The sequence below is a fragment of the Microcaecilia unicolor genome, chromosome 13 (genome assembly GCF_901765095.1).
Source record: "Microcaecilia unicolor chromosome 13, aMicUni1.1, whole genome shotgun sequence".
Lineage (NCBI taxonomy): Eukaryota > Metazoa > Chordata > Amphibia > Gymnophiona > Siphonopidae > Microcaecilia > Microcaecilia unicolor.
This window is the reverse complement of record NC_044043.1, coordinates 5,380,292-5,668,649: the sequence shown is the minus strand read 5'-3', so window position 1 is coordinate 5,668,649 and position 288,358 is coordinate 5,380,292. Positions and strand designations below refer to the sequence as shown.

Sequence of the window (288,358 nt, the reverse complement as noted above, 5' to 3'; positions counted from 1 at the left end):
TAAAGAGTTTGAACAAGAATTTTTTTAATCTCTAATGGCTCTTTGATATTAAATAAGATCTATAAATCCACATTAGAGCGAAATAAATTACTCAGTGTTAAAGCAGGTCAAGAACTGTTTGATTATCATTCTAAACATTATTCTGAAAAAAATAAAGTAGTCATTTACTTGCCTGTTATTTAAAAAGAAAAAGAACCAAAGTGCAGATACCAGTCTCGAATTGTACATTCTTCTCCAAAGAGATTTCCCAAGCTTTTCATAGCTTTTACACTGGGCTCTACCAATCTGAAGTTCTTAATCCTGAAATTCCTATACAACAATTTTTGTCTCCTTTGCAAGGTCCTCATGTCACAGTCTCACATTATGACTAACTACATAAATCGATTAATGATACTGAAGTTTTACAAGCCATACAGGACATTTCTTCTAGTAAAACTCCAGGTCCCGATGAAATACCGATTGAATTTTATAAACTCTTTAAGAAGATCCTGATCCCATTCTTGGTTCCTCTTTTCAATTTGTGTCTCCAGATAATGTTTCTCAAAATCAATTCTCAGATGCTATTATTACAGTAATCCCCAAGCCGGATACAAATACATTATTGGTCCAAAACTATCGTCCATTTCCCTTCTCAAATGGACTACAAAATATTTGCAAAGATTCTTGCTTCTCGAATATTGTGATCAATTCTGATCTTGGGTATAAAAAGAGAGGGAACAAAGTACAAACTAAAGTCCAAACAAAAAACAGCACCACGGGCCTTTAAAATGGAACAAAGTTCTTTAATGAATGAGCCTTGACCCGACACGGGCCGTGTTTCGGTGACTAGCACCTGCGTCAGGGGTCACAGTGATGACGTGGAAAACTTGGGGAATACTCGAATATTTTCATCTACAATATATTATTCCTTACCCCACGTCTCATGTAGTAAAAGCTACAAAGCACCAAGGCACTTTCACTTTCTGTATTCGAGTTATTCCCCAAGTTTTCCACGTCATCACTGTGACCCCTGACGCAGGTGCTAGTCACCGAAACACGGCCCGTGTCGGGTCAAGGCTCATTCATTAAAGAACTTTGTTCCATTTTAAAGGCCCGTGGTGCTGTTTTTTGTTGATCAATTCTGATCGCCACTTCTCAAAAAAGATATAATGGAATTGGAAAAGGTACAGCGAAGGGCGAAAATGATAGCGGGGATGGGGACTTCCCTATGAAGAAAGACTAAGGAGGCTAGGGCTATACAGCTTGGAGAAGAGACGGCTGAGGGGAGACATGATAGAGGTCTATGAAATAATGAGTGGAGTTGAATGGGTAGATTTGAAGTGTCTGTTTATGCTTTCCAAAAATACTAGGAATAGGGGCATGCGATGAAGCTACAAAGTAGTAAATTTAAAACGAAATGGAGAAAATGTTTCTTCACACAACGTGTAATTAAACTCTGGAATTCGTTGCCAGAGAATGTGGTAAAGGCGATTATCTTAGCAGAGTTTAAAAATGGTTTGGATGGATTCCTAAAGGAAAAGTCCATAGACCATTATTAAATTGGACTTGGGGAAAATCCACTATTTCTGGGATAAGCAGTATAAAATGTTTTGTACTTTTGGGATCTTGCCAGGTATTTTGACCTGGATTGGCCATTGTTGGAAACAGGATGCTGGCTTGATGGACCTTTGGTCTGTCCCAGTATGGCAATACTTATGTACTTATGTATTAATTCACCCTAATCAGTTGGCTTATGCCGGATCATCTGATTATTGATAATTCACATATATTTTTCTTCTTTCTCATATTGTTCATTCACAGCATAGTCCTATGATCGCTTTGTCCTTAGATGGGAAAAGGCTTTTGACAGAGTGGAATGGACATATTTATTCTCTGTTTGAAAATGGTATGGTTTTCCAGAATCCTTTATACAAAAAATTAGAGAGTTATATGAAAACCACTCTGCAAAAATTCTCACTAATAATTTACTTTCTAATTATTATCTGCTTTTAACTCCTAACCCCCACTAGTCCGTTCAGAACCCTCACCATATCATCCTCACTTCAACTGTCTCTTATCCCTTACCTGTCCTGTCTGTCCTAATTAGATTGTAAGTCTGTCGAGCAGGGACTGTATCTCAATGTTCAAGTGTAGAGCGCTGCGTAGTCCAGTAGCGCTATAGAAATGATTAGTAGAAGTAGTAGTATTTATACTTGAAAGAGGAACAAGACAGGGTTGTCCCTTTCACCATATTTATTTAATCTAGTTTTGGAACCCTTACTGTTGGCCAGGCAACATCCGCAGATCTCAGGTATTCCATTTGTGGACAATAAATTTAAGTCACAGCGTATGCTAACGATGTCCTTTTGTATTTATCTAATCCGGAAGTTTCCATCCCATCTCTCTTTCAACATTGATTCCTTTTCAGTTTGGGGGGAATATAAGATTATTCAACAGAAAACAGAATGCTCCCTCTTAATTATCTTGCTAATTCAGATTGGGCTAAAGCATTAAATCTATTGTGGGCTAATTCGAAATCAGATACTTGGGTATAAATTTGTTTACCTTATTATCTGATACTATTACCGATGATAGTGATTTGATAATTCAATTTGTAAAGTCACTACTTCATACTTGGCATCCCCTTCACCTTTCTTGGTGGGAAAATTGGAAACAGTTAAGATGATGATCACCCCCAAGGTTAATTTTATCTTAAGCATGATTCCAGTCTTATTCCCATCTACCTTTTATTTGACCCTGGATAAATTACTACCTAATTTTCTTTGGAAAAATAAGCAACCTAGAATAGCACTTAAAAACCTCAAAAGTCTCAAAATGTATGGTGGTGTGTTCTTTCCTGATTTCGTTAGTTACCACAAGGCTTTGTCTTACAACAAGCACGTTATTGGTTTCATACTAATGACTATAGACCATTATTGTTAGATATTGAGAATATTAGTGTCACCGCAATCTCTTATATCTGCCTCAGTTGTACCTGTTCAATGTTTGAATCCTCTACTTCATGTACAATCCAATGTTTAAAAGAGCTGGACTGTACTCTGCAACATCTAATGCATACAACTGTCCATCTCTCTCTCTGGTATAATCCTTCTAAGATTAACAAACCTGTTTCTGGAAAGAATGGATTGATAAAGGTATACAGATGTTACGTGATATTCTTCTGGATGATCAACCTTTGGCATCCTTTGTCTTCTTGCAACAAAGATATGAATTGAAGTCAGCAAATGCATTCAAATGGCTGCAACTTCAACATTGTTTCTCTAGGGTTGATTTTCTTCAAAAATACTCTTTAGAGGAACCATCTATATACTCTCTTGCTAGGTCATGATTAATAATGGTCATACGGCCTCGGCCCTCTACAAGCTTATTTTATCTACAGTGTTGCCAACTAACTCATCTCTTCGTTCTGTGTGGAAGCAGATGTTGGTCATGTCTTATCTGCAAAAGTTTGGAACTCCTTTTAGTTACATGCAATGAGACATTAGCCTCAGCTTCATGTATTTATTTATTTATTCTAAATACAGAAACTTCCACCCAATACAAAATTACAAAGTTACAATAGTATACGGGGAAAAGCCTCAAAGAGCTCCCAGATCCAATATCGATCTGTCGGAGCTAAAATAGACCAACTGGTCTTCTCTTCATCATAGGCAAAAACCCCTATTTAGGCAGCCCTAGGTAAATTTCTTCTGGGACCGCAGTAAATTTTCTAAATTTTTTGTTTTTCAAAAATAAGAATTTTTTAAAGAAAAAACATGCTATATTGCAATGCACTTAGCTTTTTATTGCTTGATATTCAGTGCTACTACTGCTTCATGCTGCGCTGTTCCCTGTTGAGTTACCCCGAGCCGACGTTGGCCAGCGTTTCGCTGCTTCTTCAAGGTCTCGGGTAATTACTATGGGATACAAACACAAGAATTAATATAATGCAGCTTAAACTGTTTGAAAAAATTCTTACTATAAAGCCATCAGCACAGTACTTGGAACTCGTTGCACGGCGTTTCAAATGCAGCATGTCTGACCTCAGGAGACATTGCTCGGCTGGTATAAGTAAAATATCTGACGTCAGACGCTGACTAATAATTGTCCAATCAGGGATTCAGAGAAATACTCCTATTGGATATTCTAAAAGAAATAGCACCAATCCAATCGTGAATTTAGACCTCGCAGTTCTAAAGAGTGTAGTTTAAAAATCCAACGTTGTTCAGCCTGTAATAATTGTCTTTGATGATCGCCTCCTCGCGTAGATTTTAAAATTTCTTGTAGGACAAGGCATTTCAAATCTTTAAAATCATGCATTAGATCAATACAATGTTTGACCAAAGGTAGACCTATTTTATGTGAACTTATGGCGCTGTTATGTTCAATTATGCGCACATGTAAGGGCCTGGAAGTTTGTCCTACATATAACTTCTTGCATGGGCGAGTAGACAATATATTACTGAACTCGATCTACATGTAGTGTTTATCTTGAGTTCATATATCTTCTGATCCACAGGGTTAACGAAGGTGGAAGTCTCCAACATAATGGAGCATACTGAACAACTGTTGCATTTAATATGACCAGTCCAAATAGGCAAAGGAACTCTATTCAATGGTACAGCTGGACTAAGGAGCTCTTTTAAATTTTTATTTCTACTGTATGCTAGTCGGATCTGGGCATCTACAAATTGTGGATGAGTTTGAATGAGCTTCCAATGTTTCCTCAAAATAGCTGAAATTCGAGGCGAAATAGAATTAAACTGTGTAACATAAGTGAAAGTTAGTTGATCAAATTTTTCTCTCACCTCTAAGGTGTTCGCATTTAAAAGGTGTTCTCTATGATTGTAACGTGCTCTTCTGTATGCATACTTAATCACCGATTTAGGGTAACCTCGAACTTTTATTTATTTATTTGCTGCATTTGTATCCCACATTTTCCCACCTATTTGCAGGCTCAATGTGGCTTACAATTTTCCTTCATGGCATTTGCCACTCCAGAGTAGAAAGGTACAATTGACATTAAATAGAAGAACAGGATGACATAATCAATTGAGTAAATGACATAATGGATCATCATTACAGGGTAAAAGAGACAATTGACATTTCCTAAAGAGTATCGATGACCTGGTAGATTAAGAGTTAGATTAATAGCATGTTATTTCAGGGTATAGCTGCAATTTGTATGATACAGAGAATATAGAAGATCTACAAGAACTAAACAATAAACATAAGGAAAAAGCATTTGGATATCAAGTGAGGTGTTGGTTGTATTGCAGTTCCTAATATGGGTCATTGCGGTAGACCGGTGAGTCTGAGGTCGGTGCCGGGGAAAATGGTAGAGGCTATTATTAAAAACAAAATTACAGAGCACATCCGAGGACATGGATTACTGAGACCAAGTCAGCACAGCTTTTGTGTGGGGAAATCTTGCCTGACCAATTTACTTCAATTCTTTGAAGGAGTGAACAAACATGTGGACAAAGGATGGGTTGATATTGTGTATCTGGATTTTCAAAAGGCGTTTGACAAGGTACCTCATGAAAGGCTACAGAGGAAATTGGAGGGTCATGGGATAGGAGGAAATGTCCTATTGTGGATTAAAAACTGGTTGAAGGATAGGAAACAGAGAGTGGGGTTAAATGGGCAGTATTCACAATGGAGAAGGGTAGTTAGTGGGGTTCCTCAGGGGTCGTGCTAGGACCGCTGCTTTTTAATATATTAAAAATGATTTAGAGATGGGAGTAACTAGCGAGGTAATTAAATTTGCTGATGACACAAAGTTATTCAAAGTCGTTAAATCGCGACAGGATTGTGAAAAATTACAAGAGGACCTTACGAGACTGGAGACTGGGTGGCTAAATGGCAGATGACGTTTAATGTGAGCAAGTGCAAGGTGATGCATGTGGGAAAAAAGAACCCGATTTATAGCTACGTCATGCAAGGTTCCACGTTAGGAGTTACGGACCAAGAAAGGGATCTGGGTGTCGTCGTCGATAACACGCTGAAACCTTCTGCTCAGTGTGCTGCTGCGGCTAGGAAAGCGAATAGAATGTTGGGTATTATTAGGAAAGGTATGGAAAACAGGTGTGAGGATGTTATAATGCCTTTGTATCGCTCCATGGTGCGACCGCACCTTGAGTATTGTGTTCAATTCTGGTCGCCGCATCTCAAGAAAGATATAGTAGAATTGGAAAAGGTGCAGCGAAGGGCGACTAAAATGATAGCGGGGATGGACGACTTCCCTATGAAGAAAGATTAAGGAGGCTAGGGCTATTCAGCTTGGAGAAGAGACGGCTGAGGGGAGACATGATAGAGGTATATAAATAATGAGTGGAGTGGAACAGGTGGATGTAAGCGTCTGTTCACTTTCCAAAAATACTAGGACTAGGGGGCATGCGATGAAACTACAGTGTAGTAAATTTAAAACAAATCGGAGAAACTTTTTCTTCACCCAACGTGTAATTAAACTCTGGAATTCATTGCCGGAAAATGTGGTGAAGGCGGTTAGCTTAGCAGAGTTTAAAAAGGGGTTGGACGGTTTCCTAAAGGACAAGTCATAAACCACTACTAAACGGACTTGGAAAAATCCAAAATCCCAGGAATAACATGTATAGAATGTTTGTGCGTTTGGGAAGCTTGCCAGGTGCCCTTGGCCTGGATTGGCCGCTGTCGTGGACAAGATGCTGGGCTCGATGGACCCTTGGTCTTTTCCCAGTATGGCATTACTTATGTACTTATGTACTTATGCCTTGTTGAACAGATAGGTCTTCAGTGATTTGCAAAATCACTCTATTTTTATATCAGAGAACTACTTGGACTCCAAATAAACTAAGCAAAGCGGGTTTATCTAAAAGCAGCAAGTGTTGGCATTGCAATACCTCTCCAGAACGTTGTTGCATATGCTATTTGAATGTAATTTTGTCCGCTTTTTTTGGACACAGGTATGGACTTTTTCATTTGAACAATGACATATCCTCATCTATTGTGGTTTTTGAATCACATTCTCCTCGTATAAGGTTGTCTGCTGATCATGCTAGATTTTTTGATGCTCTTCTCACTATAGCACAGTCTACTATTTTGGCTAACTGGAAATCAGCTAACCTGTTGAATGTGCATTTTTGGTGGAATTCGGTACTACAGTATCAAAACTTGGAACTTGCTTTAGCAGAGAAACACAGTTTACTTCCTCTTAAGAAGAAGTTATATTCTCTAGTTGGTGTTTATTTACAAAGTATGACCTCTTGATTGTAGACCATTAACTAATTATGGAGTATTTAACCTTTTTTGTTTAATGTTGTGTTTATGTTACCTGGTTGCTTTACCATGCTGGATTCGTGCAGTAGTTTTGACTAGTGGTTTGGTTTTTTCCTCTTTTGAGGAATTTGCTCTCTGTTAATTCTCCCTTTTGTAATCTTCTCCTATTGAAAATTTTCAATAAAATATCTGGATTAAAAAAAATTAAAAAAAAAACTGAGTGCAGATGTCCCCATGGAAAACTTAATTATACCTCTTAAAGGGTAGTAAATCTTCATTGAATAAGCAGCTTGTGAGATTCAATTTGCACATTAATGAGCTGCTTTGCATTGCACCAGATTGTTTGTGTTATAGCATTACCTCAGTAAAAAAAAATGTGTCCAGAGCATTATTGTGGTAACACAGTTCTGTAAATAGGTCCTAAATCTATTATTCTAGGCATAGTAATGCCTGCCATTGAAGTAATCATATTTTTCCTATCAAAGGGCATTGTAGCGGGACAGAAGACGAAGCTTACGCCTTCTCTATTTGAAGTTCATAGTGGTTTATACTAGAAAGATGGATAAACAACAAAGAACCCAGGAATAAGATAGCATTTGATAAATCACCTTTCTGTGGTATAACCCAAGGAGTGGATCAGAGAGAGTCTGTCTGAAATCTCTGCTGGTCTAACTAGTAATATGTTTTTGGGTCTCTAGCAGGGAATGTCCTACAGTTGATAAATCTGATTTTGAAGGTCTACTGATTTTTACTGAATGAAGTCACAGAATTCCATTGTCCAGGTCTCAGATTCCAGGATTACTCCGGACGATTGCTTAGGTCTGCTGTTTGGAACTGAGTCAAGATTCCACTGTCAAATTGCAATTTTACTTTTCAATTTGTTGTCTCCAGATAATGTTTCTCAGAATCAATTCTCCGATGCTATTATTACAGTAATCCCCAAGCCGGATAAGAATACATTATTGGTCCAAAATTATCGTCCCATTTCCCTTCTCAATGTGGACTGGGGCAAGCCTGTTGGGACGTATTTCCTGTTTCCGCGAGGGCAGGACACTGTCTGTGAGGGAAGGGAAAGGCTGGAGGCGAGCCCGCTTGCTGTTCTGTTTTCTTTACTGTCGCTTCTGAAAATAAAAGGTTTAAATGTGAGGGGGGGGAGGCAGGAAGGAACGGAGAGGAGGGCTGTCGGGGAGCTGAGAGCGGGAAGGAGGGCCGAGAGTGCGTTGTGCCGGTCCTGTGTTTGGGGGGAACGCCCCCCCAAACTACGACCATGGTCCTACGCACATCAATTTTGAACTACCGCTCGGCTATCATGAGGCCCGGGTGGTAATTTAATTTTTTATGTGTGTCCACTAGGTGCGCCAGAAAATTTCCAGTGCGTGGCGCTAACCGGACAGTAATCGGCGTTGTTTGTGCATAGACCATTACCGCCCGGTTAACGCATGCCACTTTACCGCTAGGTCAATGGGTGGTGGTAAGGTCTCAGGCCCAAAATGGACTTGTGCCAATTTTTATTTTGCTGCATGTCCATTTTCGGCCCCCCAAAAAAGGCCTTTTTTGCAGGTGCGCTGAAAAATGGAGCTGTGCACATCCATCGCACATGTCTACAGCAGCGCAGGCCATTTTTCGGTGCACCTTAGTAAAAGGACCCCTTGGCCGGGCTAGCTATGCAAGTCCCATCACTGAATATTGGCCGGGCCACACATTATGTTTTTTTGGCCCAGGCTTTCAATTAAACTCTGCAGAGAACCCCCTCCATCTGATCTCCCTCCCACCCACTCAATCGAAATAGAACCCCCCCTCCTTCCAATCCCTTCCCCCTGTTTTCCCCTCCCCCAGCAGAGTTCGAACCCCTCCCCCCATCTCCCATCCTGATAGGCCCCTTAGGCCTACCTGGGATCCCTGGTGGTCCAGTAGGGGCAGTGCTCCTGCCCCTTGCAGCTATCATAGGAAAATGGCTGTTGTGACCTCTGGTAGCAGCCTCTAAGTACTACACAATTTTTAAAACTACTGACCACCACAGGCCGATATCAGCTGGTATATGTTTAGAAAAGCTTTTAAAATATGACCGTTTAGTGAAGGTTAACGTTTTTTGAAGAGACTAAGCCTGCTGAATTTTATTATGCGAGTCAAAATTCAGCGTGAGGTAACCATGTAGGAGGGGTTCTTACCCACTTAATTCACGCTGACCAGGATTTGCCCACATATTCAGCAATATTTTACCAGCGAGTGCCACTGAATATCTTTTCAGACTTCCTTGACACTATCCTTTCTGACATTCCTAGGTAAGCCTCACAACAACTATAATAAGAGAAAAAATGTTTTTGAAAACGTTAGAAGAATTGAATACGGAGACCATCCCAATCAAAATAATAATCTAAAGAGTTTAAGATACGATGGAAAAGTATAACTTTTATGTCCAGAGACATGAGCGTGGCTTCGGTTTGATCGAATTAAGTTCTCTTGAGGAAGCAACAAATGCGAAAGACACGTTGTGTTGAGGACAACAGGATGAAATACCGATCAGCCAATTACGAGAAAAAGAAAAAAAAAAACATTTAAATCATTTCACAGAGTTCACGATCACAGTTTTCACTATATGGAGCTTTGGCAGTTGATTGAATAGACCCCAGCCCAAAGCTAAGTATTTATTTGAACAATTACCCAGCATGTATAAACTTAGATAAGATTGGATAAGTGAGCAAGTTAAAAGCAATATTAGGAGTGAGGGAGGACTGGAGTGCAATGATGTTGGGTTCAGCATGTAACTTTCTAGTAGTCCAGCCAAAGCAACGTGCGTTTTACTGAGCACTCACATAGCAATATTTATAGATAAACTAGTAAAAAAGGCCTGTTTCTTAACGCAATGAAACGGGCGCTAGCAATGTAATGAGTTCCTGCCATTAATGTTTCCACGGTTGTATTCTGAATATAATTTTTTGTTTACATGTGTAAGATTTCTTTATATACAATATTTTTTGTGTAAACTGTGTTACAATGTGGTAAAAGTTTTCCTTGTTCAGGCCCTTCAATCAGTTTAACAATCACATCAGAAGAGCTCCTTACTCGTGAGAACGCAACATACAGTTGCCCATGTGAGAGACTGAGAGTGACAGTGTGTTTTACAGACAGTGTAAGAGAGAGATACACAGAATGATTGAGTGTGTGTGTGTGATGTGTCTGTGTATGTGTGATGCGATGTGATGTGATGGTGTGTGTGTGAGTGACAAAGTGATTAAATGTTTGTCTTCCCTTCCGTTCTGTGCACTTGCCTCCACTGAGAGATACACAGAGTGATTGAGTGTGTGTGTGTGTGTGTGTGTGTGATGTGTGTGAGTGACAAAGTGATTAAATGTTTGTCTTCCCTTCCGTTCTGTGCAGTTGCCTCCACTGATGTTTGTACCTCCCTGTATATGATTGTTTGTTAGAGATTCAATCCACTCCACTTCCTTCCTCCAAGTTCCGTTCTGTCTGATTGGTTCTTCGTTCCTGTGATGTCGTGTTTGCTTGGCAACTATGCAGCGTTCCGTTGCCTCGACGTGAGGGCGGGGACAGTGAGAGCCAATGAAATGCTGAATGACAGACTTATGAACCCTACACTGCCACAGTGCCATGGAGTCAGCTTCAGAATGTTGGAGGTGCTTTTTATTATATAGGAAGTGTTTTTTTTATTACTATATATTTTTTCATGCACAGTATACAAAAAAAGAAAAAAATGACTAATAGCGGTTTCTATAATATAATATTTAAGCATAAATTTTGAAACCAGAATATTTAGTTACCCCAGGTCGGTTAAAGTTATCAAACTATCCAGTTAGTGCCAGGACAGAGCCAGGAGTTACCCACTTTGAGGCGATTCTGAGTCCACTAACCAGGTAACGACCTGGAAAAGCATAGGGGCATCCTTTTATATCCTAACTTTATCCAGAAAGTTATCTAGCTACTGGTCTGAATATCAGCGGTATCCAGAGAGGTTCTGGCGGCTGCCAATTATCTGCATATTCAGTGCCAGCATTTGGGTATAAAATGACCATGCTTGCCACAGGGGCGTAGCCAGACACCCAATTTTGGGTGGGCCTGGGCCCAAGATGGGTGGGCAGAAGAACCCCGCCCCGTCCCACAGGTGATTTGGTCTCTCCTTCTCTCGCCTGCATGCCATATGGAGGCATATTTTCAAAGCACTTTGGGAGGCTAAGTTCCATAGGTTTCTATGGAACTTTGGGAGGCTAAGTGCTTTGAAAATATGCCTCATAGTCTCTCAAACATCCCCCCTCTCCCGTATACCTTTTAAATAGCAGATTTTCACCAGCAGCAACTAATACACACTGCTCATGTTGGCACCACACCCTTCCCTCTGATGCAACTTCCTGTTTCCGCCTAGGCAGAAATGCATCAGAGGGAGGGCTGTGGCGCCAGTGCGAGCAGTATGTATGTCACTGCTCACTGCTACTTACAAGGTATGCCAGCAACTGAAACAAAATGCTGACCTCCACAGGCTGAATATCACCCGGTTTGTTTTTAATCTGTGTTCCTAAATTACATTTATGGTTTGATTATTGTAAGGTTTTGTAAAATTTTGTAATCACGTTTACTGATATTTGTTTATAGTGTTTTATTTGAGGTTTTTTTCATTTAAATGTATGTTTTACTCATTTCAATGTAAACTGTTCAACACTTTACTGATGAGCAGTTTATTAAATTAATTAATCAAATAAAATCAACCTAGACGGAGTAACTAAAACAAAATAGAGTATAGGTGCTTAAGCTTCCACTGTTGGATTCTCAACTGAATCTATGCCTTTTCAGACTGATGAAAGCCACATTGAGCCTGCCCGTGGGTGGGGAAAATGTGGGATATAAATGCTATAAATAAAATAAATAAAAAAAATCTATAGTTGCCCAGCAGGGATGATCCAGTCTGGTTTATCCCATTGCTAAAACTAGTGAAACACTTATATTTGGAAAAACAAAATACGAAAGTGCTAAGCCCCTAAGAGAAAACTTACACTGGCTTTCTCTTAAAGAACGTATAACTTTCAAAATATGCACTCTGGTGCATAAAATAATTCACGGTGATGCTCCGACCTACATGTTAGATCTTATTGACCTACCAACCAGGAATGCTAAAAGATCGGCACGCACATTCCTAAATCTTCACATCCCCAGCTGTAAAGGTCTAAAATATAGGTTAATACATGCATCCAGCTTTTCATACTTAAGTTCACAAATGTGGAAAGCTCTATCATTGGACCTGAAAATAATTCGTAACCTAATTAACTTCCGTAAGGCACCGAAAACACATCTCTTTAATAAGACATACCATAATGACTTATAATTGGAACTGTAAGCCACATTGAGCCTGCAAATAGGTGGGAAAATGTGGGATACAAATGCAACAAATAAAATAACAATAATACCTAGTAATAATACTTATTTGGCAACACATTTTTGAAAACAGAAAAGTTTTTAACTTGCCCCTAAAACTCACACAGGGCCCCTTTTACCAAGCTGTGGCAAAAGGGGGCCTGTGCTGGCATCGATGCATGTTTTACCGCAGTGGGTAAAAGGTAGGTCTTTCTTTTCTTCAGGAAATAGCTGTGTGGCAAGTGAAGCACTTGCCACGTGGTCATTTCGGGGGGCAAGCCCTTGCCGCCACCGATTGAGGTGGCGGTAAGGGCTCCCGCGCTAACCCGGTGGTAATCAGCAGCACGTGGCACTGCCCGATTACCACCTGGTACACACCAGCACTTCAAAAATAAAAATATTTTTATAGCACTGAATATGACACACGCTGGGGGTGGGAAATACTGCCAGGCTGTTGTGGTAGCCTGGCAGTACTTCTTTTTTAGCGAGCGGTAAGCCCGCATTGGTCTTTCCACCACTTTGTAAAAGGAACCTACAGTTTGCTCCCAGTCTTAACTCTAATGGAAGAGAGTTCTATACCTGGACTGACTGATAAAAGAACATTAAAGAATGCATTCTTTTCAGCCTTACACGGGTAAGTGATGGGAACCTAATAACTAGGCAGCTTTGTTGATGCAAATTCTTTTTTCTGAATAAAATCGAAATAAGAGGTATCATACTGTACAGTTTGGAGCTAAACCATTGATTACTCGAAACACAAAAATACACAATTTAATAATATATGGGTGACAAATTGCTGTTTGATCCTTCTTTTTGGCAGGTTAGGTTGAATGTTTTTTGATCTTCTATATTTTATATAGAAGGGGCTGGTGAGGGGGTTTACAGAACATGCCCCTCACCCTTAAGAAAGATCCCTCAGATACCCTGAGCCACCTTAAGGATTGCTAGTCCCGCCCCGGAGGAGGTGAGCCGGGAGGGGTGGAGTCAGAACCAGGAAGTATAAAAGGCAGGGCCAGACTGAGGTTAGGGAGGCCCAGGGAAGGAAGGATTGAGGCCCCAGCTTACATCACGACAACTTACAGTTAATGATTGTGACTCGGCTGAGGTAAGCCACTTTTGTTTCCTGTTTGAGACTTGTAAGCCTTGTAAGCTGCCTAGTCTGGCTGGATCCAGACCCTAGAACTCGGAGAAGAACTGAGAAGGACTTACAGGATGTATTTGGGGTGTGGCAGCCCAACCAACCACCAGAGATGGGTTTGTTACTTTTTTTTAAGTATTTAAGTAAAAAGTTAAAGTAATGGCTTCAAAAGTAGTGGAGTAGAAGTAGAAAGTCTTTAAAAAAAAAAGGAAAAACGTACAACTCTTAAAACGACTTATTTTTACTACAAAGTAAAAAGTATTCTTGAATCTCAACCTACATGGAATAAAACAGTAATGTACCTCTGCCTACTACTTCCACTTCAGACTTCTTCACCCAGCAAACAAACCAAGGCTATGAAAGAGGTCTCTAGAAGCAGGTAGTTGAGGATGTGGAAAGTTAAGCACTGTCTTGACGCCCAATACCGTTTTTTTTTTGTTTTTCAAAAAAGGTATACCACTATCTAACCAAGGACCCAATGGTCTGATATGTTTGGGCACATTCCCTGAGAAAACTGTCTGGTTAACCACCAAGGAATTGATCCTCAACCCAAATAGCTGGCTTCTAGAAGGTACTGCAGCTCTATTATACTGAATAGTTCCTTTTCTGTTTCCCCAAAAGGGAAGACCGTTTCAACTGAAAATGTGAACACAGAGAAGCTTAAACAAGCAGGTCTAAATCTGCTTGATTCATTAAAGCAAAAAAAGTACCCAAAGCATACTTCAAGTCAAATCCAGGATCAGTTACAGGAAAACTTTGAGGCTTTGATTCTTTACATCTTTAACTAGCCTTTAAAAAATAAATGAATAAAGACTGTGAATAACAATTTCCTTGAAAGAAAACCTAGTGTCTTTTGTAAATACATTATTTAGTCAAAATTTGCTGACAAATAATGTATTTACAAAAGACACCCACCAAAATGGAGAGAACTATGCTACCAGTTTATAAAGCATGTCTGTGATGTACACGTCCCTGGTAAATGTTTGAGATGCCTGTGCTGCGTTCAGCTATGAAGTCTGACCTTGTATATGATGCAGCCAGCACAGACACACACTGGATACACTCTAGTTGATCTTTGCTGCCAGCATTGGGCCCCACCACAACCGCACATACCTGGGCTGGCAGGGCCTTCCTCCAGCAATGTTTGCCGCCACATTGCCTGCCCTGCTCCCGCCCCCCAGCACATTAAAACCAAGCATGGGGGGGAGGAAAGCAGGGTAGGCATGATAGCAGCGAACATCACTGCAGGAAGGCCCTGCTAGCCCAGGTATGTGGGGTTGCAGCGGGGCCCAATGCTGGCAGCAAAATGGTGGTGTTTCCCACCGAAGTGGACCCAGCACCATGACAAGCCACCAGAACTGCTAGCCTCACCATGTCTCCACAGGGAGGCTCCTGCCTGGCTGCACATCGGGCCTCAGAAACAGCAGCCCTGATCGACTTCGGCAGCCACAGTATCAAAAGAAGCCTGGCCATGCCTACCTACAGGGCCAAGGCTACACAGCACCCCAATAGCCCGGTTCCTTGACCAGCGGTCCACCTTCAGCAACTTCAAGTGGCAGGATGACTTGCATCATATGCGACAGCAGCTTCTGGCGGGATGACATCAGATGCTGGCTTGCATCTGATTGGGCCCGAATTTCCGGTCCCAGCTCAGCTGTTTTTGGGACCAGAAGTTTGGGCCCTGCAAGCTGCAAGCTGTATCTGAGAGGAAGAAGCAGAGTAAGGGGAAAAAATATATATATATATTTTTTTAATACTTTCTTAACTTTACTTCGTTACTAAATACACAAGTACAGCTTATTTGAAAGTACTGCAACAAAGTACAACTACTTCATTACTACCCATCTCTGCCAACCACAGACTGTGTTCTGGGCCTGCCAGCCAGAGGCCTGCTTAAGACTGTGCTTCTTGAACCAGGGGTGTAGCCACGGGTGGGCCTGGTTCCCTCCAGGCCCGCCCAGCCCCGGGTGTCAGCAGGTGGGGAGGGGGGTGCTCTGCTGGTGCTGCAGTCCCCACCTGCCTACCAGCTCCACGATCGACGAGCAGACGACCCTCGTCTTCCATCCGGCAGAGTCTTAAAAAAAAAAAAAGCCCGGAGAAACGCCTCGCGTCTGCTGTGCACTGCTGTAAAGCAAGCAGCAAATCGTCTCGTCGGTCCTTCCTTCACTGTGTCCCGCCCTCTGATGTAACTTCCTATTTCCGCAAGGGCGGGCACAGTGAAGGAAGGACCGACTTTACAGCAGTGCACAGCAGACGAGGCGTTTCTCCGGGTTTTTTTTTTTTTTTTTTTAAGACTCAATGCCGGAGGATGGAGGGTCGTCTCCTCGTCGATCGTGGAGCTGGTAGGCAGGTGGGGACTGGGTCGTGCAGGGGGGCTCAGATGGGTTGTCGGGGTGGGGTGGGGTTCAAATTTATAGTATTTAACTTTTAAAGTTCAGGGGGGGGGGGTGGTAGAGAAGGGAAGAAGAAATGCATGCCCACCCAACCTACCCACTGGCCCACCCAAAAATTACATTCTGGCTACGCCACTGTCTTGAACTACAGAAGCAGTTTACCTTGTGTCCCTGGCCCTGTGAAATAACAGGCCTCAGGATTCAATTAAATACCTGTTTTTTATATCCCTTTGTCCGGTTGTGTTATTTCACAGGCCCACCCTCAACCCTCACTTGGGGTATCTCAGGGCTGTTTTATGGAATACACTGCCTGAAGTTTACTTGTTTACTCAAGCTTTTGCCAATAAGTAAAGATAGCTACTCTAGGTGCGAACTTATTACTCATAGTTGATGCTTTTGAATTTTATGTTATGTTTTTGTGATGTGTTAGTTTGTATATGTATGTTATTTTTACTATTGGTAAGAATCTTATTGTGTATATTATTTGGAAACCGCCTAGAATCGTAAGATAGTACGGCTATACATTTTTTAGTAAATAAAAGTGGGGAGGCTCTATCATATTTACCCATTTTACAAACCAAGCACACTGTAGTATTCTGTAAAGTCTGCAATCTTTTCAATAACCTTCTAGAACATCCTACATGTATAATATTACAGCAGTCCAACTGAAAGAGGATTAAAAAATAGACTAAAACTTTGCTTTGGGGAGTGTGCACGTTTTTTTCTACTCGATCAATTCATTTTATTTTAAAGAAGAGTTTCTTAATCAACAAACTAATTTGAATATTCATTGGTTAGTTCTGAATCTAAAGCAATTTCCTATGTTTTCAGTGATGATTCAAAATAAAATAAATCTTGTTCTCTCCTGAAATGTATTTTTTATTTTTTTTAATTGAGTTTTAGGGGACAGATAAAAACCTTTCTGTTTTCAAAATGTGTTGCCAAATTGCAGCTAGGTGGTTAACAATAAAGGTTCAGAGGAGCAAGAGAGAAGAGGTAATTAGGTAGAGTGGTCTGAGAATCCACAAGGGAAAGCTTGATTAAAGAGCCAAGATTTGATAAGTTTTTTTAAAAGTAGGGTACGAAGATTCAGATTTGATGTGAGGAGGCTGGGTGCGCCAAAGTTTTGGACCTGCATATGCAAAGGAAGTGGCTCAAGTGCTATCAAGGCATATGTCAGAATTGGGGGGGGGGAGCTCATAAGCAGGGCTACCGAGAGGGGTGGCAGGAGGGGCAAGATTCCCCACGGGGGAATCCCTAGGCCCAGTGCTGGGGTCTGTCTCTCTCCTGCTCCTGTATGTCGGGACCCGGGTGATTATGTTAACATGATAACCCGGTCCCCGGCACACAGGAGCAACGAGAGTGACAGACCGAGCGAGGGAGAAGAAGAGATGCAAGAAGGTAAGGAGCAGGGGGGAGCAGGGAAGGGGTGGTGTTGGCCCAACTGGCATGGTGGGGACCCTGATAGTAAGGATCGGCAGCCCTGATCGTAAGGATCAGGGAGGGGAATGTGGGATAAACAGTTTGGAGATGTAATCATGGGCTAAGTGCAGAACACCTTTATACACCAACAGAAGAAGTTTGTAAGTGACCCAGTAAGAGAGAGGTAATCAGTATTCTTGTTTTAAAAGAGGAGTGACATGATCAAATTTAGTGCATTATAAGTGTTTGACGGCTATAGACTGTACAAGCTGTAGGCGCTAATGGTAGGCCAGAAAATAGTGCATTGCAGTAATCCAGATGGGTAATGACTAGAGAGAGAAGAAGGGTGCGGATCCTAGAGATGGAAAGGTAGCGTTTAAAAGAGGTATTGAAGATCACAACCATATAAATTTGTTTTTTTTTTTTCTCTATTTGGTTTTGATTAGATGAATATGGAGCCATTTGGCATTTCTGGACATAAAAAGCACTTTATCGGCCTTATTTTCGAAAGTGATGGGCGCCCATATTTCGACCCAAATCGGTATAATTGAAAGCCGATTTTGGGCGTCTTCAACTGCAATCCGTCGCGGGAACGAACAAAGTTGACGGGGGTGGGGGGGGGTGTCAGAGGCATGGTGAAGGCGGGACTGTGGCATGTTTATCGGCCGAGAAGAGATGGGCACCTTCGGCCGATAATCGAAAAAAAAGGGCGACAGAAGCAAGAATTTGGGTCGCTTTTGCTGGCCCCTTTTTTTCACAACCCAAGTCCCAAAAAAGTGCCCCAACTGGCCAGATGACCACCGGAGGGAATCGGGGATGACCTCCCCTGACTCCCCCAGTGGTCACCAACCCCCTCCCACCACAAAAAAGAACTTTTAAAAACTTTTTTTGACAGCCTGTATGCGAGCCTCAAATGTCATACCCAGCTCCCTGACAGCAGTATGCAGGTCCCTGGAGCAGTTGTTAGTGGGTGCAGTGGATGTCAGGCAGGCGGACCCAGGCCCATCCCCCCCTACCTGTTCCACTTGTGCTGGTTAACGTTGAGCCCTCCAAAACCCACTGTACCCACGTGTAGGTGCCCCCCTGCACCCCTTAGGGCTATGGTAATGGTGTAGACTTGTGGGAAGTGGGTTTTGGGGGGCTCAGCACACAAGGGAAGGGTGCTATGCACCTAGGGTGCCCAGTTGGTGTCCTGGCATGTGAGGGGGACCAGTGCACTACGAATCCTGGCCCCTCCCATGACCCAATACCTTGGATTTGTTCGTTTTGAGCTGGGTGCCTTCAGTTTCCATTATCGCTGAAAACCGATAGCGCCCAGCTCAAAAATGCCCAAATCCTAGGCATTTGCCCCCCACAGCCGTATTATCGAAAAAAGATGGGCGCCCATCTTTTTTCAAAATACGGTTTGTCCCACCCCTTCGCATGGCCGCCCACTGAGATGGGCACCCACTTTCGATTATGCCCCTCTATGTATGCCCTTGAGTATACATAATTAAATTCTTATCTGTGTTTACTATGCTTCTATTCTTCTTGTGCTAAATTTTATTTATTAGGATTTATATTATTTATTGTGCTGTTCAAATCACATGATAGGAGGGCTATACTCAGGTGTGTTGGTTTGTTAAGCCGTGGCTCAGGTAGACCCAGGGTTTTCCTTCCAATGACATGGACAACCAGCAAGGGTCTCTCCTTGATGACATCTTCATACACTAGTAGCTGTATAAAGATTACAAAGAGCTCCTGTCATTACAATGACAGCATAGAACACGGTGTCCCAGACAATTGCCCTATGAGGGGCATAATTGAACGAAAACGTCTATCTCCATGGGCGTTTATCTCCGAGAACGGGTCCATGAAGGGGCGGACCGAACCGTATTTTCAAAAAAAATAGACGTCCATGTTTTATTTGACAATTTGTGAGCTGGGCGTTTTTGTTTTTCAGTGATAATGGAAAATGAAAGCGCCCAGCTCAAAAACGAATAAATCCAAGGCATTTGTTCGTGGGAGGGGCCAGGATTCGTAGTGCACTGGTCCCCCTCACATGCCAGGACACCAACTGGGCACCCTAGGGGGCACTTTTACAAAAACAAAAAAAAGGTAAAACTCCCAGGTGAATAGCACCCTTCTGTTGGGTGTTGAGCCCCCCAAATCCCCCTCAAAACCCACTGCCCACACGTCTACACCATTACTATAGCCCTAAGGGGTGAAGGGGGGCACCTACATGTGGGTACAGTGGGTTTGGGGGGTTGGACGACTAAGCATTAAGCAGCACAATTGTAACAGGTAGGGGGGGATGGGCCTGGGTCCACCTGCCTGAAGTCCACTGCACCCCCTAACAACTGCTCCAGGGACCTGCATACTGCTGCCAGGGAGGTGGGTATGACATTTGAGGGTGAAAATAAAAGTTGTGAAACATCATTTTTTGTGGTGGGAGGGGGTTAGTGACCACTGGGGGAGTCAGGGGAGGTCATCCCGATTCCATCTGGTGGTAATCTGGTCATTTAGGGCACTTTTTGGGGCCTTATTCGTGAAAAAACAGGGTCCAGGAAAAGTGCCCTAAATTCTAGCTACAAACGCATACTTTTTTTCCATTATCGGCGAAAGGCGCCCATCTCTCCTCGGCCGATAACCACGCCCCAGTTCCACCTTCGCCACGCCTCCGACACGCCCCCATCAACTTTGTACACTTCCGCGATGGAGTGCAGTTGAAAACGTCCAAAATCGGCTTTCCATTATACCGATTTATTCGTTTTTGTGAGATAAACGTCTATCTCCCGATTTGGGTCGAAATCTAGGCGTTTTTCTCTTTCAATTATAAGGTGGCATGTCACCCATTCCTTCCAACTGCTCTTGCTTTACTGAAGAAAGAAGATTCTTAGCTGTGGAATGGCAAGGAAATAATCATCCTTCATGTGTATAAGTGGTCAAAAATTTGGGGGCCCTTTTACTAAGCTGTGCTAAAAAGTGGCCTGTGCTGTCTTTCTTCTATGTTTGTGCAGCGCTGCGTATGCCTTGTAGCGCTATAGAAATGCTAAATAGTAGTAGTAGTAGTAGAGATAAGACAGCTATTGATTTGGAGAGCAGACGTACTCATGTTCTTGAGTTTGGTCTTTCCTCTGTTCTTGTTTGATTTGCTTGGAGCCATAAGAACCCAGGCTGAAGATGAGGATCACAGGTTCTTCTGGGTTGGGGATTCATGGGGGGGGGGGGGGGGGGGGGGGGGGTAGGTTGGCAATGAAAAATGTTTGAGGCGTTCTAGTCTGTATTTGATGCATATTACTAACGGCTATACTTGCCTTTCGTCGGATGTTTGGATTGTCTATGCTATATGTTGTTCTGTTTTTGACTCGCCAATAAAAACTGTTTTGCATATCAACATTTTTACGCATTCATATATGTGAATTTTCAAAAAATAGTGTTAATTATTTTGTAAGTCGCTTTAATTGCAGGCCTCATGTTCATCTGAAATTTAATACACAGCAGTCTATTGTGCTATGAAGCTCCAGAACGCTCAGAGCCAGGAAGAAAAGGTTGAAAATAGCAATGTACAACACACGAGTGAGGGAAAGAATATTTATTTAAAAAGTAAAATCCTGCTGAATGTTTAATGAGCATTTTTAAAATGCAATGTCATTACAAATGAATACGCTGGGAATAGTTCCCAAGGGCGTCTGCTCAACAAAGTCTGAATCACATGCCAGGCTCCAGGACTACCAGGAGTCTGCAAAGAGAAAGTATATTTATCATAGCCTGCTCAGCGCTCAAGGGCCAAAGTGTACCCCAGAGAACCCTACCATTAACACAGCCAGTCACAGTTCAGCAAGCTGAGTAATTAGCCTTAAGCTCTAATGGCTGTTAGAAGTGTTCATTGTGGGGTTTAGTACCCAAATTCTGGACCTCAAAGATCAGTTTCCCTCTGCCCTTCTCATTCCTTTTCTGGCTCTGTTTATGTCTCTTCACATCTATCTCTCTCACCTGTATCTTTCTTCCTATGAATTGTACTTTGGTTCACTGCCACTCTGCGGTTTTGCTGTTCAGTGCAGAGGAAATATATTAACACCGATGACCTTGCTGTGCATGAATTTGCAGTCCATTAACCTGTGTGATCCCTGACTTAACTCAGCTTTTAACCTGCCGTTTCACTTACAGGGTGAATTTCATATGCTAATGGAGTTCAATAAGACTATTTAGAGTGGGGTCATACACACTGAAGCAGATGAAAAAGAGCATGTCCCATCCTTAGGCCCATTCTCATGAGCCATTCTTATCTTGCCTCAAAAGAGCACTAGATATGACCCAGGTCTAGCTAGTGCTTGTCTCCAATGTCTTTCAGATGCCCATGTGTCACTGTATATTTTTTTACCTTGAAAACTTTGTATTGTATGCCTCAGTTTGTAATTTATGAGTTATGAGGTAAAGGGCGTATTGATGCACTGGTGTATTGTATTAGTGCCTTCATTGATGTTATTTTTGTGTGTGTTGGTTTGAAGGGTGGTTAATCAGATTGACTGAACATCAAACTCTTCACATTGTGTATCACGGTCCTTCTGTCCCAAGAAATTCAGAACAACAAATTCCTGCATGAAGACTAGACCAAAACTGACTTACCTGGTTCTTGAGAATGGAGTCATCTTAACCTATTAAGACAGTATCTGAAGCATCCATAATACCAGTAATACTGGAAAACCCATATAGGCAAATATATTTCATACATCCTCAAAGATAATCCTAGGCAGTGTTAAGATTGCCTATCATGAGGGCCTCAGTAATCCTCCATAAAGGGATAATTATGGTAATGGACACAAAATAGCAAGAGCTACTGAAACCATCAACAAGTTTTCTGGATCTTCTCACAATTCCAGATCTGTACCTGTGAAATAATGTCCTTACTCAGGGTGAACAGATAGCTTTGGGCTGTCAAGGACAGGCTGAGTCAGTGCTAGTTTTCCCTTTTGTGGACTACCCTGGAAGAAATTGGAACTTGATATCCAATGATTTAAAGTGGAGGAAAACAGGAATGCTCTCAGTCTGATCTGACGTTGGTAATCCTGCTTCTGCAGAAATATGAGACAACAGAAGTAAGGTGCCAGTTACATATGTAAGAAACTGATTTACATGTGTGGAATGGTATTTCAGAGGAAAAAAAGACTTGTAGCTAAAAACAGAACAGAGGGTAGATTCTAAATATATTCTAGATGGGAGAGAGACAGTACATAGATTAATTTGAGAAGGTGAAAAAAGTGGTGTAATATTTGGGTGCATTGGGGCATGCTATGTATGCAGGGGGAAAAACTAGATAGACATTTCCACACATCGTGTCCATCCTCACAGCATTCTCCCCACCACCCTTTAAAGTATTATAAAGACATTGCAAAAAATTCCAAAACCTATGCAGTAAAGAAAACCCCAATCAGATTGAACCAACCAGTAAATCCAGTAAATCTACCATTACAGTTGCTCAATAGGATGTTTCAAGGTTCAAGTTTGGGTTTAATTGATTATCTGCCTAGAGCAAAGCCATCAAAGTGGATTCCATTTAATACAATCATTAGAAAGAAAGAAAGGAACTCAATCAATTCTTCTATATCATAGGTGTTGCTATAGGGTGACAAGTGCCACCCCAAAGGAATGGCTTGACCCTTTGCCACTCTAATATCAGACAAGCAATTTTTTTCCTGTTTTCACTGTGACCGTGTTCATACTTCTTCCTCCAACAGAACAGGCTCAGTTCAAACACTGCACTGAACCACGCAGGAGGAGGAAACATGCATGTCCTGTCAGCAGATAAAAATCTTTGCTGTGTCCTCCATCGAGCTGCAATGCTGCATACACACACAAAGGAGGGAATAAGTGCTTGAGGAGGAGGGTTGGAGATGGAGTGAGTGCTTGGGAGTTAGGGTTTGTATCTAGAGTGAGTGGTTGATGATGGAGAGTTTGAGGAGGGGGTTGGTGCTTGAAGAGGGGGGTTCAGTGATTTGCTGAGTGTTTGTGGAGAGAGGGTTTGAGGATAAGGTGAGTGCTCAAGCGGTGAGAGGGATGAAGGACTTTGAGATTGGATAGGATAACAGGGATTAGGATTAGGTAGAAGAGTGAATGGGTACACGGGTAGTGGGTAGGGAGGAGTGTTGTGAATAAGATTCAGCAGGCACTCGGGTGTTTAGTAGTTAGGTGAAGGGTATGACTAAGAGTGTGTTAAATGGGCTGGATGGTGTGAGACTGGATGGAGAAGGATGGGGAGGAAGAATCTGGAGCAGTTGATAGGCAGTGTGAAAGGTGGGGGATTGAGAAAAAGTGGAAATGGGGTAGCTGGGGAGAAGGTGAAAGAGACTAGGAAACTGACTGAAGAGTAAGAGATAAAAGAAAGGGCCTGTAGGCCAAGATGGAGCTGAGAATAGTAAGAGAATAAAAGGCAGAATAAGGTAGATGAGGGTGAAGGACTGGTAAGGCTGGGAAGTAGGTAAGAGTGGGAGATAGAAAGATGGCAGGTAAGAGAAAGTTGAAAAGATGGAGACTGAGAACTGGAGGATGTAGGGGGGGTAGGAGGATGGGTGAAATCTGAGTGGATGAAAAGGCAAAGGAAAGAAATGAGGAAAAAAGATGAAAGGGAAAATCTACATCAGCGACAGAGGTAAAGAAGGTAAAGAAGAAAGGAGAGAGAAGAAATGAAAAAGGTATTGTAGAAAAGGACTTAGAGAATAAATAAAAAGAAAGTGAAAAATAGAGATTGGCACCAACTCAACTAGAAAAAAAGATTGTCAGAAACAAAAGTAGAGAAACACTTAGGAGGCTCATAATCAAAAGAAAAAAAGTCCAAAAAATGGTCTAAGAGGCAGAAGGACGTGTTTCTCACACAAAAATATTTGAATTATGTGGAAGGGCATAATCAAAAGGGACATCCAAGTTTTCCTGAGGATGTCCTCGCAGGACGTCCCGGCGAAGGGGCGGGGAAACCTGTATTATCAGAACAAGATGGGTGTCCATCTTTCGTTTCGATGATACGGTCAGGGACGCCCAAATCGCAAACTTTAGGTCGACCTTAGAGATGGTCGTCCTTAGAGATGGTTGTCCCCGATTTTCGGTGATAATGGAAACCGAGGACGCCCATCTCAGAAATGACCAAATCCAAGCCCTTTGGTCGTGGGAGGAGCCAGCATTCGTAGTGCACTGGTCCCCCTGACATGCCAGGACACCAACCGGGCACCCTAGGGGGCACTGCAGTGGACTTCAGAAATTGCTCCCAGGTGGGAGGGGGTTGGTGACTACTGGGGGAGTAAGGGGAGGTCATCCTCGATTCCCTCCGGTGGTCATCTGGTCAGTTCGGGCACGTTTTTGAGGCTTGGTCGTAACAAAAAATGGACCAAGTTTAGACAACCAAGTGCTCGTCAGGGACGCCCTTCTTTTTTCCATAATTGGTCGAGGATGGCCATGTGTTAGGCACGCCCCAGTCCCGCCTTCGCTACGCTTCTGACACACCCCTGTGAACTTTGGTCGTCCCCGCGACGAAAAGCTGTTGAGGATGCCCGAAATCAGCTTTCGATTATGCCGATAGGGGCAACCCTGGGAGAAGGACACCCATCTCCCAATTTGTGTCGAAAGATGGGCGCCCTTCTCTTTCGAAAATGAGCCTGATAATCAAACAGAAGGGGCGTTTTGGGGGCATGTTGTGGGCATGACATGGGCAGCATTACATGATCAACACTTTTTTTGCAATAATGGATAGAGAAATAACTTCCTGGGGCTGGAAAGAAAAATATTGTGATTTAGACCTGCTTTAAAAGCATCCAGGTCAAGTGGTTTGTTACCTTTGTTTGTTTGACCCTCAAATTTCCTGCCTTGCCTCCTCTGTGTCTCACCTCCTTCCCATACCTACTAGCCCATCAGCCACACCCATTCCTTGCTATCTATCTGGCCCCTTCCCCCACCAAACCCTCGCTGGCCCCAAGCAATGACAGGAGAGCCACAGGTTTTAGTAGTAATGTAGACCAGAAGAACAAATGTACAAAGTTTAAAATGCACATCTCACGTGTTGGTATCAGTGTGTTATGTCACCATTGCCGTATTTTTTCTGACCCGCAAATAATAGTGCAGAAGCTTTACAGAAAACATGGTTAGGTATAAAGCTTAGCAAAGGCATCACACTACCCATTTTCCAAGTTTGTACTCCTCCTGTGTATCAATTGTTATTTACTGACCATCTACCACTGCTATGGCCTCTTCCGTCTACGTCATGTATGTGGCATCCATACAGACCCTCATCATGGCAATATACACTCTGCCAAATGGAGTAGGAAGAGGAGTTCTCAATACTACACGACTCCCAGTCAGGATTTCGATCTAACCACAGTACTGAAACAGTACTAGTTACTCTCATGACAAAATTCAAACAAATGATTGCAACTGGCAAGAACATACTACTTCTACAATTTGACATGTCTAGCGCCTTCGACATGGTTGATCATGGAATACTACTACATATCCTCGAGTACTTTGGAATTGGAGGCAACGTTCTCAGTTGGTTCAAGGGGTTCCTAACAACAGGATCATACCAAGTGACATCTAATTCGACTACATCAGACACATGGACACCTGAATGTGGAGTTCCACAGGGATCCCCCCTCTCACCGACTCTATTCAACTTAATGATGATACCCTTAGCCAAACTACAATCAAACCAAAACCTCAACCCATACATATACTCAGATGACATAACGATCTACATCCCATTTAAACAAGATATATCGGAAATTTCCAAAGACATCAACCAAAGTCTACATATCATGCATAATTGGGTAGTGCCACACGCTGCCTGGTTACTACTGGGTTAAGGCGGAAGCCCTTAGCACCTCCTAAGTAGGAGGCGGTAAGTACTCCTATAGGAAATGGCCATGTGGCAAGTGTTTAACTTACCGCACAGCAGGGTCGTAGCCAGACAGCCACTTTTGGGTGGGACTGGGCCCAAGATGGGTGGGCAGAAGAACTCCGCCTTGTCCCACAAGTGATTTGGTCTCTCCCTCTCTCGCCTGCATGCCATATGGTCTCTTAAACCCCCTCCCCCCCACCTGCATACCTTTTAACATAGTAACCTAGTTGATGACGGCAGAGAACGACCCGCATGGTCCATCCAGTCTGCCCACAAGATAAACTCATATGTGCTACTTTATGTGTATACCTGACCTTGATTTGTATCTACCATATTCAGGGCACAGACCATAGAAGTCTGTGCAGCACTAGCCCCGCCTCCCAACCACTAGCCCTGCCTCCCACCACTGCCTCTGCCACCCAATCTCCACTAAGCTTCTGAGGATCCATTCCTTCTGAACAGGATTCCTTTATGTTTATCCCACGCATTTTTGAATTCTGTTACTGTTTTCATCACCACCTCCCGCAGGAGGGCATTCCAATTATCCACCACTCCGTGAAAAAATACTTCCTGACATTCTTCTTGAGTGTGCCCCCCTTCAATCTCATTTCATGTCCTCTAGTTCTACTGCCTTCCCATCTCCGGAAAAGGTTTGTTTGCGGATTAATACCTTTCAAATATCTGAACGTCTGTATCATATCACCCCTGTTTCTCCTTTCTTCCAGGGTATACATGTTCAGGTCAGCAAGTCTCTCCTCATACGTCTTGTAACGCAAATCCCATACCATTTTTGCAGCTTTTCTTTGCACCGCTTCAATTCTTTTTACATCCTTAGCAAGATACGGCCTCCAAAACTGAACACAATACTCCAGTTGGGGCCTCACCAATGACTTATACAGGGGCATCAACACCTCCTTTCTTCCGCTGGTCACACCTCTCTCTATATAGCCTAGCAACCTTCAAGCTACGGCCACCGCCTTGTCATACTGTTTCGTCGCCTTCAGATCCTCAGATACTATCACCCCAAGATCCCTCTCCCCGTCTGTGCATATCAGACTCTCACCGCCTAACACATACGTCTCCCGTGGATTTCTACTCCCTAAGTGCATCACTTTGCATTTCTTCACATTGAATTTTAATTGCCAAACCTTAGACCATTCTTCTAAATAGCAGATTTTCACCGGCAGTGAGCAGCAACTAATACACACTGCTCATGTTGGCCCCACAGCCTTCCCTCTGATGCAACTTCCTGTTTCCGCATAGGCGGAAATACATCACAGGGAAGGCCGTGGGGCCAGTGCAAACAGTATGCATCAGTTGCTGGTCGCTGCAAGTGAAAATCTGCTATTTACAAGGTATGCAGGAGGGACTGTTGTTGGGAGTTTTCGGATGGTGGGACTTGGGGATCCCTGCCAGCCACATCATAGGTGTGCTGCTACTGGGTGGGCCTGAGCCCAAAGTGAGTGGGCTTGGCCCACCCGGGCCCACCCTTGGCTACGCCACTGCCACACAGACATTTCCATTTTAAAAAATCCTTTTACCAAATGCAGTAAAAGAGGCTTTGGCGCATTGCAAACCTGTATGTCGATGCCACCGCTGGGATCCTTGTACTGCACTCATCTTTCTCATTTGCTGGTTTTCTTTCAAGAAAGTAATCTATTTCATTAGATTTTCTATGATTGGTAATCTTTTTTGGATTATATACTGTTGTAGCTGCTTCTGTTCTCATCTGTCAGACTCTGGTGCCATGTATATATTAAGAAGCAAGTGCAGTGCAATCTGCTTAAGTGCAAGGGTCTGGGGCCAAAGAAATACATGCAGTTAACCGGAGCTTACACTTAACCGTTGTGACCCAAAGAAGCTTGACATCTGATAAACATATGTACAGTACTGTTTATTATACGTACAGTATACAGTCTCCGTTAACTGACGTTAGGCTTACTTGAAGTAATCAGTCATAGTCCTCTGTACACTCTTGTGTCTGTGAGTTCCATAGACTACGTCTGCCAGACGGTAAAAACTGTCATAGCACTGACATCCAGTGGTCTCCAGATAGGCCCGCACTGTGTTGAGACTCTCCAGCGCTCTTGCAAAAGTGACAGGAGGTTGTTGAATTTTGTCAGCATGTGCCTCGCTGCTCGTTTCATCATGTGTTTCATCATCAGCTGTTGCCTGCGTGTAGGCACATATCTGGACATCAGTGCTGACGTCAGCAGTTTGTAGATCGTAATCAACAGCTACGTAGTGATGAAATTCCTCTTCAGTAACACCGGCTGGGATGTCAATAGCTTGTTCATCTGACGCATTTGCAACAGCTGCATCTGTTTCGTCCCTCTCCACATCCCTAACAAAGCTTGCCCGATTGTAGTAGTTCACAATAGTTGCCTGTGTAAAATGATTCCAGGCTTCTTTTTGCATATGTAGGGAATCCAACAGTGATAGATTATGAGCCAGTTCAACAGCACATTTATCCTTGCCAGTCTGGTCATCCATAACGTTCATCAGATGACGTAGCACAAGAGCCCGATAATGTTGTTTGAAATTGGCTATTATGTCCTGATCCATAGGTTGGATCAGAGAGGTAGTGTTTGGTGGCAGGAAGACCACCTTGACGTTAGACAGCCTGACATCATCACTGTGTGCAGCACAATCTGAGGTTTTTGTGCCCGCATTCTAGTGTCTAACTTCTTTAGCCACTGCTTCCAAATTTCCACAGTCATCCATGAATTTGCGTTAGCTTCGTATGACACAGGAAGTCGCTTAACATTCTTGAAGCAATGGGGCTGTTTGCTCTTTGCAATGACAAGTGGTTCCAACTTCTCAATCTCATCTATGTTGCAAGAAAGGAGGATCGTCAATCGGTCCTTTGACGTTTTACCTCCTGTAGTTTCGGCTTGTTTGAATGCAAGTGTTCCATCAGGAATCGCTCGCCAGTAGAGACCGTTTTCATCAGCATTGAAAAATGTCACGAGGTGCAAACTCATTCAAGATGGTAGGAAGAACTGAAACAACCCAATTTTCAGTACCAAAGTCATCAGTGTCTTGTTTTTCACCATGCTGTTTCTTGAATTTTATGTTATTCCCCTCCTTCCATCTTTCCAACCATCCAACAGTGGCTTTGAATTTCGTTAGTCCAAGACTTTCAGCTAGCTGATTAGCTTTCTCCATAAGCAGTGGACCACTGACAGGAACTGTCTGCTCCTGACTCGAGAAAACCACCGAAGAAGAGCATCTTCTACCTCCTCAGCTTTTCCCGCCCGTTTTTGTTTCCGTTGTGGATTTGTATTGTTTTGCCAGTCTTCCAGAAGCTGGTCTTTCTGCTTCAAGATACGTGAAATTTGACTGGCATTGACACCATATTCTTTAGCAATAGATGCTTGACTTTGTTTGTTTTCTAATTTTTTAAGAACTTCTATTCGTTCAGCCAGTGTTAAAGTCTTACAGTTGCGCGATGACGACTCTAGTGTACAATCTAACAACATTCTTTCGCTTATTCTGCCTGTGGCAGTTAAAAGGGCGGTAAATTTGAAATCTCGTTGGTTTCCTCGCGCCAATCGGCTTCCATATTGTTCATGAGTTCGAATATTTTTTAAATATTGGTCTGGTTGAGGTTCGTATATGTACTGTAGTGTTCTGCTTTGATTTTTGAGTATTTATTAAATAGTTTGGTTTCAACTCTATCACCTTGGTCTTATTCTTTTTATTGTATAGAGAGAATTGGAACCAGCCCAATGGAAGACCTTCTAAGCCTAGGTCCTGTAAATGAGAAAACAGAAGATAATGATCAAAAGGCTGTGCATTCATTTGAAATGACATAGAAATTGTTAAGAATATTTGCTATGGTGTTTGATGAAATGATAGGGTAAAAAACCCAAAATATCAAGTTATTTTTGTTGCACTAATAATGCACACAATTTTTTAATAACCGCATGTGATGGGGTTTATGAAAACACTGCCCTTCACCATTAAGAAAAGTCCCTCTCTAACTAGCCTGGGCCGACTTAAGAGCACTGATCCTGCCCCAGGGGAAAGTGGGCCGGGAGGGGCAGAGTCATTACCTGGGAGTGTAAATGGTAGGGCCAGGCTGAGGTTAAGTAGGCCCAGAGAAGGAAGAACTGAAGCTCAAGTCTATGCCTTCACTGAATATGTTTAGCTGCTGTAACCTGTCTGAGGTAAGTCAACTTTTGCTTCTTGTTAAGACTTGCAAGCCTTGCTGAGGTCTGGCTAGGGCCAGACCTGAGTGTCAGAAGACCATAGTACTTACAGGCTGTGATTGGGACAGGGCAGTCCCACCAGCCACAGACTGCTTGGTCTGCTAGCCAAAGGCCTACTCAAGACTATTACTAAACCAGAGAAACTGTTGCATCTGAGGCTCCTGGCCTCTGAGGTAACAAGTCCCAGGGCTCAGGTGAACAAAACATGTATTTTCACATTTATACACCTTGTCTGGCTGAGTTATTCCCAGGGCCATCCCATAACCCACGTCCGGGGTCTCACACCGCACTATTCTTCAATAGCATGCAATGTTAAAGAATAGTGAGTCCTGTTATAAGAATTGTCCTACTGGATCAGACCAAGGGTCCATCTAGCCCAGTATCCTGTTTCCAACAGTGGCCAGTCCAGGTTGCAAGTACCTGTTAGAGACCCAAAATGTAGCAACATCCTGGATAAGCAATAGCATTCCCCAGGTCTACCTTAATATTGATTTTTGGACTTTTCCTCTAGGAATTTGTCCAAATCTCTTTTAAACCCAGCTACATTAACTGCTTTAACTACTTGCTCTGGCAATCATTTCCAGAGATTAACTAAACATTGGGTGAAAAAATATGTTTTCCTATTTGTTTTAAATGTGCCACTATGTAACGTCATGAAGTAACCAATCGATTCATGTTTACTCGATTCACTCTATTAAGGATTTTATAGACCTCTATCCTATCTCCCCTCATCTGTCTGTTTTCCAAACTGAGGAGCCCTAACGTCTTTAGCATTTCCTCATATGAGAATCCTTCCATCCCCTTAATCATTTTGATCATCTTTTCTCTGTACCTTTTCCATTTCCTCTATATCTTTTCTGAGATACAGTGAACAGAATTGCACACAATACTCAAGTCTCACTTGTATTCTTTGTTTTATTCTCTATTTCTTTCCTAATAATTCCTAATATTCTGTTTACTTTTTATGGCCGCTGCTGCACACTGAGCAACAAATGACATCTAAATACTTTTCCATGATGGTGACTCCTAATTTGGAACCTAGCATCATGTAGCTATAATTTGGGTTATTCTTGCAAGGGTGCAACATTTTGCACTTGTCCACATTAAATGTCATCTGCCCAAGGTCCTCCTGTAATTTCTCACAGTCCGCGTACAATCTAAAAATCAGTGCTGGGTGCTAACTACTTAAAAAGTAGATTAAGTGTAACTATAGTTACTTTACTAAAAAAGGAGTTTAACTACCTGGTTAGCTACATTTTTCTTGTAGTAGTTTAACTAGATGAGACAACTACTGTAAAAGTAGTAAACTACTTCAATGGCATTTTAATTTGCATTAAAATCAATTGCACAACTTAGGAAGAAATGTGTTTAATGTTTAAAAACAGAGTTGATAAATTCTCAGCAAATCACTAATTAAGTAATGCTAAATATTGTATGATTACTCTGCTTTATGTTTAAAGTCTCAGGATCTTCAATACGTCACTTTAGTTTATACCACAGAAAACCAGCTTCTCAAAGTTATCGTCACTAAGAGAGCATTGTCGTGACACTATAATTTGCCCTGAGCAACAAAATAACCATTCTACTGCTGCACGGTTGGGAAGAGCGGCATTGAACTTGATAAAAGCTTTTGCAGCTTTTGGAAATGCAAGCGAGCTGTTTGTGGAAGTGTCTGAACATTCCAGTTAATGCTCAGCCTCTTCCTTTGTTCCAGTTTCAGTCGCTGGAATGTTGTTCTTTGCAGTAGATAGAAAATCAAAGACGCCTTCCTCTCCAGTAGTATTGTTCTCCTTGGAGGCTGACTGTGACTCCTGTGCAAATGAAAGTAGACTACCTCTAGAAAGGAGGTGTTGATGCCCCTGTATAAGTCGTTGGTGAGGCCCCACCTGGAGTATTGTGTTCAGTTCCGGAGGCCGTATCTTGCTAAAGATGTAAAAAGAATTGAAGCGGTGCAAAGAAAAGCTACAAGAATGGTATGGGATTTGCGTTACAAGACGTATGAGGAGAGACTTGTTGACCTGAACATGTATACCCTGGAGGAAAGGAGAAACAGGGGTGATATGATACAGACGTTCAAATATTTGAAAGGTATTAATCCGCAAACGAACCTTTTTCGGGCAGATGCGAAGGCGGTAGAACGAGAGGACATGAAATGAGATTGAAGGGGGGCAGACTCAAGAAAAATGTCAGGAAGTATTTTTTCACGGAGAGAGTGGTGGATACTTGGAATGCCCTCCCGCGGGAGATGGTGGAGATGAAAACGGTAGCGGAATTCAAGCATGCGTGGGATAAACATAAAGGAATCCTGTGCAGAAGGAATGGATCCTCAGAAGCTTAGCCGAGATTGGGAGGCGGAGCTGGTGTTTGGGTGGTAGGGCTAGTTCTGGGCAAGACTTCTACGGTCTGTGTCCTGAAAATGGCAGATACAAATCAAGGTAAGGTATACACAAGAAGTAGCACATATGAGTTTATCTTGTTGGGCAGACTAGATGGACCGTACAGGTCTTTTTCTGCCATCATCTACTATGTATGTTACTCTGTTCAGTCTCTGTTGCAGCCACAACATGAATGAGAACCTGTACCTTCTCATAACGTTTTTGCTCTGGTAGATATCTCAACTTGAACTTCGGAACAAGCATCGTTGCAATATGGTAGTCATCATCTTAAAATACCGGACCAAACCTTGAAGCAATTCCTTTTGTCAGAGCTGTGATAAGTGGCTGCTTTATCTCATCCAAGTTGACATAATCAACCAATCCCTGTAATTTTGACTGAATTCCCATTATTGTGGGGATTACATGTCCAATCTGGCAGCCATTTTCAGCTTGCAGACTATCAGTTGCAGTTGACAATGGTTCCATGACGCTTACGTAGTTCCTCAGGAATACCATCTCAGTATCAGCCATCAGTTCTAGTCCTAGTTTTTGAGTACATTCTCATGTCTTCTCCACTCCACTTGTAACCAGTCGACTAATGGCTAAGTAATCTGTAACTCTAACTTCAACAGTGGAAGAAACTCCACTCAAAAAGTTCACACAGCAATGATAAATGTTCACAGGTAATATGGTGGGAGGAAAAGACCTCAGAAATCATGGACTGAAATTTGGACTACAAATAACTATTTTTAGTGATGACTCAATCACTGGACTAAAAATCCTCCATTTCCACCAGCCATTTAACTTTAATCACACCGGTTAACTGAAAATCATCTAGTAACAATTATTCCATAAGAAAAAAATATATATACTGTAAGGAGGTTGGAGGGTCTAAGCAGGCCAGGAGGAGGTATGGGGCCAGACTACATTCCCCACAAGGCCCTGAGAGAAGGGATTGGGGTGGTAGGTCCCAAAACCCGGTGTGGCCCCCACGTGGAAGGGAGGGGGAAAAAGACTGGAAAGAGCAGCTGCTATGGCAGGCGAGGGCCAGAAGGGGGAGCAGGGATGACAAAGCTCAATACCCTTGGGTTAGAAATCAGTACAAGATTCCTTCCACCTGGAAGGGGGAGGAGGTCTCCAACCAACAGCCTAGCAGAGAGGCAGAGTTAATGGAGTGTTTGGAGGAAGGAGAGGGAGAGACCAACACACCAGGTTTGGAGGAACCAGTGGACATGGACTGTAATTGTACTTTGGGGCAGAGTTGCAGGGACTGAAGGCAGTGGGTGGTCACAGGAGTCAATTAGCTGTGTTGTGGGCGGTGTACTGCCATTCTGCAACCACCCAAGCAGAAAGACTTTTAAAACTGAAACCAGTGTTGCCAGGTGGGCGGTTTTACCGCCCAATTGGGCGGTTTTCCGCGACCCGCCGCGGGAAATTTTTGCCCGCGGCGGGTTGCGGTTTTTTGGGCTGCTTTTTGGGCTTCAGGGCGGTTTTTTGGGCGGCTTTTTGCCTTTTTTTCGGCCGCGGGGGGCGGGGTTAGTGACGTTTTTGGGCGGGGCCGATGACGTGGGAGGCGGGGCCAATGACGTAGGAGGCGGGGCCGATGACGTGGAGGCGGGGCCGATGACGTGGGAGGCGGGGCCGATGACGGGGAGGCGGGGCCGGTGACGGGGGAGGCGGGGCCGGTGACAGCGGGGGCGGGGTTGATGACGGCGGGGGCGGGGTGATGACGCGGGGGTGGGGGTGTCAGGGGCGGGGTTTGTGTTTGGGCGGGTTTTGGGCTGTTTTTTGGGCTGGATTGGGCGAGAAAAAAATTTTCCACCTGGCAACCCTGACTGAAACCCAGGCTGTTGAACTGGGGGAGAACTTGGGTTTAAAGGGAAGTTTTTTCTTGTTGCTTTAGTTTGGAAACTGAATGGGACTTTAACCCCTTGAACTGAGATTTGGTGGAGGAGGGGAAATAAACTGTTTGGAACTAAAAGCTGTGTTGTCTGGAAGGACTTTGTTTGTGGACTGCTAAAGGGAGCCTACCACCCCCTGAAGGTGCTACCGGGATTACAGTTATTACAATACATATATATATATGCCAAAAAGTGGCATAAATCTGTATTTTCGAAACCAATTTTTAGACGTTCTCCTATGAAGTCCATCCGAAGTGCATTCAAATCACAAAGGGATGTGTCAGGGGTGTGTTAAAGGCGGGATCTAGGTGTTCCTAACTTTTTTTTCTGCCATAATGGAACAAAACAAAAACATGCAGGGCTATAAATTGGACATTTTGGTCTAGACCTGTTTTATTAATGAATAAGCCACAAAAAGTGCTCTAAATGACCAGATGACCACTGGAAGGAATCATAGATGACCTCCCCTTACTCCTCTAGTGGTCTCTAACCCCCTCCCATCCCCCCAAAATGTGATTAAAAATATTACTTACCAGCCTCTATGGCACGTTTCGCCAACTAGCTATAGTAATGACATGAGCGTTTGAGAGGCTCTGTGTTTGAAACCCTCTACTTTTGTTGCATAATAAAGGTGTTTTTGTATTATTTTGGACTCATTGCTCATATACCCAAGGGAGGATGTTGCCCAGTTGGATCTGTGGGTTGAGGGGAGTGACCTTGTGGTGTAATTAAACTCTGGAATTCGTTGCCAGAGAATGTGGTAAAGGTGGTTAGCATAGCGGAGTTTTAAAAAGTTTTGGACGGCTTCCTAAAGGAAAAGTCCATAGACCATTATTAAATGGACTTGAGGAAAATCCACTATTTCTGGGATAAGCAGTATAAAATGTTTTGTACTTTTTTGGGGATCTTGCCAGGTATTTGTGACCTGGATTGGCCACTGTTGGAAACAGGATGCTGGGCTCGATGGACCTTTGGTCTTTCCCAGTATGGCAATACTTATGTACTTATGAACTTATATGACAATCAGGTTGACAATCAGAAAAGCCTGGTCCCAAAGCTAGTCCTTGTGATCTTGCTATACAAATGATACATTCCTCTTTTATCAGCTTCACTTGTTGAGCAAGATGAAACCGATACTGTCAGCTTATGATTTCAGGATTGTTGTACAGCGTTAAGTGCTCAGCAAGTTTGATTTCTGTAAAGCATTATACTCAGGAGTCTCAGTTGCCCATTGTGAGTTATATAGAATGCTGTGGTGTGATTGATTACTGGGATTTCTAAGTATATGCACGTGACACCTATATTAAAGCAATTGCATAGGTTGCTGGTGTCTAGAAGGATCCAATTTAAAGTATCGACCCTTATTCATCAGGCAGTTTATAAGACAGCACTTCGGTATTTTCTGCAGATTTTGAGAGTGTACCAACCAGCACGTGCACTGCGATCTGTGAACACAAAATGTTTGGATGTCGTGCATTTGAGAAAGACATGCTATGATGACACAAGGGCAGCTGCTATTTTCATTGCAGGTCTGCTCTTATGGAATCACTTGCCCAGATATTTACATTTATGGGGGAATTTAGTACTATTTAAGAAACTTTTGACGACCCGTCTGTTTTGTTTGGTGAGCCCTGTGGTCTGAAGTACAGTGTAGGCACAGTGATGTGAGACTGTCCAGCACACTGCTTTATTTGTTTTGATGTATGGTTTTGATATGTGGTTTTCTATTTATTTTATAGTAAAATGGTGTGGTAGCCATGTTAGTCCATTTTTAAAGTTAATCTATAGAAATAAAGCAAAACATAAAAAAGAATATTAAAAAAAAAATGTATTAAGCTAGTCCAATAAAAAAGGTATCATCTTTTTTTTCTTTGTTATGTTTTGTTTTATTTCTTTATACTTATTTTGTGTATATTTTTACTGTAATCTGCTTAGGGCCCTGTTTATAAAGGCATGCTAGTGTTTTTAGCATGCGCTAACCGTGTAGATGCCCATAATATTCCTATGGGCGTCTACACGGTTAGTACGGGCTACTTTTTAGCGTGTGCTAAAAACACTAGCGCACCTTTGTAAACAGGGCCCTTAGTTTTTAGGCATAATCTAAAATAAATAAGCCCCCAACCTGGAAGCATTCCCCCAATCAAGGGCCCTGACCTGGAAGCAAGCCTCAATAGAAGGCTTCCCTGGAAGGTCCTCCCTCCCCCCAGCCTACCTTGTAATTCCCTGTGTGTACTTGCATGCTTTCTATAAATACAAGTGTCCATTGCAACTCCGTTCCTGCTTTACCTAAACTACAAATTTGGGAACATTTACATGCTATTCACATATAAGTGCGTGCTCTCTTTTCAACACGTGTAATCTTGCAAAAAACGTTTTCCATATGTAACACAGGTTTACACATGGAAAAAGCTTTATAAAATCCTACTCCCCCCCCCCCCCCACACACACACTCCCTCCCCCATTCCTCCAGCATGGAGTAACTTTCAAAGTGCTTCACTGGTGTAAAATGCATGCCTGCCTTTTTATCCATGGTTTTTGCACCAGTTTCTACAAAGAAAGTATCTGCAGAGCTTCACTGAAAATTGCCACAGGCGTAAAGTATGCATGGATACTTGTGTAGTTTTAATTTGGCAGGGACTGAACCTCTTGCCCTCATGATCAAAAGCAAACTCTGGGGCTAGAGGCTGTTAACGCCATATTAGCGCCGGAGTTTGCTGCCGACCCATGATCAGAGCCCTCGAGCGCCTGAAACAACGCACTTGAGGGCTCTTAGTGCAATTAGCTTGCAAATGCATGCTAATCAGCGCTTAACGCATTCATCCCCAATGATCAGCGGCCAGCGCGCCAAAGATTGGGTTACTGACCGCGGCAAAATCAACGCTAGACTTTGCGGATCATTGGGGAAGAATGGTGAGCCCTGTCTAGCATGCAGTTGCATGCTGTCAGGCCCCCGTTCCCCCCCCAAAGCAAACGCAAACAGGGGACCTCCGGTCCCCCCAACGATCCGACCCCCTCCATGCCCAGGGAGGGCTGGAGATCCGGAGGGTCTCCAGCCCCCCCCCCGAACCCCCATAAATCGTGGTGTCCGCCTCCGCTGTCCCACCCTCCCTCCCACTCAGCGACGGGGGGGGGGCTGGAGGTTCGGTGGGTCTCCAGCCCCCCAAACCCCCAGAAATCGTTGTGGCCGCCACCCTGTTATCCATCGACTGAGGGGGGTGGGGCTGGAGGTCCGGTGGACCTCCAGCCCACCCCAACTCCTCCCCCCCCCCGGCGTTCTGAATCCCTGGTGGTCCGTGGTCACCCACCCTCCCTCCCGGCCGGCCCCCCTACCTTTTGTTGGAGGAGGGACGCAGCCTGCCTGCCTCCCTCCTCTTCCTGTCGATGCCGCTGCAAAATGGCGGCACCCAGCCCCGCCCATTGTATCCTGGGTTGCGCTGGGCGGGGCTACAGACCATGTAAGGGAATCGCTCCCAGCCAGAGCCCTTTCTCTAAATTACATGAGGAAAAATATCAGATACAGAATTGAATAGGCACCGAGAAGCCCTTCAATAGTTAAAAGAATTCAAACCTAAATGCTGTGACACTGCGGTGTAAGTAAGACAACTCAAGAGGGAGAGGAATGAAATTACTGACAACACTGCTGAGGCTTTTATGAAAGACCTGTAAATGGACCTGAACTCAGCAGCCTTAGGGACAATACAATAAACTCTTCTTTTTTTTTTTCTATTTCATTTGTGTGTGAGATCAAAATTGAAACAGCATAAAATACGTATAGCTGAAATGCAGTTAACATTCAAAGACAGAGGTTTCCCAGTTTCATATGCACATACATGCCCATACACATATACGCACATGCATGCACACACATACACACATAAATGCACATATATACACACATACATGCAAGACAGGCAAGAAAAGCTCACCGCCACTCCAAGTCTGACACGTACAATCATGCTTACACTGGGAAGGAAGTGTTTATATACATGTATGAAAGCATGCATAAATGGCATACGTGTTGCAGCACCCCTATATTGCCGGTATGGAGGTTGTATTTTTACAGTCCTGTATTTTTACGTTTGGCATTATTTAATGGAGTTTCATTTCAAATCTTGTTTAAACCTTGCACACATTGTTTTTGGGGGTTTTTTGATTCATAAGCAACATTTTGCACTGCTGCAATGTTACTTCTGCTACTTCGGTGGTAGTTTAGCTGCGTGGATATTTGTGTATTTCCATTTATTTAGTCTTATATCCCATATTATCCAAATCTAGTTTGGTTCTATGTGGCTTACATTAAACATGACCGGTTAGTGTAGTTTACATGTAAATAAGGGACTTCTGTTGGCAAGTTTACAATGCAACAAAGAGAAAGTAGGGTAACGAATGAATTAGATATATGCAATCGTCACATATACAGAGTATCTTGCTAAGGATGTAAAAAGAATTGAAGCGGTGCAAAGAAAAGCTACGAGAATGGTATGGGATTTGCGTTACAAGACGTATGAGGAGAGACTTGCTGAACTAAACATGTATACTCTGGAGGAAAGGAGAAACAGGGGTGATATGATACAGACGTTCAAATATTTGAAAGGTATTAATCCGCAAGCGAACCTTTTCCGGAGATGGGAGGGCGGTAGAATGAGAGGACATGATATGAGAGTGAAGGGGGGCAGACGCAAGAAAAATGTCAGGAAGTATTTTTTCACAGAGCGAGTAGTGGATGCTTGGAATGCCCTCCCATGGGAAGTGGTGGAAATGAAAACGGTAACGGAATTCAAACATGCGTGGGATAAGCATAAAGGAATCCTGTTCAGAAGGAATGGATCCTCAGGAGCTTAGTCGAGATCGGGAGGCGGGACTGGTGGTTGGGAGGCGGGGATAGTGCTGGGCAGACTTCTACGGTCTGTGCCAGAGCCGGTGGTGGGAGGCAGGGATAGTGCTGGGCAGACTTATACGGTCTGTGCCAGAGCTGGTGGTGGGAGGCGGGGCTGGTGGTTGGGAGGCAGGGATAGTGCTGGGCAGACTTATACGATCTGTGCCCTGAAGAGCACAGGTACAAATCAAAGTAGGGTATACACAAAAAGTAGCACATATGAGTTATCTTGTTGGGCAGACTGGATGGACTGTGCAGGTCTTTTTCTGCCATCATCTACTATGTTACTATGTTACTATGAGTGACAGGGAAACCTTTTACGGTAATGAGTCAGTTTGGCAAACCAGGAAAAGTCATGGTTGATGTTGTTGATGAGTGGCTAGGAGATGTGGTCGGGAAGTGTTCTCATTTTTCAGAGGCTTGCTCTGTGTCGGTAAGAATTTCATGAAAAGGTATGATTTTAGCATTTTTCGAAATATGAGGTAGTCAGTTTTCCTCCTGATCTATGTGGGTAGGGTGTTCCGGGATTGGGTTGAGAGTTAGGAGAACTTTGTGTCATGGAGAGATTTGTATATTACTCCTTTGCAGTTTGGGAAGTGGAGTAAAAGGTAGTTTTAGGCATCTGTTAGGGCATTTCTGAGTAGGAGGTTGGTTAGTGCGGTCATGTAGGTGGGGGATAATCCCTGGAGGATAGTGAATCTTACTCTGGTTTTTATGGGCAGCCAATGGAGTGTTTGCAGTAGGGGAGAGGCTCTCTCATGTCAGGGAGATCTGAAGATCAAGCTCACTTTTTGTTATATTATTAAACTGATGTAGCAATAGGCACCACTGAGGCCACCAGAGAATTAAAAAAAAAGATTATATGATATATTATTTAAAATATTGAAGCTAATAGTAAACGTTTATGGTGAAACAATACTTGACAAAGTGAATAGTGAGAGTGGGAACAGACACGTGATTTATAGAATAACATTGGCGCATAAAGGTGAAAATCTGTGAATTCAAACACAGTCCAGACCATAAAGGACACATACCTAACAAGGGGTAAAGCAAAACCTCCCCTAGTTAGTAATCGCACATCCAAGACTGCCTAAAAATAAAAATAATAAGATGAAAGAGCTGGAACTAAAAGCCAAAAGAATGACATTCTAAAAGAAAGGCAACTTACAAACAGCAGCTCCTGAGGGGGCTACTCTCATGATACGAGCCCTGCAAACCATACCACAAGGCCGACCCCATGCAGGGGGTGCAAAAGCCATAAGCCCTTGAGCTGGCCCTGTCACAGACACCCAAAGGCAGGGTCGCTGAGAGACTGACCTGGGCCTGGGGCAAGGCCGCCCCTGGGACCTCGCCGCCATCCCACCACCCCTGAGGCCGCCACCCGGCACCATAGTCCCCAGACTCACCCGCCCGCCCTAGGCTCCATCAACCGTCCGCCACCAGGCCCCCTGCATTCAAATCTGCAGCACCGCAGCCTCGCCTCCCTGTGAAAGCGGCAGATCGCCTCCCTTCGGGCCTTCCCTCCCTGTGTCCCGCCCTTGCGGAAACAGGAAGTTACATCAGATGAGGGCGGAACACAAGGAGGGAAAGCCCGAAGGGAGGCGATCTGCTGCTTTCACAGGGAGGTGAGGCCGCGGCGCTGCCGATTTGAATGCAGGGTTCCCAGTGGAGGACGGTCGACGGAGCCGAGGGCAGACAAGTAAGACTAGGGACTGCGGCACCGAGCCCAGGGAATTTTGTCCCCCCTGCCCCCCCCTCTCAACAGCCCTGCCCAAAGGTATATGCACAGATACAAACACTTAACGCATGTACACTTCCAACCTCAAGCTCCTATGGTCTCTGAAACAAGCATTTGTAATCTTGTGCTGTTTTCTGAGGGGGGGGGGGGGGGTGCAAATGCAGGTACACACAGCTAGGCCTAATATATTGTGTCAGATTGAAAGTGTTGTACCTGTTTGTGATTCACTGCACATCAGCAGACCATGAAATAGTAAGTGGTTTATACTAGATCAGCAGGAGCAGTGCAGGGGAGACTGAAGGATCTAATGTCACTTTTTTAGCTTCTGCTCTATGGGGGATGGGGAGGGGTGCAATCATGTGAGCAAGAGAAAGAAATAGAAAAAATTAGGGAGAGAGAGTGTGTTAGAGAGAAAGAGAGAGAGAGGCAAGGGAGGTGAGAGAATTTGCCTTTAACAACACTACAAAGAAAGCTCATTAACCCAAACTCCCAGAATGGGACAGAACCTCAACAGAAATCAGACCTTGCACATCCATTACCAAACCTCGCTTATCCCCAAGAACTGTGCTGAAGAAAAGTCGGATACAAGGATTTACTGCTTGCAAAATATATTTTAAAAAGTATGCAGTCTGTGTGGATGTTTAACTGACCTGGATGTTTAACTGGATGGAAAATGAGTGTTATGGTTTGAACCTGGCAGTATTCAAGCATTCTGGGGGTCTTTTACCGCTCGCTAATCTGGAACTACCGCCAGCCCAATGCAACTGCCGGAGCGTGTACTATTTCCTGCGCTCTGGAAGTTTTTTTTTCTGTAGCGTAGCGCTAACCCAGTGGTAATCGGGCATCGCTGCGCACTGCCTGGTTACTGCTGGGTTACCGTGGGAGCCCTTACCACCACCTCAATGGGTAGCAGTAAGTGCTCCCCACTGATTGGCCACTCGGTAAGGGTTATCTTACACCGTGGGTATTTTGGGGGGGGGGGCATTTTACCTGCTAAGGTAAAATGGGCCCTGGGGCACGGTAAAAATGGCCCTGCTGCTACCCCAAGGCCCTTTTTCCCGCATCTTAGGCATATGACTTGGTCAGACCAGCATCAGGGTGTCCTCTCCTCCCTTACATTTTCCTTTTTGTGCCTGCTTGTCTAGTGGTCTCGTCTCTCTTCAGGGCAGGAAAGAGCCCCCTATTTCCTGCCTGGGGTTTCCGCAGTCTGTTCGCTGCCGGCGCCGCTTCAAAATGGCAGCGAACGGGCTGCAGAGGCCCCCTGCAGACAGGCCACTAGACCACCAGGCAGTGCAGGCATGAAAAGGAAAAGGTACGGGGACAGGAGGGGAGGGGATGTGGATCGGAATCATGTATGTGAGTGGGTGGAGGGATGGAGCTGTAAAAAAAAGATTTGGAAGGGGACATACATTGGGGAGAGGGAGAGAATCTGGCTTTCTTGGGGGGTCGAGGTGACACTGCGCTGCAGGAGCGTGACGGGGGTGTGGCAGAGGTGTGACGGGTGTCCTCTTTTTTTTTTTTGTCACGGCAAATATGGTAACCCTAAGCATGTCTCAAGGAACTATTTCCTATTTCTCTGTTATATCTGTGCTTGGTTTGTGATTATGTGTGTCTGCGTTAGTGTTTTGTTTGCCTATAACTTTAATTGTGTTTTGTGCATGTGTATGTCTGATTCTGTGTCTGTAGTGTGTGTGTTAGAGTGGGTGAGTGTGGTCTGTGCACATTTGTGACCGAAAGAGTAAAGACTTTTTCAGTGTATCAATGTTTCTGTGTGAGAAAGTAGAAACAGGTTGTGAGGTTGAGATGAACTTGCAGGCAGATGATCAAAAGCCCCGCGCTGTTCTGAACTCTAAAATAGCGCTGGAACAGCGCAGGGTGCTATTAGACCTATGATCAGAGATAACGCATGCAAATTTAAGCAGCGCAATTATCTCTGATTATGGGGTAGAAGTGCGGGAGAATTGTGCCTGAGCATGCGCTCAGCACAATCCTCCCGCATTTGTTTGACAGATCTGGGCTGGAGACCAATGGGATCTTGCCAGGTATTTGTAACCTGGATTGGCCACTGTTGGAAACAGGATGCTGGACTTGATGGACCTTCGGTCTGTGCCAATATGGTAACACATAGTAACATAGAGGGGCATTTTCGAATGGGGATGACCATCTCTAAGGGCGCCCAACTCTAAGGACAGTACTGCAAAGGGGCGGGGCAACACGTATTATTTATTTATTTATTTATTTACGGTTCATTTCGACCCCACATTTTCCCACAAATGCAGACACAATGTGGCTTCCATGAATTACAAAAGTTAAAAGATACAACACATGAATTTAGCAGTAGAATAAGGATAAAACGTTAGCAGCAATTAGGATGGCTAAACAGCAGAATTACTAATGGAATACACTTGTTCAAAAAGGTACGTTTTCAGCAGCTTCTTGAAAAGGTGGTGGTCAGCTTGCGATTTTAGGTACAGGGGAAGAGCGTTCCAAGTCTTTGGGCTGGAGTAGTGGAAAGTAGAGGCAAAAAGAAGCTTGTATTTAACACCCCTGCAAGATGGGTAATGTAGTTGTAAAAAGGTGCGTGCTGTTGTGATTGCATTGCTAGGTGGGAGATCTATTAGAGGAATCATATATTCCGGAGCTAAGCCGTACATTATTTTATGTGTCAGAGTGCAGATCTTGAATGCGATTCGTTCTCTCACAGGTAGCCAGTGTAGATGGAAACGTAGGGGCTGCGCAGAAACCAAGCGCGGTTTGCCCAAGATGAGTCTCGCAGCAGTATTCTGGGCAGTCTGGAATTTCCTCAGTAGATGCTCCTGGCATCCTGCATAAATCCCACTGCAGTAGTCCAGGTGAGACAGAACTAGCCAGTGAACGAGAGTGCGGAAGAGCTCTCTGGTGAGACAAAACCTGCAGCCTCCACATTGCATAGAACATCCGCTTGGTGACCGCTCGCACGTGCGGATCCAGGTGCAGGTGAGGGTCCAGCTCAACACCCAGAAGTCTAAGGCTCTGTGAAATAGGGAGGGTCTGGTATTTAATGACAAGGGAGTTGGTGGCAGACGTGAGTCCAACAGTCTTTATTATATCAGAGATAACGACCCGACACAGGCCATGTTTCGACGCTAAAAAGCGTCTGCATCAGGGGTCAATAAATACACCAAGTAATGAATGCAAAACGAAGAGTCCTACTTGTATATGTGTTGTCAACTCACTGATCACGTAGCACCAAACAGAATATGCTGGATACAAACTATCAGAGCATTTGGTCCACCACTCTAACCACTAGGCTATTATTCCACTAGCAACATTCCATGTAGAAGTCGGCCCTTGCAGATCACCAATGTGGCCGCGCAGGCTTCTGCTTCTGTGAGTCTGACGTCCTGCACGTACGTGCAGGACGTCAGACTCACAGAAACAGAAGCCTGCGCAGCCATCTACATGGAATGTTGCTAGTGGAATAGCAACATTCCATATAGAATCTCCAATAGTAGCAACATTCCATGTAGAATCTCCAATAGTATCTATATCTATTTCCCACTCATGGCAGGCTCAATGTGGCTTACATGGGGCAATGGACGGTTAAGTGACTTGCCCAGAGTCACAAGGAGCTGCCTGTGCCTGAAGTGGGAATCGAACTCAGTTCCTTAATTCCCCAGGACCAAAGTCCACCACCCTAACCACTAGGCCACTCCTCCAGCCCCATAAAGGTCTTCACCAGGAATAACATGTATAGAATGTTTGGACGTTTGGGAAGCTCGCCAGGTGCCCTTGGCCTGGATTGGCCGCTGTCATGGACAGGATGCTGGGCTCGATGGACCCTTGGTCTTTTCCCAGTGTGGCATTACTTATGTACTTATATTCCGGTTTTGGTTTTTTATTCCTGATTTAAGGTTTTGATTTATGTTAGGTCACATATATGCAGTCATTGCCAGTTATTAGAAAGATTTAATTTGTTTTCATATCACACACATGTCTGATACAGAGTCTTTCGATATCCCATTGCATATGTTTATTAGTTTCCTATGTTGGTACCAACACATAAATCATTTTTGCACTGATTGTCATCTTATTGATATTAGTGCAGTCTAAGGGGGTTATATATTCGAAGTGATACATTCTTCTTAGGTTCTTTGCTTAGCTAGTGCATGATCATTATTCTACTGGAATATTGTCTGATATTATTTCAGGTTATGCTAATAAAATATGTAGGGTTTTCCCATATCATATTGATTATACCTACGCTCTATCACTGTTGTGGTACATATACACTTAGTCTAGAGAAGCTTCATTTATAATAATGATTAGCGTGCACTAAATGCTGTCGCCCATAGGAATGTATGGGCGACTCTAATGTTTAGTGTGTGCTAAAAATGCTAGCATGGCTTACTTATTTATTTATTACATTTGTACCCCGCGCTTTCCCACACACAACAGCTTCAATGCGGCTTACATAGTAAATAGAATTACAAAGTATTGTAAGGAGAATATTACAAACTGTAATAAACATAGTAATAGTAGGGTTTTAAGAATAGGTGAATTGAACATGGAAAGGTAAACAAGGCATGATAGGCAAAAGGAAAGAGATTGGGAGAGGTAAGGTGTAGGGAAGATGGAGACGAGAAGACTGGGGGTGAGTATAAGGAGTTTGGGAGACGTGGTATAAGGTATAATCATCTTCAGAGCAGGAGTTGTGAGGGTGGGCTTATACGGTTAGGTTGGGTCGTTAGGGTAAGCTTGCTTGAAGAGATGTGTCTTCAACATTTTTCTGAAGGGTAGATAGTCGTTAATTGTTCGGATGGATCTTGGTAGAGCGTTCCAAAGCTGGCTGCCCAAAAATGGCCCTTAGTCATTGTAAACAATGCCTTGAAATCCTCAGCAGGGATAAAAGGCCAGTTCTCTAAATGGAGCAAGGCAAATAGTGGAGTACTGCAAGGGCCTGTACTGGGTCCAGTGCCTTTGTTTTTTAGTGGGTGGAGAGGAGAGCGGGTGTCTATTTCTCCAGAGACATGTGTGTAATTTCTGGACGTGTAGGGGCATGCACGTACTGAAAATTTCCCTCTTAGAAATGACTAGCATTTCCTGTAGTAAGACGTTAATTTATGACCAGTTGAGATTAGACTGACTAGTCTATTGTCAGTGCACTGTTCACTGGTTATGTAAATTTATCAGGGACACATCTGGGATCCATGACATCAGCAGCGTCCATTTTGGTTTTCAAAACAGGCATCTCACTAGGCATCTCTGAAATGAGAACTGAAAATCAGGAATGAGCACAGACTGCATTCGAGCCAACAGGAAATGTGAATTTTGCCCAGTTTCAGACTGGCTAGTTAGCATATTCTCAGTCAGGATGGATCAATTAAATATTTTGTGTCATTTCCCTCTTCCTTTTCTTGCGTATTAGGATGCTCACAGGGTTAAATTTAATGCAGCACAGTTTTAAAATGCCTCCACCGCTGCCTGCACTGTTACTTGCGTGCCAAGATCTCCATCATCTCTAAGAGCAGAGATCACTTATCTGATTAGGCAGGCATTGGAGACGTAAAAGCTTCTGGAGAAATTAAAATGACCTGAAAGCATCATCAGAAAAAATGAAAATAAATTAAAGGATCTGGGATGATTTAAAGTCTGAAATGAAGAGAAAGAGCTGGGGATCCTGTTACACTCTCACGGTTATTTTATTAACATTTTCTCGGTCAGAGGAAAGAGGTTTTAGAGAAAAGAGGAGGAGAAGAAAAGTCAGCGGATGGGGGGAAGGGGGGGAAGAAGGGACTTTGGATTTTGCTCATGCCTTTTTCAGTTGTAGCTCAAGGTGAGCTACAGTCAGGTATACTAGGTATTTTCCTGCTCCTGGAGAGCTTACAGTCGAAGGCGCGCTGAAAAATGACCTGCGGTAGTGTAGATGCGTGTTTTGGACGTGCGCAGAATCATTTTTCAGCACACCTGTTAAAAAACGCCTTTAAAAAATTTTTTTTAACAAAAAATGGATGTGCAGCACGTCTATTTTGGGTCTGAGACCTTACCGCCAGCCATTGACCTAGTGGTAAAGTCTCATGCGGTAACCGGGCAGTAATGAGCTATGCGCGTCAAATGCCACTCGGCACACGCCTAATACACGTGTCCAAAGTTATTTTTCGGACGCACGTATCGGACACACGCCAAAAATTAAATTACCAGTAAGAGCTACGCAGTAGCTGGGCGATAACTCCATTTTGGCGCACATTGGGTGCACGTAGATGCTTACACGGCTTAGTAAAAGGGCCCCTGGGTTTGTGTCTAAGGCAAGGGAGAGTTAAGTGATTTGCCCAAAATCACAAGGAGCTGCAGAGGGATTTGAACAAGGATTCACTCATTCACAACCTGCTCTAACCATTAGGTTACTCCTCCATCCAGAACTCCAGCTGATGAATTAGAAAGAGGAAAGGGAATGGGACTTATACCACCTTTCTGTGGTTTTTCCAACTACATTCAAAGTGGTTTACATATTATATACATGTATTTATTTGTACCTGGGGCAATGGAGGGTTAAGTGACTTGCCCAGAGTCACAAGGAGCTGCAGTGGGAATTGAACTCAGTTTCCCAGAATCAAGGTCCAATGCACTAACCACTAGGCTACTCCTCCACTAGCAACATTCCATATAGAAGCCTGCCCTTGCAGATCAGCAATGCGGCCGCGCAGGCTTCTGTTTCTGTGAGTCTGACGTCAGACTCACAGAAACAGAAGCCTGTGCAGCCACGTTGCTGATCTACAAGGGCAGGCTTCTACATGGAATGTTGCTAGTGGAATAGCAACATTCCATGTAGAGTCTCAAATAGAGAAAGGGAAATGGGACTTGATATACTGCCTTTCTGAGGTTTTTGCAACTACATTCAATGCAGTTTACATATATTCAGGTACTTGTTTTGTACTAGGGGCAATGGAGGGTTAAGTGACTTGCCCATGGTTACAGGGAGTTGCAGGGGGACTCAAACCCAGTTTCCCAGGATCAGAGTCCGCTGCACTAACCACTAGGCTACTCCTCCACCTCAGAAGGAGCTAAGGACTCTTATACAATGTCAGGCTAGCCCTAAGGATATTAACCCTTTCACGTCTTTTCCTGTACTAACAGTTGGGTCAAAACATGAATAATTATGAGGATAATCAAGATCTAGAAGACATGGGTAACTTCTATTCTAGTCTATAAATTTACTCCTGCTAATTAGATTTTATTTATTTAGAGGTTTATTTTATTAGTGGATTCTTTGAGAGTATAAAATATAACAGGTCAATATTTAGAAAAGCGTCTAGGAAATATTAATGAGGCATCTAGATGTTTTAAATTATTCCTATGCAACACCCAATGATCCATCAACAGATTCACTTTCCAGGACTTCCACAGAACATTTATTTACAGAGGAGTAGCCTAGTGGTTAATGCAGTGGACTTTGATCCTGGGGAACTGAGTTCAATTCCCACTGCAGCTCCTTGTGACTCTGGGCAAGTCACTTGACCCTCCATTGCCCCTGGTACAAAATAAGTACCTGAATATATGTAAACTGCTTTGAATGTAGTTGCAAAATACCTCAGAAAGGCAGTATATCAAGTCCCATTTCCCTTTCCTCCCCATGTGCATACACTCTCTGCTCTAGTAAGTTCACTCTGGGGGAAAGGGATTTTCCTTCAAGGCCCAGGTGTAATCTTCTATAGCAATAAACTCAGAGACGGATATGGAGTCTCCAACTCACTTTACTAAGACAAATGGAAACCAAACATTGCTTTGAGTCAATCTTTCTATCCTGAGGATCTACAGCATTAGTTAAACACTGTAATGCTGTGCATCTTTTCTAGCAAAAAAGGTGCCGGTACTCAAATGCTAGGCCACCCTTCAGGGGTGGGGTGATCACTGAGGGATCCACCCCACAATAGCCAGGCCCCCTGCAACCAGTTCCAGAATCCATGACAAGGCAGAATTGGTGTGTAGAGCCTGAGCTCGTTCATTAAAACTTGGGGTCCTTGGGTCAATTTTAGCAGACAATGGAAAAGGGGCCAGTACTCAGTACCCCTGAGTACCCCCTCAAAAAAAGCCCTGAATGCTCCACAAAAGCCCTTCCTATATAATAATTCTCACCTCCAACGTTCTGTGCTTGGGACCGTGGCTCCCTGGAGGCGCAGCATGTTTCCCTACTCCTCCCCCTGCCTCGGAATCATCTGTCACCCCCCGCGCTACGGCCCCCTCGACCCCCCCCCCGCCGTTGTGGACTACCTGTGCTGACGGGGGACCCAAACCCCCGACAGCCGAAGTGCTGTTGTGCCCTTCGCGTTGCTTCCTCAATCATCTTCTCTGCAAGTTTCTCTGCGTGCGTCTGTCGGGGGTTTGGGTCCCCCATCAGCACAGGTAGTCCACAACGGCGGCGGGGGGGGGGCGGTTTTCGCCGGCACGGGGGGGGGGGGGCGAGGGGGCCGTAGCGCGGGGGGGAGAAATTGCCTGCCTAGGGCCCTTTTCCTTGCCTTCAGAAACGGGCCTTTTTTACTAGTTATCTATATTGTGGACTCATCGTAGTTGCCATAGGAAGTAAATGCCTGTTCTCAGTACCTGCGAGGTCTGAGGAGTGAAGGAGAGAGCTGAGTCAATGAGAATTCCTAGATATTTGAGGCAACAGTGGCAATTTGTCTGTGTAACAGAACCAGCTTGATCAAGGGAGAGGACAGTGGCCCCGTAATCCAGCTGGCCACTGTCTTTTCTGGGTTCAGTACGAGATGGTGTTCCTCAGATAACCTCTGCTATAGAATCTATGGATAAGATTCTGTGACTGTAATTTATATTCTTCCACAGAAGAGCAGATATGACAAAAAAAAAACATAAAAAATGAGAAAAAAGTAAACTGTATTTAAGAGGTTCTGGATGAAACCTTGAATAATGAAGTAAAGTATTTCTATCTGTCTTTTTTCTAAACACGGATGTCAAAAATGTACCTTTTTGCAAATGTATTTTCACATCCAGAAATGAAATTTCAACAGAATCATATTCCACAATAAATTGTATTTGATCATGGCAGGTATTCAACCATTGAATAATTTTCTCCAACTGTTGTTTAGAACCACTTCTTAACAAAAATATATCATCAATAAATCTTACCCAAAGGGCACCTTCTTTAAAGTATGAAGAGGAAAATATCCATTTTGCTTCAAATGATGCCATGAATAGATTTGCCACAGAAGAAGCCATGGTAATACGTATGGCTAACCCAGAGATTTGCCGATACAGTATACCCTCAAAAATAAAAAAATAAAAACATTTCATAATAAAGGCTGTGGGAACGTTTTGAGAACGTAAGAGCAGCCATACTGGGTCAGACCAATTGTCCATGTAGCCCAGTATCCTGTTTTCCAAACAGTAGCCAAGCCAGCTCACAAGTACCTGGCAGAAACCCAAATTGTGGCAACACTCCATACTGCAAATCCCAGGGCAAGCAGTTGCTTCCCATGTCTGTCTCAATAGGAGACTATGGACTTTTCCTCCAGGAATTTGTCCAAACCTTTTTTAAACCTAGATACACTAACCACTGTTACCACATCCTCTGGCAAAGAGTTCCAGAGCTTAACTATTCGTTGAGTGAAAAAATATTTCCATGTAACTTCCTCTCGTGTCCCCTAGTCTTTGTACTTTTGGAACGAGTAAAAAATGGATTTACTTCTACTTGCTCTACACCTCTCAGGATTTTGTAGACCTCAATCATATCTCCCCTCATCTGTCTCTTTTCCAACCTCTTTAGCTTTTCCTCATACGAGAGGAGTTCCATCCCCTTTATCATTTTGGTCGCTCTTCTTTGAACCTTTTCTAATTCCGCTATATCTTTTTTGAGATATGGCGACCAGAACTGAACGCAATAATCAAGGTGCAGACGCACCATGGAGCAATACAAAGGCATTATAGGATTTTCAGTCTTATTCACCATCCCTTTCCTAATAATTCTTAGCATCCTGTTTGCTTTTTTTGGTCACCACTGCACTCTGAGCAGAAGATTTCAGTGTCCAGGTCTCATCTCCATGAAAAACTTTAAAATATCTAAAGATTCATGGGCCCTATTTACTAAGCCACGCTGTAGGCATGCTAGCATTTTTAGCTCGTGCTAAAAATTAGCGCACACTAATGCTAGAGACACACGTAGAGGGGCATAATTGAACGGCGCCGGCCAAATAGCTGGCCGGCCATCTTCAGGGCCGGTGCCGCAAGTGGGCGGAGCCAACCGTATTTTTGAAAAAGATGGCCGGCCATCTTTTTCTTCGCTAATACGGTTGGGCCCGGCCAAATGTCAGAGTTTGCCGGATTTGAGATGACCGGGATCGGTTTTCGGCCATAATGGAAAATAATGCCTGCGATCTCAAACCCAGCGAAATCCAAGGCATTTGGTTGTGGGAGGAGCCAGCATTTGTAGTGCACTGGTCCCCCTCACATGCCAGGACACCAACTGGGCACCCTTGGGGGCACTTCTAAAAATTTTTAAAAAATAAATAAAAATAGCTCCCAGGTGCATAGCTCCCTTACCTTGGGTGCGGAGACCCCACCAAATCCCCCCAAAACCCACTCCCCACAACTCTACACCATTACCATAGCCCTTATGGGTGAAGGAGTACAGTGGGTTTTGGGGGGGTTTTGGAGGGCTCCCATTTACCACCACAAGTGTAACAGGTAGGGTGGGATGGGCCTGGGTCCACCTGTCTGAAGTGCACTGCACCCACTAAAAACTGCTCCAGGGACCTGCATACTGCTGACAGGGAGCTGGGTATGAAATTTGAGGCTGGAATAGAGGCTGGCAAAAAAGCTTTGGGATTTTTTTTTTGAGTGGGAAAGGGTTGGTAGCCACTGGGGGAGTAAGGGGAGGTGATCCCCGATTCCCTCCGGTGGTCATTTGGTCAGTTGGGGCTCCTTTTTGAAGCTTGGTCGTGAAAAAAAAGGGACCAAGTACAGCCGGCGAAATGCTCTACAAGCCTGGCTTTTTTTTCATTATTGGGCGAAGCCGGCCATCTCGTGAGCACGCCCCCGTCCCGCCTTCACTACCCTACCAACACGCCCCCTTGATGTTTCGCCGGCTCCGCGACGGAAAGCAGTTGAACCCGGCTAAAATCAGCTTTCGATTGTACTGAATTGGCCGGGTTCAGGAGATTGCCAGCCATCTCCCGATTTGTGTCGGAAGATGGCCGGCGATCACTTTCGAAAATGAGCTGGATTATATTCCTATGGGTGTCTCTAGCATTAGTGTGCACTAATTTTTAGACAAAGCTAAAAGGTTTGCACGCCTACAGCATGGCTTAGTAAACAGGGCCCTAAATTTTAGCGCACACTAAAAATGCTAGCGCGCCTTAGTAAACAGGACCCTTAATATCTAAAGTAACCAAAAAAATCCCTTGAAAAGTTCATTCATATTGTTCTAATCTTCTTTAAAAAATCTGTAGTATCTTTAATATATGAAGGTTTCTGATATACCAAAGGTTGTAAAAATTCTATCTACATAAATAGACATTGCTTCCAGAAGAAAACCTCTACTGGAAAGAATCGGGTGACCTGGGGGGGTTTCAGTGGACTTGTAGATTTCTGGTATAATGAAGAAAAAAACTGGTATTTTAGGTTGAAGAACATTTTAAAAAATCTATATTCCTGCTTAGTTACAAGTCTATTATCCAGCGCCTTTTTAGTCAATATCTGGATTATTTTCTGTACCTAAATGTTGGGTCATCATCCAAAACCTGACAGTCCACAGAATTGGATAATTGACTCATTGCCTCTTGCACCTCCTTTATCCTCTCTATGAATGACTATATCTGTGTTCAAATGTTATATATGCTTTATTTTTTTTGCTTAGTCAAATTATTTCTCTTCCCAGAGTGATGTTGTTCCGTATTGTCATAGGCAGGGGGCATCTGGCACAGCTTAGCTCTCTTTCTTTGAGTTTCTCCCCCTCCCAGACACACGTAACAAGGAACAGTTCTTAGAAATATGCCACAGAGCTTTATTATAGTTCTCAAACAAAACACAGCCTTCACTTTGGCAGATACATTCTCTCTGCAACAAACACAGCTTTATGGATGGATGGATGGAGGTGAGGAAAGAAAAAAGAAGATGCACATGGATGGAGATGAGGGAAATGGAAGAGAGAAGAAAAACTGCACATGGATGGAGAAAATAGCAAAAGCTGGATCCACATTATACTTCTTCCAGTCAATTCCACAGAGGAGGACACAGCTTTTACTTATGGATGTAGGGCAAGAAATGAAGAAGAAAGGAGGAAAGTAAAGAAATAAATGGAAAGGAAGCCCTGGAAACAGAGTTAAGAGAACAGATAGAGAGTAGCAGAATCAGAGACTGGGACAATATGGATAGAAAAAAAAAGTCACCAGATAACAAAGGTAGAAAAATTATTTTATTTTCATTTTAGTGTTTGGAATATGTCCACTTTGAGAATTTACATCTGCTATCTTATTTTGCAATGTGTAGCAATTTGTTTTCTAAGAATATTGCTGACAATTCCTGTCAGTGTGGCAAGTGGTGAGCGATCATTTTCAAGGTTAAAAATCATAAAAAATTGTTTGCAATCAAGTATTTCGCAAGAAAGGCTTGTAAGCCTTGCCATCTTGTGCCACACGGGGGGGGGGGGGGGGTGCCAACTGATAGTCTGCAGGGGGGCACCAGAGACCCTAGGCACGGCCCTGCCAATCCAGGTCACAAGTACTTGGCAGAAACCCAGTCTTCACTGTAATAATGTCACCCAGCATCAGGAATGTGATGAAAACATGTTGCCATGTTCGGATGGCACAAGAAGTCCATTGGGATGGTTTTTCTAAACATTTGTGCAAGAAAGCCCCATGTAAAAATGACTCCTGGGACTCTGTATGCTATACATCTATCTGCTTGACATATGTTCCCGATAGCATACCTTTGCACATGCCATATGGAATGCATCAGAAAAGTGCCAGAGGTATGACTTTGTCAATGCAAAAGTGTTGCAAATATTTAGGAGATGGTGGCTGTGTATCTATTCAGACGGGGATATGGAACACACAGTGTAAATGTCATGGGTCTCTGTGCATGCTGTTGGTGTGAATCCTCAGAAGCTTAGCAGAGGTTGGGTGGCAGCACCGATGGTGGGAGCCGGGGCTAGTGCTGGGCAGACTTCTACGGTCTGGGCCCTGAAAATGGCAGATACAAATCAAGGTCAGGTATACATATAAAGTAGCGCATATGAGTTAATCTTGTTGGGCAGACTGGATGGACTGTACAGGTCTTTCTCTGCCGTCATCTACTATGTTACTATGTTGCCACCAATCCCATGTGTTTACCCAGCCATATGGCACTAAAGGACCTTTTTCCTGTCTGCAGATGCAACAGCTCTGGGTCCACTAGAAGCTGGGGCTCAAGTTAATTGTCCTGCTAATGAAAATATATGATGCAGGACATATGTCATGTACTCTGCTCTGCATATAAAGACCATTGAATAGTGTCCAAAGGTTTCAGACCAGTGGCGTACCTACCTTTGTTGCCAAGCGAGGCAGAGCATACCCCCCCCCCCCCCCCGGGTGGAGCACACTCCTCCAAACAAGTGGGTGCACGGAGCAGGTTCGCGGCTGTCAGCTCTGCCGATCCCCTGCCCTCGCTGACATCAACTTCCTGTTCTGGGGCAGGGGAGCAGCAGAGCCGACAGTTGCACACCTGCTCCATGCACCCCCTTACTGTCTGCACCCAGTGTGGACTGCCCCCACCACCACACCCTTGGTACATTAGAGTTTCAGACTATAATATTGGTAACTTATCTGCCATATACAGCTCGACCTAGTGGTTAGGGTGGTGGACTCTGGTCCTGGGGAACTGAGTTCGATTCCCACTTCAGGGACAGGCAGCTCCTTGTGACTCTGGGCAAGTCACTTAACCTTCAATTGCCCCAGGTACAAATAAGTACCTGTATATGTAAGCCGCATTGAGCCTGCCATGAGTGGGAAAGCGCGGGGTACAAATGTAACTAAAATAAAATAAAAATATCAGGGGGCCCTGATTCCTGCACTTGCATCTAGTGTTAAGGCTGGTAGGTCCACCCTTCCCCCAACCCCACCCCACCCTCCACAGCACAGCTGCCATGACAGAGAGTGGCTCATAATGTACTACACAAACAGATGTGATCTTTACCTTTGGAACCAGCCACCTCTTGGTGGGGGCGCTCAAATAATGCAGGTTTCTTTTTACTGAGGTGGTAGATCTTTGACTACAGGTAGGGTTACCATATTTGCCATGAGAAAGAGGACACAAATTATCGTCACACCCCACCCTGACCCCTGTCACCTTGACCCCCCCCCCAACAAAGCCAGATTTCCTCTCTCTCCCCCCACCCATGTATATCCCCTCCCCAATCTTTTTTCCAGCCTCCCTACACCCACATGACTCCATTCACATCCCATTCCCTCCCCTCCTGTACCTTATTGTAGTGCCCTGGTGGTGTAGTGACCTCTTTGGAACAGGAAAGAGCCTCCTCTTTCTGCAGACCTGTCATGCTCCCTGCACCGCTCAAAATGGCTGCCGAGAGTTCAAGCAGTGACCTTGAAAGACTTCTGTGGAAGTCTCACAAGGTCGCCACTTGAACTCTCGGCAGCCATTTTGAAGCGGCACCAGGAGTAAGACTGGTCGACAGCCACGCCGGGCAGGAAAGGGGGGGGGGCTCTTTCCTGCCCCAAGTAGGCCACTAGACCACCAGGGCACGATAATAAGGTAAAGGAGGGGAGTGGAGGATAGGACACCCTGAGGCCCAACTGCCCATCCACCCGCCAGCCTGCCTGTTCATCCGCAAGCCCAGACAAATGGGCAGTCTAGCAAAACCTGACTGGATGCTCCACAGTGTTATCAAAAAGAGGACATGTCCAGGTAAAATCGGACATATGGTAACCCTAACTTCAGGGCCTCAAGGTTCTGGAGAGTACAGTCCTCCTGGCCTTCCCCCTATCTCCTCTATTTACCCTTCATCTTTGACTGATTGTGCTACTGCTAAGTGATACTGTCTATCCTATCAAAAATTGTAGTTCTTTTCTGAATTTTCTGTTTTTAGTCCGTAAACCGCCCAGATCTGCAAGTTAGCTTGTGCGGTACAGTAAGTGCAAATACTGTTTACAAAGACCAAAAACACCATTTAATATACCTTGCCTGCAGAGATTCTTTACTCATGTTGCTCTTCAATGCACCAGTTCTCAATACCTTCCTTCCATGTTTATCTCCTGTACGATGTTTACCATCACAGTACATCAATGTAGCAGCAACTACACACAGCAGTTATCCTTTCCATTTCATGATCACTAGGTTTTCAACACGGTTTAACTGTTATGTATCTTCAGAGTGGTCTTCTCTGGTTTGCAATGTGCCTTCGGCAATCACCAATGGATATGGCCCCTCCGCATCTGTGCTTTCCTGTGTGCATACGGCAATCTGTGCTGTAAATGGATTGATGTCTACAATGACACTGCCAGACATGCTGAGAATCCACATGGGTATTCAGGAAAAGTAGATCAGAGGGGGTCACAGACAACGGGTACCAGGCCAGCCATAATACTGTACGGGCCACAGTGGTGGGAGAATGGCCGTTAGCTGATAGCAGGTTGTTTCTAAACATTGTTTAGATACTGTCACATTACACTGATTTCCACTGATTGAAGAAATAAAGGTATTCAACCATAGCACCATTCTGTGTTTAAGAAGGAACAAAGGCCTCACAGAGCTCCTCGATTATAGCCATCTATCGGAGCTAAAACGGATCTATGTAGACCCTCTGTTCATCATTGGCCAAAAGCCTTCAAAAGAGTGTGGTGTTTTAATGTCCTTCACACAACTATATAGATATGAATTTTATAGATTTCTATCTCACTGTTGTGCTCCAACAAGCTACTTCACACGGTGATACAGTGAATATGTATGGTTCAAAAGAACACTTATCTTTCAAACTGCTCGCACTAAGAAACTCAACGATTCCAACTCGTTCCTTCACTCCCCTCGCCCCAAGCCAACGATGGCCAGCGTTTCGTCAGGGTCTTGGTGGCGGGACTGCTTTGGAACCGGGTTTTCGATTTGTATTAATCGTGCCTGTGCCTAGCACAGAACGCTGCTATGGTTGAATACCTTTATTTCTTCAATCAGTGGAAATCAGTGTAATGTGACAGTATCTAAAGATTGTATATTTCCACACAGAAACAGAAGCCTGCGCAGCCTTGTACATGGAATGTTGCTAGTGGAATAGCAACATTCCATGTAGAATCTCCAATAGTATCTATTTTATTTTTGTTACATTTGTACCCTGCGCTTTCCCACTCATGGCAGGCTCAATGCGGCTTACATGGCACAATGGAGGGTTAAGTGACTTGCCCAGAGTCACAAGGAGCTGCCTGTGCCAGGAATCGAACTCACTTCCTCAGTTCCCCAGGACCAAAGTCCACCACCCTAACCACTAGGCCACTCCTCCACTGTTGCTACTATTTGAGATTCTACATGGAATGTTGCTATTCCACTAGCAACATTCCATGTAGAAGTCGGCCCTTGCAGATCACCAATGTGGCCGCGCAGGCTTCTGCTTCTGTGAGTCTGACGTCCTGCACGTATGTGCAGGACGTCAGACTCACAGAAACAGAAGCCTGCGCAGCCTTCTACATGGAATGTTGCTAGTGGAATAGCAATGTTCCAAGTAGAATCTCTAATAGTAGCAACATTCCATGTAGAATCTCCAATACTAGCAACATTCCATGTAGAATCTCCAATAGTATCTATTTTATTTTTGTTACATTTGTACCCTGCGCTTTCCCACTCATGGCAGGCTCAATGCGGCTTACATGGGGCAATGGAGGGTTAAGTGACTTGCCCAGAGTCACAAGGAGCTCCTGAAGTGGGAATCGAAATCAGTTCCCCAGGACCAAAGTCCACCACCCTAACCACTAGGCCACTCCTCCACTGTTGGTGCTATTTGAGATTCTACATAGAATGTTGCTATTCCACTAGAAGTCGGCCCTTGCAGATCACCAATGTGGCCGCGCAGGCTTCTGCTTCTGTTTAGGGTCAAGCGTGCCCCCCTTGCTTCCCAAAGCATGAGTTGATGTAGCCTGTTCCTCCAATACCAATAAGAGGGAGGCACGTCCGCCACCCAGTGGTTAAGAATACATTTTTCCCCCACTATGCTAGCTTTACTCATTAACAAACCGTCTCCCCGAGTCCCCGCCCCCCCACTGTCCAGGAATACCCAGCAGCAGTTTCTCAAAGGTGAGATCCATCAAATACCCTAATGCCTAATATTTTTTTTTTAATCTCTTGCTATTGTGCATTGGCCAGTAATCACTATTTGACTGCCTCCACCAGTCACTGTACCTATGCCTTAGGAGCCAACTTTTCAAAATTATTGGGGGTGCTAAGCCCAATGGAAATAACCCCTCTCTGGACACATACAAGGAATTTTCGTAATATTGGGTGTGCTCAAGCACCCACAGAGTCAGCTTCTATATGCTGCCATTTAATAACACTTCAAAGCGTTATCTCCTAGTAGTATAAATCTGTAAAGAGGGATAAAGTAACCTTTGAATTTGAAAATAAATAAAACAGCTGAAGAAAACTATCTGGATTTTACAAAAGAAATAGAGGCAAAATCTCAAAGAAGTCTAAATGGAACCTTGTAACGGTAATAGTCACTCAGACTGACACAGCTGTACACAGTCCCCAGCAGTAACATAAATTCCCATCCTCCCTGCTCAACTCACTGCATGCAGCCTCTCTGAATGGATTTAATGTCCTTTTATATTACAGAGGCTGAGAACATTTTATGGGCATTGATCCCTTGCAGACTCGTTCCTGTCATTAGAGAGCAAAAGGTGTCTGCTATCCATAAGTGTACAGAACTACAACGGGGAAAATGGCTTTGACTTATGAGCTCTAATTCCTGTTTTGTGACCTTGAGTTAATCACTTCATCTACGTGAACTAAAGTTTTTCGTGCTAATAATACCCAGTTGTACCTGTGTAGTAACAAAGTAGAACTCGGATTCGGTAAGGAACATATTTAAAAGATTAATAGCAGCACGTCCCAATGATTGTTAATTGCACTAATGTTAAATCATCGACCCTTCTCTGCATGTTAACATACAACTAACTACTCTAGGTTGGCTTTGATAGCCTTCAGGGCTGCTTTGACTATTTCTTGTACTGAGACTCTGCAACGTGATCAGGCAATCTCAGTGGATACCAGTCAATGGAGCCAGTGGAGCCCAAACCTCTGGTCATTGGAAATACAATAACCATAGAAAAACCACTCAGCTGGGTGGTAGCAGATAAGTACAACTGACTAGAAGTGAAGTGTGGAAGGAAAAGGAAAAGCAATAAAACTTGGGGGGAGGGTGGAAATAGGAGTAGGAAGAATGTGAGGGTTACGCATGCCTCCTGCTGCGTCCGCTTTTAATACCTGCTCATTATTTACACATTCTCAGATGTCTCCACCTCCACATCCCACTTAAAAACCTCCCACACGATGAGATTTCAACCTTGACAAACCATGCAGAAGAACAGCTTGGAGAAAAGGCGGCTGAGGGGAGATATGATACAGGTCTATAAAATAATGAGTGGAGTCGAACGGGTAGATGTGTAGCGTCTGTTCACGCTTTCCAAAAATACTAGGACTAGGGGGGCATGCGATGAAGCTACAATGTAGTAAATTTAAAACGAATTGGAGAAAATATTTCTTCAATCAACGTGCAATTAAACTCTGGAATTCGTTGCCAGAGAATGTGGTAAAGGCGGTTAGCTTAGCGGAGTTTAAAAAAGGTTTGGACGGCTTCCTAAAGGAAAAGTCCATAGACCGTTATTAAATGGACTTGGGGAAAATCCACTATTTCTGGGATAAGCAGTATAAAATGTTTTGTACTTTTTGGGGATCTTGCCAGGTATTTTGTGACCTGGATTGGCCACTGTCGAAAACAGGATGCTGGGCTTGATGGACCTTTGGTCTTTCCCAGTATGGCAGTACTTATGTACCTATAGTCTGATACTCCAACAAACTACTCAGTCTCTTCAGAAAGCCCAGCTGGGTTATAGTTTTAGGATATTCAAGCCTGCGTGGGAGAACCCAACCTGTGTGCCACCAGGGTCACAGGAGCCACTCATATTTTATTTATGCTCCCCTGTTAAGAAAACCTTTTATAAGATGCTTTTGGAACGCATTGTAGATGTGAGATGGAGCCAAGATAAAACAGAGACCCTTCTCCATCTGATTAGTTCTTTGGGGTACAACTTCAAGCAGCTGCATAGCCAGAAGAAATGCAGTAGTGGGGGCATGACGGAAGAAGAAATGAAGATGGTGGCTGCATAAGCCAGAAAAAGCATGATGCATGGGCTGTATAACCAGGGTTTTTTTTTTGAGGGGGTACTTGGGGGTACTGAGTACCGGCACCTTTTCCACTGTCTGCTAAACTTCACCCATGGTTCTCGTACTTTAATGAAAGAGCTCAGGGTCTACTTAGCAGAGACAAACCTTCCAGCATCTAAAAGATCCGTGATGCCAAAGTCCCGATATTCACATTGCGCTACTTCCCCCCCCCCCCCCCCCCCCCCACCATGCATCATGTTTTCTGTTCTAGGCTGCTCCATCCCAGAAAATTACCCTCGCCAACCCGATTCAACTCCCCAGCACACACTAATTCACTCTCGAATTTAGACAAACCTTCCAGCTTCACTACCGCCCCCGATCATGCCTGTCAGCGTCTGAAAAGAACCGCAGTGCCACGTCACACGCAAACACTTATAGGAGTTCAGACACGTACACAAAAAGGCCCAATACAACACGCAAAAGGAAAAAGAAGCAATTTTAGTAACTAAAGGGTACAGAGGATGGGAGATGACCGGAGGGGAGGAGTCCCTAGGAGGGAATTGTCCCCCTCAGGTGAGAATTGGACAGGCAGGAATAGTCCTAGGAAGGAATTGGTGTTTGGGAAGTGTCCCGGTGCAAACTTGACAGATACTTATTATTATTATTTCTTACATTTGTATCCCACATTTTCCCACCTTTTTGCAGGCTCAATGTGGCTTACATATGACCCTTAACGGAGTTAGCCGATTCCGGTCTGAACAAATACATAGTATGAATGAATACAAAGTGATATTGTGGTAGATTGAGGTACATGTATGGTAGGTACAATTGGGGGGAACTTAGGGAGGGAAAAGGGGAAGAAGAAGAGTCAGGTAATGTCCGTTATGGTCTTTGGTTACCTTCCTCCTTATACTTTTATAGAAACCAGCTAGCTTGAATTTTTCTATCATAACACCCACCCTATCTCTCATAGTGAACGCAGTTTTAGTCCTTAAACCAAGTCGACGTGGATGGTTTATTTTGCTGGTCTTGCGACATCTTTGTAACCCTTCTCTGAACTGCATCTATCTGATCGAAAAAAACATGGCCTCCACCAGAACCGGTGCTCTCTGTTTCAGAGTTAGAAATCCGTAAAATCCGCCCCTTTCTTTCTGAGCACTCTACCAAAACCCTCATCCACACCCTTGTCACCTCTCGTTTAGACTACTGCAATCTGCTTCTTGCTGGCCTCCCACTTAGTCACCTCTCCCCTCTCCAGTCGGTTCAAAACTCTGCTGCCCGTCTCATCTTCCGCCAGGGTCGCTTTACTCATACTACCCCTCTCCTCAAGACCCTTCACTGGCTCCCTATCCGTTTTCGCATCCTGTTCAAACTTCTTCTACTAACCTATAAATGTATTCACTCTGCTGCTCCCCAGTATCTCTCCACACTCGTCCTTCCCTACACCCCTTCCCGTGCACTCCGCTCCATGGATAAATCCTTCTTATCTGTTCCCTTCTCCACTACTGCCAACTCCAGACTTCGCGCCTTCTGTCTCGCTGCACCCTACGCCTGGAATAAACTTCCTGAGCCCCTACGTCTTGCCCCATCCTTGGCCACCTTTAAATCTAGACTGAAAGCCCACCTCTTTAACATTGCTTTTGACTCGTAACCACTGCCTCCACCTACCCTCCTCTCTTCCTTCCCGTTCACATTAATTGATTTGATTTGCTTACTTTATTTTTTGTCTATTAGATTGTAAGCTCTTTGAGCAGGGACTGTCTTTCTTCTATGTTTGTGCAGCTCTGTGTACGCCTTGTAGTGCTATAGAAATGCTAAATAGTAGTAGTAGTAGCAACATTCCATGTAGAATCTCAGAATCTCAATAGTAGCAACATTCCATCTAGAATCTCCAATAGTAGTAGACTTTGCGCCTTCTGTCTCGCTGCACCCTACGCCTGGAATAAACTTCCTGAGCCCCTACGTCTTGCCCCATCCTTGGCCACCTTTAAATCTAGACTGAAAGCCCACCTCTTTAACATTGCTTTTGACTCGTAACCACTTGTAACCGCCTGCCTCCACCTACCCTCCTCTCTTCTCGTTCACATTAATTGATTTGCTTACTTTATTTATTTTTTGTCTATTAGATTGTAAGCTCTTTGAGCAGGGACTGTCTTTCTTCTATGTTTGTGCAGCGCTGCGTACGCCTTGTAGCGCTATAGAAATGCTAAATAGAGTAGTAGTAGTAGTAACAATACACAGAATGCCTGCTGATGCACATCTGTAACAGTACCTGCCCTCAGGCACCAGTTAATACAACTATGTCATTGTCTATAAAAAGTGTAATCGTTTCACATACTGCAAGCAGAGACAGATGTCCAAAGGGAAGCCCATTGCATGGCTAAGCTCTAATTTCATATTCTTCTACTTATCAGTCACGAATGGAGTCTTGAATTCCCGGGAGAGAAAGAGGAAATGACTTAGCTTATAACAAAGTAATTCGACCAACAGAGAGCGTGATGGGAGGCAATGATGTAGGGTAGAGGGTGACTGCCTTGAAATTAGTGATGTCACCTTCAGGAGAAGAAGCAGCTAGAACATCCACTGTCAAGTCCAATTCAGGTTTTAGCGGCACAGTCCTAGCGCTGTATTTAATGGACTTTTAATGGGTCTGCAATTGTACTGTGGTCGAAGACTAGGACATATTTTGTAGCCTGCGGTAGAATGCAGAGAGTGCCCCATGACATATTTTCCATTAGCACTTAAAACCTAGAGCAGTAATACCTGCAAAAAAAAAATTGTTTGGCCTGATTATTAATACCATCAAATGCTGTTTACCAGGGCCTCGTTTGGCAAGCTCATACCACAGCACTGAAAGCTAAATCAATAATATGTGTCCCAGCTTTCCCCCATCCTCTCTGCCTTTTGAAATGAGAAACAAAGGAAAAAGGCAGAACACTACAACCAGTGGGATTGTGGTGGGGCGTTAAAGACCTTTAAAACCCGGTGGGTAGCTAAATTATTTAAATCAGGTTGGCTCTAACTGAACTTCAGAGAGAAGGAGGTAACACCACTTGGATGCAGTCTGAAGACCGTGGTATACTTTTTAACAATCGAGTCAGGAAACTTTCTGGTAAACATAAGAGCACACAACAGGAGCCCTCATAAAATGAGAAAATGACTAAATATAAAGGTAGTGCTGTATAGACAGAAGCAGGGCTTTTTTTGAGGGAGTACTGAGTACCAGCATGTTTCTTTGTTTTTTTGTGTGGTTTTTTTTTTATTTGTACCCCGCGCTCTTTCCCACTCATGGCAGGTTCAATGCAGCTTAGGTACTTATTTGTACCTGGGGCAATGGAGGGTTAAGTGACTGGCCCAGAGTCACAAGGAGCTGCCTGTGCCTGAAGTGGGAATCGAACTCAGTTCCTCAGTTCCCCAGGAGCAAAGTCCACCACCCTAACCACTAGGCCACTCCTCCACTGTTGCTACTATTTGAGATTCTACATGGAATGTTGCTATTCCACTAGTGAAGTCGGCCCTTGCAGATCACCAATGTGGCCACGCAGGCTTCTGTGAGTCTGACGTCCTGCACGTACGTGCAGGACGTCAGACTCACAGAAACAGAAGCCTGTGCAGCCTTCTACATGGAATGTTGCTAGTGGAATAGCAACGTTCCATGTAGAATCTCCAATAGTAGCAACATTCCATGTAGAATCTCCAATAGTATCTATTTTATTTTTGTTACATTTGTACCCCGCGTTTTCCCACTCATGGCAGGCTCAATGCGGCAGGCCATGGAGGGTTAAGTGACTTGCCCAGAGTCACAAGGAGCTGCCTGTGCCGGGAATCAAACTCAGTTCCTCAGTTCCCCAGGACCAAAGCCCACCACCCTAACCACTAGGCCACTCCTCCACTGTTGCTACTATTTGAGATTCTATATGGAATGTTGCTATTCCACTAGCAACATTCCATGTAGAATCTCCAATAGTATCTATTTTATTTTTGTTACATTTGTACCCTGCGCTTTCCCACTCATGGCAGACTCAATGCGGCTTACATGGGGCAATGGAGGGTTAAGTGACTTGCCCAGAGTCACAAGGAGCTGCCTGTGCCTGAAGTGGGAATCAAACTCAGTTCCTCAGGACCAAAGTCCACCACCCTAACCACTAGGCCACTCCTCCACTGTTGCTACTATTTGAGATTCTATATGGAATGTTGCTATTCCACTAGCAACATTCCATGTAGAAGTCGGCCCTTGCAGATCAGCAATGTGGCCGCGCAGGCTTCTGCTTCTGTGAGTCTGACGTCCTGCAGGTACGTGCAGGACGTCAGACTCACAGAAACAGAAGCCTGTGCAGCCTTCTACATGGAATGTTGCTAGTGGAATAGCAACATTCCATCTAGAATTTCCAATAGTAGCAACATTCCATGTAGAATCTCCAATAGTATCTATTTTATTTTTGTTACATTTGTACCCTGCGCTTTCCCACTCATGGCAGACTCAATGCGGCTTACATGGGGCAATGGAGGGTTAAGTGACTTGCCCAGAGTCACAAGGAGCTGCCTGTGCCTGAAGTGGGAATCAAACTCAGTTCCTCAGTTCCCCAGGACCAAAGTCCACCACCCTAACCACTAGGCCACTCCTCCACTGTTGTCTGCTAAAATTGACTCATGGGTCCCCAAGTTTTAATGAAAGAGCTCAGGCTCTACACACCAATTCTGCCTTGTCATTGATTCTGTGACTGGTTGCAGGGGGCCTGGCTATTGTGGGGTGGGACCGTAAATGATCACCCCCACCCTTAAAGAATGGCCTAGCATTTGAGTACCGGCACCTTTTTCACTAGAAAAAATGCACTGGAGAGAAGAAGGTGCAGCACCTAAAAAACAAGATTCTCTTTAACGATAGAAATGTTGGGGAGCAAAAATGTGATGTGAGGGCTAAATAGACAGAAGAAAGGACAAATGGATAATAGGAAGAAGGCAGGAAAAGGGTAGAGAAGACAGGAGAAAGATATATAAGTTCAAGTTGAAGTTTTTATTTGCTATACTGCTAATGAAACATATCATCACAGCAGTTTACGTGAAAGTCAATAAATGGAGAGTCATAACTGGGAAAGGAACTACAATATATCACAGTCACAGAAGACATAGGGGAAGTGCTTATTTCTGGGATAAGCAGCATAAAATGTAATGAACTTTTTTTGGGATCTTGCCAGGTATTTGTGACCTGGATTGGCCACTGATGGAAACAGAATGCTGGGCTTGATGGACCTTCGGTCTGTCCCAGTGTGGCAATATTTTAGTACTTGTGTACTTCAGGAAGGAGAGCGCTGAGAAGGGTTATTCCAGTACTGGAATAGAGAAACAGAGGGCCTGATATTCAGACCATGGGAGGTAGCCGGGCTGAGTCCAGATTTCCAGTGACTGGCATTGAATATCTGGGTATGTTTTCTATTTCTGTTGATGGCTCTCTCATTCTCCCTGTCTCCTCAGCTCGAAACCTTGGGGTCATCTTTGACTCTTCTCTCTCCTTCTCTGCTCATATCCAGCAGATCGCCAAGACCTGTCGTTTCTTTCTTTACAACATCCGTAAAATCCACCCCTTTCTTTCCAAGCACTCTACCAAAACCCTCATCCACACCCTTGTCACCTCTCGTTTAGACTACTGCAATCTGCTTCTTGCTGGCCTCCCACTTAGTCACCTCTCCCCTCTCCAGTCAGTTCAAAACTCTGCTGCCCGTCTCATCTTCCGCCAGGGTCGCTTTACTCATACTACCCCTCTCCTCAAGACCCTTCACTGGCTCCCTATCCGTTTTCGCATCCTGTTCAAACTTCTTCTACTAACCTATAAATGTATTCACTCTGTTGCTCCCCAGTATCTCTCCACACTCATCCTTCCCTACACCCCTTCCCGTGCACTCCGCTCCATGGATAAATCCTTCTTATCTGTTCCCTTCTCCACTACTGCCAACTCCAGACTTTGCGCCTTCTGTCTCGCTGCACCCTACGCCTGGAATAAACTTCCTGAGCCCCTACGTCTTGCCCCATCCTTGGCCACCTTTAAATCTAGACTGAAAGCCCACCTCTTTAACATTGCTTTTGACTCGTAACCACTTGTAACCACTCGCCTCCACCTACCCTCCTCTCTTCTCGTTCACATTAATTGATTTGATTTGCTTACTTTATTTATTTTTTGTCTATTAGATTGTAAGCTCTTTGAGCAGGGACTGTCTTTCTTCTATGTTTGTGCAGCGCTGCGTATGCCTTGTAGCGCTATAAAAAATGCTAAATAGTAATAGTAGTAGTAGTAGTAGTAGTGTTTTGGCTGGGCCAAGCCAATATTCAGAACTGGCCAGCTAAGTTTAAACTGGCCAGAGATATACCTGTTAATTTGGAGGCCAAATGTGGCCACCAAATTTAGCTGGTGAAGCGCTGAATAGCGGTGGATAGCCGGTTATATCGCGCAACTTAACTGGTTATCTGCTAAATGCTAACCGACAACACTCAGCGGGAGATAACCAGCTATTTCCTGCTGAATGTTGCTGGATAGTTGGTTAATTGTGATTTAACCAGCCAGAAGCCATTCCTGGCTATTTAAATGGTTTTAAATATCGAGCAGATAAGAGTCTATGGGGCTCATTTTCAAAGCACATAGACTTACACAGTTCCGTAGGTTACTATGGAGCTCATTTTCCAAAGAGAAAAACGTACAAAAAGGTGGCATAAATCTGCATTTGGATGTTTTTCTCACAAAAACGAACTAGTTTTTAGATGGTTTTCAAAACAACCAGGGCTATAAGTTGGACGTTTTGGTTTAGCCCTGTTTTGTTAACGAATAAGTCAGAAAAAAGTGCCCTAAATGACCACATGACCACTGCAGGAATAAAGAAATGACACCCCCTTACTCCTTCAGTGGTCACTGATACCCTTCCACCCTGCAAAGATGTAAATGAAGCAGTACATACCAGCCTCTAAGACAACTTCAGATGTTATGGCCAGTCCTGTTAGAGCAGAAAGTAGGTTCCTGGAACAGCCTAGTGGTTGGTGCAGTGCAGTGTAGAGAAGGTGATCCCGGCCCATAATCCACTCTAACTATTACACTTGTGTTGGAAAGTGTCAGTCCCCCCCCCCCCCCTCAAAAAAAAAACCTACTGTACCCACATGTTCATAGGAACACAGTTATGGAATGCACTACCTACATTCATAAAAACAACTCAGAATCATCTAAATTTCAGGAATTTACTGAAGACCACCCTGTTCAAGAAGGCTTACGTTCCTGACTCAACCTAATTTTACCTCTTCTTCTTCTGTTGCAGCAAAATCCATAGACCCTTTTTATTTTTATTCACCCTTATTACATCTGCTCTTTTATATGATACCTTTACGTTCATATAGTGTTTAATTGTACTATTCTGAACTGTAGTTTTCCCTACGGTCTTGTGTAAGCCACATTGAGCCTGCTTCTGGTGGGAAAATGTGGGGTATAAACGTGTTAAATAAATAAATAAAATATAAGTGACACCTGTATCCATAAGGGCCATTGTAGTGGTGTATAGATGGGTAGGTTTTCCATGGGTTTTGAAGCCCTCACCATACAACATAAGGGGTTGATGGTGAGATGTGTACCTGGGACCTTTTATGTGAAGTCCATTACAGTGCCCTCTAGGGTGCCCCACTGCTCTGCTTGGATGCCTGTGTGGCCAGTCTACTAGGAAAGCTGGCTCCTCCTACGTCCCAATGGCTTGATTTTGTGCGTTTTTCACTTGGACTTTTTTTTTGGGGGGGGGGGGGGGAGGAAATGGTCCAAAAAGATAGATGTACTAAGCACAACAACATCTAGAAATTGGTCATTTTCAAAGAAGAAAGATATGTGGTTTTTTTTTTTTTTTTTAATGGTCATTTTCACTATTTTATTCTTGGACATTTTCAGCAAAATGTAGACATCATATCGAAAATGCCCCTCTATGTAACTTTGTAAGTCTAAGTGCTTTGAAAATACTTCTCCATGAGTCTGGAATATGCCCCTTTGGAGGTAAAGCCCGACAAATGACGAAGGCTCTAGAGATCAGCTAGGAAGCTCATATATTTGCCTAAATAAATGGGTTTTAAGGGCTACTCTGAACTCTGCATGGTTAAGGGGCGGCCCACCCAATTTGGGGTGAGGCCAGCCCAGCAGCAGTGTTCCTGCACAGCAATTCCAGTTGCAGGCTTGGCTCACAGCGATTCCCACACGCTGCCTGCCACTCAACAATCTCCTTGCAGCTACTAAGCGCTAACCCGGAAGCCTCTCCTCTGCCGCATCTTGACTGGGCAGAAACCGGAAGTTGTGGCAGAGGAGAGGCTTACGGGTTAGCGCTTAGTAGCTGCAAGGAGATTGTTGAGCGGCAGCCGGCAGGCAGTGTGTGGGAATCGCTGCGAGCCGAGCCTGCAACCGGAATCGCTGCAAGCTACAGGAACACTGCTGCTGGGCGGGCCTGCAAGGAGGGTGAAAGATGGAGTGAAAGTTGCTGCACGGGGGAAGGGATGATGGGGAAAAGATGTTGCATGGGGGAGGAAAGACGGGGCACAGCAGCTGCACAGGGGGGAGGGAAGATGGAAGGAAAGATGCTCCACAGGGGGGAGGGAAGATAGAAAGATGAGGCACGGTGAGTGGGGGAGATGCTGCACGGGGAAGAAGGGAGAGATGCAGCAAAGGGGTGGAGGGGTGAGGAAGGGTGAAGTCTTGGCTGCATATGACGTGGAGGGGAGGGAGACATGCTGCATAGAGAGGGGACAGGTGGTGAGAGGGGGAAAAATGTTGAACATAGGGGTGGAGAGGAGGGAGAAATGGTGGGCAAAGGGGTGGAGGGAAGGGAGAAATGTTAGACATGATGGTAGAGGGGAGGAAGGGAGAGATGCTGCATGGGAAGAGGAGAGAGATGTTGGACCAGAACACAAGGGAGAGGGAGAGAGAAATGTTGGACATGATGGTAGAGGGGAGGAAGGTAGAGATGCTGTATGGGAAGGGGAGAGAGATGTTGGACCCAGAACGCAAAGGAGAGGGAGAGAGAGATGGTGGACAATGGGAATGAAAGGGGGAGATAGACATGGGGGTGGATGAGAGGGAGGGAAAGGTACACAGTAGGTGGTGAGGGGGGAAATGCTGGGCCATGGGGGAGAGGACAGGAATGAAGAGAGAAGGGGCAAGAAAATATAAGGCTACCAGGGTGGGGTGGGGTGGGGAGGAGATCAGATGCTGGTTAGAAGGGTGGAGGGAAGAAGACGATGGGAATGGTGGAACCCTGTGGGAGAGGCCAAGAGGGGGAGGAGGGGGTGGCAAGGAAATGAATGAGAGATAGTGATTACAGAGAGTAGAAATATGGTAATGGGGAGTAGATTAAAGATAAAAGAGAAAGTAGAGATGGGGAGGAGTAAGATGGGGAATGGGAGAGCTAGTGGGTGAAAGAAGAAGATGAAAATTTGATAGGTAGTTGAAAAGTAAAAAGGAGACGAAGAAGGGTGAGAGAGAGGCAGAAAAAGAGCTAAAAAGGAATGATCAATATGTCAGAGGCAGGAATAGTGAGGGAACAGACAGGAGAGAGGAGAAAAGACAAATAGATTGCAGCCGCTTGAAGAAGAATTAGCAGACGACAGAGAGGAAAGCAGAAAAGAGAAATTGGAACCAGCAAGATGGAAAAATAAAATGTCCAGACAACAAAGGTAGAACCAAAGCATTTTATTTTGAATGTTTTAAATAGAATATGTTAGCTTTAAATAGAATATGTTAGCTTTTGGAAATGTGCATAGCAAATGTCTTTGTATTGTGTTCTGTAGAAAAGGAAATGCATCTCTGTTTTATGTCTCCAGTGTTGCAGTAATGCTATGTTTAACTTCTTGGGGTTCCCTTTCAATTTTTGTCTAAATATTTTTATTTCTAATTTGTGATCCCTTGTTCTGTATTTGTTGAGGGTCTGTTGGTGTGATAGTAATGGCAGGTGGGAAATTGGAGGGGAAGCAAAGAGGAGAGGGAATCGGGGAGGGGAGCCCTCCTTTAGTTTCTGACTTGGGCCCAAGCAGGTCTAATACCAGTCCTAACCCTTGCTGTATAGCTGGTGAGGATTCCCAGGCTTCCCCAGCTAAGGACCTCCTCCAAAGGCAGCCAGAACTCCCTTCTACCAAGCTCTGGCAACAGCATCCTTGAGCCATCAACAGCTAAGCATGTGTGGGGTGCTGGCATCAGTGGCTTAGGGTCATTGCTGCTGCCTGCCAAGCTTGGTAAAAGAGAGATCTGGCCACCTTCAGAGAAAGTCTTCAGCTGACTGAGCTTGAGGATCCTCATTAGCTAAAGTATTTATATTTTGAGGTGGAGGTAGGGCGGAGCAGAGAAAAGTTTGTGCCCACCCACTTTGGGCACAGGCCCATCCAAAACTGACTGTCTGGCTACGCCACTGCATGGGAATGCAATAACTGCAGCCCTATGGGAAGCATATTCCAAAGTACACGGCCAGTGACCAAGAACATTGTTTTACAAAAAGTAGCCAAGGTCACTGACTGTACAGTAGGAACAAAAAGTAGATGTTGATCCAAGGAGTGGAGTGTCAGGGTGGGGAATAGGGTAACAAGTATTGTACCAAGGTAGGGTGTTGATCAGCACAGAGTGTTTTTGGAACCAACCCACACTAAAGGACACACATTAAACATTATTACACACAAATTCGACCCAGACTCAAACCTCATACTAATGGATACAAAATGGACACCCGCACCATGGTCAGACCATTACAAAGCATACATCTCCCTTCAATGGCAAACGAAAGACACAATTAACAAACAAGAACAAAAAACCTACACCACGAAAGGAAAAATAGACCCGGTAACATTCTGGCAACAGATTTACCACAACGGATGGACAATAAAGGCAAATACAAACCAATTCCTCCTAGAATGGGACGATCGATGCAGATCAATATTAGATAACATTGCCCCAATTCAAACCAGAACCTCACACAGAAAGAATTCAATACCATGGTTCAATGATGAACTGAAAAAAATTAAAACACAAGTTAGAAGGTTAGAACACGCATTGAACAAAAAGAAAGACAACCCCACACTTAACGCCTGGAAACAACTTCAAAGAAAATATAAATATACCATAAGACAAACCAAAAGACTATATTACAAAACTAAAATTGGACCTAACTACAAGGACACACATAAACTCTTCCAGCTCGTGAACAAACTACTAGATATCACACCAATCACAACCAACAGCAAATACACACCAGGAGTACAATTGCGACTGAAAATACCTGTTAGTACCATTGACTACACCGTACTCCTTGACTGTCTAGATCCAGACCTGGGTGTATACCCTGCGGACAGAACCTGGACCAACTTCGAGATACTATCGGAAGACCTCATCTCCCATACACTCAAAAGATTCGCCAAATCTCATTGCAAACTAGAAAGTGGAGGAGTGGCCTAGTGGTTAGGGTGGTGGACTTTGGTCCTGAGGAACTGAGTTTGATTCCCACTTCAGGCACAGGCAGCTCCTTGTGACTCTGGGCAAGTCACTTAACCCTCCATTGCCCCATGCAAGCCGCATTGAGCCTGCCATGAGTGGGAAAGCGCGGGGTACAAATGTAACAAAAAAAATATGCCCAAACAGCCCTATGGCATTTGCCCCTCAACAATTTATAACAGACCTAACGAATCATGTGAACTATATGTTACAAAATGGACTCTTCCCAAAGGAGAAAGGAAACATCTTACTCATCCCCATACCCAAAGACGCAAAGAAACGTGCTAGTGAACTAACCAACTACAGACCAGTAGCATCCATTCCCTTAATAACCAAACTAACAGAAGGGATGGTGACCAAACAACTCACAAATTATTTAAACAAATTCTCAATACTACACGACTCCCAGTCAGGATTCCGGTCAAACCACAGTATGGAAACAGTACTAGTTACTCTCATGAATAAATTCAAACAAATGATTGCAAATGGTAAGAACATACTACTTCTACAATTTGATATGTCTAGCGCCTTCGACATGGTTGATCATGGAATATTACTACATATCCTCGAGTACTTCAGAATTGGAGGCAACATTCTCAACTGGTTCAAGGGGTTCCTAACCACACGATCATACCAAGTGACATCTAACTCGACTACATCAGCCACATGGATATTTGAATGCGGAGTTCCACAGGAATCCCCCCTCTCACCGACCTTATTCAATTTAATGATGATACCCTTAGCCAAACTACTATCAAACCAAAACCTCAACCCATACATATATGCAGACGATGTAACAATCTACATCCCTTTTAAACAAGATTTAAAGGAAATCTCCAACGACATTAACCAAAGCATAAATATCATGCATACATGGGCGGATGCATTCCAGCTGAAACTCAATGCAGAAAAAACCCAATGCCTAATACTCACCTTGCAACACAACACGAACAAATTCACCACCATTAACACACCAAAACTGAGTCTTCCAATTTCGAACTCCTTAAAAATTCTTGGAGTTACCATCGATCGACACCTAACACTCGAGAGCCACGTGAAAAACACAACCAAGAAGATATTCCACTCAATGTGTAAATTAAAAACAGTAAGACCTTTCTTCCCAAGAACCGTCTTCTGAAACCTGGTACAATCATTGGTACTCAGTCATCTGGAGGGGAATAATCGAACGTCGCCGGCGAAATAGGTCGCCGGCGATCTATTTTGGCGGTGGCGCAACAGCCAGCCAGAACTGTATTTTCAAAAAAGATGGTCGGCCACCTTTTTTTCGATAATACAGTGTGGGCCGGCGAAATGCCTTGGATTTCGCCGGGTTTGAGATCGCCACTCTTGTTTTTCCGTGATAATGGAAAAAACTGCCAGCGATCTCAAACCCGCCGAAATCCAAGGCATTTGGCCGTGGGAGGAGTCAGCATTTGTAGTGCAATGGTCCCCCTCACATGCCAGGACACCAACCGGGCACCCTAGGGGGCACTTCAAACATCTTTTATAAACAACCAAATTAGCTTCCAGGTGCATAGCACCCTTCCCTTGTGTGCTGAGTCCCCTAAATCCCCTCCAAAACCCACTGCTCACAAGTGTGCACCATTACCCTAGCCCTAATGGCTGAAGGGGGGCACCTACATGTGGGTACAGTGGGTTTTGGGGGGTTTGGGAGGGCTCAACATTACCCACCACAAGTGGAACAGGTAGGGGGGGATGGGCCTGGCTCTGCCTTTCTGCAGTCCACTGCAACCAACAACAACTGTTCCAGGAACCTGCATACTGCTGTCAGGGTGCTGGGTATGACATTTGAGGCTGGCATACAGGCTGGCAAAAAAGTTTTGTATTTTAATAATTTTAGTGTGGGAGGGGGTTGGCGACCACTGGGGGAGTAAGGGGAGGTCATCCCCCATTCTCTCCGGTGGTCATCTGGTCAGTTGGGGCACCTTTTTGAGGTTTGGTCGTGAAAATAAAAGGACCAAGTAAACCCGGCGAAATACTGCTTATCGCCGGGATTTATTTTTCCATTATCCGCGAAAGCCGGCCATCTGGTAGCCACGCCCAAGCCTGCCCATGTCCCGCCTTCGCTTCGCCGCCAACACGCCCCTTTAAACTTTCGCAGGCGTGGCAAAGGGAAAGCGGCGAAGCTATCACAAATGTAGCTTTCGATTATACGCTTTTCGCCGCTTTTGCGAAATCACCGGCCATATCCCGATTTGTGTCAGGGAAATAGCCGGCGATTACTTTCGATTATAAGCTGGCTGGACTACTGTAACGCACTCTACGCTGGCTGCAAAGAGCAAATAATCAAGAAACTTCAGACAGCTCAGAACACTGCAGCTAGACTCATATTCAGTAAAACAAAATATGAAAGTGCTAAACCCCTACGAGAAAAGCTACACTGGCTCCCACTTAAAGAACGCATCACATTCAAAATATGTACCCTAGTTCACAAAATCATTCACGGAGATGCCCCAGCCTACATGTCAGACCTGATAGACTTACCACCCAGGAATGCTAAAAAATCATCCCGCACATTCCTTAACCTCCACTTCCCAAACTGTAAAGGTCTAAAATACAAATTAACGCATGCGTCAACCTTCTCCTACTTGAGCACACAATTCTGGAACGCGCTGCTGCGCACATAGGAGCCAACTTTTCAAAATGATTGAGGGTGCTGAATTTTTTTTTTTTTTTTTTTACAGGCAGTGCGTGTCCCCCCCCCCCCCCCCCCCCAATACCTTAAAATTCTGTCTGCTGCAGTCTTCACCTGGGCAGTGGCAGCGCCACTCATTGGCTGCCTGCAACCTGCACCAGGACTTCTTCCCTGAATAGTTCCACCCCTCAGTCCCCCAGTACTGTGCAAATATAAAGAGATGCAAATTTCAAAAACTGACATATTTCAATCACTATACTAACAAATACAAATAAAACAAAAAATGGAAAATATTTCATTTTAGTGGACTAAATACATTTTTCAATTAGCTTTCAAAGGCCAAAACCTCTTTCCTCAGGTCAGGACAGTTAGAGGGGTGGAGGATACAGGGCCGTGCAGAAGTCTTCACACCCTTGTAAATATTTTACTGTTGTCTATAAAAACATATTTAATTCAAAATGCATTAATCAGCTTGTTTTAACTGATTTATGTGACATGGCCTGCACTTTTTTGTAAAGAATAATGCTATAAATAATTTCAAATTGATAAGAAAACAATAAAACTTCTTGTTCCCCCTGAGCCTTCACACCCTTTGACACAATACTTGGCGGTGGCCATTTTTGAAGCAAAAACAGATATGAAGCAGTTGGGAAAAGTATCTACCAGCTCTACACAGTTTGTGCCCATTCTTCTGAAATACAAAACAACTTACGCAGCCGGCTTCTCCTACATAAGCGCACAACTATGGAATGGGGTCCCAAAAGCTGTGAAAACAATCCACGACCACTTGAACTTCAGGAAATCACTAAAAACCAACCTCTTCAAAAAGGCCTACCCCAACGACCCCATAAACAGAGGTATAGTCAGCTCACGTGTATCATCCAGGAAACAAACCAGCAAGCTTCACCAACAAATCTGATGTTCTTTATTGCAAAGAGCAAGAATCACCCGACATGGTGCCACATTTCATCCTGCATCTGCTTCAAGGATGCAAGCACAACAAGATATGTGTGTTTTTAGGCTTCTCCTAAGCAAGTCAAATTACTCACACGGCGCCTTCTTTAAAAATTTGCAAAGGCTGGCAGTAGAAAAGGAACCGTGTGAGAAATTTGACTTGATTTTAGGCGAAGGCTAAAGATTACTACTACTACTATTTAGCATTTCTATAGCGCTACAAGGCGTACGCAGCGCTGCACAAACATAGAAGAAAGACAGTCCCTGCTCAAAGAGCTTACAATCTAATAGACAAAAAATAAATAAAGTAAGCAAATCAAATCAATTAATGTGTACAGGAAGGAGGAGAGGAGGGTAGGTGGAGGCGAGTGGTTACAAGTGGTTATGAGTCAAAAGCAATGTTAAAGAGGTGGGCTTTCAGTCTAGGATGGGGCAAGACGTAGGGGCTCAGGAAGTTTATTCCAGGCGTAGGGTGCAGCGAGACAGAAGGCGCAAAGTCTACTACTATTGGAGATTCTAGATGGAATGTTGCTACTATTGAGATTCTGAGATTCTACATGGAATGTTGCTACTACTACTACTACTACTATTTAGCATTTCTATAGCGCTACAAGGCGTACGCAGCGCTGCACAAACATAGAAGAAAGACAGTCCCTGCTCAAAGAGCTTACAATCTAATAGACAAAAAATAAAGTAATCAAATCAATTAATGTGTACAGGAAGGAGGAGAGGAGGGTAGGTGGAGGCGAGTGGTTACGAGTCAAAAGCAATGTTAAAGAGGTGGGCTTTCAGTCTAGATTTAAAGGTGGCCAAGGATGGGGCAAGACGTAGGGGCTCAGGAAGTTTATTCCAGGCGTAGGGTGCAGCGAGACAGAAGGCGCAAAGTCTACTACTATTGGAGATTCTAGATGGAATGTTGCTACTATTGAGATTCTGAGATTCTACATGGAATGTTGCTACTACTACTACTACTATTTAGCATTTCTATAGCGCTACAAGGCGTACGCAGCGCTGCACAAACATAGAAGAAAGACAGTCCCTGCTCAAAGAGCTTAGAATCTAATAGACAAAAAATAAAGTAAGCAAATCAATTAATGTGAACGGGAAGGAAGAGAGGAGGGTAGGTGGAGGCAAGTGGTTACAAGTGGTTACCAGTCAAAAGCAATGTTAAAGAGGTGGGCTTTCAGTCTAGATTTAAAGGTGGCCAAGGATGGGGCAAGACGTAGGGGCTCAGGAAGTTTATTCCAGGCGTAGGGTGCAGCGAGACAGAAGGCGCGAAGTCTGGAGTTGGCAGTAGTGGAGAAGGGAACAGATTACTACTACTATTTAGCATTTCTATAGCGCTACAAGGCATACGCAGCGCTGCACAAACATAGAAGAAAGACAGTCCCTGCTCAAAGAGCTTACAATCTAATAGACAAAAAATAAAGTAAGCAAATCAAAGACACACATGCAGTGCACCTCTGCCGCAGGCACAGGGCAAAACGTGGCACCACGTCAGGTGATTTCTTTTTGCATCAGATTTGTTTGAGCAGCTTGCTGTTTTGTTTCCTTTACCCTTCAGGGAAATGCCTACTCTGAATGTAACTTGCCTTAAGCTACCAATTAAAGTATCTGAGCTACATGTAAATATGTTTCAAATAAAACCGTAAGACTCTGGCAGGGGGAGAGGGTGCAGCAGAATGGAGGACTGGAAGACAGCTTTAGTTACAGGAAGGGAAGAAGTAATCTGAACAAAGTTTCTGTGTTGTAGAAGTAAAGTTTCTGCACGGTGAGGGGTGAAAGAGAAATCAAACACCTCAAACCTCCAGAAAATGTCTCGCGTGACCTCGACCGGTATGGGCACGCAGAGGCTTTTCTCCCGCTAGCTAATTGTAATATCGCTGACAGCAACGGAGCGACCTCTTTTTCTCACTATCTGGGACACTGTCAAGCGGGATGGCATCGAAATCCGCAAGGAATGACGGCCTGTCCACCTCCTGTTCTGTTTCTAAGAGGAACAAACTGGACTTCTCGGTGTCTGAGAAGGCCTTGCAGTCGCCGTTACCAACTGACAGGCTGGACCGCATTGCGGTCCCAATATATTTCTACGGGAGAAGCAGTTCACTTAGGGGTCCTTTTAATAAGCTGGGATAAAAGGGGGGCTGTGCCAGCGTCAGCATCTGTTTTTGATGCGCACTGAGGCCCCCTTTTACCGCAGAGGGTAAAAGGCTGTCTCTTACCGAGCAGACATTTCGGGGGGAGGGGGGTTCTTACTACCACCCATTGAGGTGGTGGTAACCCAGCGGTAACCGGGCAGTGATTACTGCCAGGTAAACACTGGAAATGGCGCATGCTGGGGGTAGGAACTACAATGGAGCTTGGCGGGGGCTTCTTTCTATCCACTTCTGGACGGTTCCGCATCCTTCTTCTGAGCAATTTTAGGGGGTTTTTTACTAAGGCGCACTCACGTTTTTTGCGCACGCTAAAATTGGGCACGCTAAACATGGAATTTATGCGGAATGCAAAGAACAAATCATAAAGAAACTTCAGACCGCTCAAAACACGGCAGCGACTTATATTTGAAAAAACGCAATTTGAAAGTGCCAAACCCCTCCGAGAAAAACTGCACTGGCTCCCAATCAAAGAACGCATTGCTTTCAAAATCAGCACCCTAGTTCACAAAATTATCTATGGTGAAGCCCTGGGATACATGACAGACCTTATAGACCTACCAACCAGAAACACAACAGGGTCAACACGAACATATCTAAATCTCCACTACCCAAGCTGCAAAGTACTCAAATACAAATCAACCTATGCATCCAGCTTTTCCTATATAAGCACACAACTATGGAACGCATTACTAAACGCCGTGAAAACAACGTATGACCACCTAAACTTCCGGAAATCACTAAAAACCAACCTGTTCAAAAAGGCATACCCTACCGACCCAACTTAAATGCCTGTACCCTGCAACACAATGAAACCAAAGCTCGTAATGGACATATAATAACTCTTCCTCTCTATGATTCTCTTCCTCTCTACGATTCCCTAATGTGTCTGTACACACGAACCTTATTTTACCACAACATTACTGTATTTGTTCATATCGGAATTGGCGAACGCCTTTACGGTACTATGTAAGCCACATTGAGCCTGCAAATAGGTGGGAAAATGTGGGATACAAATGTAACAAATAAAATAAATAAACATTAGAGACGCCCATAGGAATGCATTGGAGTCTCTAACATTTAGCATGCGCCCAATTCTAGCACGCGCCAAAAACCCTTTGTTTTTCAACTATCTGTGGGAAACGGAGACTGGGAGGTGATGCTGGTCTGGATAATTGGACATCCGGATGATCAGCGTTCAGATAATCGGAGCTTTACTGTACATTATTACCCATGCGTAATGGAGGAGAGTCTATATATGGCACCTAAAATTCGGCGCTGAAATCAGTGTCGACTAAGTGTATTCTATAATCGGTGCCTAAATTTAGGCATCGATTATAGAATACACTTAGTTAATACAAACTACACCCTCTCCAAAAGACATTAGACGATGTGATACCTGCAAGCGAGCCTTCTCTGGAGTAGCCCTCACACTCTGGAATGCATTGCCGGAAAGGCTCCGCTTAACACAAGACTATCTGTACTTCAGGAACCAGGTAAAAGCTTGGCTCTTCAACCAAGCTTTTAATGGAAGAAGTAACTAACTTGCTAGTCTCACTCACACACACAAGGATTGACTCGGGCTGCACATACTGCAGCGGGACATGTTTATCCACTCCTACCCTAGCTGAGATGATATCTAACCATCTCTCTGACCTCACATGCAACTTTCTTCAAATCAGTTACCTTACTTTCTAATTCTTCCTACTTTCTTACTCATCTATGTTACAACCTTGCCTTACCCTTCACTACCAATTATAATGTTCTAGTACATATTGTGTTGTCATTGCAAGTAGTATACCATGCCATACTTTGTATTGTTGTTCGAATATTTTTACTGCTCTAATTGCCTACTGCTCATGTTTGATCTATTCTTACTGTACACCGCCTTGAGTGAATTCCTTCAAAAAGGCGGTAAATAAATCCTAATAAATAAATAAATAATATTTCAGTGCCTAAATCTACAAGCATCCATTTACACCAACGAAAACATGGTGTAAATCCCAGCATGTAGATTTACATGCACTGGGCCATATTCTATAACTACGCACATACATTTCAGAACGTCCGTGAAACGCCCATTTCCCTGCCCATAAGCACACCCCTTTTTGCCTGTATGCGTTAGACGTTGGGTGCACTTCATTACAGAATACACTTAGTGAGTTGTGCGCCTAAATTTTAATTAGTGCCAATTAGTGCTATCAGCGCTCATTAGCTTGTTAAGCCAATGAAGTTATGCGCATTGTTATAGAATCGGCACGGATCTCTAAGCACGCTGTATAGAGGCCGGGGGAGTATGTGAGAATTGTACTGACTGTTATTTGATTTTAGGATTGTAAATTGTTTCAAGCATGAGATCAGCATTTTTGCTAGTAAAACACTGTTTTACTCAAGGAAATGACTTTAAAATTTGCCCTGTCTAACTGGACAGGGAAGGACAAGAAGAAAACCAGACAAAACAGCCAATATAAATCCACCAAAATATGAAACATCAGGGCTGTGGATGAAAAAGTTGGTTTTATTTTTTGTGCTAAAGCAGATATAGCAATGCTTTTCTTCAAAGCCCAACTGCTGGTTTTGTCTTTTTGATATTCAGCCCCCACCCTACCTTTGCCATCCTCTTAAAAGGTCTCACCAAGCGTCATTCATTCTGAATTGAACCACATAGAAATTGAGTTCACAAACCTAATGACCTTTTAGAGAAACAGTAGACTCCAAGTAGCAGCAAATCTCCCCATCAACAGTCTCTTATTGCTTGACTTATTACATTTCTCAGGAAAGAATAATAGAAAATCAATAAGCTCCTGGCATTTGCCTATCAATTTCTATCACTCCATTGTCCTGAAAAGGACTCCTCAGGATTCTCAATTATCAGCCCATCTCTAATACCTGGGCTCAAAGCAGCCAACAAAATGTTTACCTGTTGTGATCTGGGCTGCATATAAAGCAGCATTTCTAACACACGTACTGCAAGATCAAAGAAACCTGGATCCAACTGACTTCCTTTGTGTCCCCGTTCATTATCTCCCCCCTTTTTTCTTTGAGTTTCATGTCAGTACTAATATCTATTCTCTGTATGTATGATTTTTGTCAATTCTGGCTGATTTCTGCCTGTTAAAGCTTCATCTGTAACAGACGTAGGCAGTCTTCGAATTTCTGCCAGGTACTTATGACCTGGTTTGGCCACTGTTGGATGCAGGATACTGAGCTAAATGGACCATTTGTCTGACCCAGCATGACTATTCTTATGTTCTTCAGTGGCGTAGCTACGTGGGGCCATGGGGGCCCCCCAAAATTTCCTGTGGGCCCCTGGTTTTGCTGGCGGGGGTGCCCAACCCCCAACAGCTGAAGTGTTGTCCAACGCCGGTCTCTGGTGCCGTCGTGTTGCCTGCCCTGCTCTGTCTTCCCCTCACGTCAGGCACACTCCTTTTAGTGAAACTGAGCATGCTCAATTTCACTAAAGGAGCGTGCAGGACGTGAGGGGAAGAAAGAGGAGGGCAGGCAATGCAGCGGCGCTAGAGACCGGCGCTGGACAATGCTTCAGCTGGCAGGGGTTGGGGATCCACGCCAGCCAAGGTATTTGCTGTGGTAGTGGGTGGGAAGCGGCAGGGTGGGGGGGCAGCAGACCAAGATGTGCTCCCCCACCTTGGGCTCTGGCCCACTCCCACCGCGAGATCTGTTTCTGCCCCTGTATTATAATACCAATTAAACAGAAGCAAGAGTGAATAATAAGAGAAAAAAATATGAAAAGGAAGGACAGTACAGAAAAGGAGCCAGAAAGGATAGCGGAGAGGGGAAAACAAGAAACCAAGAGGAAGAGAAAAATAAAAGAGAAAGAAGAGAATACATAAATGGGGGGATGGGGTAGTGACAGATAAGATAGAATAAGGGAAAGGGATACTGAGAGAGAGAAATATGGAGGGAGAGGAAGAGAAAAGGAAGAGAGAGAAATAAAATAGAGATAAAAAGACACAGAGGGGTATAATCGAAAGGGACGCCCAAGTTTTGCTGAGGATGGAGGGGCGGGGAAACCCGTATTATCGAAACAAGATGGACGTTCATCTTTTGTTTCGATAATACAGTCAGGGACGCCCAAATTGCGAAATTTAGGTCGTCCTTAGAGATGGTCGTCCCTAGACTTGGTCGTTTCTGATTTTCGGCGATAATGGAAACAAAGGACGCCCATCTCAGAAACGACCAAATGCAAGCCATTTGGTCGTAGGAGGAGCCAGCATTCATAGTGCACTGATCCCCCTGATATGCCAGGACAACAACCGGGCACCCTAGGGGGCACTGCAGTAGACTTCATAAATTGCTCCCAGGTGCATAGCTCCCTTACCTTGTGTGCTGAGCCCCCCAAAACCCACTACACACAACTGTACACCACTACCATAGCCCTTACAGGTGAAGGGGGCACCTAGATGTGGGTTTGTGGTGGGTTTTGGAGGGCTCACGTTTACCACAACAAGTGTAAGAGGTAGGGGGGGGGGATGGGCCTGGGTCCGCCTGCCTGAAGTGCACTGCACCCATTAAAACTTCTCCAGGTACCTACATACTGCTGTGATGGACCTGAGTACATTTGAGGCTGGCACAAAATATTTTTAAAGATGCTAGCAATGCTGTTTCACAAGGCAATCCGATAGCTGAAGATTTTCAGCTCTCTATTCCCTGTACTTGGAGTTCAAACATGGAACTCTCTTTCTTTGGCCATCAGAACAGATAATAAATACCTTAAGAGGCTAAAAACCTTTCTTTTCCCAAAGACCGCTTCATAACAAACCATTATTACGTCTGCTTCCTCTTATTTCCACCAGTCTTCCCGATTAAATTGTTTTGACTCATGTATACACCTTAACAGTGTTTTTGCCTTTTCAAACCCATAATGTAAATCACACTGAACCATAGGCGTAGTTTGACTGTTTCATTTTGGGGGGGGGGGGGGGGGGGGCAAAGAATGGGCGGAGCATATTAGCATATCATTTGCATATATACATATGCAAATGAATATGCTAATATGGAGAAAGGAATTGAAATTTACAGGCAAAATATCACAGATGCACATTTCAAAAAGCTGACACATTTCAATTAATGAATTATGAATAAAATACTTTTATCTACCTTTGTTGTCTGATCATTTAGTTTTTCTATTCGCTTTGGTCCCAGTGTCTTCTGTTTTATGCAGTGTCTTCTTTCCAGTAGGGTTCCCTCTGCTCCCCACCCTCCCAGTCCCATCCATCTCTTGCTCCTTCCCTCTGCTCCCCACCCCTCCCAGTCCCATCCATCTTCTGCTCCTTCCCTCTGCTGTGCCTGACCTCTCCCAATCCCATCCATCTCCTGGTCCATCCCTCTGCTCCCCACCCCTCACAGTCCCATCCATCTCTTGCTCCTTCCCTCTGCTCCCCACCCCTCCCAGTCCCAACCATCTTCCCTCTGCTCCCCACCCCTCCCAGTTCCATCCATCTTCCTTCTACTGCCCCCCCCCCTGCGAGGTCCAAGATCGTGACTCCGTTTACCCCCTCTCTTCCTCCCTCCCTCCGGCGCAGGCAACAGTCTTCAGCTTTTTCAGCGTTCCTGGCAGCGGTAGCGATGTACACGCTGCCTTCGGTCTGCCCCGGAAGCCTTCTCTTCAAGTTCCTGTTCCCACCTATGCGGGAACAGGAACTTGAAGAGAAGGCTTTGGGGCAGAGCCGAAGGCAGCGTGTACATCGCTACCACTGCCAGGAATGCTGAAAAAGACTGCTGCCTGTGCCGGAGGGAGGGAGGAAGAGAGAGGGGTAGACGGACACGCTCCTCTCCGTCCGCTTGGCTTCCCTGCCCTCTCTGTCTGCGTCCCGTCTTCCTCTGAAAGGAGGGATTTGTTTTGAGAGCGGAGGGTATGGGTAGGAACGTAAGGGGAGATGAGGGTTGAGAGGTAAGGAGGGGCTGCAGATCGAGTACATTTGTAGGTTAGTAGCAGAAGCTTGAATTGAATGCGGTACCTGATCGGAAGCCAATGAAGTGACTTGAGGAGAGGGGTGGTATGAGTGTATCGGTTCAGGCGGAAGATAAGACGTGTGGCAGAGTTCTGAACAGACTGAAGGGGGGATAGGTGGCTAAGTGGGAGACCAGTGAGGAGCAGGTTGCAGTAGTCAAGGCGAGAGGTAACGAGGGAGTGGATGAGAGTTCGGGTGGTGTGCTCAGAGAGGAAAGGGCGGATTTTGCTAATGTTATAGAGGAAGAAGCGACAGGTCTTGGCTATCTGCTGGATGTGCGCAGAGAAGGAGAGGGAGGAGTCGAAGATGACACCGAGGTTGCGGGCAGAAGAGATGGGGACAATGAGGGTGTTGTCAACCGAAATAGAGAGTGGAGGTAGAGGAGAAGTGGGTTTGGGTGGGAAGACAAGAAGTTGGGTCTTGGCCATGTTCAGTTTCAGGTGGCAGTTGGACATCCAGGCAGCAATGTTGGATAAGCAGGCCGATACTTTGACCTGGGTTTCTGCAGTGATGTCAGGTGTGGAGAGATAAAGCTGGGTGTCGTCAGCATAAAGGTGATACTGGAAGCCATGAGATGAGATCAGGGAGCCCAGGGAAGAGGTGTAGATGGAGAAAAGAAGGGGTCCAAGGACAGAACCCTGAGGGACTCCAACAGAGAGCGGGATAGGGGTGGAGGACGAACCATGAGAGTGTACTCTGAAGGTACGATGGGAGAGATAAGAGGAGAACCAGGAGAGGACAGAGCCTTGGAACCCAAAAGAGGACAGTGTGTCCAGAAGTAAGTTGTGATTGACAGTGTCAAAAGCGGCGGATAGGTCGAGGAGAATGAGGATGGAGTAATGACCTTTGGATTTGGCGAGGAATAGTTCATTCCAGACTTTGGATAATGCCGTTTCTGTCGAGTGAAGTGGGCGAAAGCCAGATTGAAGTGGATCGAGGATGGTATGAGAGGCGAGAAAATCAATGCAACGGCTGTGAACGGCGCGTTCAAGTATTTTGGAGAGGAAGGGTAGGAGGGAGATGGGGCGGTAGTTGGAGGGACAGGTAGGGTCAAGTGAAGGTTTTTCGAGGATGGGTGTGACAACAGCATGCTTGAAGGTGTCAGGGACAGTTGCGGTGGAGAGAGAGAGGTTGAGGATATGACAGATGGGAGGGGTGATAGTAAGTTGGTGGGAATGGGGTCTACACAATTTAGAACTAATTACTATGCTAACCCATGAAACCAATACTTCCTCCGTGTACATCTGGATGCTGCACAAAGTGGAATATTTGAAAATACAAGTGAGATCAAATAAAAAAAATGCTACCAACAAAAAAGAAGGACAACGTGGATGCAGCAGCTTGCTTTCTTTGGAGTAACTGGGGATGACGGCTACGCGGAGGAGAGGGAAAGGGAGATCAACCCACCTGACTTCGGCATTGTGACGTCATGCCGCCGGCGCAAGCTGACCTTCACGGAAACAGGAAGCGCATCAGAGGAGGGGGCGGGATGATAGCCAGGAAAAGACGTGTGTTAGGGGGGGGGGGGTGGACGCTTTCGCCGGGGAAGGAATGTGTGATCAGCTGAAAGGTAGGACGCGGCCGGGGAGCCTCAGAATGAGATGCAAAGCTCGTGAACACGGGGCAGTGGCTCAGTCCCAGTTGGTGTCTCTGCGGTCCATAAAGAACTGTGAACATGGAACGTGGCACTTTTTACCCTTCCCTTATTATTTGTGATCTTGGTTTGCTAATGAAGAGGAGGAGTGGTCTAGTGGTTGGAGTGGTGCACTTTGCTCCTGGGGAGCTGAGGAACTGAGTGCCCATTTCAGGCACAGCGCAGGGTACAAATGTAACAAAAAGAAAATAGATACTATTGGACATTCTACATGGAATGTTGCTTCTATTGGAGATTCTACTTGGAATGTTGCTACTATTGGACATTCTACATGGAATGTTGCTACTATTTGAGGTTCTGTTGCTACTATTGGAGATTCTACATGGAATGTGGCTACTATTGGAGATTCTACATGGAATGTTGCTACTATTGGAGATTCTACATGGAATGTTGCTATTCCACTAGCAACATTCCATGTAGAAGGCTGCGCAGGCTTCTGTTTCTGTGAGTCTGACGTCCTGCACGTACGTGCAGGACGTCAGACTCACAGAAGCAGAAGCCTGCGCGGCCACATTGGTGATCTGCAAGGGCCAACTTCTGCATGGAATGTTGGAATAGCAACATTCCATGTAGAATCTCAAATAGTAGCAACAGTGGAGGAGTGGCCTAGTGGTTAGGGTGGTGGACTTTGGTCCTGAGGAACTGAGTTCGATTCCCACTTCAGGCACAGGCAGCTCCTTGTGACTCTGGGCAAGTCACTTAACCCTCCATTGCCCCATGTAAGCCGCATTGAGCCTGCCATGAGTGGGAAAGCGCAGGGTACAAATGTAACAAAAAGAAAATAGATACTATTGGACATTCTACATGGAATGTTGCTTCTATTGGAGATTCTACTTGGAATGTTGCTACTATTGGACATTCTACATGGAATGTTGCTACTATTTGAGGTTCTGTTGCTACTATTGGAGATTCTACATGGAATGTGGCTACTATTGGAGATTCTACATGGAATGTTGCTACTATTGGAGATTCTACATGGAATGTTGCTATTCCACTAGCAACATTCCATGTAGAAGGCTGCGCAGGCTTCTGTTTCTGTGAGTCTGACGTCCTGCACGTACGTGCAGGACGTCAGACTCACAGAAGCAGAAGCCTGCGCGGCCACATTGGTGATCTGCAAGGGCCAACTTCTGCATGGAATGTTGGAATAGCAACATTCCATGTAGAATCTCAAATAGTAGCAACAGTGGAGGAGTGGCCTAGTGGTTAGGGTGGTGGACTTTGGTCCTGAGGAACTGAGTTCGATTCCCACTTCAGGCACAGGCAGCTCCTTGTGACTCTGGGCAAGTCACTTAACCCTCCATTGCCCCATGTAAGCCGCATTGAGCCTGCCATGAGTGGGAAAGCGCAGGGTACAAATGTAACAAAAAGAAAATAGATACTATTGGACATTCTACATGGAATGTTGCTTCTATTGGAGATTCTACTTGGAATGTTGCTACTATTGGACATTCTACATGGAATGTTGCTACTATTTGAGGTTCTGTTGCTACTATTGGAGATTCTACATGGAATGTGGCTACTATTGGAGATTCTACATGGAATGTTGCTACTATTGGAGATTCTACATGGAATGTTGCTATTCCACTAGCAACATTCCATGTAGAAGGCTGCGCAGGCTTCTGTTTCTGTGAGTCTGACGTCCTGCACGTACGTGCAGGACGTCAGACTCACAGAAGCAGAAGCCTGCGCGGCCACATTGGTGATCTGCAAGGGCCAACTTCTGCATGGAATGTTGGAATAGCAACATTCCATGTAGAATCTCAAATAGTACCAACAGTGGAGGAGTGGCCTAGTGGTTAGGGTGGTGGACTTTGGTCCTGAGGAACTGAGTTCGATTCCCACTTCAGGCACAGGCAGCTCCTTGTGACTCTGGGCAAGTCACTTAACCCTCCATTGCCCCATGTAAGCCGCATTGAGCCTGCCATGAGTGGGAAAGCGCAGGGTACAAATGTAACAAAAAGAAAATAGATACTATTGGACATTCTACATGGAATGTTGCTTCTATTGGAGATTCTACTTGGAATGTTGCTACTATTGGACATTCTACATGGAATGTTGCTACTATTGGATATTCTACATGGAATGTTCCTACTATTGGAGATTCTACATGGAATGTTGCTACTATTGGAGATTCTACATGGAATGTTGCTACTATTGGAGATTCTACATGGAATGTTGCTATTCCACTAGCAACATTCCATGTAGAAGGCTGCGCAGGCTTCTGTTTCTGTGAGTCTGACGTCCTGCATGTACGTGCAGGACGTCAGACTCACAGAAGCAGAAGCCTGCGCGGCCACATTGGTGATCTGCAAGGGCCAACTTCTGCATGGAATGTTGGAATAGCAACATTCCATGTAGAATCTCAAATAGTAGCAACAGTGGAGGAGTGGCCTAGTGGTTAGGGTGGTGGACTTTGGTCCTGAGGAACTGAGTTCGATTCCCACTTCAGGCACAGGCAGCTCCTTGTGACTCTGGGCAAGTCACTTAACCCTCCACTGCCCCATGTAAGCCGCATTGAGCCTGCCATGAGTGGGAAAGCGCAGGGTACAAATGTAACAAAAATAAAATAGATACTATTGGACATTCTACATGGAATGTTGCTTCTATTGGAGATTCTACATGGAATGTTGCTACTATTGGATATTCTACATGGAATGTTCCTACTATTGGAGATTCTACATGGAATGTTGCTACTATTGGAGATTCTACATGGAATGTTGCTACTATTGGAGATTCTACATGGAATGTTGCTATTCCACTAGCAACATTCCATGTAGAAGGCTGCGCAGGCTTCTGTTTCTGTGAGTCTGACGTCCTGCATGTACGTGCAGGACGTCAGACTCACAGAAGCAGAAGCCTGCGCGGCCACATTGGTGATCTGCAAGGGCCAACTTCTGCATGGAATGTTGGAATAGCAACATTCCATGTAGAATCTCAAATAGTAGCAACAGTGGAGGAGTGGCCTAGTGGTTAGGGTGGTGGACTTTGGTCCTGAGGAACTGAGTTCGATTCCCACTTCAGGCACAGGCAGCTCCTTGTGACTCTGGGCAAGTCACTTAACCCTCCACTGCCCCATGTAAGCCGCATTGAGCCTGCCATGAGTGGGAAAGCGCAGGGTACAAATGTAACAAAAATAAAATAGATACTATTGGAGATTCTACATGGAATGTGGCTACTATTGGAGATTCTACATGGAATGTTGCTATTCCACTAGCAACATTCCATGTAGAAGGCTGCGCAGGCTTCTGTTTCTGTGAGTCTGACGTCCTGCACATACGTGCAGGACGTCAGACTCACAGAAGCAGAAGCCTGAGCGGCCACATTGGTGATCTGCAAGGGCCGACTTCTACATGGAATGTTGCTAGTGGAATAGCAACATTCCATGTAGAATCTCAAATAGTAGCAACAGTGGAGGAGTGGCCTAGTGGTTAGGGTGGTGCACTTTGGTCCTGAGGAACTGAGTTCGATTCCCACTTCAGGAGTTCCTTGTGACTCTGGGCAAGTCACTTAACCCTCCATTGCCCCATGTAAGCCGCATTGAGCCTGCCATGAGTGGGAAAGCGCAGGGTACAAATGTAACAAAAATAAAATAGATACTATTGGAGATTCTACATGGAATGTTGCTACTACTGGAGATTCTACATGGAATGTTGCTATTCCACTAGCAACATTCCATGTAGAAGCCTGCGCGGCCACATTGGTGATCTGCAAGGGCCGACTTCTACAAGTCACTTAACCCTCCATTGCCCCGTGTAAGCCGCATTGAGCCTGCCATGAGTGGGAAAGCACGGGGTACAAATGTAACAAAAATAAAAATTTGTTACATTTGTATCCCACATTTTCCCACCTATTTGCAGGCTCAATGTGGCTTACATAGTACCGTAAAGGCATTCACCAAGTCCGGTAGAGAAACAAATACAAGGTTATGTTGTGGTTGAATAAGGTAGGTGTGTTTCAGGCACCAGGGGGGTCGAAGAGAGGGAAGGTTGTATATTGTCCAGTACGATCATTGGTTTTGCTGTTTTGCCAGGTGTAGGCATTTTTGTTGGGTCAGTAGGGTGAGCCTTTTTGAACAGGTTGGTTTTTAGTGATTTCCTGAAGTTTAGATGGTCATAGATTGTTTTCACAGCTTTTGGCAGTGTGTTCCATAGTTGTGTGCTTATATAGGAGAAGCTGGATGCATAGGTTGTTTTGTATTTGAGTCCTTTGCAATTTGGGTAGTGGAGGTTTAAGTATGTTCGTGATGATCCGGTTCTGTTTCTGGTTGGTAGATCTATGAGGTCTGTCATATATCCTGGGACTTCGCCGTAGATAATTTTGTGGAGCAGGGTGCAGATTTTGAAGATAATACGTTCTTTGATTGAGAGCCAATGCAGTTTTTCTTAGAGGGGTTTAGCACTTTTGAATCGTGTTTTACCAAATATCAGCCTGGCTGCTGTGTTTTGGGCAGTCTGGAGTTTCTTTGTGAGTTGTTCTTTACATCCTGCCTAGATTCCGTTGCAGTAGTCTGCATGGCTTAGAACCCCTTGATTGTATTAGGTTATGAAATATTTCCCTCCGGAAGAAAGGTTTTACGCGTTTAAGTTTCCACATTGAATGGAACATTTTCTTTGTTGTGGAGTTTATTTGGCTCTCAAGAGTAAGGTTGTGGTCAATTGTGACGCAGAGTATTTTTAGGCTATCTGAGATAGGGAGGGTGTGGTCTGGGGTGTTTATGGTTGTGGGTTTGTACTTATTGTGTTGAGATGAGAGGATGAGGCAGTGTGTTTTTTTTCAGTGTTCAGTTTCAGTTGGAATGAGTTTGCCCATGAGTCCATGGTGTTCAGGCCGAGCTTGATTTCGTTAGTGATTTCTGTCAGGTCTGAAGGGAATGTAGATTGTGACATCGTCTGCATCTAATTCCCAGTACTACTACTACTATTTAGCATTTTTATAGCGCTACAAGGCATACGCAGCGCTGCACAAACATAGAAGAAAGACAGTCCCTGCTCAAAGAGCTTACAATCTAATAGACAAAAAATAAATAAAGTAAGCAAATCAAATCAATTAATGTGAACGGGAAGGAAGAGAGGAGGGTAGGTGGAGGCGAGTTGTTACAAGTGGTTACGAGTCAAAAGCAGTGTTAAAGAGGTGGGCTTTCAGTCTAGATTTAAAGGTGGCCAAGGATGGGGCAAGACGTAGGGGCTCAGGAAGTTTATTCCAGGCATAGGGTGCAGCGAGACAGAAGGCGCAAAGTCTACTACTATTGGAGATTCTAGATGGAATGTTGCTACTATTGAGATTCTGAGATTCTACATGGAATGTTGCTACTACTACTACTACTATTTAGCATTTCTATAGCGCTACAAGGCGTACGCAGCGCTGCACAAACATAGAAGACAGTCCCTGCTTAAAGAGCTTACAATCTAATAGACAAAAAATAAAGCAAACAAATCAATTAATGTGTAGAGGAAAGAGGAGAGGAAGGTAGGTGGAGGCGAGTGGTTACAAGTCAAAAGCAATGTTAAAGAGGTGGGCTTTCAGTCTAGATTTAAAGGTGGCCAAGGATGGGGCAAGACGTAGGGGCTCAGGAAGTTTATTCCAGGCGTAGGGTGCAGCGAGACAGAAGGCGCGAAGTCTGGAGTTGGCAGTAGTGGAGAAGGGAACAGATAAGAAGGATTTATCCATGGAGCGGAGTGCACGGGAAGGGGTGTAGGGAAGGACGAGTGTGGAGAGATACTGGGGAGCAGCAGAGTGAGTACATTTATAGGTTAGTAGAAGAAGTTTGAACAGGATGCGAAAACGGATAGGGAGCCAGTGAAGGGTCTTGAGGAGAGGGGTAGTATGAGTAAAGCGACCCTGGCGGAAGATGAGACGGGCAGCAAAGTTTTGAACCGACTGGAGAGGGGAGAGGTGACTAAGTGGGAGGCCAGCAAGAAGCACATTGCAGTAGTCTAAACGAGAGGTGACAAGGGTGTGAATGAGGGTTTTGGTAGAGTGGTCGGAAAGAAAGGGGCGGATTTTACGGATGTTGTAAAGAAAGAAACGACAGGTCTTGGCAATCTGCTGGATATGAGCAGAGAAGGAGAGAGAAGAGTCAAAGATGACCCCAAGGTTTCGAGCTGAGGAGACAGGGAGAATGAGAGAGCCATCAACAGAAATAGAAAACGGGGGGAGCGGGGAGGTGGGTTTGGGGGGGGAAAATGAGAAGCTCGGTTTTGGGCATATTTAATTTCAGGTGGCGTTGAGACATCCAGACAGCAATGTCAGACAAGCACGCTGAAACTTTGGTTTGGATGCAAGGTGAGATATCAGGGGTAGAAAGGTAGAATTGGGAGTCAACAGCATAGAGATGGTAGGAAAAGCCATGGGATGAGATTAGATTAGATGAACGGGTTGAGGCCTTGATTGGATAAGGACTTTGCCAGTGGGATCATCGTTATGTTGAAGAGTATTGGTGATAATGGTGATCCTTGAGGTACTCCGCAGGCTGCTTTCCATGGTGGTGATATGTTTGAATTTGATTTTACTTGGTATGTTCTGGGGGTTAGAAAACCCTTGATCCAGTTAAGTATATTTGCACCAATCCCTAAGTGATCTAGGAGTCTTAGTAGTATATTGTGGTTTACCATGTTGAATACGCTCGACATGTCGAATTGGAGAAGTATGCTTTTACCTGTAGCTATTTCCTGCTTGAATTTGGCCAGGAGAGTGACTAGGACAGTTTCAGTGTTTATTTATTTATTTATTGCATTTGTATCCCACCTTTTCCCACCTATTTGTAGGCTCGAAGTGGCTTACAGAATGTGGTTATGACATAATCATTTCGTGTTAACAGGTACATTTCTTATAGTTTGAATGTTGGAGGGGGCGGAATCCTGATTGTGATTCATGTAGTATTGTCCATGTATTCCGTAAGCTGTTGGTCACCAACCTCTCCATCAGTTTGACTACTAGTGGGATAGATGCAACTGGGCAGTAGTTGGTGAGATTGTTTGTTTTTTTTCTTGGCGTCTTTTGGTATTGGGGTGAGTAGGATGTTGCCATATTCCTCGGGGAAGAGATCTTGTATGAAGCGGATTGTGAAGCTATAAATCATTGAACACTCAAAATTTGTATGCATTAAGTGCAGAATTACAGTGCCAACAAACATTAGACAAACTCAAGCTAGCCTTTTGCATTCTGTGGGGTCCAGGATTCTCTGTGGGCTAAAAATATTAGTTGCATCAAACTGGTAAAGTGGGTCTATTAACAAAACGTCAAAACGTTTCCCAATCCTTTGAAGAACCAGTCCACCTTGTATCATAATCCCATGTACGGTGTAGTCCCTTACTAATACCAAATCTTTTGATATGCAACACTTAATAGTAACATAGTAACATAGTAGATGACGGCAGAAAAAGACCTGCACGGTCCATCCAGTCTGCCCAAGATAAACTCATGTGTATACTTTACCTTGATTTGTACCTGTCTTTCTCAGGGCACAGACCGTATAAGTCTGCCCAGCAGTTTTTCCTGCCTCCCAACCACCTGTCCTGCCTTCCATCACCGGCTCTGGCACAGACCGTATAAAAAAGTCTGCCCTCCCCTATCCTCGCCTCCCAACCACCAACCCCTCTTCCCCCCCACCTGCTCTGCCACCCAATTGTAGCTAAGCTTCTGCGGATCCATTCCTTCTGCATAGGATTCCTTTATGCACATCCCACGCATGTTTGAACTCCGTTACCGTTTTCATCTCCACCACCTCCTGCGGGAGGGCATTCCAAGCGTCCACCACCCTCTCTGTGAAAAAATACTTCCTGATATCTTTCCTGAGTCTGCCCCCCTTCAATCTCATTTCATGTCCTCTCGTTCTACCGCCTTCCCATCTCCGGAGAAGATTAGTTTGCGGATTAATACCTTTCAAATATTTGAACGTCTGTATCATATCACCCCTGTTCCTCCTTTCCTCCAGGGTGTACATGTTCAGGTCAGCAAGCCTCTCTTCATATGTCTTGGAACGTAAATCCCATACCATCCTCGTAGCTTTTCTTTGCACCGCTTCCATTTTTTTGACATCCTTCGCAAGGTAGAAAAATGATGTGCCTGTTTCCTGGCAAGCCGTAACGCTTCGAATTCATAATATTTTGGATAAACGGTCAAATCTGTCAGGCATAGCAATACTGTGTCTTAATTGCAACCACTTAAAAAAATGGGAAGAGGGTAAATTGAAATGCTCAGTTAAGGCTTGAAAAGAAGCAAATGTCTCAGGGAAGTGATGTAATCCAAGGAGTACTCCTTTGGGGTAGTTTAAAAAAAAAAAAAAAGCAATATTCTTTCCTTTTTTAGTTAATTTGCAGTGACTGGAGTTAACTGAGAGTTTGCCTTCTACTGTCTACAAAGAAGCGACTGAAGACATTTTAAATTTGCACCGAGCAGAGAAGTCTTGGTGCCCTCAGTCGGTCAGAGAAGACTCAGCCTGTTCCAAAATGGCACCAGAGCAGTCCGAATTGGACAGCGATGATTTTAGTACATCTGTTGTGATTAAAAGTGAAATTTCTAAGGGAGATGTTTGGTGGTCGAGAGCTTTGCAGGATGAAGTTCAGGCTATCCATAGAGATGTACAGTCTGGTCTGGCAGAACTTTGCAGCGATGTTTGACAGATTGACAACAGACTGCAGCACATGGAGGAATGGGTTGAGGGTCTAGAGCAAGATATACGCTCAGAACAGAGGCAGCGACAACAGGGTTGCCAGTAGATATTGGATATGATTGAGGACCTAGAGAATAGATCCAGACTGTGCAGTCTCAGATTTAAGAGGATTTCAGAGACAGAGCCTTATAAGGATTGGGCCAAAATGGTATGTCAAATTTGTGAACTTTTTCAGAATTCTGACACTGCTAATTTTTTTTTTTTTTTTGTTACATTTGTACCCCGCGCTTTCCCACTCATGGCAGGCTCAATGCGGCTTACATGGGGCAATGGAGGGTTAAATGACTTGCCCAGAGTCACAAGGAGCTGCCTGTGCCTGAAGTGGGAATCGAACTCAGGCCCAGATGCATCAAACAAACGTAAAAAAAATCTAAATCGTTAAAGTCCTTAACGATTTTGAAAAACCGAAGCATGCACCAAAAAAACAGGTCAAACATGTTCGTTGCGGTATCGAGAACTACAGTGTATCAATGAATCGTAATCCCCGTTGGTAATGGGCCCCTAAATTATGCGCAGAGCAGCCAAGCGTTATGCTGGCTGCTCTGCGCATGCCACAAACGTCCAAAAAAACCCCACAACACAAACACGTGGCTCCGCACTTCCCCCTGCACTAACCAAAACAAAAACAAATCCAAATAGATTGGGAGGGGGCAAAGGCGCTCGTCAGGAGCATCCTGTATGGGCGCCCTTGCCCCCCCCCCGAGATCGCCGCTGTTCCCCGCTTCAGCCGGTTTTAATAAAAACAAATCTCCAAATTTTCTCATCCCCGCTCCCCCTCCCTTCCTGTGTCTCCTGTCCTTTGCTCCAGGGCTCCACCTCCCGCCATCCTCCGCCCCCGTGCCCCGCCCCCTGGGATCGTCGCCGCCACTCCCACCCTCCACCGGACCCCCCCTCTGCATTACCGTCCCGTGCAGCGCCTCTCACCTGTATGCGAAGGTGCTGCACGGGATAAAACATAGCGGTTTCATTATACTAGTTTTCAAACTTGGTTTTATATCGATAGATACATTGTCCTTTTTTTATTTATACATCTTTGAGAGACTGCAAAGACTGAGGCAGGCCGGTTGGCCAAAACACGGCTGTGCCGAGTCTTTAAAGTTACAAATAAATCTGGACTAATCGAGCATTGTCAAGAGTCTTATTTTTTGTGTCATCTTCGCTATGTCTTGTGACTTTGAGTGTTCAAAGACTAGTGTTCTTCTATGTCCACATCGCACTAGAAAGTAATACAGAAGAACCAATGCTCACAAATCAATGAGGTACCTGACTACTGTTGCAGCTGTTGAATACCAGGGGTTCCTGATGGAGGATTGATTCCGAAATGGAGCTCTGTAGAGCCATCGGTTTCAGAGTTTCTGATTTATCAATGAACTTTGACTTCAGTTTTACATAAGTATTGCCATACTGGGACAGACCAAAGGTCCATCAAGTCCAACATTCTGTTTCCAACAGTGGCCAATCCAGGTCACAAATACCTGGCAAGATCCCCAAAAAGTACAAAACATTTTATATTACTTATCCCAGAAATAGTGGATTTTCCCCAAGTCCAATTTAATTATGGCCTGTGGACTTTTCCTTTAGGAAGCCGTCCAAACCTTTTTTAAACTCTGCTAAGCTAACCGCCTTTATCACATTCTCCGGCAATGAATTCCAGAGTTTAATTACACGCGTGAAGAAACATTTTCTCCGATTTGTTTTAAATTTACTACTTTGAAGCTTCATCGCATACCTCTTAGTCCTAGTATTTTTGGAAAGCATAAACAGACCCGTTCAACTGCACTCATTATTTTATAGACCTCTATCATATTTCCCCTCAGCTGCCTTTTCTTCAAGCTGAAGTGTTGCCCCTTTTCATTGACTGTAATTAAACAAGAGCAGGGGCATTTGTGATATGATCTTTAGTCATAGAGTCAACATTTAGGTTGGGGGCTCCAGAACTGATTTCTGTGAATATATATACTCTCATATGTTGAATTGTTTGATCTTTGTTTGCTCTGGGATACATCAAGGCATCAAATGAGAGACCTGTATAGTTCTTGATTGCCTGAGGAGCCTTAGGTGTGGAAGCACCACGGCTTGGATAACTGAGAGGAACCATTATCTACATAAAAATTTAAAGTTTATTTTTAAAATTCATTCTTAGGAGTAACATATATCCTCTGACGATTTGCACAAGGGAGTTCTTTATCATCCTGTTACATTTGGCAGACCCGTCTTTAACTTTTCAGGTAATCCTATTAAATCGAGAGAGTATGGGAAGGTGGCAGGTTTTAAAGTTAACTATGACAAAACATGTTTTGGGGGTCAAAACAGAGGTTTGAGGGTGGTTGTTTTGATTTCAGACCTTACCTGTGCTCCAGGGTATTCAGAGGCCTGTAATTAAGTTTATCTGGAATGGGCAATCTACAAGACTGTACAAGTTACTTTTATGGCAAATTGCTGATTTTGTGGGTAGAGCTGTACCTAATTTGCACTGGTGTTACCGGGCAGCTCAACTGCGGCTGCTTTTAGATTGAAAAGTGAATCTAGATAAAGATGGTGTTCAGTTAGTTCACCTTTCTCCTTCAGCATCTGCTGTGGGTTTCTGATTTGCAATCTGTTTCTTCACACAGTTTCTAGTCCCTTTATGGTTCATCTGTTGAAATTATGGGTTAGAATTTGGGGTCAGTGTGGGGCGAGGGGGTTTCAGGGTTTCATCTTTGGCTCCTAACAAGGAAATCTGTAACTGACTGTGAACAATCCATTGAGATAAGTCACTACCTTCGGACCAGAGAGAGTGGAGTGTGTAGTAGATGGGAAAGAAATGGTTTAATTGGATGTAGACGGATTTGGGGAAAATATACTCTCTTGCTGAGCTACAAGAAAAAGATCTAGCCTCAGGATCTTTCAGTGTGCTCAAAGTAATACCTGGTTGTTTACCTTGCCACAGGAAAACGGAGAGCGTCTGATCAAGTTCTTTATAGAATGCTTTGGATGCCACTCCTGGCAGCATACTTAGTGAAAAATTAACGGCTGGCATGTGTCATCTTAAGTACATAAGTAATGCCATACTGGGAAAAGACCAAGGGTCCATCGAGCCCAGCATCTTGTCCACGACAGCGGCCAATCCAGGCCAAGGGCACCTGGCAAGCTTCCCAAACGTACAAACATTCTATACATGTTATTCCTGGGATTGTGGATTTTTCCCAAGTCCGTTTAATGGTTTATGGACTTGTCCTTTAGGAAACCGTCCAACCCCTTTTTAAACTCTGCTAAGCTAACCACCTTCACCACATTTTCCGGCAATGAATTCCAGAGTTTAATTACACGTTGGGTGAAGAAAAATGTTCTCCGATTTGTTTTAAATTTACTACACTGTAGTTTAATCGCATGCCCCCTAGTCCTAGTATTTTTGGAAAGCGTGAACAGACGCTTCACATCCACCTGTTCCACTCCACTCATTATTTTATATATCTTAACTGCCTCAACATGGCCCCACCAAGATAACATTAAGAGTGACCATTGCTGAGTTTGTCGCTTGATCCTTTAATGGCATCTGTATTCTAAAGCAGAATTTGCTCTGTATCCTTATTAAATTAAGTACCCAAATATTTTATCTGTAACAGTACCATTTAAATTGTGCATGACCCAAATCCAATTTAGTGATGACATCTATTTATTCTAAAATGTATATACTGCACGATCTGCCATTCTTAGCAGTTCACAATAAAACACACACAATCTAACAATTTAACATAGCAGTACATAGTAACAAACCCTTTTTAAAGGGGCATGGCTTCTGACTTATCCCAATTAACCAGAAAATTTAGGAAACTGCTCAACTAAATCCAAACGAATAGCAATAGAAAGTGATCGTCCACCTAAGCAAGTGATTTATACAGAGCTTGCTGTGACCAAACACCATGAAAGCAGAGGTATTCTGGGGCTCTAAAATGAAATTAAATAAGAATTGCATCCTTTGTTTGGTAGACTATTGGATTAAAACGTAATCATCAGTCTTAAAAAAAATTCCGATTTTTTTTTTCTTTTTTTAACTTTGGAAATAGCTTACTACACCGCTGAAGCAACTAGTTGGATAGCAAAATAAGGCGTCTGTTGGGTGTCTGGGAGTTATTTTCCCTCCAAAAGATATGTTAGACAGTTACATCAAGATAAGTGATTTTTGACCAACATTTTTTGTATTTGAGGTGAGTACTCAGTGATAGCAGCATATGGTATTAAAAAAAAAAGATTTTTTTTTTAAAATAGGACAAGTGAATATGCATGAGAGAAATTTTGCATGCACAGTTTCCATTGTATGCACATTTATCTCATGTATAATCATTGTGGATATCTTGAAAACCAGACTGGCTTGGTGTGTCTCGAAGACTGGGTTGTAGTAGTTTATTAGCAGATCAAATGTTGCAAAAATGCTATAATCTATGTAAAAGGCGGAATTTAAAAAAGGCTTTCTTTGGCAGAGACTTTAGATTCCTAAACAACGTACTTGAGAGCTAATGGAGATGTCTTGTGCACCCACAATGCATGCAGCCTTAGAGCACAGCTGCTTTTACAGTGGCAGTACCAGGCTGTAATAGGAAGGAGAAGCAGCAGGTTTGATAATCCTGCTGTAAGGCTGGTGAGGTGAGGAGGGGCTGCCCAGTTGAAGGAGTATCTTGGGGGTGAGGAGTGGCAGGCCGGTCAAGTGCATGTGTTAGATGTGGGGTAGGGGATGGGGGTGGGAGGTAAGGACTACAGGGGAGAGAGAGACCTTTGCTTCATGCATCATCGGGCCATAGAGCATCTGTGCCGCGCAGAATTCTCCATGGGAAAGGCATAATTCTGCGCAATCTGTGGAGGTGGAGAATTGTGCACAAATTCAGCATTGCACAGTAGTACAAAATTCCCCCAGGAGTACATTTTACTGGTTATAAACCAAATTCTTGTGTTAAATTTCTTGATTATTAGTCTGACGTCTTGGTTAAAATACATCCTATTTTCTGTTTATTTTTTGGAGCTGGGGAGAACCTGTTTCTGGTATTTAGGCACTACCGGCAGATTTTGAATTTTCATTTATCCCATTTCCTGTTTTTCTTTATATATATATATTTCCTAGATGGTATGGTGGGTAAATTTGAGCATAGTCCTAGTAGGAAATCAGCAAAGCATTATTCTTGCTGTGTCAAGTTACTGGAAGCATTTGACTTAGAAAACAAAGTTGTGGCTACAGTCCAGAAGTAAGAGGATGGCTGTTCAAGTCTTTTGCTTTGAGTGTCACATGTATGACTTGTCTTTCTGCAGGACAGAGGCTTGTGCCACCTGCAGCAAAGACAGAACAAGTATGGAGGATCAAGTGGCTGATTTGGAAGAGCTAAGACAAAATATGTAGGGGAATCCTTAAAGGACACAGCTCTGATCTCTGTTCTAGCAGTCTCAATCTTGGTTGTGCCTGAGCCTAAAGTGTGTGGGCACGATAACTGCAACCAGCATCTCTCCCTCCATTCTCCTTCCTCCCCCTCCCCCTCCCCCAGGTGACTGGTCATCTCTCTTTTCCATCCCCACCCCTCCGTACCTTTTCAACCCTTCAGTGCTTCAGCGGTAGCGAGCAGTGACTCGTACCCTTTGCTTGCACTGGTCCAGAGCCTTTCCTCTGACCTGGTCCCACTTAGGCAGAATTGGGAAGTTGTGTCAGAGTGAAGGTTCTGGGCTGGCGCTCATAGTGGCTACGAATCGCTACTGCTGGCGAAGCAGTAAAGGGTTGAAAAAATACTCGTGGGGGGGGGGGGGGGGGTAGTTGAGAGATGCCGGAATGCTTGCAGGGGAGGGAAAGATGCTAGGTGTCTTCGGCTGGCGAGGCTTGGGGAGCCCCGCCAGCTACATTAGAGATGTGCCGCTTATGGGTAGGCCTGGGCCCAAAGTGGGTGAGATGGCGCCCACCCAGACCAATCTGTGGCTGCGCCACAGGTCTCAGTGCAGCTCTGGTGGAGCAAGATTTCCTGTTGGTGATAGGAAGTTATCCTGCAGATACGACTTGTACTGAAGGTGCATCACAAGGTCTGAGCTTGCAGAAGCTTAGTATCAGAACTGCAGTTGTTGGTGATTCATTCATTTGGACTATATAGATAACTGGGTGGCTGATGGCCATGAGGACTACTTAGTAATTTGCCTGCCTGGTGCAAAGACAGCTACTATTGAAAAGGCACGAGCTAAACAAATATAAATAGCAGCTCTTGCGTCCTGTCTAGATGTGGCATTTTTGTTTTAGAGAATGCTGAGAGGAGCTGACTGTCTTGATCCTTTTGGGCAAGAAAAGTGCTATTAGGTAGGAAACGTAAAACCAATGCCTCCAGGGTGCTGTTCTCCGATGTCCTCCCTGTTTATCCATGGGATTCCAGAGATGGGTTGAGCTTCAGAATCTCAGTGCAGGAAGGAAGGCGCTAGGTTTATTTGGAAATGGGGAGCCTTTTGGGGTAGAATGGGTGCTTTATATAACCAAAATTGAACCTGACTGCTGGCTTTAGTAAAAAAGTAAGAGTGCAGCTTTTAAACTGGATTATGGGGGAAAGATAAGTGTCATCTGAATTGGTTTTTCCACATGTTCACCATCAGGATACCTTAATTCCTCTCTTTTCATGGTATACGTAGTAGATATGTTTCACATTAGCTAAAACAACTGTTAGTAAGATTTGAAATAGAATGAAAAGTAGGTGAATAAACGATTTCAGGGGTTTATTGTAACTTTATTGTTGAACAGCTTAGTCAAGATCGGGAGGCGGGGCTGGTGGTTGGGAGGCGGGGATAGTGCTGAGCAGACTTATATGGTCTGTGCCAGAGCTGGTGGTGGGAGGCGGGACTGGTGGTTGGGAGGCGGGCATAGTGCTGGGCAGACTTGTACGGTCTGTGCCAGAGCCGGTGGTTGGGAGGCAGGGCTAGTGGTTGGGAGGCGGGGATAGTGTGGGGCAGACTTATACGGTCTGTGCCTGTGCCAGAGCCGGTGGTTGGGAGGCGGGGCTGGTGGTTGGGAGGCGGGGGTAGTGCTGGGCAGACTTATACAGTCTGTGCCAGAACCGGTGGTGGGAGGTGGGGATAGTGCTGGGCAGACTTATATGGTCTGTGCCAGAGCCGGTGGTTGGGAGGCGGGGATAGTGCTGGGCAGACTTATACGGTCTGTGCCTGTGCCAGAGCCGGTGATTGGGAGGTGGGGCTGGTGGTTGGGAGGCGGGGATAGTGTGGGGCAGACTTATACAGTCTGTGCCAGAGCCGGTGGTTGGGAGGCGGGGATAGTGCTGGGCAGACTTATACGGTCTGTGCCTGTGCCAGAGCCGGTGGTTGGGAGGTGAGGATAGTGCTGGGCAGACTTATACAGTCTGTGCCAGAGCCGGTGGTTGGGAGGCGTGGATAGTGCTGGGCAGACTTATACGGTCTGTGCCTGTGCCAGAGCCGGTGGTGGGGAGGTGAGGATAGTGCTGGGCAGACTTATACGGTCTGTGCCCTGAAGAGCACAGGTACAAATCAAAGTAGGGTATGCACAAAAAGTAGCACATGAGTTATCTTGTTGGGCAGACTGGATGGACCGCGCAGGTCTTTTTCTGCTGTCATCTACTATGTTACAGCTCTTTTGTTTTGTTTTTTCTTGTCAGGAATGTGAATGAACTGAATGCCTGCTTTTCTGAAGGTGCTGCTCTGGCAGTCTTCAAGATCATTTGTCTCAAAGACCCAGTGCCTACAGTCCCTGGTACAGCGCTATCGAGTGCCATCGAACAACAGCTTTTCTCAAAACTCCCCCCGCTGCACAGTGAAGGTATTGGGAGGCCAGCCTGTAAAACACAAGTTTTTTTCCGCATTTCTTGTTGCTGGTAGAAATTGTGCATCCCACCCAGTTCTTTCTCCCACATCCCACTCCTGTAGTGCCCCAGGAGACATGGCAGAGCAAAGGTACTGTGCGGACTATGCCAGGCGTGGTGTGGCACGCTGCAGAAAGTGCAGTGAGAAGATCATGAAAGGCATGGTGCGTATTGGAAAGGTTGTGACTAACCCTTTTAGTGAGTCTGGTGGAGACATGAAGGAATGGTACCATGTGAAATGTATCTTTGAGAAGCTGGAGAAGGCGCGAGCAACCACCAAGAAGATCGAAGACATTACAGATCTAGAAGGCTGGGAAGAGTTACAGGATCCTGAAAAGGATTTAATAAAGCAGCACATTAAAGGTATGTGACCCCTGTTCAGAAAAGCCAAGCTTACTGCAGATTGACACTGTATAAACTTCCTTTATCTCCTCATGTTTGTACTTCAGTATCCTTTATTCCAATACTAAACCCCCAGTATATAGGACTTCCAGTGTGCCTTAATTCTACCCTATGCCACCAACACAACTGCTAATCTAGAACTGGGGGACCTTCTATATTTTGACATCTAAAATGTAGAACTGTTTCAGTAACAATACTAATTTTCTGCAAAGACAAGCAGGATAGCAAGTCCTTACAGCACAGGTGACATTGACAGATCCTGCATGAGAAAACTTGTCTAGTTTTTACTAGTGTAAAAAAAGGCCCGTTTCTGACACAAATGAAACGGGCGCTAGCAAGGTTTTCCTCGGACTTTGTGAGAGAGAGAGTGACTGTGTGAGAGAGAGAGTGAATCTGCGAGTGTGTGTGTGTGACAGAGAGACTGAGACTGGGTGCGAGTGTGTCTGTGAGAGAGAGTGTGTGTGCCTGGGGCCCCCTCCCTCCCACCCAGTTCCAGTGTCCTCCCTCCGAGTTCCAGGGTCGTCGTCCCCGTTTTTTGGGGTTTTTTTTTTTCAGTTTTTGTACAGGTGGTGCATTCCCCCCCTCCGAGTTCCAGACCCCCACCTCCCTCCCTCCGATTTGCAGACCCCCCCCCCCCCCGGGAGTTCCTGAGCCCCCCTTCCCGCCGCCAACCCTCCGGGCTTCGGAGCCCATCTGTGAAGAAAGTTACGGACATGGCAGGCAGACGCATAGAATGTTGGAGGTGAGAATTATTATATAGGACGAGAAGCTTTTGAACTGCTTCAGTGTGTGTGTGTGTGTGTGTGTGTACTACTTTACACCTGCTGCTGTTGTGTGTAACCACCTTGGTCTTTGTAAGCTCTTTGAGCAGGGACTGTCTTTCTTCTATGTTTGTGCAGCGCTGCGTACGCCTTGTAGCGCTATAGAAATGCTAAATAGTAGTAATAGTAGTAGTAGTAGCATGTTTGAATTCCACTACCATTTTTGTCTCCACCACCTCCCGCGGGAGGGCATTCCACATATCCACCACCCTCTCCGTGAAAAAAATACTTCCTGACATTAGTCCTGAGTCTGCCCCCCTTCAGCCTCAATTCATGTCATCTACTTCTACCACCTTCCCGTCTCCGGAAAAGGTTCATTTGCGGATTAATACCTTTCAAATATTTGAACGTCTGTATCATGTCGCCCCTGTTTCTCCTTTCCTCCAAGGTATACATGTTCAGGTCAGCAAGTCTCTCCTCGTATGGTTTGCAACACTAATCCTATACCATTTTTGTAGCTGTTCTTTGCTGTTTCCAGTCTTTAGCAAGATAAGGCCTCCAAAACTGAACACAATACTCCAAGTGGGGCCTCACCAACGACTTGTAGAGGGGCATCAACACCTTTCTTTTGCTGGTTATGCTCCTCTCTACGCAGCCTAGCATCCTTCTGGCCACGGCTGCCGCCTTGTCGCATTGTTTCTTCAACTTCAGATCCTCAGACACCAACACCCCACGGTCTCTCTCCTGAGTCGAGTTACTAATCTCTCCCCTCCTATCTGGTATCACTCTTTTGGGTTTCTGCACCCCAAGTGCATCACTCTACACTTCTTGGCATTAAATTTTAACTACTTACTATTTAAGGAGACCAATACGCATCTGCAAGGCCGATTATATCACCAAATAATACAAATATATAGTAATAAAATAATAAATATACAAGCGAGGTCTTGTTTAATTTTTTGATTAAATTTTAACTGCCAGGCCATTTTTCTAACGTTCGGAGATCCCTTCTCATCATTTCTACTCCCTCCAGTGTATCCACTCTATCGGCTATTTTCGTGTCTTCCGCAAAAAATGCACACCTTTCCTTCCAACCCTTCAGCAATATCTCCCACAAATATATTAAACAGAATAGGCCCCAGCACCGACCCCCTGAGGAACTTTCTGATCTGTTTCTGTTGCAAACATTTCTTATATGTCTGTATCTGTTTTCAGCAAAATGAATAACCCTGAAATTGATCATATCATATGCTACAATTAAACTTAAAACTGCCAACTAGATTGCACTGGCAGCCGCCTGGAAGCAATCGTTGGCTCCACCAATTGTCAAAGTTTTACATAAAATGGACTATATGTATCAAATGGCAAAGCTTACAGGGATGAAGAACAATCAGGTGCTCCAGTTTACCAAAATATGGGACAAATATAAGCTTTGGAGATCCCAAGCGGGAATTGACTTAGATGCTCCGCAATTGATAATACCAAGGAGGTGAAATCACTTGGCAAAGTCGGGCCTTTTTGTGGGCCCGAAGTATTAAGTATAAAAGCAGATACACCACAGAGATCCATAGAACTATGAAGAGACTGGGGGGGGGGGGGGGGGGGGGAGAGGGGAGGAGGGAAGGGAAAGGAGATATCTCTAGGATGTATAAAGTGATGTCAAAGGTTGTATATCTAGGTTGTCTATACACTAAAATAAAGTTTAAAAAAACAAAAACTGCCAACTAATCTGTTGCCATAAGTTGCCAAAACCGAGCTTCTCATTTCCCCCCCCAAACCCACCTCCCCGCTCCCCCCGTTTTCTATTTCTGTTGATGGCTCTCTCATTCTCCCTGTCTCCTCAGCTCGAAACCTTGGGGTCATCTTTGACTCTTCTCTCTCCTTCTCTGCTCATATCCAGCAGATCGCCAAGACCTGTCGTTTCTTTCTTTACAACATCCGTAAAATCCGCCCCTTTCTTTCCGAGCACTCTACCAAAACCCTCATCCACACCCTTGTCACCTCTCGTTTAGACTACTGCAATCTGCTTCTTGCTGGCCTCCCACTTAGTCACCTCTCCCCTCTCCAGTCGGTTCAAAACTCTGCTGCCCGTCTCATCTTCCGCCAGGGTCGCTTTACTCATACTACCCCTCTCCTCAAGACCCTTCACTGGCTCCCTATCCGTTTTCGCATCCTGTTCAAACTTCTTCTACTAACCTATAAATGTACTCACTCTGCTGCTCCCCAGTATCTCTCCACACACGTCCTTCCCTACACCCCTTCCCGTGCACTCAGCTCCATGGATAAATCCTTCTTATCTGTTCCCTTCTCCACTACTGCCAACTCCAGACTTTGCGCCTTCTGTCTCGCTGCACCCTACGCCTGGAATAAACTTCCTGAGCCCCTACGTCTTGCCCCATTTTTGGCCACCTTTAAATCTAGACTGAAAGCCCACCTCTTTAACATTGCTTTTGACTCGTAACCACTCGCCTCCACCTACCCTCCTCTCTTCCTTCCCGTTCACATTAATTGATTTGATTTGCTTACTTTATTTTTTGTCTATTAGATTGTAAGCTCTTTGAGCAGGGACTGTCTTTCTTCTATGTTTGTGCAGCGCTGCGTACGCCTTGTAGCGCTATAGAAATGCTAAATAGTAGTAGTAGTAGGGAGCCAACAGCTGTTAAACAGTTGTTTAGGGGAGGCCCATTGAGAGTTGCTGAGAACTTGGGAGGTTAGTATTGACAATTCCCAGGCTTTTTCAGGATTCAGCAGACTTTTACAATAATGTACAACTGCTAAAAGGATGGCTTAACATGCCTGGATGTTTTTTCAGGGTTTAAAACCTCCATCTGCAAATCTTCATTGAGCCTCCTTTGTCTGCTTCCAGTATCACTACCAATAGAGACTTTGGGTAGCATTCAGTCAATGGGGATGGCTATGAGGGAGGCACTTTCATTACGATTCGTGGTGAAATCACTATTAAACTTTAGTAGAGCAAGCACACGGGATCTTTTAATGGTGAACAATTGAGGGTAAAGCTAGAAAGAAAGCAAATTTTTTTAACGGGTCGGAAAAATGAGTACTTCTTATGCTCCTTTTTTGTTAATCTTTAATCACCATCCTCTTCCTCGTTTCTACAGATTGTATGTCTGAACCACATTTGGGTAATTCTTGAGTGCTGGGACATATGCTTTTCAAGATAACACCCTCAAACCCATTCTCAATTGTTTCAGTACTCTTCTTTAGGTCTAAGTGCACTCATCTCTGTGATACGCCTTAGCACAACCTTCTTCTGATAGACATGAAAACTGAACTTGCGTCTTCAGGGCCACAGCATGCAGTAAAGACTTTGGCAATAATTGTCAAATTTATATTTTTTTGCAGAGCTGAGTGCCAAGGTGGGAGGCACACCAAAGAAAAAAGCTACTGTGCAGACCAAGCTCTCTCCTAGTGGGCAGCTGACCTCTCCCTCCAAAATATCAACAGCTACAGCCAGTCCCTCTCCCAAAAAGGGTTCCAGTTTCACAGGTGAGACAGTTCTTCGAAGAATTGATATTCTCTCAGTTGCCTCTATCATGCATTGAATGTGTGCTGCTACATAGTATAACCCAGGGGAGTAGCCAGACCTCGGCGGGGGGGGGGGGGGGGGGGAGGGGGTGCTGTTTAGCCGCCTCCCCCCGCTACCGACCACCGCCCGCCCCTGCCCTGCTGCCGCATCAGGTACCTTGTTTGCTGGCTGGGGTCCCCAATCCCCGCCAGCCAAGGAGTCTTCAGTGCCGGTCGACTCCAGCGCCTTTGTTGTGTGATCTGTTTCTGACGCCTTACGTCCTGCACAGGGCTATATGCAGGGTGCAGGACATAAGGTGTCAGAAACAGATGATCACACAACGAAGGCGCCTGAGTCGACCGGCGCTGAAGAAGACTCTTCAGCTGGCGGGGATTGGGGACCCCCGCCAGCAAACAAGGTACCTGATGGGGCGGGCGTGGAGGGGAGTCAAATGTAAAGGGGGCCAGGGCGCAATCTTTGGGGGCCCATGCCCCGTGGTCCCACGTAGCTACGCACCTGGTATTCATTTATTTATTTATTTTATGGCATTTGTATCCCACATTATCCCACCTCTTTGCAGGCTCAATGTGGCTTATATTTCGTCATGGATACTGGAAGTAGCATTGAATATACATTTGGTTTACAGAGGGTTTTGTGTTACATGGTAGTAAGATAGATGAGGGCGTTAGAGCAGAAAGACATTATAACACATTATAAGACAGTCTAGAAGTTTTAAGACTATACAGTTACACATGTTGAATTATACAGTTACACATGCTGATATATCTTGTCGAAAAGATAGGTTTTCAATAGTTTGCGGAAATTGGTCAATTCATAGACCGTTTTCAGGTTACGTGGCAGCGCGTTCCAGAGTTGCGTGCTCGTATAGGAAAAGGTAGATGCATGCATTGATTTGTATTTCAGACCCTTGCATTTGGGAGGATGTAAATTAAGGAATGTGCGAGAGGATCTTTTTGCGTTCCTGGGTGGTAGGTCTATCAGGTCTGACATATAGGCTGGGGCGTCACCATGGATGATCTTGTGGACCAGGGTGCAAAGTTTGAACGTGATACGTTCCTTTAGTGGGAGCCAGTGTAATTTTTCCCGCAAGGGTTTCGCGCTTTCGTATTTTGGTGTGCCGAATATTAGTCTGGCTGCTGTATTCTGAGCTGTCTGGAGTTTTTAAAGTATTTGTTCTTTACAGCCAACGTAAAGTGAGTTGCAGTAATCCAGATGACTAAGTACCAATAATTGTACCAGATTGCGAAAGACAGTTCTTGGAAAAAATGGTCTGACTCTTTTTAGTTTCCACGTTGCATGAAACATCTTTTTAGTAGTGTTATTTGCGTGGTTCTCAAGTGTTAGGTGTCGCTCAATTGTGACACCAAGGATTTTTAGGGAATCCGAGACTGGTAAATTTAGTTTAGGTGTGTTGATGGTGGTAAAGTTATTCTTGTTGTATTGCGAGGTTAGTACCAAACATTGGGTTTTCTCTGCATTGAGTTTCAACTGGAAAGCATCTGCCCAGGAATTCATAGTATGTAGGCTTTGTTTGATTTCATTGGAGATTTCCCTTAGATCTTGTTTGAATGGGATGAAGATCGTTACATCATCAGCGTATATGTGTGAGTTTAGGTTCTGATTCGATAGTAGTTTGGCCAAGGGTGTCATCATTAGGTTGAATATGGTCGGTGAGAGGGGAGATCCCTGTGGAACTCCTCATTCAGGTATCCATGTGGCTGATGTAGTCGACTTTGATGTCACTTGGTATGAGCGTGTAGTGAGGAACCCTTTAAACCAGTTAAGAACGTTGCCTCCAATTCCGAAGTATTCGAGGATATGTAATAGAATTCCATGGTCGACCATATCAAATGCATTTGACATGTCAAATTGTAACAATAGAATGTTGTTGCCGTTTGCTGTTAGTTGTTTGAGTTTGGTCATAAGCGTGACTAATACGGTTTCAGTGCTGTGATTAAAGCGAAATCCTGACTGAGAATCGTGTAATATTGAGAACTTGTTTAGATAGTCTGTGAGTTGTTTGGTGACTATACCTTCTGTTATTTTGGTAATTAGTGGGATGAATGCTACTGGTCTATGTATAACCTATACATTGGAGATTGCCAATAACCTAGTTAACTCTGTAAGTCTCTTAGTTTTCTGCTGGCACAGGTGCATGAGCAGAACACCTGGAGAAGGTGCTGATGCAAAGAGGAGACAGAGAAGAAATGGGGTAGAGGGGGTGCTGCAATTGGGCAGTGATGTAATAGGAAGAGAAATTCAACACTGGGTTTTTGTGCAAGACTTGGGGAAATGTTATCAGGCCTGGATTCAAACAGTGAAGAAATTCGGGTATTGGGGTACCTGTGCAAGCAGAGAGGCAGGGAATGGGAGGCTATGACTTGCTTTTTCTGAAGCACTTCTAGACACACAGCACTGTACAGATACACATGTTTTTGTTGCATGGCACTTAATCTAGTTGGGAGAAATGACAAATAATAGTTTACCGGAACTATATTATACAAATATGGTTAACATTGTAATGACTCAGGGGCTCCCGCTCCAACAGGATAAGTAGAATAGTAGTAGATCCGACTCCTCTTCTCACCAGCCCAGGCACAGAATCCTAAGGGAGGGGGAAACCTGGAATGACCCTGGAAAGGAACCCAGCCCTATAGTCACTCCCTGGAAGCCCAACAGTCGGTCTGTTGTCAACATAAGGCCAAACTTCCCCTGTCCTTTTAACATATACAGAAAAGCCTCCCTCCTGTAAATTCACCTCCTCATAATCACTTCCCCACACCTCATAATCCAGATACTGCTTAAACAAAATCTGTTTGTTGTAACATTTCCCAAATTTTTTCCTACAGAATGGCCCCTTATGGCTTTTCCATTCGGTAAACACAACTTAACTTGGCTCACCATTTCTGTTGAGAGGGAACTCCCACCTCTTTCTAGTTAACAGCCAACGTCAACTTTGCTGCACTTAGTCAATGGCGAATCAGTTTGATCTGGGCTTGATTCAAACCTGGTATATCTCTCTTAAAGAGGAAAATTATTGGATTCTAGGGTAGCAACAGCCCCATGAGCCAGCAAATTTTAAACTGTATGCTTTTCCAAAAGGCTCTTGGTTTAGGGCATGTCCACCAAATGTGACTAGGAGTACCCTTGTCACCACAGTCCTGCCAACAGGCTAATGAGGCCTTTGAAAACCGGTGGCTAATCGTATCAAGGTACTAAGGATGTTAGTCTAATATAGCTTATCTACTATAATATAACTTACCCTCAACGTTCTGAAGACAACGTTCTGAAGTCACGCAGTCACTTCCTGAAGGATTCATGGATTCATGGTGGTGAAGCCACAACACTGACCATGTCTCTCTGCCCCGCCCTCACATGACGGACCAATCAGAAAAAACACCCTCAACATTCTGAAACACATAGGACCATCACAACACCGTTCCCAGGCAACACTAGGCAACGTAAGACGGACCAATCAGAGGAAACTACGTGACAATAAGGGAGGAGCATTCCCCAGCAGAATAGCTCATTATCTGTGCAGCACGGAGAGCATAGAACCACCGCTAGAACGAGAGAAGAATATTCCTGCTGTGGGTATGTGCAAAAATAGACCGGGGGGGGGGGGGGAGAGAATTTTTAAATGCATAATGCCAGTACTGAAGAGTGCCAGAGGGCCTATAGCACAGACTGTATTTGGGATTGCTTGACATGGAGTCAGAGGAGCCGGAAAACAACGTGCCCGTCATCATCTGGGACGTGGGCGAACAGGACAAGCTGCGGCCCAGCTGGAAGGATTACCCGCGACCCAGCCAGCAGCAAACAGTGACCAAGGACAGCACAGCACATCCCCCAACCTGAAGCAAAAAACAAAACAAAAAAAGACACACATCCAACAACCTACACACACACACAAAATAACTCTGTGACACATACACACACACAGAAAAAAAAAGCCACATGCTAGCACCCGTTTCATTGGTTTCGGAAACGGGCCTTTTTTACTAGTGTAGTATATTGCGTGATTTATTTAGTGTTTTCTTCTTGGAAAGTAATGAAATTTATTTAAAACTCTAAGAGGACTCCTTAAAAAAAAATGTTATCCTAATTAGGACAATCGACTTTAAATGAGGAATTGTGCTGGGGGGTGGGATTGAAGACTAAACTAGACCCTGCTGTTCCTTCTAGAGGCTGTAGCAGAAAGTTCAAGTTTTAAAAGTTTGAAACTATAGAGAAAAGTGTTTAATACTATGGAAACTAAGCTGTGCTGCAAAACTTAAGTTAAAACTCTATACTGGGGTTTCCTGTGACTTTCAGTTCTGCTCTATACTAATGCTGTCGTAAACTCTAGAATAGTCCCTTAACTGCTAGCCAATGAAACTATAATAGAGACTTTAAATGCTAAACAAACAAAACCCTAAATTTCTTAAACTGCCTTTGCTAAATAAATAGAGTAACTTAAAAATAGACACTGAGATACCTATTTAAATCCACCTTTCCCAAGTTTAAAAGCAATTTCCCAGCAAATAACTTACCAATGAAGATTTGTCCTGATCTGGAAGTCCTTACTCCTAGACAGAGAAGCTCGATTTATGTCTTGGTGGAACCTACTGGATCTTTGGAGGCATGTAAATCCATTAGTGAAGGATTATACATATTACTCACAGACACACTATTGCTACTCTTGCATCGATTACTAGTTGGGAGAACCCTCTGTATTACAGTGGGTATATTCCCATTTTATTGCCTCCTGAACCTGGTCTGATCATGCCCCCATGATCCTGCACTTGGGCCCAAAGAGACATCTGCAGAGGACTCGTACCCCTTGAAAATCTCACTCAATTGGAGTGTGGCATAAGAGTATATTCAGTTTAATGACACAGTTGAGGTGTTGCCCATAATATTATGGGAGGACCTTAAGGTAGTAATTAGAGGGCAGTTAATTGCTTTGCAAGCACATATGTTTAAAAGTCAGAGGCAAGTGGAATGTACCCTAAGGTGATAACAGGCCCAATTACAATATCAGGCTGTAGAGGGAGGGGAGTCAGGTTTCACTAGGCACTCAGTTACATCAGACACGCTTACAGCTTCAGCAGTGGCCTAATGGTTAGTGCAGCGGGCTTTGATCCTGTCAAACTGGGTTCGATTCCCACTGTGGCTCCTTGTGACCTTAGGCAAGTCATTTAACCCTCCATTGCACCAGGTACAAAAAACTTAGATTGTGAGCCCTCAAGGGGCAGAGAAAGTACCTGCATTTAATGTGTACAGCGCTGCGTACATCTAGTAGCACTATAGAAATGATTAGTAGTAGGAGTTGCAGTTGAAAAAACAAACCACCTGTAATGCTATCTCTTGTATTATAGATGGTCTTGGCCACTTCTACAGCTGATATACAAAAACGTTTTGTAGAGTTCTATCGAACTCTTTATACCTCCGATACCTTTCCTGCTACTGATGAGATTCGGGCATATCTAGCTGTTGGTGGCAGCTGGAGAAACACTGTCTAAACTTATAGAATTGGATCAGTGATTCCCAAACTACGTCCTGGAGGCACCCCAGCCAGTCAGGTTTTCAGGATGCCCACATTCATGAGAGAGATTTGCAGGTACTGTCTCCACTGAATTCAAATCTCTCATGAATATTCATTGTGGATATCCCGAAAACCTGACTGGTAGGGATTCCTCCAGGATCAAATTTGGGAACCACTGACTTAGATGAAGTTAATTGGGCTATTTGTAACTTGCTGAATGGCAAATCGCTCGGGCCAGATGGTTAACAAATAAATTCTACGAAAGTTTTAGGACACTCCTAGCTCCACTACATGTAAAAATTTTTAATGCCCTGGACGAGAGCACAGAGCTTCCTACTACGTGGCGCCATCATGCTTTTGCCTAAACCGGGGAGGGAGCCCCATTTTTGTAGCTGTTACCGGCCTGTGTCCCTGCTTAACACGGACTATAAATTATTTACAAAACTTTTAGTGGCACGCCTCCAGCGAGTGCTACCTAAATTGATTCATGCAGACCAGGCTGGGTTCATTAGAGGTAGACAAACCTTTGATAACATCCACCGAACCCAGCATATTATTCATTGTGCTTGAAGCAAGGCAATTCTAATGCTTCTCCTGTCACTTTACTTGGCGAAAGCGTTTGACCGCGTTCAATGATCATTTATGTTTCTGTTTTGGAGCAAATTGGTTTTGTGGGTTGCTTCCTTCATTGGCTACGCCTAATTTATACAAATCTCCAAGTGCTCCTGAGAGTCATTGGCGCCTGTTCAGACTTCTGTTTTATAACATGGGACACAACAGGTCTGTGCTCTGTTTCCCCTGCTTTTTGCATTTGTTATTGTGCCATTCAAACTCGACCAGATATTATGAGCTTTCTGTGGAGGGGCATTACCTCCAAAATTATGCTTTTTGCAGACGATATTTTATTGACCCTCGCAGATCCTCATGGCTCACTGGTTGGTACCATACAGGAGCTGCGGCACTATGACGTCATCTCTCGCTTCAAAGTAAACATGACCAAATCAGAGACTTTAAATATCACCTTGGCTGCAGACCAGGATCTTGCATTACAAGCCAAATTTCCTTTTTGATGGGCTCCATGCTTTATTCGTTACTTGGGTTTCAATATTACCAAAAATTAACTGATCTTTATGCAGTTAATTATCCCTCGAACGTGAAAGAACTGTTTGCAGATCTAGAGAGATGGGAAGGATTGGGGCTGTCATGGATGGGGTAGGATCTCAGCTTTGAAAATGATGCTCTTACTTAAATTGCTGTATTTATTTATGGCTCTACACTCCCCTTGCCGAAAAACCTTTTTGTTAAAGTGCAGCAGAAGGCCTTTCCTTCATTTGGAAGCGGCACCTTACTACTACTTGTAATTTCTATAGCACTACTAGACGTACACAGTGCTGTACACTGGACATGAAGAGACAGTTCCTGCTTGACAGAGCTTACAGAGGGTTAGACGGGCTATGCTATATCAGGTCAAGATGAAGGGAGGAATAGGGTCCCAAACTTTCTTCTTTACTGTCAAGCAGCTAATGTGCGTATCCTGGCTGAATGGGGCCATGAGATGCGAAAACTATGGGTAGCCCTGGCGCAAGCATGGATAGATCCTATACCTCTGTGGGCTTTAGCTTGGCTGCCTAAGACCCAACTTTTAGCTGTGCTCCGTTCAGCACCGTTACTTCATTGTCCATTATTGATTTGGAACAGGGTAAGGCAACAGTTCTTCCCAGGAAAGGAATATTTCTTGCAAATGGCAATCTGCTTCATGTTTTCCCTGGAGAAGTTGGATTTTTGCTACCGCAACTGGAAACAACGGGACCTTTATACTTTGGGCCAAGTGTGGGAGGATGGAGAATTTTTGTCATTTACAGATGTACTGTTAATGTGTGTTCTTTGTACCCTGCTCAGATGGCTGGCTGAGCAGGCTATAAATGTAATTAAATAAGATGAATATGGGTTATCTCCTGGAGGAGTAGCCTAGTGGTTAGTGCAGTGGACTTTGATCCTGGGGAACTGAGTTCAATTCCCACTGCAGCTCCTTGTGACTCTGGGCAAGTCACTTAACCCTCCATTGCCCCTGGTACAAAATTAGTACCTGAATAAATGTTAACCGCTTTGAATGTAGTTGCAAAAACCTAAGAAAGGCGGTATATCAAGTCCCATTTCCCTTCCCCTCATTATGAATTTCATTATCAGCAACTACTACTACTACTACTACTTAACATTTCTAGAGCGCTACTAGGGTTACGCAGCGCTGTACAATTTAACAAAGAGAGACAGTCCCTGCTCAAAGAGCTTACAATCTAATAGACAAGTGAACGGTCGGTCCGATCGGGGCAGTCAAATTGGGGCAGTCTGGATTCACTGAACGGTAAGGGTTAGGTGCCGAACGCAGCATTGAAGAGGTGGGCTTTAAGCAAAGACTTGAAGATGGGCAGGGAGGGGGCTTGGCGTAAGGGTTCAGGAAGGTTGTTCCAAGCATAGGGTGAGGCGAGGCAGAATGAGCGGAGCCTGGAGTTGGCGGTGGTGGAGAAGGGTACTGAGAGGAGGGATTTATCCTGTGAACGGAGGTTACGGGCGGGAACGTAAGGGGAGATGAGGGTAGAGAGGTAGTGAGGGGCAGCAGACTGAGTGCATTTGTAGGTAAGAAGGAGAAGCTTGAATTGAATGCGGTATCTGATCGGAAGCCAGTGAAGTGACCTGAGGAGAGGGGTGATATGAGTATATCGGTTCTGGCGGAATATGAGACGTGCAGCAGAGTTCTGAACAGACTGAAGGGGGGATAGATGGCTAAGTGGGAGGCCGGTGAGGAGTAAGTTGCAGTAGTCCAGGCGAGAGGTAATGAGAGCGTGGACGAGAGTTCGGGTGGTGTGTTCAGAGAGGAAAGGGCGAATTTTGCTGATGTTAAAGAGGAAGAAGCGACAGGTCTTGGCTATCTGCTGGATATGCGCAGAGAAGGAAAGAGAGGAGTCAAAGATGACTCCGAGGTTGCGGGCAGATGAGACGGGGAGGATGAGGGTGTTATCAACTGAGATAGAAAGTGGAGGAAGAGGAGAAGTGGGTTTTGGTGGAAAGACGATAAGCTCGGTCTTGGACATGTTCAGTTTCAGGTGGCGGTTGGACATCCAGGCAGCAATGTCGGATAAGCAGGCCGATACCTTTGCCTGGGTCTCCGCGGTGATGTCTGGTGTGGAGAGATACAGTTGGGTGTCATCAGCATAGAGATGATACTGGAAACCATGAGATGAGATCAGGGAGCCCAGGGAAGAGGTGTAGATTGAGAAGAGAAGGGGTCCAAGGACCGATCCCTGGGGAACACCAACAGATAAGGGGATGGGGGTGGAGGAAGATCCATGAGACTACCTTTATAGGAGGGCGTTGGGGGAACTACAGTTAGCAGAAACCGGTCTTGAATGAGCAATGAGAGGGGGTGGTGGGCGGGGTTGCATATCACAATTCTGTATAGCTCTGCTCTCGTCGGATACCCCTGTTCTCTACTGTATTCACAAATGGGAAGCTGTGTTGGGATCCAACTTTGAAGTTATTCAGTGGGAGAAGTGTTTTAAGCATCTCCTTAGGGTCTCGGTCTCAGCTAGCCATGTTGAAAATGGATACAAGATATTTTATCACTTGTACTATAACTCCAACATTTGTTACAAATGTTTGGATCTGGGACGGGTCAGTGCTGGCGGAACTGTGGAGCAGTAGACGATATGTACCATACTTGGTGGATCTGTCCCACAGTTCACCAGTTTTGGATGGACATTTTATTTTACAGCTACTGCGGAAGATACTTCAAGTTAACTATCTTCATAAAGCAGTGTATTGCTTATTACATTTCAAATCATGGGGAATCAAAAAAGACTTTCATAAATTAGCTACCAGTCTTCGTTGCAAGTAAATTGGTTATTGCTTGGTCTGTCAACAGAGCTGGAGATGCCATCACTCCCCCAGAGTCCTTCAAAATTAGGCAATATATGCCAGATTACTAAACTAACTTCATTGCACACTTGTTGATTATTGAGCTTCCACAAAATCTGGGATGTTTATGTTGTGTGGAGAAACACCTCATTGACTGATTAGGCTACAGCTTTTCCTTTGTTAAGCTGACTTTTGCTAAGCAGATGGATGAGTCTCTACTCTCCTGAGAATGTGTTATTGTTTTGTATTGTGAACATGTTGGCATTTGCTGCAGTTTTCACATTGCTGTTTGTACTGTTTATTTTAATACATGCAAAAAAAAAAAAAGACAAACAGGACAAATAAGGGAGTTACTTAAGGTGGGAGAGATAAAACAGACATGGGTACTGAACAACTGAATAGGAGTTAAAAGCAGCCTCAAAAAGGTGGGCTTTTAGCCTAGATTTGAAGATGGTCAGAGCTGGGGCTTGACGTCCTGTTTTAGGAAGTCTATTCCAGGCATATAGTGCAGCAATATAAAAAGAAACAGATTCTGGAGTTGGCAGTGGAGGAGAAAGGGTACAGATGAGAGAGATTTACGCGATGAACGGAGTTCCCGGGGAGGAATTTAGGTAGAGATAAGAGTGGAGAGGTACTGAGGAGCTGCGAAGTGAATGCACCTGTAAGTCAATAAGAAGAGTTTGAATTATATGTGGAGATGGATGGGGGCCAGTGAAGTGACTTCAGGAGAGGGCTAATATGAGCATTGTGACACTGGCGGAATATAAGTTGTGCAGCAGAATTTTGAACAGATTGAAGGGGAGAGAGATGGCTTAGTGGGAGACCTGTGAGAAGCAAGTTGCAGTAGTCCAAGCGAGAGGTGATAAGAGTGTGGATAGTGTTCCCATTGTATGTTATTTTTTCTTCATAACATCTGTTACAAGGGAGTTTTTCAGCCTTCTGGCAAGGCTTGGTACTTTTCCCATCTTCAAGGGAAGTCATTTGACTTTCATTTATGCTTGCTGTTGCGATGTCTTCCTAAGTATTATCTTCACAAATTCTCTATAGTTCAAAAGTTCTAGAGTTCTGCTATGCAGCCACCCACTTTGAGGGCTGTGTTGTTATATCCTACAAGTTCTGGACTGGTCTGGTGAAGATTCTAAGGAAGGAGAAATTATTTTACCTACTTTCCTTTAGTCTCTCCAATCCAGTCCAGATTCCCTTGCTTGTATGTCAGGTGCTGAACTGAACAGGGTAAATAAGCTTCAAAACCACCTGCATCTTACAGATTCTAGATTGAACAGCTCAAATGAACTGCTAAACTGCAGAATTTGTCCTCTAAGCCTACAAGAGAGAAAAGTTATTAGGAAATAACTTGGAAGAGTCCAAGTCCCTTTCTTCATGTTCTCTTATACTCCCTTTTTCCCCTTTGTGGGTTTTTTTTTCTTAGGATTAACATATGTGTTATTAATTCACTAGGAGGCTCATTTTCAAAGCACTTAGACTTACAAAGTTCCATAGGTTACTGTATAACTTTGTAAGTTTAAGTGCTTTGAAAATATGTCTGTAGGTACGAGAAGTCATGTCCATTGCTTTGTCAGTTGAAACACTGGTGATGTCAGGCTGCACAGTGCACTTGCAGGGCAAAGCACACAGGACTGACTTCTTTGTCTTCATCCACTGGTCGATACACACTACCCACAAGTTCTTGACTGGTCTGGTGAGACTAAAACAAAGAAAATTAGTAGGTAAGATGTTTCCCCTTATGAATCCCATGGTGCAGCTCTTACTTCTTTCTTAGTGTGGTCTTGACGTCTTAAATTTGACAGGGAGGGAGATGATCTATTCCATCTCTACCCTCCAGCAAGCAGTGTATATTTTATAGCATCCATATTAGCCAGGCTCCGATTGGGGTTTTTTTTTCTGTTTAATGTTTTTGTGTGTTGTCTTACAGAATTTGGAAAGCTTCTTTTTTTTTTCCTTAGGGGTAGGGGTTGTAGGGAGGGGGAGGAGGAAGGAGGAACATACTTGGACCTAATGCAGTGATGGGAATATGTGAGTTATGACTATGTTTAAAATTCCAGGCTTTCTTAAACTGAGAAAAGTCAAATAAAAATGTTTTTTTGAGCTCATGGTCTGAATAACATTAAGAGGAAAAGAGTACCATCACAGTTGAAACTGAAGGCCAGATGAATCCCACTATAAGAGATTTATCCCCACATGAATATTTGAAACACAAGGGAAAATGGATCATTCAGGTTAACTTAATCCTATAAGATGTAAGAGGTATAGCAATCTTTGTAACTAAGCATTGTTTACCTGTTTCTAACCAATTTATAGATACAAATGGTCAATATGTAATCTTAAATGGTATATGAAACAAGGCAGTGATTGTACTGATGTGCATCTAACACATCTCCAAAACTTGGTTAATGAGCTGAAATGTGTGGAAGGTCCCACATGCCTTGGAGGCAATTTCACTTGCATTCTGCTGCCATCTGACAGGTCTGAAAACAGGCTAGTGAGCAGGTTGGGTACCAGGGAGCTACAGTGTTACCTGAAAGAACTGAAATTGATGGACATCTGGCATAATTTACACCCAGGGGAGTAAGATGTTACTTTCTACTCAACAGCTTACAACACCCACTCCAGCACTGATTTTTGGTTTTAACTGTCTTTGCTTTGTTTTATTTCAAGAATTGTGCTGTAACCTGCGGGCTTGCAATATTAGTCCTTTTAATGTAATCTCTGATGTAGGAGGAGATAATTTTCCATGTACATGTAGCGTGAATAGAATCCTCTTAAGTCTCTCTTTTTTTTTTTTTAGAGAAGCTGATGTGATATGTGATGAATTTGTACAATTTAACATCCTGATGTACCTTTTATGTACTCTATAGCATACAGCTAAAGCTGGTTTGCTGGGAAACATGACAAAAAAGATTCTGTCTTAAAAAAATTGAGTACTTGGTAAGTTAGATGCACTAAGCACAGCAACTACTACACTTAACATGCAGCATATAAATATTTTTACACCACTAACATAGTAACATAGTAGATGACGGCAGAAAAAGACCTGCACGGTCCATCCAGTCTGCCCAACAAGATAACTCATATTTGCTGCTTTTTGTGTATACCCTACTTTGATTTGTACCTGTGCTCTTCAGGGCACAGACCGTATAAGTCTGCCCCGCACTATCCCCGCCTCCCAACCACCAGCCCCACCTCCCAATCACCGGCTCTGGCACAGGCACAGACCGTATAAGTCTGCCCAGCACTATCCTCACCTCCCCACCACCAGCCCTGCCTCCCAACCACCGGCTCTGGCACAGACCGTACAAGTCTGTCCAGCACTATCCCCGCCTCCCAACCACCAGTCCCCGCTTCCCACCACCGGATCTGGCACAGACTGTATAAGTCTGCCCAGCACTATCCTCACCTCCCAACCACTGGCTCTGGCACAGACCGTATAAGTCTGCCCAGCACTATCCCCGCCTCCCAACCACCGGCTCTGGCACAGACCGTATAAATCTGCCCAGCACTATCCCCACCTCCCAACCACCGGCTCTGGCACAGACCGTATAAGTCTGCCCAGCACTATCCCCGCCTCCCAACCACTGGCTCTGGCACAGACCGTATAAGTCTGCCCAGCACTATCCCCGCCTCCCAACCACCAGCCCCGCTTCCCGATCTCGACTAAGCTCCTGAGGATCCATTCCTTCTGCACAGGATTCCTTTATGCTTATCCCACGCATAGAAACCTTACTTAATGTAGTCCAGGTATTCATCAAACAACAAAAACTTTGTGCTCATTAATAAATCCAAACAGCTTCTAATATGGTAAATTCAAAATAAAGCACCAACAAAAGGTGGGAAGTCCAAAACTCCACAAAACAAAGCAGAAAACAGAAGGGGGTGGAGAAAAACACATGTCAAGCAATGTGCAATCCAGAGAGCAGCCTTTATTAAACATAACCCTTACAAATGACCCAACACGGTCACCGTGTTTTGCATTAGGGGTCTATGAAAACAAAAATAACTAAAATATACAACAGAACAGTAAGGGTCCCTTTTACTAAGGTTCTTAGGCTTCTATGCGCGTCCAGCGTGCGTCAGTTTGGAACTACAGCCCCAGGCGCTAATTACATTTTTTTATGCATGTCTGACAGAAAATATTTTTTATTTTCTACCGCGTGGCGCTAAATGGGCGGTAATCGGCAGTGTACGTGCACTAACGATTACCGCCCGGTTAACGCATGAGGCCTTACTGCAAAGTCAATGGGTGGTGGTAAGGTCTCAGGGCCAAAATGGATGCGCACCAATTTTTATTTTGCTGCATGTCCATCCTTTTTTGCAGGTATGCTGGAAAATGGACCCGCACGCATCCAGTATACGCGCCTGCAACAGCTTAGGCCATTTTCTGGCGCACCTTAGTAAAAAAGACCCCTAAATGTGTGTGTGTTCTGATTCAGTGGCCAGTGTCAGTACGACCTTTACTTTCCTGCGAGTTCTGGCTCTGCCCCCTGTCAGCATTTGAATGGGAAGGTAGCGGCAGTGGAGCTACCTGCCTGCTCAGTGCTGGCCAGCTTACCAGCTGTCTTTACTGTCAAGTTCAGGACTTTAACACCTGTGTATGTGTGCCTGCCTTTATGCAGCATATGGGCGTTGTGCCTAATTGGTAGGATATGTTCTTAATTTTTCCACCTAATTAAGCTGCTCTTGTTCAATACTTAATATCTTAATCCATCAAACTTCTCTTCTTATCCAATTCTGTCTAGTCCATAATGGAATTTCTTTTAGTTAGGTGGCTCCCATTTTTATTTCTCTTATCATGCTCGGTGAGTCTCCGTTTATTTGCACTTCAGGAATACTGGTATAGCCCAGTGATTTATACATCTAGGCAACACATTCATTGCCCTCCCATCCTAGAAATACTGTATTTCCTCATCCATTCAGTAACATTCTATGGCTTTTTCCTTCAAGAAGCCGTCCAACCCTTTTTTGAAGTCCGCTAAGTTAACCGCCTTAACCACCTTTTCCAGCAGCAAATTCCAGAGTTTAACTACGCGTTGAGTGAAGAAACATTTCCTCTGATTCATTTTAAATTTACCACACTGCAGCTTCATCGCATGCCCCCTTGCCTTGTATTTTTGGAAAGCGTAAAGAGACGCTCCACGTCGACCCGTTCCATTCCACTCATTATCTTACAGACCTCTATCATATCTCCCCTCAGCTGCCTTTTCTCCAAGCTGAAGAGCCCCAGCCTCTTCAGCCTATCCTGATAGGGAAGCCGTCCCATCCCCTGTATCATCTTTGTCGCCCTTCTCTGCACCTTTTCCAATTCCACTATGTCTTTTTTGAGGTGTGGCAACCAGAATTGAACACAATACTCGAGGTGCGGTCGCACCATGGAGCGATACAACGGCAGAATAATATCCTTATTTTTGTTTCCCATCCCTTTCCTAATGATACCCAACATTCTATTTGCTTTCCTAGCCACAGCAGCACATTGAGCAGACGTTTTCAACGTATCATCAACGACGACACCTAGATCCCTTTCTCGGTTGGTGACTCCCAACGCTGAACCTTGCATGACGTAGTTATAGTTTGGGTTCCTCTTTCCCACATGCATCACTTTGCACTTGTTCACATTAAATGTCATCTGCCATTTAGATGCCCAGTCTCGTAAGGTCCTCTTGTAGTTTTTCACAGTCTTCCTGTGATTTGACTACTTTGAATAACTTTGTGTCATCGGCAAATTTCATTACCTCACTAGTTACCCCCATCTCTAGGTCATTTATGAATATGTTAAAAAGCAGAGGTCCCAGCACTGATCCCTGAGGGACCCTGCTAAACTACCCTTCTCCATTGTGAATATTGACCTTTTAGTCCTACTCTCTGTTTCCTCTTTCAACCAGTTTTAATCCACAGTAAGACACTACCTCCGATCCCATGTCCCTCTAATTTCATAAGTACATAAGTACATAAGTAGTGCCATACTGGGAAAGACCAAAGGTCCATCTAGCCCAGCATCCTGTCACCGACAGTGGCCAATCCAGGTCAAGGGCACCTGGCACGCTCCCCAAACGTAAAAACATTCCAGACAAGTTATACCTAAAAATGCGGAATTTTTCCATTTAATAGCGGTCTATGGACTTGTCCTTTAGGAATCTATCTAACCCCTTTTTAAACTCCGTCAAGCTAACCGCCCGTACCACGTTCTCCGGCAATGAATTCCAGAGTCTAATTACACGTTGGGTGAAGAAGAATTTTCTCCGATTCGTTTTAAATTTACCACACTGTAGCTTCAACTCATGCCCTCTAGTCCTAGTATTTTTGGATAGCGTGAACAGTCGCTTCACATCCACCCGATCCATTCCACTCATTATTTTATACACTTCTATCATATCTCCCCTCAGCCGTCTCTTCTCCAAGCTGAAAAGCCCTAGCCTTCTCAGCCTCTCTTCATAGGAAAGTCGTCCCATCCCCACTATCATTTTCGTCGCCCTTCGCTGTACCTTTTCCAATTCTACTATATCTTTTTTGAGATACGGAGACCAGTACTGAACACAATACTCCAGGTGCGGTCGCACCATGGAGCGATACAACGGCATTATAACATCCGCACACCTGGACTCCATACCCTTCCTAATAACACCCAACATTCTATTCGCTTTCCTAGCCGCAGCAGCACACTGAGCAGAAGGTTTCAGCGTATCATCGACGACGACACCCAGATCCCTTTCTTGATCCGTAACTCCTAACGCGGAACCTTGCAAGACGTAGCTATAATTCGGGTTCCTCTTACCCACATGCATCACTTTGCACTTGTCAACATTGAACTTCATCTGCCATTTCCTCTGTAGTCTTTCATGAGGGACCTTATCAAACGCCTTCTGAAAATCTAGATACACAATATCAATTATTTACCGATGTGTCCCCTCCTTTAGTGGTCTAAGAAGGGGTTTAATTCTTTTGTATAACTGGTTTTTTTCTTTGTTATATATGCCTCTGTGTTTCTAAAGCAAGTGTATGCTTGTGAATTGTAGGTACTTTTTTTGTTAATTTATATTTCCATGTAATTTCATTGAGTGTTCCCTGGTCTTTGTACTTTTTAAAAGAGTGAAAAATCGATTCACTTCTACAGTCAGCAGCAAGAGTGGAAATAAACAAATAATTACGTCTCAAAACCCTTATAGCCTACCAGCCAAGATCAGGAGATTACTGTCAGCAGGTAGGGCCAACAGAGCACAGTGGCAATTGTGCTCTGTTCTCTGCTGAGAAGAGCAAGGCATAGTGTTTGGAAGATAGAGAATTGGGTGAATCATGTGAGGATTTCCAGATTCAAAACACAAAAAAGTTGAATAGCAGAGGATATACTAGTTAATAGCTTGATAAGATGTAGAAAGTGATTACTGCCTGGACCAGGATCACTCCCAGGAAGACGTAATGGAGAGTGTGAGGAATGTCTTTAGTCTTTTATCCTTTGGCTGCTCTCAATCCCTGTTGTTGTAGCAGCAGCCTTCAAGGAGGTAAGGGGAAAATTCTGTATTAAAAAGAAAAAAAAAGCTTGCATTATGGAGGCATTCTAAAGTGCTTTAAGTTTCAGTGTTTTGCAGAATGCATGCAGCATGATTTGGGGTAGCATGCAGAGGTGTTGGATGTGGTTTTGGCAGGCTCCTTGGTGCTCTCTTTTTCCCACACGCCTGCAGGTGTCATTTTTACCCTCACACCAAGTGATGAACCTGAGGTGCCAGCGGCAGGAAATCAGCTAGGGTCTGGCTTGGCTTTGCTGCTGGGTTCTCAGGACAGCGCGCTGGCTGAGGGTTGCAGTGAGGGCTCTGGAGTTGAGGACACCTGTTTTCACCCGAACTTGTGCTTTTGATGCACAAGGGTTTTTTGCTGAAGTGGCCTGTGGGGTTTCCCTCTTCCGTGCATGGACCAGGAGGGACTCTGGGGGGCCCTCTGTGATCTTCTCTTTGATCTTCTCTATGATCTCCTCCAAGCTTCAGTCAAGGAGGTCTCGGTGGTGGTAACGGCTACGGCATTGTGTGGCTGATATGGCCTCAAAGTTTCATTTGGCTCGGTTGCCATTTCGGGGAAAACTTCTTTTTGGGGCGGACTTGGAAAAGATTGTTAAAGATCTGGGAGAGTCCAGGGACCAGTGTCTGCCCTAGGACAAACCGAAGCATTTCGCAATGTTCAGACCCGTTCCCATTTTAAGGAGGCTAAGCGTTACCGTCCGAGCCGCTCTGATTCTTTTCAGAGATCACATTTTCAGGAGAAACAGTAGCCCTTTTGGGGAGACAGGCGCTCTGGTGCCTCCTCCTCTCAAGCTGCTTGAGTGTCCCAATGATGGGTCTCTAGTCCATCCTACACCGGCCATAAGGGGACGGCTGTCACTCTTTCTAGGAGAATGGGAAAGGGTTACATCAGATGAATGGGTCTTGGACGTGATCCGAGATGGATACAAGCTGGAGTTCTTACAGACTCTTGGTCTTTCTCATGGAATTCGCTTTCAAGGCTCCGGCAAAGATGGTGGGTGTCAAGAGACTCTCTCCGCCTTGGTTAACTTGAGGGCGGTTCTTTCCTTACAACTTTGGAGCAAGGTCTTGGCCGTTACTTATTTTGTGGTGCCCAGGAAGGGCGGGTCCCTTCGTCCCCTGCTCGACCTCAAGTAATTAACAGGACACTTCGGGGCCATCATACTCAGGTGGAGATCTTGCGGTGTCCCCCCCTGGCCAGGAGGCTGTGGCTTCAGGGTCAAGTAGAGAGCCTGCTGTGCCGGTCTGCCCCCAGGGCGTGGGATTACATGCAGGTGTTGGGCTCCATGGCTGCCTCATTCGATGTGGTTTCTTGGGTGAGGAATGGTATGTGGCCCCTTCAGTTGGCCCTATTCAGTTATTGGTCCCCTCGGGCGACTATCTTGTCTGGTTACCATGGTCAGCTGAAGTGGTGGCTGTGCCTGACACATCTGGAGATGGCTATGCCCCTGGCAACGCCAGCATGGATGGTGATTACCACAGATGCCAGCCTGTCAGTCTGGGGTGCTCATTGTCTTGGAAGGACAGCTCGGGAGATCTGGTATCTGGTGGAAGCGTCAAGGTCGATCAACCAGTTGGAACTGAGATCAATTCGGCTGGCCCTTTGGGAGTTCTTGTCCATCCTTTGGGGTCAGGCAGTACACGTGTTCTCGGACAATGCTACGGCTGTGGCGTATGTCAACAGGTGGAGAGGGGGAATACAAAGAACACTCCCCTGATGAAGGAAGCTTCCCTCCTCTGCCTCTGGGTGGAGAATCACCTTTATCTGCTCTTGGCGGTGCACGTAAGTAGGGTCTCTGAATATCCAGGCGGACTATCTCATTCGGACATTTCTGGACCCAGGAGAATGAGAAATATCTGGGGTGGTGGTGTTCTCTCAGATTACAGAGCATTGGGGGGGGGGGGGGGTCCCTGTGCTCCTTGGAAGTCCAGCGCGAAGGTGCCCTGGTTCTTCAGGGTCAGGGAGTTCGGATCGGAGGGGATCGATGTACTACTTCAAGAATGGCCCCTTTCTCAGCTACTCTACATTTTCCCGTCATGGGGTGCATTGGAAGGCAACGGGGGCCAGTGATTCTGGTGGCTCCAGACTGGCCTAGATGTCCATGGTATGCGGACCTTGTCAGGCTGCAGATTGATAGCCCACTACGATTGTCTTCCAGGCGGGGCCTTCTGATGCTTTGGTCTACGTGGTGCTGGGGAAGTCGTCACCACTGCGTGTGCAGGTGCATTCCACTAGGGCGCAAGCGACCTTCTTTGCAGAGTCCCAGTTGGTTTCTGTTGATGAGATTTGCCTGGACGCCACTTGGTCTTTGGTCCATATGCTCTCGAAGCATTACCAACTGGATGGCACGTGAGGATGCGGCGTTCAGGGCTTTGGTCTTGGCCGTTGGGGTACTGTTTCCTTTCCCACTTGAGGACTGCTCCCACAAGTCTCTGGATTGGTCTGTGGGATGCTGTGGAAGGAGAATTCTTACCTGTTAATTTTCTTTCCGTTAGTCCCAACAGATCAGTCCAGAGGCCCGCCTCTCTGTTCGCTGTTGAATCCTCTATGTTCTCCTCCTGTTAGGTTGCTGTTTTTGATTCTTTGGTTACGATAAAAAAAAAAAAAAAGCAAACAAATTTTTGACGAGACAATGACAGGCTTTGTGCTTTGTCCCAGTGGCGTGCTCTCCTGCTGCGGAAGTGGAGGGCACTGGAGATTTATTGGTTTTAGGCTCTATCAACAATACTGAAATTAAGGCTGCTGCACAGTACCAGTGATGTTCTCTCTATCTCCACCTGCTAGGAGAGGGACATAACCCACAAGTCTCTGGATCAATCTGTTGGGACTAATGGAAAGAAAATTAACAGGTAAGAACTAATTTTCCTTCTTAACTCCAAACTTTCTCTCTCCCGTTGCATTCCCAGTGATGTCAGGCAAACAGTTTCAACTCCAGTGTACAAAGTCAGGACATTGCCTCCAAGTGGGTTACTTAGCACCTAGCTTGACAGCAGTGAACCTCCAAAATTGAAGAGTGACCAGTTGATTGGAGTAGCAGTGTAAGAACCATGGAATCCAGGTTCAAATCTCACTCATGCTTGTTGTGATTTTGAGCAAATCGTATAACCCTCCATTGTCTTGGGTACAGATCTAGATTGCAAGCCTTCAAGGGACAGGAAAATAACCTGCTGTTTCCAAATGTAACTCTCCTTGAACTACTCTGAGAGGTATGTGCTAAATCTGGTCATCTCTTCCCCCCCCCCCCCCCCTTTAACTTTAATTTTATTAAAGTTTTAACATATACATGTATGTGTTTCTCAGGAGCTTAATACAGTGCAAATTGAAAAAGGAATCAGTTACTCCAGGGTGTATGGCGTCCTGTTTGTCTGTCCTAATTAGATTGTAAGCTCTGTCGAGCAGGGACTGTCTCTTCATGTTCAAATGTACACTGCTGCATACGTCTAGTAGTGCTATAGAAATGATAAGAAGTAGTAGTAATATCAGTCTCTCAAATCGACTGCTGGCATTTGCTGTGGAACTTGCACTTTGCCAGAGAGCTTCGGTGGTTGTAGAGGAGGAGTAGCCTAGTAGTTAGTGCAGTGGTGCTAAACGTTGAGACGCCCATAGGAATATCATGGGCGTTCCAGTGGAGGAGTAGCCTAGTGGTTAGTGCAGTGGACTTTGATCCTGGGGAACTGAGTTCAATTCCCACTGCAGCTCCTTGTGACTCTGGGCAAGTCACTTAACCCTCCATTGCGCCTGGTACAAAATAAGTACCTGAATATATGTAAACCTCTTTGAATGTACTTGCAAAAACCTCAGGCAGTATATCAAGTCCCATTTTCCCTTCCCTTTCCCCTAATCAAGGCTATGGAGTCGGTACACCAAACCTTTGATGCCGACTCTAACTCAGACTCTTCTATTTTTCTACTGTCCAACTCCAACTCCAACTTCTACTATGTATAGTAAATCTAAGAGAAACTCGATTAATTACAGAAACATAGTATATTTGTTTATGTACAAACTTAGGACCAATACACCACAACATATATTTACTTGAAACAAAATACTGTCATAAAAATATGTGGTACACTGTTACACACTTTTAATATTTTTATTTATAAGTAATTTAAAGTAATAAATTAGCAAAAATGAATAACTTACACAGAAAAGCTGGTACTCAAGGAAAAAAATTCAGTCGTTTATAAGTTATTAAGGGGTCCTTTTACTAAGGTGTGCTAATGGATTTAGCATGCGCTAAATGATTACGCCCATTATATTCCTATGAGCATCTTATCATTTAGTGTGCGCTAAATCTGTTAGCGCACCTTAGAAACATGACGGCAGATAAAGGCCACATGACCCATCCAGTCTGCCCATCCTTTGTAACCCCTAATTCTTCCTAAGCGATCCCACATGCTTATCCCATGCCTTTTTAAATTCTGGAACAGTCCTCGACTCCACCATCTCCACCGGGAGGCCATTCCAGCCTCCACCACCCTTTCTGTGAAATCATACTTCCTTAGGTTACTCCTAAGCCTATTCCCTCTTAACTTTGTCATATGCCCCCTCATTCCAGAGCTCTCCTTCATTTGAAAAAGGCTCTCTTCTTGTACATAAATGCCCTTGAGATATTTAAACGTTTCTATCATGTCTCCTCTCTCCCTCCTCTCTTCCAGCGTATACATGTTGATAGCATGATTCAGGAGCTTATGCTCTTGAGTGTATTGGCCAGAAAATGTATGTTAGGGTCAGCCATGCACAGGATGTTGCTGTCAGCAGCTGAAAGACTGATAAGAAACTAATTTTTGTACATTGGCTTCTGAGGTGACTGTGCTTTTGTTGTCGTCATTGCTTCTGTAATCTGGCTTTCAAGGTTCTGTGTTTCTGCTGGCCTAGTTTCTGCATTGTGGCCTGTTCTGCACCTGTAGTCTGTCCTCTGCAGCCCCTAGCTCTGTTCATCCCCCACAGACTTCAGTCCTGTGCAGATATAATGGGTGTCTCCACAGTCTGCTTTGCTTCCTAACAATAATTGTCGCAGTTAATACATGCTAATGCTTTCAAGTAATTTTCTTATGAATGTGAACGTTTGGGGACTGTCAAAACCATTTTCTTGATATTGCTAGTGATAATGAAAAGAAGCTAATGCTGTTTTTCTTCCCTATTCATAGCTGTTCTTGAGAGAGACTAGCTAATGGAATATATGTGTGTGTTTCTTTTTCCCCCCTCTTCTGTAGCTAAGCCTGGAGATGCTCCCTCTGGTGCTTCCTCTGCCAGCAGCCTGTCTGCCAAAATGTGTGACCCTAGTCATAAGGACTGTCTGCTGCGGGAGTTCCGAAAGCTCTGCACTAAGGTATCTGACAAGCCCAGCTACCTGGCCAAGACGCAGCTCATCCAGGACTTCCTGCAGAAAGGAACGGGAGGCGGTACGAGGCTCTTCTTGGGGAGGAGAGAGAGTTGTGGTGGGAGAGGATGGTGTGCTGTACTCCTGAAGGATATAATAAAGAAATCTGAGACTTGTGTGTATTTGGCAGTGATGTATAGCAAAAACCACATGCTGTGGGTGATCTGTGCACATGAAGTGAGAACAGTACATAAACTAGTATAGACTAATGCATAGACTTTTTGCAAGACACAGGTAGACTACAGCAGTATTAAGACAAATGGCTCCAGTATATATAGGGGGTTCAACAGTTTCAGGGAGGGAGGGGGTTTTGTTTAAAAATAGTACTTTATTTATAACCCGCTATATCTTTAAAAGTCTAAGCGGGGAACAAATCATATACAAAATATAAAAAAAAACCCCAAACAATAAAAATTATTTCTTTACACAACAAAACTCTACAATTCAAACATACAGCAGATTAAAATTTACATGATATTAAAATAATTTATACATCAGAGGAACCAAAAGCCTGAAGAAATAAATGTTTTCAAAGCTTTTTTAAACTGGTCCATATTTTGTATTGAACGAAGTTCAACGGGCAAAGCATTCCATGATTTCAGACCTTTGATGTAGAAAATAGATGATCTGCATTCTTCTAAATAAAGCTGATGAAATGAAGGCACGTCAAGTAGCTGTTTCTGAGATGATCTCGGAGAGCGAGTAGGTTGACAGCATCTTAGAGCGGCACTAAGCGTTGGTGAAATATTACCATTCAATATTTTGAAAACTAGCAATACAATTTTAAGTTCAATGCGAAATTTAACAGGGTGGGGTTAGTGCAAGGGTATGGCTTAGTGCCCTGATGGCGAACCTATGACACGCGTGTCAGCACTGACACGCGTAGCCATTTTTGATGACACGCGGCGCCGCCGCAGTGTGGTCCGCCCTCCCTCCTCGCTCCCGGAAACTAACCTTAAAGCCTCCTTTCACGTCGCAGCAAGCAGCAGCAGGGCAGGCCACTCCTTCCATCCGTGTCCCGCCCTCGCCTGACGTAACGTCCGCGAGGGCAGAGCACAGAAGGAAGGAGGAGAGGTCTGCCCTGCTGCTGCTTGCTGCAATGTGAAAGGAGGCTTTAAGGTTAGTTCTGGGCCCGGTAGCAGGTGGAGGGGGGGGCCCAGCGACCTCGGGTGGGCAGCGATCTCGGGTAGGGGGGCCCGGGGGCGGTCCTAGTAGATTTTTCTCGAAGTGACACACCACCTGAGTTATGCTCGGTTTTTTCGCGAATTTTGACACACCAAGCTCAAAAGGTTGCCCATCACTGGCTTAGTGTTTGTGGTGTGGTATTGGTGTGGAGTGGATTAGTGTAGTAGCGGAGGGATGGTTTGAGGTAGCATCTGGGAAATGGCGCAAACTAGCGTGTCTTGCAGTGTTTTAGTGTGATGGTTTCTGGGAAGGTGGAACTGAAGAGCTATGCCTTGCAGTGTTTTTGATTGGGGCAGGGTTCACGGTCAGTTCCACAGACAAGTAAGTTTTGTTTTAGTTATTTCTGGGTAGGTGGTGTAGACACATGTTCTTTTGTGGAGTGTAATGAGTTTGCCAAAGAGTTTCAGGTCCATTGGGCCCTTGTCAAAGGTTTTGACACCAGGGAGAGGATCCTGTTAGCAACTCTGGCTGTAGGGTTTAAGCTTTGAGATGATATGGCATACTGCAGGATTCGCTGACCCACATCTCCATGATAGCAAAATATCCAATTTGTGCTACCATCAAAGCTTGCAGGTCTCACATTTTGTTGGCTATTCTAAAAGCTTGTGTGCTTATAGCCTCTCAGCTGTTTCTCCTCGTCTTGTGGGAGACTCGTGTATAGTGAGTTGTGGTAACTTGTATATATAAGTGACAGGTATTGTTACAAAAGTGTAGAAAGGAAGCATTTGCCATAGTGGATATTTGAATTTCACTAGTAAGGTGAGAGGCTGTGGTCAAGCCTAGTATTTTTGCTCCTTTGCAGATAAGTAGTGCTTTGCTGTTGACAGTTTGTGTCAGGTTTCATACACGATAGGGAAAGTGCATTTTGTTTGTTTGAAATGAAATAAAACCAAATTAAACACATGACATGACAAAATAATGAAACATGAAACAAAATGTAAAGAAAAAAATTAGGTGAAATACCCCTAAAGGATACTATGTTAGGAATTTTATAAATTGGCGCCAAGATTTAGACATTACAATGGGTCTGGCTTAGTGCTTTCTAGAATGATTTATGGACACCCCTAAGCTGTTATAAAGTTGGCTGCTTTAGTATGCCAACTTATATCGATGTCTGGTGTAATTTGGTGTGTCTAAGTGTGCCATGCAGTGTGCACAGCTGATAGTACACCCCCTTGCAGTTGCACTCTGAGTTACACAAGCCGGTTTCAGAATATCGCTGAGCACTGAGGCATGTAACTTTCAGTGCTACCGTGTTTCCCCGAAAATAAGACACTGTCTTATATTAATTTTTGCCCCCCAAATTGCGCTAGGTCTTATTTCCAGGGGCTGTCTTATTTTTCGGGAAGCATCGGGGTTGGCCCACCCGCCCTCCGTCGCTCCCAGAACTAACTTTAAACGCCTCCTTTCACCTTTGCAGCAAGCAGCAGCAGCAGGGCAGGCCACTCCTTCCTTCTATGTCCCGCCCTTGCCTGACGTAACATCCGCGAGGGCGGGGCACGGAAGGAAGGCGAGGTCTGCCCTGCTGTTGCTTGCTGCAAAGGTGAAAGGAGGCGTTTAAGGTTAGTTCCGGGAGCGACGGGGGGGGGGGGGGGGCGGCGACCTCGCGTGGGGGGGGGGGGCGGCCCTGCTTTCAAACAAAAATTTGCTAGGTCTTACTTTCGGGGGAGGCCTTATATCTACCAATTCAGGAAAACCTCTACTAGGTCTTATTTTCGGGGGATGTCTTACTTTCGGGGAAACAGGGTAGTATTCTATAACATATGCACGCTATTGGCACCTAAATTTAAGCACCAGCTTATAGAATTTCCTTTTATCTAAATACTACCTTATCAGCTTTTAGGAATTCATTAGGGCTACAACATTTTACTGTGCATGTGTTTGCTAAAATTTTGACTGGTTCTTATTTCCATTCTGTCACTCACCGTCCAAGGAAGCTTCAGACTCACTCCTTCAAACTAGAGTTGAGCAATATCACCCAGCCATCCTCCAGTCATGGCTGGCGAGCGCGATAGGCAGTGGGTTACCTTGGATTCTGATTCACTCTGTCTCTTTTATACTGGAGTTCCCTGTTATTTCTTTCTCTCCTGTTTTGCATTGTAAATCTCTCTGGTATGTATTGTCAAAAGGTAGTATAGCAAGATCAATAAACACTCCTTTTGGGGACAGATGTACATGGTAGTCAGAGTTTTCACCAAATGTATCTTATAGCAAGTGTTTTATACAGCCATTTGTAATATTTAGATTAAACTTTGATTGGAAGGCATATAGAATTTATGGATATTAGCCAAAGGAAAAGGAAGCTAAGCAACCATCCAGAATGGTGATACTCATAAATTTCAATAGTTAATGAAAGGCTTGTAACTGCTGACTTCATTGCTGGATTTATTTTCAAACACTTGAAAGTATATTTTCCTGTCTCCCGGGGCAGATGGCTTCCATGGTGATGTGTACTTGACTGTGAAGCTGCTTTTGCCAGGTGTTATCAAGAATGTTTACAATCTGAATGACAAGCAGATCGTGAAGCTGTTTAGCAAGATCTTTGGATGCAGCCAGGATGATATGGTGCGCGATCTTGAGCAGGTAAGTCATGGGGAACAGGATATCTAATTAATGGCATGATTCATTATCTGCTGTGTTGCACTGTCTAGCGCAGCGTGTGTCACGGTTGCTCCCCGGGTGTGCTGTGCAGATCCCACAGGAATTCCCTCCAGGTCATAGGCTACAGAATCTGCACACTTCCCCCTCAGGTCTGCATTTGCCTAACCTTCTTCCTCCTCCCGTAAGTACATAAGTATTGCCATACTGGGATGGACCAAAGGTACATCATTCCCAGCATCCTGTTTCCAACCGTGGCCAATCCAGGTCACAAATACCTGACAAGATCCCAAAAAAGTACAATACATTTTATGTGGATTTTCCCCACGTCCATTTTAATAATAGTCTATGGATTTTTCCTTTAGGAAGCCATCCAAACCTTTTTTAAACCCTGCTAAGCTAACTGCTTTTACTACATTCTCTGGCAATAAACTCCAGAGTTTAATTACACGTTGAGTGAAGAAAACTTTTCTCCAAATTTGTTTTAAATTTACTATTTTATAGCTTCATTGCATACCCCCTAGTCCTAGTATTTTTGGAAAGAGTAAACAAGCGATTCATGTCTACCCCGTTCCACTCCACTCATTTTATAGACCTCTATCATATCTCCCCTCAGCTGTCTTTTCTCCAAGCTGAAGAGCCCTAGCCGCTTTAGCCTTTCCTTATAGGAAAGTCATCCCCTCCCCTTTATCATTTTTTGTCGCCTTTTTCTGTACCTTTTCTAATTCCACTATTTCTTTTTTGAGATCCAGTGACCAGAATTGAACACAATATTCGAGGTGCGGTTGCATCATGAAGCGATACAAAGGCATTATAACGTCCTTATTTCTGTTTTCCATTTCTTTCCTAATAATACCTAGCATTCTATTTGCTTTCATAGCCGCCGCGGCATGAGTTGAGGGTTTCAACGTATCATCAGCGATGATGCCTAGATCCCTTTCCTGGTCAGTGACTCCTAATGTGGAACCTTGTATCACATAGCTATAATTTGGGTTCCTCTTTTCCACACACATCACTTTGCACTTGATCACATTAAGTGTCATCTGCCATTTACATTCCCAGTCTCATAAGGTCCTCTTGCAATTTAACAGGTTTGAATAACTTTGTGTCATCAGCAAATTGAATTGCCTCACTAGTTACTTCCATCTCTAGATCATTTATAAATATGTTAAAAAGCCGCGATCCCAGCACAGATCCCTGGGGAACCCCACTGTCTACCTTTCTCCATTGAGAATACTGACCATTTTACCCTACTCTCTGTTTTCCATCTTTTAACCAGTTTAATCCACAATAGGACACTACCTCCTATCCCATGACTCTCCAATTTCCTCTGGAGTCCTTCATGAGGTACTTTGTCAAATGCCTTTTGAAAATCCTGATACACAATATTGACTGGCTCACCTTTATCCATATGTTCACCTCTTCAAAGAAATGTAGTACGCCTGGACTACTGCAACTTACTCCTCACCGGCCTCCCACTTAGCCAATCTATCCCCCCCTTCAATCTGTTCAGAACTCTGCTGCACGTCTCATATTCCGCCAGAACCGATATACTCGTATCACCCCTCTCCTCAGGTCACTTCACTGGCTTCCGATCAGATACCGCATTCAATTCAAGCTTCTCCTTCTTACCTACAAATGCACTCAGTCTGCTGCCCCTCACTATCTTTCTACCCTCATCTCCCCTTACATTCCCGCCCGTAACCTCCGTTCACAGGATAAATCCCTCCTCTCAGTACCCTTCTCCACCACCACCAACTCCAGGCTCCGCTCATTCTGCCTCGCCTCACCCTATGCTTGGAACAACCTTCCTGAGCCCTTACGCCAAGCCCCCTCCCTGCCCGTCTTCAAGTCTTTGCTTAAAGCCCACCTCTTCAATGCTGCGTTCGGCACCTAACCCTTACCGTTCAGTGAATCCAGACAGCCCCAATTTGACTGCCCCTATCGGACCGACCGTTCACTTGTCTATTAGATTGTAAGCTCTTTGAGCTGCATAACCCTAGTAGCGCTCTAGAAATGTTTAGTAGTAGTAGTAGATTGGTGAGGCAAGATTTCCCTTTACTAAATCCATGTGTGCTTTGTCTCTTTAATCCATTCTTTTGAATATGCTCTGTAATTATGTTCTTTATAATAGTCTCTACCATTTTTCCCGGCACCGACATCAGGCTCTCCGGTTTACAATTTCCTGGATCTCCTCTTGTTACCTTTTTAAAAAATCAGCGTTACATTGGCCACCCTCCAATCTTTTGGTACCATGCTTGATTTTAAAGATAAATTACATATTACTAACAATAGCTCCGCAAGTTAATTTTTGAATTCTATCAGTACTCCGAGATGAATACCATCTGCTCCAGGAGATTGCCTACTCTTCAATTTGTCAAATTGAGCCAGTACATCCTCCAGGTTTATAGAGATTTTGTTCAGTTTCTCTGACTCGTCAGCTTTTAATACCATTTCTGGCACCGGTATCTTTCCCAAATCTTCCTCTGTGAAGACCGAAGGAAAGAATTCATTTAATCTCCGCACCATGGCTTTGTGTTCCCTGATTTCCCCTTTTATCCCGCGGTCCAACCGATTCTTTTGCCGGCTTCTTGCTTTTAATATACCTAAAAAAAAATTTTTAATATGTGTGTTTTGCCTCCAGCGCAATCTTTTTTTTTTTTTTTCAAAGTTCCTCTTTGCCTTCCTTATCAGCGCTTTGCATTTGACTTGACATTCTTTACGCTGTTTCTTATTATTTTCAGTTGTTTCTCTCTCCTCTCCACCGTGATTCTACAAACTTTGCATTTGTCAGCAGCTATTAGAACAGGCCTTCCTCTAGCCAGCCCTGGGGGTCCTTCCTTCTGATGTGACTTTCTTTTGCCACATGGGAGGAATGTGGCAGAGGAAAAGCCTTGGGACGCTCAGAAGGAGGCCTGTTCTGATAGCTGCTTGCAACCACAAAGTATGCAGAACTGTGGTGCAGATGTGAGAGAGGCCTGAGGGGTGGAAGGAGGAAGGTAGGGAAAGAGATTGGACCTGCAGGAGGGGATGGGGAGGATGAGAAAATGAAAATGATGCACATGAAGGCATGGGAAGAGGGGAGACAGCATAGGTTTGAGAAGGAGGCAGTGAAATTGAAGAAAGCTGAACGTGAAAAATCAGTGCCAAATAGACATAGGACAGGAGGTGAGAGAAGAAATAGCAAATGGAATGGAGGCCCTGGAAACAGTTAAGAGCACAGACAGAGGAAACAGAACCAGAGATTGGGAATGAGATGATTGGAATAATAAAATCACCAGACTATTAAGGTAGGAAAAATTATTTTATTTTCAGTTTAGTGACTGAATTATGTTGGTGTTGAGAATTTATATCTGTCAGCTTTATTTTGCATTGTACAGGAGGACATGCATTTCTTTCTAGTTCTCTGGTGTTGCACAACATGTAGAGTCTGGTATCTCTGCTTTCAGTTTTTGTCTGCATGTTTTTTGTGGTTCCCTATTTTGTATCACCTGAGAATCATGTTCTTCATCTGCAGCTGAGGTGTGAAGGATTCTGCTGGCATATGGTGTCTGTGTAGGAATCTGTAGCAGACCATTTTTGTCCAGTTTCTCAGCAAGTATATTGGTTCTCTAATGTTTTTAGTAGCTAATTAAATGAAACAGTACTTCTGAAGGGTACAGGTGGGGATGGAATGGATCTTACTGGGGATGGGCGGGGATGGGTTAGATTCCAGTGGTGTGCTTTCTCTTTTTTTGCAAGACAAAAAAAGGTTGAAAATCACTGGTCTAGCATCATTTAAATCATCAGATGCTCTCCCTATTAAGAAAGATCCTTGGCACAAGTCTACTGAAGTGTTAGTTGCACACTCAGGAATGTAAATAGCTCAAACATTGTTCTGCATTGACTTCAGATTTACAAATCATGCATTACTTATTATAAACAAAATAAATAATTGGGATTTCAGTGAATCAAATTGGCTTATGTTGGATCCCAGAATTAATGGCAGAACATTCATATTCATTAACTACTGGTCTTTTTCATTCTCGTATTGAAATTCCATATAAACTTTACCACCATTATCATCAATTATATAAATGTGAATGTGCTCAGAAAACAGTCATGACTTTCACCAAACAAATGGTCACTGTTATCTATCGTCGCACAAGTCCCAAGTCCAAAATTCCTTAAATCACTCTTGGGCTCATTTTCGAAAGAGAAGGATGTCCGTCTTTCGACATAAATCGGAAGATGGACGTCCTTCTCCCAGGGATGTCCAAATTGGTATAATCGAAACCCGATTTAGGATGTCTCCAACTGCACTCCGTCGCAAGGATGGCCAAAGTTCAAGGGGGCATGTTGGGAGCATAGTGAAGACGGGACTTGGGCATGCCTAACACTGGGACGTCCTCGACCCATAATGGAAAAAAAGAAGACGTCCCTGTCGAACACTTGGACATTTTCACCCGGACATGTTTGTATTACGACTAAGGCACAAAAAGGTGCCCCGAAATGACCAGATGACCACCAGAGAGAATCAGGGATGACCTCCTGTTACTCCCCCAGTGGTCACTAACCCCCTCCCACCCTCAAAAAACATGTTTAAAAATATGTCGTGCCAGCCTCAGATGTCATACTCATGCAGGTCCCTGGAGCAGTTTTCGTGGGTACTGCAGTGCACTTTAGACAGGCGGACCCAGGCCCATACCCCCCCCCCCCCCCCATTTGTGGAGGAAACAGCGAGCCTTCCAAAACCCACCAGAAACCCACTGTGCCCATATCTAGGTGCACCCCTTCACCCGTAAGGGCTATGGTAGTGGTGTACAGTTGTGGGTAGTAGGTTTTGGGGGGCTCAGCATACAAGGTAAGGGAGCTATGTACCTGGGAGCAATTTATGAAGGCCACTGCAGTGCCCCCTAGGGTGCCCGGTTGGTGTCCTGACATGTCAGGGGGACCAGTGCATTACAAGTGCTGGCTCCTATGGCTTGCATTAGGACGTTTTTGACACGGACGTCTTTGGTTTAGAAAATCGCCAAGTCGGAAATGTCCATGTCTAGGGACGTTCAGATTTAAGGATTTTGATGTCCCTGACGGTATTTTCGAAACAAAAGATGGACATCCATCTTGTTTCAAAAATACGGGTTTCCCCGCCCCTGGATTTTGCCATTTTGCAAGGACGTCCCTTTCTAAAATGCCCTTCTCTGTCATACAGATCAACGAATAGCAGAATCACTTGCCTTTTATATAGAGAGATGGCTAACTGGCATCCTAAAGATAACCCCAACGTTCTGAAGCCTCCACGGAAGTTGAGGCGCCCGAGATATCCGGTGTGCCCTGGAGTGTCTGCACCGCCCTCGCGTCAAAACGTCATGACGTCGAGGGCGGAGCTATAACACTCGAGGGCCGAAATGCGAGGCGAACGCGAACCCCGAACAAGGCAAGTAGCTCGGAGGGACGGAGGGAGGGGGCCCCTTGCTAGCGCCCGTTTCATTGAACTCAGAAACGGGCATTTTTTCCTAGTCTTTTTATAATTGTAGAATCAGCAATACTTTGAAGTCTTCTGAATTTCTAAAGATATCCTTTAGTGCGAATAGTAACAGTGTTTCAATTTCCCAACTCGGATCTGAGTTTCGCTATTATGGCTTCATCAGGGGATACCTAAAGATTTATCAAAATTTCAATAAATAGCAACAACATATTATAAACCCAAAAATACTCTAATATTTCAACATACATACAGGAGCAGAAATGCTGCTGGCCTTCAAAATGACTGCCAGCGGTGAAAAGACGTCACTAGAATTTAATATTTATTCATTTGCACGCATTCTTGCACTACATCCAGTGGGATTACACAGCAAGGGTCACATGAGTCCAGTTTCTTCAAAGTAACATCCTTTGTTTAAGCCTTGTGGCAGCAGTTGCCCATTCAAAAATCATTTTCTGTTCTCGCAAAAGTAACACTCTTGAAGCATCATCACATCTAGGAAGTGTCACCACATTTAAAACTACAAATCGTAAATCTTGCAAAGCATGTTGAGCTGTTCTCCAGTGTGACACCAGTGGTGGTGCTTTTCTGCCATGACGCAAATTGCTGAGATGTTCTTTTTTTTGTGCGGTTTAATTTTTCTCCGAATCTGGCCAATATAATATTTCATACGTGGACATTTGATGCAATAAATCACCTGATGGGTATTAAAATTTGTAATATACTTCAAATAATATTTGTTTGTTTCTAGAGTCAATACCTTACCAGTTTTCCATACAAATGTGCAATATATACATTGACCATATGGACGGTGACCACCATTATTGTTTTTCAGTGGTTGAATTTAAAATGTTGAACTAGTAAGTATATCGGCCAAATGTTGTCCTCTTTTATAAGCAAATCGCAGAGGTTCTTTAACATGCCATAATTTCTTAATGATCTTCTTAATTCCAAAAGCATGTCTTGAATAAGGTAACACACATGTTAATCCCGATTCCCGAGAGTGATTTTTAGGCTAAAATGACTACCTTCTTTGAGTATATAAAGCCCTCTTAAAAGCTTTTTTAATAATCCCAGGGGGGATATCCCCGTTGTTTAAATCTCTGAGACATAATTAAAGCTTTATTCTTATAGTCCTCTGTGGTGGTATATAATCTTCTAATTCTGGGAATTGTCCTATCGGGATGTTTCAAAGTGACCTGGGTGGAAACTACAGAAATGTAATAAGGAGTTAGTCTGTTTTCTTTCAATAAAAAAATTAATTTCAAATCTTCCCTTGTTCTACATTAACCAAATATCCAAAAATAAGATTTCTGTAGGATGGAAATTGGCTGTAAACTGTATTTTGTTAATCCATGTTCAAAAGTTCTGTAATTCAACTCTCACTGGTCTGAATAAAGAATATATCATACTAGTAAAAAAGCCCCGTTTCTGATGCAAATGAAACGGGGGCTAGCAATGTTTTCTTCTGTGTGCATGTGGGAGTGTGTGTGTCCCTGCCCTCTGGCCTCTCTCCCCTCCCTCCTCTGAGTCCTTCACTGTTACAGAGCCAGCGATTTGATTTCGTGCTCTGCTGTTTTCCTTCACTGACTGTGTTACAGAGAGGGCGGGGCAGACACTCATAGGGAAACCGGATATCTCGCCCCCTTCACACTTCCGGCTGGAGGCTTCATAGAACGTTGGTGTTGCCTTTTATATAGAGAGATATTAAGCACTTCCGTGGTGAAATATGGGAATAAAATTGTGATGCGTAAACATATGTCCTTTCAAAACTATCCATGAAAGACCAAAGAGAGGGGGGGCATTGTAGACCCCATAGCCATCCCCCTCTACTTTAAAAAATAAGAATCCCCAAACTGAAAATAATTTTAAAGCCACTAGAAAACTGATCCTTTCCATTGACAGAGAAAGACTTTCTAAACTCCGCTCTACAATTTTTAATAGCTATAATACAGGCTAAATGCAAATTTTATTCCAATTAAATTGAGAAATCTTATTCAAATAAACTATATAGCATTCTTCGACACTTAATAAATGCATCTGATGTTCCATCTAAATACTCAACTATTACTGCTCAGGATTTAGCACACCTTCTTTTCCATAATTATTATTATTAGCATTTGTATAGCGCTACCAGACGCACGCAGCGCTGAACACCTGATACAAAGAGACAGTCCCTGCTCAAAAGAGCTTACAATGTAAATAATACAGAAAGACAAGACAGTTACGGGTGAGGGAAATAATGGGTGAGAAGGGAGGAAGGGACAAGGGGAGGGCAATTGTGGCTAGGAGCCAAAAGCAGCAGTGAAAAGGTGGGTTTTCAGCATAGATTTGAAAACAGGTAGAGATGGAGCTAGACGTATAGGCCCAGGAAGTCTATTCCAGGCATAAGGTGCTGCGAGAGAAAAGGAGCGAAGCCTGGAGTTAGCAGTGGAGGAGAAGGAGGACGACAAGAGATACTTGTGCAGTGAGCAGAGTTCACGGGGAGGAATGTAGGGAGAGATGAGAGCGGAGAGATAATGGGGGGCTGCAGAGTGGATGCATTTAAAGGTCAGTACGAGAAGTTTAAACTGAATGCGGAAGCGGACGGAGCCAGTGAAGTGACTTGAGGAGTGGGCTAGTGTGGGTATAACGATTCTGGCGGAAAAAAAAGTCGTGCCGCAGAATTTTGGACAGATTGGGGAGGAGTATAAAAGTTTATACTCTTCAAAAGACACAAAACAACACAGACTTCTTTACAGATCACTCATGAAAGGGTTGTACTATCTAATTCAATTTCTGCTTTTAATCTTCATCTTAAAAACCATCCAACAGCCCCACTATGATCCACAACCATCTAAATTTGTTAATTCAACACACTTCTATTACCATTCTGATCTCGAGAAACTTCAGGAGGACTTAGTGCCAGCAGCTTGGGAAAAACTCATCATTTGTCTATGAATTAAAGACGTCTTACTAGGGTCATCCATACTATCTAATTATTGACCAGTCGCCAAATACTATTTGTCTCAAAGATTTTAGAACAGATAGTACTTGACCTGCTTGAACAATACTTAGATAAATCAAATATGCTTCATCCTAATCAATGTTTTGCAAATCCCATAGCACTGAAACAGTGCTATTAAGACATGTACTGATCAGGACCAGTCTGCTGCTGTTCTTTCTTTAGGCTTGTCTGCAGCTTTTGATTTAGTAGATCACTCCTTGTTACTCTTATCACCTGAAGGAAATTGTTATTACGGGTACTGTAGTACAGTGGTTTTTCTTATATCTCTCAGACAGAACAAATTTGATTCTTTGGAATAGACATTATTTAGAAGCATACTGTTTTACTCTAGGGGTTCTCAAGGCTCAGTACTCGCACCGATGCTATTTAACATATCCATAGCTCCGTTTATTACACTTATTCAAACACTTGAATTGACTGCTTTTGTGTATGCAGATGACATTCAGATTTTGTCCACTCTTGCTACACAAGATTCTGAGACAATTGCTGCATTGAATTCTAAACGTTTTCTAGTAGCTGATTGGCCACTTAAATACAAATTAAAATTACATCCTGCCAAAACAGAGGCCATGATATTTAATCAAAAATTCATCTATAACTAGTTTATCCTATACCAGTTAAATCTCATGTATCATATGTCTCTAAGAAATACTACAGTAAAATTAGATTGATACATTCAATCAAATCTTTGCTTTCTGAAAATTCACTGAGAACATTAGTACTTTCACTTGTTATCAGTAATATTGACTACTGTAACTCATTGTTATCTGGTATTCGTCAGATACTTTTTTTTTTTTTTGTTACATTTGTACCCTGTGCTTTCCCACTAATGTCAGGCTCAATGCGGCTTACATGGGGCAATGGAGGGTTAAGTGACTTGCCCAGAGTCACAAGGAGCTGCCTGTGCCTGAAGTGGGAATCGAACTCAGTTCCTCAGGACCAAAGTCCACCACCCTAACCACTAGGCCACTCCTCCACTGTTGCTACTATTTGAGATTCTACATGGAATGTTGCTATTCCAACATTCCATGTAGAAGTCGGCCCTTGCAGATCACCAATGTGGCCGCGCAGGCTTCTGCTTCTGTGAGTCTGACGTCCTGCACGTACGTGCAGGACGTCAGACTCACAGAAACAGAAGCCTGCGCAGCCTTGTACATGGAATGTTGCTATTGCACTAGCAACATTCTATGTAGAATCTCCAATAGTAGCAACATTCCATGAAGAATCTCCAATAGTATCTATTTTATTTTTTGTTACATTTGTACCCCGCGCTTTCCCACTCATGGCAGGCTCAATGCGGCTTACATGGGGCAATGGAGGGTTAAGTGACTTGCCCAGAGTCACAAGGAGCTGCCTGTGCCTGAAGTGGGAATCGAACTCAGTTCCTCAGTTCCCCAAGACCAAAGTCCACCACTAGGCCACTCCTCCACTCATCAGATACTTGTTGTCAGCAGAGCCAAAACACTGCAATCAAACTGTTTTTTTACTGTAAATTTTTTATTCAAATCCAAAATGATTGTTACCATCTCAATTAAACAGCCCACAATTCAAAACTGAATACAAATCAAATAAAGAAACAAAGAAAATACCAAAAACAGAAACAACAAAAACTTCATCGCCCCCCGCCCCAGAGTAGCCCACCCAAAAAGCAGCAACTCAGAAGAGTGTACATATCCTTGGAACAGTCTAACACCTGAAACTGCGATCAGGAACATAGAACGTGCAGTTAGGCCATCATAACTACATATAACGCTACCAAACTTCAATCTCCCTAATAGAGATTGCTCATACCCCATACCCCTGCAAGTTACGTGCAATTTTTTCATATCTCACTTCCCCACAGACAGTCTTCCATTGCCCCACAGATGATCCAGTAGCAGACCTCCACTCTCGGACAATAGTAATTTTCTTTGCCAGCAAAAGAGTCAGCACCATTTTGCCCAGGTCTGTAAGCCCGCCCGCCCTCCTTGTCAAACATCCCTAGGAGATATACCACTGGAAGGTGTTTCCAGTTTTGTGTAGTCCACTGATGAACATCCCACAACCCATTCCAAAAGACAATTCTGTTTGCTATATCTCAAAAAAAGGTATAGCGGAATTAGAAAAGGTTCAAAGAAGAGCAACCAAAATGATAAAGGGGATGGAACTCCTCTCATATGATGAAAGGCTAAAGAGATTAGGGTTCTTCAACTTGGAAAGAGATGGATGAGGGGAGATATGATTGAGGTCTACAAAGTCCTGAGTGGTGTAGAATGAGTAGAAGTGAATCGATTTTTACTCTTTCAAAAAGTAGAAAGACTAGGGGACACTCAAGAAAGTTACATGGAAATGCTTAAAAGAAATAGGAGGAAATTTTTTTTCACTCAACGAATAGTTAAGCTCTGGAAATCTTTGGAGGATGTAGAAACAACAGTTAGCATATCTGGGTGTAAAAAGATTTGGACAGGTTCCTGGAGGAAAAGTCCATAGTCTGCTGTTGAGACAGACATGGGAAGCTATTGCTTGCTCTGGGATTGGTAGCATGGAATGTTTCAGATTTGTTGTTGAGACTGGTCATGACAGCGGCGAGGGTGGTGATGGCGACTACATGGAGATTGCCCCAGGTCCCTAGCCTCGAAAAGGTAGTGTTGAAGATGGACCAGTGGTATACAATTTATTGTTTGACGGCTTTGCGCTGCTTTCAGGAGGCTTCTTTTGACAAGTGATGGCGCCTGTAGAGACAATGGAAAGAAGCAGGTGAATTGGGGCAATATGGGGGCCTTAATTCTCTAGGGTTTGATTTAGAAATACAGTAGGTTAATATAATAGAGTTGAGGGGGATAGGGGGGGAATTCTTGGGTCTGTGCATGGACAAATTAGGTAGTAGTTTGTATTAGCTAGATACACCGAAGAAACAACTATGTATCTGTTACCCTTTGCATATTGTTATTGCTTACTACTACAATAAAAGTTTATTTAAAAAAAAATATAAAGAGGCAGAAAAGTCCATAAACTAGTCTGGTAGAGTTAGGAAGAACATAAATTTCCCCTGGAAATGAGCTATATGAAATTTAATCTATTTTAAGGCATCTGCTAGGTATTGTGACCCAGAGTGGCCTCTGTTGGAGACAGTCTGTTAGACTGATGGACCACGGTATGGCTCACCATGACTTTTCTTAATATCCGAGTTCAACAGAATATTTCTGAATGTCACGTGAACTGCTCTTTTTTTTTGGTCGAGACTGCAAGTGTACTTTTAGAACTCCAATTAACTTAATTACTTAAAATGCCGGAGCAGAACTTTATAGCTGTTCATCTTCCAGTCCATACAGATTCTGTCATCAAAGTAATTTTATCTGTAGTGAGAAATTGCCTTGATCAACAATATCTACTCTCAGGGTCTTTCATATATTTTGTTGTAAAACAATCATTGCATACCTATTAAACTTTTTCATTGCAGGATATCATATTACCATATACTCTCATACCTTAAAATTATATTTTATCACATACTGATTTTTTTGCACAGAAAATTAGGCTATTATAAGTAAAGTAAAGCATAGGATTGATAAGTTTGTTCTTGGTGCACAGGGTGATGTCTCGGAGACGGTGCGTATTTTCTTTGAAGAAAGTAAGTCTTGCCCCCCAGCAGCTAAGAGCCTGCTCACCATCCAGGAAGTGGATGACTTCCTGACCCGACTGTCAAAGCTCTCTAAGGAAGATGAGCAGCAAAAGGCGTTGGAGGAAGTTGCCTGCAGGTGAGAGGGGCTTAGTGGTTTGATGGTGGAGGGCACACGTCAACAGATCTAGAGGATTGGCAGACAAGAGGTTCTAATGGGGGAGCGGGGTGGGATGGTGGTGAAAGGTGAAATGGTCTTGGAGATTGGGGTCTCCTGTGATGGTCAGTCTGGGTCATTAGAAGTCCCTCTCAGATCCCAGAGAAGATCCATTCTTTGCTGTTCAGTCCAGGTTAAGCAGAGGCTTTCCAAAGCCTACCTGGTTAATAATTGTGTATAGACTTTTCTTCTAAGAACATGTCCAAACACCTCTTATACCTTGGTTTGCTAGATGCTTTGATCATATCCTCTTAAAACAAATTCCTTAGCTTTAATTGTGTGTTTTGTGAAAAAAGCTTTATCGAACTTGTTTTAAATCTGTGATCAGATGCTTTTCTTGGTGTGTCCTCTAGAACTAATACGATTTGAAGGAGTAAATAACTGACCCTATCAGCTTGTTTTATCATGGTTTTATCTTTGTTTTTCTCCAAGCTAAAGGGCCCTAACCCTTAGCCTCTCTTCATAAAGACTCTGTTGCGTCTCCTTTCTTATTTTTAGAACTTAATTTATGTCATGCTGAGTCAGAGCAGGGTTCATCCAGTCAGTCATTTTGTTTCCAACAGTTACCATTCCACGTCATTTATCTTGCAGATCCCCAAAAATAGACTGTTTCTTATAGCTTAGTGGTTCCCAAACTTCACGGCACCCTGATGCCCAGATGATCAAAAGCACTGCGCTGTTCCAAACAGCACTTTAAAAGTAGCGTTGCGCTATTATCTCTGATCCTAGGGTAAAAGTGCAGGAGTATATCCTCCCACACTTGTTTGACAGGTCTGGGCTGTCAAAAGCCCAGACCTGTCAAACGCAGGAGCTTGGAGGTCCGTGGGACCACCAGACCCCCTGAAACAGCAAGTCCCTGGTGGTCTAGTGACGTTGGGGCAGGAAGGAGCCTCTTCTTTCCTGCCTAGCGCGCTGCTCTCCATCCTCCTGTATGCAGCCTGACGGTCTCGGCGAGATTCAAAATGGTCGCCGAGACTTCAATTCTCGGCGGCCATTTTGAATCTCGCCGAGACCGTCAGGCAGCAATGCATGCAGGAGGACGGAGAGCAGCGCGCTGGGCAGGAAAGAGGGGGCTCTTTCCTGCCCCGACGTCACTAGACCACCAGGGAAGATCGCGTGACGTGAGTAGGGGAGAAGTGGTGACAGGGCCGGGGGGAGGGCGATCCCGAACTCGGACAAGACGCCCCGGAGCACCTAGATTTTAGAGGAGAGAAAAAGGAAAATTTTTTTATTCCTATTTCCCTCCTCTAAAACCTAGGTGCGTCTTATAGTAACATAGTAACATAGTAGATGACGGCAGAAAAAGACCTGCACGGTCCATCCAGTCTGCCCAAGATAAACTCATGTGTATACCTTACCTTGATTTGTACCTGTCTTTCTCAGGGCACAGACCGTATAAGTCTGCCCAGCAGTATTTCCTGCCTCCCAACCACCTGTCCCGCCTCCCATCACCAGGTCTGGTACAGACTGTACAAGTCTGCCCTCCCCTATCCTCGCCTCCCAATCGCCACCCCCTTTTCCCCCCACCTGCTCCGCCACCCAATTTCAGCTAAGCTTCTGAGGATCCATTCCTTCTGCACAGGATTCCTTTATGCTTATCCCAGGCATGTTTGAATTCCGTTACCGTTTTCATCTCCACCACCTCCCGCGGGAGGGCATTCCAAGCATCCACCACTCTCTCCGTGAAGAAATACTTCCTGACATTTTTCTTGAGTCTGCCCCCCTTCAATCTCATTTCATGTCCTTTCGTTCTACCGCCTTCCCATTGCCGGAAAAGGTTCGTTTGCGGATTTATACCTTTCAAATATTTGAACGTCTTTATCATATCACCCCTGTTCCTCCTTTCCTCCAGGGTATACATGTTCAGGTCCGAAAAATACGGTATATAAAATATATAATAGTGGAAGGTACGTTACATATGTATACATTTCTGCACCAGCATTAGACGTTTCTCTTTAGGTTGTACTGTTGGTATTAGCTACAAGTGTCTTGTTTATTGTTTTTGAAAAGAGATTTAAAAAATTGCTTGCAGTATTCTCTCGTATACATAACAATAAAACAATGTGTGACAGTCCCTCTTTAGTACTTGTATGTTTATTTCTATATTTATTATCCAGAGCTGAGTATTTCATTTCACAGCTGATAAGATGCCACCCAATTAATTGCCTTACATCAATCTCTCAATGTGTTAGGTGCACATCGAATGACTTGAAGTGTATTATCCGACTGATAAAGCATGATCTAAAGATGAACTCCGGAGCTAAACATGTGTGAGTACATGCAAAGCAGATTCATATTCTTCATTTGATGCAATATAACCTGCTTGTCTAAAGTTTACATTGATAAGATTGATCCCAATTGTATTCTGCTTGGGATAGTGCTAAAAGTTTATAAGGTACATGATACAAGGATAGTGTGTTTCAGCTGCTGGAAAGTAAATAAAGTTAAGAGGTAAAAAGACATGGTATAGTTTTGAAAGAGATGGCAGAAAAGGTAACTAAACATTAGCACTCAAAGGTACAACAAATTTCAGGAAGAGCAGTGCATGAATGATATATGGAAAACTACTACTACTTATCATTTCTATAGCGCTACTAGACGTACGCAGCGCTGTACACTTGAACATGAAGAGACAGCCCCTGCTCGACAGAGCTTACAATCTAATCAGGACAGACAAACAGGACAAATAAGGGCTAAGGACAAAGAGTAGCAAGATTCCAGAACCCCAAAGAGTAGTAAGATTCCGTGCGGAATCCCAAAGAGTAGCAACATTCCAGAATCCCAAACACTACTACTACTTATCATTTCTATAGCACTACTAGACGTATGCAGCGCTGTACACTTGAACATGAAGAGACAGTCCCTGCTCGACAGAGCTTACAATCTAATTAGGACAGACAAACAGGACAAACAAGACATAAAGGAATATTAAAGCAAGGATGATAAAATAAGGGTTCTGAACAAGTGAATAAGGGTTAGGAGTTAAACGTTTTTAGTGATCAGACTGTTATGACTGTTGGAAGGGGTTGGAGGAACGGGCAGGGGATAGGGAAGCCTTGTGGGGCCCTTATCCAGGTATGGGCAACTCCTTGAAGTCACCTAGGTGCGCCAAAATTCAGTGGCAGTATCCAAATACCTAAGCAGACATAGAAGAAAACCTAGAAGAAGCAAGAAAGGTAGAACAGAGAGTGCAAATGGAGGAGGAAAAATAGCTTAAAGCATGGTGGTCTTTTTTTTTTTCTTTAAAGAAGATGATCGTGAAAGGAAAGGAGCAACGGTGGGATTATTAAATTAAGGGGCCTGGGCAATAAACATTCACCTACATTTTAAGGTCTGTATACTAAAAATATAACATACCGTAAGACTGTAGCACATACGTTAAAGTGGTCTGGAAAAAAGTTAGCAAGAACACATTAAAATTAGCATGTCTGTTCATGTAGATGGAGGTGTGTGCAAAGTAATTACTTACTGCTTACTGAGGCTTACTAATGACGTGGTATTTAATATCTGCCTGTCTTGAACCAAGTGACAAATAGTTCAGCTGCACAGTTTAAAACCAGGGCTATAGAGCATCGGCATTGCATTACCAACGCCAGGTTGGAAGCTCCCATGACACGTCATTGTCAGCAGGCTCAACATCAGTTCAATCAGTTACAATGCATGGTCATCGACCAAATTGTATAGGTAAGAGAGGGGGGAATTATAAATCTATTTTGTGGCGCAAGGAGCAACATTGGATTTACATATTGAAAACAGTTGCACCTCATGGATTGAATAAAAATATCGAGTGGAATGCTTACTATTGAGGTGCATCTGGGGCGAGTGACGTTGCCTCTGGAAATCTAGGATCGAGATGATTGAATACAAGTTGATGTCATCACGTCATGACGTATTTGCAAGTAACATTCATTCTGGAAGTTTTGCTCCCGCACCATCTTCGGCATTCATATGACTGAGGCTTGGTTTTCAGCGTTTTTCTGTAATGAAGATGGATTGTAAGCGCCCTTCCTGAGGCAGCCACATGGTTGGCGAAACAAGGCGCTCTTGTTGGCGGGCTGGCGTTTGTCGTCGGCCAAAGATTTAGAGGGCTGGCGTTTTCTTCAGTTGAAGATTTTTTGAAAGGCTCCGGAGACCTTCTGAGTGGTATTTTTTCAACGAAATGGCCCTGTTTGGATTAAACTAAGTAACTTTTCAGACATATTATTGGCTGGCATGTTTCTAGCAAGTTGGGTGTTTAGGGGGATTATATTTATATTTATGGTTTAAGGGGTTAGTTAGATTGCTGCTCCTTTTTTCCTAGGATCTAGGTATCCCACTGTTAAGTGTTCGCTGGGTAGTCCTTTTGAGATAGGGAACAGCCTAGGTTGGGTTGGTTTGGGTTAGGTGTTCATTTCATTGGTAAACACAAGGAGGAAAGGGAGTTTTTCAACCCATTCGTTTTTTTCTCATTTAGTTTGGGTTTTTTTTCTCCTTTTCCTTCTTGGCAGGAACCTATGATAGTATTGGACTCCGTATTATACAAGGTGTGTTAAATTCTGTTGGAATGGTCCCTTGTATGGAGGTTTGAGGTTCCATTTGATATATATCTTATACATAAGGTGGAAGTTTTTTTCCCCTTGCAATTGATTGAGACACCTTCAAACCAACTTTACAACACAAACTCCTTTTATTAGGTTGGAATTATTTCTATAGAGTTTGTGCTCTGCTTTAGTTGTTAGAACTTGATTTATCCTTGCCGTTTTCAGGGCATAGACCATAGAAGTCTGCCTAGCACGATCCTTTTCTAAAATTTCTGAAGTTAACATCGAAGCCCCTGAACAGCTCCACTCCAATCCATCTGAATCTGTTCAGCCACAATCGAGGCACAGCCCGTAGAAGTCTGCCCAGCGCTGGCCTTGTTCTCCAACTTCTGAAGCTGAATCTGTCTAACCACGACCAGAACACAGACCGTAACATGTTAATTTTAGGATTGCCCCCATTACGCCCATGCCCCCTTTTTTGAATCACAAGTAAATTCCACACCTAAATTTATACATATAAATGCCAATTAAATCTAATTAGTGCCAATAATTAAGCTAATTGGTGCTAATTAGCTTGTTCAATTAAATTGGGTGCCAAATTGGGTGCATGACCAAATTTGCATGTACAATTTCTGGGGGACTTTTGTAGAATTAGGGGATTATGAGCATATACCATATAAGCACACCTCCATCTGGATATTTGCTGTTAGATATTGTTTGAATTGCAGATGGGAAAGGTGTGTGTGTGTTTTCATGCAGTTTTAAGTTATCTGTCAGTTTAAGACCATGTGGTGAAAAATGCCTTTGTAATAGGCAGGGTTTAAGATCATCATTTCTTTGATCACCTCTAGTTCTTGAGATTATCATGTGATGGAATGCAGCATTGTGCTGAAAGCCAAATGAAGTAAATTTCCTATTTGTTTAGTCTTCCCCAAAAAGCAAAATTTAAAACAGCAGTACCTGAGCATTTACATTCCTACAGAAAGCATGAAATAATTTAGGGACACTCATGCATATCTCAGTGTCTTTTCATGAGCATCTCAAAAAAACGTACATTCTTTTAGTTGCTCAATATTAGTTTTCGTTATGTTTTTGAATTGCATGTGGGATTATATTTGCTGATTCTGTGTGTTTGTCTTAACGGTATAGTGCAAGCATATTTTCCAAATTTTGTTTAGATTTTTTTTTCTAATGTCTGTCTTATCGAGATTAATCAACTTTACACCTTTTTCTATGTCTTGAATATTTTTGCCAATGGGTGATTGGGGGTGGAGGGCAGCTTCCTTTTCCACACGTCTCCAGAAGGTAATCCACTTTTTTTCTAAAAGAAAACTGCATCCCATTTAATAGAAAGTTTTATTCTGGACATTCCTCTTTTAAGGGAAGTACATTGAATCTAGGATGTATAGATTGACACACATTTTATTATTTAAAGGTTAGACGCTCTGGATCCAAACGCCTATGATGCTTTTAAAGCCTCACGAAACCTACACAATGTGGTGGAGCGAGTTTTGAGGAACAAGAAGGAGGCCGAGAAGGTCCCGGGACTGAAACGAGCCCTTAGTGTGCAAGCAACTCTCATGACTCCTGTTCAACCTATGCTGGTAATAGAGGGATTACTGTACTTATATCAAAAGATCAGAGCATTGGGTAGGAGAGATGGCATAGGGGATCTGAAGAATGAATGCATTCATTGGTGGCATATTCTCAAATTATGCTCAGAGTGAGTAGGTGGAATCCCACCTTGAGGATGCAGGTAGGGGTAAGGAGAAAGGATAGGAAGCTACCTACTGCACCATTTCCAGAAATGGGGCCTTCTTCCCCACCCTCTTCTACTTTCCATGCTACTTCCTGAGTCGACCTTCCACCTCTCCCTGACCTTGGACTGGTTTGTTATGTAAAAGCAAGCCCATACAGGAGAAGGGGTGGTTGTGTTCAGAACTGTGAGCGTACTTACCAGCTCATGGGACCTGTTCTGGTCTTTGTGTTACCACTGTTGCAGAAAGGTTGTTAAAGAGTACTCTAGGACAGAAGACAGTTGCAATCCTTTTGTGTTTGGTCCCCCTACCTCCTTCAGTGCAGGGGCTGCTTGGATCAAATTAGTTATCCTCTCTATCCTTGTACATGTTTTATGAAGCATTTTCCACATGCAAAGCATGTTTAGCATGCTGAGGCTATTATACATGTTTAAGTACAGATAATGACAAGATGGGGCATACTTACACGTGAACTGCATTCGGCATTTTCAAAGGTATTGTCTGAGTGCAGTTGGAATATACACACATTTCATTAAATATGCCACTACATGCATGTATGTGTTCAGAGCAGGGGTGAAATTTGTGTGAGAGCATTTGTGCATTACTGGGAGTTATTATAGAAGCCTAATTTATAAAGACACGTGGAGGGGCATAATCGAATGGGGACGACAATCTCTAAGGACGTCCGGCGAAGGGGCGGGGAAACCTGTATTATCGAAACAAGATGGGCGTCTATCTTTCGTTTCGATAATACGGTCGAGGACACCCAAATCTCAACATTTAGGTCGACCTTAGAGATGGTTGTTCCCAGTTTTCGGCCATAATGGAAACCAAAGATGTCTATCTCAAAACGACCAAATGCAAGCCTTTTGGTCATGGGAGGAGCCAGCATTTGTATTGCACTGGTCCCCCTGACATGCCAGGACACCAACCGGGCACCCTAGGGGGCACTGCAGTGGACTGCACAAATTGCTCCCACGTGCATAGCTCCCTTACCAATCTCCCCCCCCCCCCCCCCCCAGGTCCCCCTGCCTCTGAAGTACACTGCACCCACTACAACTGCTCCAGGGACCTGTATACTGCTGCGGTGGACCTGAGTATGGCATTTGAGGCTGACATAGAGGCTGGCAAAAAAGTATTTTTAAGCTTGTTTTTTATGGTGGGAGGGGGGGGTTAGTGACCACTGGGGGAGTAAGGGGAGGTCATCTGGTCAGTTGGGACACCTTTTTGAGGCTTGGTCATGAAAAAAGGGACCAAGTAAAGTCGGCCACATGCTCGTCAGGGACACCCTTCTTTTTTCCATTATTGGCCGAGGACGCCCATCTCTTAACCACGCCCCAATCCAGCCTTCAGTACACTGCCAACACGCCCCCTTGAACTTTGGTCGTCCCCGCAACAGAAAGCAGTTGAGGGCGCCCAAAATCGGCTTTCGATTAAGCTGATTTGGGCGACCCTGAGAGAAGGACGCCCATCTCCCGATTTGTGTCGGAAGATGGGCGCCCTTCTCTTTTGAAAATGAGCTGGATAGGCATCTAAGTTTTATAGAAAATATATAAAATTGGCAGCTTTTACATTTGATTTACACCCACTTGAAAAAAAGAACAGGTAGGGTTAGAGGGTTGAGAGATGTAGGTTTTTTTTTTAAGGCATCTTTTGGGCTGCTTTGTAACAAGTTTTTAATGCTTTGACTCCTTTTTGGTTATTGCCATGGTAGTAAAGCATACCTACTATATCCAACCTAAGAAATGCTATCGGCATTATTGGAGAGAGAGGAATTTTCTAACTGATCATCTATATATAGCCATTTACCTGGTACATGATTTTCAAAGGGCAAGTGCAAGTCTCTTGTTTTAGAAAATTGGAATGAGTAAAGTATACCAATGAATATTTTGTACCTGCGTTTTGTACAAGTAAAACACACAGAGAACATATTGTACGTAGATATGAAAATGACAATTTATGTGATTTATTTTCTGATCCTAGCTAAAATTGTCATGGAGATACCCTCGATCCTTCGTGCTCAAAAGTATGCCAACTTTAGAAACCTGTATATAGCTGAACTGAGTGAGGGCAGTTTTTGCACAGCCAATTTATCTGGCTAAAGTGATATTTCCACGAATTGCCCTCTATACTAACTGTTAGACACTGTTTAGAGAGCAATACACTTAACTGTTGTCCTCGCGACCTGCCCATATACATGAAGATCAAATGCCAGCAGTATAAAACTGTTCGTTCTTATGGTTAAAGTGTGAAATCTGTTCACAGTACTTAAAGTAATATGGTAGATAACAAGAAATTAAATATCAGCTGACCCGTCTAATCTGCCCAGTTCTGGTCCATACTACTAAGAATATATCTTAGCTGCCATCCACAAAATATGAACATCGAAGCTGCCATACTTTAATCCAGACCCAAGCTTTCTCACCAGGCTTTATAAACATTTAACCAGTTGAGGCCTGACTTAACCTGAGCATCTAACGATCTGTATACTTTATCTCGGGCCTTGTTGGATGGCGCCTGGCCATCAACTACTTGCTGTCATTGATTCAGTTGTTTTCCGGAGATTGTTGCCTGCTAAAATTGCTATGATGTGCTTCCTAATCATTGCCTGGTTTTCTGCTTATCACCTCTCGAGGTAGTTGAGTGGGTTGTTTGCAATTATCTCTCCTTGTTCTGCCACCATTCTCTTTCTGTCCCAAGTATACTTAAATTCTCTTACCAAGCTCGTTTCCACCACATCTACTGGCAAGTTGTTGCTGGTATCTACTAATCTTAGGGGGGGTCTTTTACTAAGGTGTGCTAGCATTTTTAGCTCACACTAAAAACCAGCTGGTGCTGAAAGGGAAATGGGACTTGATATACTGCCTTTCGGAGGTTTTTGGAACTACATTCAAAGCGGTTTATTTTATTTATTTATTTTTATTTTTGTTACATTTGTATCCCGCGCTTTCCCACTCATGGCAGGCTCAGTGCGGCTTACATGGGGCAATGGAGGGTTAAGTGACTTGCACAGAGTCACAAGGAGCTGCAGTGATAATTGAACTCAGTTCCCCAGGATCAAAGTCCACTGCACTAACCACTAGGCTACTCCTCCACTGGAACGCCCATGATATTCCTATGGGCGTCTCAACGTTTAGCACCAACTGTTTTTAGCATGAGCTAAAAACGCTAGCGTACCTTAGTAAAAGACTCCCGTAGTAAAGCATTATTCTGTTTTTGTTTTCTAGGGCTGTACAGTGTGAAAATTATTGTTTCATATAATTTCCCTTGTCATTTATTGAAATTTTCATTTCGTTAGGGTTTTGTTCTTTGTTTTTGTTCTCTTTTTTTCCTCCCCTTACAGGAACAATATTAAGACTGTGTACTCTTACAGAAGAGTGTTCCTTATTAGTTTTGGAAGACATCTCTATTCAAAATAAGACAGCTGCATCTAGTCAGATCATTCTTTGATCAAACATCCTTTGTATTGTTCAAATGTTAGTCCTACCACACCTGGATTACTGCAGTGTCCTTGGTATTAAGCATCAGTATCAGAAAAAAATTACAGATGATACAGAACACAGCTGCAAGACTAATATTCAAATTGAATGGATACACGAGCATTTCACCTTATCTCATCAAGCTGCACTGGCTTCCCATATCTGAAGGAATCAAGTTCAAAGCTGCTTGTTTAGTTTATCAAATCTTACAAGGGCACTGCATCTGAACTGCTAGCTAGAACTGCTTCACTATGCTTTACCCAGTTCAACAGGCTGAAAGAAAAACTGATGCTTAGCAACTCAATTTCACAACAGAGTCTGGAGTTAGCAGTGTAGGAGAAGGGTGCAGATAAGAGAGATTTACCCAGTGAACTGAGTTTCCAGGGAGGAGTGTAAGGAGAGATGAGAGTGTAGAGTAAATGCACTTATAAGTCAATAAGAGGAGTTTGAACTGTATGCGGAAATGGATAGAGATCCAGGGGAAGTGACTTGAGGAGAGGGCTAATATGAGCATTGCGACACTGGTGGAATATAAGTCATACAGCAGAATTTTGAACAGATTGAAGAGGAGAGAGATGGCTAAGTGGGAGACCTGTGAGAAGCAAGTTGCAATAGTCTAAGCGAGAGGTGATAAGAGTGTGGATAAGGGTTCAGCTGCAGCCTCCTCTTCTAGGAGGTTTTTTAGTGGGCCTAGGTGGCGACCCTAGTACTCTCAAAAGCATAGGTTTCCACCGCCATCTTGCTCTGCCCAGCAGGCCTAGTGCTGTCAGCCTTGCCAGGCCCAACCACAGAAGTCTCGGCCAGCTCCTCATTCAAAACAAGGGATGAGCTTTTGACTAACTCCAGAAGAGAATAGCCGCAGTCCAGTTAACCATCCTGGACGGCCCACCGGTAGGAGGGAGGTTTTATTTTTTCCAACAAAGATGGCTCCTTGTAACCTCCGACTGGTGGGTTCTTCAAATAAGTCTGTCTTGGTTACATCACGCATTGGTGGCAGCGACCACCAAATTGCCAACTGAGAACAGCATTCATCAGCTCTCTGCACAAGCAGATGCTTGTAGAGGAATTCTCCGCCTTTCTACAGGCCAGTGCGGTTGAACCGGTGGTACAGGGACAGAAGGGATTCTATTCCAGGTATTCCTTTTCCCAAAAAGACTGGATAATTTTGTCTCATCCTAGATCTAAGGGCCTTGAACAAATTCCTGGTCAAAGAACAGTTCAGGATGACTTCCCTAGGTATCCTACTCCCCATAATTCAGGAAAAAGATTGGCTATGCTGTCTGACCTTAAAGGATGCCTACACCCTTGTTTCGATACTTCCTAGTCACAGGAAGTATCTCAGATTCCAAATAGGGAAACACTACTACCAGTATTGCATTCTGCCGTTTGGCCTCGTGTCAGCTCCTAGGGTATTCTTCAAGTGTCTAGTGGTGTTGCAGCATGTTTGCACAGGCTTGGGCATATGTGTTTTCCTGTCTGGATGATTGGCTGATTGAGCATATCACAGGAAGGAGCAACAGATTCAGTGCACCTAATTATTTGGGTGTTGGAGTTTCTAGGGTTCGTGATAAACTACTCCAAGTCTCACCTTCTCCCAGTTCAGTAATTAGAGTACATAGGAGCCCTGCTTGATACATTACAGGCTCGTGCTTTTCTTCCGCAAGCGAGAGCAGAGTCCTTGATGACACTAGCCTCGCAAGTCCAAAGCAGCAGGCAAGTCACAGCTCGGCAAATGTTGAGGTTAATTAGCCACATGGCCTCAACATTGTATGTTACTCCCATGCCACATCTCCATTTGAGAGAGGCCCAGTGGATCCTAGCTTCCCAGTGATCTCAGATGGCTGGGAATCTATCTGACGTAATTCAGTTTCCTCCACAGTTGACTCATGCCCATTTCAACTTCCTCGAGCTGAGGGCCATTTGGAATGCTCTAAAGGCTTTCATAGATCGGCTACAGTACCAAATTATTCTTATTCAAATGGGCAACCAGGTTGCAGTGTTCTATGTGACCAAGCAAGGGGGATAAGGGATTATTTGGTGGATTATTTGCCACTTATCTCAACAACAAAGTCCTCCAGTTCCAAGCTCAAATCACACAACAGACTAGTGTCTGATACCTTTCTCCTCCATTGGAGGGAAGAGTCTTCTATATGCGTATCCTCCAGTACCTCTCATACAGAAGACTTGCTGAAACTCGAGCAAGACCAGGGACCTATAATTCTAATCACTCCTTATTGGCCGAGGCAGGTCTGGTTATCTCTTTTTCTGGAGTTGTCCTCCAAAGATCTGTGGAGAGTGGAATGTTTTCTTACCCTCATCACGCACAAGTAGGGATCCCTTCTGCATCCCAAACACCAGTACCTGGCCGTCATAGATTGGATGTTGAGAGCGTAGAATTTGAACCCTTAGATTTGCCAGAGGGTGTCTCTCGCAGCTTGCTTGCTTCCAGAAAAGACTCCACTAAGTATTGTTACTCATTTAACTGGAGGAGATTTTCCATCTTGTGTGAGAGCAAGACCTTAGATCCCCTCGCTTGTCTTACACAAAAACTGCTTGAATATCTCCTGCACCTCTCTGAGTCTGGTTTGAAATCCAACTGTGTAAGGGTTCTTCTCAATTCAATTAATGCTTATCAGTGTGTAAGAGGTAAGTCCTTCTATGTCCAGCCTGTAGTTGTTCGTGTGATTAGAGATTTGATGTTGACAAGGCCTCCCATCAAACCTCCAACTGTGTCATAGGATCTCAATATGCCCTCACCCAGCTGATAAACGCTGCTTTTAAGCCAGTTGATTCCTGTCATCTGAAGCATTTGACCTGGAAAGTTGTGTTTTTGGTGGCAGTCACTTCAGATCGCAGAGTCAGTGAACTTCAGGCTTTAGCTGATCTACCTTACACTAGATTTCACCACAATAGAGTAGTTCTCCGCATGCATCCTTGGCTGCTTCCTAAGGTGGCACCGGAATTCCATCTTAATCCATCAGTCGTTCCCAAAACTATATGCCCATCCTGGCAAAAGTGTACTGCATTCCTTAGATTGCTAGCTAGCCTTAGCCTTCTATCTGGAGTGGACTAAAGCCCATAGACAGTCCACCCAGCTTTTTGTTTCTTTTGACCCAAGCCGGATGGGGGTAGCCATTGGCAAATGCACAACTTCTTGTCTAGCAGATTGCATTTCCTTCACTTATTCCCAGGCTGGGCTGACTCTAGAGGGTCATGTCAAGGCTAATAATGTCAGAGCCGTGGCGACCTCGGTAGCCTACTTGAGGTCAGCCTCCATAGAGAAGATTTGCAGAGCTGCGGCGTGGTGTTCTGTCCACATATTCACATCTCATTACTGCCTTGAGCAGGATACACAACGTGATAGCCGGTTTGGTCAGACAGTCCTGAAGAATTTGGCTTGTAGAATCCAGCTCCCCCACTCCCAGGCCTGGTTTTCTTTGGTTCTAGGCTATACCACTAGTGTGTAAATGGTTTCAGGTTAATTGACTTTGAGGCCTTGACATTTCAAGTCCCTATTTTTCTAACATTGTTTTCAATTAGCCTGGTAGCTAGGCATTCCCATTTTATATGACAGAGGGACCTGTGCTCATGCATTAGGCGGAAGGTACCAGCACATGCACGGTGGGACGCTGCTAGAAATTTCTACAATTCATCTTTCTAGTCACCCAGATGTGAAAACACTTGGCCTATTGTCGTCTGAGAACATCTGCTACATGTGAGTAACTTTGCTAAAGACTTGGAGAATTCTTTAATTATAAATAATACAAGCTAGAACCTTCATTAAAAGTTTTGAGCATGTTTGATCAGAATTTAACAATGAAATTCCAAGTGAATTCTCTCGTCAAGAGTTGTTTCTAGTTTTTACGTAGTTTGAGAAGGATTCAGAAATACTTACACTAGGAAAAGTTCAGATTGGTTGTTCAGGCCCTCCTGTTATCCAAATTAGACTACTGTAATATAGCCTAACTGCATTTATTGAGGAGATTACAAACATTACAGAGTACTTCTATTCACCTGAGCTGTTCACTGAGTAAATTTGATAGTGACTCCATGGTATATTCAACTCCATTGGTTACCTATAAAAGCTAGAATCTGTTATAAATTGTATTGTTTAATATTCAAAATTGCACTGCTTTATATGCATAGGTTAATAACAGCTTGTACTCTTCTAAAAGATATGAGATGCGAATCAGCTGAAAGTACTAATTAAGGCTGTACCAAATATTTGATTTGGCCCCAAATACGTTATTTGTTTTCCGCCAAATAGTGATTTAAATTCAAATATGAATAATCTGGGGCTCTACAGTGCTAAACCCTACTGAAAAACACTTGATCTCTTATTTCACGTTCCTTCTTTTATTATTTATGTTAAAGCTCATTATTCATATTTGGACAAATAGTAAAATATTCTATTCAGTGCAGCTCTAATTTACTATTTCCAACATGTAAGGGTATAAAAGATGAGAATTTTCTCTTTGTCATTTCCTTAACAGGCAGCAAAAAGGTAGAACGTATTACCTACATCTATAAGTCAATTAGCAAATTACGTTTTTAGGAAATCTGTTAAGACAATGTTATTTAGAAAGCATGTAACCTCTACTTGGACTGAGCAGTAAGTTGATTCTGTTCAGTCCAGGATTATTTTACTGTTGCCTATATTTAAGTACTAGGAAAAAATGCCCGTTTCTGAGCGGAATGAAACGGGCGCTAGCAAGGGGCCCCCTCCCTCCGTCCCTCGAAGCTACTTGCCTTGTTCGCCCTCCCTCCGTCCCTCGAAGCTGTTCGCTGTGGGCCGTTTCGGCCCTGGAATGTCAATAGCTCCGCCCTCGACGTCATGACGTTTTGACGCGTCATGACGTTTTGACGCGAGGGCGGTGCAGACACTCCAGGGCACACCGGATATCTCGGGCGCCTCAACTTCCGTGGAGGCTTCAGAACGTTGGGGTTTCCTTTTATATATATAGATTAATGTGTTCTTCTGTATGCTCCCAGAATTATGTTTCTGGTTTCTTTATATGGAATCTACCTTGAACTTAGCGGCATAGGTAGAATAAAAGAAATGAGAAACATAAATGTAAAGTGAACAAACAAAAAAAGCCTTTAAAGTATTCATATGTTTTCATAAAGATGGTAATGTGGTATTATGGAATTGTTGCTCAGTGCTGTCTTCCTCAGGTTTTGGTGAGTAAAATCCATTAACTTCTATAAGAAGCTGTGTGTGACACTACTGAAAATAGTAAAACAGGGTAAATTTTATAACAGGGTATCTGTCTTGTGAAGCTACCACATACCTATAACTTGAGTTTGCACCAAGTTTGTAAATACTTTACTTTTTGAGACGCTTCCAAAAGCAATTAGGTGAACATGTGCTTTGATTTTAGCATGTACAAAAATTTGTTGAAAATAATGCACACCTACTTTTGAAACTTGAATAATGTGCTTAAGTCCACAGTTGGAATATCTCTGTTCATTACAGGTAAAAATGTGGCGAAATGGCATTATGTGCCATTGTGCTTTTAAAATTACATTATAACATAGTAAATGATGGTAGATAAATGGGGTTATTTTAGAAGCCTTGTTTGCAATTTCCACATAAAAATATCAATCCTTACGAATGTATATTGCATGCATGTGTAAAAACTGATTTCAGACAGATGCTGTTTCTATATCGAGATTTCAAGGGAGCCATGATTTAGCTGTGATGAGACTAAAATCTACACAGGTATTCCCCATTTCACAAAGTGAAAACACATGTATGGCAAAATAAGTTCCCACGTTTGCTTTTACACCTGCTCAACAGCAACATAGATGTTTTAAAAAAAAAAATGCTAGTTCTGTCCAGGGTTTTACACAAGAGATTACAGGAGTCATTCTCCTTAATCTCATGTAGTTTTTGTCCAGCTCTGAAATGAAACCACACAAAATTGCAGCCTCGTTACTTAATTTTGTGGTATTACACTTGTAATTTTGTAAAATGGGGTAACTATATGTAGAAGTTGCAAAGTTGCCACCTCCGTGTGGTAGCTGCTGGGTCTGTGCTGTTTATTTTTCAAAATGTGTCTTTGTAAAATGGCTGCTCTTATTGTATGCTCCAGCAAATAAGCATGTACTGCTGCTGTATTTTAGAAAAGGCTCTACATCGGTAGATTCTTTTCTAAAATACTACCAGAATTGATCATGTCCCTGGCATGAGTATCTCATTTCCAATCTCTATGCACAATGTAGAATAAGATTAAAGACTCTCATGGTCCATGTTCAGCAGTAATGTGACTTATTTTGGGTATATGTGCATACAAATTCTTATGTGGCTCCTGACACCCACTTCATACCTCCGTTCCAAGTAGAACCACTGTATTTTAGATTTGTAATAGCTGATTTGTGCAGGTTACCCAATGCTTTTTCATAGATTTGATGGCTGTATCTGGTGCTATGTTCAGGTCACCCCCTTGCCTTGTACAAAGTACAGTGCAGTCATATTTCTGACTTGAGTCTCTCTGTTTATAACTTGCATCATTTTATTTTTTCTTCTCCCTGTTTGGCACCTTTCTTTTCTCTCCCCTTTTGTGCCCCTCCCTCTCCACTGTTTTTTTAGGCTGAAGCATGCAAGTCCATTGAGCATGCCATGAAGAAGTGTCCCAATGGAATGTATTCTGAAATCAAGTATGACGGAGAGCGAGTTCAGGTCCATAAGAATGGCGATAACTTCAGCTACTTCAGCCGTAGCCTCAAGCCAGTGCTCTCCCATAAAGTGAGTCTTGAGCTGTTGGCGCCTTTTAGTTAATCAGTGATTCTGACTGGATGGTGTCATCTAATGGAGCCCAGCATTGGAATCACTCCTTAGTGGCCATTTCAGAAGTCTGTGAGAGGCACCTTCCCGCAGCGGCCCACACGGGAGGGCTCCAAGGTCTAGGCTGTGGCCTGTGGTCCACCATTTGAGTAGCCTTGTTCTTCTACACCTTTGAGTCTGGTTTCAAGACCAACTCAGTAAGTGTTCGCCTTAGTGCAGTTGGAGATTATCATCACCATATAGAGGGAAGCCCATCTCTGCTCAGCCTTTGGTGGTTTTTGTGAGGGATTTGCTTGTATTGAAACCTCCCCTAAAGCCCCCTGTAGTGTCATGGTATCTCAGTGTTATCCTTGCCCAGCTGATGAAAGCTCCCTCTGAAACACTTGATATCTGTCACCTGATGTTCCTGACCTGGAAGATCTTGTTTGGTGGCAGCTACTTTCAGCCTTCAGGGTCATTGAGCTCCAGGCCCTAGTGACTGAGCCACCTTATGCTAGGTTGTACACTAATAAGTGTTTTTGCATACATTCCAAGTTCCTTCCTAAGGTAATGTCTAAATTCCATCTAAGCCAGTCAGTTGTTCCACCGACAATTTTCCCAAAGTCAGATGCCCATCAAGGTGAAAGCACATTGCATGCTTTGGACTGCAAGAGAGCCATGGCTTTCTCTCTGGAGTGGACTCCCAGCATTTTGTTTCTTTTGACCCAACAGGACGGGGGCTGCCATTGCAAGGACTGCCGAGAGGTGGGGGGACAAGATTCCCCCAGGCCCGGACTCCAAGGGGGGCCCAGCGCAGAGGTCTGTCTCCTTCCCCAAGCCCCGCCAGCAGAAGCCTTTCTTCAGCGCTGTTCTCTGCTGCATTGCCTGCCCTGCGGCTGCTTTTCCCCCTCACGTCGTGCATGCTCGGTTTTGATGAATTTGAGCATGTGCAACGTGAAGGGAAATGGCAGAGAACAGCGCTGGAGAAAGGCTTCTGCTGGCGGGGCTTGGGGACTCCTGCTGGCCAAAGTATGTGGAGTTGCAGCAGGGGGCAGGGAGGTGGGGCAAAATGTCCCCCCCCCCCCCCCCCCCAATTTTTGAAGTCTGGTTATGTTGTGGTCCTGGGGAGGGGGGCACAGCGGTGGCCCTGCCCCCAGTCCAGCTCAGTCTCTTGGCGACCCTGGTCATTGCTAAACACATTCTTTTCAGTTGGCTCGCAGACTGCAACTCCTTTACTTATACCAAGTGTGGTCTGAGGCTAGAGGATTAATGTCACTACTCACAATGCGGTGAGTCAGTAGCCCATCTGAGATCAGCCTCTGTGAGGCGATAAGTAGGACTGCAATGTGAGCTTCAGTTCATACACTCAGCTCTCACTCCTGCCTAGACAGGACTGCAGATGCAACAGCCAATATGGTCAAGACAGCCCTTCAGAATTTATTTGAGGTCTAGAATCTAATTTCACTACTCCCCACCTGCCAATTTGTTCTCAGTTCCAGGCTATTCCAAAAAAAGAACCACACACAAAAAATGTATATTTGTTAGTTAAGGTCCAAGAAAACAGCAGGATAACCGATCCGCAAACTCCAAGATTGACAAAAACCCAAAGCAGATCAGTGCAGATAACACAAAATTTTAATTTAACTATTTCCCATTAAATTTAATAATGATCAATGTATAGAAAATATAAAAAGATAAAGTGTTTATATATTTATATAAAAATAATGATATAAAAAGTACAATAAAATAATACACATCAATATAAACATAGTAGCCATCAATTGCATAACTCATCAATTTCTGTCTTGTAGGTCCCAATGATATTATTAATAAAAAAAAAGTATTGTTGGTAAAGATGAGATTATCATAGGGCAAATAGTAAGTAGAAAAAGACCGACTGAATTCAAAAAATGAGCTGCCTTACCCAGATTTCAATACAAAGATACACAAGCAGGGAGTTCAATAAGAACAAATCTTTTAGATAAGTATGCAACTCCTATACAAAGTGCACGATCTTTTGATCATTCTGTTAGAAAGATTTTAAAAGATATTTAGTGTATCTCAAATCGTAAATTTAGACAACGTTTTAGAAGTGCCACATTGTTGATTCTATGTGTCCACAACAATATTAAAAAATTAACGGCTGGCATGAACATTTTAGAGTAATAAAAACAATAAATGAAATATTAATGCATGAAATACTAACTCGATCCAGCAAGAAACGAAAAACTGTATATTGTAGTCCATACTTGTATATATAAAATGTAAATATATCCCAAAGGGAACCGCCATAGTCCGCAGAAATGGACAGTGAGATCAATCGCGTAAAAATGTATCATAGAATACCCCAAGATTTCGATAGCAAAAGCTCCTGTCAAAAGCCGTCGGTCAGAAAAACCGGTTGGAGGCTTCATTTAGAACGTTCGGGTTGCGAATTGTGTCCGGAAGGGGCGTGGCTGAGGGCGGGTCTGTGAGTGAGAGTGAGTGGTGCATGAGTGAGAGTGAGTGATGCTGACAGCCTAGCCTTCACTGTTTCCCTCCCACAGAGTGAGCTTCAGAATGTTGCAGGTGAGAATTATTTATATAGATAATTCTTCAAAAAACTCTGTGGCACAATTAAAACCAGCATCTTTAAAGTATGCACAATACGGGCAGTTCACAGGCATAGATATAATGCAGACATACTGCTATCTCAATTGTGATCAAAAATTGATCATTTATCAAAAATTATGCTATTGATGAGAGAACACTAATATCCGTGCACTGATTGTTCTCTTGAAGCTTATATAGAGTGCAAATACATGGTTAATGTTGATATTGACATAATGTGACATTTGATGAACGTTGGCAATAAGAATCACAAAATCCATATCCAACATTAGTGTATAGTCTGAATATCCGTTATACAAAAACAGAATGTGTATGTCACTGCTCATGGCATAATTCTAAGCTGGTTATGTAGTCCTTCTAAAAAAATATATATGGATTGCTGTGTATTTTGTATTGTTACCAAATGTGTGGTTAGAAAAATACAGATAAATCCAATTCTGCATTGAGACCTGCAGGGGAAACAGTATTGAGTTCAAAAATGGCTCTCTGTTCTTGTTCCCTCCAGGATGGCTTGATCACTTTAAATGCACAAAAGCGCAGATCTGAAAAAACATGGCAGTGCTCCATGCAATGTTAGACTAGTGGAGCTGAGATGTCTCCTCTTTTGATACTGCTTCTGTGTTCAATCATCCTCGTCTTCATTTTTGTAATAGTCTTCCATACATAGATGAGCTGCCAAGGACATAGAATAAGATATATTCCCCCTTCAGTATTACAATTCGAGGAGTGTCTCAGTGGGTAAGACTTCTATGTTTGCAGATAAATGAATACATTGATTGAAAGTGAAGATGTGCAAACTGAGCAGGATCCGCAGGGTTGATGCCCTGTTGTGGGCTGAAGTGCTAACTGCGCTGGAGGGAGGGCAGAAGGGGCACAATCTCCTTGTTGTTTCTGCTCCTAGTGTGGGCTATAGGCCATTTATTTTGGAAACAACTATGTGCTTCTAAAGTGTGCCAATGTTTTCTTAATATCCTTTTTATGTCTGTTGAAAAATTGGAGAATCTTAAACTGCAGACCAGGTCAGGTCTCTTCCGTTCTTCATGGTCTTCATGGTCATTTAATAGCTCATCTCTATTCGTCATTTTTGCTCAGTTTAAACCTTTAATAATACATTCCTTCGGATAACCTCTATCTGTGAATCTTGTTGCTATAGGTTTTGCTCGATGTTCAAATTCAGTATAGTTACTACGTATATGTCTTCTAAGTCGGAGAAACTGTGAATAAGGAATATTCTCTTTTAGGCTTCTATTATATCTTTGAAAGTGAAGGAAGTGGTTTTTGTCAGTCGGTTTTCTGTATATTGTAGTGGTGAAGTTGAATGTAACATAGTAGATGACGGCAGAGAAAGACCTGTACGGTCCATCCAGTCCCAACAAGATAAACTCATATGTGCTACTTTGTGTATACCTGACTTTGATTTGTATCTGCCATTTTCAGGGCACAGACCGTAGAAGTCTGACCAGCACTAGCCCCGCCTCCCCCCACCGGCTCTGCCACCCAATCTCCGCTAAGCTTCTGTGTTGTTCTTGATGAGAATATCTAGGAAAGGAATCTCCTTTGTATTGTAATTCATAGAGAACTCAAGATGTGAATTTTAACTATTTAGCCATGAGTGAAATTATTCAAGTCTATTTATGCTCCCCTTCCATAGTACTAATATATCGTATATATATCACCTCCAGAATCTTAGTTCTTCCTTGTATGGGTGATTTTCTAAAAATTGGTGCTCAAAAAAGGCCACATAGAGGACAGCGATGTCAGGGGCCATACTTGCCCCCATCGCTGTACCTCTAATCTGTTTGTAAAATGTATCCTGGAAACAAAAATACTTCTCTCGAAGTGCTATAGTATTCTTGTCCCTGTCTTTCAAAACATACGTGATTATATCCAAAGCTTGTTGATGAGGGATGTTAGTATATAGAGATTCCAAATCAAAGGTTACTAAAATAATGTCGTTTAAATCTCCATCAAAATCTTGTAGTAAATTAATGACATGGGAAGAGTCACGAATGAATGACTTCACCAATGGGATAAAGGATCTCAAGAAAGTGTCCACGAAGATAGAGAGGGGCTCAAGAACAGAGCCTATACCAGATACAATGGGTCTACTGGGGGGGGGGGGGGTCCACTAGAGTCTTGTGAATTTTAGGTAAAACGTAAATCACTGGTGTAACAGGTTGGGTTGTGATCAAAAAAATATCCCTTTCCTTCATTGTGAGGAATCCAGATCGATAACCAAAATCAACCCAAAAGTTAATTTCCTTTCTTAGTTCTTCTGTTGGATCATAATCCAGTTTATAGTAGAATTGATTGTCAGATAATTGTCAATTAATTTCTTTAACATAATCACTAGTGTTAAGGATGACAATTCCTCCCCCCTTGTCTGCTGGTTTAATTATATCTTTATTTTGTGTTAGGTTCTTGAGTGCTCTGCTTTCATCTTTTGAAAGATTATAGAATATTCTTTTTTTCTAATTGTTCTATATCCCGTAGTACACATTGATGGAACGCAACTATTAATGGGTCAGTCGACCCAGGTGGAATCCATTTAGAAGGACATTTAACCATGGAGGGATCGAATTGATTGTAGTGTCATTCTCAAAGAAATGTGCAATCTTGAGTTTTCTTTCAAATTTGCACAAATCAATTCTAGTTTGTAGAGGGTCATATGTATTAGTAGGTACGAATTTGAGACCTTTCTTTAAACTGAGATCTCTTCCTTTGTTAAAGTTATTTCTGATAAATTAATTATGGGTATGTCAACTTCTTGTATGACGGACGGCGATGGTATTGCATCATCCTGCCTCTCCCTCTGCCATGTCCTCTCCCTCAAAATTCCATCCTGACATAAGGCTAGTGTTCTCTCTCCAGATCTCTGTGTTTCATCCTGTGTTGGGGGAAGTAGTACCTTCTTTCCCATTTCCTTTTGTTTCTCGTGTCCCAAATCCTGTCTAAAAAAGTAGGTTCAGTTTCCTTTCCAGGTATTATTGTGGAATTATTGATTAGTGTGGAACATGAAGAAATGAATAATTCATCTGAATCGTCGCATATCCTTTTCCGAGCTCTCTCAATTGTGTGGTTAGCTGCTCCTTCTGGATTGGTATCCAATTCTTGATTGTTTGTTCTGTGTTTTACTAAGGTGTCCCTTCCTTATAACTATTTTTTCGTCTTACAAAATTATTTTTATTAAGTACTGCCCATGGGTAAATGATGCCTTTACGGTAGTCCTCTTCATCCCTTTTGTATTTGTCATGTTTCATTTTCTTAATGTCTTTCTTTAAAGTTATCTAGTTTTATATTTAGTGCTGCTAAATTTATATCAAAATTCGGGTCATCCCTTTTTAAAATATCAATCTTTTCATCTGTTTCACCCTTAATAGTGTCTAATTTTTCTTTTGAGGTTTCAGTGAGAAGGATCATAAGATCCAAGGAGCATTTGTTTAAAATTGAGCACCATTTCTCAATAAACATCTTATTATCCCTAAAAAGTTGAGGTTCTTTAAGAATTCTCAACCCTCTAGGGATGTGTTGAACCCTACAATACTGTATAAGCATAGCATAATGTAATTGAAATCTTATAGAGTTCTGTTTTAGGTCAATCAGATCATTCCAATGGTCATCCAGTGAATCTTCATCTTCATCCTCAAACATCACGGGTTCCTGGAGAAGATGATGTAGGCGATCTTCTGGGTAGCTCATAACATTGTCCCAGTTCTTGAAGGCTATCCCTCACCAATATACATACAGTAACCAGAGAGGGTAAAATAGTATACACAAATAGCAAATAGAGAAAAGGCACAGCTGGGCCTTCAAGACTGAAACAACAGGAGTCCTTGATTAATATCAGATCCGGCACGGGATTTTTTTGAAAGAGTAATAAATGGATTCACTTTCACTCAGGATTTTGAGACCTAAATCATATCTCCTTTTCTCATATGAGAGGAATTCCGTCCCCTTTATCATTTTGGTCGCGCTTCTTTGAATCTTTTCTAATTCCACTATGTCTCATTTGAGATACGGCGACCAGAATTGCATCCAATACTCAAGGTGAGGTCACACCATGGAGTGATACAGAGGCACTCTAGTATTCTTGGTTTTACTTACGATCCCTTTTCTAATAACTCCTAGCATCCTGTTTGCTTTTTTGGCCGCTGCCACACACTGGGCAGAAGATTTCAGCGTATTGTCAAAAATGACAAGATCTTTTTCTTGGGTGCTGACTCCTAAGGTGGACCTCTAGCATCAGGTAACTATGATTTGGATTATTCTTCCCAATGTGCATCACTTTGCATTTGTCTACATTAAATTTCATATGCCATTTGGATGCCCAGTCTTCCAGTTTCACAGTCCACAAGTGTTTACCAACTTTACATAGTTTTATATCATTTGCAGATTTAATCACGTTCTGAATTCCAGATCATTTATAAATATGTTAAATAGCACTGGTCCCAGTATAAATCCCTGCAGCAGTCCTCTATTTTCCCTTCTTCATTGAGAGAAATGGCCATTTAACTATACCTTTTTTTTTCTGTCCAATAACCAATTCCTAATCCGCAACAGAACATTGCCTCCTACCCCATGACTCGTTAAGTTTCTTAGGAGTCTTTCATGAGGAACTTTGTCAAAAGCTTTCTGAAAATCTAGATACACTACATTAACTAGCTCACCTTTATTATTCATGCCTTCAAAGAAATGAAACAAATTGGTGAGGCAAGACTTCCCTTAGCTGATTCCAGCCCAGAAAAGGTGATGCAATAGAGGTCTGTAAATCACAGTAATCAAGCAGAACAGATCTAAATCAATGTTCAGAAACCACAAAACTTTATTAAAAATAACCCAACGTGGCCACGTTTCGCCTCCCAAGAGGCTGCATCAGAGAACTTTTTATAATTTGTAATAGTTATTTTTGATTTTACTTGTGTCTTTCAGTGTAAAGTAAATCCCCTGACGCAGCCTGTTAGGAGGCAAAACGTGACCACGTTGGGTTATTTTTAATAAAGTTTTATGGTTTCTGAACATTGACTGAGATCCGTTCTGCTCTTCGATTCCCTTGGCTGAATCCCATTTAAACAATGTTTGTCTATGTGTTCAGTGATTTTATTCTTTATAATAGTTTCCACTATTTTCCCCGGCGCTGAAGTTAGGCTTACGGGTCTATAATTTCCTGGATCCCCCCTGAAATCCTTTTAAAAATCGGCATTAACATTGACCACCCTCCGATCTTCAGGTACCACAGACGATTTAAAGACAGGTTACCTCAGATCAGCAGTTTCATGTTTGAGCTCTTTCAGTACTCTAGGGTGCATGCCATCCAATCCAGGTGATTTACTACTATTTAATTTATTTATTTACCGGCTTTTTGAAGGAATTCACTCAAGGTGGTGTACAGTAAGAATACATGAAACATGAGCAATGGGCAATTACAGCAGCAAAAATATTAAAATAACAATACAAAGTATGGCTCAGCACGTCTTCCCAGGTTCACCAAGATTACTTTCAGTTCCTTCGCATCAACTTCTTTTAATGGAAGAAGTAACTAACTTCTTAGTCTCACACACACAAAAGGAGTGACACATACTGCAGCAGGACATGTTTATCCACTCCTACCCTAGCTGAGATAACATCTAATCATCTCTGTGACCTCATATGCAACTTTCTTTAAATTAGTCCTCTTATTTTCTAAGCCCTCTTACTCTTACCTATCTATATGTTCCATCTGTCTAGTAAAATGTTCTATTATATTGCATTGACATTGTAAGTAGTGTACTATGCATACTTTGTATTGTTGTTTGAATATTTTTACTTCTGTCTATTGCTTATGTTTGATTTATTCTTACTGTACACCACCTTGCATGAAGTCTTTCAAAAGGTGGTAAATAAATCCTAATAAATAAATCTTCCAAAAAGACAGGTGCCTCTTCCGCTCTTCATGATCTAACGGTCCCACGAATTCCTTCATAAGCTTTCTGCTTTTGATGTACCTGAAAAAGTTGTTACTGGACCTGTTCTACTCTCATTTATTTATTTATTTATTTTAATAACCTTTTTGTTTTGAACTTTTACAATTTTAAGTAGATTACAAGTTATACATGTATAATAAAATATTGAAATAAACAGAGCAAAACAAGCAAACGTACACATCCACCTCAGATTTAGTACTGCCAGTTGATATCACCTTTGATGCATGGCATTGTGTTCAAGTAGACTAGTACTGATGTATGGGGGGATTGGATGGCAGTGATATGTTAGGAGGCTTGGATTAGCTGAGATAGTCCAAGCAAGCAGGAGTAGAGGCTAACCAAAAGACGAATCCAATGCTGGAGATAGTGTGAGGAAATTCTTTATCATTGCTGATACAAAGGGACCTGACACGTTTTGTAACGCCGAAACACGGACCATGTCGGGTCCCTTTGTATCAGCAACAATAAAGAATTTCCTCACACTATCTCCAGCATTGGATTCGCCTTCTGGTCAGCCTCTACTCCTGTGTACTTGGATTTCTTGACGTAGAGGTTCTCCCCTGCTTTTGTGTTTCTGTTAGCTAAGATAGTAACATATATGACAACAGATAAAGACCTAAATAGCCAATCTAATTTTGCCAGCAAGCTGCATAGAATGTGAATTCCACTTCAAACAGCTTACCATAGGTTCTCATTCTCATACACAGAACCTTTCCAGGCAGTAATACAAAAATGTTGTAGGTTACGTGGGCATGAAGTAGATGGAGAGTGGAGGAGTGGCCTAGTGGTTAGGGTGGTAGACTCTGGTCCTGGGGAACTGAGGAACTGAGTTCAATTCCCACTTCAGGCACAGGCAGCTCCTTGTGACTCTGGGCAAGTCACTTAACCCTCCATTGCCCCAGGTACAAATAAGTACCTGTATACAATATGTAAGCCACATTGAGCCTGCCTTGTGTGGGAAAGCATGTGGTACAAATGTAACAAAAATTAAAAAAAATAAAATAAATGTTTGCAATGAAAATTAGTGTGTTGCAGATTTTCGTTGTGATTGACTGGTATACTGCTGATCTTGTGTCTAGGTGGCTCATTTTAAGGACTTTATCCCAAAGGCTTTTCCAGGAGGAAACAGCATGATCCTGGACTCTGAAGTGCTGCTGATAGATACCAACACAGGGAAGCCCCTGCCCTTTGGCACCCTTGGAGTACATAAGGTAAAGTGCAACTCCTCCAGCTTCAGTAAAGAATCCAGCAGCCATTAGAGGAAAGAATTATTTAAAAGCAGCTGACTGCAATTCTATAAATCATAAAGTTTTTGCTGTACATAACTCGAATAATGGCTTATCTTCTTGAAGAAAGAGCCAAAGACAGTATAGCCTGAAAGTTGTTAGAGATCAATCAAGTTTATGCCAAGGGTTGCAGTTCTGATGGTACATCTAATGGTTCACGCCCTTATCATTTTTCCTATTAAACACTCAATGGATGCGAAGATGCAGTAGCCTGAACCACTGAATATATACAAGAATGCATCTAGACCACAGATGAGTTCAGTGAATCAGTTTGTTTGTTGGGGGGAAGAGGGGGTGGTGGTTGGGAGGCGAGGATAGGGGAGGGCAGACTTATACGGTCTGTACCAGAGCTGCTGATGGGAGAGGGGGTGGTGGTTGGGAGGCGAGGATAGGGGAGGGCAGACTTATACGGTCTGTACCAGAGCCGCTGATGGGAGAGGGGGTGGTGGTTGGGAGGCGAGGATAGGGGAGGGCAGACTTATACGGTCTGTACCAGAGCCGCTGATGGGAGGCGGGACTGGTGGTTGGGAGGCGGGAAATACTGCTGGGCAGACTTATACGGTCTGTGCCCTGAAAAGGACAGGTACAAATTCAAGGTAAGGTATACACATATGAGTTTGTCTTGGGCAGACTGGATGGACCATGCAGGTCTTTTTCTGCCGTCATCTACTATGTAATCAGGTTAACACACTGAACGTGAAGGGACTGATATTCAGCCAAGGTTTAAGCAAGCAGAAGTTCCTGCCCCCCTTTAAACAGGGCCAAGGGGTTCAGCTCATGATATTCAGCAGCACTTAATCAGAAAGTGCTACTGAATATTGGCTCAGACTGCACAGTCAAATCCAGCCGGGGCTATCTGGGGGTGGAATTAGGATGGAGCTGGCAGCAGGGGCCTTATTCAGTGCTGGTGCCCACATAGCTAAGTGGCTAGATAGGACCGTACTAAAGGCTGCCCTATGTTTTGCTGCTTAGCTATGTGGGCATGACCAGCTAGAAAGCAGTCATCAGTACTTGCACGGGTCCTGCCCAATATTCAGCTATTACCCTCAGACACATCCAGGTCTTGTCTGAGTATCAAACAGGACCCAGAAAAGAGAGTCTGCCAGTTGGCCTACCTCTAGCACACCTGTTGTGTTTCATTAACCTTTCCAATCCTCCCCTTTCTGATCATACCTCCACCCCCAGTTGAACCCTTAGACACCCCTGGTGCTGGCCAATATTCAGTGCTGGCACCCACATCTAAGCCTCTTGGAAAAAAACTTTAATTAATGGGTTTCAACGCATTTTATATGCAGACAACGTTCAAACTCAAACTGAACAGAGACAAAAACAAATTCCTAGTATTATCCAGCCCACACAATCTCACATCCTACCAAAAGTTCACAATCAACCAACAAGCATACCACATCGAAACACAACTTAAAATACTAGGAATCATTCTTGACAAACGTCTAACATTGGACAATCAGATATCAGCATTAACATCAGAATTCTTCAGAACACTGTGGAAATTGAGAAGAATAAAGACTGTTTCCCTAGACAGTCTTTTCCGGATACTAGTCCAATCATTGATACTATTGCAACTAGATTACTGCAATGCAGCATACATAGGGTGCAAGACAAACACACTAACATCGCTGCAAACAGTCCAAAACACGGCAGCGACTGATTTTCAAGAAATCAAAATACAAAAGATCAATCCCACTGCTTGAAACACTACTTTGGCTACCAGTCAAGGCAAGAATATTTTTCAAAACGAGCACCCTAATCTTCAAGATACTATTTGGAATATAAGCATAACATGATTGAATTATCCTCAAGAAATGCCAGCCCAGAAAACAGAGACTACCTACTCCTACATCTACCCAACTGAAAAAAGCAGGACTTAGCTACCTGGGTTCCAAATGGTGGCACTTGAAACCAAAAACCATAAGAAGCATCTCAAATCTCCTCCAATTCAGAAAAGAAATTAAAACCTACCTCTTCAAAGAATTCTACAGCTAATCACAAAGATATCATTGCTTTCCTTTTAAATCTACCTCTTCAAAAACTATATGAATAAATACATAGTAACATAGTAGGTGAGGGCAGAAAAAGACCTGCACGGTCCATCCAGTCTGCCCAACAAGATATACTCTTATGTGCTACTTTTTGTGTGTACCCTACCTTGATTTGTACCTGTCCTCTTCAGGGCACAGACCCTATAAGTCTGCCCAGCACTATCCCCGCCTCCCAACCACCAGCCCTGCCTCCCACCACCGGCTCTGGCACAGACCGTATAAGTCTGCCCAGCACTATCCCTGCCTCCCACCACCGGCTCTGGCACAGACCGTATAAGTCTGCCCAGCACTATCCCTGCCTCCCACCACCGGCTCTGGCACAGACCGTATAAGTCTGCCCAGCACTATCCCTGCCTCCCACCACCGGCTCTGGCACAGACCGTATAAGTCTGCCCAGCACTATCCCTGCCTCCCACCACCGGCTCTGGCACAGACCGTATAAGTCTGCCCAGCACTATCCCTGCCTCCCACCACCGGCTCTGGCACAGACCGTATAAGTCTGCCCAGCACTATCCCCGCCTCCCACCACCGGCTCTGGCACAGACCGTATAAGTCTGCCCAGCACTATCCCCGCCTCCCACCACCGGCTCTGGCACAGACCCTATAAGTCTGCCCAGCACTCTCCCCGCCTCCCACCACCGGCTCTGGCACAGACCCTATAAGTCTGCCCAGCACTCTCCCCGCCTCCCAACCACCAGCCCCGCCTCCCACCACCGGCTCTGGCACAGACCGTATAAGTCTGCCCAGCACTATCCCCGCCTCCCAAAAAGCTACCACTACCTTTTCCTTTTCAAATCTCTAGTGGTGCCGCTAAGGATGGGAGGCACCTCATTGAACTGAGGCAATCAGTGGAGCATGAGCAACTGAGGATTTCACTTGAAATTCTCTAGACACTAGGAACCCACTGTTCCCTCTAAGCTGAGTGGGAGTCATCCACCTACAGCCCTGCCAGTGGGGGATGCTGTGTGTCAGTATCACATTTTCAATAACGAGGGACAGGCAAACTGCATGTTCTTGGTGTTTAAAAATACAATATTCCCCCCCCCCCCCCCCCCCCCCCACTGGCAGCATTGCAATTGGAAGAATCCTGCTCAGGGTAGAGGGAACAGTGCAGGAGCCCCTGGTGTGCACTGGGGTGATCGGGAGTGGTGGTCCTGCACTAGCCCTTTACCGCAGCTGCAACTAACCATGCCATTGACAATTCACTTAACATGCAGTAAATGTCTGCCATACACAATAACTGCATGAGATAATGCTGCCCCCAAATTACCACAACTTAATTTTTGCAACTATCATGCAATCACTGCAAACTTTTACTTACCACACTTGGTAAACAGGCCCCCACAGTTCCTTGAAGGAATTTGTGTGTTAACTCTATGCAGGAGCAGTTGGGGGGAAGAGGGGGTGGTGGTTGGGAGGCGAGGATAGGGGAGGGCAGACTTATACGGTCTGTACCAGAGCCGCTGATGGGAGGCGGGAAATACTGCTGGGCAGACTTATATGGTCTGTGCCCTGAAAAGGACAGGTACAAATTCAAGGTAAGGTATACACATATGAGTTTGTCTTGTTGGGCAGACTGGATGGACGATGCAGGTCTTTTTCTGCCGTCATCTACTATGTTACTATGAATGAGGTTCCAGCAATTAACATAGAGAAGACAGTGTCTTTCCTTTAGTTTCAAGTGAATTCATCTGTACCAACACCTCAAGAAGAATGTTGGGAGCTGTAATGCTCAACTTGACTTATACCTTTAAATAAGGTTCTGAATTGCTTTGAGACTTTGAAAGGTGATATATCTTGAAATACTCTTTGAAACACTACTAAAAATATATTTTCAGTTTCTTGTAAGTACTTATCACTGTCGGATATAGCAACGCAGTTGAATAGTTTAATCATATAGAGAATTCAAAGAAAATACTTTGTACTTGGGTATAATTATGTACATCAAGCTGTAGTCATTTTACTGTATTCATCTCCAAAATACAAATGCTTATTTTTATTTTAATGCTCTTTCAGAAAGCTGCGTTCAAGGATGCCAATGTCTGCCTGTTTGTGTTTGATTGTATCTACTTCAATGGAGTCAGTTTGATGGACAGGTGCGTGTATTCATGTCACCAGTATTGGTGGTGATATCTACATTGGTACTGCAATGAATTTATGTCTGTTAAAGAGCTCCTGTAATTTTTGAGGTCATAAAATTATAGCTGTAAAGTAGCTAAAAGAGTAATATATCACAAAAGAGAAAGAGAGCAATACTACCAAGTAATCAAAAAAAGAAAAAAGCTCTCAAAATAGCTTTGGCACAGAAAAAAATACTTGAATCTATCTCACTAAAGATTCTGTGGAGCGTATCTATTCTAGTTTTGAAAATACAACAAGGGAAAAGCCTCAGAATTCCCCAACCTCCAGCCTATATATATAAATATATAAGGCTTCACATTGAGAGCCGTATTGCACTTCTAACGTCGGAGGGGGTTCTCATCATAGACAGAAAAACCCTTGTGTTTCAAAAGGTAAAGGATACTAAAAGAATCCACAGTTTTTTGATAAGTAGGTGAATTATCACTCTTCTCAAATCTCATTCTTGGATGTTTTGGTTAAAAAACAGAAAGAGCAACTATTGACTATACCAAGGAAACAGACAGAAATACCTTCTTGCATTTTTCAAGTGACCACCCTACACCTTTGAAAAGAAGTGTCCCCTATTTTCAGTTTTTGAGGTTTCGTCGTGTGTGTACTTATACCTCAGATTTCAAATCACAATCCCAGATTTTAAAGCCCGTCTTGCACAGCGGGGCTATCCGAAATCAGTGATTCGTGAAGTATATAACAGAGATCGGCAGTTGCTTCTAACTACTAAACCAACCTCTGATGCCCCTGAGGACAGCATCACTTGTGTGTTGAGACACACTCCAGGCATAACGAAAGTACATAAGATCATCAGGAAACATTGGGAAGTATTGAATCTGACCTCTACTTTTTCTCATTTACACCTACGTTTTGCATCCACTAGGAATTCTAACTTTAAGGAGCTTGATGAGCCCCTCAGATATATCTAGGAATAGAACAGGTCTGGTACCACAGGGTGCTCATCTAAAATGTGCCCAATGTTTCCTTTGTACTAATACTTTGGAACTTAAGGACTTTTTTATTCATCCAGCCACAAAGAAAAAGCAAATTGCCCGTCCAGTCACCCCACAGCTCCTATAGTGTGGATATATATTGTACTTACAATAGTGCATGCATGCAAACACTTTTCCACATGTTGAATTTTCACATTCTTTCTTGCCATTTTCATTTGAAAACAAGAAACATAGGAAATGCCAGTGAAATAATGTATGTTGTTTAACAACTGCCCATCTCTACAAGCCACATGTACAACAGCCGAATATCAGCGCTTGCATTTATAGTGAGTGCTAGCCCCAGAATGCCCAGAACCAAATCTCTTTGGCCTTTATAGAACCTAATGGTTAGTGCAGCGGCCTGAGAACCTGAGGTACCAAGTTTGATTCTACTGCAGCTCTTGTAACTTTAGGCAAGTTACTTAACTCTCCATTGCCTCAGGTACAAAAAAAGTTCCTATATGTAAAATGTAAACTGCTTTGATTGTAACTGCAGAAAGACGGTATATCAAATCCCATTGTTTAGCCCCCCCCCCTTGCCCAATGTACTTGGGAGGGTTTATGATTTTTTTTTTCTCTGAAGGCTGCAGAAGCTAAACCTTTGGGTAGTTTTGTTTGTTTTGTTACATTTGTACCCCGCGCTTTCCCACTCATGGCAGGCTCAATGCGGCAGGCAATGGAGGGTTAAGTGACTTGCCCAGAGTCACAAGGAGCTGCCTGTTCCGGGAATCGAACTCAGTTCCTCAAGACCAAAGTCCACCACCCTAACCACTAGGCCACTCCTCCACTGTTGCTACTATTTGAGATTCTACATGGAATGTTGCTATTCCACTAGAAGTCGGCCCTTGCAGATCACCAATGTGGCCGCGCAGGCTTCTGCTTCTGTGAGTCTGACGTCCTGCACATACGTGCAGGACGTCAGACTCACAGAAACAGAAGCCTGCGCAGCCTTCTACATGGAATGTTGCTAGTGGAATAACAACATTCCATGTAGAATCTCCAATAGTATCTATTTTATTTTTGTTACATTTGTACCCTGCGCTTTCCCACTCATGGCAGGCTCAATGCGGCTTACATGGGGCAATGGAGGGTTAAGTGACTTGCCCAGAGTCACAAGGAGCTGCCTGTGCCTGAAGTGGGAATCGAACTCAATTCCTCAGTTCCCCAGGACCAAAGTCCACCACCCTAACCACTAGGCCACTCCTCCACTGTTGCTACTATTTGAGATTCTACATGGAATGTTGCTATTCCACTAGCAACATTCCATGTAGAAGTCGGCCCTTGCAGATCACCAATGTGGCCGCGCAGGCTTCTGCTTCTGTGAGTCTGACGTCCTGCACATACGTGCAGGACGTCAGACTCACAGAAACAGAAGCCTGCGCAGCCTTCTACATGGAATGTTGCTAGTGGAATAGCAACATTCCATGTAGAATCTCCAATAGCAAACATTCCATGTAGAATCTCCAATAGTATCTATTTTATTTTTGTTACATTTGTACCCTGCGCTTTCCCACTCATGGCAGGCTCAATGCGGCTTACATGGGGCAATGGAGGGTTAAGTGACTTGCCCAGAGTCACAAGGAGCTGCCTGTGCCGGGAATCGAACTCAGTTCCTCAGGACCAAAGTCCACCACCCTAACCACTAGGCCACTCCTCCACTCTCTCCCCAGATGTCCTTTAACACAGGAAAACTTTTATAACATTTCTTTTTGTCAAAAAAATAAAATACTGCAAGACTGCAATCTATTTCTAATCCATTTAGTTTATTGTCAGTTTCCAAATTAAAATCAATTAATATCATTTCTACAGGTACATTTTAGACTTAATGTCTACTGGAAAAAGAAACAGTTGCAGATTCTCTAAGTTTTCCTATGGGGGAAGTTGATCAGTAGCAGCTGTGTCCAGCTCGCTAGAGTACAAGTTCCCCCCTGCTACCTCTGTCTGTTCTCTTTTATCTTTTTTTTTTTTTTTCTCTGCTAAACAAAAACTGCGTATGTGTCCTTTTGCATGAATTGTTCTCTCAATCAGCCCAAATCAGCTCTCTGTTTACTCCTTCCATTAAATTCTGTTTCCACAGCTTTGCTAATTTTATTATCAAACTGCAGATGTCTGCGTAGGTTTGAGTTTTTCTCACATCCACACATTCCTGTTTTGCTCAATACCCTAGAGCTTCTTCTTAGTCTTCACACCGTCTCTTTTCCCAGCATTGCATATTTCTGTTGTTAATCTGCCCAGCAACAGCACTGTGACTTTCTTCTAGCCTTAGGGACTGGATGGCCAGTCCTGGCCTATGGCTACCATCCTATTTCAATGTACTGCTGTCTCAGGCCTTCATGTTTCTACATTATCCCCTTCCTCTACGTGTAATTGTGCACAGACCCCCAAATTCTATATATGGTGCCTTAAGTTGTATGCAATAATTTGGCATCTTGGCCAAATTGCATAAGTATATACGTATTGCCATACTGGGAAAGACCAAAGGTCCATCAAGCCCAGCATCCCGTTTCCAACAGTGGCCAATCCAGGTCACAAATACCTGGCAAGATCCCAAAAAAGCACAAAACATTCCATACTGCCCATCCCAGAAATAGTGGATTTTCCCCAAGTCCATTTAATAATGGTCTATGGACTTTTCTTTTAGGAAACCGTCCAAACCTTTTTTAAACTCCGCAAAACTAACCACCTTTACCACATTCTCTGGCAACGAATTCCAGAGTTTAATTACACGTTGAGTGAAGAAAACATTCCTCCGATTCATTTTAAATTTACTACATTGTAGCTTCATCGCATGCCCCCTAGTCCTAGTATTTTTGGAAAGCATAAACAGACGCTTCACATCTACCCGTTCAACTCTACTCATTATTTCTATCATATCTCCCCTCAGCCGCCTTTTCTCGAAGTTGAAGAGCCCTAGCCGCTTTAGCCTGTCCTCATAGGGAAGTCGTCCCATCCCCTTTATCATTTTCGTCGCCCTTCTCTGTATCTTTTCTAATTCCACTATATCTTTTGGAGATGCGGCGACCAGAATTGAACGCAATATTCAAGGTGCGGTCGCACCATGGAACGATACAAAGGCATTATAACATCCTCATTTTTGTTTTCCATTCATTTCCTAATAAAACCTAACATTCTATTTGCTTTCTTAGCCGCAGCAGCAGCACACTGAGCAGAAGGTTTCAACATATCATCAACGGCGGCGACACCTAGATCCCTTTCTTGGTCTGTGACTCCTAACGTAGAACCTTGCCTGACGTAGCTATAATTAGGGTTCCTCTTTCCCACATGTATCACTTTGCACTTGCTCACATTAAACGTCATCTGCCATTTGGACACCCAGTCTCTTAAGGTCCTCTTGTAATTTTTCACAATCCTCCCGTGATTTAACGACTTTGAATAACTTTCTGTCATCAGCAAATTTAATTACCTCACTAGTTACTTCCATCTCTAGGTCATTTATAAATATGTTAAAAAGCAGCAGTCCTAGCACAGACCCCTGGGGAACCCCACTAACTACCCTTCTCCATTGAGAATACTGACCATTTAACCCTACTCTCTGTTTTCCATCTTTTAACCAGTTTAATCCACAATAGGACACTACCTCCTATCCCATGACTCTCCAATTTCCTCTGGAGTCTTTCATGAGGTACTTTGTCAAACACCTTCTGAAAATCCAGATACACAATATCAACCGGCTCCCCTTTATCCACATGTTCGTTCACCCCTTCAAAGAAATGTTGTAGATTGGTGAGGCAAGATTTCCCTTCACTAAATTTTATTTTTGTTACATTTGTACCCTGCGCTTTCCCACTCATGGCAGGCTCAATGCGGCTTACATGGGGCAATGGAGGGTTAAGTGACTTGCCCAGAGTCACAAGGAGCTGCCTGTGCCTGAAGTGGGAATCGAACTCAGTTTCTCAGTTCCCCAGGACCAAAGTCCACCACCCTAATCACTAGGCCACTCTTCCATTCCATGTTGACTTTGTCTCATTAATCCATGCTGTTGAATATACTCTGTAATTTTGTTCTTTATAATAGTCTCTACCATTTTGCCCGGCACCGATGTCAGGCTCACCAGTCTATAATTTCCCAGATCTCCTCTGAAACCTTTTTTTTTCAAATTGGTATTATATTGGCCACCCTCCAATCTTACGGTACCACGCTCGATTTTATGGATAAATTACATATTACTAACAATAGCTCCGCAAGCTCATTTTTAAATTTTATCAGTACTCTGGGATGAATACCCATCCGGTCCAGGAGATTTGCTACTCTTCAGTTTGTAGAACTGCCCCATTACATCCTCCAGGTTTACAGAGAATTCAATAAGTTTCTCCGACTCTTCAGCTTCGAATACCGTTTCTGGCACCGGTATCCCACCCAAATCTTCCTTGGTGAAGACCGAAGCAAAGAATTCATTTCAACGCTCTGCTACAGCTTTGTCGTCCCTGATCGCCCCTTTTACTCCTCGGTCATCTAGCGGTCCAACAGATTTTTTTTGCCGGCTTCCTGCTTTTAATATACCTAAAACAAATTTTACTTTGTGTTTTTGCCTCCAACGCAATCTTTTTTTCGAAGTCCCTCTTAGCTTTCCTTATCAGCGCTTTGCATTTGACTTCACATTCCTTATGCTGTTTCTTATTATTTTTAGTCAGCTCATTCCATTTTCTGAAGGATTTTCTTTTAGCTCTAATAGCTTCCTTCACCTCACTTTTCAACCATGCCGGCTGTCGTTTGGTCTTCCGTCCTCCTTTTTTAATACGTGGAATATATTTGGCCTGGGCTTCCAGGATGGTGTTTTTGAACAGCATCCACGCCTGATGTAAATTTTTGACCCTCGCAGTTGCTCCTCTAAGTTTTTTTTTTTTTTTCACCGTTCTCATTTTATCAGTCTCCTTTTTTAAAGTTAAATGCTGAAATATTTGATTTCATATGTATACTTCGACGCTAATATCAAATCTGATCATATTATGATCACTGTTATCAAGCGGCCCCAGCACCATTACCTTCCGCACCAGATCATGTGCTCCACTAAGGACTAGGTCTAGAATTTTTCCTTCTCTCATCGACTCCTGTACCAGCTGCTCCATAAAGCTGTCCTTGGTTTCATCAAGGAAATTTACCTCCCTAGCGTGCCCTGATGTTACATTTACCCAGTCAATATAAGGGTAATTGAAATCACCCATTATTATTGTGTTGCCCAGTTTGTTTGCGTTCCTAATTTCCTTTAACCTTTCTGCATCCGTCTGTTCATCCTGGCCAGGCGGATGGTAGTACACTCCTATTACTATCCTTTTCCCCTTTACACATGGAATTTCAGTCCACAGTGATTCCAAGAAGTGTTTTATTTCCTGTGGAATTTTCAATCTATTTGATTCAAGGCTAACCTTGATATACAATGCTACCCCTCCATGCACAACTTAATTGATTAACAAGCCAATCAGTGCCGATAATAGTACTTAACCAATTAGCGGCACTAATTGTCTTTAATTAGAATTTACACACAACTTTCTAGTCAGTCTAACTTTCTATTAGATTGTAAGCTCTTTGAGCAGGGACTGTCTTTCTTCTATGTTTGTGCAGCGCTGCGTACACCTTGTAGCGCTATAGAAATGCTAAATAGTAGTAGTAGTAGTCATATTCTATAATGCAGTGTGTGTAAATTCTAATTAGACAATTAGTGCCGCTAATTGGTTAAGTAGTAATTATCACTGATTGGCTTGTTAATTAAGTTGTGCGTGCAATATGGCCATTCGGCCAAATTAGTGCACGCAACTTAATGCACCATATAAAGAATTTGGGGGGTATGGGCTGGTTAGAGGGAAAGACATTGATTGAAGAGGGAGGGAGGGGGTAGTTTCCCCACAGCACCAGAATAGCAAAACCCACAGCCCAGGTAGCAAGGGAATTGTCTGGCCAGCATGATAACACCGTGCAAAAAGAAGACTTATGAAGATGGATTGCACAGGATACAGGCTGTTCAGGAGGAATATGAAGGAAGGGATCCAGGGAGGGAAATACTAGTGGTTTGTGCCTCTGGCACAGTGAAGTGAGAGAAACAGTTGAATACAGTGACACAGAAGCTAGTTCCAATTGTGGGCACTCTTACAGGGTCACGTGGTTGAGATAATATTGGAGGGTGTAAGGCTGAGCCAAAGTCCACGTCCAGTGAAAGTAAAGTGAGATCACTCTTCTGGGTCTAGCACATTCCTGCTGGGAATCTACCCGACAGATTTGACAAGTGACGTTCCACCCAAGCCAGGAGAAGAGCCCCTCTTTGGCCACACACTGGATTATTCGTACCTCCCTGGAAATGTATGTATTCCTCCACAGATGCATTGTCTGACAGAACTTGCACAGACTTGCCTTCTTGCAGCCCTTGGAAAGCCAGAAGTGCCAGACGGATCGCCCTGGTTTCCAGCCTGTTGATGGACCACCATTGAGAAACAAATATACATATACAAGCAGGCACTCTAGTACAGTGTTCAGGTGCATAAAGAATCTAAGATGCCCAGTTTTAAGGAGAGAATAGTAGGGTTTTTTTTTCTTTTCCAGACTAGAGGTCTGTGACTGTCTCTGTCTTGTGGCAGGCCTCATCAGTCATCACCTCACTTTGTATATTGCTCTGCACATATCCATTGTGCATTCTTATCCTTGAACATAAATGGCTTCAGTCATGCCTTGATAAGGGAGAGAAAATATGCAGGTGAGAGAGGGAAGAGCAGGATGGAAAGAAAACTAAAGCTGTACTAGGCAGCACTTATTTTATTTATCACATTTAAATCCAGCATTAGACCGAGCAGAACTTAGGTTCAGTGTGGCTTACATAACAATTAGAAAAGTATGAACGTGTTCAAAACATTAACAGAAAGTAAAAATACATCATATAATGTTAGACCTGTAAAACTTGAGTTAGGAACAGATGTAATTAAATACTTAGGCCCCCTTTTACTAAGCCACGCTCATGTTTTTAGTACGCGCTAAAATTGTAGGAACGCTAAACGTTAGAGACGCCAATACATTCCTATGGGCGTCTCTAACATTTAGTGCACCTACAATTTTAATGTGTGCCTTAGTAAAATGGGGCCTTAGGGGTTTAAGCTAGGTATTGAAATATGGAGGAAAAAGGTAAAGGGTTAGGATTAACTGGGATAGACAGAAATAGTGGGAGGTGGAATGAAGTAAAAATTAATGCTATGAGTTTATTTGAGAAGAGTGCTTATTTTCTTAAAGGCTAGACTGAAGAAGTGAGTTTTGAGTAGACTTTGGAATATCAAATAATCATCAGTGCACTTGATGGTTTTAGGTAAGGCGTTCCAAATTTTAATGCCTTGATATGAAAAGTTAGCAGTATGAATTGTTTTGTAGTTTACTTTCTTACAATTCAGGAAATGTAGGATAACACATTCTCTAGATTTAGAGGCATTACGTGAGGGTAATTCAATGAGATTATTGATGTATATTGGGGCCGAACCATACAAAATTTTGTGTGGCAGCCAATGCAAATCGTACAGAAGGAGGGGTTTGTTTTAGTGATGAGTGGTAGTGTGAATATGAGACGTGTGGCAGAGTTTTGAGAGGTTTGTAGTTTTTTGAGGCAATCCCCTTTAAGTCCTGCGTAAATAGAGTTGCAGTAATCAAATTTTGTTAGGACTGGGAATTGAACTAGGGTACAAAAGACTGATTTTATGAAGAATGGTCTAGTCTTCTCAATTTTCATAATGGATATGGCACTGTCGGTGGCAGTACCATGAGTCCCCCAATCAAAAGTGAGCATATGTTATCAAACAGAACTTCAGAGGGCAGAGGCTCAGCAGTAGTAGGAACAGAAGAGGACAAGAAAGCAGACAGTTTCAAAAGAACGAATTCCACCACTCCCACTTGGCTCATAAGCGCCTTCCGCAACATCCATCGTGGGACGATCCTGGCCTCTGCTGGACAAGGTGGGCATTCGGTTACCGGGGGTGGGGGGGGACAACGAAACGTGCCCCGTAGAGACTGGCTCTCCTCCGCCTGATCTCAACACAAGGCCCTCACCCTGGTCTTCCTGCTGAGCACGAGCAACGTGATGCTCCAACGTTTGCTGGAGGGTTTGCTGGATTGGGAAAGATACCGCGGTTGCACGGCCCAGATCATATCCTTCCTCTTTGTGTGTGACATCAGAAAAGATTAATGAATTGAGAAAAATCCCACCAGTAAGTAAAAACGTTACAATGCTGCTACAAGTTCAGCCGCCATCTTGCCACTCCCACCTACAAGTTGAAATATTTTGACTTCAAAATCCCATCAATAAATAAGGGTCATCTTATCTGCGAGTCGTTCCTCATACCTAGCACTCTTGCAGCTGTTATCTCTACGGGAGTATAGTGAACACATTCTAGGTGTGCTGATGAGGATACAACCAGCACTATATATGCTCCTGGTGCGCGAAGATTCTTTAATTCAGGGTGAGCTTGTACAGTTCTCAAATTAAAGAGAAAAGATTTGAATGAAGTATGCAAGTGAGACTGGGAAATGATTTAAAAAAAATAGAATATGTAGTAATTGTTTAAAATCTGTAAATGTTCTGGCTGGTTAAAAGTTTGTGCTGAGCATGTATATTGGGAAGAGGTCATGGCTGCAGAAAATTTGCATGCTTTCAGTCTTATAATTCCATTTCTAGCCTTTCTCCTTTCACCGACATATCTAAAAGAGCCTTGTCACCTTGTTTAATTTCTTTAGCCATTTTTTCTTCCACGTGTGCTTTTGCTAACCGTATTTCCCTCTGCTTGTTTGAGTTTTATCCAGTAATCTTTCCTATGCTCCTCTTCTTGTGTTCTTCTGGATTTCTTGAATTCTGCCTCTTTTACCTTTGTTTTTCAGCCACTTGTTTGCTTTGCAGTGACTTGGATATAAATTAATTTTATCTTATTAAATTACAGGGCGGGGGATAGTAAGGGAGAAGATGACTGAGGGGAATCCAGGTGTGGGGAGAAAGTGACTGAGAAACAGTGAGGGGTTTGGAGAGGGTATAGATTGAGTGACAGGTCTGGAACTGCTTCACTGGGGGTTCAAATAAAAAAGTTTTGCTGTCACAAGGTGGTGCATAATAGTGATGATTCTTTCCCTTTCCTGATTCTGCATTCTATAATTCCTGGTACATGATCCTCCCACTTCTCTCCTTACTACCGTTCCTTCTCCCTCAAATTGATCCTGCCTCTATTTCCTGATTTTCTCGTCTCCTTCCTTTGTGCTATGACCCCTTCTGAGAACACCTGCTCCATCCCACAGATCTCCTCCTTTACCCCACCCCTTCTCTATCCAGCCCCTCCCCAGAAAGAACCAAATAGATCAGCTAGATTATGGCTGTAGTATCACAAAACATCTTTATTGTTATAAAATAAAATAGATTGGCATTTAATTTGCTGCTCTGTTCTAATTTGTTCACTTGTATCATTTGCTGCAGAATCTTGTCTGTTACAGGAAACGGATGTGGGGGGTGTAGGTAGATAACATGTTTTTCATATGTAGCTTTTCTTGGGTGTGCTTCTGTGCCTAACAGATTTGTCTTTGTATCAGGCCCCTGCACGAGCGAAGGAAGTTCTTGCATGATAACATGGTGGAAATACCCAACCGGATTCTCTTCTCAGAGATGAAACATGTGACTGTGAGTATGTCTGCAAGTCTAAATCTCCTTATCTGTTGCATTTTTTAAAAATTTACCTTTAAGAACTATTACAATAAATTTTGTGCCAGAAAAATGAGTTTATAAAGATTGCTACTCATGAATTAAAAAGAAAATTATGAAGACCTCACATTATACTGTGCCAGAACAGGATGGAACAATGTTTTATCGCCAAGAAAGAAATGACATTTGGGTTAATTCTGCTGTGAAGAGATATTGGTATCTATGACATCCCAAGTGGGGTGAAAGTACTAGTCCATTCCTGGTCCAAGAAGAACCTGGCTACCTTGGCCTATCCTCCCTCCTTCTCATAGAAAGAGCTCTGTCCTCAGGCGGGGGTGGGGGGAAATAGGCGGGTTAAGGGCCTGGTTTGTATTAAAGATATTCATTCATTTTTGTTCTAATGGTAAATTCAACAAACTACAGCCAAGTAGGCAGAGTCACAAGTACACCCAAAACAATAGCAAACGCTATTGAAAGCAACAGTAAAAGATTATTAGAAATAATTGACTGCCTATGCGTGTTGCAAAGATTTAAGCGTCCCATTTGTCTTGTATCAATATCATGAAATAAAAACTGAATTTCACTAAAGACAGCTTCAAACTTTATTGTACCTGGTGGAAACAGCACTAATAAAGGCTGTATTTTGTGCTCATTTTTCTACACTGTTCTATACAATACAGTAATACATGGCCAAATTTCAGTGAGGATATCCTGTGTACTGATGGGTTCATCTTAACTGTTGTTGTAATCTGCCTTGGGAAGCCTGGTACTATAAAGATTTGAAGTAAAATTAAACTCTCCTTTCATTGGGGCACATGGAATTACATCTTCACCTCACCTCTTTTGTACAAATGGATTATTCTGTTTTGGGCATGTTTCAGGGACAAGTGGTTTTCATAAGTCAAAATAATAAAAATATTTTCTTTCATGCAGATCTCTCATTTGTTTAACTAAATGGGCTATAATAAGCCCCTAATGGAGTCCATTGGTTTTCTTATGTTTTATCCTTGTGGTGACTTGTACTGTTCCAAAATTGGAAATACAGTGAGACAGAATAATAGAATTCAGTAACATCTACAACTTAATTATTATAAATGTGTTCGCATTTGGGTAATAACTGAGAAAACGCTGTTGAAAAACTGACTTGAGGAAGAAATAAATATATATCACAGAAATGGAAAATGTTGGCACATTTAGACTGATACTGGACTTCTGCATGAAGGTGGCTCTGCCCTCATTATTTAACATTTTTCTTTTAAATAGTAATAAACAATATTAAGTACATTTCTATACTATACCACTGCATTCCACAAAACAAAAGGAGCAAGTTCCTTCAAACCATCTTTCTCTTTTGATCTAAGCACAGGTTTCAACCTAATTCATGTTTTATGTGGGATATAACTGCCATAAATAAGTAAAGAAATTATATGTATGTAAACTCTGTTGAGCACCTGATTCTCATACCATGTCTGTTTTAGTGGCCCTTCACGAATATAACACATGCTAGAGTATGCCGTCCAAATAACATACCAGTTACGATTTATAACAAATTACTACTCTACCTATGAAAAGTTATTCTGTTATTGTACTATACTTCCTTTGTGTACATCCATATGCTGCACATGCTGGCATGTTTGAAAGTAGAAGTGAGATTAAATAAAAATGCCACCAGCAATAAAGAACAACAACGTGGATGCAGAAGCTCATAGGTTTGTTTGCTTTGTTTTGAGTGTATGCAGAACGACATCTGCACGGGGAAAGGGAAACATAGAGTAACCTAAATGGCTTCAACGTTTTGATGAGGAAAAAAAAACAAAAAAGGGGTCCACGCATCTTCCACAAGAAAAGAGCAAAAAATACACAGCAAGGGTGGAAGTGGGACAGTATCAAGTAACCAAGGCAAACCACTGGTAAAAAAGTGTCCAAAGGTTTATTTGCCACTAGTAAATCTGACCCAATAAAAGGACCCAGCACTGGCCGTGTTTCATCTGGAGAGCCTTCCTCAGGGGTCGTCAGTTGTCCTGAAGAGATTATGGCATGTGAGCTCCCCTTAGAGAAGCACCTACAATGTTGGGTCCTTGAAATTGTGCCTGACATACTCTGGCTTCCAAATGAGATTCATTTTCATCATCGTATGTCTATACTAATCAATTTAAAGGCACTACCCTCAGAGACTATGGCATAGTAACATAGTAGATGAGAGCAGATAAAGACCTGTACGGTCCTTCCAGTCTGCCCAGCAAGATAAACTTATTACATATGGTATGTGATACTTCATATGTATACCTAGTCTTGATTTGGCTTTGCCATTTTCAGAGCGTAGATTGAACTGTGAATCTTCTTTATGTTCTTATGGTACATTTAAATCATGTTTACCTCTAGTCATAAGAATATAAGAGTAGCCATACTAGGTTAGACCAGTGGTCCATCTAGTCCATTATCCTGTTTTCCAAACAGTGGCCAAACCAGGTCATAAGTACCTGGCAGAAACCCATTTATTAGAACATTCCATGCTACCAATTTATTTTTGTTACATTTGTACCCCGCGCTTTCCCACTCATGGCAGGCTCAATGCGGCTTACATGGGGCAATGGAGGGTTAAGTGACTTGCCCAGAGTCACAAGGAGCTGCCTGTGCCTGAAGTGGGAATCGAACTCAGTTCCCCAGGACCAAAGTCCACCACCCTAACCACTAGGCCACTCCTCCACTGGGAGGCAAGCAGCTGCCTCCCAATGAAACTATGGGATTTTCCTCCAGAAACTTGTCCAAACCTTTTTTTAAACCTAGATAGCTAACCATTGTTACCACATCCTCTAGCAAAGAGTTCCAGAGCTTAACCATTTGTTGAGTGAAAAAATGTTTCCTTCTATTTGTTTTAAAAGTATTTCCATGTAGAAGGAGTCACATGATGCCGAGCTAAAGAGCAGGTGTTGGTGGTGCAAGCTCCCCATCTCTTACATCTAGAACCCCTTCTGGGACCACTTTTCAGCTCCGGACGTATCTTATCTTGATCGGAATACTTTGATTGCCTTAATTCCATTTGCTGGGCAGTATAGAATTAATCTATGGCAGTGAGAGTTCTGCACAAGGAGCGAGTTCGTACAAAGATAACCGAATGTAAAATGGCGGTGGATGAGTCGGCGGGCCCAGCTACCATCAGTTCCACATGGGCGCCAGAAGTAGCTCAGGAGATCCAAACACTTTTGAAGACATCAAATTATTGTTCTATGTAAGCCGGAAAGGGATCCCTTACAACCGTCCTCCTGTAGACCTATCTCTCTTCTTAATTTCGAAACAAAGCTTCTGGCCTAGGTGCTTGCTAATCGACTGGCGAAAGTTCTGTCTTTTTTGGTTGATGAATCCCAAGTGGGTTTCGTGAGAAGTCGCACACCTTCTAAGAACATCAGGGCTTTATTGGCGTCGTTGGACCAGGTCTGCCGACAGGGAGTGGTATCTTTGCTGATAAGTTTTGACGCAGAGAAAGCATTTGATAGGGTTTCTTGGGCTTTTTTATTTACTGTGCTGGATAGGTATGACATTCGGGGGATTTTTCTTTTCAGGCAATACAGAGTCTTTATCATTGCTCGCAGGCATTTGTTTGTTAATGGACTTTGCTCCCTTCCATTTTCTCTGGACTGGGGTACCCATCAGGTCTGCCCTATCTCCCCTCTCCATTCAAAAATATATTGTTATGGATAGATGAACACATTGTGCTGACCTGTATGCAGTGGTGTGCTGGAGCAGGCTCTCACAGGCTCGCAAAAGCCAGTTGTTAAGTTCTTAAGAATTTTGGGAGCCGGTTGTTAAAGAAGGGCCCTCCATGGCTACTTTAACAACTGGTTCCAAAAATGTGGGCTTGGGCCCCCTGCTGAATTATCTTTTACTTTGCTGGTGGGGATGCTGAGCCCTGCCAGCCAAGTAAATAGACTGCTGCTGCTCCCCGTGCTTTGTTTCCAGCTCTGAGCAGCAGGCTGGGACTTCTCCAGCATGTGAGAGAAGTTCCAGCATGCTGCTCAGAGCAAGACCTTGGGAGTGCTGGCAGTCCATTTATTGGCTGCCAGCAAAGGTATGCCTAGCGTGCCCGCACGAAGGGAGGGAGGAGAGAGAGGCAAGTGTTGGAGTTATTGCACTTTATATTGCTACAGTGTTCAATTATCCTGGTTTTGACCATGCGCTGGGTTTTTCCAATATGTAGGAGGTTACAAGGACATACGATGAAATGTATGACATTTGCAGTGTTGCAGCCTGAGTTATGGTGAAGGACATAGGACTTCTGACTTTGTGGATAGACAAACATAGTTATTTCCAGGGAGTGCTTACAGACGTTACATGTTCCACACCTAGAAGTGGGTGTCCATAAGATTACGGTCTCTGGAGTGCGCTATAACCAGGCGTTTATTTTTGAAACAGTTGTGACCCTCTAAAACATGCCAGTGGTGCCATATGCTCGGCTGAATATATTTAATCAGGTATGAATATCGGAGAGTACATACCAAGTCTGGCTTTTCTTTGGATGTTTTGGGGCAGAGCAGTTCTTCTCTATTGGTCATAATAGCTCTGTGATGTCCACTGATGATGTGTCTGATGGGATAGCCCCTGTTTAAAAAATCTCTCGTATAAAAGGTGCGCTTCATGATTATAATCCTCAAGATCCGTACAGATTCTTCTTAAACGCAGAGGAGTGTGGTAGCCGTGTAGAAATTGACAATGGTAAATTTCTTTTGAGTACTTGGTGATGATAGCTGTGGTAATGAAGATAAGCTTTGCGGTCCGTGGGTTTTCTGAAAATGCTAGTCTTAAGTCGGCAATCTTCTTTGGTAATAAGCAGATCAGGGAAGCTGATCTGGGAAGGACTGTGTTGCATCTTAAACTTAAGATTCGCATCTTATTGGTTAAGCCAGGTATGGAATTCTTCCAGGGTACTTGTATCTCCTTGCCATAGAACTGGATGTTTTCTTTGTACGGATGTGTAGTGAGGAATGATTTTTCAAAAAGGGCAACATATAAATTAGCTAGATCAGGGGTCATAGCTGCTCCTGTCGCGGTGCCCTTGATTTGTTGGTAAAAGACATCTTGAAAACAGAAAAAATTATTGGTGAGGGCTATACTTGCGAGGGTAATGATGAAGTGATTGGGTATGCATCTATGGTTGGTCCTGGTTTTTAAAATTTCTTCAGTAATAATTAAGGATTCCAATTGTGGGACATTGGTGTACAGTGCCTCAATGTCCATGTTTACTAATATACATTTCTTCTTGAAAATTCTCAATCAGCCTTATCATATGTGCAGAGTCACGAACATAGGAGGGGATGAGTGGCATAAAGGGTTTAAAAAAGAAAGATGGAAAGAGGTTCTAAAATGGAACCAATCCATAAGCCTTCCAATCTCAGAAACGTTAAAAATCCTTGGAGTTACTATCGACTGACACCTAACACTCGAAACCCATGCAAACAACACAACCAAAAAGATGTTCTACTGCATGTGGAAACTGAAAAGAATAAGAACATTCTTCCCAAGATCCGTCTTCCGCAGCCTAGTACAATCCCTCGTACTCAGCCACCTGGATTAGTGCAACTCACTGTACGCAGGCTGCAAAGAGCAAATCTTGAGGAAACTTCAAACAGCCCAGAATACAGCAGCCAGACTCATCTTTGGAATACCAAAATATGAACGTGCAAAACCCTTACGAGAGAAGTTACACTGGCTCCCACTCAAGGAACGAATCACGTTCAAAGTATGCACATTAGTCCACAAAATTATTCACGGCAAAGCCCCAGCCTACATGTCTGAGTTAATCGACTTACCACCCAGAAACACTAAGAGATCATCCCGAACCTTCCTCAACCTCCACTTCCCTAACTGCAAGGGCCTGAAATACAAGACGCTGCACGCATCAACCTTTACCTACATGAGCACGCAGTACTGGAATGAACTACCGCGGAACCTGAAAACGATCTACGAACAAACCAACTTCCGTAAATCACTAAAGACACATCTTTTTGATAAAATCTACGGAAAGAACCACAACACATAAAGCTCACACTCACTGTTCAGTTATACATCAATACATCTACTTATGAATTCTTAACCCTAATCTCACTACACCCAAACATTTACTCACAGAAAAATGTATACCATTTGCTTCATATAACGCCCCTTAATTTCCTGTTGTCTCCTTCCAATGTCTCAATGTTCTTTCAATTGATTTACTCCTTAACGAATTTGATTTTGACTCGTTTAACTCTTCACAATGTAATCCATAACCTGAATTGTAACAAATTGTATTTCCATTATTCATAATGTATTGTAAGCCACACTGAACCCGCAAAAAGGTGGGAAAATGTGGGCTACAAATGCAATAAATAAATAAATAAACCATTAGCGGAGATGATAGGTCTTCCAAGGGGATTCGTGAGAGATTTATGTATTTTAGGTAATACATACATTGTAGGTGTAATGGGTTGTCGTACTTGTAGAAATTGGCACTCTTTCTGGGTTTGATGGCTTGAAGAGGGGAAAGAGTGATAGTGTGAACAAAGGGTATAAGCATCGGGGTGCTAATATGAAGAGGCTGCTAGAGATAAATTGAACACTTTAAAAACTATATGGTAGGAAGTCAGTACAGCATATGGAAGGGAGAAAATGAAGTGAAGCTATGGGGTGCAGACAGATAGACATCAGTAATACCTAGACCGGAACCCAAACAGGTGTGAAAATGAACGCTAGGGTGCCAAAGAAAGGAGAAAAAGATAACAGAAGAAATGTAAATAAAGTGGTAACATCCAAACTAAATGCATAGGAGCGAAAGATCAAGTCTCAATCACATGGGCAAGGACTGAGGGAGATATTGTGTTTGGACAATAAATAATTGTTTTGACTTTTATCTGTTGCTTGTACTGACTTTTTTTTTTCAATGGTAACATGTCAACTTTGTTTTTTTTGGGGCAGCCACTTAATTGGGGCAATGTACTATAGTCCTGATGTGTCCCAATAAACCAGAATCCACTGTACAAGCAAAAATTGCCCTGACTGAGCACAGGGCTAGGTATTTGTGAGACTTTACAAAGATTCTGTTCATTCCTGAATTCAGTTTAAAATAATTTCTATGGTGTTTAAATCTCTATATGGCGAGCGTTCTGATAAGTTGATTTACTGTTTAGACTTCCCTTCTTTTACATAGGCACGATCTGGTCGTTGTGTGAAATTAAATTATCCAACTTTTAAGGGTGTCTTAAAAAATCAACGTTAGAATCATTTTTGTCTTACCAGAGAAATTAACAATTTACTATACTTTTAGAAGACTATTGAAAACATTGCTGTTTAGTGAGATGGATTAAGATAAATGAGATTATGATATAAGATCTATAGTTTTCCTTGACTGAAGGAATTAATATTGTTATCCGCATAGAATCTTTCTGGAAAGTTAGCGGAATATAAGCACCATGTATAGTGTAGTACAATATTCAAATTCAGTTTACAACAAAGTTGCTTTCCCAGTGCTGATTTGGATTAAGTTTAGTTACTGATTGATCTTTTGTATTCTTCTCAGAAAGCCTCAGATTTGTCAGATATGATCAGTCATGTCATTAGTGAGGGACTGGAAGGACTTGTGCTGAAGGATTTGAAGGTAAGATGAACAATCTGTATATAGACCATCATTTCTTCCTCCTTGTAATGTAATCCCTTTCCTTAATGGTTTTTTTTTTCTTGTTAAAGGAGACAAAAACAAATATAATAGAAAAAATGGAACTGCTTCTTCTCTTAGATTTTTCAAGCACTTTGTCAACTTTCTGATGTATTTTTTTTTTTAACAGACTTTTAAAGAGGAATAATAAAACGAATCAGGAAGGGGCAGTCTGGAGATCGATGTAACAACATTTTACCCCATACTTGTATTTGATCATGCGGTAGTTACATAGTAACATAGTAGATGACAGCAGAAAAAGACCTGCACGGTCCATCCAGTCTGCCCAACAAGACAACTCATGTGTGCTACTTTTGTGTATACCCTACTTTGATTTGTACCTGTGCTCTTCAGGGCACAGACCCTGTTAGTCTGCCCAGCACTAGCCCCGCTTCCCAACCACCGGCTCGGGCACAGACCGTATAAGTCTGCCCAGCACTATCCCCGCCTCCCAACCTCCAGCCCCGCCTCCCACTACCGGCTCTGCTATCCAATCTCGGTTAAGCTCCTGAGGATCCATTCCTTCTGAACAGGATTCCTTTATGTTTATCCCACGCATGTTTGAATTCCGTTACCATTTTCATCTCCACCACCTCCCACGGGAGGGCATTCTAAGCATCCACCACTCTCTCTGTGAAAAAATACTTCCTGACATTTTTCTTGAGTCTGCCCCCCTTCAATCTCATATCGTGCCCTCTAGTTCTACCGCCTTCCCATCTCCGGAAAAGGTTCGTTTGCAGATTAATACCTTTCAGATATTTGAACATCTGTATCATATCACCCCTGTTTCTCCTTTCCTCCAGGGTATACATGTTCAGGTCAGCAAGTCTCTCCTCATACGTCTTGTTACACAAATCCCATACCATTCTCGTAGTTACATTCTCTGTTCAGTAATCTGAGGATAATTTCAAATTGTCCCTAGATGCATTTCAGCCTTGTGGGATGGTGATATATTATTTGGAGTGTATCAAGACCTACAAAGTACTATTGTACTTATTATGACCCAGGGTTTGGCATTTAGTACAATAAGTGGTGTGATGAAAGCAGTGATTCTGGGTGAAGTTTCAGTGCTATAAAAGCCAAGGAAAGAATTGGACCAGATGGGAACGGGAGATAGTAAAAGCTGAAGTTCATGTCTGCTGCTTTTACTTGCATTCATTACTTTTCTAATTGAATAGTCTAGGCAAGTTATATAAATAGAAACATAAAATATAATGTAACACTATAGATACTGTATAATAAAAACAAACCAAAATACATTTCTCTCCAGTTTTTCCCAATATAGTTTAGATCTCATTGTCTTCTGGGGGGTCTTCTAAAGATGAATGTGCTATTCCCTGATCATGACTGGTAGTTGAGACTTTTCTTTCACTATAGTAGAGGAGTGTGGTAGCCGTGTTAGTCCACTCTTAAGATTATCAATAGAAATCAAACAAAATAAAACATGGAAAAGAAAATAAGATGATACCTTTTTTATTGGACATAACTTAATACATTTCTTGATTAGCGTTCAAAGGTTGCCCTTCTTCGTCCGATCGGGTTCTACATGGAACGTTGCTACTCTTTGAGATTCTGCTGTGGAATCTTGTCACTCTTTAGCATTCCGGAATCTTGCTATTCTTTGGGGTTCTACATGTAGAGAGGTGTGGTAGCCGTGTTAGTCCACTCTTAAAGGTTATCAATAGAAATCAAACAAAATAAAACATGGAAAAGAAAATAAGATACCTTTTTTATTGGACATAACTTAATACATTTCTTGATTAGCTTTCGAAGGTTGCCCTTCTTCCTCAGATCGGGTTCTACATGGAACGTTGCTACTCTTTGAGATTCTGCTGTGGAATCTTGTCACTCTTTAGCATTCCGGAATCTTGCTATTCTTTGGGGTTCTACATGTAGAGAGGTGTGGTAGCCGTGTTAGTCCACTCTTAAAGGTTATCAATAGAAATCAAACAAAATAAAACATGGAAAAGAAAATAAGATGATACCTTTTTTATTGGACATAACTTAATACATTTCTTGATTAGCTTTCGAAGGTTGCCCTTCTTCCTCAGATCGGGTTCTACATGGAACGTTGCTACTCTTTGAGATTCTGCTGTGGAATCTTGTCACTCTTTAGCATTCCGGAATCTTGCTATTCTTTGGGGTTCTACATGTAGAGAGGTGTGGTAGCCGTGTTAGTCCACTCTTAAAGGTTATCAATAGAAATCAAACAACATAAAACATGGAAAAGAAAATAAGATGATACCTTTTTTATTGGACATAACTTAATACATTTCTTGATTAGCGTTCGAAGGTTGCCCTTCTTCGTCAGATCGGGTTCTACATGGAACGTTGCTACTCTTTGAGATTCTGCTGTGGAATCTTGTCACTCTTTAGCATTCCGGAATCTTGCTATTCTTTGGGGTTCTACATGTAGAGAGGTGTGGTAGCCGTGTTAGTCCACTCTTAAAGGTTATCAATAGAAATCAAACAAAATAAAACATGGAAAAGAAAATAAGATACCTTTTTTATTGGACATAACTTAATACATTTCTTGATTAGCTTTCGAAGGTTGCCGTTCTTCGTCAGATCGGGTTCTACATGGAACGTTGCTACTCTTTGAGATTCTGCTGTGGAATCTTGTCACTCTTTAGCATTCCGGAATCTTGCTATTCTTTGGGGTTCTACATGTAGAGAGGTGTGGTAGCCGTGTTAGTCCACTCTTAAAGGTTATCAATAGAAATCAAACAAAATAAAACATGGAAAAGAAAATAAGATGATACCTTTTTTATTGGACATAACTTAATACATTTCTTGATTAGCTTTCGAAGGTTGCCCTTCTTCGTCAGATCGGGTTCTACATGGAACGTTGCTACTCTTTGAGATTCTGCTGTGGAATCTTGTCACTCTTTAGCATTCCGGAATCTTGCTATTCTTTGGGGTTCTACATGTAGAGAGGTGTGGTAGCCGTGTTAGTCCACTCTTAAAGGTTATCAATAGAAATCAAACAAAATAAAACATGGAAAAGAAAATAAGATGATACCTATTTTATTGGACATAACTTAATACATTTCTTGATTAGCTTTCGAAGGTTGCCCTTCTTCGTCAGATCGGGTTCTACATGGAACGTTGCTACTCTTTGAGATTCTGCTGTGGAATCTTGTCACTCTTTAGAATTCCGGAATCTTGCTATTCTTTGGGGTTCTACATGTAGAGAGGTGTGGTAGCCGTGTTAGTCCACTCTTAAGGTTATCAATAGAAATCAAACAAAATAAAACATGGAAAAGAAAATAAGATGATACCTTTTTTATTGGACATAACTTAATACATTTCTTGATTAGCTTTCGAAGGTTGCCCTTCTTCCTCAGATCGGAAATAAGCAAATGTGCTAGCTGACAGTGTATATAAGTGAAAACATTCAAGCATTACTATGACAGTCTGACAGGATGGGAGGAATTCACTATAGGAATTCCTCTTTTCTTTCATTAAATGTTTGGATTTTTCCTGATGTTGCGAAAGTTACGCAGAAGCAGCATAAACCATTTTTGATAATTCATCCTTGAGTTTTGGCTCTGGAGGCATTATTTTTTCTTAAATTTCTTTATGTGTAGTAGCATAGTAAATGAAGGAAGACAAAGTCCTGCATGGTCCATACATTCTGCCCAACATGGAAGCCAGAGCTGAACAACAATGTTGGTATAAATCTTGTACCATTTTTGTTGCTTTTCTCTGAACTCCTTCAATTCTTTTTAAGACCTTAGCTAGATATGGCCTCCAAAACTAAACACAATACTCCAAGTAGGGTCTCGCTAAGGGCATCAACACCTCCTTTCTTCTGCTGGTTATATCTCTATGTTGCCTTGCATCCTTCTGGCTGTGGCCACTGCCTTGTCATATTGTTTTGCTTCTTTGAGAATTCTCAGACACTGTTACCCCATGGTCTCTCTCCTGAACTGTGCCTCTGTCTCTTGTCCCATATCTCGTACATCTCTTTTAGATTTCTATACTCCCAAGTGCACCACTCTGCCCTTTGCACTTGGCATGTGGAAGAGGTTCATCGACGATGTTATATTATTCTGGCAGGGCCCTTTGCGTGAATTGCGGACCTTCATTGAGTACCTTAATTCGGTGGACATTAATATTAAATTTACCTTTAGAATCAGTGATGCTGAGCTGGAATTCTTGGATATTAAAATCATGAGATCTCAAGAGGGGGAGTTTTCCACCACTATTTATCGTAAGCCTACCGACCGAAACACCCTACTACATTTTCAGAGTTTCCATCATAGGGCACTTAAACAGGGTGTTCCGGTCGGTCAATTGCTACGTTTACGTCGGTTGTGCTTATCGACAATTGAATTCAAGAGACAGGCCAGCACCATGATTGAGAGGTTTTTGGACCGAGGGTACCCTGTGGGGATCCTCAAAAAGCGTATAAAAGGGCCCTGTACACTTATCGGCCATGGTTGTTATCCACTGGACCAAGGTCCCCCTGTAGCCCCCTGGCTTGTGTCATCCCTTATTCTTCAAAGGCATCTAGGATTAGCGCTATTGTTCACAAGCATTGGCAGGTGCTTGCGGTGCATCCCGAGTTTAGCGAGACCCCTAGAGTAGTGTACAGATGTCAGGCTAATCTGGGTGAGTTGCTTAAGAGACCCAGTAGGAACATTGCAATTGGCAGGCACTCTCCATGTGGCAAGTGTGTATATTGCCGTTATCAGTGGGATACCTCAATCATTCCCATTCCCCATTCTAACAGGCAGCACACTTTAAGATATGGTACCACGTGTAATACTGAGCGCGTAGTTTATTGTATAGGACACACCAAGAGATAGCTTAAAAGTAGATTAGCAGAGCATGTTAGTAATATTCGGCATGACAAACAAGAAAACCCGCTGGTAGCACATTGGACCTTATTTAATCATTCGATAAATCAACTTCGATGTGCTGTAATAGCGCACCTTCCTTGGTCCAACAGAAGTGGGGATGTTAGTGCTAGCTTGTTAGTTATGGAGCAGCGATTTATTTTTTCGTGGGGCACGGTTACCCCCAACGGCCTCAATTTAGAGGTTGAATGGGTGTAGGGTATTGTTTCTTTAACATACTGGGAGTGGCCATGTAACCAGCCCTTTAAATTGAGATAGGACGTCTGACGTAGTAACTCCTGATGCGGCGTCATGTGGTCTACGCCTGAGGGAGCCTTTAGCCGGCATGCAGCCGATTAGATGAATGATTGTGAGTATTATTCCAATGTACATTGTAATAATAAGTTTATAGTATGGGAGATGGTGATGGTTATAATGAGGACATTGTTAAACTGTTGTAGATATAACGGTGGTTCCTCCTGAGGAAGATCTAGTGAAATGCGGATCCGCATCGGGGAACCGGTATATACTGGAGACATCAAGAGTTGAATAAGGAGTCATTCATCGACTTCTTAACACCTGTATAATGCTGCACAAGTGGGATTTGTGATCTGGGAACGGCAAACGGAGGATTCACACTTGATTTGAGAGTGATATATTTGGGACAAACACAACCAGCTATAGTGCAGTAGCCACGTGGAAAGCGGGGCGTTAATCGCTGCATCATAAAGACTGAGTATTGTGTTAGTAACTGTGATTTGTAGTGTGAATGCAATGTGAATATAATGCAATGTGAACGTTGTTTATTATTGTAAACATTGTTTAGTGCAGCACAGGGTAAGAAGCGCGATAGGATGGTATGAGTGGTATGTTTTAGTACAATTAAAATAATTAAAGTGTTTTTTTATATAAATAATACTGGAGCCTTTTTGAAATAGATTTTAAGTTTGGCTCTGGGAGTTGAGGTGTATCCCCTAATTAGTAGTATTAAATTTTAACTGCCAGACCTTTGACCTAATTTTCATAGATTCCTTCTCATGTTTTCTACTTCCTCTGAGGTGTCCATTCTGTTGCATATCTTCATGTCACCTGCAAAAAACAAACCTAACCATTCAGCAATGCCGCTCACAAATATTTTAAATAGAATTGGGCCCAGTACTGATCCTTGAGGCACTTCACTATTCACCTTTCCTTTCCTGTGAGCAAACTCTATTTGCCATCCTGTCATCTGTTAGTCAACCAGTTTCCAATTAAGTTGACCACTTTGAGTGCTTAGTTCAGTTTGATGCCCTATTCCAGCTTGAAAGTTTGTTCGTTGCAAGATTGATTTTATGGATTTTTCATGCTGACTGACTGGTTCTTCCCATAACTTTGGAGATAGATACCATATTAAACTACTTGATAGTCTTTTTGTTGTTGTTGTTGCTGCTTCTTTTCTGAGGAGTTCTGAGAAAAGAGGACATTTCTCTGGGTAAGTGAACATTATTTTGCTGTGTGCTTTGGTGATGTAGTTTTAAACTTGAACTTTCTGTCAGAGGTTCATACTTAACTGTTACAGCCTACAGCATTAACAGATAGCCTCTAGAAGGCACAGCAGAGCCTAGTTCTGTCTTCTTTCCTACCCATTCTCCTCAAATCCCATCCACCCTGGCATATCCATTTATAGTCTTGCTCCCAGAGCCGCTTCAAAATGGCTGCTGAGAGTTGATGCGGCGACCTCGCGAAACTTCTGCAGAAGTCTTGCAAAGTCACTGCTTGAACTCTCGGCAGTCATTTTGAAGTGGATTCGGGAGCAAGACAGGTTTGCAGCCACACAGGGCAGGAAAGATGGGGTTCTTTCCTACCGTGAAGAGGCCACTAGACCACCAGAGCACTTAAATAAGGTACAGGAGGGGAGGGAAGGGGATGTGTATGGAGTCAGGTGGGTGGAGGGAAGCTGGAAAAAAAGATTGAGGAGGCCAAAGGGGATATACATGGGGGGGAGAGGAGCTGTGTCTGTCTTAGGGGGGGGGGGGGTCAAGGTGACAGGCGGGCGGTATGATATTTTGTTTTCTCTTATTTTCTCAGGGCAAATATGGTAACCCTATAATGATCTAATAAATCAAGAACTGCCATATGCTTTGCAGGTGGTGGGGATTACTATCCTTCATGAAGAAGGGAAGGACCCTTTTCAGTGTGGGTGTTATGTGAGGGTACCAGTGATCACCACTAGGATAAAGGCATATAGGATTCTGGAAAAACCCTAGTTCCGTATCCCTCTGGACATATATTGATAAATTAATAACAATAGCAAAATAATTTATGTACAGGGATAGAATACAGAAAAGAATGTGACAGAACAGACAATTAGTAACAGCGATTACAGATCTGGGTTAAAAAGAAAGAGAGAGAGAGAGATTTGGACAAGTTCCTGAAGGATAAGTCCTTAGTCTGCCATTAAGATAGAAATGGGGAAGCCACTGCTTTCCCTGGAATTGGTAGTGTTTAATGTTTCTACTAGTTGGGATTCTGCCAGGTACTTATGATCTTGATTGGCCACTGCTGGAAGCAGGATACTTGACTAGATGGACCATTGATCTGCCCCAGTATGGCTATTATGTTCTTAAGATTAGAATAAAAGTTCTTTAAATGCTAGAATAAACACTAGTCGGGTATCAGTTAGAATAAACACACACTCCCTATAGCACTCCGCTATAGCAAAATGCCCCCTGTTCCTGCCTGGTAGGATAGTGATTACAGATCTTGACTTGTAGAACCTGAGTAGGTAATGTAAGTCTCTTTCTTCTCTAGGACAACTGGAACAGCAGATGTTTTGCCTTGTCACAGGCAGTGCTCACTCTTGACCTTCAGCTGTAGCTGGAGATCTGACACTCTGAAGTGTCCCAATAATCAGATGAGATGAAGACGTTGTTGTAGAAGTGGATGATGGCATTCCGCAGGGTTCGCCTCTGTCTCCCATATTATTTAACTTAATTATGGCACAGTTAGCCATTCGACTGGTGTCAGCGGGATATCAAACATACATACATATGTGCAGACGACGTGACCATTACTATACCTTTTGTTAAATCATTACACATTAAATATTGCAAGTAATAGAGAAGGGTGTTAATAATCTTTCCAGCTGGGTAACTGTTTTTAAGTTGAAAGTAAACAATGATAAAACCAAATTTTTTGTTTTTGGGGAATTCTTAAACCTTTTTTGGAAACAAAAGGGTCACTCGGAGGACAAGGCCATAGCGGAGAAACTGAATGAATTCTTTGCTTCTGTCTTTATGGAAGAAGATATAAGAGATCTGCCTGTACCGGAAATGGTTTTCAAGGGTGATGATGCGGAGGAATTGAATGAAATCTTGGTGAACCTGGAAGATGTACTTAGCCAGATTGACAAATTAAATAGTAGTAAATCACCAGGACCGGATGGCATACATCCAAGGGTACGCAAAGAACTCAAGCATGAAATTGCTGATCTACTGTTAGTAATATGTAACCTGTCGTTAAAATCGTCCATAGTACCTGTGGATTGGAGGGTGGCTAATATGACGCCGATATTTAAAAAGGGTTCTAGGTTTGATCTGGGAAATTATAGACTGGGTAAGCCTGATGTCGGTTCCGGGCAAAATAGTGGAAACTATTACAAAGAATAAAATTATAGAACAGGTAGACAAATATGGTTTAATGGGACAGACTCGGCATGGGTTCAGCTGAGGGAAGTCTCGCCTCACCAGTTTGCTTCATCTCTTTGAAGGTGTAAATAAACATGTGGATAAAGTTGAGCCAGTTTATGTAGTATATCTAGATCATGATTTTCTCATGATTTTGATAAAGTTCCTCATGAGAGACTCCTGAGAAAATTATGGGATAAGTGGCAAGGGATAATCCACCAAAAGTGTGGATTAGGAATTGGTTATTGGACAGAAAACAAAGGGTAGGGTTAAATGGTCATTTCTCTCAATGGAGGAGGGTGAACAGTGGAGTGCTGCAGGAATCTGTACTGGGACCGGTACTGTTTAACATATTTATAAATGATATGGAAATTTGAATGACAATTGAGGTGATCAGATTTGTTGTTAAAACACGTGCGGACTATAAAATATTACAGGAAGACCTTAGGAAATTAGAAGACTGGGCATCCAAATGGCAGATGAAATTTAATGTGGACAAATGCAAGGTGATGCACATTGGGAAGAATAATCTGAATCACAGTTACCTGATGCTAGGTTCCACCTTGGGGGTCAGCGCTCACGAAAAAGATCTGGGTGTCGTCATAGATAATATGCTGAAATCTTCTGCTCAGTGTGTGGTGGTGGCCAGAAAAGCAAACAGGATGCTAGGAATTATTAGGAAAGGGATGGTGAATAAGACCGAAAATACTATAATGCCTTTGTATCGCTCCATGGTGCGTCCACACCTTGAGTATTGCGTTCAGTTCTGGTCACCGTATGAGGCTGACGTCGGAGTGAGAGCAGCAGCGATGTGTGATGCTAGTGAGGCCGACATCGGAGTGAGAGCAGCAGTGCCAGCGATGTGACGCTAGAGCGACCGACTTCCCTGGAGTGGACCCAACCCACACACAAAAAAATAAACACGAGCGAGGACAGGAGAGCTGCTGCTTTTCTGCGAACTACGGCAGAACTAAAGGCTGTCCAGTGTCCACTCCCAATGCAGTCTGGCGCCTGTCAGGGCAAACTGGGTGGGCCTGAGCTGAGATTGGGTGGGCCTAGGCCCACCCAGGCCCACCCGTAGCTACGCCCCTGGAAGTAAATCAATTTTTTTCTCGTTCCAAAAGTACAAAGACTAGGGGACACTCGAGGAAGTTACATGGAAATACTTTTAAAACAAATAGGAGTGAATATTTTTTCACTCAACGAATAGTTAAGCTCTAGAACTCTTCGCTGGTAATAGTGGTTAGCGAATCTGGGTTTAAAAAAGGTTTGGACAAATTCCTGGAGAAAAAGTTCATAGTGTGCTATTGAGACAGACATGGGAAGCAACTGCTTGCCCTGGGATTTGTAGTATGGAGTGTTGCCACGATTTGGGTTTCTACCAGGTACATGTGACCTGGCTTGGAAAACAGGATACTGGGCTAGATGGACCATTGTTCTGACCCAGTATGGCTACTCTTATGTTCTTATGGTACAAGAAACACCTTTTCATTTGGAAAAACAATTAAAAGTATTGAGCGTCACCTTCGATGAGCATCTTACATTTGAACCCCATATTAAATCGCTGACTATGACTGAGGAAACTGAGAATGATTTAAAAAAAATTTTCACATTTTCTTCTTATAGGTTACTGGTACATTCTCGTGTCTTATCTCATTTGGATTGCTGCAATGTTTGGTATCTGTGCCTAAATGAAGGTCGTCTTAGGAAACCTCAAACATTGCAGAACACTGCAGCACGTTTAATTTATCTATAGAAGCTTAGCAGAGATTGGGTGGCAGAGCCGATGGTGGGAGGCGGGGCTAGTGCTGGGCAGACTTCTAAGGTCTGTGCCCTGAAAATGGCAGATACAAATCAAGGTCAGGTATACACATAAAGTAGCACATATGAGTTTATCTTATTGGGCAGACTGGATGGACTGTGCGGGTCTTTCTCTGCCGTCATCTACTATGTTACTATGTTCTTCCAGTTATGTTTCAGCTTCTCTGCTGTTAGGCTGCTGGTTAGGGATCGAATTATTTTTAAACTCTGTTCTATGACTTTTCTAATATTTCGTGGCTATGCCCCGTTATATTTGGGGAGTCTAATTCAATTATCAGTTAGGAATATGTCCTCAGATAGCAGATTGCCTTTTCTCTTAGAATTTTTTAGTCCAAAAGGAGTGATATACAAACTTTCTTTAACGGTTAGTTTGAGTGGTATGGGGAAGCGGGTAAGTTTTTTGTTGTTGTTTTTATTCTCCTGATACAGACCTGATAAAATACTACTTGGTTATTATGGATCCCTGTCTTGCGTGGCTACTTAGACTTGCTGGATATTAGTGTTACGTTTTTGAGAAGTGATATTAGAATCTTTATTGAAGGGGTTTTTTTTTCCTTCTGTGTTAAAGCAAGCTATTGCATGATCTTTGTTTTATTTATTGGAATTTATTAACTGCCTTTGTGAAGAGATTCACCCAAGACGGTATACTGCAGATATAGTTTGACGTAAAACTTGCAATTTTATTACCAGAATAACAATAGTAAATTGTTATTTAGGAATAAATACAATCAGTTCTATGGGTAAGCCTTATGAGTACTTAGGTGCAGAGTCTAGGTGTCATTTTGGACCCAAGGAAAAATATAGATAAACAGGGGGATGCTGTGGGTAAAACATCATGGTTTAAGCTTAGATTTGTATGTTTACAACCCCAGGAGATTCATACAGCGGTCTGGACGACTGTATTGTTATCTGGACTGTTGCAGTGCGTTATACCTTTGTTATTAAAGAAATAACAGCCCGTGCTGCTGCTATTATTATTACATGTAATAGGTGACAGTTACTTGAGACCTGGATGGCCGCTGTTGTAAGTAGGGTACTGGTCTCGATGGACCACTCGTCTGGCCCAATATGGCTATTCTTATGTTCTTAAGACAGTTAACACTTCTTTCAAAATTGGTTACTATTCAAATGGGGAGGATTCATTTTAAGCTTGTGAGTGGCTTTGTGTGCATATGATGCAAATGGACTAACATGTCTGGGTGATAGGTTGTGTCATTATTGTCTAATCACGGTAGATGTGTAATTTTAAAATTCCTAGTCTTGGGTATTATCATTTAGTACTAATGAAATTGCAGTGTTTTTCTTTGGCTGTTCTGGAGATCTGGAATATTCCACCTTTTGATTTAAAATGAAGTTCTGGTTGTTTCTCTCTTCGCCAGTTACTGAAAACTTGTTTTGTCCAGTTTCTGTGGACTGCTCAATTATGAGAGTAGCTTTTATCTTGTACTTGATCCCCCTAATTCTAGGAAGTTGCTTGCTCAAATTTGCACGCACAAGTTATAGAATAAGGTCAGTTGTTCACATAATTTAATAGTGAGCTGATAATTGGTGTTAATGAGAAATAATTGGCTATAATTGGTCTTAATTGGCACCAGTTAGCAGTTATGTGCATAACTGCCTTTAGTCGATATGCTATAAATTGTGTACTCAAATTCTAGAATGTGCAACTCCAAAGGGGGTGTGGCCCTGGGAGTTTGTATCCAGCATATTCTGTTTGGTGCTACGTGATCAGTGAGTTGACAACACATATACAAGTAGGACTCTTCGTTTTGCATTCATTACTTGGTGTATTTATTGACCCCTGATGCAGACGCTTTTTAACGTCGAAACACGGCCTGTGTCGGGTCGTTATCTCTGATATAATAAAGACTGTTGGACTCACGTCTCCAGTGGTGAATCGTCTATTAGTCTCTACTTTTGCCTTCTGTGATTCGTCATTGTAGAGAACTTTTCCTGTTCTATATTTTGGATAGGGGCATGGGCAGGTCAGGGGTGTGACAGGTAGTTACATCTGTGGGTTTTAGAATACTAGCCTTTATACACCTGTCTATAGTCAGGCACGAGCATTTTACACCATCTATTGAGCTAACGTAAGTGCTCGCATCTAAAGTTGGGCGTATAAATGTAGACAGACTAGTATTCTACATCAATTCTGCGCACAACTGCCATTATAGAATTTGCACTTAGCACACATCATCCCGGCACCTAACTTTAGGCAGCCTGTTGAAAATGACCTCCTATGGACTTGATTCTATATATGGCACCAAAAAAAATCAGAGCTGGAAAAAAACGCGCTTAGCACTAGCCTATAGAGTTAGGCGCAGTTTATTGAATATGCGTAGCACCCATTCCTGTGACAAATTTAGTAGCGGCCATTTATGTCAACTAAAACCTGGTGTAAAAGCACACTACTAATTTAGGTGTGGATCGGGCATAGAAACATGACGGCAGATAAAGGCCATATGACCCATCCAGTCTGCCCATCCTCTGTAACCCACATATTCTATAACACTGGTCATGCCTCCTTTTGAGATACGCACTGTCCGATTTGTGTGCATCACTTTATAGAATACACTTAGCAAGTTAAGCACATAAATCTGAATTGGTCCCAATTAGTGCCAATAATTGCTTGTTAACATCCAATTATTGGCGCTGATTGGCTTGTTAACCTAATAAGTTCCGTGCGCAAATTGGCTACACGTGCAGATTTTTGCACGGAACTTTAGTCGCCATTTATAGAATCTGGGGGTGCGTGTGTGTCCTTTGTTATATTCGATTGTGTTTTTATTTTTGCTATCTGTTTTGTACTAACATTGATTGAAAGGGAGGGTTATAAGTACTGTTCTTAAATTAAATGCTGTGTTTCACATTCATTCTTTTATGCAGAGTATTTATGAACCAGGAAAACGCCACTGGCTGAAAGTAAAGAAGGATTATCTGAATGAGGGTGCAATGGCTGATACAGCAGATCTTTCAGTGCTAGGAGCTTTTTATGGACAGGGCTCTAAAGGTTGGTCGTTCACTTCTCAGTTGCTTTCAAACTTGTCCACATTGAATCAGAAACCATGCGTAATTTTTGGCCATAGACTTTGCCCCAGTTCTCAAAGGAAAAGTAGGTGTCCGCTTTCGCTTTGAAAATTGCTACGAATACAAAGTCTATCTGGTCACTTTCAAATACTTTTTCTGTAGGTGGAATTTGCTAGAAGGATGTGCATGAAGCTCTGGAATGTAATTTAGCAATGAACATGTTCTCTTCTGATGTAAGCATGTCCCTGGAAAAATATATTCTCAATGCATCTAAAAATGTGTGTGTTCTAGACAGGGCTTTTTTTGAGGGGGTACTGAGTACCGGCACCTTTTCCATTGTCTGCTAAAATTGATCCATGGTCCCCAAGTTTTAATGAAAGAGCTCAGGCTCTACACACCAATTCTGCCTTGTCATAGACTCTTTGAGTGGTTGCAGGGGGCCTGGTTATTGTGGAGTGGGTCCCTCAGTGATCACCCCACCCCTGAAGGGTGGACTGGCATTTGAGTACTGGCACCTTTTCCATCGTCTGCTAAATTTGACCCATGGACCCCAAGTTTTAATGAAAGAGCTCAGGCTCTACACACCAATTCTGCCTTGTCATAGACTCTTTGAGTGGTTGCAGGGGGCCTGGTTATTGTGGAGTGGGTCCCTCAGTGATCACCCCACCCCTGAAGGGTGGACTGGCATTTGAGTACTGGCACCTTTTCCATCGTCTGCTAAATTTGACCCATGGACCCCAAGTTTTAATGAAAGAGCTCAGGCTCTACACACCAATTCTGCCTTGTCATGGATTCTGTGACTGTTTCAGGGGGCCTGGCTATTGTGGGGTGGGTCCCTCAGTGATCACCCCACCCCTGAAGTGTGGCCTGGCATTTGAATACCGGCACCTTTTTTGCTAGAAACAACGCATTTAACTTTCAGCCTCATTGATGGTGGGCAGTTTTCAAAAAGCAGATTTACAGGAGTAAAAAAAACTATGGAGCTTTATTTTCAAAGCATATGGACAGCTCATAATGCCCAAATGGACGTCCATGTGCTTGAAATGTCCAAGTCCCAATTTTGCAGAGGCAGAAAAGGAACCTCCAGCTGCAGTATGCCCAAATAAGCAAGGTGGGTGTGTTTTGGGCAAGAGTAGGGAGGGCCCCAAAATCAGGATGTCCAGCAACAATTTCTGAACAGGAAGAAAGGTCCAAACCTAAAAAGAAGGATGTCCTCAGTTAGACCTATTTAGTCGCATCCATCGTCTCAGGTACAAACTTAGATTGTGAGTCCTCCTGGGACAGAGAACTATCCAGTGTACCTGAATGTAACTCACCTTGAGCTACTACTGAAAAAGGTGTGAGCAAAATCTAAATAATTAAATAAAGATTCCATTCAGAATCTTACATAATACCAACATTCCATGTGGAACCCCCAAAGAGCAGCAAGATTCTGGAATCCTAAAGAGTGACAAGATTCCATGTAGAACCCCAAAGAATAGCAAGATTCTGGAATCCTAAAGAGTGACAAGATTCCATGCAGAATCTCAAACAGTAGCAACTTTCCATGTAGAACCCTAAAGAATAACAAGTGGAGGAGTGGCCTAGTGGTTACAGCACCGGTCTTGCAATCCAGAGGTGGCCGGTTCAAATCCCACTGCTGCTCCTTGTGATCTTGGGCAAGTCACTTAACCCTCCATTGCCTCAGGTACAAACTGAGATTGTGAGGCTTCCTGTGACAGAGAAATATCCAGAGTACCTGAATGTAACCCACCTTGAGCTACTACTGAAAAAGGTGTGAGCAAAATCTAAATAAATATTTGAGATTCTTCATGGAATGTTGCTACTAGTTGAGATTCTACATGGAATGAATGTTGCTATTCCACTAGCAACATTCCATGTAGAAGCCTGCCCTTGCAGATCAGCAATGCGGCCGCGCAGGCTTCTGTTTCTGTGAGTCTGACGTCCTGCACATATGTGCAGGACGTCAGACTCACAGAAACAGAAGCCTGCGCGGCCGCATTGCTGATCTGCAAGGGCAGACTTCTATATGGAATGCTGCTAGTGCAGGAGTATCCTAATGTTAGAGCACCAGTCTTGCAATCCAGAGGTGGCTGGTTCAAATCCCACTGCTGCTCCTTGTGATCTTGGACAAGTCAATTAACCCTCCATTGCCTCAGGTACAAACTTAGATTGTGGGCCCTCCTGGGACAGAGAAATATCCAGAGTACCTGAATGTAACTCACCTTGAGCTACTACTTAAAAAGGTGTGAGCAAAATCCAAATTTAAAAAAAAATTGTAATGCTTACGTTTGATTTATTCTTACTGTACACTGCCTTGAGTAAATTCTGATTGAGCGGCCGACCACTGGAGGGATTAAAACATGACACCCCCCTTAATCCCCAGTAGTTGCTGTTCCCCTCCACTTAAAGTGAAACTGAAAGGTGATACCAGACTCTGACAGCTTCAGGTATTATAGGCTTTCATAACAAAGCAAGAACCAAGTCTGAGGTGTAGCCTAGTGGGTTAGTATAGTGGACTTTGAAAGAAGGAACCCAGGTTGAAATCCCACTTTTAACGCTTTTATTTTTTTTTTATTGTGAGTCTTCCAGAAACAGAAAAATACCTATTGTACCATGTACCTTAATGTATTAAGCTACCTGTAAGCCTGTAGGCTATTGAAGTGGTGTATACTCAGATACAGTATGAATTTTTCTGTTCCTGAAAGGCTCACAATTACAAAGTAAGAGTGGGATTTGAACCTGATTCCCGTGGTTTGAAGTCCACTGCACTAACCACTAGGCTGCCCCTCTGCTCTTCAGGGACATTTGTGTGGCCATTATTTTGCCAGATAGATGTCCTTGTCCCTACTTTTCTGCTGTTCATATATTGGACGTCCCAAAATCCTTCTGTTATTACTAAATGTATACTTTCTCATGCATTTCCACCATTCATGATGTATTGTAAGCCACATTGAACCTGCAAAGAGGTGGGAAAATGTGGGATACAAATGCACATGAATGTCCATCTCACATGTTTTCAAACAGGAAATACCGACAATTTTCTGTTGGAAAATACATGTGACATGGACATCCGTTTTGGATATTATGAGCTGGACTTCTCTGTTTTGTCTTGGATGCCCTTTCAGGTATGCCCCTCCACATCCACAGAAACTGCTTAGAAAATTGATTTGTTTATGGGCAAAACAGTAACTGCTGGGGTCAGCATCTTATCAAAGCTATCTAAGAGTCTGCAGGGGACTAAGGTGGAATTTACTATTCAAATCTCTGGCGTTAAGGAAGAGGTGAAATCATTACAGGATTTGACAACTACCATTGTTAAAGATAAAATGATGTTGCATAGAAAGCTAGAGCAAATAGAAACCTGTAATCAGAGACTTAATCTTCGTCTCCTGAATTTTCCTAAGGCCTTTGGAGTTTCCCCTTTGAATGCTTTTAAAAAATAACTTGTTGAAATATTGAAATTTACCCCTGAGACTATTCCTCCTTTGAACCAGATTTATTATATTCTTATTAAAATATCATTAGAGGAAATTCAAGAGACAAAAAATGATCCATTAATAAAATCCTGGAATCATCTTGAGTGGGAAAACTCTGAACTGGCTACATGTTAGTCTCGTTTGTTTTTGAGGGGCAACATAGCTTTATAAATGTATTCTTTAGTCCAGAACAACTGAGGTCTTTTTTTAGACCTGAAGAAGATTTGTATCTGGTAATGTCTAACTTCTTTAATTGGTTGTATCGGACTTTAGATGAGGATTATCACATTAAGGGCCTTTCTTCTTCATAAGTGCTTTGTTTCCTATAAGGATCTCATCTGTATGGACCTAACTCCCTCCTTTTATAGTGGGCTGTGTTGTTATACTTTTATATTGTTTAGTCTTTGATTTCTAAAGACTTTTTTGTATCTGTTTCATTCACAAGTGTTAATACTTGTAAATGTATTGATAAATGATAAATTAAAAATGTTTTTAAAGGTGTGGGAGAACTTAGGATAAACACTATCTCCAATTTGATCTGTGCTATTTTAAGCATTGGCCACTAGCTGCGTACGCTGTGTAGCGCTATAAAAATGCTAAATAGTAGTAGTAGTACAGTAGAGAATGTGGACAGCTAAACACAGTTCACAAAACATGAGGTATGTATCGCCGAGAGAGAGAAAAGCTCTGCTTTCTAGTTTTGTAAACTAAAAATGTCTGTCTCTTGCTATGAAAGTATTTCATTTTCAGAGTTTTGACTGCGCTGGTTAACAGAGTCTTATTCTAAATGTGCAAAAGTTGAATATGTAAATAAGCCTAAAGAGGTTGGCCCTACTTTGTAGTGCTCCCAGCTAACTCATATTTCCCTATTGCAGGTGGAATGATGTCAGTCTTTCTCATGGGCTGTTATGATCCCAGTAGTCAAAAGTGGTGTACGGTGACCAAGTGTTCCGGTGGTTTTGATGATGCCACACTTGCTCGCTTGCAGAAGGAGCTGGATATGGTGAAGATCAGCAAGGTGTGTATTTAAAAGGTTTCCCTTTCTGGAGCAGGCTGGCAATGATAGTGCAATTAGGATTGTCCCCTCATATACTATACCTTCCAGCTGCCAATCGCACTGTGATCACCTTCCCATCCTGTTCTACGTGTATTTGTTCTATCTAAAGTAGTAACATAGTAAATGATGGCAGATAAAGACCTGAACAGTCCATCCAGTCTGCCCAACAAGATAAACTCATTTTACGTGGTATGTAATACTTTATATGTATATCCGAGTTTGATTTGTCCCTGCCTTTCTCAGGGCACAGACCGTAGAAGTCCGCCCTGCACCGGTTTTATTCTCCATATACCGGCGTCACCCAGTGTCCGCTAAGATTCCATAGATCCATTCCTTCTATACAGGATTCCTTTGTGTTTATCCCATGCATCTTTCAAAATGTATTATTTACATTGTAAGCCGTCCTGAAGGCTTCCCATAGGGCAGGATAGTAAATTTTAAATAAACTTGGAAGAACATACATTCTCTAACTACAAGCAGGAAGAATCATCCCAATGAGAGTGATGTCGTTCAGCAGCACCAACATGGAAAACCTAGCTGAGAAAAACCTGGAAAGTTAGTTATTGAAAAGATTTCTAAAATCTTTCCACCCAGGAGTTGCCTTTTCTCCCCCCCTTCCCTCGCCTACCTGTAGATGCCCCATTTATTCCTATCTTACAATCCATGGAGGTCTAGGGGTGCAGTCAGTGCTGGTGTGGTCCCCAATTGATCCTTCCCATGCTGGCTTTGCTCTCAAAATGGCTGCCATGACCTCTAGTGGCAATATTACAAAACTGCCGCAAGAGATCAAAACAACCGTTTTTAGAGTAGAGCTGACATGAACAAAAGATTGTAAGACAGTTGGTTGCATTCTTTATATGTGTGTAATGTGATTACAAGTACATAAGTATTGCCACACTGGGACAGACCAAAGGTCCATCAAGCCCAGCATTCTGTTTCCAACAATGGCCAATCCAGGAAAATGCAGGTATAATCTTGCATAGTAGTTTGAATAGTAAATAGAGTGCTCCAAATAAATGCTTTTGATACAAAAACTTAGCAGGAATTTAAGTCTGTAAATTTTGGATGATAAGCTCCTTAGGAATTAGCCTCTCTATGGATATATGACATCAGCTGTCACTCCAAATATGTCAAAGTCAGCCATCGTAAAAGCACTGTGAGGGATATTTTCATTATGACGTCTAAGTCCATCTTTGGACATCTTGCTAAAAAGTCCAAAATTCAAGTGGGAAATATAACCATTTTCAAAAGAGAAAAGTCTTTTTTTTTTTTTTTTCCGAAAATGGCAATTTGCTAGATGTTTTTGTGCTCTGTGTGTTTATTTTTTTGGTCCATTTTTGAGGAAAAAAAAAAGTCCAAGTGAAAAACGCACAAAATCAAGCCATTGGAATGGAGGAGGAGCCAGCATTCTTAGTAGACTGGTCACACAAGACGTCCCAAGAGAGTAGTGGGGCACCCTTCAAATAAATGCTCCCAGTTACACATCTCACCATTGCTCCCATATCTTGTCCCACCCAAAACTCACTACCCTCAACTGTACACTTCTACAATAGCCCTTATGGTTGAAGGGGGCGCTTATATGTGGGTACAAGTAGGTTTCTGATGAGTTTTGAAGAGCTCACAGTTTCCATCACAAGTGTAACAGGTAGTGGGAGGTATGGGCCTGGGTCCATCTGTCTACATTGCACTGCACCCACCACTAGACTACTCCAAGGACCTTCATGCTGCTCTAATGGACCTCAGTATAACACCTGAGGCTGGTAAATAATGTTTTTAATCACATTTTTTGAGGGGGGGGGGGGGGTTGGAGGTCATCCCTGATTCCCTCCAGTGGTCATCTGGGCATTTAGGGCACCTTTTTGTGCCTTATTAATTATGAAAATTGGTCTAGCTCAAAATGTCTTAGTTTTAGTCCTGGACAGTTTTGTTTTGTTCCATTATGGCTGAAAAACACCCAAGTCTTAGGAACACCCAGATCCTGCCCTTAACGTGCCCCTGACATATACCCCCTTGTGATTTGAGCACACCTCTGACGGACTTCATAGAAAAACATCTAAAGATTGGTTTTGAAAATATCAATTTGGAGGTTTTTGTGAGAAAAACATCCAAATGCAGATGTATGCCACGTTTTGGACATTTCTCTCTTTTGAAAATGAGCCCCTGTGGCTTTTAGTTTGTCTTCATTAGCTGAGGTCTCTGTATAAAGAGGTATTATGCTTGGAGGTAAAATATGGTCTTTCATTATTTAAATTATATTTATACATACATATATATAGATAGATATTCTGGCTTGGGGTTTTCTTAGATATAATGAAGATGCAGCATTTTAATCAAACTTGTGGCATGTAGCAGCTAGGTCTATGAGAAAGGAACCTGTTGCAATTTGTTTTCGGTTAGTATACTTTCTTATTTATTTATTGTGATTTATTAACTGTGTTTATGAAGAGATTCACCCAGTGTCCAAGTGTAGGCTAGTGTCTGGACTCCTTTACCCTATTTTAGTAAGACTCTATATTGTGCTTGTCCTTAATCGGTTTTATAAGAAAATACAAAGTTTGGGTACGCATAAAAAGTCTAGTAATCATAATTTAATTTAATTTTTATTTTCTTTGCATGTTCTCACAAAGTACCTGTATCAAAGGATATTTCACTACATCAGCATTGACTTGGGAACTTAAACGTGCCGGACTTGTTGAGAAGTCCTTGCTAAAATGGCTCTCCCAGTTGTCAGCCTGTGCTTGCAGTTCCTGGGACTGGAGGATAATAATCTCCTGCCTCGCATCACCTTATGCCTGGAACAGACTTCCTGAGCCCATACGCCATGCGCCCTCCCTCCCCATTTTCAAGTCCTTACTCAAGGCCCATCTCTTCTCCCTTGCTTTTGGCGCCTAACCACCTTCCCCATTCATGATACCTACACTGACTACTTAGTTTGTTACCTTTAGATTGTAAGCTCTCTAGAGCAGGGACTGTCCTCCCCATGTTTAAACTTGTACAGCGCTGCGTAACCCTGGCAGCGCTATAGAAATGCTTAGTAGTAGTAGTAGTAGTAGTTTAGCTGCCAACTGCAAGCTCTGACGATCCCCACTGAGCCTCATTGGTTTATATTCACACAACCAAACTTTAGTTTTCGGTTTCAACTAAAGCCAAGACCAGGCGATAAGTTTCGGCTGCAGTTTTGGTTTCAGCTTAAAATGTTAGTTTTGGTAGCAGATTTGTTTTCGGACGAAACTGAAAAAAGCAGTTTCAATCAACCTCTAGTTTCAAAACCCCATTCCTTTTTCACAATCACTGTCTAATAGAAGGAATTTCTGTATCAGGTACCTTGAAATAAGTCTATCCTGATTGTATTTTTGTGCAAAGGAGTCAGCTTTACTTATTCAAATCCAGGTTCTCCCCCATATCTTCAAATGACTGGGGTGCTTGTAATAGTTCCTGCAAGTGGACATCCTTATCTCAAGGTTTAAATGCCATGGTCACGTCACACCAAACCAAAGAGGCAAAGTAGTAAGCATAGTATAAACAATCCAAAACAAAAACAGCCCAAATGTACAAATCTTTATTCCCAATAAGTAAATAAATTCAGACCAGCATGTAGTCTCTGCTTATACACTAGTATTCACTCAGCTCAACATGTTTCGACACTTTGCCTGTATAAAGGATTAACTTCATAAATATTATTGCTGGGCAGACTTATACGGTCTGTGCCAGAGCTGGTGGTTTGGAGGCGGGGTTGGTGGTTGGGAGGCGGGGATAGTGCTGGGCAGACTTATACGGTCTGTGCCAGAGCTGGTGGTTGGGAGGCGGGGTTGGTGGTTGGGAGGCGGGGATAGGGCTGGCCAGACTTATACGGTCTGTGCCAGAGCTGGTGGTTGGGAGGCGGGGTTGGTGGTTGGGAGGCGGGGATAGGGCTGGCCAGACTTATACGGTCTGTGCACTGAAGAGGACAGTACAAATAAAAAAGTAGCACATATGAATTTATCTTGGGCAGACTGGATGGACCGTGCAGGTCTTTTTCTGCCGTCATCTACTATGTTACTATGTATTATACAGTACTACTGGTAATCTGGTGATAAAGCAGACACAAACCAAAAAAAAAAAAAGCAAAAAGCATTTGCACTTCTGTTTCAGATGCTGATACCTTCCGCATCTGGACTATTGCAGTGTTCTTACTTAGGGTTGAATTCAAGATATCTGAGGAAACTTCCGTTTATTTAGAACACTGCAGAAAGATTCATTTTTAGGGTGCATAAGTATGTCAGTGACTCAAGTTATATGGTAAAATTACACTGGTAACCTGGCAATGAACATGTATTATTTTAGACAGCTTGTTTACTGTTCCAAATTGTTCATGGTTCTACCTCTCAGCTTTTATAGATATGGTTTCAAAATCACTGTTTGGTCGTCATTCTCATTTACAAGATCAATTAATTCTGTGCCCTCCTGTTTTTAGAAAAATGTGTGTGGTGGGGAGGGGGGGTTAGGGTAGTTGATACAGTTTTCTGTGCTGTTATTTTTCCTTTATGGAATTCTTTTCCATTACGTATTCGGATAGAGCAAAATTATTTGAAATTTTGTAAAATGCTAAAAATGTACTTGTTTGGGCGATCCGAAATATAAAATTGTTATTTGGAAATATCAAGATATCTAATATTGCTTTACTATTGTATTGATTTGGGCTTTGAAATGTTTATTTCTTGTATTTCTGTGTGCTGCATTGAACCCTATTTCGGGGGAAACAGCGGTTTTAAAGCACTACATTGACACTGAGCACGCTGATCTTCCACATAGTTACGTATTATCCCCTCTCTTCTTTTCCAGGATGCAAGCAAAATTCCAGACTGGTTAAAAATTAATAAGAACTATTATCCAGACTTTATTATCCAGAATCCAAAGGTAAGGGAAGGCTGGCTTCAGCACTTTGAAGATGCATGGCATGGGACGTTGAATACTCTTCTTAATATTAGGTTGGGAAAAATGTTCCTGATATCAGAAAACATCCACGAACACACTGTTTTGAGCATGCCTTTGGTCTGGTTCCATTTAGCTTCTTGTTTTGAAGAACGTTTGTTTAATTTCAGATAACTTAAAGCACTCTTTATGCAAATTTTGTTCTGGCCTTGCTCACTACTTAGTTTTTCTGTTTAACCATCTGAAAATAAATGCAACATATCAGAAAAGTGTAATTATGTATTTTCATATTTTTTCTGGTGTTAGGATGCATTCTTGTTTGAATGTGTGTTGCATTTTAAACTGCTGAGAACAAACAGGATTGACTGCATGTAAAAAGTTTTAAAATAATATTTTTGGTGCTGTGAGATGGCTGCACATCATCTCTCTGCTAATATCTTGCACTACATATGATCGCCAGCATTTTCTCTGTGCAGTTCTACTCACCTTTATATAGATAGGTAATGCTGGCTAGGAATGGGATACAGCTTGCTTAGATCTTATTTTTGTTCTGTTTTTAGCACACCAGTAATTGGGGGTCCTGTCAGACTGAGGTGCAGGAAACACAACTTTTCCTAGAACTCCCATGCGACTATTACTTATTTGACCATTCCCTTTACCACCAGAAAGGTGCTTTATTAAAATTAAAATGTCAGATAAAATGAAGGATCTGAAAGGGGAGAGGTGGCAGAGCTGCTTTGGTCAGGGGACACAAAATTCGACATCTATGCTGATGATTTGCAACTACCCATTCCCACAGCTCTGAGTAAACTGACTCCCTGCCTAATTGCAACTCAGGAATTGGCAAACAACAAATAAACCCAAATAAAACACAGATTCTTTGGGTGCCAAACACAAGTGGACAAATACAACTTCAAAATACCTTTTGGGAATTATGAACGCCCCCTAAAATCACAGGTCAGGAATCTTGGGATACTGCTAAGGCTCATCACTCACTCTGATCCCACAAATTCAAACAAACCTTTGAAAGTTGTCTCTATCACCTACGGCAGCTACGAAATCTCTCTCCATATATTGAAAAGACGAGTCTGACCACAGTGGTCCATGCCATGATAATTTCACGACTAGACTACTGTAATGCCCTGTACACTAGCCAAACCGAAAAGAGTCTATATCAGCTCCATCTAATTCAGAATGATACAGCACGACTGTTAGAAGGCTTCAAGTAGCGTGACCACATCACACCCTTCCTGCAAAATCTGCAGGTCCTCATACAAAATGGGCCAGAGTACTTAAAGAATAACGTAGCCCTTTACACACCTTTCAGACCTCTAAGGGCCTCTCAAGGATCATCACTATCTGTACCCTTATCAAAAGAAATTGTACAATGTGATACCCGCTAGTGAGCCTTCTCAGGAGTAGCCCCCACGCTCTGGAATTTACTCTCAGAGGGCTACGTATAACTCGAGACTACCCCTACTTCAGGAAGCAGGTACAAGCCTGACTCTTCTCCCAAGCCTTTAATACATAGGGTGACTGACTAGCTTGTTACACACACCGAGGGGCATAATCGAACGCGAATGCCCATCTCCATGGGCATCTATGTCCGAGAACGGGTACGTGAAGGGGCGGGATGGACCGTATTTTTGAAAAAAATGGCCGCCCATCTTTTTTTTCGATAATACGGTTTGTGCCGGGCAAATGCATTGGATGTATGCGGATTTGAGCTGGGCGGTTTCGTTTTTCAGCGATAATGGAAACTGAAGGCGCCCAGCTCAAAAACGAACAAATCCAAGGCATTGGGTCGTGGGAGGGGCCAGGATTCGTAGTGCACTGGTCCCCCTCACATGCCAGGACACCAACCGGGCACCCTAGGGGGCACTTGTAACAAGTTAAAATAAAAAGTAAAATACCTCCCAAGTCCATAGCTCCCTTCCTTTTGGTGCTGAGCCCCTCAAATCCCCCCCCCCCAAAAAAAAAACCCACTGCCCACAACTCTACACCATTACCATAACCCTTATGGCTGAAGGGGGGCACCTACATGTGGGTACAGTGGGTTTTGGGGGCGGTTTGGTCCCATTTACCACCACAAGTGTAATAGGTAGGGGGGGGGGTGGGCCTGGATCCACCTGGGTGAAGTCCACTGCACCCACTAACAACTGCTCCAGGGACCTGCATACTGCTGTGATGGAGCTGGGTATGTGGCATTTGAGGCTGGCATACAGGCTGGCAAAAAAAGTTTTTAAAGTTCTTTATTTTTTTTTTTGGTGGGAGGGAGTTAGTGACCACTGGGGGAATTAGGGGAGGTCATCCCCGATTCCCTCCGGTGGTCATCTGGGCAGTTGGGGCACTTTTGGGGGGCTTGTTCGTGAGAAAAAAAGGGTCCAGAAAAAGTGACCCAACTTCTCGCTAAAAACGCTTTTCTTTTTTCCATTATCGGCCGAGGGCGCCCATCTCTGCTCGGCTGATAAACACGCCCCAGTCCCGCCTTCACCACGCCTCCGACACACCCCCGTCTATTTTGTTCGTTCCCGTGACAGATTGCAGTTGAAGGTGCCCAAAATCGGCTTTCGATTATACCGATTTGGGTGCCCATCTCCCGATTTGGGTTTAAATATGGGCACCCATCACTTTCGAAAATAAGGCTGACTAACTTAGATCTGTTCCTTTATCTTACTTAAATATACAACGAACTTGCCTTGAGTTTAGCTAACCATCAGATTGACTCTACCACGCATCTTGTTCCCAACATGTATCTGCTCTTGGTTGCAGTTGAAGGTGCCCAAAATCGGCTTTCGATTATACCGATTTGGGTCGAAATATGGGCACCCATCACTTTCGAAAATAAGGCTGACTAACTTAGATCTGTTCCTTTATCTTACTTAAATATACAACGAACTTGCCTTGAGTTTAGCTAACCATCAGATTGACTCTACCACGCATCTTGTTCCCAACATGTATCTGCTCTTGGTTGCAGTTGAAGGTGCCCAAAATCGGCTTTCGATTATACCGATTTGGGTGCCCATCTCCCGATTTGGGTCGAAATATGGGCACCCATCACTTTCGAAAATAAGGCTGACTAACTTAGATCTGTTCCTTTATCTTACTTAAATATACAACGAACTTGCCTTGAGTTTAGCTAACCATCAGATTGACTCTACCACGCATCTTGTTCCCAACATGTATCTGCTCTTGGTCTCTCAGCTATATGATAAGCCGTATTGTAGAAAATCTTTAGCATTCTATCTATGGTAGTTGAATGTTCTAATGCATGCTTATTAGGTGTATTATTAGTATTATGCTAACACTGTATTATATCTCTGGTACTTGAATTCCAGTGCTGGTAAATGTGTATATTTTTGATACTGTTTCACAATAGTTCTATTATTAGGTTTCAATTTACTGTTTTCAAATTTATATCATTTTTTGTATGTATGTCTATTCTTGGTTATTTTATTATTGTTATGCTGTTAAAATTGTAAGTTTCATGTTAAACTGTACCTGCTGTACAGCGCCTTGGGTGAATCTTTTCATAAAGGCAGTTAATAAATCCCAATCGATCAATCAATGAATAAGATATATAAAACACCTAAGAGGTTCTTTCAGATATTCTAAAGTCTAGTCAGAATCTGGATGATAACTAGACAGGCAGTTTACCTCTTACAATTTGTTAAAGTAAATGAGTATTTCACAGTCTCTTTAATAAGTACCTGAATATGTGTAAACCGCTTTGAATGTAGTTGCAAAAACCTCAGAAAGGCAGTATATCAAGTCCCATTTTCCTTTAATATTTATCTGGACTTCAAAATAATGTTCATACTTAGCATATTGCAGTTTTTTGGTTTGCTTACGGGTTTTTGATGAACAAATTTGATCTGGATAATGGTGTGAAGACTTCAATCACAATACTGTATTTTTGTGTAATGCTGGAGTGTGTCAAGCATTGTACAAGGTGTAAGCATTTATATTCTAAGCAAGGATACACTAAATGATTAATGCAACTCATCCTGGATAGCAAATAGGCAAGCTTCTGTCCAAACTAATTTGAAAGCATTTGAAACACCTTAAATTAATATTTTTACTGTCATTTTTATACAGAAAGCACCAGTGTGGGAGATTACTGGAGCTGAGTTCTCAAAATCTGAATCACACACTGCAGATGGGATCTCAATCCGCTTTCCTCGCTGTACCCGCATCCGTGATGATAAGAACTGGAAGACAGCAACCAACCTCCAGCAGCTGAAGGTGAACCAGTCCTGTCCCTGGGCCATACAATATACACTGACTGTGAATGTAGGATCAATCTACTGTCCCTACTTGTCTTCAGGCCCTAAGGGACATGCTTCCTATCTCTGCCCAGGTGTGGGCTCTCAGGGGCACACCCAGGGCTCAAACTGAGGAGCCACGGAGGGGAAGGCTTTTCCCTTTCTGTAAAATAAAAAAGCAGGAAAATTTGGAAGTATAGGCAGAGATTATGAAGGGTGCACAGAAGCAACTAATTGTGTACAACCATTGTCTGCTGTGTCACACATGACACATGGAAAGAAGTAACGTAATCAGCTCAAGCTCCACCTACATGTGAGCCTCCTTGCAAATATGCAGTGTTTGCAATGGGTATTTACAGAGCAATGCTTAGGTGCTCAGTCTGTCGGGTTTCCAGGATATCCACAACAAATATGCCTGAGAAAAATGTGTATATCATGGAGACAGTGCATATATAGACCTACCTCGTGAATATTCATTGTGATTATCTCAAAAACCTAACTGGCTGGGGGGGGGGGGGGGGGGTCTCCAAAAACAGTTTTGGGAACAACTGACTTAGGGCATAAAGTCTGACTATATGGGGACAAGCCATGAGCAGATGCCACCACGGAGAGGCACAGACATATCCTTGCAATTCAGGGCTGCTAGGACAGGTACACCACACTGCATTACTTTAAGGTGTGGTTGAATGCGAAGCCTTTTTTTACCACCTTACATTATTCGTTCCCAGTAATGGTCAGCAGCATTCCCCAGTTGGATGCATTGTTTGGGCATTGGAATTTTGACCCATGTACCAGTTAAGAGGCATAAATGTTTGCTGACAGCTGATGCCACAAAGAACTGTCTGCATTCCACCACTTCATCCTCACTGGGATGACCTTTCCAAATACTACTTGCTACTGTGTCAACATTAAAGACCAAGCAGGAGGAAGCCTGGCTTCATGCTTCATAAACCCAGATGTTCACTCTGCCCAGAGGTGAGAGTCAGCCTGCCTTCTGTTAAGAGTATTTGTTTCCTTAGCTGAGCCAAGTATTTGTTATATTTTTAGCTTACCTAGAAACAGTATCGGAGTAGTACATACACAAAGTATAAGCATACTTTGACTAGGCTGTGAAAACAGCAGAGTAAACGGTCCACGATATTCAAGCTGGAAACCAACGAGAAGCAGACCTTATAAGAAAATAGTCTTTATTAACTCTTTAAAACTCCCAGGTGTCAAAAAGAGTTCCTGGTGTGGCCATCTTTCGCCAGATGGTTGCATCAGGGGCAAGAAAAACCAGCTGGTGTAAAGTCTTGGGTTCCTTCAAAACTGATTTAAAACCAGTTCCTCAGCCTGGGTTCATTTGGAGTCTCTGATGGATTGGGTGGATGTAAGAGATAGGACTGAGCCTTTAGTGTGGGAATTCTCCTTGGATCTGTATGGTAATGCTAGGTTTTTTTTACTATTTATTAGAATGCTGGCACAAGTATAAGACCAATAATGCAGAGCACGAAGATAACCCTAGCCTATTCAGGGAGGCAGCGAAGGTGGTACTTCAGGGAGTTATAATAAGTTTTTGAGTTTCAAAAGAAAACGAGATCGGGGACATTATCCATCTTGAACAACATGTACAAGCAAGCCCGTTGGAGACATGGGTCCTCAGCTACTGAGGTCACTAAGCAAAATGTATTAACTCCGCAGACAGCTTTAAACAAACTGATGCACCAAAGGGCCAAAAAGTCACTAACTTATTACAGGTATCACTTATGTAAATATGGTAATAAAGGGGAATGACTTTTGGCCCAGCTAGTGTCTACTCACAAAAGGCCTCAGTGGGTGGTGGGACTTAGGGATGGAGGGGGGGGGGAGATCCTAATTACTGATGCTACAATTTGTCAAACCTTTTGGGACTACTATGCTGCACTGTATACAACCCTTATGAGGGAGGGGCTTCCGAATTCCATGTATTTGGAAAATATAGCTACTCCTAAATTGTCTCACTCAGATAAAGATTTTCTAAACTCCCCATTAACACCAGATGAAATAGCTTGGGAGATTAAGCAAAGTCCCTTGTTAAAGGCCCCAAGTTCCGATGTCTATAGGGCAGAATTTTATAAACTCATGGGAGGGTGGAGGGGCATGTTATACTGCCCCCTCACTGCCAATCATAGAGCATGTTTGGACTTTCAGACGCTTCTGGGAGAGCTAATTCTGGACCAAATTGTGGTTCTCCCTGCTTCCAAAATCGTACTGCCCTATATTGTTGTTAAACTTTGAAACCAAACTATTGGTGAAAGTGATGGCAAATAGATTAGATAGAGTGCTCTCCGCATTGGTGCATGAGACCCGGGTGAGTTTCATCCGGTGTCGGTATATAATCAAGACTATTAGGAAGATATTGACCTCTCTTGAACTCAGAGAGCGTACCACAATGTCATCGCTCTTGATCAGTTTCAGTGGCGAAAATGATAAAGGGGATGGGACGACTTCCCTATGAGGAAAGGCTAAAGCGGCTAGGGCTCTTCAGCTTGGAGAAAAGACAAGTGAAGGGAGATATGACAGAGATCTGTGCACATTGAAGTAGTCCATTGCCTTTGAGCATGCTGTCCTGGATAGATGCACAAGTGATAACAGGGCCACAACTCCAACTAATATAGGATTTACTGAGTGAATTTCTTCTCCCACTTGCTTTGCAAACCATATTCTAGATCCTTTTCTCTGCCTCAGGTCCAACAGGTTCCATCATACTCCTGTCTCATGAATAGACCACTCTCGTGGTCCAATTCCCTGTCCTCACCAGTCTCTTTAACTACAAAATATGTGTGTGTATGTATCTGAGGTGATGCACATAAGGAAATATTTCAGCCACAGGTACAAAATGTTAGCTTCCAAATTAGAAGTCACCACTCAAGAAAATTAGTTACTTCCAGCCCAGTGTGCCACAACCGATAAAAAAGCAGATCAAATGACAGGAATTATTTGATAAGAAATGGAAAACAAAACTATCATTATGTTTTTATATGGATTAAAGGTTTCTTATCATCTAGATCATACCAAGTAAAATCAAATTCAAACATATCATCATCGTGGAAAGCAGTCTGTGGAGTCCCTCAGGGTTCACCACTATCACCAACACTCTTCAACATAATGATGATTCCTCTGGCTAAATCCTTATCCAATCTAGGCCTTAACCCGTTTATCTATTCTGATGATGTTACAATTTATATACCTTTCAAACACGACCTGACAGAAATCACCAATACAATCAAGATCGGCCTGAACACAATGGACGCATGGGCAAACTCATTCCAATTGAAACTAAACACTGAAAAGACTCATTGCCTCATCCTTTCATCTCAACACAATAAGTTTAAACCTACAACCTTAAACATCCCAAACCGCTCCCTCCCTATTTCGGATAGCCTAAAACTACTCGGCGTCATAATTGATCAAAACCTGACACTTGAAAGCCAAGTAAATTCCACCACAAAGAAAATGTTCCACTCAATGTGGAAACTTAAACGTATAAAACCTTTTTTCCCACGAGATGTATTTCACAACCTAATACAATCAATGGTATTAAGCCATTTAGATTACTGCAACGGAATGCATGCAGGTTGTAAAGAACAACTAATTAAGAAACTTCAGACGGCCCAGAATACAGCAGCTAGACTGATCTTCGGAAAATCAAAATTTTGAAAGTGCCAAACTCTTTCGTGAAAAATTGCATTGACTTCCCATCAAAGAACGCATTGCCTTCAAGGTTTGCACTCTGGTCCACAGGATTATTGACAGCATAGTTCCTGGATACATGTTGAACCTAATAAATCTGCCACCCAGAAACAGTACCAGTCTATCCCAAACTTACTTAAATTTTACATTATCCAGACTGCAATGGTCTTAGATACAAATCAACTTATGTATCCAGCTTCTCTTACATAAGTACACAACTGTGGAACGCACTGCCTAAAACCGTGAAATCAATTCATAACCATCTTAACTTCAGGAAGTCACTGAAAACCACCTTGTTTAAGAAGACCTACCCCTCAGACCCAACTTAATTTTCTACTTCCTGTGATACAGCAAAACTATACTATTTTGTTTTTTTTATTTATATATTCATTTATTTAAGGTTCATTTATATCCCACAATTTCCCACTCATGCAAGCTTACAGTAAGTAAAAAAAAAAAAAAAGACACGAAAGTATACAATGTAAGAAAATAGTGCAGGGAGAACAAGGAGTAAACAGGGGGAGCATCAACTAACAACAGAAACTAAGCAGGGAGGGGATCATGAAGGGCATATCAATCAGCAGAGTAGTTGAGGGAGTAAGTTTTAGCAAATAAGTAAGTCTACAGCAGTTTCTTGAAGAAGAAGTGGTCCACCTGCATTTTGAGGTGCTGCAGGAGAGCATTCCAATATTTAGGGCACCAGTAGCGGAAAGAGGAGGAGAAAATCTTCTTATACTTGACGCCCTTGCAGCTTGGGAAGTGTAGATGGAGGTAAGATCGTGATGCAGGCGCGGCATTCCTGGGCGGAAGGTCAATCAAGGGGAACATATAGACCGGAGCAAGCCCATAGATGATTTTGTGGGTTAAGGAGCAGAGCTTAAACATAATACGCTCCTGTACAGGTAGCCAGTGGAGTCTGAAGCGCAATGGCTCGGCATGTGCAAAACGGTGTCCACCCAGAATCAGTCTCGCGGCAGTGTTCTGGACTGTTTGGAACTTTTTTCAGTAGAGAGGCCTTGCAACCCGCATAAATTCCGCTGCAGTAATCTAGGTGGGAGAGGACAAGCCAATGCACAAGTGTGCGGAACAGATCTCTGGTTAGGAAATATCTTATACGTCGGAGCCTCCACATGGCACTAAACATTCTTTTACAGACCAGATGCGCATGGTTATCCAACTGGAGGTGCATGTCCAGGTGCACTCCTAAAAGCCGAAGACAGTTGGCAACTGGAAGAGTGTGACCCTTCACTGAAAGTGTTGTCTCAGTTATTTGGGAATGGGTGGACGAGAGTATGAGACATTGAGTTTTGTCCTGGTTTAATTTAAAGCGAAACACCTGGGCCCAGTGCTCAATAGTGGAGAAGCAAGCATCGATGAGAGTAGCGATTTCTGCAACAGTGGTATGAAAGGGGATATAGATGGTAATATCGTCAGCATAAATGAAAGGATTGAGGTCTAATTTAGATAGAGCAGAGGCTAAAGGTATCAACATAACATTAAATAAGGTTGGCGAGAGGGGCGAGCCCTGAGGTACCCCACACGAGGCATTCCATGGAGCAGAAGTTGCGGACCCCACTGTGACCTGGTAAGATCTAGTGGTCAGGAAGCCCTCAAACCAGCGTAAAACAGACCCTCCCAAGCCAAAGGAGTCTAATAGATGTAGCATTATGTCATGGTCCACCATGTCGAAGGCACAGGGCATGTCAAATTGAAGCAATAGTACCTTTCAGCCAATGGACAGTTCTCGTTTAAAGTTTGATAAGAGGGTGACAAGAACAGTCTCTGTGCTATATTGAGCCTGGAAACCTGACTGTGAGTGGTGAAGGATATCGTAATCAGCTAGGAAATCATTGAGCTGAGCATTAACCATACTCAACATTAATTTAGTAACCAATGGTATCGACGCCACTGGGCGGTAGTTAGAGATAACATCTGGTTTTATCTTAAGGTTCGGAATGGGAGTGAGCCGAACCGGAGCCTGCCTCTATGGTATTATGTAAGCCACATTGAGCCTGCAACTAAGTGGGAAAAAGTGGGGTATAAATGTGTTAAATATAAGTCCATGTTTCAAGTACACCATGCAGTTCTAGTTGCTTCACCTCAAAATGGATAAGTGGAGAAACAGGCTGCTGGACTCAATGATTCATTGTTCTGACGCATTATAGTATTTTTTTTATTATGTAATGTATCTTTAACAGTAGGACTAATCTGTACATGCCAGCAGGATAACAGTGCTGACTAGAGAGCCTGTACAGGCTCAATTTGCGGTATCTCAAATGCCTGGAAAATAAATAAAAATAGAGAACACACAGAATGGCAGTGGAATGAAACAATCGATTCTTAAGCCTTTGTGACTGCCTGGCACATTGGCTATAGTTGTTATTACAGTGATTTTTCATATCTCTAACACCTTCCATATCTACCCAGGAGCTGTTCCAGCTGTCCAAGGAGAAATCTGACTTCATTGTAACAGCCAGCTCTTCCCATGATGAGGATGGCTCATCTAAGAGCAACAGCGGACAGAATGGAAGTGCTTCACACAGCAACAATAAGCCAGCAGCAACCATCTCCCCTGACAAAGCCAAGAAACAAAGTAAGTAAACACTTTTACGCTAGAGCTTCCCAAACCTCAGTCAGAAACAGTGAGATATTTGATAAACATTGTGCTTTAAAACTCAGGTGGCATTTGATCGCATCATTGCCTACTCCATCTTAAAACACAGTGTCAAAGTTGTGCTTTTAAATAAAACATAAGCCAGTCAACAAAACACCTTAATCCACTTGATTTTCTCCCCCAGCAGGTCAGTCATTCAGAAAAAATCAATATATACATATTCAAATCTATAGGATCTGTGCAGAGTATCTTACTGAAATTTTTGAATTATCTGAGTGGCAAAAAGAGCATATCTTTAAATTCTACAAAGAATTTACCAGCATAGATTCTTCATGTAATGTGGCAAAAGTGGAATCTGGTTTTCTGAATTCTTCTGAATACCGCTTTTCAGGGGAGTAGCTGCTATGGGGCCCAGGCCCTGGACCCCCCTACTGACGCCCCCTTTCCGGCTTCTTGCTTTTAATATACCTAAAAAAAATTTACTGTGTTTTTGCCTCCAACACATTCTTTTTTTTCAAAGTCCCGCTTTGCCTTCCTTATCAGTGCTTTGCATTTGATTTGCCATTCCTTATGCTGTTTCCTATTATTTTCAGTTGAATCCTTCTTCCATATTCTGAAGGATTTTCTTTTAGCTCTAATAGGTTCCTTCACCTCACTTTTTAACCATGTCAGCCACTTAGAGTTTTGCGTTTAATGAAAGACCCATCAATCGCAGTGGGATACCAAGGGGGGGCGGTCCACCCCGGGTGCACGCCGCTAGGGGGTGCCGCGGCGCGCACCTGCTCCAAGTTCGCTAACTTCGCTCGTTCGCTGCAGCTCCCTCTGCCCCGGAACAGGTTACTTCCTGTTCCGGGGCAGAGGGAGCTGCAGCAAACGAGCGAAGTTAGCGAACTCAGAGCAGGCGCGCGCCACGGCACCCTCCCCCCCCCCCCCAGCGGCATTCACCCGGGGGGGGGGGGGTGTCATTTCGCCAGAGGGGAGGGAGGTGTCATTTAGCGGGGGGGTGGGGGCGCATCGGCGATCCACCCCCGGGTGCCATCCAGGCCAGGAACGCCACTGTTCAATCGTAGTCTCAAAAAAGAGGATCTTGGTGCAAACAGACAACAGTGTAGAAATGTTCTAGTTGAACAAACGAGTACTTCGTTTTCCTACTTCCTGTGTAAAGAAGCAATGACATTCTGAACCTGAGCAATATTCTTATCCTCCAAGGGTTTAAAATGAGTTCACAAACACTGTGTGTTGCATCTTCTCTCAGTTGATGGTGATGGAGGTGGCAGAGGACTAAGGAACTAGATCTGTTTTGTTTCATAAAATACACCCAAGCTTCCTTTTTTATTCTAGAAGACCAAGTAAGCCTAGCATTGACAGGGATACATTCATGCTGGATTGCAGCATGGGCCTGCTCTGTTTTTTCCCCACACATAGTATATTACACTGCAGGCAACTGATCTCTAAAACTGCTATGAGATGTCTGTGCTTTTGCTTTCAGGTTTCTGCTACCTGTCTCTACATATCCTGAAAGAAGAAAAAATACATATTTCTACCCTGCTTTCTTAAACCAAGAACAAGTTTTCTGTTGTTGTTTTTTTCTTCCTGTAGTACAGTCTGTTGGTAAATTGCTAGTATTTTGGCTAAAGAACAGTTGAAAATCTCTGCTATATCTTTTCAACTGGCATTCATAGAAAGGAGATTAAATTAAGGGACTATGCTTTCATTAGGCCTAAGTATTTGTATTAAGAATCATTGGAATTAGAGTTAGGATTATTAGAAACTGTCTTAGGTCTCTCTGCTGCTATTCGCTATTTATCTGTATTGCTCTGCTAATTTAACCAATACATTTTATAAACTTCTGGTACTCCTATTTTTTGAGTCATGGGACCTATAATCATGTGTGTTTATCTTCTACACACAGTCCCGTCATTCACACACCTGTTTGTACACCTTTGTGTCAGCTGATTTCTTCACAGCACTAGAATGGAATTTCTCTCCCAGAGCTTGGAACTGAGGGAGCCAGTGCTCAAAGCTTACCATGCTAGCAATGTCTACTTTAAACTCAACCTAGCCAGTCTAGCAATGATGTTATTCAGTGTCTAATACACAAAGAGGTTCCATGTGGTTTTTGTTCAAACAAATCCGCTGTTCAGCGGAGAACTCGAACGCCCCACGGGAGAACACAGGCATAGAAGAAAGTGGGATGTTTGACCACGGAAGTACAAGACCTGGAGAGATGAATCTTAAAAATGCTTGTTTATTGATGAATAAAAGACTCGACACAACCGTTGTGTTTCGGCCGTTAGGCCTGCATCAGGAGTCTACAAAACACATATATACAAATAAACATTGAATAAAAATAAACCATATGTAGTCAGAGATTCAAATACTAAAATGTTAAATCAATGGAAATTATTGCAAAATAATCGAGCCCAGCATCCTGTCCTCGACAGCGGCCAATCCAGGCCAAGGGCACCTGGCAAGCTTCCCAAACGTACAAACATTCTATACATGTTATTCCTGGAGTTGTGGATTTTTAGTAGTGGTTTATGGACTTGTCCTTTAGGAAACCGTCTAACCCCTTTTTAAACTCTGCCAAGCTAACCGCCTTCACCACGTTCTCCGGCAACGAATTCCAGAGTTTAAGTAAAGAAATAAATGGAAAGGAAGCCCTGGAAACGGAGTTAAGGGAACAGATAGAGCGCAGCTTATTTTGCACTGGGTATACTGTAGCTGTAACAGCTTACGGAAATTATTTATAATGAAAAAAAAATCACAAGCTATTTTTTTCTCCTATACTGGTATAGTATTTTCAATGATACTGCTTATATGCGCCACGGCTGGTATAAGGGGTGTGGCTACCATGGGGCAGAGCCATAGATGGTGGTCCCGCCCATAATGAGTACCGGTACCTTTTTTCCTACAAAAAAGCACTGGAAATGTTCACTAAGTTCTGAGCTCTGGGAGAGCAGTTCCATTCCAACACCATCAGATCACATCACCTCCATTTGTTGCCGTATCAGTCCTTCTGTCTATGAAAAACACTTGTTACAAGTGAGCAACAGTGCCATCTTTGTGTTATATGATCAAAACGTATTGCTAAATTTTTATAAAATGAACTATGCAGTTAACCGATTGATACGCAGTACGTCAAACTGGAAACTTGAAACCATTTGTGTGAAAATACTTCCTTTAATAGATTTTTAATGCCCCTTTTCTATCCATGTTCAAGACTGTTTAAACAAACTTGTATCTTCAAATTTGCTTTTAAAACTAGCACTTTTGTGATCAGAGCCATTGATATTACCCATGTTTACTGTATTAAATTCATTTCCTGAAATCTATTTGTCTTGATTCTAAGTTCCTTGAACTAGGCCTTACAGTGCTTACTATAGAAATGATTAACAGTAGATGGGGAAGAGGGTGGGTGAGGGGGACTGCATGGAAGGAAAATAGAGGAGAGTAGGGAGATAGAAGCAGCAAGGGGGGCTGAAAGGTGGGGGCAGAGGAGGGTGTTCTATAGAGAGGGAAAGGTCTGCTTGGGGACGGTTAGGGGTGGAAGGACTCTAGAAGAAAGGGTAGGGAAAGGAGAGATGTTTCTTCAGGAACAAGAAAGGAATTAAATGATGAATAAGTGACTGGAGGAATAAGAATGAGGAAAGAAAAGGACAAGAGGGTAAGGCAAAATCTGGAGCTAGACGAGAAAACAGAATGAAAAGGCAAAAAAAAAAGCATCTGATAAAGATTTTTAAAAATATTAGGTTTAAAAATTGCTATATAATTGATTCACTGCTATGGAAAACTTTTAGCTATATCCTGATTGGTGGCAATTGTTTTGGCCAATATTGCATCTATATTTGGTTTCTCTTGATGCCTCCCACCAATTGGTGCCCCCGTTTTAAATGTGACTTCTATATCTGAACCAGATTTGTTTACAACTTACTTGAAGCAAATAAATATTCTAGTTTCTGAAATTGACTTTACTGAAGTCTCAACCTTGTTCGCCTAGATGGTAATCCACTTTCCAGGAAATCGGAAGTACAGCAGAAAGCAGAAAAGAGGAGAGCTGTAGCCAGCCCAACTGATCACACCATGAAAAAGGTGAGTGTAGGTGAGGCTAGAGTGCAGTGTTCCTTCTAAGTAGAATAAATAAGTGACTGCCTTATGGGAGATTGTTCATCTGTCTGTGAGTGGAGAAGTAGCCTAATGGCTAGCTGGTTTTGAACCCTACTGCAGCTTCTTGTGACATTGAGCAGAATTTTAGAAAGGACATCCAGCTCAGAATATGGACATCCCAAGTCCGTACATCAGATATAGATGTCTATGTCTCGTGTATTTTAGAACAGGATCTGCTGACATACAGCCTATTCTAAAATGCATGAGAAATGGACGTCCAAGTGTTGACTACATGTAGCATGAATATCCATTTTACAAACTGAAATGGCCAAGTAATTATGAACGGGGCAAAACAAGGGACATGGACGGTATAGCAGCGTCCATATTATAAAATGGCCACCTAGATGTCCACATGGAGGAGGAGTGTAATGGTTAGAGCAGCCAGTTGAGAACAAGAGCAGAGAGCCAGAGGTTGCCAGTTCAAATCCCACTATAGGTGTTTGTAATTTTCTTTTTGATTTTTTTACATTTAGTCCTCCAGGGACAGAAAAATACCTACTGTTACTCCCTCCAGTGGAGAATTGCTCAATCAGGGCACCTTTTGTGTAACCTGGATGTGCCGAGTTCCAGGTCTAAATCTGGATGTCCATCTTCTTGGACATGGGCATTTCTTCTCTTTCTGCATCTTTTGGCCCCTCCCTACTCCCACCAAATTATAACCAGACCACACACCCTTGCCATATGTATGTCCTGCAGTTTTAAACGTCCATATCCTAGCTTTATAAAATCAGGATTTGGACATCCATGCAATATAGCAGGGGTGGGGCCACGGGGGGGACTTAGTCCCCGCTGACCCTCCCCTGCCACATTCGACATCAGAAACAGAATCCAGATCAGCGAATGCACCATACTCGGAGACCAGCGCTGAAGGGGAATTCGGCTGGCCGGGGTTGGGAACCCCCACCAGCAAAGGTACGTGGCGGGGAAGGGTTGGCAGCGACGCTGGGGGCTAAAATGTGCCCCCTCACCTCGGTCTTTTGACCCCCCCTCCCGCCGGTCTGGCTACGCCCCTGCAATATAGATATCTAAATGCTGGTTTTCAGACATCCAAAATAACCACCTTTATATACTATTTATTTTGTCTTAATTCTTTTGAAATCTGCCTTGGATTAATTTTTTAAGTGGATAAAAAGTATCCAAAGTTAAATTAATGCAGAATATTCAGTATCAATTTTTCCAGCGCATCTGGATCAAAGGAAAGCTTTTTAATAAATGGTAAATTACTTCAAAGCTATTCTATTCTCAAGGACTTTCCCTTGTATTCTTGAGGCTGCTTCAATTGATTATGATCTCTCAAATGACTTCATATGTTGAATGTCATAATGCCAGTTCCTTTCATTTGCCATTGACAGTGTCATATGTTTGTATGCCCCCTCTATCCTAGGCAAGAAGTTCAGACACCGGTCCCAGCAATGGTGACAGCAGATTGCAATCTATTTCATCACCAAAGGTAAGAATGTTCGAGTGCCAGTTTGGCAAATCAAACTCATGCCAACTGTGTATTTGTCCTCTTTTTATTAATCACATAAATTGTGTTTTATGCCGTGGTCTAAGAGGGTATTAATACTACTCCCTGGGACTGCAAGTCTATTTTAAAAGAGAAATTTCTTACAGATTTATTCTTGGAAAGGCCCTCCCCCCCCCTAAGTGCCTACATGCTTTGTATCTGCATGGGAGGCGATGCAAAATGCATGCAGAGATTTCAAAATGAAAAATTTGTGTCAATACTTAGACAAAGGAGATCATTTAAGTAGTCCATGTAACACTTGGCTCCACTCCCAAATTCCTCAGTGGGCACTCCTTCTAAAGGTCCCAAGCCACAGGATTACGCTCAGCCCATATTCCAGTTACTCCACAGCTATTCCACTCTGTAGGGGACTTCAGTTCCAGCCCCTTTCGCATCACAAAGTCCTCTCCACAGATGCCTCTATGGTAGGTTAGGGTGCTCACCTCGATGGTCTCCAAACACAGGGTTCTTGGTCTCCACAAGAGAAACAACATCATATCAGTGTTCTGGAATTGTGAGCAGTCTGGAATGCCCTCAGAACTTTCCAAGACCGACTTCTTAATCAGATAATACTCATTCACACAGACAACCAGCAAACCAGGAAGAATAGGTTCTTACCACTTCTCGACAAGCAGTTCAGATATGGACGGCAGCTTCCCGAAACATCTCTATAAGAACTGTTTAGCCGGCAAGCAGAATGCTGTGGTGGACAAATTGAGCAGAATCCTTCAGCCTCACAAATGGTCCCTCAGTATACCTCTAGCTCGTTGAATATTCCCTGCTTTTGTTCCAGAATCTATGCTCCCACCTAGATAGCGCCAGGTACCTTTTCCCTCCATTGGGGAATGGATCTTCTGTATGCCTTTCCCCTACTGCCTCTCATAAGGAAGAATTCTTTTCAAACTATGTTGAAACCAGGGGCCATGATCCTAGTTACTTCCTACTGGCCACATCAAATTTGGTTCCCTCTTCTCCTAGAGTTATCATCCAAGAAACCATTGAGTTTAGATCCTTTTCCAACCCTAATAACACAGAAGGAGGGGTCCCTCCTTCATCCAGACCCCCACTCTCTAGCCCTATGGCCTGGTTCTTGATGACATAGACTTACATTCCTTAAACCTTCCAGAAGAAGTCTCTAGAATACTATTAGCCTCTAGGAAACCTTCTATGCAGAAATGTTACCGTTTCAAGTGGAGAAGATTTTCCCTCTGGTGTACAGCCAGAGCACCTGACCCTGCTAGGTGTTGTCTTCCTACCCTTATGGAGTATCTCCTCCATCTTTCTAATTGTAGCCTCAAAACGAACTCAGAGTACACTTGAGTGCCATTAGCACTTTTCACTCTAAGGTTGCTAATAAACCAATTTCCGTTCATCCTTTTGATAGTTATTCTTGAAAGGTTTATTTTGTACTAAACTCCCTATCAAACCACCTCCAGTGGCATGGGATCTCAGTGTCATCCTCGTGAAACCTCCATTTGAACCATTTCATTCTTGTTCCCTGAAATTCCTCACATATAAAGTATTATTCTTAATAACACTTACTTCTGACAGAAGAGTAAGCAAACTTCATGCCCTTGTAAAAGACCCTCCTTACACGAGGTTCTTCCATGACAAGATTATTCTCCGAACCCACCAAAAATTCCTCCATAAAGTGGTATTAGAATTCCACCTCAATCAAACCATTGTACTTCCTGTCTTCTTCCCTAAGCCACACTCATCCTAGAGAAGCAGAACGGCATACCTCAGACTGCAAGCGTGCTCTAGCTTATCTGGAGCTTACAAAGCCTCATAGGAAGTCCTCCCAGCTTTTTGTATCCTTCGACCCTAACAGATTAGGGATTCCCAACACTAAACGTACTATCTCGACTTGGATGGTTGACTGTATGTATCTCCTACAAGTATGCTGAGGCTGGGCTAACCCTTCTCTGAAGGAAACAGTATTTTTGTGCTTACATCTCATTCTTTTGTTACACTGAAGGAGCAGTGGGGGGTGGGGGTTCCTGCCAAGGGAAGGGGGAGGGTTGAAGTTGGTATGAGGGAGGGAAAGGGGGCCCTCTATAACATGTTTTCCAGTTTTCTCTTTACAAGATGGCAGATTTGATGTTGGCTACATTGTTTTATATGCTCTGGAAATGGAATAAAGATTATTTAAACATAAGAGCCATGGTGACTTCAGTAGCCCGTTTCCGTTCTGCTTCCTTTGAGGAAATTTGCAAGGCGGCAACCTGGTCTTCTATCTACACCTTCACTGCTCACTACTATCTGAGCACAATTCTTGGCAGGATAGGCAGTACTGCTTGAATGTCAACTCCGCCCTCTGGCCCTTTTTCCCGAGCCAGGCAGCTGGTCAGTCCCACATGTGAGAATATCATGTCTACTTGTCCTCAGAGAAAGCTACGTTTCTTACTTTGTAGCAGGTGTTCGCGGAGGACAACAGGCATATATTCTCACATCCCTTGTGCCTTCCCTTGGAGTTGTCTTCTTGGCTTTAGGTCCTGCACTCAAGCATTGGGCAGAAAGGCACCCACTAATGTTCGTCGGGGGCACTGCTGCCCTCGGAGAACACCTGCACAGAAGTAACTTAACTTTCTTGTTGCAAAGATTAATGGTGCTAATCTCTTTTCAGGACTAAGATTTCATGTTCTTTATGGTGTAATGAGACACCCAGAATTGCTTTGAGGAAGCTTTAAGTTACTTAAGGATACAGGTGGAGTTAACTTTCTTGATTTTAAACTTTATCATTTTGCTTATTTGACTGTTGCTGCTGTGGTTTGGTTTACAGATGTGGTTGCCGATAGAGCAGTTGCTACCCCATTTCCTTTGTGTGGTCTGCTTACAGCGCAGGTTAAGAATGTACTGCCTTGTTCTCTGATATTGCAGAGTGTGTCACAGGTATTCAAATATGTGGCATGGTGTTTGGGTCTGGCATGGTCTGGCTCCGAGTTAATTGCTCTTTGGAATAATTCTGATGTTAGAATACAGGATAGTGTAGTTGGCTGATCTAGTTGGCAGGAGATTTGGGGGGTTTTTCACCAGCTTCTTCAGGGGAGACGCGTTAAGTCTTTTCAAGAGTTAAAGTTGGAGCCAAAAAGTTATTATCTGTGGTTGCAGGTGAGGCATTATCTGCAGGGCTCAGGTCTGGTTGTGCAGGCAGTTGGTGGGGATTTGGAGTTGAAGGACCTTTGTGTTGAGCTGATTTGGGCAGTGTATAAGAAGGTTAAATTTAAGAATTTACATGTGTTGCATTGGAACACATCTGGGGGTATGCTTTGGGGGAAAGTTTTTCTGAGTTGGTATGGGAAAAATTTGGGGTTAAAGTTTGTAGGCCACCTTTGTCAGCCTCAGATTTACAATCTTTGCAATATTTTCTACTGGCTTACTGAGTTCATAAGTACAACCCTGCAATTAGGGTGCTATCCTAAAAGTTTATCAGATATCGTACTGACGCCCCTTCCAAAATCTACAGCCGCCAATTTGACCTTACCTGAGAATTACCGCCCAGTCGCAAGCATTCCTTGGATGGCAAAATTATTAGAATTTTTAGTAAATGAACAGTTTCAGAAATTCATAGCATCATACAAATTCTGCATAAGACCTAGCATGGTTTCAGACCCAGACATAGCACAGAAACATTATTTATTGTTCTTACTTCACAGATAAAATGTTTTTTTGAGTAAGGAACAAGTTGTATTACTTCAATTTGATATTTCAGCAGCATTCAATGCTATTAATCATTCTATACTTTAGATTGAGCAAACTGGTTGTGGTGGATTTGGTGCTTGCTTGGTTTGAACTGTTTTTGACTATAGAGTGAAGGGTAGACGTGAGTTACCAAGATGGAATCCTGGTTAAAGGCTCCCCACCCCTCCTTTGTTTAATGTCTATCTCAGCTCTCTGGGTTCATTTCTCTCAGATCTTGGGATTTATGTTCTGTACTATACTGATGATATATTTCTCTTATGTCCTGTTTCAGAAACATTTACTGATATATTAGCTGTTGTATCAAGCCATATGTCACTATAGATAAAGAGGCTATGGGTCATTTTTTGAATTTGGACAAACAATAAAAGGAAGATCTTGTGGTTTGGGGATATAGATAGCATTCCAAGTAAGACATTGATATTAAAATTGGGTGACAGAAGTTTGAAGACCATTCAAGTCTTAGGTGTTATATTGGATTCTAAATTGACATAGGAAAGATTAACTCTTTAAGCAAAAAATTCTTTTTCAGACTTAAGACAACTACGAGCACTTAGGTCCTCACTACATCAAAATAATTTCAAAAGAACTTTAGTACAGGCGATACTTTTACCTCTACTGGACTACTGTAACTCATCGTACAACAACATTTCGGTTGGGTTGTGGAAGCGATTGCAATTGCTGCAGAATACTGCAGTAAGATAGATTTTGGGCCTTAGTCAATTTGACAGCATTTCTCCTATTATGAGAGATCTTCATTGGTTGACAGTTCAACAACACATTAGGTTTAAAATAATTTGTTTGATTTATAAATCCGTCTATGGTCTAAATTCAGACAGTGTAGGAGAACTACTTGTAGCATCTTCTCAGGGGCGAAATGTTTGTTTTTCTAGAACCTTGTTACTGGGTTATCCTGTAGTAAAACGTACCATTAAAGTCTGTGAAAGTTCCTTCCCTTTTCAAGGGGCAAGGCTTTGGAATATGCTACCTATAAAAATGAAACAGATATCACCGTATTCGTCTTTTGAGAAATTATTAGAGACCTATCTGTTTGATAATTAGCTAGGTACCAGGATTCCGGATTATATAATTGATGATATGTATATCTGTCTTTTGTTGAGAGCTTCTTAAAATTGTAAACTGCCGAGAATCCCAACTAGAATGCTTGCGGTATATAAGACACGAATAGAACAGAAAAGAAACTCTTTCTGTTAACAATCTCTGCTTTCCCAAGGATCTAGTTTATCTCCATTACTGTTTAATCTTTTCATTTCACCTCTCATTACAATAATTGAAACAAGTGCCTGTAGTCCATATTGTTATGGACAACCTTCCCGAGCCCATATGCCAAGCCCCCTCCCTGCCCATCTTCAAGTCTTTGCTTAAAGCCCACCTCTTCAATGCTGCGTTCGGCACCTAACTCTTTCAGGAAATCCAGACTGTCCCAATTTGACCGCCCCCATCAGACTCACTGTTCACGTGTCCTTTAGATTGTAAGCTCTTTGAGCAGGGACTGTCCTTCTATGTTAAATTGTACAGCGCTGCGTAACCCTTGTAGCGCTTTAGAAATGTGTAGTAGTAGTTATACGGATAATATACAAATTACTCTTTATTTTTTTTAAATTAAAATTATTTTTTTTGATTCAGTTGATACTTCTTCCCTTGATCTTTGTCTTACCAAAGTTAACTCTTAGCTACAAAATCACAAATTATTTCTGAACATAACCAAATGTGAGGCTATTCACTTTCTACTACTACTACTACTTAACATTTCTAGAGCGCTACTAGGGTTACGCAGCGCTGTACAAATTAACAATTAAGGACGGTCCCTGCTCGGAAGAGCTTACAATCTAAAGGACGAAATGTGAAGTTGGGGTAGATAAGTTTTCCTGAGAAGAGGTGAAGTGGTTAGTTGCCGAAGGCGATATTGAAGAGGTGTGCTTTGAGCATTGATTTGAAGATGGGTAGGGAGGGGGCACGGCGTATGGGCTCAGGGAGTTTCTAAGCCCTTACTGTCAAGCACCCTCACCTCCATCTATTCAAGGATATCTTTTACCCTTTGTAGAGAAAGTTACGATTTTAGGGGTAATATTTGATCAAAAACTAACATTTAAACCACAAATAATTGTGTGCTCCTTTTTTTTTTTACAAATTACAGTATATTAGATCAGTACAATACAATGACCTCATCTTGTATACTACGTTCTTTAATTCTTTCTTTAGTTATTACACATATTGATTAAGTTAACTCATCATATTCTGGATTACTATTATCCACACTTAAATGTTTGCAGCTAGTTCAATCTACTGCAATCAAAATATTATATAGAGTGCATAAGTTTGATGATCTCACTCCTCTACTTAAAAGAGAACATTGGCTCCCTATATCTGCACGTATACAATATAAACTTCTCACTCTGGTTTGCAAGGGTCTCCCTGTATTTGTACCTGTGTATTTATTTACTCTTCTTGTACCATACACACCATCTTGTTTGGGGGGGGGGGGGGTTTCTTCTTCCTTGGATTTTATAAGTGAAAACCACTTTGAAGTATTATCACAAGTTAGCGGTATATCAAGCATCAATAAAATAAATAAATGTTGCCCATATTCACATTATAGACTCCTTATAAGGTGTCAAAATTGACTGAGCATGGGTCTAGTAAGTGTTGGTCCTGCAAGTCAGCTGTGAGTACTTCTAAATTCAAACAATATAACATAAGAATAGCTATACTGGGTCAGACCAATGGTCCATCTAGCCCAGTATCCTGTTTTCTAAACACTGGCCAAGCCAGGTCGCAAGTAAATGGCAGAAACCCAAATCATGGCAACACTCCATACTGCAAATCCCAAGGCAAGCAGTGACTTCCCCCATGTCTGTCTCAATAGCAGATTATGGACTTTTCCTCCAGGAATTTGTCCAAACCTTTTTTTAAACCCAGATAAGCTAACCGCTGTTACCACATCCTCTGGCAAAGATTTCCAGAGCTTAACTATTCGTTGAGTGAAAAAATATTTCCTCCTATGTGTTTTAAAAGTATTTCCATGTAACTTCCTCGAGTGTCCCCTTGTCTTTGTACTTTTGGAACGAGTAAAAAAATCAATTTATTTCTACTCGTTCTACACCACTCAGAATTTCATAGACCTCAATCATATCTCCCCTCATGCGTCTCTTTTCCAAGCTGAAGAGCCATAACCTCTTTAGCCTTTCCTCATACGAGAGACGTTCCATCCCTTTTATCATTTTGGTCGCTCTTCTCCAAGTAAACAACATATGATTAAAACATTTTTGGGATTCAGTTTGGGAAAGGATTACAACTGTGCTGGGTTTTCAGATTGAATTAAGTTATAAAATAACAGTTATGCGATCAACAGTCTTGTCTCCTGTTTTGAACAAGGATAAAGTTGTTTGATATGCTTATAAGGTAAGCTATAAAAGGGGGTTGGGGTTCCCAAAATGGAAAGATAATACTTCTTTGGTCAATGAATGACTGGTGGAATGCTGTCTGTTTGCTATTAAGAGATGTACCATTCAACAGTTTAAAAGAGTGTGGGGGACCATTGGATGCTTTCTGTTAGTTTGTTAATGTTAATCTTGTGCTAGAAACTTAATTATATTGAGAATGGATATCCTCTGGGTTGGGGATTGTATATATTTGAATTTTTCAATAAAAATAATTGAATTTAAACAAAGAAAAATAAAGTGCTGACATGTTAGGGTTTTTTTTTCCCCTGGTCCTGAGTGTAGAGTTCTGTATTCACAATATGCCTGGTACTGAGAGGGTTTGTTGGTTAGTGAGCTTTACACTAGAATCAGAAATGTCTTTATATGATGTTTTATGGGGAAATATTCTAGCTTTGCTCTTTACCCATTGTTGGTGGAGGGCTGGAGGGTTCTGTGGATGCAGAATTTGTTTGGCTTTAATACCATATGGAGGAAGCATGTGTGTGATGGGAACTGAAGACTGCAACCTCCCATACTTCCCCCACCCTCCACACCTCAATGTGGCCTGTAAGAGCTGAATCATGCGCGGCTTCCCTCGCTACAGCTATTTGTTGGGGGATGGCGCAAGGGGTGGATGGGAACAAGGGGCGGCAGGGACCTATCATTTTATTGGCAAAGTACTACTACTACTACAAATCATTTCTATAGCGCTACCAGTCGTACGCAGCGCTTCACAATTTAACATGAAAAAAAGACAGTCCCTGCTCAAAAGAGCTTACAATCTAAATCAGGACAGACAGGACAAATAAGGGGTAAGGATAGGACAGACAGATAGGACATATGGGAAGGGACTAATGAAGAGAAGAAGACAAGATAAAGGTTACGAGCAAGTGACAAGTTAGGAGTCAAAAGCAGCATCAAACAGGTAGGCCTTTAGCCCGGATTTGAAGGCGGCCAGGGATGGAGCTTAACGTAATGACTCAGGGAGTCTATTCCAGGCATAAGGTGCGGCAAGATCAAAGGAACTGAGTCTGGAGTTAGCGATGGAGGAGAAGGGTGCAATTAGGAGAGATTTGCCTAGTGAACGGAGTTCCTGGGAAGGAGTGGAGAGGTAGTGAGGGGCAGCAGAGTGAATGCACTTGTAGGTTAATAAGACCAGAGGAACAAACTGATGTGTCACCAACCAGATGGCTCTGGTCTTCAGTCAACTCATGGGCCACATTGTCACTAAGTGGAAGCACTACCTTTGCACCACCTGACCCAGTCCTGGGTTCCCTTGTCCATACAAGCTCACATAGGTGGTCACCAACATCCACTCAACAGGGTCCAAGTGAACCCCCTGGGTGGATTACTTATAAGATCCCATCAATTCAGACTGCAACGCACAGCCTCTGGCAAGTCCAGGGGCCATCAAGCCCAGCTAGACAATGAACCTGCTGAACCGGGTGCATATGTACTCTAGTCCACAGAACCACTTTTAGGGTTCCCACCATGGACCTCAGAAGATGCAGGCAGAGCTATTGGGTGCAAAGCTCCTCTTTCTGAAATTGAAACTTTAGAATACATTGATGGGAAGAAAACCCCCAGTTTGGTGTTGAAACAGATACTGAGGTATTCCAGCTCCTGGGTGGAGGATAACAGACTCACGGCATGATTCACTACCCAGCCTAGGCATTCCAGCACAAGGATTACCTACACCATAGCTTTCCTGCAGTTCTCCTCTGAGATGGTTCAGAACAAATAGTCATCCAGAGATGCACCTGGACTCCCTGTTTGTAAAGATAAGCTGTCACTATTACTATCACCTTGGAGGTGTTCCAGGGAGCCGCTGCTAACCCAAAGGGAAGAGCCTTGAAACAGAGGACCACCTGTGAGGCTCCCAAATAGGGATGTGTAAATTGTGAGGTGCCTTCTAGGATTCCTCATCTAAATTTAACTCAGATTAATAGAATATGATTAAATTCAGAACATAAGAAAATAAAGCATTGGTGTTTGCAATATTTGGTGCTCCAGGTTTGTAGAATGGGTCAAGGATAAATTCTGGAGACCGCACCTACGGAAATATATAAACACGATGGAGTCGGTCCAGAGGGCGGCTACGAAATTAATAAGCGGTCTTGAATGCAAAAATTATAGGGACAGGCTTATGAACCTCAACATGTATACGCTGGAAGAGAGGAGGGAGAGAGGAGATATGATAGAAACGTTTAAATATCTCAAGGGCATTTATGTACAGGAAGAGAACCTTTTTCAACTGAAGGAGAGCTCTGGAATGAGGGGGCATACGACAAAGTTCAGAGGGAACAGGCTTAGGAGTGACCTAAGGAAGTATTATTTCACAGAAAGGGTGGTGGAGTCGAGGACTGTTCCAGAATTTTAAAAGGCATGGGATAAGCATGTGGGATCGCTTAGGAACAGGTGGAATTGGGGGTTACAGAGGATGGGCAGACTGCCGTCATGTTTCTATGTTTCTATAAGGGAGCTGGAACCCTTCTGCTGTAGAGTCCCTTAAGATAAAATATGAATGGAGGAAATAGAGCAGATCACAGAGAGGTTGGGGGTCTGGATTAATTGCAAAAAATATGGATAGACAGATATGCAGTCAGATCAATTTCTTCTGAGAGATTGTGCATTAGAATCTGCTGCTAAAAAAGGAACTGGGAACATATCCCTCAGAATCTTCTATCAAAACTTCATTGACTACCCAGTTTAATATTTCACCAGCCATCCTTACACGTGTCAACTTGTTGCTTCCTTATCCTGAGCATGTTATATTGGGAGCATATACTGTTTTATTGTCTACAGAGCAGTAGCTCATGATCAGATTGATATACTTATACCAACCTCTCCTTGTGATTACTCTTTGGAGAGTTCTTTAAATGTTGTGTGCCGAATAACTTGCCTGTTTCATTCTTCCTCACTGTCATTTCTTAATTTGCAGACTCTATTGAATATATTCACTGGCGTGAAACTGTACTTGTCACCCTCTCTGGATGACTTCAGCAAAATCCGGCGCTACTTTCTTGCTTTTGATGGGGACCTGGTCCAAGAATTTGATATTCACTCAGCAACGCATGTTATGAGCAACATGACAGATGGAACCCTGGATGTGAAGCATGTCACGCCAAAGTGGATCTGGGAGTGCATTCGCAAACGCAAGCTGGTTGTGCCACGTTAGGAGTGGAAACTGGCACTGGAAGAAGGGGGCAGTGAACTGAGCAGAGCAAAAAGCCACCACCAAGCAACTTGAATTATCTCATAAAATACACACCTTGAAAAAAAAGAAAATTCTGTTTTCCTTCAGTTGAGCTTTCTGATGAGAAGGCCATATGTTTAGGTGGGAATGAATTAGATACCCATGGGTTGAATATTTTTTTGATATGGATTCAGGGCCAAATTCTATATTTGGCACCTACAAAACTGACGCCGAAAAAACGTGCTTAGCGCACAGTTCTATAAGGGGTATGTGTCTTTACAGAATCATGCTTAGTGCATATCCGTACCTAAATGTAGGTGTCTGGACTTTTAGGCGCAGTTTTAGACTTACGCTTGTAAATTTTGGGAATGCCTCAAAACCACCCCTAACCATGTCCCCATAGAAGTTAGATGTGTGCCTAACTCCTAATTAAGCCCAATTAGCACTATTTGGTTACCACCCAGTTATCAGTGCTGATTAGCTCGTTATTGAATTACATTCCGTGCGTAAATTGGGCGCACACCCAGTTTTAATGTATTTAACTTTGGGTGCCGTTTACAGAATTTGGGGGGTCAGTATATATGGATTACATTTTCAAAGCACATCATACTCATTGTGGCGCAAACAAGCAATTAAAAAAAAAAATCATGTTTGTGGTTTGTACCTAAAGTGGGAGCCCTAAACTGACAAAGGGCCCTGTTTACTAAGGTGCGCTATGGGCTTCTCTAGTGTTAGAGTGTGCTAATTAGCGTGAGCTGAAAATGCTAGTGCATCAACAGGGCAGCTTGGTAAACAGGGCCCCGAGTGTATTCGTTTTACATGTTATTCATAAAATTCAAAAGTTCATTTTTGGTAGCTTTCTTGCTCTTTGTAGTAATAGATGGGGTTGGTTCTGTGTGCATGACTATCCTCGCTGAGTTTTTTTTTTCCCCCTAGTAGAGTCTAAAAAGGCCATTTTTTATGTATAACAATGTATTATGTAGTTAATGAACTTGATGGGGCTTACATTTTAATGTGCGTGTGGTCACAGTCAAATAAGAGGCTTAGTCTCGCAAGAAACAATACAGTGAAAAAGAGAGTAAGACTAACAAATACATTATAAATTTAGCTGCACTTGTTGGTCTCTTTTTCATTGTGTTTGTGGTAAGTACTTTTGTGATGGTAAACCTTTCAGGTTACAGGGGAGTAACTCTCTCTTGAAACTTGAACTGTGAGATAATTGGGTGTTTCCTTTAATTAAACTGTAAAACAAAGCCATATTTTTATTGAAGTATTAACTAATCACAGTAGAATACAAGTTCAAGCTCTGACGTTATCCATTGTCCATGAAACTAAGCAAATGGATGTTCAAATGTTGCTTCATTACAGGGGGGGGGGACACACAAAATTTTAAAGGTATTGAGGAAAGGAAGCTAGAAACCTTTTTCATTGAAGACAAGAGGTAAAAAGGCAGGTGTGTAAAGCACAGAAAATTGAGAAAGATATAGGCAGATTTTTCCTGGTGTATCTTTAAGCACAGAATAACACTATATAGACCAGTGGTTTCTGGTGACTGATCTTTGTGTTCTCATTCATGATGTAATCAGAACCTTCCGCTGAGGTTCAATCCCTAAAATTTGCTAATTACTTGAGTCTCTTTTTTTACTACCTATTTATTGGTTTCTGAAAGTGATTTCTGTATTTCAAATTTTCTATACCGCTACAACTGGCAGACCCAGTGGTTTACAGACTAAATAACATAGGAAAAGAACTGCATCTTGAGATCGGACAGAGAAGACATGTCGATCAATCAAACCTAGTGAAAAGAAAGGCAGAGGACAGAAGAAGAAGTGGCACAGTAGATTACGGATAGGCTTGCCTGGAAGTCAGGTCTTAATGGCTGCTTTAAAATCTAGGTAAAGAGGGTTCACAATGAATCTTCAGAGAAAGACTGTTCCAAACTAAATTTCTGCTCGCTCTTTATCATTATATCACATTAGAACCTGGGACCTTAGACATTTGGAGAAGCAAAAGAATGGTGCCAATCCGAGAACTAAAGGGCAGTGTTTCCCAAGTCCTGGTCCCAGATTTTCAGGATTTCCACAATGAATATGCATGAAGAGGTTTGCATATAATGGAGGCAGTGTATGCAAATCACGTTCATGCATATTCATTGTGGATATCCTGAAACCGTGACTGGCGAGGGGGTACTCCAGGACCGGACTTGGGAAACACCACTATAGGAAACCAAGTAAGTGGACGTTTCTTATATTTGACAAACTTGCAACAGTAGTTCCTTCCCTTTACAATGATTAAATTCCAGACTCAGATGTGGGTGCGGAATCTCTTTATAGTAGCTACCTAATGTCTCCAAAACTGTCTGAACTTCAGACAGAAGCAGCTGGACTTCAGGACTGGAGGTTAGTATATTTTAGGGGTTCATCCCTTTTTTTTACAGCTTTGAGTTCCTGCTGCATGGATACATAGGAGATAACATTGTCACAATAGTTATAAAGTCTCTGACATTTAGAGACATTTGTAGAAATAATGTTACAAAACATTTGTGTAAAACAAGCAAATGTCTCAGTAAATTGTTACAAATGAAAACAAAGCAGAACAGAAAACTGCCGTGACACAGTCATTGCTTTCTGGAAGTGAAACCCCTGTTTATAGGGTTTTCAGTTATAGATTAGTCTATTGGGAAACAAATTTTTAGTGCTTTATTTTTGATCTTTTAAAATAATAAGCGGAATTTCAAAGGACAACTGTGTCATGTGCTCTTTCCCTACTGGATTGTGGAAGGAAAATATCTCGAAAGCACAAATAGGTAAGCAAGAGCTCAGTTACTCTTAATCCTGAAAGAGTTCTGCGGAAGGACCTGCTGAATCTCAATTGTCAGTATTTACCTGTTGGGGGCTCTTTTACTAAGCTGCGTGTCTACGCGTGCCCGGCGCACACAAAAATGGAGTTACCGCCCGGCTACTGCGTGGCTCTTGCGGTAATTTCATTTTTGGCGTGCGTCCCCAAAATATTTTTTTTATTTTCAGGTGCGCGTAACGGACGCACACCAAGTGGCATTGACACGTGTAGGTCATTACCGTCTGTTACACATGAGTCAGTGACTGGCAGTAAGGTCTCAGACCCAAAGTGGACGTGCGGCAGTTTTGATTTTGCCGCACATCTGTTTTTGGCAAAAAATTTTACAGGTGCACTGAAAAATGATTCTGCGCACGCCCAAAACATGCGCCTACACTATCGCAGGCCATTTTTCAGCACACCTTAATAAAAGGACCCCTGTGTCTTTAAAACTGGGCAAAAGAGAGCGTGTGGGTTGAAGTGGTAAATTCTATATGTTAAGGATTGCGTAGAGTAAAACAGGTTAAAAGGTTCTACAGGAAACAAAATGCACTTCAGAATCCTGATGAATAGAAACTCCATGGTGGCCTATTTAAACCTCTTCACATAGTAACATAGTAGATGACGGCAGAAAAAGACCTGCATGGTCCATCCAATCTGCCCAACAAGATAAACTCATATGTGCCACTTTTTGTGTATACCTTACCTTGATTTGTATCTGTCATCTTCAAGGCACAGGACCGTAGAAGTCTTGAAACTAATTGTTCACAATCAACTTAGTTCTTTTTCAAAGGCAACCAATGCCCTTGATATGAATCAAGCAGGTTTTCTCCCAGGTCACTGCACTGAATCCCTACTCGTTATCCTAATGAATGAATATTAGTCTGGGACGTAATAAATTAGTCTTGATTGTTTTCTTGGATCTCAATGCAGCTTTCGACCTGTTGACCATGCTTGTATCTATCTAATATGTCTGGTATTGTTTTGACTGGTTCTCATCTTCATGACTGCAGATTTTCAGTCTAGGGCCTAAGACAAAAAAAACATATTTTTTCTACTTCCCTTGAGGACAGTGTCTCCAAATGAGTTAGCTTTGTGCATACAACCTACATATTGGGATAAGAATCTCAAAATTACTACTGAAGTTTGTTAAATAATATTCAATAAGAAAAGCCATAATATTCATTTTTCCTGAAAATATTACATTTTAAATAACTGGCACCTCAAATCTCCCGATAGGGGAAATCGCTATAATTTTATCACCTGCTGTCACAGATAGGAGTCCTTTCATATCATTGGTTCCTCAAGGGAAAAAAACGACCAGTGTAAAAAAAAACTCATACTGTGCCCTGTCTATGTGTTAGCAATGGGATCACTGTCTGTCAGAGGCAGGAGTCTGGGTTTGGCCCAAGGACAGGTTGGAATATCCTAGTTGAAAAGGTTGAGCTGAGGGGGGAGGGTATGTGAGGGAGTGGGAGGTACATGGCCAGGATCCCATAGGATCACTGAGATTGAGCTACCTTAAGGTAAGTGGAGTTACACCTGCTGGGTCAGAGGGGTGGAGCTCAGGCAGGGCAGTGGTTAAATGCCCTGAGATAGAACATATCAGAGAGACCCTAAGTGAAGAGGTTTCCAGGATGAGGCCCCAAGTCAAGAGGTGTCTAAGGGACTGGCAACTGAGGCTACCTGAGGGGAGTGCCAGGGAAGAGAAGTAGCCAGAGTTAAGTGTTTCCTGGGGTGGGAAACTGTAAACAGTCAAGTCAGCCTGTGGGAGTTGATACATGGACAGAAGACTGCAAAGGTAGGAAAGGACCTTGCAGTGTATTACTAAAGTGTATAAGTTTGGAGTGTGCCCAGAAAGGACTTGAGACGGCATTTCTTACCACAGTGTTTGGGTGTGACTAAGAGCCAGCCCCCATGAAGAGTATTGACTGGGCCTATATTGTGAGAAAGCGAGAGGCTCTGCTTGTGATATAACAGAGCTAACTATAGTCTTTTTGGTGTACGTAAATTAAGTACTTTTTACTTTTACCTGCAACATCTGTGTATGTGTGAGTGCACCACTGTTCTGTGAGGTCCTGCAGCCTACTGTGAGCCACGCTGCTATAGTCTCATAAAATGAAAGGAACCATAGCTATAGGAATCTGCAAGGACTCAGTACAATTTATGTTAGCCATGCTGCAAAACCAATTAGGGAAGAAGGGTATCAACTTTTAAACACTAATATATTAATAAGCCATCCGTGCAATATGCTATTAATGACAGCTTCCTGAACAAATCTACCATCCAGTTAGCAAACTGATGACAATCACCCAGAAGCCATTGATTCCAGTGTGAAGTCCAACAATTCTAATGAATATTTCCAATGTGTAGTGGTAGCATCACTATCATTCAGCCTCCTTTTTACAGCCCTTTCCTCTCACTCTTCCTGCCGAGGAATATCTGAAGCAGTTCCAAGTCTGTTCTTGCTGTCTACCTTTTAATTGAAAACATAGTTCACAGAAGCAGTTAAATCCTGGCAAGTGGTGTGGTGGGGGGGGGGGGGGGGTTAAATGGTTTGACCAAGCTCACAGTGAATGAGGAATAATAAACGTAAGCAAAGTTATTATTCCTAGGGTTAGTTCAAACTCATCATAAACAGAATAAGATGACTCAGCTCAGGTGAACTAGAAAATCGAACTACCTTGTTATATAGTCTTGTTTTATTTTCTTATGTAATATCAATTCCAGATTCTACCACTAGATGGCACCTGGGTCCCATCAGTTTAGTCATTTTGCTTTCTATATTCACAATAGCACAGTAAATGACTGCAGATTAAAACCACCAAAAAGTCCATCCAGTCTTCCCAACAAAGGTGAGTTGCACCTGCTACTCTGTGCAGGTATAGATATTCATGCTTAAACTCTGGTTGGCAAATTTGCCATCATGCCAACCGCATACAGATAGTTAAATATGATATCGGGGGGGGGGGGGGGCGGTATGGGTCTCAATATACCACCTTTTTGTGGTTACTAAGTATTTACTTTGTACCTGGGGCAATGGAGGGTTAAAGGACTTTCCCAGAGTCCAAGGAGCTGCAGTGAGAAGTGAACCCAGTTCACCAAGATCACAGCCTGCTGTACCTAACCACTAGGCTACTCTTGGGACAATATTTAATAACGAAAAGTATTGCTACAGTATTTATTTGCTAATCTCAACATTAGATGTTTTCCCCTTCCCTTTCGATGCACAGATTCCTCACTCGTACATATGATAACAAGTGATATACATACGCAGACTTGATTTCATCTGTCTTTTTGCCATTTGCAGGACACAGGCCACAAAAGTCTGCCCAGCATTGGCCTTAGTTCCCTAATCCACACCTGTCTTTTGTGGGACACAGTAGTGACATAGCTACGTGGGGCCAGGGGGATGTGGGGGTCACGGGAACCTGGGCCCCTGGTTTTGCTGGCAGGGGTCCCCAACCCCCATTCCCAGAAGCGTTGTCCAATGCCAATCTCCGGTGCGGCCACGTTGCCTTCTTCCCTTCATGTCCGCACGCTCCCTTTAGGTGAAACTGAGCAGACTCAATTTAATTAAAAGGAGCATGCAGGTCGTGAGGGGAAGACAGAGCAGGGCAGGCACACGGCGGCACCGGAGACCGGCGCTGGACAACGCTTCAGGTATTTCCTGCGGGCAGTGGGTGGGGAGCGGCAGGGTGGCATGCAGGGGGGGGGTGGCAGATCAAAATGTGCCCCGCCCCCACACTTCAGGCTCCCCTCCCACCGTGAGGTCTGGCTACTACTACTACTACTACTAACATTTCTAGAGGCGCTACTAGGGTTACACACCCCTTGTTACTTATCCCATGCATTTTAAATTCCTTCACTGTTTTTGACTTCACAACCTCGTCTGGAAGGGTGTTCCAGGCATCACTAACCTCTCTTTGAAAAAGTATTTTCTGACATTACCCCTAAGTTTACCACCCTGCAACCTTCATTCGTGTCCTCTAGTTCTGCTGCCTCTGTCTCTGGCAGAGGTTTGTTTATATATTAAAATCTTTCAAATACTTAACTTTCTGTATCATATCTCCTCTCCCTCCCTCTCTCCTTTCCTCTAGTCTAGTTCTGGGCCATACACGTTACCTTACTCCAGGTAGAGGGCAGACAATCAAGAAACTTACAAATAATGACAAAATAAAGTAGCACTCTGGGATTTTAGATCAGGTCACAAACGTTTCATTGCGGAATACACCTGAAAAGAATGGGACACAAGGCTCTGATTTTTAAAAAGTATATAAAGGCGAACTTTATTATACTGGCAGCAGTAGAAATCATTTAAATCAGAAGTAATGCTTATACGCTAAATTACCCAAAATGATATTAAGGCAATGAGCATTTATGTATCTGCCAAGGAAGGTAAAGATAGCGCATATTTATACCCTAGTCTTGAACTGATTAGGGACTCCTAACTCCCAGGCACTATAGGAAAATAAACAGTTACAACTGACGATGCAGAGCTCTCCACCCTCATGGACACTGGAGGGTAGAGCAGGTCAGGAGGAAACTGTAGAGTTGTATCTTCCAGGAGGCTACAGTGAGCTGCAGTAGGACTGGTCAGATGCAGGCCTTCAGGTGCTTGCACTCTTCAGAGAGGGGCAGGCAGAGTAGATGGCAGGGTCATTTAACCAGCTTCAAATGTCTTCATGGTGGCGCCGGCTCGGATCTAGGCTGTCAGCTGAACTGCTCCAGGTAACACCCAGATACTTTTTTTCAGAGGCTTCTTGGGTAGGTGAACCTCACAGTCTGGTGCCACAGATTTAAGGTTTTCCAATGTGGGATTTGGAGATAAAACACTAGCCGCAGGCATTGACAGCAGAGCTGTTCTGCCATAAGATCACCATTCTGTAAAACAAATTGTTGTTGAAGCTATTTTTGCCCTCTTTAGCCTTGTCCTTCTCCCTGCACACAATCTCGAAGCCTATTAAGGCAATAGGCCCAAGTATGATAGCTGAAGTTGACTTGTCTGTATCTTTTAAAGTCAGGTTCATAGTTGCTGAACAGTGCCGCCTGCAGGGGTCTTTTGCTCCCACACTACCACCCCAAAGTCTCTCTTTCCTGATCCATGCAATCAGACTCTCACCCTCTAGTGCATACTGCTGTTTTGGATTTTTACACCCCGAGTGCATCACATTGCACTTCTTCATGTTAAATTTTAGCTGCAAATATTAGACCATTCTTCTAGTCATTGTTAGATCCCTTCTCATGTTGTCCATTCCCTCCAGGGTGTCCACTGTATTGCAAACCTTGGTATCATTAGCAAAAAAGCAAAAGTTTCCTTCTAACCCTTCAGCAATGTCGCTCACAAATATGTTGAGTAGAATCAGCCCCAGTATCAAGGGGAAAAAGAGAGGAAGGACATGGCGCATATGGATGGAGGAAAGGGGAAGAGAACATAGTAACATAGTAGATGACGGCAGAAAAGACCTGCACGGTCCATCCAGTCTGCCCAACAAGATAACTCATATTTGCTGCTTTTGTGTAACCCTACTTTGATTTGTACCTGTGCTCTCAGGGCACAGACCGTATAAGTCTGCCCAGCACTATCCCTCATCCCAACCACCTGCCCCTCCTCCCAACCACAGGCTCTGGCACAGACCGTACAAGTCTGTCCCGCACTATCCCCGCCTCCCAACCACCAGTCCCGCTGCCCACCACGGCTCTGGCACAGACCGTACAAGTCTGTCCAGCACTATCCCCACCTCCCAACCACCAGCCCCGCCTCCCGATCTTGACTAAGCTCCTGAGGATCCATTCCTTCAGCACAGGATTCCTTATGCTTATCCCACGCATGTTTGAATTCCGTTACCGTTTTCATTTCCACCACCTCCCGCGGGAGGCATTCCAAGCATCCACTACTCTCTCCGTGAAAAATACTTCCTGACATTTTCTTGAGTCTGCCCCCCTTCAATCTCATTTCATGTCCTCTGTTCTACCACCTTCCCATCTCCGGAAAAGGTTCGTTTGCGGATTAATACCTTTCAAATATTTGAACGTCTGTATCATATCACCCCTGTTTCTCCTTTCCTCCAGAGTATACATGTTTATTCAGCAAGTCTCTCCTCATACGTCTTGTAACGCAAATCCCATACCATTCTTGTAGCTTTTCTTTGCACCGCTTCAATTCTTTTTACATCCTTAACAAGATACGGCCTCCAAAACTGAACACAATACTCCAGGTGGGGCATCACCAACGACTTATACAGGGGCATCAACACCCCTTTCTTCTGCTGGTCACACCTCTCTCTATACAGCCTAACAACCTTCTAGCTACAGCCACCGCCTTGTCACACTGTTTCGTCGCCTTCAAATCCTCAGATACTATCACCCCAAGATCCCTCTCTCCGCCCGTACCTATCAGACTCTCCCCGCCTAACACATACGTCTCCCGTGGATTTCTATTCCCTAAGTGCATCACTTTGCATTTCTTCGCATTGAATTTTAATTGCCAAACCTTAGACCATTCTTCTAGCTTCCTCAGATCCTTTTTCATGTTTTCCACTCCCTCCGTGGTGTCCACTCTGTTAAGATCTTAGTATCATCCGCAAATAGGCAAACTTTACCTTCTAACCCTTCGGCAATGTCACTACAAAATATTGAACAGAATCGGCCCCAGCACCGATCCCTGAGGCACTCCACTACTCACCTTTCCTTCCTCCGAGCGAATTCCATTCACCACCACCCTCTGGCGTCTGTCCGTCAACCAGTTCCTAATCCAGTTCACCACTTCAGGTCCTATCTTCAGTCCCTCCAGTTTATTTAAGAGCCTCCTGTGGGGAACCGTGTCAAAAGCTTTGCTGAAATCTAAGTAGATTACGTCCATAGCTCGTCCCTGATTCAATTCTCCTGTCACCCAATCAAAGAACTCAATGAGATTCGTTTGGCACGATTTCCCTTTGGTAAAACCATGTTGTCTCGGAAAGAGAAAGAGATGGTGTACATAGATGTAGGGGAAGGGAAGAAAAGAGGGATGAGACAGTGCACATGGATGGGAGAGGAAGGGAAGAGGAAAAGAGAGGGAGAAGATGGTGCACATGGACAGAGGGAAGGAAGGAAATAAGAGAAGAGGAGAAAATGGTGCAGATGGAGGGGAGGGGAAGGGAAAGAAGAGAAAGGAAGCAGTGTGTACATGGATGGGGGGAGGGGTAGAGAGAGAGAGGATGATGCATATGGATGGAGGGGAAAGAGAGAGGAGAAGAGGCACATGGAGGGGAAGGGAAGAGAGAGGGATAAGATGGCCCACATGAATGGAGGGGAGGTGAAGGGGAAAGAAGAGAGAAAGGAGATGGTGCACATGGATGGAGGTGATGGGAAGAGGAAAAGAGAAGGAGGAAAATGGTGCAGAGATGGAGGGAAGGGGAAAGAAGAGAGAGAAGATGGTGCACACGGAAGGAGGGATGGAAAAGGGAAGAGAGAGGGAGGAGATGGAACACATGGATCTAAGGGAGGGAAAGAGGTGGTGCCCATGGATGGAGGGGAGAGAGAGAGGAAAAGAGAGGAGATGGTGCACATGGATGAAGGGAAAGGAAAGAAGAGGGGAGGATACTGTGCACATAGATGGGGGAGGGGATGAGGAGAGGAAATGGTGAACTTGGAGGAGAGGAGAAGAGAGGGAGGAGATGGTGCACATGGATGGAGAGGATGGGGAAAGAAGAAAGGGAGGAGCTGTATACATGTATGGAGGGAGGAGGATATACATGGATGGAGAGGACGGAAAGAGGGAAGAGATGGTGCATATGGATGGAGGGGAAGGGAAAAGGAGAGAGATGGTGCACATGTGGTGCATATGGATGGAGGGAAGGGAAGAGAACGTGCATGTGATGGAGGAGAGGGAAAGGAAGAGAGAGAGATGCACATGGATCTAGGAGAGGGGAAGGGGAGATAGAAGGAGGAGATGGTGCACATAGAGGGAAGAGAGAGGGATTGAGATGGTGCACTTGGATGCAGGGGAAGGGAAAAGATGGAAAAGTACATCTGAGAAGGAGGCTGAAAAATAGAAGAAATTGAATGTAAAAAATCAGTGCCAAGATGAATGCAGGCAGAAAGTAAAGAAAGAGATTTAAAAAAAAAAAAAAACAGCAAATGGGCAAGGAGACCCTGGAGTTAAAAGCACAGACAGAGGGAAGTGCAACCAGAGACTGGAACATGATGATCAGAAAAATAAAATCACCAAGACAGCAAAGGTAGGAAAAATGATTTTCTTTTCAATTTAGTGATTGAAATATATCAGTTTTGAGAATTTGCACTGCTCAGGAAGAAATGCATGTCTTTGTATTTCTCTGGTATTGTACTGCATGCAGAGTCTGGTCTCAGGATTTTGCTTGTAGCTTTGTATTAGAGGGTTTATCTGTGTTCTGCATGTGTGACTGAGGCCAGATGTTCTCGTGGGTATGGAAATCAAGAAGCATTGGTTGGTTTTGTGGCCCCAAACAAGAAGGCCCTTTTGAACCCATAGAGCCCCAGCTTAAAAATTAGCCAAGACCCCCTGCCTTATAGCAACACATTGTATATCGTAATAGCAAAGACAACCTGTGGAGGAGTGGCCTAGTGGTTGGAGCACTGGTCTTGCAATCCAGAGGTGGTGGGTTCAAATCCCACTGCTGCTCCTTGTGATCTTGGGCAAGTCACTTAACCTCCATTGCCTCAGGTACAAACTTAGATTGTGAGCCCTCCTGGGACAGAGAATATCCAGAGTACCTGAATGTAACTCACCTTGAGCTACTACTGAAAAAGTTGTGAGCAAAATGGAAGCCACTTTGAGCCTGCAAGAGGTGGGATACAAATGCAACAAATAAATAAATAAAATAAGATAAACCTGAAAATGTTACTGTAATAACTACAAGCACCTTGACTAAACCCAAATTTGGGGGTTATGGCTCGATTTCATTTTATAGGAAGGCTGCTGTGAATCCAAGAATAATTCAAGAACCAGTCAGTCGCACTGCTACTCAATTTTCTATTTCGCTAAATCAATGAGCCAAGAGGCAGCTGGGGGGGGGGGGGGGGGGGCATTAGAGCATTAATAAGAACATTGCATTCCAGTTGATTCAGGCAGGGCTTTAAACTAAAGGCTGAGTTCAGGCTTGGCTCTTAAGGTCACCCCAGGCCAGAACTGAGCTGGAAACACTGACCAGGCAGCCTAGGAACACTTGCTTCCTGCAGCATACAGTATGCAGATTTACCCTTCCTTCAAAACTCTGATAAAAAGATTAGGATTAGAAACTGAGGGCCTCTTTTACTAAGCCAGAAGGTGCCCAATGCGTGCCAAATTGGAGTTACCGCCCGACTACTGCATGGCTCTTGCGGTGTTTTCATTCTTGGTGCGCGTCTGATACGCACGTCTGGAAAATATTTTTTATTTCTGGCCCACGTAGCGGATGCACACCAAGTGGCATCTGACAACATAGCTCATGACTGCCCAAATTCTTTACTGCTCGGTCTATGGCTGGCGGTAAGGTCTTATACCCAAAATGACATGCGCGGCAATTTTGATTTTGCCACACGTCCATTTTCAGCAAAAAAAAAAAGCCTTTTTGTAGGTGCGCTGAAAAATAATTCTGCGTGTCTACACTATCGCAGGCCATTTTTTAGCGCACCTTAGTAAAAGGACCCCTAAAACTTGCCCTGGACTAGGTGCTTTCCTCTGAAAAAGGCACAGTTCTTCTTACCCATTGTCCCATTTTATTACAACCTCCCTGCCAAGCATCTTTTCCTATACCTGTACGGAGGACTTCCTTCACTCCCCCCCCAGTCCAGCTTTAGTGAAAGGGTCAAGGGTCAAGGCTCATGGTTTTCATTAACCAGCTTTCTGTGATACAACCAAAGCAGTTCACATTTGTTATATGCAGGTCAGTGGCGTCCTGGGGGGGGGGCTGTGGTGAGGTGGCCCCGGGTGCACGCCGCTGGGGGGTGCCACGCGCCTGTCTGCTCCGCTCGTTCCATGCTCCCTCTGCCCCGGAACAGAGGGAGCATGGAACGAGCGAAGCCGAAGCAGCGCGGCACCCCCCCCCCCCCAGCAGGTAAAAATGCACCCGGGGGGTGTCGTTTCACCGGGGGCGGGGGGTGCTGCACCCGGGGTGGGCGCATCGGCGATCCGCCCAGGGTGTCAGCCACCCTAGGAACGCCACTGATGCAGGTACTTTATCCACAATACCACAAATGATTATGTATGAGGTAAATCTGCATATACTGTGGTTCCAGTGTCTGCAGGTCAGGTTACCTCATGCATATTTATTGTGGATACACGCACTGAAACTTGAGCGGGCCGGGGGATTCCCAGGACAGCTTTGGGAAGCTTTGCAGCCTTCTCTTTCCACCACTGATTCTGCAGTTGAGCACCTCTGATCACATGCTTGCTGGTTTTTTTTTAGTTTTTAAAGCTCTGGAACCTCCTCCCTGGATGGCTAATCCTCCTCAAATGATGACAACCCTTCAGTGACTCAGCACCAGACCCATTCCAGGAGCAGTGTCTGCGGCTTCCTTGCCCTGCCTCCTTTTAACCCTGGCGGTGTGCAGTTTCTGGACCTCTGCTTAGCAGCAGCAGGGCAGTCGGTAACATCTGTAACTGGGTTTGTTTTAGCTGTACCATGACAGGAATGAACCTTGCTCTTAAACTTGGGAATATTACATCAATGAAAGCCGGGCTCGGTGCTAGCGTGGCAAGCTAAACCACTCTCCAAACAGGCCACAGACTTTACTAAAACAGCAGACAGACTGCTCAACCTATACTGTGTCCACTTCTTTCACTCTGATTCTTGCCATTTTTTTTAGTTCTTCTGTACTTAATATCTCACCACAGCTGTTTTTGTGGGAGCTGGAAGGAAAATATATGCACCTTAATTTTGACCAGTTGTATGTTTTTAAATCTACTCTTTATCGGTTCATACAGTGTTCATCTATGTGCGTGTGTGGCTTGCATAGAGTGTCCTGAGTATAGGAATGAGGTTAGAGTGTCTGAGCCACTTTGCAATGAAGAACAGCGTCTGGCTTCAGCTTTAAATCTGTAGGAACACATATTTCACTAACTACACCCTCTCCAAAAGACATTACGCGATGTGATACCCGCAAGCGACCTTCTCTGGAGTAGCCCCCACACTCTGGAATGCATTGCCTGAAAGGCTTCGCTTAGCACAATATAATCTTTACTTCAGGAAGCAGGTGAAAGCTTGGCTCTTCAACCAAGCCTTTAATGGAAGAAGTAACTAACTTGTTAGTCTCACTCACACACACAAAGAGTGACTCGGGCTACCCTAGCTGAGATAATATTTAACCATTCTCTGACCTCACATGCAACTTTCTTCAAATCAATCAGCTTACTTTCTAATTCTTCCTACTTTCTTACTCATCTATATGTTACAACTTTGCCTTCACCTCACTACCAATTATAATGTTCTAGTACATATTGTGTTGTCATTGCAAGTAGTATACCATGCCATACTTTGTATTGTTGTTCGAATATTTTACTGTTTGATCTATTCTTACTGTACACCGCCTTGAGTGAATTCCTTCAAAAAGGCAGTAAATAAATCCTAATAAATAAATAAATTAGGAAACAGCAAATGTGATGTAACCTCTGGATTGTTGACACCTTTTGGAGTAAGGCTAAACCCAAACCCCAAAATGTTACTAAGAGTCCTCAGTGGATTAAGTGCCAAAACAGAAGCAGAGACAAGGAATAATCTTGATGTTAGGAATGATCAAATGTCTGTCTGCATACTACAGGTGGAGCGGTTTTTGCCACATTTTCATGGTAAAGTTGATGTATGCACAATTCAAGGTGATTTTGTACATTTCAAGTCATTTATTATCCAGGAATATGGGATGCTATCAAAGACTTTCTTATAGATCCATACTATACTAAGATTTCTGGGTTTTTTTAGCACTGGCCATTATGGCTGTATTCAATATTAACTGGTCTTCTTTCTCATATGCTCCTCTCTTATTGCTCTTCTGCTCTATTGCCATGATGTTGTTAGAGTCTGTATGATCGTATCTTCTATCATCATCTATTGTAGTAAACAGCTTATAGACTGTAGGTAGACAAGTTACGGTCTATAATTTTTAAGAATATTTCTTGGATATCCCTTTGGAAGAAAAAGTGTTCCGTCTGATATCAACCAATGTGGTGTCAGATCTGGCTGCCTGATCAATTGATTTTTGCAGTTTGCCACGTCTTGGTGGAGAGATGTTAATTTTGAGCCAAAAGTTGGTCACGACATCTGGGCCAGGGCTCTTCCAATTTGGGGCTCTTTTTAACCTGTTTTCCAACTTTTGTTGTTTACCCCATTCCAAATTCTCCTGTATGCAAGATAACTATTCTGCATCTTGGTTATGCTCTACAGGGTCCTCATATAACTTTCTCCTGAATGTTTGTCTCCACTTTACTGGCGGTGATTCACTGTATGGATATTCTTTCCCATTCCCCTGTAGAATTGTTTTGGGTTTTTCTAAATAATTTTTTGAAATATCTCTTTTCTGGTTACTTCATATCTTCACAATTTTTGTGCTTCAGCTGTACTTTCAATGTACTGGAGTATGTGAATTTAAGGTCTTCCTCTATCAGATCTTTGGTGATCTAGATCCTTTTAAGTACCATCTGTCGAGGACACCTCTGTTCTCAAACATTTTATTTATCCCCTCAAAGCGAGTTTTCCAAGGAGGAGAAGTTGTCTCTTTTTTTTTTTTTTTCTTTGACCCAGGATCCTTAGTGGTAAAACTCTCTGTATCATTTTGTCTGCACAAATGTACCAGCTTAATTTTAATTTCCGTAATTCCAAAGGCTGTCTTTTTATACATGTTATGGCCTTATTCATCTTATTTATCAAACTCCTTACTAGGTGTTAGATTCAACTTGGTAATCTTTCTGTCTCCTGGAGCCCGTCAAATTTGTCTATATCAATGTAAACCAGCAACTCAACTGCTAATTCCTCCACTTCTAGGTCCTTCTCCTTCCTGTTTATGTTACTGTTCCTCATTTATCATGCTATCTTGTGTTTCTGGAGATCCTCTCTCCATCTCTACCTCATGTATCACAGAAACCTTCCCTGTTGCTGCCTCCAAATTCTGTGGCTGCTCTCCTCCTGCACTTCTTGTTAAATCCCCATTCTCCCTTTCTTATTTGTTGTTCTGCAGCGTCACTCAGCTGTTTCAAGACATCCTTACTCATGTACCATTAATTTGTCCAATCAAGGATCTTAGATTGACATCAGTTGTCTTTTGATAAAGTTCCTCTTTCCTCCAATTTCTAATGAGCTCTCTTTGCGTACCCACTGTTATCAAATGAAGAGTTTATAGCATAATGATAGTAGTACATTATCTCCTTTTTATCTTCAAGAATCCACTGAACAGTTTTTAATCCTCTTAATTTTTTCATCAATTTCTGTGTTTATCTCCTGCTGCAGTGGATCCATGAACAAGTTCACAATGGCCTATAACTGCATCAGGGATGTTTTCTTCTCTTGAAGGTTTTGCACAATCACCATCACCATCATTAGCTCTAGTGCGTAAGCTGTATAGATGTTATACAACAGGGTCACCACGTGAAGGTACTCGGCAAGACGTGGGGAGAAAACTTGTTCCCTCCCCCACAGAGACACACAGCAACCCACCAGTTCATCTGCTGAATTGCTTGTTGTGATCCCCTTTGACCCCCTATTCTGATCCCCTTTGACCACTGTGAGCAGCCTAACCCAAATAAGCTATAAAACTTTGAACTACTCTTGAACTTATTACTTCTAGACAAGATCATCAAAAAAGCAGTTCAATTCCATCTGTCCAAAGTTTTTATGCCACAAATACCTTTGACTTCTTCCACTTCGCACTTTAGTACTGAGATGAAACTAGTAAGTCTGCCAAGTAGCTGTGACTTGGACTGGCCACTGGGAAGCAGGATACTGAGCTAGATGGACCATCAGTCTGCCCCAGTATGGCTGCCATTATGTTCTTATGTGCTGAACTTGTCTCGGCCTACTCACCATCACAAGCATATAAGCCCTGCTGATATTTCCTGACCCCTCCACAGCATTTGACATGGTTTACCATGAAATCCTAATCACTTGGCTAAAAGATCTAGGATTCACAGATCCACAGTAACATAGTAAGTGGCATGGAGGGGCATTTTTGATATGATGTCTAAGTCTGACGTCAGACGTTTTGCAAAAACATCAAAATCTGAATAGGAAGAATGTAATTTTCAAAAAGAAAAATGTCTTTCATTTTTGAAAATACTGTTTCTAACGAGGTTTTGTGCTTTGGATGTTTTGTGGGGTTTTTTGTCCATTAAAAAAAAAAAGAAGCGTCCAAGTGAAAAATGTAGAAAATCAAGGCATTGAGATGTAGGAGAGGCCAGCATATTTAGTAGACTGGTCTCCCAGACATCCCAGGAGATAAAAGGGGCACCCTAGGCAGCACTGCAGTGGACTTCATGCTCCCAGGTACACATCTCACCACTACTCCCTTATCTTGTCTGCTGAGCCCCCCCAAAACCCACTGCCCACAACAGTACACCACTTCAATAGCCCTTATGGGTGAAGGGGGCACCTATATGTGGGTACAGTGGGTTTCTGGTGAGTTTTGGAGGGCTCACAGTTTCCCCCACAAATGTGGCGAGTCCCCCCTCCATGGTGCACTGGACTGCACTGACCACTACACTACTCCAGGGACCTGTATGCTGCTCTAATAGATCTGGCTCTAACATCCGAAGCTGTCACAGAGGCTGCTAAATCATATTTTTATTCACATTTGTGGCGGGTGGGAGGAGGTCAGTAACCATTGGGGGGGGGGGTCATCCCTGATTCCCACCAGTGGTCATTTGGTCATTTAGGGCACTTTTGTGCCTTATTCATTATAAAAACAGGTCTAGCTCAAAACATCTTAGTTTAGTCCTGGACACTTTTGCTTTGTTCCATTATGGCTGAAAAACATCTAAGTGTTAGGAACGCCCAGATCCCGCCCTTAACACCCCTTGTGATTTGAATGCACTTCTGATGGACTTCATAGAAAAACGTCTAAAAATTGGTTTTCAAAATACCAATTTGGATGCTTTTGTGAGAAAAACGTCCAAATGCAGATTTATGCCACTTTTTGGGACGTTTTTCTCTTTTGAAAATGAGCTCCATAGTAAGTGACAGCAAATAAAGACCTGAACAGTCCCATCCAGTCTGCCCAACAGTCACACTCATTATCAATTCATGATTAAATAAACAATGAATGTGATATTATATTCTTTATCATGAGTCTTTCTTTGGTGTTTCTGGGACAAAGACCATAGAAGTCTGCCCAGCTCTGTCTTTATGTTCCACCTACTGGAACTGCCATCAAAGCCCATTCGAGCCCATCCAAATCCACCCTGCCATCATAAAAAGTCTGCCCAGCACTGTCCTCAGTTCTAGCTACTGAAGTTGCCATTGAAGTCCTTTCCAGCTTATCCTAAACCGGATTGCCGTATACAGACACAGACCTACAAAGTCTGCCTGGCACCAGCCTTAGTGCTTTACAGCCAGCATCAGTCACACATCCACCCCCTGCAGCCATTTAAGGTTTGTTTTTTTTATTTATTTCTGCTTTCTACCATCTATTTTCTAAATAGAGTCCCTCTGTGTTCATCCCACGCCTTTTTGAATGCCTGGAATGCCTCGGGAGGGCATTCCAGGCATCGACCACCCTCTCAGCGAAAAAGAATTTCCTGACATTTATTTATTTAACACATTTATACCCCACATTTTCCCACTAGTTGTAGGCTCAATGTGGCTTACACAATAACAAGGGTATGCTACAATATCAATAAACAATGTCATAGTAAAAATTGTGATCGTAAATGTATCGTCTAAAACAACAAGATAATAAAATATAAAAGAAAATTAAGGTCCATATATTGTGCTGTAATAGATATTAAGTAAACTAAGTAACATCTGGAAGGTAGGCCTTCTTGAACATTACTCCTAAGTCTACCACCCCGCAACCTCAGCTCATGTCCTCTAGTTTTATCACTTCCCCTTCTCTGGAAGAGATTTGTTTCAATATTAATACCTTTCAAGTATCTAAACGTCTGTATCACATCTCCCTTTCCCTTCTTTCCACTAGGCTATACATATTCAGGTCTTCCAGTCTCTTCTCATACATCTTATGATGCAAGCCCCATATCATTTTTGATGCCTTTCTCTGAACCACTTCTAGTCTTTTTACATCCTTAGCAAGATATGGTCTCGAAAACTGAACACAATACTCCAGGTGAAGACTCACCAAAACTTGTACAGGGGCATCAACACCTCCTTTTTTCTGCTGGTTACTCCTCTCTCGATGCAGCCTAGCATCCTTCTGGCTACGGCTACTGCTTTGTCACACTGTTTTTTTTCACTAAGGTGTCTGAGCATATCAGCCTCTCACCTCCTAGCACATAGTTCCCTTGGGTTTCTACTCCCCAAATCATCACTTTGTACTTTTTTGCATTAAATTTTAATTGCCAAACATTAGACCATTCTCCTAACTTTTGCAGATCCCTTTTCATGTTTTCCACTCCCTCTGGGGTGTCCACTCTTACAAATCTTGATATCATCTGCAAAAGGCATACCTTACCTTTGAATCCTTCAGCAATGTCACTCACAAATATATTGAACAGAATCGGACCCAGAAGTGATCCCTGAGGCACTCCGCTACTCACCTTTCCATCCTCCGAATTATTCCATTGAACCACCAACCCTCTGGTGTCTCTCCATCAACCAGTTTCTAATCCAATTTACCACTTTTGGTCCTAACGCCAGCCTTTCAAGTTTATTCAAGAGCCTTCTATGAGGGACTGTGTCAAAGGCTTTGCTGAAATCCAAATAGTTACACCAGCACATGTCCTCAATTCATTCTGTGGTCGGCCTGTCAAAGAATTCAATCAAATTCATTTGGCATGATTTACCTTTGGTAAAAACATGTTGCCTCTGATCTTTGTAACTCATTGGAAATTCACTATCCTTCCTTCAGCATCGCTTACATTACTTTTCCAATAACCAAAGTGAGGCTTACCGGCCTGTAGTGTCCCACTTCCTCTCTGTCACCAAGAAGGAACACATCCACTCTTCTCCAATTCCGTAGAACCTCTCCCATCGCCAAGGATTTATTAAACAAATCTTTAAGAGGACCACCAGAATCTCTCTAAGCTCCCTCAATATCCCTGGGATGGATCCCATCTGGTCCCATGGCTTTGTCCACCTTCAATTTTTCAAGTTCTTCATAAACACTTTCTTCTGTGATGGTGTGATAATCCACTCCATTCTTATCTGTACCTTTACCAGCCAATCGTGGTCCTTCTCCAGCTCTATCTTCTGTGAAACAGAAAAAAAAAGTACTTGTTTAGCACGTTCATGCGCTCTCCACATAGCCGTCCATAGCATCTTTTAGTCTCCCAATTTCATTTCTAGCCTTCCTTCTATCATTATATACCTGAATGAATTTTTTTACTTCCTTCCTTGCATTTCTAGCCATTTGTTCTTCTGCCTCTGCTTTCACTAGATGCATCTCCCTCTTGGCTTCTTTCAGTTCTCCCGGTATACTTTTCTTTTGTTCCTCTTCTTGAGTTTTCCCTGTATTTCATGAATTCCACCTCTTTTGCCTTTAGTTTCTCAGCCAGTGCTAGACTGGTTCAAAATCATTTCTCCTGTTGCTCTGAGGCTGTCTCCCTGGAATCAGCATCATTGTACTCCTTATGCATGCTCCAGTGGAATTCATAAAAGATTATCAACAAACGTATTTAATATCTACATGGCCCCTTTTTAGGGAAACTCAGACATGAGATCACCTACTATCCATAGGCTATTAGCCCTACTTGACATAACCGTCAACCTATTGCCAACTTGAATGACTGCCTAGGTAAGATTTCTAGCTAAGTTCACTAAAATATACTAAAATTAAATCAGCTCTTAAATGTCAAGGTGATCCATGAAGGTACAATTCTGCCTTTCAACTATTAACTCTATAACTTGGGTCCTGAGAGTAATTGAATCAGCTTTTCTTTCATCTATACCAACTATGGCATCTCTGACCTTTCTTTGAAGCAGCTGCCTTAGCCAAAATTATCCAAACATGCATAATTTTCAACCAGATTACTGCAACTTGTTGTTAAATTGGGATTCAAGTACACTAAATTAGATCTTATGGCAGCTCAATGCTACAGAATACAGCTACATTTGAAAGGGTCCTCTCCTATCCTAAAATCTCTACACTAGTCCCTGATACTCAGCTGAGCTAAGTTCAAAATCCTGAGCCTAGCATTTAAGACCCTCAAAGGATGCACATCATTCTATGGCACCAGTTGCCTTTCCCTCTAAGCTCATCTAGTCAGCATCTGTCGCATGCTCCCTAGAAAATCATCCACTCTAACAAATCTGCTCCCAGTCTCTTCAAACACTGAATCTCCATTTTCTTTTTTCCTGTGCTGTTATCTATTGTGCCCTCTCTCAGATGTTACCCAGATGTATATTCTAAATGCCTACCCTAACTTGCTGTAACACACTTTGAGGCTGTTAATTATAAGAGTGTGTAATAAGCAATAAAGCAAAGTTACTTACCTGTAGCAGGTGTTCTCCGAGGACAGCAGGATAGGTATCCTTATACTTGGGTGACATCATCCTGACTGGAGCCCGGTGCAGACACTGTCCAAGGCTTTGGCAGCAGCCCCCACCACACATACGCAAGTGCAGGACCCTCAGAAACATAAAATAGCTAAAAAGATTTCAACTCCAAGGGGAGGTGGGAGGGGTGTAAGGATACTTGTCCTGCTGTCCTCGGAGAACACCTGCTACAGGTTACATCACTTTCTCCGAGGACAAGCAGGACAGTAGTATTTTTACCCTTGGGAATCCCTAGCTACCAGGCTCACCAAAAACAACACTAGGACAACAGTCTCGCAATGGCAAGACTAACTTAATCCCAATTAACCTTAACTTATATACAAGCTGGTTGTTGAGGTGCAGCCTGAAACAGAATAAAAATGGGATCCTGGGATGGTGGAGTTGGATTCTAGACACTGCAGGACTGTCTAGCCAAAATGACTGTCACACTGAGCATTCTGCTCAAGGCAGTAATGAGATGTGACTGCCTAGACCGAAGACCACATCACAGCCTGCATATCTCCTTAACGGCGGCTGATCTCAAGTGGGCTACTGATACAGCCATGGCTCTAATATTGTGAGCTGTGACATGGCCCTCAAGTGTCAGGCCCCAGCCTGGGCTTAAGAGAAAGAAGATGCAATCTGCTAGCCAGCTGGACAAAGTGTGCTTCCTGATAGCTGTACCCATTCTCTTTGGGTCAAAAGAAACAAAAAGCAAGGTGGACTGTCTATGGGCTTTAGTCCACTCCAGATAAGGCTCACTTGCAGCCCAAGGTATGAAGTGCAATTTCTCCAGATGTGCATTTGGTTTTGGGAAACATGTTGGCAAAACAATTGACTGCTTAAGGTGGAACTCCGTCACCACCTTAGAAGGAACTTAAGATCCATGTGGAGAGCTACCCTGTTATGATGGAATCTAGTTGGATCAACTACTAGGGCCTGAAGCTCACTGAATTTGCAAGCTGAAGTGACGGCCACCAAAAACAAGACCTTCCAGGTCAGGTACTTCAGATGACAGGAATTTAGTGGCTCAAAAGGAGCTTTCATCAGCAGGGTAGAACGATGTTGAGATCCCATCACACAGTAGGAAGTTTGAGAGGGGGGCTTTGTCAACATCAAACCTCTCATGACCAAACACTACAGGCTGTACAGAGATGGATTGCTACCCACAAGTGGTGATAAGCACTGATTACAGAAAGGTGAACCCTTGCAGAGTTGGTTTTCAAACCAGACTGAGATAGGTGTACGAGGTACACAAGCAGTTTTTGGTATATGACAAGTAAGCAGATCTAGGGTTTTACCCTCATACCAGACAGCAAATCTTCCCCACTTAAAGATGTAATACTTCTGGTGGAATCTTTTGATCCTTCTCATGTAGAATTTTTTCTTTTAGAAAAACTGGTTCTTCAGAAGAAGTTGCTTTACTGGGCTGAGTTTGTTGGAAGAGGGTGAGTATATGATATATTTTTCTGCCATCTGTTTTGCATTTCTTTTATTTACTTGTATGTAATTTTCTTCTTTGAACGCCTAGTCATTTCAGCTCCATGATATGGACTATCATGGGAAGCTGCGGTTAGCTTAGCAGAGTTTAAAAAGGGGTTGGACGGTTTCCTAAAGGACAAGTCCATAAATCGCTACTAAATGGGACTTGGGAAAAATCCACATTCCAGGAATAACATGTATAAAAGTTTGTGCGTTGGTGAAGCTTGCCAGGTGCCCTTGGCCTGGATTGGCCGCTGTCGTGGACAGGATGCTGGGCTCGATGGACCCTTGGTCTTTCCCAGTATGGCATTACTTATGTGCTATGTACTTATATAATTTCTTTAATGTATTTTTCATTGGTTTTTGCTTATTTTTCTTTAGTGTGTATTGTAATCATATGGACAACCACTAAAAAAAAAAGGTGCTGAGAAGTACATAAGTATTGCCACACTGGGACAGACCGAAGGTCCATCAAGCCCAGCATCCTGTTTCCAACAGTGGCCATCCAGGTCACAAATACCTGGCAAGATCCCAAATAAGTTCAATACATTTTATGCTGCTTATCCCAGAAATAAGCAGTGAATTTTTCCCCAAGTCAGTTTAATAATGGTCTATGGGACTCTTAGGAAGCCGTCCATACCTTTTTTAAACCCACTAGCTAACCACCTTTAGCACATTCTCTGGTAACAATTCCAGAGTTTTAATTACACGTTGAAGGACTATAAGAGATGGCAAATTGAAACTATGAGGGAATATGAACAAAAAAAAACAAAAGGTACCCACACAGAAAGGCACAAAAAGCAGCAGAAAATTAGCGCTGAGATCAGTCAGATGTGACCTCCTGCTCCACAGAAAAATGAGACTGAAGGTCCCGTTCTCACTCATGCATGTGTGGTAGGGCCGCTGCCAAAAGCCTCTTAAGGCATCTGCATCAGGCTCTGTCGGGATGACATCAACCAAGTGTACGTATCAGGGAAGGAAAATGCTCAGTATATCTGGATCTAACTTCCTTCCGATGGACTGATGCCCCAGCAGGTATATAACTATGGTTCCTCATGTTTCAAATAAAGCTGAAGTACATATATGACCCATTGCGTCATTTCTCCTATTTTGTATACCAGAAACGGTTTATAAACTAGCAAAATGGTTTATGGGTTGAGGAAAATTAGCTTCGGAGCCTTCAAATTTTATGGCCAGGTAAGAAACTGTTTAATGTTCAATACTCTTCAGTACACATTGGAAAAAGTGAGATTAAAAAAAATACATCTTTCACATCAGGCAAATGAGGTTTAGCCCTTCCCCTCCCCACGAAAAAAAAAACAATGTGCATATCAATGATTTAGAACTCTATTCCTCCCCTCCCCACGTCCCATCCCCTCCCCATACTCAACCAACAATGTTTTCACATAAGTTAAATAAAAATTCACATAGGATGCAAATCGGTCCCACAGGCTACATATAAAATCTGAGACACAATAAAATCATTGCTCAAAATGAGTCAGGTGAACATATAGACAATCACGCAATTATATGGACTAAAGCAGCAAAAGTTTATCCTCCAGTTAATCCTTCAAAGGCATTCTTTTTTTTGTTGTTTTTAGCTTTAGATACTGAAGGCCACATTTTATTAAAAAAAAAAAAAAAAGCTCAACATGGATTCTATTACTCTTTGCTTTCAAACTTTTGGTCTTTAAAATTTTTCCAACAGACCCACCATAATTTGCAGAAACTTTTTAATGTGCAACCAGCTTATACAGTGCAAAAAAAAAAGAGAGAAAGACCCTTTTGAAAAATAAGGATACTATGGAGATTCAGAGACAGAAGTTTTCTTAGTGTTAAGAACACAATAACAACACTGTGGGCTGTTCCAGAAATAATCTGCCCCCCCCCACCCCCCCCAACCCCTGCCAGTCCTTGATGAATGGAAGGAACGCCTTCTGTGCCATAGTGTCCAAGCTTGTCGCTATTCTAAACCTCACCAACTTTATGCCAAAATTCAAGTTGGAGAACGATCCAGCCTATTACAAGCTTGGACTAGCAGCACAGCAGACCCTTGCTGTAGACAATTGTGGTCTTGTCGTTTAGGTGTTCATTGTGAAAGACTTTTTACCACTGATATTTTTCATGGTCAAAACTGCAACCTACATTGGTAAACACCTTTTTTTGAAATCTTTGCAGGGACATGACAATCTGACACACTCTCTAATTTCTATTCACAAGGGCAAATAATGAAAGACAGCTGCACAGAGAATGATGGTATTACCTGTAAGTTTAGTAAGGGCAAGCTGCCCTGTATTTAAATTTCCTTCCCATAGCATCCTGGGGTCTATGGTCCTGTCTTCTCACTGGAAAGGACCAATTTTCAACAATTCACAGAAAGCATTGGAATAAAATGTTAGAAAGTAGAACAGACCCAGCTTCTCAGATATAATTGCCACCTCCAGTTACTGCACTATCCCGTGTTCTCACATTGAATCTATCAGGCAACACCCAACTGCAAGAGTTTTAATCTAAACGACAACCACAGCCACTTTGTGTGAGCATTTAGCACCTTGAATTTCATGGATGCAAATTTATTGCCTGGAAAATGGTATCACACAAATCCCCCTCCCCTCTCATGAATAATAATTAAAACATTGGGTCAGAGAATATCCCCTCTCCAGTCGGTTCAAAACTCTGCTGCCCGTCTCATCTTCCGCCAGGGTCGCTTTACTCATACTACCCCTCTCCTCAAGACCCTTCACTGGCTCCCTATCCGTTTTTGCATCCTGTTCAAACTTCTTCTACTAACCTATAAATGTACTCACTCTGCTGCTCCCCAGTATCTCTCCACACTCGTCCTTCCTACACCCCTTCCCGTGCACTCCGCTCCATGGATAAATCCTTCTTATCTGTTCCCTTCTCCACTACTGCCAACTCCAGACTTCGCGCCTTCTGTCTCGCTGCACCCTACGCCTGGAATAAACTTCCTGAGCCCCTACGTCTTGCCCCATCCTTGGCCACCTTTAAATCTAGACTGAAAGCCCACCTCTTTAACATTGCTTTTGACTCGTAACCACTTGTAACCACTCGCCTCCACCTACCCTCCTCTCTTCCTTCCCGTCCACATTAATTGATTTGATTTGCTTACTTTATTTATTTTTTGTCTATTAGATTGTAAGCTCTTTGAGCAGGGACTGTCTTTCTTCTATATTTGTGCAGCGCTGCGCATGCTTTGTGGCGCTATAGAAATGCTAAATAGTAGTAGTAGTAGTAGTAGTATAATGACAACCTTGCCAACCATGTGATCCAATGTCATACATCTATTAGCTTGCTACAGAAAGCATAAATATTTTGTGCTAAAGTCCCTGTACAGAGACAGCGTTGATCAGTGGTTAGCCCTACTAGCCTACTTTCCAAAGAAAAAGTAGACTGATGCAATCACTGTATCTGTTCTCCTCCACCCCCCAAAAATAACTTTTGCTTGATCACACCAACATTTCAGGATTATAAAGACTGGCAAAGACGTTCAGTGTTCAGATCCACAGACGTGCACTTTTTAGTTCTGGGTGGAACTTATTGTATGTTCTGTTCTCAGATGTGGATACACTTTTTTTATTTGTATTTTCTGTTAATACAACTGGCATTGAAAACTATGTGTAATGTTCACACTGCAGTCCAAAGTGCAGTTACTGGCCTGCTTTACCAGTGAAGTGATTCAGGGCTTTCCAAAGTTATCGGTGGCCATGATGGCAGCTCCTATGTATGGTTAATTTCTTTTTTTTGTCATTAGTTTGCAAGTGGCTAGATAATTTAATCTTCAAGTATTGAAACAAATTGCAGCTGCTGTAAGAACATCTTTTTTCCCATCACTGCCTCCACAAAAACGTAATGAAAAGCAGTGGTGTGCTGGAGCAGGCTCTCACAGGCTCGCAAGAGCCGGTTGTTAAGTTTTTAAGAATTTTGGGAGCCGGTTGTTAAAATAGGGCCCTCCATGGCTACTTTAACAACTGGCTCCCAAAATGTGGGCTTGGGCCCCCTGCTGAATTCTCTTTTACTTTGCTGGTGGGGATGCTGAGCCCCGCCAGCCAAGTAAATAGACTACTGCTGCTCCCTGCTCCTTGTTTCCAGCTCTGAGCAGCAGGCTGGGACTTCTCCAGCATGTGAAAGAAGTTCCAGCATGCTGCTCAGAGCAAGATGTTGGGAGTGGTGGCAGTCCATTTATTGGCTGCCAGCAAAGGTATGCCTAGCGTGCCCGCACAAAGGGAGGGAGGAAAGGGAGGCAAGTTTTGCTCACAACCCCCCCCCCCCCCCCCGGCCACCCCTGGCCCTTCCAACTGCAGAGCTGGCTACGTCCGGAGAAAGAGCCTGTTGTTAAAAATTTACCAGCACACCCCTGATTAAAAGTCACATTCTGTAATAACAATTCCAGTACATACCACTTTAAAAACTGGATGAGGAATAGTGGGAAATTGAACCCTGAAGGCCCTTCCTGCTTGCAAGGTTGGTTAAGTCCTCAGATGGATGCATGCGCTTGCTGCAACGCTTGGGGGCCCTTTCACTAAGCCGCATAGGCGCCTATGTGCACCCAACATGCGCCAAATTGGAGTTACCGCCCGGTTACCACGTGGCCCTTGTGGTAATTTCAATTTTGGTGCGCGTCCGCAAAATATATTTTTTTAATTTTCTGGCGTGTGGCGGCTACGTGCATCAAGTGGCATTTGACGCATGCATACCATGACCGCCTGGTTATTGCGTGAGAACCTTTCCGCTAGGTCAATGGCTTGCAGTAGGTCTCGGAACCCAAAGTGATCACGCAGCAATTTTCAGTTTGCTGCACGTCCATTTTCGGCAAAGAAAAAAAAAAGGCATTTTTTTTGTAGGTGCGCTAAAAAATAATTCTGCGCATGCCCAAAACACGCGTCTACACTACCACAGGCCATTTTCAGCGTGCCTTTGTAAAAGGACCCCTTTGTTAGTCAGAAACATATTCTGCTGAACAGCTGCGTTCTGATGAATGGCCAGATTGCAGCTTCCAGGCATTTTGAGAGTAATTTTAATAAGGGCGTACCTTGTGAAGCCTATTTTATAAAGACAAAGAGCTGTCTTCTTATCTTTATAAAATACTAGTGTAAGTGGCAGGCAAAGACGTTTGCATCAGCCCTACAGCAGGTGCAAATTTTAATGCCACTATCTGTCAAGTATGTGCATAAAATATAGTATTTATCATCTATACGTGTACTTGCATACTCCACACATGTGCCAGTCAAACTCTACCCTGATGCATGGCCACTGGCAAAATATGTGCCATCATTTACAAAGTGGGTACCTTTGCGCTGGTCAGTATTTTAAAAAGAGGTCATTTATGCGTGCAAGTGGCCATATCTGCAGGTACATGACTAAACCAATAAATAAATAAAATACCCAAAAGTGAGTACATAGTTACAGTATATGTCCCCTTATAAAATTATCCTCTTTATGCATCCCTGGCATTCCCCTTATGGAGACTGGTCAAATTGGTTTTAGCTGTTTTAGCCTTGGTTGGTTTGTATTATGAAGAGATTTCATTTCTTTTTATCCTTACAGAACACAGAAATTTCTCTGGCTTTTAGACCACTTTATCCTGGAAAATGGAAAATTGACAGCATATAGATTTATACACTATATAAAGTCATATGCAACAGTTTAAGCACCTCTGAATGTTTAAATGAACCCCTAGGTAAAAATAAGTTGAAACCACCTCATAAGAACACAAGAATTAACATACTGGGACAGACCGAAGGTCCATCAAGCCCAGTATCCTGTTTCCAACAGTGGCCAATCCAGCTTACAAGTACCCGGCAAGATCCCAAAACAGTACAATACATTTATGCTGCTTATCCTAGAAATAAGCAGTGGGTTTTCCCAAGTCCATTTTAATAACTGCTTACGGATTTTTCCTTTAGAAAGCTATCCAAACCTTTTTTAAACCCTGCTAAGCTGTTTTTACCACATTCTCTGGCAACGAATTCCTCTACATAGTACAAAGTTAACACAACAGGCCTGATATTCAAAACGATTTAAGGAGACAGGAGAGGTTCCTGGCCATTTAAATCACCTTTCTGGGGCTAACTGGGCATTTTCTAGCAGTACTTAGATGAATAATGCTGTTGAAAATGCCCGATTAGCGCCCAAGGCGAAATTGGCTATTTTGGAGGTGGATTTTCAGCACTTAACTGGCTATGAAGAACCACATAAAGATAGGCTGCGTTCATGCAGTTATCTTAGCCAGTTAAGGGCCAAATACTGCACTTAACTGGCTATGGGCGTCTTTTACTAAGGCACGCTCACGTTTTTAGCACATGCTAAAATTATGGGTACTCTAAACATTAGATACACCAATACATTCCTATGGATGTGTCTAACAATTTTGGCGTGCGCTAAAAACATGAGGGTGCCCCATGTTTTTGCTGGCTCCGCATACCTGGAAATTCAATGCTGGAGCCTGGACATGGCCCACCATTGTATTTCTGGGTATAAGACTGGTGACGGTCAGCAAAACATTGACTGCTGCCAGCTGAGTTATCAGGCCCTTCATTTTCACCTAAACTTAGCAGCTGTTGATGCTGTTTTGTAAATATGACCAGTTTTTTGGGCAGGTCTACCAGACAGTTTTCTTGGTCTTTCAGACCTTACTTGTTTTCTGTCTACTTTCAACAACCCTCCTGTCTGAGCATTTGAAACGAAGTGAGGCATGGAATTTCAGCTGTCAGAAATGTTGCTAGGAAACAGACGTTACATTAATTCTTGAATCAAATCACAACCTGAGAAGTTGGACATTTAAGAGTGTTTGTTCTATCCTGGAATTGTCTTCACTTGATTAATTAAAAGCCTAATAATCAATATTTTGGCCTTATTAATAATTTAGCTGTCATGAATCAGCTAGAAGGGTCTCCAAATTTGAGAACATGCCATACAAACTTTAAAAATATATATTTTCACTCTGTTAGTAACTACTTACAAGGTATTGTATTTAAAACTTTGTACTGTGCAGAGATTGTGTCAGCTTCTGTTCGCATAGGAATTCACTAAAATATACAATTTAACTAGGAGTATCTAAACGTTTGCAAACAAGTATGTATGTGTCTGTCTGCATGTATTGTGTTAAAGACCTATTTCTTTGGTAAAGAAACTATACAGTATGTAATAAAAATTATACTTTTTCTGATCAGAGCCTGTCCAGCTACCGTCTTCAAGCTCTTTGTACTTGTAAGCCCTAAATGTCATTCCCCACCCCTCACAAATTTTCCCTTAAGCATGTGAACTACAGTGCTAACAAAAGTTTGTGAACCCCAAGTATTATAATGAGAACTACAAATTCTTATTATGATACCCTTGTTTAATTGAAGACAATCTATTGCAGTAAGAAGGGTATAAGTTGAACAAGTCAGTATTTCTTGACACACAATAATGTACAAAGGGCCAATGCTCATAAGTTAAGGCGCCGTTAATAGCCACATGCATTTAAAGCTGTGGCTGAACTTACTGAATGAGGAATAGCAACAGATGCTCAAGAAAATCACATGCAAATGTGATGCGCTGAAAGGTAGACATGACTTGTTTGTTTACTCTTTCCAAAATACTAGGACTAGGGGGCATGCGATGAAGTTACAAACTAGTACATTTAATATGAGTCGGAGAAAATGTTTCTTCACTGAACGTGTAATTAAACTCTGGAATTCGTTGCCAGAGAATGTGGTAAAGGTAGTTAGCTTATCGGGGTTTTTAAAAGGTCTGGATGTCTTCCTAATGAAAAGTCCATAGACCATTATTAAATTGACTTGGAGAAAATCCACTGCTTATTTCTGGGATAAGCAGCATAAAATGTACTGAACTGGATTGGTCACTGCTGGAAACAAGATTGATGGCAATACTTATGTACTTTTGTCTGCATGCAGTTCAGTAGGGAAAGTGCCCGGTCCATGTGCAGAATGGTCTTGTGGTAAGCGTTGATGTTCTGCATGTGCCCAGGGCCAAAGGAATGGGGCGAGGGGGGGAGGAAAATGAGTGCAATAGATGTGCCCCATTACACAGGAAAAAGGCGGAAATAAAATTAAAAAAACAGAACCTGAAATGAAAACTGCTGTAAAGGCGTATGTCATAAATGAATGCCATATACACACGTTCATATTGTTGTCTTTTTATTTAATATTGTATTTTGTGTAAGGTAACCATTGCTGTTCTTTCACATGCAATGCCACCTTGGACCTGCCGTAAAATTTTGAACATTGCAGGTAGGCATGCTCCCTTCTGTGCATCACATGGAATGCTCATTTCATTACTAATGAGCTTGTTTTAATACATTAGCATCTAGATTTTGGCCGATGCTTTGCGAACGGTAGAAGAAGTGCCAAAACCCGCACCAAAACCTTTGAGCATTAGGCACACGATAATGTACGCACAAAACTGGCTAAAACCAGTCAAAACGGAATGTTACAAGCCCAGTAAGCTTTGAGCATTGGCCCCAAAGTGGGAACAGTAAGACTAATTCAGAATCTGTGTATGAAATAATAAGTGTAGTTTCCTTGGTACAACTGGCTATTCATTTGTACTGCGTATTATCCCAGACTAGTTCAGGTTAGAATCAGGTGCTTAAATTATTGGGTACATGTAAACTACTCAGCAGAATAAATATGCATGACTGAGCTTGGGAATGCTGTCCTATCTACATATAAGTTCCAAAAGATTTTGAGTATGGTTGCCAGGGCCGCCGAGAAGGGGGGTGGGCAGAGGGGACAAAATTCCCCGGGCCCGGCGCCAGGGTCAGGCTGCTGGCGCTGCAGTCCCTGGTCTCACCTGCCTGCCTCCTTGGCTCCGGGCCCCCTGCATTTGAAGCAGCGGTCACGGATCGCCTCCCTTCGGGCCTTCCCTCCCTGTGTCCCACCCTCATAGAAACCGGAAGTTACATCAGACGAGGGTGGGGACACAGGGAGGGAAGGCCAGAAGAGACGCGATATGCGACTGCCGCTTTGAATGCAGGGGGCCTGGAGCCATGGAGGCAGGCAGGTGAGGGCGGAGGGAGTGACTGGAGGGCGGAGGCAGGGCAGCCTTGCCCCGGGCCCGGTCTAGTCTCTTGGCGGCCCTGTTGGTTGCCATCATAAAAGTTAGTGGGAATTCCTCATATACCACATTAAAAAGCACCTATAAACAAGGTAGTTTGTACTTATTAGTTTGGACAGGATTACAAGGCCATTTTCAATCATTTCAGAGTCTATATAAATGGCCAAAATGGGGGACTACAGTAACTCTGCCCTAGATCTTTCTTGCCAATATCACCCCAAGAGCAAACTTGAACATTATTCATAAAGTATCCTGGACTAAGATGAAAAGATTGGCAAGCCTCTCTCGCTGCAGTTGATATGAAGAGTTGTGTGTTAACCATCAATTTAAGAAAAATGAATAGGAAGGATTCAGAGTAGCTCACTGCAGGTTCACCAAATAGCATCAAGATTGCTCACGAGCTTCTAGAATAAGGTTTTCTTGACAGAGGAATCAAAATTTTAATGATTTGGGCACAACAAGCGTTTTGTTCAGCAAAAAACAAACACTGTTTACCGTAACTCCGTTCCCGCCCGTAACCTCCGTTCACAGGACAAATCCCTCCTCTCAGTACCCTTCTCCACCACCGCCAACTCCAGGCTCCGCTCATTCTGCCTTGCCTCACCCTATGCTTGGAACAACCTTCCTGAGCCCTTACGCCAAGCCCCCTCCCTGCCCGTCTTCAAGTCTTTGCTTAAAGCCCACCTCTTCAATGCTGCGTTCGGCACCTAACCCTTACCGTTCAGTGAATCCAGACTGCCCCAATTTGACTGCCCCTATCGGACCGAACGTTCACTTGTCTCTTAGATTGTAAGCTCTTTGAGCAGGGACTGTCTCTCTTTGTAAATTGTACAGCGCTGCGTAACCCTAGTAGCGCTCTAGAAATGTTAAGTAGTAGTAGTAGAATGTTGCTACTATTGAGATTCTGTTGCTACTATTTGAGATTCTACATGGAATGTTGCTGGTATTCTACCCTCATCTCCCCTTACGTTCCGCCCGTAACCTCCGTTCACAGGATAAATCCCTCCTCTCAGTACCCTTCTCCACCACCGCCAACTCCAGGCTCCACTCATTCTGCCTTGCCTCACCCTATGCTTGGAACAACCTTCCTGAGCCCTTACGCCAAGCCCCCTCCCTGCCCGTCTTCAAGTCTTTGCTTAAAGCCCACCTCTTCAATGCTGCGTTCGGCACCTAACCCTTACCGTTCAGTGAATCCAGACTGCCCCAATTTGACTGCCCCTATCGGACCGAACGTTCACTTGTCTCTTAGATTGTAAGCTCTTTGAGCAGGGACTGTCTCTCTTTGTTAAATTGTACAGCGCTGCGTAACCCTAGTAGCGCTCTAGAAATGTTAAGTAGTAGTAGTAGAATGTTGCTTACTATTGAGATTCTGTTGCTACTATTTGAGATTCTACATGGAATGTTACTGGTATTCTACCCTCATCTCCCCTTACGTTCCCGCCCGTAACCTCCGTTCACAGGATAAATCCCTCCTCTCAGTACCCTTCTCACCACCGCCAACTCCAGGCTCCGCTCATTCTGCCTCGCCTCACCCTATGCTTGGAACAACCTTCCTGAGCCCTTACGCCAAGCCCCCTCCCTGCCCATCTTCAAGTCTTTGCTTAAAGCCCACCTCTTCAATGCTGCATTCGGCACCTAACCCTTACCATTCAGTGAATCCAGACTGCCCCTATCGGTCCGATCGTTCACGTGTCTATTAGATTGTAAGCTCTTTGAGCAGGGACTGTCTCTCTTTGTGAAATTGTACAGCGCTGCGTACCCTAGTAGCGCTTTAGAAATGTTAAGTAGTAGTAGTAGGTTCTTGCTGCATTAGTACCTGGACAGTTTGCTATCACTGATGGAAGCGTGAATCTTGCCTTTATATCCAAAAATCTAGTAGATAACCTTAAGACCACCTGTGGGTGGGATGAAGCTGAGCCAAAAGAGGGTCATATAGCAAGACAATGACCTTAAACGTCCAAGTAGATCTAGTAAGAATGGTTGAAACATTTGTAGGTAACTACTTCCATCTTTCTCAGACCTTAAAGGGGGGAGGGCAACAGGGGTACTTTCATTAAAGAAAAAAAATTATGATCTCACGTATTTGGTAGTATTGAATGGGCTGTGAATTAATATAAGCCTTATGGTTTCTATTTATTCGGTATTTAGGACTGCATTTCAATTAAAATTCTAATCACAATTAATGATATTATTAAAGGAAGGTTATTTATTCCTCCTCCTCCCCCCCCCCCCCCCCTCCACTGCAGCTCCTTGGACTCTGGGCAAGTCACTAACTCTCCATTGCCCAGTCACAAGGAGCTGCAGAGGGGGGGGGGATTAAAATAAAAACCTTAATCACGCCATTAATTGCAATTGCAAATCCAAATGCAGCCCTAAAGAATAAAAGTAATGAAAGAAATACAAAATGCAAATTGACAAATTACAAATCTAAAACAGCATGCAGAATAGCTATAGACCGCCTTACAGTTTTCAAAGCCTACTTCAGGAATGCCAGCTTAGTAATTATTATTCTTAGGCTCACATTTTAGCTCAAGATGAGTTACATTCCGATACAGTAAATATTTCTCTGACCCTGGAGGGTTTCACAATCTAAAGCTGCAGTGGAATTTCAATGGACAGCCTGCTGCTTCAAACCCTCAGGCTACATCTCCAGATTAATGTTAAACGTGGGTTCCAAAACTAGCTGAAAAGAAGACGTTTTATGTTTTGGATCAGTCGAACTTCTGACTAAACTGTGTCAAAATGTTGTGGAATGGAGCTGTTCATGCAATGAAGCCCTCAAATGGCAGAGCTGAAATAGCTCTATATGCAAATAAGGGGTCAAATCCCTCTATAGCAATGCGGGTGACCTAATCAACAATTGTAGGAAACATTTAGGTAAAGTTATTGCTGCTTGAATATATCAGTCTGATGTCCAAAGAGGATTCACACTTCTAACTCCTGGGCAGGGCCACGGAGAGACTGAGATGGACACCCACCCCGGATCGCTGCCGCCCGAACTGCAAGTACCTTGGCTGGCGGGGATCCCAAGGCCCTGCCCAGCAGAAGTCTCCTCCAGGCAGCGCTGGTCATCTTCTACTGGCTGCCGCATTGCCTGCCCCTGCGGCTGCTTTTCTCTCAGGTCCCATATACCTCGGTTTCAAAACTGAGCGTGTGCGTCCTGTGGGCCCAACAGCTGCTTGGCAGGCAATGCAAGGGGTGCCAAAGTTTTTCTCCTTTTGGGACGCGATCACCCAGGTCCTGTAAGGAGCAGGAGAGACCCCGGCACTGGGGCCCCTTTTACTAAAGCTTAGTAACTGGCTATTGTGTGAGCAGTTGTGGGTGGAGTCAGCACTTATACAGTTAACTGACGATATTCAGCACTTAACTGCCCAAGTTTAGCGGTTAAATCGGACCTCATAAAAGTCAATATTGGCGGGCCAATACTCAAAACTCCGGCGCTGTATGGAACAGCGCTAGAAAATTACAGCGCAGCGTCAGGTAGTCCCGAGGGAGGCTTGTGCGTGAAGCAGAACTCTTGTGCTCATGCCCCGGGGGAGGAACCTGCACAGACTTTTGGGTTTCAGTGTTTCTGATCCAACTCTGTTCTTGTTTGTTGCATTTAAAGCACCAGGCACTTCCTTAATCTGATCTCCAGGGACTCTTCAGGGTAGACTTTTGCATGTTTTACTATCTACTACCAGGTAAACATCTGTGAACCCCTCGACCATCCAAAGTGATTTGGAAAGCTTCTGTGTAGGAAATTTTAGTAGAGGAAAAACATGGCCTGCTAGCCACCAACACACCTTTTAAAACACAATCCTGTATAGGAGGAAGACACTTAAACTCTGCACCTGGCATGAGCCATAACTTGGTTTCTTGCAAGCATCATGCTGTTATCTCTCCATTCCTCTCGCTGGCAAAACCCTAACGCCAGCTCCGAGATGGTGTTGGATTTCCCACACTATGGGCACCCTTGTGTTGTCCGCAGTGCAGGGGCGTAGCCAGACAGCAGATTTTGGGTGGGCCTAGGCAAGAAGTGGGTGGGCACCAAGTGTTCTCCCCCCCCCCCCCCAAACAAAATATCTAAGCTGCTGGAAAAATGTTTCTCTCCACCTTAGCAGTCTGCAGCAGGCATGCGCTGAAAACTGAGCATCCACAGGTGCCAGTAATGTGGAGCACACCATTTTCATTACCATCAGGGGGGAAGTCTTCAGCTGGTAGAGCTTGGAATCCCCACCAGCTACTGCTACATGTTTATGTGCTACTGTTGGGTGGGCCTGAGCCCTAAGTGGGTGGGCCCCGGCCCACCTGTGGCTATGCCACTGCCCCAGTGGTCTGAGCATCGGAGAATATAGTCATTGACCCCTATTTGCATGGTGACAGTCAGTGTGTACGTTGCTTCCTGTGCTGTGCTGAATATGGACTTAACTACATGAGAGTCACCCCTGTTTTATGTAACTTTATTTTGGACAAATGTGTTCTGTGACTGAGTCCTTTCCTGTCTTTGATGGATTTCCTTTCCTGATCTTAAGAGTTATTATATAAATTGTGCACTGCCTGTAAAGGCGATACATCAAGTTCTAATTAAACTTAAAATAAACCCGGATATTACTCAAGGTCGGTGCCTGCCGGTGGCAAAAAAAACGCTCACCACCACCAGTTAAACACCATATCCTCCATATATTTATCTTTCTGTTTCATCAGGGTTTCGATTAGAGGATCCAAGTACGGTCAGTGCTAAAATACAGATCCTAGGGTGTTCATAAACTTTTCCTCAGCACTGTAATTAAAACTTTCACCCTCTTTAGCCCACATTCAACTCTATGCTCTAAAGAGAAGTGAATTAAAATTATTCTACCTGGCTTTTAGAGCAAACAGCCTTTTTCTAAGGGGAGGAAGCGGCTACTGCGAGGGTGAAGGAAGGGAACTGGTAGGGTTCACTAGCTGCCACAGTCCCATATAAAAGAAAGTAGAGGGCCAACATATGGGGGGGGGGGGGGGGGAGGGAGCAGATGGAGAGGGCTGATTTAACTGTTTTTTTCAGGAGTGCAAGAAACACGACTGTGTGCACGTGCGCTTCTCGGCTGCACTCACAGGACAACAGAAGCCTGTATAACGCCCTATTCTCAGTAGGCAGTTAGTCTGGCCTTCTGACACCAAACATTTAACAACAAAAAAAGTTTGGATCTTTCTTAATTTATGCTCAATTTCTTTCTTTTAAGAAATTGATAGTCCAAAATCCAAAGCATACAACATGTACATTCTTAAACAGGTGGGGCTTTTTTTCCTCTAAAGTGCCCCATGCTGTACAGTACTGAACAGGCTTTCTAAAAATATACTGGAATAATTCAACATTTCTGCATGGGAAATAATAAAGGGCGAGGCAGAGGGAAAAGAAGGCCAGGAAAGTCTGAAAATTAGTTTTGGCGCAAAGTGTGGAAAAAAAACCAATTCACAAATGTTAATGAAATGGTTCTGTGGACCGGAGTAATTTAATCAGGCCACAGTTGGCTGTGGTGATGGGTATGTAAATGATAGCGGGTCTACATTTCTACGCCCAAATCAGGAACTCATCAGTGGAAATGCTCTTCACAAATTAATTTGCAAAGCAAGTTTCCATGGAGTAAGCAGTAGGGGCTACCATCATGATATTGGTAAATATGGGAACTGCAAAGAGTAATGGTGGCCTTAGGGCTGTTGGGACACCGAGTAAGTTGGTCATTTGGAGAGTAAGGACTTTTATGAACCATTTTTGCATGTAAAATCGTTCACTGGTGCCTATAAAATTAGGTTCACATGGTGCAAGTTGAGCAGTAGTGGAGTCTGGGCACTGTGGTCAGAGTCACTATTTAGAGACCTTGAGGATGGACAGAATTGAGATATTGCTGGGAGTTACTAGTACTACTATTTAGCATTTCTATAGTGCTACAAGGCGTACGCAGTGCTGCACAAACAGAAGAAAGACAGTCCGTGCTCAAAGAGCTTACAATCTAATAGACAAAAAATAAAGTAAGCAAATCAAATCAATTAATGTGTACAGGAAGGAGGAGAGGAGGGTAGGTGGAGGCGAGTGGTTACGAGTCAAAAGCAAGGTAAAGAGGTGGGCTTTCAGTCTAGATTTAAAGGTGGCCAAGGATGGGGCAAGACGTAGGGGCTCAGGAAGTTTATTCCAGGCGTAGGGTGCAGCGAGACAGAAGGCGCGAAGTCTGGAGTTGGCAGTAGTGGAGAAGGGAACAGATAAGAAGGATTTATCCATGGAGCGGAGTGCACGGGAAGGGTGTAGGGAAGGACGAGTGTGGAAAGATACTGGGGAGCAGCAGAGTGAGTACATTTATAGGTTAGTAGAAGAAGTTTGAACAGGATGCGAAAACGGATAGGGAGCCAGTGAAGGGTCTTGAGGAGCGGGGTAGTATGAGTAAAGTGGAAGACGATACGGGCAGCAGAGTTTTGAACCGATTGGAGAGGGGAGAGGTGACTAAGTGGGAGGCCAGCAAGAAACAGATTGCAGTAGTCTAAATGAGAGGTGACAAGGGTGTAGATGAGGGTTTTGGTAGAGTGCTTGGAAAGAAAGGGGCGGAGTTAGGGAGGAATGCTGAAGGATAGGGGTAGAGAACTTTAGAAGACAGAGTAGAGAACAGGTAGAGAAGGGGGGGGGAAGAGGAGAAAATGGGAAGTATTTACCTTGTAGAAGGAGCAGAAAAAGCTGGAGGGGAGGGAAAGCTAAGACAGAGCTCGAGAATGTGGAACCTGAGGGGGGAAACAGCTGTAGTGGTGGTGGTGGTATTTCATGCCTCAGAAAGGAGTCAGACCTTATAATGGGAGAACTCAGCACAAGAAAATGACAAAGTGTGCAGAATTTTTAAGTTTATTTTGCACAGAATTCACCCAGGAATAATCATATAGAACTGCCTGTGTGGTTTCCACGGTGGTAAATTGCTAACTTCCCTGTTCCATTATGAAGGAGAGTTACTTGTATATAGAGAATGAAACGGGGATGGGGAAAACTTTGTCATCGTGTCATTTTCTACTTTGAAGCCTGTTAATGAACTGGGCTGTTATTTATGTTTCAGTGATGCAGACGATATTTTGATTTTTTGGAAAAACAAGCAAACGTGCCGGCCACAACTAGCAAACTTTGCATGGGGGATCCTGTACATTCCTGCTACCAGCACATCTTCTAAGAAGACATCTTCTATTGCAGGAAGGACTGTGGAAGACAGAAGAGCTAAACTAAATCCTGAGATTGTTGAGAGCTTCTTAAAAAGCCATTACAGTGCTTCATAGGGCATATTTCTCCCCTCTAGGGCATACAGAATGAGTTGTATTTTGTACCCCTGGACATTTTAACAGGGTGGATTAGGTTTCCTTGGGGTAGTAGAAATCAGCAATTGCCGGGGTTGGAAGGGTAGAGGGTGGTGGTGGGAAGGAGAGTTATTATAGCTGTTTTTTTTATTTGTAATTTATACACAACAGTTGCACAGCAATTTCTTCCTTTTTATACTTTAATAGAAATAAATACAAAATCATAATTGTTTGAGGCTTCTGCAGATGAGGACTGAGCCTTTGGGGACAGAACCTGCAGCAATGGGGCAGGGACAGAGATAGAACCTATAGGGATGGGGTGCGGATGGAGACAGAACCCACAGGGACGGGGTAGTGATGAGGACAAACTTTGTCCCTATGTCATTCTCTACTTGTATAGAGAAGTGGGTTCAGCTCAGGCTGCCATGTTGAGCAGAGTGGATGGTCTTTATCTGCTGTCATTTCGTATGTTAAATGTCTAGTATACAAAACACATGTGTATGCACATATAGCAGGGGGGGTCCAGAGCCCGAGGTGAGGGGACACATTTTAGCCCCCCCTGGCGCTGTCAACCCCCACCACCACTAATGTTGACCCCTCCTGCCGACAACCCCCTCGATCCCTCATCCTGCCGCCGCTTACCTTTGCTGGTGGGGGACCCCACCCCCCCCCCGCGGTCCTCTTCTTCCGGCGCAAGGCTTCGTTCTGTTTCTGTGAGTCTGGCGTCCTGCACGTACAACTCAACAGAAACAGAACGAAGCCTTGCGCCAGAAGAAAAGGACCTTGGCTAGCGGGGGTTGGGGTCCCCTGCCAGCAAAGGTAGCTGATGGCGGGTGGGGGGGGGGGTTGGTGGTGGCGGCAGGGGGGTCTCGGGCCAAATCTACGGGGGCCAGGCACCCATGTAGCTACACCACTGACATATAGTATGTGTGAACATTTATACCTGGCTCAATCTAGGCAGGATTTCTGCAAGATTTGTGCTTGTATTTTATATATATATAGATGTATTTTATATATATATATATATATATATATAAAAGATGCATAGGGCACCTATGTCTCTCTATAAAGTAGGCAAAAACTGGAACCTAACCTAGACACCCTGTTATAACATTGCCATCTTGGAGGTTTAGCTTTGATGACATTTTGATATATGTTCATTTGGGCCTATTCATGTATCTTACAACCACAGTGTGGTCAAAGAAATCTGGATAAAGTTACCTGGTTATTTACCATAACTTTTGTGCACTCAGAATTCGACTAACAGTTTGACCACACGTTGGTAGACAAATGTAGCTACTTAAGATGGCAGATCAAGACCATAGCAGCTACTCTGCTCTACAACTGATGTTTTTCAACTATATTTACCCCCCCCCCCCCCAAAAAAAAAAAAAAACAGCCCTGGGCCCCAAATTTCATCTTAGCAGCAAAGCAAATTTTTAACCAGAATTAAGCAGTTAAAAGCCCATTTTTTTTTTTGTTACATTTGTACCCTGCGCTTTCCCACTCATGGCAGGCTCAATGCGGCTTACATGGGGCAATGGAGCGTTAAGTGACTTGCTCAGAGTCACAAGGAGCTGCCTGTGCTGGGAATCAAACTCAGTTCCTCAGTTCCCCAGGACCAAAGTCCACCACCCTAACCACTAGGCCACTCCTCAACCACATGTCCTCAATATTGAACAATAAATATATTCAGTATGACAAAACCTTGCCCCCTCCCCCAAGATGCTCTTTGTGGTTGACTTGTTTTCTTTGTATTGGATTGGATGATACCCCTTTTTTCAATAAAACACTTATTGAGACAAAAAAAACCCCCACTGCTTGCAATCAACCTTGCAAGCGGTGTTATTTTTTTTAATCTTGAGAGCATCAGACCGCTTCTTAAAGAGGCTGGGCTGAAGCGCCCCCCTTTTGCTAAACATCCCCCCAATGACCCCAGTTCAGCCCTCCACCAACTCCCACTCCATATGGTTGACCATTGGCTGGCTGGCTAACTGCCACAGGCTGAAGGTAGATTGGTAACTGCTGGCCAAGGTGGGTCACATGGTTGATGAGGATGGGGCAGGGGTGATGTCCATTCTCTCCTGTCCCTTCTGATGTGGTTTCACATTGGAGCCAGTGAACCCTAGCAGTGGTCTCATGAGTCTACCATTGGGGGGTTAAGCTGTCATATCCATGGGGGATGGGGGCAAAAAAATTCAGCCCGGCCCATTGAAGAAATAGCCTAGGAGCATCAGGCCGCATCTTTAGTGTTCATTACAAGCTGTGCTATTTGAGGTACATAGTAATGAGTTGTTTTGCATGCATTTGCATCTCATTACTATGTAATTTGTGGTACTTAATATTACTGTGCATTAAGGTAATATAAAGCATGTTAGTGCCTTTTAAAATCCAGGAAGGGACAAATAAAGCACCTTAATCACTACTCCCCCCAAGTCTCAAAATTGGTTTTCTGGAAAATGCAAAAATGAACCTAACATGTTTTAGCAGGGAAGAAGGGGGGGGGGGGGGGCTAGGAGACAGAGCGTAGTTTACATAAAGATGACTATTCAAAACATTTCTACAGTTAACTGTGGAGTTAACTACATAAACTAGGATGAAAGTTTGCACAATGTAGGAGGAAAAAAAAGACGGAGGCATTTTACGGTGGGTGGGGTACAAGTAATGCAGATAGTACCAATGCTTAGCAGTACTTGAATAACTACACCCATTTAATTAGGACTGTACAAACAGCTGTTCTAACTTAACTAGGGGGGGGGGGTCCTTTTACTAAGGTGTGCCAAAAAATGACTTGCGTTGGTGTAGACACGTGTATTGGACATGCGCAGGTCCATTTTTCAGTGCACCTGCAAAAAAGACCTTTTTTTGGCCCAAAATGGACGTGCGTCAAATAAGAACTGGCACGCATCCATTTTGGGTCTGAGACCTTACCACCACCCATTGACCTAGTGGTAAAGTCTTGTGCATTAACTAGGCAGTAATGGTCTACACACGTACGATACCGGTTAGCGCCACGCACCAGAAAATTTCCGGCGCGCTTAGTGGACGTACATAAAAATGAAATTACTGCCCAGGCCACACGGTAGCTGGGCGGGTACATGCATAGGACACGCGCACCACGCCTACGCAGCTTTGTAAAAGGACTCCTAGGTAACTTAACCAAGTTTAGGATCTCATATTCAGGGTTGCGATTTGGACAGTCAGACTGAAACGATTTTTAGAGATATCTGGAATACTTACCTGCAGATCTTTCATGTGATGGTCAACCTCACAGCTGATTGGGCTTAAACAGTGTCAAAATGTCATACTTTAAGAAAACATTTAGAACAGAATACAATGGGATGCAGATATGTATTAATCAAAACGCCCTCCCTCAAGAAAGAAGCTAATTATCAAGTGGAATTGCTACAACAGAAGTGAAAAATATTTGGGGGGTATGTGGATTAGAGATTTCCTTCTGATCGAGTTGGGCAAGTAGCGCAAAAAGCAGCATCTCAAACCATTTCATTTTCTACCTAAAATATGGGAAAAGTTTCAGTGCAATTATCAGGCAAAAAAATGTACCTACTACTGGCAAAGACAACTTGCAGAATGGGAACAGATCATCTTTCAATGCTTCAAGAAACAAACTGTATGCAAACTGTTATTGTACAAGTCCATGCATCCGGAAGTGCTCATGATCAAGCTGCCATGGCTGGCCCTTAGCAAAGAAAATCACTGGTCACAACAGAAAAAACAGTTTATTCCTTGGTAATCAAGTGAAGTCTTAATAAAAAGTAAAGTCCACAGGTTCTAAGCCCAGCACCTGACTCTTATGCAATTCCTCAACTAGAAAGGATCACATGTCCCTTCAAAAGAAAAATTAAGTCTTGAGCTTATAATGTTCAGTTTAGGCTACTTAACTCAGCTCTTTCCCTCAACTCTTCCAGAAAAATAAGTAGTACTTTTCTCCAAACTGGGCTTTAAAAACGGAACAGACTCTGCTTATCCTCTCTCATAGAAAAGGATGACAGGTCAGCACTGGCCTTACCCCCTTCTCCCTTTCCACTCTCAGCTACTTCCCAGCTTCTAATGCCAAATTGTTGTAGAACCCCACCCCCCCCACCCCAAAACCACTGCGTTCAGCTTCATTTACATGCTTTTAACTACTTCTGCTACTAACCTACAAATGTACCCGATCTGCAGCCCCTCCTTACCTCTCAACCCTCATTTCCCCTTACGTTCCTACCCGTAACCTCCGCTCTCAAGACAAATCCCTCCTTTCTGTACCCTTCTCCACCACCGCCAACTCCAGGCTCCGCCCTTTCTGCCTCGCCTCACTCCACGCGTGGAACAAACTCCCCGAGCCCATACGCCAGGCCCCCTCCCTGCCCATCTTCAAATCTCTGCTTAAAGCCCACCTCTTCAACGTCGCCTTCGGCACCTACACCTCTACCCAGGAAATCTAGACTGCCCAACTTGACATTTCGTTCTTTAGATTGTAAGCTCCTTTGAGCAGGGACCGTCCTTCTCTGTTTATTTTGTACAGCGCTGCGTAACCCTAGTAGCGCTCTAGAAATGTTAAGTAGTAGTAGTTTTAAACCAAGCTTCCTCCATCATTGGAGGAATACAAAAGAAAAAATAGGGCACATGGGGGAAGACATGCCCCCAACTACAGCAACTTTCTTAAACACCCGTTAGTTGCCAGCCACTCTACCATGCCTTTCAAGCACAAAACAAAAGTAACTCAGTTTTGCAAACAGTGTCAGTATATTCCATCCCTGGATCCTTTTCCAAGTCCCAGGACAACTCAGCTCCATTTCTTCCAGTACTTCAGCAGGCTGGCTAAGCAATAAAACCATTAGGTCAGCAGGTAGCTGTTTCCACTCTCTTTCAGACTCTAGTGCATACTGCTAGTCTCCCCAGGGAAATTCATTAGCCACACTCTTTTCCCTGGTTTCCAGGGGACCTGCTGAATCATCTGCTCTTTGCCACAGGTCTAAAGGCTAACCGACTGGTAGGGACCATATTTCTTTTTCCACCCCTATAGTATAGGGATTCTTGCTATCAGAGGTTCTCTCCCAATCCTCCTTCTGGGGAAATAGGGTCTTTTAACCTGAGGAACTGACTCCCTGCAAATGGGGATACTTGTTTAGGGTTGAACCTGCCTGATCAGGCTTCCAGGAGACATGCCAAAATACACATCTTCTTAGAATACAATCAAAAATATTCTCCCAGCATCGAGTAGAAAAGCAGACATTAGCCTTTGTCACTCAAGGCCTATCAGAAAGGTGATGGATTCTCTACTGATGGAAACCATAGTATAGCACAGGGGGAGGGGGAGGAAAGGGCTGGCCTTTCCATCAGTCTTGCTCAAGGTTGCTCAAAACCTATCTGTTTATAGGA

The 288,358-nt window shown here is 43.2% G+C and overlaps 1 protein-coding gene across 1 annotated transcript; it reads left to right on the top strand.

Moving 5' to 3' along the window:
- Positions 1-85,559: 85,559 nt before the first annotated feature.
- On the top strand, positions 85,560-244,252 carry LIG3 (DNA ligase 3). The gene is made up of 21 exons (XM_030222374.1): positions 85,560-85,645; positions 102,023-102,589; positions 106,753-106,896; positions 129,113-129,301; positions 132,896-133,047; positions 145,104-145,270; positions 147,541-147,618; positions 151,304-151,472; positions 161,697-161,852; positions 171,520-171,651; positions 175,803-175,882; positions 186,464-186,551; positions 194,122-194,199; positions 207,473-207,596; positions 211,968-212,110; positions 216,971-217,045; positions 221,159-221,305; positions 227,464-227,629; positions 231,651-231,742; positions 233,202-233,267; positions 243,408-244,252. Exons 2-21 carry the CDS (start codon positions 102,040-102,042, stop codon positions 243,642-243,644), a joined length of 3,033 nt encoding a protein of 1,010 aa, XP_030078234.1. The 5' UTR covers positions 85,560-85,645; positions 102,023-102,039; the 3' UTR covers positions 243,645-244,252.
- Positions 244,253-288,358: the final 44,106 nt, after the last annotated feature.

Bases quoted from the DNA above. Each gene is read 5' to 3' on its own strand.
- LIG3 (XM_030222374.1), top strand. From the start codon at position 102,040: ATGCCTGCTTTTCTGAAGGTGCTGCTCTGGCAGTCTTCAAGATCATTT. The intron at 129,302-132,895 runs GTACGAGGCTCT...CTCCCGGGGCAG, and splicing joins GCAGAAAGGAACGGGAGGCG to ATGGCTTCCATGGTGATGTG. The intron at 147,619-151,303 runs GTGAGTACATGC...TATTATTTAAAG, and splicing joins AACTCCGGAGCTAAACATGT to GTTAGACGCTCTGGATCCAA.